Raw genomic sequence first — 288,358 nt, forward strand, 5'->3', positions numbered from 1 at the left:
TGGAATTCTCCAGGCAAGAATACTGGAGTGGGTTGCCATTTCCTGGTCCAGGGCATCTTCCCAAACCAGAGATCAAAACTGCGTGTCCTGCATCTTCTGCATTGGCGTGTGAATTCTTTATCTCTGAGCTACCTGGGAAGCCCAAGCTATAGATGTTAAGAGGAAATAAAGGACAGTAACTTAATCAAACCACAAAATACAGACTCTGCATTTCAAAACAAAAAGCCAAACTTGGTATTCTGAAGAATTAATCTATTTAATAGGAGATCATTAGGTAGTACTGGGATTTTCCTGATGGCTCAGCAGTAAAGAATCCGCCTGCCCGGGCAGGAGATGCAGGAGACACAGGTTCAATCTGATTGAAATATTGACCACAATCATCATTAGTAGTGGCATTCTGCATAGCATGCCACAAGTTGTATGTTTGCCATAAGCTACACTAGAGAAGAGTATAACTGGAAAAAAAGGAGACCCTTCAGATTAGTACTACTGACGGAGAATTAAAACATTACTTCTGCAACAAGCTTTTCAAATTTAGTTGGAAGTAATCAGTTTATTATAATAAGAATTAAACATACATTTACATTAATAAAATATTTATAACCAACTAGAATTGTATTAAATTGTTCATAACATGTTCCCCATCCTGAACCCCTGTCCCTCTTCCCTCCCTGTACCATCCCTCTGGGTCATCCCAGTGCACCAGCCCCAAGCATCCTGTATCATGCATCAAATCTGGACCGGCGATTCATTTCACATATGATATTATACATGTTTCGGCACCCGTGGCAGATTCATGTTGATATATGGCAAAACCAATACAATATTTTAATTAGCCTCCAATCAAAATAAATAAATTTATATGAAAAAAAATTGTTCATAACAAAATTATTCAAATAAGAACAAAGTCAAACCAAAAACTTTCAGCAATATATTAACCTAGACTCTCTGTAGAACACCTTATGGCCTACCATGAAAAAACCTTAGAAAACAACATTCTGGAGACAGATAAAGATTGGAGTCAGTCAGTTTTATATTAAAAACATATAGCTAGTTGGTTTAAGAATTATGCACTATGTATTTGACAATAATCTCCTGGTTCATAGGACCATCAACTCTGTGTTGAGCATTGATCCTAATGGACTAGAACTGAAAATCATTTGAGCTGTGTACATACCTTGGCCTGAATATGGATATTGAATCATTAAACAGTTTTCCATACAAATATATTTATGTAAGATTTGGACACCAGATAAAGAGCTCCAACATGTTTCAATTAAAAGTAGTCACATGGTATCTCTGGAGAAATTGTTTGGCAAATATAAACGTAAGTATTGAATACATATGCTAGAAAGGCAATAGGCATTTTCTTGGAGCTAAGGCTATAACTTTAAACTCAAAACTGAGCTCAATTTGGACAATGTATTTATTCATTTATTTTAATTAATCAGTAAGGACATGAGTTATATTTTATGTAGCCAATAAATGTTATCCTTAAAAACCAAGCCAAAGACACACAGAAAGACTTTGGCAGGAACCTAAGAACTCCGGGTATAGTAGTCACTCAAGAGTCAAACCAAATAACATGTGATGAAAGTTCAGACTCAATTTGGAGAATATTTTCAACTTTGGTTTTATTCAGGAGGAATTTTTTAAGTATTTCTTATTACATTAAAATATATATACATAAAATTTACCATTTTAGCAGTGTTTAAGTGTACAGTTCTGTGGCTTAAGTACATTCACATTGTTGAGCAACCTCAACACTATCCATCTTCAGAAAGTTTTCATCATTTTAAAGGATGAGTAGCTTTAGAATACATACAGGTATGGCTTTTACAAATGGATTCCCTAAAATTTTTTTAAAAGAAACTTTTGATTACTTCATAGTTCCTTAAAAGAATGTGCATATGAGTTTACATACAAGTTCAATTTGTTCATTTGCTAATTCTGGTCTTTAGTTTTCTAATCCTTGAAACAGCCCTTCTGGGGATAAATGTAAAGCTGTCCTGATGAGCAGAATGTTACCTTGGATTATATTTTCATCCAACATCAAGCAGTGTAAGAATTCCATGGTGTAAAAATAGTTATCTCAATTATGCACGAGTGATCACTATTCCACTTTATTGAATAATTTTTAGACCTGCTATCATAGTGGTCCTATTTTTTAAAGCTACATCTGAAAAAACTGAGAAAAAGAGAAACCAATGGCTTAATGTGAAGAATTCAGTCTCCATCTCTATTACCAAGCTAGATAATCACATCTTTCATTTCATGATGATAGCCAGTCACTATGTATTATGTATAGAGTTCAATTCATTTTAGTTCAGTTGCTCAGTCATATCCAGCTCTTTGCAACCCCATGAACTGCAGCACTCCAGGCCTCCCTGTCCATCACCAACTCCTGGAGTTCACCCAAACTCATGTCCATTGAGTCGGTGATACCATCCAATCATCTCATCTTCTGTCGTCCCCTTCTCCTCCTGCCCTCAATGTTTCCCAGCATCAGGGTCTTTTCAAATGAGTCAGCTCTTTGCATCAGGTGGCCAAAGTATTGGAGTTTCAGCTTCAACATCAGTTCTTCCAATGGACACCCAGGACTGATCTCCTTTAGAATGCACTGGTTGGGTCTCCTTGCTGTCCAAGGGACTCTCAAGAGTCTTCTCCAACACCACAGTTCAAAAGCATCAATTCTTCAGTACTCAGCCTTTTTAGTAGTTCAACTCTCACATCCATACATACTGGAAAAACCATAGCCTTGATCGACCTTTGTTGACAAAGTAATGTCTCTGCTTTTTAATATGCTGTCTAGGTTGGTCATAACTTTTCCTTCCTTTCGCTTAAGCGTCTTTTAATTTCATGGCTGCAATCACCATCTGCACTGATTTTGGAGCCCAGAAAATTAAAGTCAGCCACTGTTTCCACTGTTTCCCCATCTATTTTTCATGAAGTGATGGGACCAGATCCCATGATCTTCATTTTCTGAATGTTGAGCTTTAAGCCAACTTTTTCACTCTCCTCTTTCACTTTCATCAAGAGGCTCTTTAGTTCTTCTTTGCTTTCTGCCTTAAGAGTGGTATCATCTGCATATCTGAGGTTATTGATATCTCTCCTGGCAATCTTGATTCCAGCCTGTGCTTCCTCCAGCCCAGTGCTTCTCATGATGTACTCTGCATATAAGTTAAATAAGCAGGGTGTCAATATACAGCCTTGACATACTCCTTTTCCTATTTGGAACCAGTCTGTTGTTCCATGTCCAGTTCCAACTGTTGCTTCCTGACCTGCATACAGTAGAGTTAATAAAGTTAATATAAGGCTCCTTGAGTTGGAGAAAAGCTTTGTGCTTTGAGCTTAGCTTGGGACAAGCATTATAATATCACTGAATTGGTTGTAGATTTGGTGAGAGTATCTTGACTCTGAATCTAATTTGGGGGCAAGTTCATAGAGATTGAAAATTCTTAGATAACATGAACTCTAACATCTACAGAGCTTAAGTGTATCAGGAAATTGACGTTCCAGGCCACTGCTGTATGAGAGGGTCCCTTAGATCTGTAATTCTTGAGGGATGGGGTCTTATTGATCTTGTTCATTCGTGTACCACTGATTTCTGGAAGAGTGCCAGTCACACAGAAGGCACTCAAGAAATATTTCTAGAATGGAAGAATAAATCCTCCCCCTGCCAACACACATCTCTTGATTTCACCAGCATAAGGGTACAAATGAGTCACATAAGCATTAATTATGAAAATGTAAGATGCTCAGTGCATCGTCTGTCTGACCATTTTGTTAGTCTCCCTCTCCATGTATCTCCTGCAGTTTTTTGTAGATGTCCTTAAAATGTGTCTCATTTGTGTATAAGAAAAGATCCACTCCAGGTCTTCTGAGCTGGCTTTCTTGTTGCTGCTGTCTGTGGCATAAGCAACTTGAGAGAGTGTCTCTTTATTCTCATTGCTGTGGTTAAACAATGGGAGAATGCAGGCATGGTGGTGCCCTTGACAAGAGAGCTTGTCCTCATGCTTCTGTGTTTGAAAAATCTTGGGTGTGGCCAATGGCATAGTGTATATTTCAGTTTTCTGAGCACTAGAGCCATGTGACATCCCACAAACAAATAGGGAGGGTCCTTCTTTCATACCAGCTTAATGTTACTATTGGCACTAGGAATCCGCAAAGCCTATTTCATTTTCTTTTAGAGTCCACTAGTACAAACATGTCTTACTTGTACAAAAAGATTCTTAGTTACTGCTATTAGGTCCTCTTCCTTGCCACTGCACAAGTAAGTATAAGTACACTGCATTTTAGCCAGACCAGTTTCCTTCCTGATGTTTTATTTAGGTTTTTCCCTCTTAGCTAAATTTTTTGTTTTCATCTTCCTCCATATTAATGTTCTCAAACATAACTTTCACTATCAATCTGCAGTTTACAATTAACAAACTTTTTTTCTTTCTTATCTTTTCAGAATAAAAAATACAAATAGATTTCTTTCCATTTCCTAATGGATTGTCTTATGCATCTTCCTGGATGCATCTACCCCACTTTGGAGATCACAGCCATTAGGAACTTTGTGCCCTGTTATTAAGCTAATGTCTTCCAGCCACAAATCTATGCCTCTTTACTAGGCTGGAAGTAGACTGGTGTTGGTTAAATCATCTTTCTCCTTGGCTTGCTAGCGGTCTATTCAGCTCTGCCAAGAGAGGGTGCTAGAGGGAGACCTCAGCTGGAAAAGGAAGGAGAGACTTATTCTTTCCTGTTTCTTCTTGTTGGCTGTATCTCTGAGTGTCCTGTAGCAACACTTCACCCTCAAAGTGGAAGTGCATTCCAGAAGCAGCCCTTGATTCCAGGCCCCAGTTTTTTTTAACACTCACAGCCCCAACCTCACTGTGCCCCCTCAAGAACACTAACCCTAGTGCTAACCCCTGTTATCCCCCTCCTCTGTCCCCTCACTTAGAGATCTGGTATGTTCCAGCTCTGTGAGTTTAAGGGTCTGAGTTTCAGCAACATGGGCATTTGCTTCAAGCTTCTATGTTTAAATAACCTCTTTCCCTTTATTCCTCCAGGCCGGAAGTGGTAACTACTTCCTGCATACGCTAACTCCATGGTATTTTAAGGTAATATTTTTGCCTTTTCAGTTCCTCAACCACTAGCAAATATTTTTATTAAGTTCTCTCTGTTAAAATAACTGGTGTGAGGCCTCCTGATGGACTCTGACTGGCTCTGTCTCTCTTTTCTGGATGACTTCAGTGTACTTGTATCTGACTAGTCTTGCTGTTTACCCTGGTTCCACTGGATTCATGTTGATCTCAAAATGCCAAGTTTAGCTGTATGGTCAATATTAATCTCAAATTGACTGTAATGGTTAATTTTATGTGTCAGTTTAACTGGGCCACAGGATGCCTAGATATTTGGATAAACATTATTCTGGGTTTCTGTGAAGCTGAGAGGTTTTGGATGAGATTAACATTTATGTTGGTAAACTTTAAGTAGTTTGCCTTACATAGTATGTTGGGTTCATTCAATCAGTGGAAAGTCTAATAAAAAAAAGACCAGTTTCCTTGAGCAAAAGAGAATTCTCCAGCAGGTGGCCTTTGGGCTTCATGTGCAGCACTGGCTCTTCCTGGCTCTCCAACAGGTGGCCTCTGAACTGGAATTGCAGCATCAGCTCTCCTGGGTCTCTAGCCTGCCAGCCCACCCTGAAGATCTTGGACTTTGCAGACATGTATAATCGCATGAGCCAACTGCTTCTAATAAATCTCTTTAAATACATACATACATACATACATACATACATACATATATATGAATCCTATCGGTTCTGTTTCTTGATAGACCCTAATATAGTAACTATTAGATATTTCTTGAAGAAATATTAATTATTCTGACTTTACCTCTTGTGCACTCTGCTTCATTGGCTGGTTTATTGGAAGCTGTTATTTCTCTTGCCAACCTTGGCAACTATTTATGGGCAAAATGCTCCTGGAATATGTTTATTGAAAAAAAAGCAGTATATTTTCTACATGTTATTTTATTTTAAAATTTCTCCCCCTCTTGTAATTTGCAGACAGGATCACATTGATATTTAGAGAAAAACCTCACAGCACTGTATTAGTCAGCTAGTGCTGCCATAATGCTGCATAACAAATTCTCAGAGGCTTAAAACAGCATTTTAGGATCCTCATTCACAAGTCTACAGGGCAGCTGGAGTAGCTCTGCTTTAGGCTTTCTGTGTTTTCACTCTGGGACCACTGGCTATGCAGGGCATGATCTTATGGCAGAGCACAGGAGCACAAGTTTAGCAAATATCAAAAGCTTTATTTTCTTTTAACAGCTATATTCATATGCATTCATATGTGGAAGAGCACAGGAGCAGAGGAACACAAAAATCTTCTGCACATCAAAGAAAACCATCAACAAAACCAAAAGATAAATCACCAAAAAAGAGAAGATATTTGCAAGTTACATTTCCAATAAGGGGTTAATATCCAAAATATATAGAGAACTCATAAATTCAACAGCAACAGAAGAAACCTTAAGTGGGCAGGAGACCTGAATAGATATTTTTCTAAAGAAGACATATAGGTGGCCAACAGGCACGTGAAAGATGTTCAATATTGCTAATCATTAGGGAAATGCAAACCAAAACCACAGTGAGATATCACCTCATGCCTATTGGCTATTATAAAAAAGCAAGGAATAACAATTTGGTGGGTGTAGCCACAGTGGAAAACATTATGGAGATTCTTAAAAAATTAAAAATACAAACTACCGTATGAACCATCTATTCTGAGTGTTTATCTGAAGAAAATAAAACCATCAGTTTGAAAAGATATAAGCACCTCTATGTTCATTATAGAATTCTTTACAATAGTCCAAGTTATGGAAACAATCTAAGTGTCAATCAATTGATGAAAAGAGTGAAGAAAATGTGGTACATATATACAGTGGAATTCTACTCAGTCATAAAAAAGATGAAATTTTGCCATTTTTAGCAATGTGAATGGATCTTGATTATTATGTCAAGTGAAGTAAATCAGATGAAGAAAGAGAAATACTGTCTGATGCCACTTATATGTGTAGTATAAATGAATAAGGCAAACCAAACACAAACATCTGGATACAGAGAATAGAGTAGTATTTACCAGTGGAAAAGGGGTTGAGAGGAGGGAAAAATAGGTAAACGGGATCAACTGTATGGTAATGGGTGGAAACTAAATTTTTGATGGTGAGCATGCTGCAGTGTATACAGGTAGAAAAATAATATTGCCCACATGAAACCTATATAATGTTATAAACCAACTATTTCAATAAAACATAAGTAAAATGAAATTGAAACAAAAAAAAGTCAATTTTTTAAAATGGGCAAGGCTACATGATCGTTCTTAGACATGCCTCATTGGATAATAAAGCCATAAACATAAGCAAAGACGGATTAGTTTAAAAAGTAAGGATAGTGGTTACTTTTGAAGGGAATGAGTACGTTGAGGGGGAATTTCAGGAGATGACTGATAAAGTTCTATTATTTGATGTGTACTTAGTACTTAGGATCAGTTCAGTTCAGTTCAGTCACTCAGTGGTGTCCAACTGTTTGCAATCCCATGGACTGCAGCACGCCAGGCTTCCCTTGTCCATCACCAATTCCCAGAGCTTATTAAACTCATGTCAATAGAGTTGGTGATACCACCCAACCATCCCATCCTCTGTCATCCCCTTCTCCTCCCACCTTCAATCATGCTCAGCATCATGGTCTTTTCAAATGAGTCAGGGGAGTTGGCATGGAGGGCACCAGATCTGACAAAAGCACCCTTGGATCATGTGTCTGGACATAGGAGATGGTGGAGTAGAAAGATATGCACTCATCTTCTCCTGCAAGAACTCCAAAATTACAATTCACTGCTGAACAACTGTAAAAGGAGAATTTTGGATACCACCAATAAAAGATACCCACATCCAAGGGCAAAGGAGAAGCCCCAGCAAGATGGTAGGAGGGGAGAAATTCTGTTTAGAATCAACCCCATCATCGCCAGAGACGCTCACAGGGCTCTAACAAACCTTGTGCCCCCCTCCCCCCGCCCCCAGGGCCCAGAGACCCCATAGAGACTGAGACAGAACTGTGTCTGAGTGTCTCCTGAAGAGATACGGGTCAGCAGTGGACTGCTGCAGGGGCAGGGGCTCTGGGTGTAGCAGACTTGGGTATGGCATAAGCCCTCTTGGAGGAGGTCGCCTTAACCCCACCACAGAATTTACATAGGACTGGGGAAACAGACTCTTGGAGGGCACAGACAAAACCTTGTATGCACCAGGACCCAGGAGAAAGGAGCAGTGACCCCACAAGAGACTGACCCAGACTTGCCAGTGAGTGTCCAGTAGTCTCTGGCAGAGGTGTGGGTCGGAAGTAGCCTGCTGCAGGGTTGAGGGTACTGAGTGCAGTGGTGCCTGCATGGGACCTTTCTTTTTTTTCTAATTTATTTTTTATTGAAGGATAATTGCTTTACAGAATTTTGCTGTTTTCTGTCAAACCTCAACATGAATCAGCCATAGGTATATATATATATTCCCTCCCTTTTGAAACTTCCTCCCATCTCCCTCCCCATCCCACCGCTCTAGGTTGATACAGAGCCCCTGTTTGAGTTTATACAGCAAATTCCCATTGGCTATCTATTTTACATATGGTAATGTAAGTTTCCATGTTACTCTTTCCATACATGTCACCCTCTCCTCCCCTCTCCTCATGTTCATAAGTCTATTCTCTACATCTGTTTCTCCCTTGTTGCCCTATAAGTAAATTCTTCGGTACCATTTTTCTAGACTCCATATATATGTGTTAGAATATAGTATTTATCTTTCTCTTTCTGACTTACTTCACTCTGTATAATAGGTTCTAGGTTCATCCACCTCATTAGAACTGACTCAAATGTGTTCCTTTTTATGGTTGAGTAGTATTCTATTGTGTATATGTACCACAACTTCTTTATCCATTCATCTGTCGATGGACATCTAGGTTGCTTCCATGGTCTAGCTATTGTAAATAGTGCTGCAATGAACAATGGGATACATGCTTTTCTTTCAATTTTTGTTTCCTCGGGGTATATGCCTAGGAGTGGGATTGCTGGGTCTTATGGTGGTTTTATTCCTAGTTTTTTAAGGAATCTCCAAACTATCTTCCACAATGGCTGTATCAATTTACATTCCCACCCACAGTGCAAGAGTGTTCCCTTTTCTCCACACCCTTTCCAGTATTTTTTTTTTTGTAGACTTTTTGATGAGGGCCATTCTGACTGGTGTGAGATGATATCTCATTTTAGTTTTGATTTGCGTTTCTCTAATAATGAGCAATGTTGAGCATCTTTTCACGTTTGTTAGCCATCTATTATGACTTCTTTGAAGAAATGTCTGTCTAGGTATTTTTTTTTTGGCACTTTTTGATTGGGCTATTTGTTTTTCTGGTATTGAGTTGTATATTCGGGGAATTAATCCTTTGTCAGTTGTTACATTTGCTATTATTTTCTCCCATTCTGAGGGTTTGTCTTTTCACCTTCCTTATAGTTTCCTTTGCTTCTGCATGGGACTTATTGAAGTGCCTGCATGGGACCTTTTGAAAGAGGTCACCATTATCTTCATTATCTCCACCATAGTTTGGCCTCAAGTCAAACAACAGGGAGGGAATATAGCCCTGCCCCTAAATAGAAAGTTGGATTAAAGATTTACTGAACATGGCCCTACCCATCAGCATAAGACCCAGTTTCCCCCTCAGTCAGTCTCTCCCATCAGGGAGCTTCCATAAGCCTCTTACCCTTCTCTATCAGAGGGCAGACAGAATGAAAACGACAGTCACAGAAAACTAACCAATCTGATCACATGGCCTTGTGAGAAACTGTGAGCCATTTTGTGTAGGGCCACCCAAGATGGACGGGTCATAGTGGAGAGTTATGACAAAACGTGGTCCACTGGAGAAGGGAATGGCAAACCACTTCAGTATTCTTGCCTTAAGAACTCCATGAACAGTATGAAAAGGTTAGGATCACATTTACCTTATAAAAGGCCTCCTGGATGGCTCAGCGGTAAAGTATTCACCTGCCAGTCCTGGAGAAGCAGGAGTCATGGCTTGATCCCTGGGTCAGGAAGATCTCCTAGAGGAGGAAATGGCAACACAGTCCAGGGTCCTTGCCTGGAAAATCCCATGGACAGAAGAGCCTTGCGTGCTATGGGGTGTCCATGGGGTTGCAAAGAGTTGAACATGACTGAGCAACTGAATGTGCACGCATTACCTTATAATAATGCACTCAGATGCCCATATTTTTCTGTGTGGTTTTCTGTACATGTGTTTCATTTTACAAAAAGAAAAAGATTTAAAAGTGAAAAACAAAACAATAATAGCTATGAGATGTTTTTATTCATAAGAGTGAAAAAGAATAAAATAATTAGCATTAAGTCCTATTAACTGGAGAATTAGTTTGTGCAACTTTTCTAGATATCAGTCTACAATTGGTATTATCACTTAAAATGCACATAACCAGTTACTTAACAATTCCTCTACTAAAAATTAACAAAGAGATGATGCAAAAAATTCTGTACAAAATATTTACTACTGGAGCAAAGAAAAATAGCCAAACAAATTGAAGAAAAATTTTTGGTCTCTTCCTCTTGCCTGAAAATATTATCACTGTATACATGGCAGAGGAGCTAAATTGATCATTTCATCCATGGCATAAAACCACAAATTTTGTACAGTGACAGAGTATATTAAATTTACCAATAAAGTAACAAATTTCCACCACCAACATGAATTTTTTTACGCACCAAAATGTGCTTTTACTGTGAAACATTAAAAAAAAAAAAAACTCTACAGGAAGGAAAAAGTGAGATTAAAAATACAGTTAAAACAGAAAAAAATGTAAAGAGAAAGGTTATCAGGCAATTCGTTTTAACAAGTTTTGGTGTTTCATTTGTAGGTCTTTGAAAAGGTTGACTTTTATAGCCTTTTACCCAGAGCTTGCAAACCTTAGTACTTAAAGATATACTTTATCAGAAGTCTGTTTAGCAGACATTATGAAACTGCAGTGGAAGGAAAAGATGTCTGGTGTAATTGATGGTTGAGCATTGTCCTGAAGTTTCCAGTACAAAATGACCTGAGGTAATCCAACCAGGCTCATAATTTTGAGGTCTTCCCAGTTGGGCAAGCATGCAGTGGGTTGGTGGAGGAACAGCTTCCCTGTTGCTGTGAACAAGCTAAGGAGGGTGGAACAAGGTTAAGGGCCTCAGCCCATCTGTAACCTCACCTGACTTATGCCAGGTAGGCAGCACTGCACTGCACTGCCTCTTCTCCATTTGCATATGATCTTCACAAAGCATTTTACCACACAGATTTCCCCCACGTTTACTATTATTCTGGATAGACTTTTCATTTTATTCAGCCTGCCTAAAAATGCTGGATGAAGCAGATGGACAAAAGATATGCTGTAAAGATTTTCCTTCCAGATCAGCCCACAAATCCACGTTTTCACCTACTCTACTCAATTCTCCATACCCCACCTCAGCTCAGCTCTCCTGGAGGATGGTCTGCCCAGCTCTTCCTGTGCTGAATCAATATGTGAACATGCAAATTGATATGTGAGCAACCTGACAGAGGTTGGTAGAGAATGCAAAAAAAAAAAAATATTAAGCTAATATTTAAATGGGTATAAATCACATTAGGTACTTTGGTTTCAACTGTTCACCACAGGAAAATTTCCATCAGAGGATGAGTTTAGAACTCACTAGGCAGAGAGGAAAACAAGCGTCAGAGGAAATGACTAACAGAAAAAAAGATAAGAAACTCTGGGTAGGATTGACTCACGTTGTTCAGTTTAATTTTCATTTCTAAATTTCATTTTGTTTATTTGCTGCTTCAGAGAAAACATAATGCTTAAAAGTATTTATACCAGTCTTAACCTGGTGGCTCAGAGGTTAAAGCGTCTGCCTCCAATGCGGGAGACCCGGGTTCAATCCATGGGTCGGGAAGATCCCCTGGAGAAGGAAATGGTAACCCACTCCAATATTCTTGCCTGGAGAATCCCATGGACGGAGAAGCTTGGAGAAGTCCATGGGGTCGCAAGAGTTGGACACGACTGAGTGACTTCACCACCTTCATCTAACATTTCAAGTTCATCGATCTAATTAAACAACAAAGCAATTAGAAGTTCTAAATTTACAGGAGGGCTTCCCTGGTGGCAAATTTGGAACTTCTAATTACTTAGTGACTAAACAGCATCAACAACAAAATTTATAGGGGACAATCCACTAAATTTATTTTCTTATCCCAAACAGTCTTCCCTTTGTTCAGAGTGATTCTAAATCAAAATTTTTCGAAGAATTTAGGGATAGCAGTATGAGCATAAGGGTTATAATCAACAGCACTGAGTCTGAGTACTAGGACCTCTACCTAATAGCTGTTTGACCTTGGATTAATTGCTTACTTAATTCCTGTAAGGCTTAATTTTCTTATCTCCATAATAGGTCTAATAAGATCTCCATTACAGGTCTGCCATGTGCTTTAAACAGCCCTACAACTATTGCTATCATGAAAGAAACATACTAAATACTCTAGTTGATTGCAATATTCTCACTTTAATATTTTGGAAATTATTTTCCAAAGTTATATATAAGAAAATAATTCAATACTCAGAATACTTGATTTTATATCTCGTACCTTGCATAGTCTCTGTTTCCCCACATTTTTTCCCCTCCTTTTTTTTTTTTTTAAAGATAGAAGGGTTGGTTGATGGGCACTGGTGGTTGAGAAAGAATAAGGCAACTAGCAATCTAATGCTTTCCCTGCTGACTTTTGACCAATCTCCTTTTTTTCTGCCCTGAATCTCAAGTACAGTTCTGTGGGTTCTGTGTTCCTAGTGCCTTACGGGTTCTTCAGTTTTATTGGGATGATGTCTTTTCAGTATATGTCCTCCTCCCCACCCTTAGGAAACTTGGTTCGTAACTATGACTGGTGGTGGTGGTTTAGTCACTAAGTTGTATCTGACTCTTGCGACCCCATAAAATGTAGCTCACCAAGCTCCTCTGTCCATGGGATTTTCCAGGCAAGAATGCTGGAGTGGGTTGCCATTTTCTTCTTCAGGGGATCTTCCCGACCCAGCATTGAACCCATGTCTCCTGCATTGCAGGCCGATTCTTTACTGACTGAGCTACGAAATGGATTTAATCAAGTGCCACTCCTCCAACTTACTTTTTGTCTGCCAAAATCTTTTTTGAAATGTTTTCTGTATACTTGACTCCCTTCATCTCTTTGTCCTTTCTGAATACACCTTTTGTATACTTACACCGTCATTTAGTGTGGTATGGGGATACAAACATATGTTGCTATTATGTCATGCTTAACCAGCTGCTTGAAAGAACAAGTATGGAAATTGAAACATAGGATTCAAACTAAAGATGTGAATAATGAAAAAGAGAAAACAATTTTTAAAACTCCAAGTAAAGGATGTATAAGAATTGTGATTTTTCAGTTCCTGAAAAGGAGATCAATCCATACATTTAATTTGAGCCTATCCATTATACAGCTTTCAAGATAATGCACAAAAAAGCTTCAACACTTTTTAAAAAAGTATTTTCTTTCTTTTACGATGGTAGTGGAACACTTATTGTGTTTTTTTTTTTAAAAGAACATTTTTAGGAGTTTTTCTATCCTTATTCTTTGAATTTATAAATAGGGCTTAATGCATAGGATACAAAGAGTAAGAACTAAAACTTAACATTCAACTGGCTTTAAGTTCAAACTTCACTTTGAGAAATTCATAGGGTGTTAAAAGTTGCTGGTGACTTCAGTAAAAGATAAAAGATGACTTTGATTTTTCTTTTTTAAAAAAGACTATAATACTCGGTGTTTTCTAAAACTGAAAGAATGAACCATGAACAGCGACTTAATCTTGGTAGCTGATATTCATCTGAGCCCCATTTTGCTTGAGCTGTGTAACTGAAGAGACTTTGCTGTGGTCGGAGCAATTATTTCTTATCTGCTCTTTTAAATTGGAAAACAAGGAGAACGTTAAAATTGAGGTATAAGCACCACTACATTCAAAGAAATAAAAGACAAAGATTTGATTCTGAACACTTACGAAAACATAGCAGCCTATTGAAGTTTAAGTCAATATAACAAATAGTTTCATATGAATTTTTATTTATTTATAGAAAAGAAAGCTTCTCTATTCAAATTGAGCCTTACCAAATGCCTGCAATTAGCAAGTCTCCATTAACCTAAAATCTGCTCCTTAGTCTGGTCTTTTGGGAAATGGAATTAGGTCACTCAATATTTCATGAACCACTAAAAAAAACAAAATATAAATTTACTAGAGCATACTGAAAATACTACTTGCCAAACAAATCACAAAATTATTATCAGTTGTTTGGCAAATCCTCTTTCCAAGTGTTGCATCAGTTATAGAAAACTGGGTCCTTTTACCAAATAGCATAAGCAGTAGGGGGATAAATTTGCATGGCAAAGAGAATATTTGCACCTGTCTATCAAAGCATCTTTTTTATCTAAGATAGTGATGAAAAACTGAAAATTGTCTTACGAAGCTTTTTCTTTTACAATGTTTATGAAACACCCAAAAGCACATGTTATAAAAAAGTATCTTTCTAAGAGAAATCTCATGGTCCTGGTACCAGTGTTCAATATATGTTGGTTGCACGCGTGCATGCTCAGTCACTTCAGTCGTGTCCGACTCTCTGCGATCCCATGGACCATGGCCTGGCAGGCTCCTCTGTCCATGAGATTCTCCAGGCAAGAATACTGGAGTGGATTGCCATTTCCTTCTCCAGTGATAAAGTATGAAGTGAAGTGAGTGAAGTGAAGTCGCTCAGTTGTGTCTGACTCTTTGCAACCCCATGGATTGTAGCCTACCAGGCTCTTCTGTCCACAGGATCTTCCAGGCAAGAGTACTGGAGTGGGTTGTCGTTTCCTTCTCCAACATTTTGGTTGTGTAAATGTTAACTGGATGATAATCTCATGTTAATTACTCATTTCTTTATGCTTTTAATTTCTTGATTAAACAGAAGTGTTTGATTGAGGCCTGCCCTCTTTGAAAGGAATAGAAATTTGAGAGGAAAACAGATGGATTTTGAGGAAGGAAGTGAATAGCCAAATGGTCAAAACCACTCCCACAGCAATTAGACAAAAACATTGTGATCACAGCATAGTGGTGTCTGACATTCTTACATGGGCCATAGGGACCGTTTAATATTTAGGAAGAATTCCATTCTTCTCAGAATTACACTTATTTATCTTCTTTTGGTTGCGACACCAATCTACAGATGTCCTTTTTTTTTTTTTTTTTTTTAACCATTTATATTGTTGTTACTTAGTCGCTAAGTTGTGTCTGACTCTTTGTGACTCCATGGACAGCAGCCCAACAGGCTCCTCTGTCCTGTGATTTCCCAGACAAGAATACTGGAATGGACTACCATGTCCTTCTCCAGGGGATCTTCCTGACCGAGGATTGAACCCACATCTTTTGCTTGGCAGGCGGATTCTTTACCACTGAGCTACCTGGGAAGCCCTTTATAAAAAATCTTACAAATCCCAGGCTTTAGAGACAATTCGGGATCTTTTCCTCTAGACTACAGTGGCTCATGCTAATTGAAGCCTGTAACTTGCTACGAGCTATTGAAACTGTTTATATTAACAAGACGTACATACTGCCAGGAAACATACCATTTCCAGCCTTTGTGGGCTGCTGCTGCTAAGTCACTTCAGTCGTGTCCGACTCTATGCGACCCCATAGACGGCAGCCCACCAGGCTCCCCCGTCCCTGGGATTCTCCACGCAAGAACACTGGAGTGGGTTGTCATTTCCTTCTCCAATGCATGAAAGTGAAAAGTGAAAGTGAAGTCACTCAATCATGTCCGACTCTTAGCGACCCCATGGACTGCAGCCTACCAGGCTCCTCCATCCATGGGATTTTCCAGGCAAGAGTACTGGAGTGGGTTGCCATTGCCTTCTCCGCTTCATGGGCTAGGTCTCAGCATTTAGCAACTTGATGAAAACAATGATGTTTTCTCTCCATATTGCTCAAGCTCATGAAGGACTGAAGTACTTATGTAGCAAAACTATTTTGGAGGCCAGAAAAATAATTTTTAGCATAACTTTATTCATTGTTTTATGGATCTGTTAATTTGCTGTAGATGAAAACCATTGTTCCTTTGCTTATAGCAATGGTGTTTATTTTCATATTCTTATATAAGTCTGTGTTCCAAGAATTGAAGCTTCATCTAATTTCTGTAGTCATCACTTAGAATTCTCCTTTCACTGGAGAATTCTCTGTTTCCTTTGTAGACACAGGACAGCAGATGTTAGTTGTGTCAGCAAAACCAAGATTTCCTTTGTTTTAAGCAATTTTCTATTTGCAATGCAAGCCAATCTGAAAGATTCTGCTAAAAATCCTACACACTTGATACAAAGGCATGCAAAATCAGTTTCTAGAATGAAATGGTTTAAAAAAAATGCTTAGGAGAAAGAATTTAGATCAGAAATTTGTTTGATATGTATGGCCAGGTTAATGTATAGTTAAATAATCCTAAGAAACAGTGTCAGCAAATGACAGAAGCCTGGTAGAGTAAGAAATATAAATAACAAACAAACCATAAATAACAAACAAATGCATAAGTAAGATACACATAAATATTTATAGAATTTATTTAATATAAATATAAATATATTAGAAACAGATTTATATTTATATTAAATAATAATATAGAAATATATTTATCATATAGTTTTATTATTTAATTCAGCCTAGTGATATATTTATGAGGCCATCTATTGCAGTGATTAATAACAAAGACTCTGAATGCACATTAACTAAAATGTGCTAAAATATTGGCTCTGTTGCTTTGAGCATTTGACAAATTAAAACATTAGTACTAGGTAACTGATTAGCACAAATACCAGCATTTGCTATTATTAGTCAGTTTGTTACAGAGTCCTGGAAATTTTTGGATACATTCTTTTCCAAAATTTCATTTTGCTAAATTTCATGGGAAAAACATACTTCTTTGCATTAATATGTTTTCAAAATGTATTTTAAAAATTCAAATATACAAATCATTTTAATAGATACAGCTTGGGTTGCTTGCTGCATACTAACTTCTAGAAAAGGGTTTACTCTCACCGAAACATTCTTTCTAAATTACACTCCTGTGTGTATTACTTCAGTGCCTCTAAAGAGGCAGTCCTTCCCATCCTGTGACCTTGGATTATCAGAGAGGGTGACCTTCCTTTGATCTGAGTATCTTGTCTGTGCTGCTAAATTTGAGGACAAATAGCTTGTGCCTTTGTAATCTACAGTCCATGAACTTTGTCCCTTTGGACTTGCTGTTTATGCAAGACAGAGGAAATGTCTTCAGGGAAAATTATGTCATTGAATAATAGAGCAGAAAGTGAATTTGGAGGTCACATGGCTAACTCTTCTTTTCCTAGGACTGACATTCTTAGAGGAGATGGTAACAGGACAGGGTGAAGGCAGAGGTGGGGTTTAATGCATGGCCCTTCCTCCTATAGTGTATGTTGTGATGATACAGAGGGGACAGTAATTGAATCTGGAAAATTCTTGAAAAACAAGTTAACTTACTCTGTTTTGATGCCTATTTTCCTCATTCTTGATAGAAAAGTAAACATGAAACCTCATGAATAAGATTCAAATATTTAAGGAATTTTACATCTAGAAATGCTTTCATGACAAGCCTTTGTCAGTAATGTAACCACACTCAAGTTATGTAATTATTTATGATGTCACTTTGTGGGCATTAAATGAGACAATACACGGCAAGCCCTTTGTTCAATGCCTGGCCCACAGGAAGGAATCAACAAATATTATCTATTTATATTATTTTCTTATATCTGGGAATCCTCTTTCAGCCAAAAGTCTAGGTAGAAAAACATTTACTCACATTCTTGGTGATAATTACTGTATTATTCTTCACAGTAACTGAAGCATCAGGTAAGAAAAATAGTGCTGTCCCTGTTGAAATCTGGGAAAACACAGATACTAAAAATTTGCAAGCACATTTCAATTACCCAAATAGGTTAGGAGCAGAAAAAGAAACATATTCTTCATTTCCTGCTTTCTTAATCCTAGGTTTAAATACTTCAGTTTTAGATGTTTTCAGATTCTCAAATAACTGACTATGAAAAGGAAATTGTTTGATTAAGTAAAATATACCAGAAAGCTTTAGAAGTAGAGAAGGAAGCTCTGTGGGTTCTCCTGGAGACTTCCTTCTTTTTCCATCAACAGTGCAGCTAGAAAAGTAGAAATGGGTTTGATTGACCACTTCCCCTTTACCAAAATAAAAAAAATAAGAAGGAACTAACATGTGAGCTATTTTTATAATATTATATTTATTTTTCCATTATTGAAGAAATATGTAATAATCACTCAAACTTACCAACCAGTAACCACTTGCTAAGCAATGCAGAGTTACTTGAATATATTAACCTGTTTAATCTTTTCTACTCTGATAAGAATGATTTTTTATCATCACCATTTGTTTTACAGAAGAGGAAACACACTGGGAGAGGGTGAGGATCTGCTTAAGATTCCAGAGCTGGAAAGCAGCTGAGCTGGAATTCCAACACCAGGGCTCCAGACCAGAGGTCTCCTCAGTACCTTGAAAGTACCTGCACACTACTGTGCAGGCTGGAGGATAAGGAAAACAAGGAAAAATTGGACTCTGAGTTAATACTGGGTTTTGAACAGCAGTTAGGAACTTGATAATTTTGTCAGTTGGCTTCCAACTTGGGAGTAATAGAGGAAAGGAAGATACAGTCAAATTATAATAGTCCTTCTAATGATTGTGTGGACAAAGTGTAACAAATTGCCACAGTTATTCACAGTTACTCATGCAGTCCAATCTAGATGCTCAGGGTGTCCATAATGGGCACCTGGCATGAAGAAATAATCACCCTGCTGGGGGCAGGGAGCTGTGTGATCGTGATCCACACAGGGTTTTCATCTTGCGTTTCTCACATTTCCCTTCCCTCTATTCAGACAGAGAGTTGACTTTGTGTTCATTCTCCTCGGGAGAGGATGAAGCAACATGAAAAATAAAAGTTGCCCTGCAACTGCTTTTCCATCCCGGCTCTTAGTTCCAAAACCTAACTACAGAGAATGCAAGAATTCATCAGCATAGACTCTTGAAGGAAACTGATTTCCTCTTCAGACACTTGCTAATGATATTAACAACTGCTAATACTCACAGATCTCTAACTATACATCAGGCACTTTTGGAAGCACTATATACTCATTAAATGCTTTCAAAACCCTGTGAGGGAGTTACTACTACTATCATAAGAATGCTCTGCAAGGGTGATGATTTTTGTCTTCTTTTGTTTACCGCTTTATCTCTTATTACCCAGAAGAGCACTTGGCAGAGATTAAGTACTCAATAAATATTTGTTGGAGTGAATTTTCATCTAAAGACAAAGGGGTTGAGGCACGGACAGGTTAATAACTTGCCCAAGTCCTACAGTTGGTAGTAGGAGATTTTGCAGTATTCACACTTGGGTTGGGGACAGAAGAGAGGGGGGAAACCTGTGGTTCCTGAGCAGAAGGCCACTAGGGTCCTGTTGTGCTGCCCAGGAGGTGGCAAGACCACATTGAAGGGATAGTTGTGTTGGTTGGTGGGCAGCTGGAACCTCAGGTGGCATTGTAAGTGACTAAACTGTCACACTTGGGCAGAATGAGGATAAGGAGGCAGAGAAGCAGCAGGGAGCCGCTAGTATGAATGCTACACACACAAAGGCAGCGGGTCACCTCTAGGACAGCCTGTGTTGATCAGTGACCAAGGAGCAAACAGCTACCCCTCCCCTGACTGATGATTTGTTCTCTGCCAGCCAAGCCAGCCAAGCAGAATGGGTTGTAAAGCAAAAAATAGTTCCAGAAAATGAGCAAAGTGCTATCATTTTTGCATGTTTAATTTTTTTTTCTACTGAAGCATTATGTAGGGAAAGAATATTAAATGTGTCATCAGAAGGCCTAGGCTTTCATTCTAGCTTGTCCCATTCCAAATTCCTGGCCAATTTATCTAATCCACCTGCATCTCTGTTTCTTCATCTCTGAAATGGGGATTAAAAATAATCAAGGTGAGGACAAAAAGATTTTTTTTAAATGTAAGCTAAAACTCAGTGAAATGTATTAATGCAATGTGTTGATTTTGGACTGCTTCCATTCCATTTGCACTTGATTTTGAGTGACATACATCATTTTGGCAGTAACAGGCTGTACTTGTGTGTGTGTGTTGTTTTTTTTTTGGTTGGGGGCGCTGCACTGGGTCTTTGCTGCTATGCCTGGGCTCTTCATTTGTGGCATGTGGCTTCTTCTCTAGGTATGGTGCACAGGCTGAGCTGCCCTGAAGCATGTGAGATCTTAGTTACCCAGCAAGGGATCAAACTGGCAACCGCTGCATGGAAAGGAGGATCCTTAACCCCTGGACCACCAGAGAAGTCCTGTACTTGTGTCTTCTTAATTAGACTTTTTGTAGGTTAATATATATTGGCAGGTCACAGTCCATGAGTTCACAAATAGTTGGACATGACTAAGCATGCATGCACATATATATATATATATTTTCATTTCTATGTTTATAATAAATGGATATTAAAACACTTTTCAAAGTTTAAAGCAGTTAGAAATATGAAATGTTAAATGATTGATAGGTTGCTATTGTTGCCTTCTGGAAGTTAAAAACTAGACTGTCATTAAAATGTTTCATGGATAATCTTCAGGTTCAATAATATCCTGACAGGTATTTATTTCACTGTACCTTTTCACTGAGCTGTTCTAATATTGTAGCTGGAATTAATTTCTGCACTAAAGACTGAAAAAATAAATTTCTAAAACATTTAGGCATTTGTTACTAATCTGTTTAAGATTCATCAACAAGACACAGGTGGGGACTTAAAAAAAATGTATATGTGAGAGTTATGAGTGAAGTTTTATTTGGGGCAAAATGAGGACTATAACCTAGGAGACACAGATAGCTCTAGGAAATTACTCCAAAGAGGTAGAGGGGGAAGGTCAGCATATGTGTGATTTTGATGAAGGGAGAGTACATGTGATCAAGCACATATTTTTTGCAGAAACTTTCTGCTAGTTTTGTGAACATTACTGCTATTCACAAGGAGTAGTCACTGCCAAGAAGGATGTTAGTGCTTTTCCGGATATAAGGAGATAAAAAGAATCTATCTGAAGACCTGTTCTTCCAGTATTCCCAGAGAAGAAAGTGCCTTGTTTCTGCTCTCCAGCTTGAGTTCCTTTCAGGGGAGAGTTGAAAGTCACCTCCAGCAGCAGCACATGACTTAATCCCTGTAGCTGTAGATGGCAATTGCCAATTTGTAGTTGCCATAGGGAAATCTTTCCCTCCAGTTTTACTTTAAACAAAATGATCCTGAAACCAAGCGAAGGGCTCATGTACACACAGCATGGAAAGCCAAACTCTGACAGTGGGAGTTTGCAGGAAAGGAAGGCTTTATTGCAGGACATCAAGCAAGGGAGTGGGAGGCAAGCCTCAGATCTACTCCAGCTTGGTCTTTCGTTAGGCTTTTATTTTTTAGGGGAAAGAACCAAAAAGCTGGGATTAATTATTGGTTTGTGACACTCCTGTGACGTTTCTTAACTGAAGTTTTGGGAGTCACAGGATGTCTCTGGCCAAGTGGTCCATGCTTGGGGGTCTGTTAGCTCACCTTGCCCTTGAGAAACAACCTGGATTTGTGGATTAATTACGATAGCTTATTTAACTTATATTCAGAGTACATCATGAGAAATGCTGGATTGGATGCAGCACAAGGTGGAATCAAGATTGCCGGGAGAAATATCAATAACCTCAGATACGAAGATGACACCACATTTATGGCAGAGCGCGAAGAACTAAAGAGTCTCCTGATGAAAGTGAAAGAGGAGAGTGAAAAAGTTGGCTTAAAGCTCAACATTCAGAAAACTAAAATCATGGCATCCAGTCCCATCATTTCATGGCAAATAGATGGGGAAACAGTGGAAACATTGACAGACTTTACTTTTGGGGGCTCCAAAATTGCTGCAGATGGTGACTGCAGCCATGAAATTAAAAGATGTTTGCTCCTTGGAAGAAAAGTTATGACCAACCTAGACAGCATATTAAAAAGCTGAGACATTACTTTGCCAACAAAGTTTCGTCTAGTCAAAGCTATGGTTTTTCCAGTAGTCATGTATGGATGTGAGAGTTGGACTATAAAGAAAGTTGAGCACTGAAGAACTGATGCTTTTGAACTGTGTTGTGGAGAAGACTCTTGAGAGTCCCTTGGAGAGCAAGGAGATCCAGTCAGTCCATCCTAATATTCAGGAAATCAGTCTTGGATATTCATTGGAAGGACTGGTGCTGAAGCTGAAACTCCAATACTTTGGCCACCTGATGCAAAGAACTGACTCATTTGAAAACACCCTGATGCTGGGAAAGATTGAAGGTGGGAGAAAAGGACGACAGAGGATGAGATGGCTGGATGGCATCACCGACTCAATGGACATGAGTTTGAGTAAGCTCTGGGAGTTGGTGATGGACAGGGAGGCCTGGCCTGCTGCAGTCCATGGCGATGCAAAGAGTCAGACACGACTGAGTGGCTGAACTGAACTGAACTATGATAGTGATAACAGCCATCTTGGTATATTAAAAATATTATCAACAACAGCAATCTTAGTCATCAGACTCTGGTTGGTGAGTGTTCTGTTAGGACAATATTGAGGTCAGAGGGGACAAGAAGCGGAATACAGTTTTACACCAAGAGATTAATTACAAACTCAGTCAAGGACCTTGGTTAGGGGGATTTAGTTTCAGCCCTTATAACAGTGCAAGTGAAATATACTATGAGCAGTGAGAATTTAGAGAGCCTCTTTAAACAAATGACTTGAAAAAAATTAAAAAATGACTTGTGGGGAAATATACACTGGGACATTCATCCATCAAATACACATCAGTGCTTACGGGTGTGCACTCCTGTGGATACTGAGGACACAACAGTAAACTAACACAATGACATGCTGTTCATGGAGCTTACATAGCACTGGGGGAGGATGAATACAGATTAAATACACTGTGTTGTCAGACACTGTGATGAGTAGACAAAGGATGAGGTTGTTTGGGGAGGGTTCTGGGGAGGAGGTGGTCAGCCAAGGACTAGTGGAGGACTCACCAAGGAGAGCTAGTGAGGTAAGGAGCAAGTTGTGTATATATCTGTAAAGAGGGTTTACTCTCTCTCAAATTTTCTTTTTCTCTTCAGACCTATGATTCTTTTTCTTTTGTTATTTTAAAAAAAAGTCTTAAAAATAAATGAACATGTAGCAATAGACACCTATCACTGACTTTACTAACTGTATGCAAATAACTCGGGCTATTTATACAAGAGAGCCTATAAAATGCCAAGAATAACTGGAAGTCTTTATACTTTTAGGCGGGCACATTTCATCTAACAAATGAAGGAAGAGACTTAGATGGAAGTAAGTCACTTCTCTCATTGGCTTGTGACTGATGATCTTGATCACTGTGGCTTGATCTTACTCATCATATAAACCCAAATGCAATCATACAAGAGCATAGAAGATACTAGAAACTCCACAGAGACACAGCCCAAGTAAGTGATATGACTGAACTGTACAGAGACTAGAAATGCTATAATCTTCACTCTCCATTTTAGGCTTATTTTAATTACTGTCATATTCTATATGTGTCTGTCTTATACCCTGTTTTTAGATTGGACTGTAAAATTGTTAATTCTTTATTTGTAAGTGAAAATCCATCAAAATTACTCTCCAAATTCTATCCCATTTTCAAGTAATCTGTTTAAATCTTTAAAGTGCTTAACAAAATATTTGAATCTTAGCCTCCTTTGCCGGAGAGTTGAATTTGAATGTTGTCATTTTTCTAGCAGAGACATTAGAATTTTTGAGACTCTGTTTTACTGTACTCTTACAGCAATATACAGATTAGAATAAAGACTTAGTTAAAATTAAATGGGTTTATAAAGATAGTTTGTATTTTCAATGACTGCATGAAAATTGCTTCTGGGATTAAACATTTCTGTATTTTGTTGTCATTCGGCTGAAATGTATCAGTGTTACATAAAGTAAAAAAGAGCTATAAACCTAGGAGAAAGAAAGGAAATACCCAGTATAGAATTTTTCAAAGGCACTACTATTTTCTACGTAAAGTATTTAATTTCTAAACAAGTTTAGCAAATATCAAAAGCTGTATTTTCTTTGCACTTAATGGCTACATTCATATGAGTTTTTATGTGGATAACTAATACCTATCCAGGGTATTAGTTAGTCATCCACCCCTGTGTTCTTTAAGAATCCTTATATCTTATTTTTAAAAAAGAAGCTGAAGTAAGCTTTTTGTTTATCTGCCGAATCAGGAACTTCTCATGACTTGGCGAGGAGTGGGAGAAAAGTAGCAGTTAGTTTCTAGGTGTACAGGAGACCCTTAAGGATGATCAAACGTTTTCCTTCTTGTTTCTAAATCATTTCAGGAAATAAATGCAGCTTCCCCTAACACAGAATGACTATGATAGGGCTCAGAGACGAAGCTAACAGGAAATAAGTGACCAGCGTGACACTGGAATTTGCACAGGCCCATTAAATCATATTCCAGTCTATAATACACCTGGGTGCTATTTCTATGTATCATGTGAAGTCAGGGTCTAATTAGGTGTATCTTTCCTCTTTTGTCTCCCAAACATTTTAGCCTACTCCTGTTATGAAGCCCACTGTACTATCCTGTCTGTCGTATATCTGGGGTTCTGTCTCCAGACTCTATGCATCTCCCTATATCTAGTCCTGAACAAACATCACATTACCGTAATTACACGGCTTTTTATATGTCTTGCTATCTGGTAGGTCAAGTTCTCTCCTCTATTCTCTCAAATTTTAGGGGACTATTTTAGTCCTTTGCATTTCCATTTGAAGTTTAGGATCAGGTTTACCTCTAGAGTCTCTTGGATTTTGAATATGGGTAATCATTTGATTGCAAAGAAGGACAATTTTGTCTCTTCCTTTCCACTCCTTACCTATGTTTCAAGCAGGTTCCTCCAACCTCCCATCCTGTGTAGAGGATTTTATTCCCTTTTATTCTGAAAAATATCCTGGGGGCTTTCCCAGTGGTAAATGGTAAAGAATCTGCCTGCAATGCAGGAGATCTGGGTTCGATCCCTTGAGGGGAAGATCCCCTGGAGGAGGGCATGGCAATCCACTTCAGTATTCTTGCCTGGAGAATTCCATGGATAGAGGAGTCTGGCTGGCTACAGTCCATGGGGTCACAAAGAGTTAGACACGACTGAATGACTAATCATTCACTTTTTCTTCCTGAAAAAAGCTAAGGTCTAGGCTGCCCAATGCTGCCAGCAGAATTCCAGATCCTGCTCACTGCATTTCATTTCTGTTCATTTGGTCTAGGCAAAGTTTCTCTCACTCTTGATTCTAACTTTGTATCTTCTTTTTATATGACTTTCACTTTTTATGTCCCTGTAGCAGAATAGGTTTTACCAAAGAACACGATCTCGAGGATTTGAGGCCAGTTGAATCACACAAAGCCGGACTCTTCCCCACTGCTAGGGGGAACCATCCCTCTCTCTTAACTATTCTCACCCTCCTCCTTTTTCTTTTTATTTTTCAGTAAATACCATGCACTGAGCACTGTATTGGTGGTACTTTTATTGTTCAGTAACCAAGTCACGCCCAACTCTTTGCAGTCCCATGTAGCACACCAGGCACACCTGGCTTCCCTGTCCCTCACCATCTCCCAGAGTTTGCCCAAGTTCTTGTCCATGGAATCAGTGACACCATCCAGCCATCTCATTCTCTGTCACCCTCTTCTTCTCCTGCCCTCAATCTTTCCCAGCATCAGGGTCTTTCTCAATAAGTTAGCTGTTCACAGCAGGTGGCCAAACCAAGTGTTGGAGTTCAACTTCAGCATCAATAATTCCAATGAGTATTCAGGGGTGATTGAAGATTAACTGGTTTGATCTCGTTGGTACTTTACAGACAGTATTTTCATCACCATCTTACAGGTAAGGAAAGTAAAGCCAGAAACACTAACTTGCCAAAGGGCATTCAGATAGTAAGTGGTTGGCTCACTAAACAACCATTCACTCCCTTCCATCACCTTCTCTACCCTGAGCTTGATCCTCACTGCATCCCTTGTTGGGGGTAGGGGGAAGGGATGTGTTTTAAGTTCATCCTTTTAGTTCATTATCCTTATGAAAGAAAGGCTTTAGCAAAGTGAGATTATTGTTACAGTTCAGTTCAGTCGCTCAGTCATGTCCGACTCTTTGTGACCCCATAATCACAGCATGCCAGGCCTCCGTGTCCATCACCAACACCCGGAGTTCACTCAGACTTATGACCATCGAGTCAGTGATGCCATCCAGCCATCTCATCCTCGGTCGTGCCCTTCTCCTCCTGCCCCCAATCCCTGCCAGCATCAGAGTCTTTCCCAATGAGTCAACTCTTCACATCAGGTGTCCAAAGTATTGGAGTTTCAGCTTTAGCATCATTCCTTCCAAAGAACACCCAGGGCTGATCTCCTTCAGAATGGACTGGTTGGATCTCCTTGCAGTCCAAGGGACTCTCAAGAGTCTTCTCCAACACCACAGTTCAAAAGCATCAATTCTTCAGCACTCAGCTTTCTTCACAGTCCAACTCTCACATCCATACATGACCACTGGAAAAACCATAGCCTTGACTAGATGGACCTTTGTTGGCAAAATAATGTCTCTGCTTCTCAATATGCTATCTAGGTTGGTCATAACTTTTCTTCCAAGGAGTAAGCGTCTTTAAATTTCATGGCTGCAATCACCATCTGCAGTGATTTTGGAGCCCAAAAAAATAAAGTTTGACACTGGTTCCACTGTTTCCCCATCTATTTCCCATGAAGTGATGGGACTGGATGCCATGATCTTCGTTTTCTGAATGTTGAGCTTTAAGCCAACTTTTTCACTCTCCTCTTTCACGTTCATCAAGAGGCTTTTGAGCTCCTCTTCACTTTCTGCCATAAGGGTGGTGTCATCTGCATTTCTGAGGTTATTGATATTTCTCCCTGCAATATTGATTCCAGCTTGTGCTTCTTCCAGTCCAGCGTTTCTCATGATGTACTCTGCATAGAAGTTAAATAAGCAGGGTGACAATATACAGCCTTGACCTACTCCTTTTCCTATTTGGAACCAGTCTGTTGTTCCATGTCCAGTTCTAACTGTTGCTTCCTGACCTGCATACAGATTTCTCAAGAGGCAGGTCAGGTGGTCTGGTATTCCCATCTCTTTCAGAATCTTCCACAGTTTCTTGTGATCCACAAAGTCAAAGGCTTTGGCATAGTCAACAAAGCACAAATAGATGTTTTTCTGGAACTTTCTTGCTTTTTCGATGATCCAGCAGATGTTGGCAATTTGATCTCTGGTTCCTCTCTTTTCTAAAACCAGCTTGAACATCTGGAAGTTCATGGTTCTTGTATTGCTGAAGCCTGGCTTAGAGAATTCTGAGCATTACTTTACTAGCATGTGAGATGAGTGCAATTATGCAGTAGTTTGAGCATTCTTTGGCATTGCCTTTCTTTGGGATTGGAATGAAAACTGACCTTTTCCAGTCCTGTGGCCACTGGTGAGTTTTCCAAATTTGCTGGCATATTGAGTGTAGCACTTTCACAGCATCATCTTTCAGGATTTGAAACAGCTCCACTGGAATTCCATCACCTCCACTAGCTTTGTTCGTAGTGATGCTTTCTAAGGCCCACTTGACTTCACATTCCAGGATATCTGGCTCTAGGTGAGTAATCATACCATCGTGATTATCTTGGTCGTGAAGATCTTTTTTGTACAGTTCTTCTGTGTATTCTTGCCACCTCTTCTTAATATCTTCTGCTTCTGTTAGGTCCATACCATTTCTGTCCTTTATCGAGCCCATCTTTGCATGAAATATTCCCTTGGTACCTCTAATTTTCTTGAAGGGATCTCTAGTCTTTCCCATTCTGTTCTTTTCCACTATTTCTTTGCATTGATCACTGAGGAAGGCTTTCTTATCTCTTCTTGCTATTCTCTGGAACTCTGCATTCAGATGCTTATATCTTTCCTTTTCTCCTTTGCTTTTCGCCTCTCTTCTTTTCACAGCTATTTGTCAGGCCTCTCCAGACAGCCATTTTGCTTTTTTGCATTTCTTTTCCTTGGGAATGGTCTTGATCCCTGTCTCCTGTACAATGTCACGAACCTCATCCCATAGTTCATCAGGCACTCTATGTATCAGATCTAGGCCCTTAAATCTATTTCTCACTTTCACAGTATAATCATAAGGGATTTGATTTAGGTCATATCTGAATGGTCTAGCAGTTTTCCCTACTTTCTTCAATTTCAGTCTGATTTTGGTAATAAGGAGCTCATGATCTGAGCCACAGTCAGCTCCTGGTCTTGTTTTTGCTGACCGTATAGAGCTTCTCCATCTTTGGCTCCAAAGAATATAATCAATCTGATTTTGGTGTTGACCATCTGGTGATGTCCATGTGTAGAGTCTTCTCTTGTGTTGTTGGAAGAGGGTGTTTGCTATGACCAGTGCATTTTCTTGGCAAAACTCTGTTAGTCTTTGCCCTGCTTCATTCCGCATTCCAAGGTCAAATTTGCGTGTTACTCCAGGTGTTCTTGACTTCCTGCTTTTGCATTCCATTCCCCTATAATGAAAAGGACATCTTTTTTGGGTGTTAGTTCTAAAAGGTCTTGTAGGTCTTCATAGAACTGTTCAACTTCAGCTTCTTCAGTGTTACTGGTTGGGGCATAGACTTGGATTACTGATATTGAATGGTTTGCCTTGGAAACGAACAGAGATCATTCTGTCAGTTTTTAGATTGCATCCAAGTACTGCATTTAGGACTCTTTTGTTGACCATGATGGCTACTCCATTTCTTCTAAGGGATTCTTGCCCACAGTAGTAGATATAATGGTCATCTGAGTTAAATTCACCCATTCCAATCTATTTTAGTTCACTGAATCCTCGAATGTCAACTTTCACTCTTGCCATCTCGTTTGACCACTTCCGATTTGCCTTGATTCATGGACCTGACATTCCAGGTTCCTATGTAATATTGCTCTTTACAGCATCGGATCTTGCTTCTATCACCAGTCACATCCACAACTGGGTATTGTTTTTGCTTTGGCTCCATCCCTTCATTCTTTCTGGAGTTATTTCTCCACTGATCTCCAGTAGCATATTGGGCACTTACTGACCTGGGGAGTTCCTCTTTCAGTATGCCTTTTCTTACTGTTCATGGGGTTCTCAAGGCAAGAATACTGAAGTGGTTTGCCATTCCCTTCTCCAGTGGACCACATTCTATCAGACCTCTCCACCATGACCCGCCCGTCTTGGGTGGCCCCACAGGCATGGCTTAGCTTCATTGAGTTAGACAAGGCTGTGGTCCTAGTGTGATTAATTTGACTAGTTTTCTCTGAGTATGGTTTCAGTGTGTCTGCCGTCTGATGCCCTCTTTCAACACCTACTGTCTCACTTGGGTTTCTCGTACCTTAGACGTGGGTTATCTCTTCACGGCTGCTCCAGCAAAGCACAGCCACTGCTCCTTACCTTGGGCGATGGGTATCTCCTCATTGCCACCCCTCCTGACCTTGAACGTGGAGTAGCTCCTTTAGGCCCGCTCATGCCCGCACAGCCACCACTCCTTGGACGTGGGGTTGCTCCTCTCGGCCCCCGCCCCTGACCTCGGGCGTGGGGTAGCGCCTCCCGGCCGCCGCCCTGGCCTTGGACACGGGGTATCTCTTCTCGATATCAACAGTATATTGTTACAGATATACTGCTAAATGCTATCAGGGAAAAAATATGTTATTCTATTTTAGATTTTAGTGTAAATTTCCTTATGTTTTCATTGGCCATGAAAACATTTACTTGGAATTCCTTTTGATAGTTTTTCTGCAAAAGCTTATAAGATATAGAAAGGATTTTTAGAGTCAGTGTATGCTTCCAACAGTTTTTATCTTTAGTACTTACTGGTTTTCTGTTGTAAAATGTGCACATATATCTTAAAAAATAAAAGTCTTCAAGTTTGGAGTTTTATAACTATAAAAATTAAGAAACCAGACTTTTGCTTTGTAGAAAATATAACTATGCAAGTAACTACAGAAATGTGATGTTAAAGTAAAGCTTCATTAATGAGTTATGACTGTTGAAAGCATGTTCTTGAAAGCAAGATAAGCATTTGTCAGATGTCCATGGGCCTGTGCCAAATTTTAGATGTAAAGATATATTTGCAGAGAAATATAGACAGCTACCAATTCATGCTAGGAATTTTTAAATGTCTTCTTTACTTGAATTAAATACAATGTAAAATAGTTTGATTTTGCAGAATTAACAACCTCCTCATTTTCATGTAGAATTATGTGGTATTTGACCAAATGAGTAAAGATTATATTTAATTTAAAATGTTGATCCTATGGACAAATATGAGTCTATATTCACAGATAACGTTTATAAGAAGTTCATAATTTCCTCAGGAGCACTGGCCAATAGCATAAAAATCAATTAAATAGCAGGAAATTGTCAGAGAATGTTTAATGTTTAGGATTCCTGTGTGCTGTTTCCTGTATCTCTTGAGCCCTCTGTTCCTTATCAGTTCCTGTCAGGAGGAGAGAAGTGGCAAGCCACTCCCAGGACTAAGATCATAGAAACTGGATGCTTGCATAGGATTTCCTAAATTAGCCTTTGCATATGGAGAAAGGGATTATTTATGACCCTCTTTTGATATGGATTGCCTTTTGGCCTTATGGCCTCTATTGCTCCTTATTTCCTTGGTAACTTGTAAAACCTGGTCTTTTGATCTTTATCTGAAGAAGCTACCTTGTAATACAGTATATATACTCACACAGAATTCAATAAAGCACCCTTGTTCCACCAGAGACTTGGGTCCCCGTGTCCTTCTCTCTATTTCTGGCTGATTCCCTGGACGGCAGAAGCTGGCTGCGTAACCCAGGGAATATTAGCCTCTTTCCTTCTTTCACTTTCTTATCGTTGACACTGGATCACCAGCTTCTGGTCCAATTAAAGGACCCCAACAAGAAATGCTTTTCAAATAAAACCTCCAATTAAGAACAACACTTCCACTCTAAAAGCTATTTTTGTTTTTTTTTTGAGATTTTAAACAAATAGACGAAGGAATCCTAACAATTACATTTTGTACCCTCCAAAAAGTGGACCCTTTAATTATCTAAAATTTTTTTCAGAAGGATATGTATTACTTCACATTTTTATCCACTATTTTTTTTGGTTCTCATATATTTTCCACTATTTCTGAGCTCAATATTTCCAAGAAACTTGGAAAACAACCTCACTGTTCTGATGGGCACTTCATTTAGTGCCCCAAATGTGGATATCCTATATGCATATTTCATCCCAAAGGAATCTGGGGCTGTAAACCTTGGAATTTTCATTAGTTTACTCTCGTGAATTCTTTAGGGAACATTCCCTCACATGCTGATGTGTGGTATGTGCCACATTTCACCTGGGTGGGGACTCGACTAGCTAATGGAGGTGGACAGGACACGGACTGTTAGGGTGACTCTGTCTCTTACAAGGAGTGCCACCTCCACAGCACCAAGGTATGAAAAAACCTGGGCCTAGAGAAACAGATATGCTAGGAATTGCCATCACTGTTTCCTGGATCCAGAGGGCGTCTAGATAAACAATCAGTTGTTCCCCATCAGCATCCCCACAGATAGACACTTGAGATCACATGTACTCAAGACATGAGCTAGATAATCTAGATTTTTATGATTTATGTTTTATCTTTTGTGTGAAGTGATTTCAGATGGAACTTTGCATTCCAAATTCAGCCAACTTTTTATCTAATATTCCATTCATATCTCTGAAAGACTTCCTTAGTAGAGAATAAACTCTTGAAGCTCAGTACTTTAAATAAATAAATGCTATTTATTATTTTTATTTAATTAAATTTTTGTGTGCTGTAATCATGGTGTTTATTCTTGAGTAGAATGAATTCAAAGCTATTAACAGCTAAAACTTCAGTGTCTAGCTTTGTGCTAAACGCTTTACATGTGTTACTGTATTAAATCTCCAAATCTATATTAGTATCTCTATTTATAAAAAGTGGACTTTGAAATTTGGAGATACTACTATGTTAACTCACCCAAAGGCACACAGAAAATAAGTGGAAGAATGGAACTTCAAATGAAAATGTGCTTCAGTTGCCTAATCATTATAAGATTGCAGTACATTCTACTATTAGTGGTTAAAATTACTAAATGTTTATAGCTAATAGAAATGAAATTGTACAAATCACAAAGAACTCACAAAATTACGACGACCTCCATTTAACCAATATAGCCTGTTTTAGCAAACTTCCTGAAATATAAGAAATATTTGTGTCTTTCTTCTTAGCTCCCCTGCAGAGGGAATAAAGAAATATGCTCACCATCATCCCATCCCAACAGAAGTCCCCAATATGGGGTCTGTTTGTATGTCGAAGCAACACAATAGAACTCAGCAGCATGGATGCAGTAAGAGAAGAGAGCAGTATTTCCCCTAGTCTTCCCTCACTTCAGGAAAAAGCAACGGGCGGGGGTGGGGGGTGGGGTGGAATCACAGCATGACAAATTGACATGCTGGTTTACATGCCTCTTGTGCGTACCCTGCCCTTGCAATCCTTACCCAGCTGTCCCCACAAACTCAGCTGTGTCACCAAAGCAAACAACAAAGCAGATGTCAAACACCATTCATTACAAGTGTCTAAAGGCAGAAGAAAAAAAAATCCTAAAATGCAAAGTTTTTAACTCCATTCTCCAAAGTTGGATGTATAGGTACTCTCTGATATCTTTTTATAAATAAAACCTGAATTTGGTTATTTCACTGAAATGTTCCAGCTAGTTCTTAAAGAGTCAGGATCTTATTTCTATCAAATCTTCCCCATATGTTATTAAGATAATGATTTATAATTCTGGTTTTGAAATATCCTCTAATGTCTCCGGTTATCTCAGACAATGCCATAAATTTTTCAAAAAGTCCTTCAAGAAAAATGTTGAAACATCTCTAGAGCTGTTAAAATAATTCCTCTATTTCACTCTTTCCAGAATCACACCATGCCAAACTACAAACTCATTTATTTTAATATGAGGGGGAGAGCAGAAATTATTCGTTATATATTTGCCTATTTGGACATAAAATATGAAGACCACAGAATAGACCAAGCTGATTGGCCTGAAATCAAGTCAAGTAAGTAGCATAAACATTGTTGATGGAAATGTATGAAGAGGAAATGTTTCTAGAACCTTTTGTCTCTTCTCGGGGGAAAAGAAAATATAAAGGTTTTTAGAGCTTATGTAGCTTTACATTAAGAAATAGCAGTTCAGGCAAGTTAAATAAATGCTATGTGACCCAGAAATTTCCTACTTGCGGTAAAAAAACACACTTGACAGAGGGAGCATATCAAAATAACTGAACATAAAGCTCTATCAGAAGAGCTGAAATGGAGGAATACAGAAGTTAAATTTTTGACCACTGGAATTGACTGGGCTTGCTCAGCTATCAATAGCATTTGGACAATGGATCAGATAAGCTGCTTTAACAGAAAACCAAATGGCTTAAATAACAAGGACATAAATTGTATCATATAACTGAAAATCCAGAAGGCCAGGTTTCCAAGGATGGCTTTATTCAGTTTTCCCCCTCACTGTGTTGGCTGAATCAAGAAGCTGGTAGCAATATATTTGCTGAAATTCCAGCCTGGCAGTGTTGAGCAGCAATTTTGAGAGGTTATAGGAGAAAACTTAACACTGCTCCCTTAAGTGTTCCCAGAAGGAAGAAAAGCTTTCCCAGGAGACCTCAGCAAACCTCTCATGTCTCACTGGCTCAGGCTGGTCCATGTGCCCATTTCTGAACCAATCACTGGCAAAGGGGGTAGGAAGAACCTTAGAACTATCGAGTCCATCTCTGAAGTAGGGGATGGAAACCGTTTTCATCTCTGAAGATGTCAAGATAGTGTAGAAAGAAAACAACTTAAAAAAATATACCACCCTCAGAGAAAAGAGAAGATACTCTATACACTCTAAAAGGAGTGCTCAGAGACAAAATTTTCTTCAGCTAATGTCGATACAAACAGACAAAGAAAATGATGAAAAATAAGTAAATCCTCCAGAAAACAAAATAGGGAAAAAATGAAAAATAAGAGAAAAAAGATAAGGACAGTTGAGAATCAGTTAGTTCAGGAGGTGCAACATTTCCATGAAATTCTGGGAAGGAAGAACAGAAAGTAGAGGGGAGGAAAACTTTTAAAAGAAACTTCCTTATACAAAACTGAAATTATCTCCATATGGCTTTCACATATTGGTCTTGGAATTACCATTTTAATAAGGGAAGAACAAATTTTTTTTTTCTCTCACATCCAATTATTCGAAGAAATTTAAAATCTTTAAAATATCATAGAGAAAAAGCCATTGTTGTGTAGTCAATGAAAATGCTCTGAAGATAAAGACAGTCTTTGGCTGAATCCAGAACTGAGTCCCTAGGTAACTCATGCACGTGTATCTCTATTTAGATATCGACTTTTTGGAACTTCGTTGTTTCTCTGATCATTGTGAAATTAAGTCTAACCTTCCCTGCCTTGACTTTAGACACTGATTCCTATAGACTGAGATATGCAATCACATGTAGGTTCAAGGGACAGTTGTCTCCTCTTCCTGAAGAGGAGATTTATTTATTTATTTCCCCTGGCTTAGGTTTCCTCAACACCCAAGTAGAACAGGCCCCTGCTAGACTCTGCTATTTTACGTGTGGCACCTATGGGGAAACAATGTTCCAGGCATAAGAACAGCACACAGTAGACTGGGGCCATCACTCCTGGCACAAGTTGAGACATTTTTCTAAGACATTTTACCAAGATCACAGTAGCTATTTTGGCAGCTATAGCATACTGAGGCTTTACGTTCAGCATCACTAAATCTCTTAAAGCTTTTTGACAGGTGTTCCTGTTAAGTTACAACTCCAACACTCTGAAATTATTTTTTTCTGGAACCAAATAAAGGACTTTGTATTTGTCTTCTTAAATTTCTTCTTGTTAGATGCAGCCCTGTATTCCAACTGTTGGCAATCATCCCAAGCTTGGCTCAAAGGCTTCCAGTAGCTGAATGCTTACCATCTCATAAGAAAACACATTCCACTGTTAACAGTTCCAACGGTAAAATAATTATTCTTGATCTTGAGTTAAAAATCTGCCCTTTAAAAATTTCTTCTTGGAAAAACAATTTTTTTTTGGTTCTGGTTTTGCATTTTAGAGATGGTTAGAATAAGTAAGATTTTTCTTTCCCTTTGATAGTTGTGCCATATTGGAGATGGCTTTTACGTTCCACTTAGTTTGTTCTGCCTCCTTCAGTGAACAGCGTGAAGTTCTTCAGCCAATCTTCATATATTGTGATTTTCAGACTCCTTTCTAACTTGGATACTATCCTCTGGGTTTGCTCTGAGTTTTAATATCTTTCTCAAAACATGGCTCTTAGAATTAAAAACAGCTGAGCAAGAGTTCCAACTGACCTCAGTTTGGATCTCACCTTTACCAGGTGTGTGATCTGGGCTTTTTACATAACTTTTCCTCATTTATAAAATGAGATGGTAGTTAATACCTACTTCATAGAGCTGTTGTAAGTACCTGAAGACCTAATGGGCATGTTCAATATTTAGTACAATGACTAGCACGAGGGAAGCAACCCCCCAAATGCTAGGCATGTTATTTACTCTTCATCACACAGTATGCTTCACTAAGGCATCACAACTTGTGTCAGCTTTATTTGGGACTTTGTTTTGCTCACCGAGTCTCTCAAACACCTAGAACAGTAAGAGGCATGCTTAATTAGGTGAGTATTCAAAGAGGTTTTTATTCTCGGTGTGAACTATAGTTCATCTTGCACTATTCAGTGCATATGAAAGACACTTGAAGGCTGATGCTAGCAGTTGAATTAGGGTCATGGGATTATAAGTGGCACTTTATTCTTTTCCCTCGTTCCAAAATAATTTTATGTCCAAACCTAAGGTGGCTCAGTGGTAAACAATCCAGCTGCAATACAGGAGATGATGGTTCAATCCCTGGGTCGAGAAGATCCCCTGCAGGAGGAAATGGCATCCCACTGCCAGTATTCTTGCAATGGACAGAGGAACCTGGCAGGCTACAGTCCTTAGGGTTGTAGAATCAGACATGACTGAAGCAACTGAGCAAGCAAGGCACAGGTAGGGAAAATCATGATTAATTCATATGGCAGAGTGCATGCTGTTCAAAAGATGGTGTTTTATTGATTTAGAAAGGTTTAAAAAGGTATTATCAGGGACCTCCCTGGCAGTCCAGTGGTTAAGACTTGGCGCTTCCGTGGCAGGGGATACAGGTGTGATCCCTGGTTGGTGAACTAAGATTCCCACAGGCTGCACGGTGCAGACAAGCAGGGAAAAACAGAAGTTAAAAAAAAGAAAAAAGGAAAGGTATCATCAAATTTAAAAAGAAAGTGGTTTACAAACATTATACACATTACGATTCTATATTTATATGTATGCATGTGGGCTTAGCTGCTCAGTCATTTCCGACTCTGCAACACACCAACTGCAGCCTGCCAGTCTCCTCTGTCCAAGGAATTTTCCAGGCAAGAATACTGCAGTGGGTTGCCATTTCCTACTCCAATTTACATGTATATGGGAAAGCAATTAAAATATTAAAATGGTTATAATTATGTGGTAGAATCTGTATTTATCTTCAACTTAGAATGTTTCTGTAATAAAGAATAAAAATTACTTTCTGACAAAAATAGGTTTCGATAAGAAAACAAAGTAGGATTTACAGAGAAATATTAAAATACCTTCTCTGAGTCTGTTGTATATTTGTACAAATATGCTTGTTGCCTTACTATAGACGTCAAAGTCCCTCATCAGAATCAGCGTTTGGCTAAATTCCTTACCATAACTCAATTATCAAAACTCCATATTCCTCAGACTATGGTTTTAAAGAATAATTTATATAATCTCAGAAGACTGAAAAGTTAATGAGACTTTAAAAGAGAAGTTTTTAAAAAAAGTTACGCAGTAAGTATGTGAGATAGTATATCTAAGCATTGATGTAAACCTGGATTTTAGACCCAGTTCTGTCACTAATTCTGTAGCAGTTCTTCTAACAACTCATTTCCCCCCTTCTAAAAAAAAATTTGAAGTACAGTTTCCATACAATATAAGTTGCAGATGTACAATATAGTGATTCACAATTTTTAAATGTTATAGTCCACTTATGGTTGTTATAAAATATTGGCTATATTCCTCACGTTGTACAATATATCCTTGCAGCTCATCTTATACATGATACTTTGTCCTTCTTACTTCTCCACCCCTATATTGCCTGTCCCCTTTCCTTTCTCCACTGGTAACCACTTGTTTGTCCTCTGTATCTGTGAGCCAGCTTCTTTTTCTAACAAGTTTTTTGTTTTGTTTTTTTTTTAACTTGTGAAATGTAAAGATTCCACTAGAGCAGCAGCCCCCAACCAGGGACTAGATTTTGGCACCAGGGGCTAGATTCGGAAAGATAATTTTTCTATAGACCAAGGTGGGGGTGGTGATGGTTTTGGGGTGCTTCGAGTGCATTACATTTATTGTGCACTTTACTTCTGTTATTATTACATCAGCTCAGGTCGCCAGGATTAGATCCCAGAGGCTGGGGACCCCTGCACTAGATAGGCTCCCTGGTAGCTCAGAGGGTAAAGAATTTGCCTGCAATGTAGGAGACCTGGGTTTGATCCCTGGGTTGGGACAATCCCATGGAGAAGGAAATGCAACCCACTCTAGTATTCTTGCCTAGAGAATTCCATGGACAGAGGAGACTGGCACCGGGCTCAGTCCATGGGGTCCCAAAGAGTAGGGCATGACTGAGTAACTGACAATATCCCTTACAGAATAAATATTCACGAATTCTGCAATGTTACTCTCACGCTTTGTTTCCACAATTATCAGTAAAACAAAAGTATTATGACTTGATTTTGTTCTGGAAGTTGATTATTTGCTTATTTTATTTTAAGCTCTTCCATTTGGCAAAATCCCCATTTTGGAAGTTGACGGACTTAACCTTCACCAGAGTCTAGCAATAGCAAGATACTTGACCAGAAACACAGGTAACATATTCTTTAAGGTTCTTGATAACTGAAAAAATGCATGGCATATATTTACTATTCATTTAGCAGCTCTATTACTGAATGAGATTAAACTATACAGTGCAAGGATAACGGGATTAAATGCCAAGTTAGTATAAATATACCATCTCTATCAGTTTAATTTTCCCTGAGTTCCCTAGACAATTAATTTTATCTTATATTGCCCAGTCTCTCCTGCCCCACACCTCTTTGTTCTCAATCCCTTCTTGGAATATAGCTCAAAAATTAGACAGATGTATCTGAACCCAAACTTTTGCTAGCGTGCATATCATAATGACCACACCTATTTCCACTAACAGTGTAGGAGGGTTCCCTTTTCTCCATATTCTTGCCAACATTTGTTATTTATGTTCTTTTTGATGACAGCCATCCTAACAGGAGTGACATGATACCTCATCATGGTTTTGATTTGCATTTCCCTGATGCTTAGTGACGCTGAGCATCTTCTCATGTGCCTGTTGGTCATCTGCATTTCGTCTTTGGAAAAATGTCTATTCAGTTCTTCTGCCCATTCTTTAATTGCATTGCCTTTTTGATGTTGAATTGTATGAACTGTTTATATATGTTGGGTACTTAACCCCTTATAGATCATATCATTTGAAAATATTTTCTCCCATTCAGAGGGTTCTTTTCATTTTGTTAATGTTTCCTTTGCAGAAATGCAACCAATTCAGCATGCTTCTACACAGAAGCATTTTAAATTGACACCAATGAGAATATATTTAGGAAAACCAATGATTCCTTAGCAAAATATTGATCAAATGGCAGGAAAAAAAAAAAAAACTATCTCTATTATTTTAAACTTGCAGTTTCTAGAAAGCAAACACATGCTCTTGACAAAAAACTCTCTGTACAAGTAGCAGTAATTCTTTCTACAAGATAAATGATAATATATGTATAGGTTGTTTATTGCAGTATTGCTTGTACTAGCAAAAGACTGGAAACCTAATCAGTTGAGGCTAGTTAAGTAAATAGTGGCACTTCCACGTAAAGGAATCCTATGTGCCTGAAAAAAGGGCAAGGATGCACTTAAAGAACTTGTAGGAAAAACTAGGATATATGGGGAGAGGTGCATGTTGAGTGGGATACGTATTCTTATTTTCATTAAGAAACAACAGAAAAATATAAGATAAATGAATGAAAATGGTTACCAATATGATAGGTAGGTAGGGAACAAAATGAAGTGAATGGGAGCAGAGGTGGAAGTTACATTTCACTGGATACTGTTTTACTGTATACTGTTCAGAATTTTTGAACCATATGAATATGCTGCCTTTTACAAAAAAGCTTTACAGTGGTAAATTAAATTGAGTATATTCTTGGGCATAAAATGTCCTCTCTCTATTCCATAGATTTGGCTGGAAAAACAGAACTTGAACAATGTCAAGTGGATGCAATTGTGGACACACTGGATGATTTCATGTCTCGTTTTCCTTGGGCAGAGAAAAGACAAGATATAAAAGTAATGTGATCAGTTTGCTATTAATCATATCCATCTGCCAAATGTTATTTTAGGTGCTTTTAAAAGTTCCTTCTTATCAAAATAAAACATACCTCTAGTTTTAAAATATCAAGTTATAGTAAAAAGTTTAAAACAAAGTACTACAGTGATTCCCGCCCTACCTCTTTGTATTAACCCTTCCTCAGGTGCAGCCCTCATTTTAACACTTTTAGCTCTTTCTTTAGGATTTAGACATCTCCATATAGGATATGTAAATATGGCTTTCTCTGATTCACAAATTTTGGATAGTTTTGTTAGACTTATGAGACTAATGACCATCTATCTCCTATACAGTCTTTCTGATTCCCTTCTCCCAAACTCCCAATATTAAAATTTTGTGGTGAAATCAAGTCATTACATTAGAATGCCTATGAAATTAGTGTGCAGAACTGTGCACTGTGGTATACTTTGATTATATTTCCTTTCTCACTTTCCTCAAAGGAGTAATTGCCTTTTTTCATTTGCTTCTTTTTCACTTTTATTGCTGAACCTTCCCACACTACCCAATAGCCTGCCAATAATGTATTCCACAAAGTCAATGATATCAGATAATCTGTTGTTTCCATTATTTCCTTGGAGATATCCAGCCAGAGATTGCCATTCTCCTTTGTAGAGCTGTCTAGGTTTTTGCACAGCTTTTACCATTGGACTTCCCTTCACTGCCATCCCAGGGATATCTTTCTCTTGAGCTGGAGTCCTGTTTCCTGGATGCTTTCCTCTGTTTTTATTTATTCCTTTGTTTACTTGAGGCACATCCCCAGTATTCATATCTTTTATCATCAGGGCTTCTTCATTTTAAATATTGGAAATTGTTATCCTCATTTTTCAGATGAAGAAATGGAGGTTCAAGTAGAAGTGTAAATAACTTACCTAAGGTTATTTAGCTGTTAAGTGGTACATGTAGAATTCAAATCCCAGACACTGTGGCTCAGACTCCACATTCTTAACCACTGAGTGTAATGTCACAGGGCCAGCAGTCATTCAAATCAGCTGTGCAGGAGTATTTATTATGTATATGTTATAGCTTAAGTGAAGTAAAAGGGTTAGTCGCTCAGCTGTGACCATTTGTGACCCCATGGACTGTAGCCCGCCAGTCTCCTTTGTCCATGGAATTCTCCAAGGCAAGGATACTGGAGTGGGTAGCTGTTCCCTTCTCCAGGGAAACCCATGTCTCCTGCAATGCAGGCAGATTCTTTACCAACTGAGCCACCAAAGAAAAGCTACAGCACAGAACAAATGGCAGTCTTATCAGTTTACTTAAGCATATTTACTCGCAGAAGGAAATGGCAACCCACTCGAGTATTCTGGCCTGGACAATCCCATGGACAGAGGAGCCTGGTGGGCTACAATCCATGGGGTCACAAGAGTCGGACACGACTTGGCAACTAAACCACCACCACCATCATTTATTCTAAATACCATTTGTTTGATTAGGACCCTCTGATTTAAACAGAGATATTTGGAACATAAAAGTATTCACATTTGCTGGTTCCTTGATATAAATATAAGGCGTGTGGGGGAGACACCCACACATGTATATATGTACACACATACTTGATTAACCAGAGCAAAGTCTTAAATAAAGGCTCAGCTTTGATGATAGAAACACATTTGGGCTCTGGAGTCAGACTGCCAGGCTTGAACCCTGATTCTCTTTTCACCAGCTGTCACTTAACTCCCTATAAATTTTCATAGTCAATGTCTATAAAGTAGGGATAGCATACAATCTACTTTAAAGTATTAGTCACTCAGTCATGTCCGACTCTTTGCAACCCTGTGAACTGCAGCTCACCAGGCTCCTCCATCCATGGGATTCTCCAGGCAAGAATACTGGAGTGGGTTGCCATTTGCTTCTCCAGGGGATCTTCCTAACCCAGAGACTGAACCCGGGTCTCCCACATTGCAGGCAAACGCTTTACCCTTTGAGACACCAGCGAAGCCCACTTGAAGTATGTTGGGAGGATTAAATAGTAGAATAAGTATCCATGGCTAGGAGGAAAGTGTTTACTAAATATTAGTTATTAATAGTAGTATTATACACTTCAGTGCTCATCATTTTTCCTTTTATTTGTCAGACATGACATCTACATTTCACATATCCTTATAAATGTAGAAACAAGCAGATATATAATCCTCATTTCAGGAAAAAAAAGTATTTAAAGGTTTTTGTCCCATGTTGGCTTGCTTTTCTCTATTTCTCTACTTTGTACCTTTCTGTGATTGAGGCTCCATAACAGAAGCAATCTCCCAAAGGAAAATGTCTTTGAACATTTATGATGAGAGTAACTTTACCTTTGTGTTAGAATAACAATGCTTTTACATACTACCTACGACAAAACAAAATAAAACCCAACATTCACAGGACATAATCCAAGTTTATGAATAAATCATATGAAGGGACAATGTGTTACAGAATTATTGCAAATAGCCAGGCTATCAGATTATCTGATTAGAAAGTAGGACCTGACCAGAATACAATGAAAAACAACACAGTTCTTTCGCATCTTGTCACTTAGTCCCTCTGTAGTGGTTGCATTGCTGCCACCTTGTGGTCAGGTAAAATTTTCAAAGATGAAAAACAGTCAAGATAGTGAAAATAGTCCTCTTACTATATGTGCTTAAAACAAAATCTATCAAATTTATTTAATTATCAATGTATCAGTGATAAAAAATTCCATTTCTAATTTAAAATTTAAGAAAGTTAAACTTACAGGCAAAATTTGTCTCTGAGCATTGGTCACATTGAAAATCCTTGAATATATCAACTAGAATTTCTGTGCTTATACAATGCATTTGTTTCAGTTTTCTCATCTGAAGAACAAGGCAGGGGTTTGTGGGTGGGGGACGATGGGTAAGCAGGACTGAAGGAACATCAGTGGCCCATTTCCAATACTAAATGATTTTGGTTAAGTGTGGATTTTAAAATGGTTCTTTGGAGAAATAGACAAACCTCCTTAAATCCTGTAAAGGTTGTTTGATAGAAAACTATTGCAATAAATTTTCAGTGTGCACAAATCTACTGCCTTGTAACTCCGGAGAAGGAGGTAGGAAATTTCTGAATCCATGAAGTATAAGAATGGCTATCGAGGGTTTATCAGAAAATATATTTTAAAAAGGATGTATAATAACATTTTGGGGCTTCCCTGGTGGCTCAGATGGTAAAGAAGCTGCCTGCAATGTGGGAGACCTGGGTTTGATCCCTGGGTGGTGAAGATCCCCTGAAGGAGGGCATGGCAACCCACCCCAGGTATTCTTGCCTGGAGGATCCCCATGGACAGAGGTGCCTGGTGGGCTCTAGTCCATGGGGTCACAAAGAGTTGGATTCGACTGCATGACTAAGCACAGCACATAAAAACACTTTATCTTCTTTAGGTTATTCTGGGGAATATTTAAAATGACTCAAAACACAAATGGTTATGCTGTTTAGCAATCTACATTTCATTAGACTGAGATGATTCTCACCAGACAATAAGAGAACCTAGGCTAAAGGAGAAGTCAAGAGTGAAGAGATAAGATTTTCATCTGGCACTGCATATGCAAAGCACTGGTGCCTCTTACACTGTGGAAATGCACAGCAGGAAAAGTAGAATTACCCAAGTGAGCACACAGGAGTTTTTGGAAAGCTGTACAGCATCTACATCCTGTTCCATTGAACTCCCTCCTGTTTCCAGCTATTCTAGGACAGCCAAGCTGGCTATTGCCTCCCCAACTGATGCTGAGCTAAGCTAAGTTGTGGGAAATGTCACATTTCTGGGCCTATTGCCTCTAGCTCACAAATTTTGTATAAGGGGCTAAAGGACTCCCATTATTTTTAGAACCATGAATATATTTACCATAAAGAGAGAACCATATATGCAAAGGTGGTACAGAGCCACGGAAAGCATATAAAATCAAGATAATGACAAGCTTCCCAACCTTTTGTTTGTGATATGTGACAAACATATGTAAAGGTGTAATGAAGCTTTTATAAACTGTATTCCTCAATATAAGGCATTATAATAATCTGTACTACCTAGCTAAGTCATAATAGTAACTCAGTGAATCGATGAAGGAGTTATCCACTATCTGACATTAATAAAGGCTGAATTTTATTATGGTCATTTATGAATATTGATGATATATGCATATTTTATAGTATTTTTGAGTTTAGTTTATATTTCATATCCATAATACAAACCAGCCCAGCTTTCGTAAACAAATAAACAATTCTTACCAAGAAAGACACCATGAATAAATTATTTGCTCTTCAGAGATTTAAGTAAAAACAAAGATAATTATTTAAGTGGGTATATTTTGTTCATTTTTTTCCCCAAGGATATTATTTGCTTTGTAATATCTTATAAATTATATCAAAAGGGGACACATCAATGATGGATTTTATAGATAATATTCAAGGCAGAGGATCTCACTCTAAGGTACAATGTTAAGTCAAAGAGAGGAAATTCATAAAGGCCCCAAAGCATACTACTTCTGTTAAGTGTAAGACTGCCAAACTGGAGGAATCTAGCCCAAGAAAATAAAGTTAATTTCTTTACCTTTAGTTACACTAGTTAACTTTAAAGGGAGTGAGCCCAAAAGGTGGGGGGATTTTAGAAATGTAAAAACATAATGGAATAATTTTCACTAACAAAAATCAGGATTAAAAACTATGAAAAGATTTTACTGATGAATGATTTAGTCATGATACATGAAAAAAACTATAAGAACTGATGACAAAAATGTGATCTATTTCCTCTTCAACTCTTTTTCTTCCTATTATCCTTAGAGTGATCTTTCTTCTCTCTCCTAGAATCAGATATTTAAGGAGCTACTTACCTGTGATGCACCTCCTCTTCTGCAAAGTTTGGACACATACTTAGGGGAAAACGAGTGGTTTATTGGTGACTCTGTGAGTATGTTTTGCATCTTAAAAAATGCATGTACCTAGACATGGATAAATTAAAAACTATAAAAATGTATTGAAAAAAGTGTTACCTGCAGGGAAGAAGTAGGTTAGAAAAGTAGGAAGTAGGTTAGAGGGACAAAAGCTAGACTTCTTTGAATAAACCTTTCTTGGTGATGTTAACTTTGGAAAAACATACTGAAGTATATAACAATTGAGAAAAACATTTTAAAAAGCTGTCACTGACAAACTAGAGCAAAGTGAAACAAATGAACTTGTGTCAAATTGGTGAATTGAGTATGTGGAGAAATACCTCTGTACTCTTATCAGTAAAAAACTATTTTAAGAAACATCATCAGTGGTAAAACACAGTGATTTGACTATACACATCTCATTAGCAATATTTTCTCAGGGCAAACAATATTAATCATACACCAGTTTCAGTTCACAATGTACTTTATTTCAGGGTAAAGAAAAAACCATTGTGTGTCTTTTTCTTGAAAAAATGACCAACTTACTTGTCCTGGGCAACCCTAGGACCCAGATCCTTGTCTCCAAATTCTAAAAGTAACTAGTTTCTTGGAGAAACAGCTCATTCTCAGTTTGGGACAGGAAATGTAAAACATGAGCTGGGAATACTTTGTTATACCAGAACCAAATTAATTATTAAAAAAAAAACAACCCCAAATTGGAGTTGTGTCAAGGACCTAGCAGTCAACTTGTAGACACTCTCACTGGCCAAAGATGAGCAAAACTGTCAAACACAAAACCTTTATAATAAAGTGCTGAATGTCTCATGTAAGTATTGAACACTGTAGTAAAAGTGAAAAACAGAATGGTTGTTAAGTAAATCGGTTGTTTACCCTCCTGATCACATGGTTCACTGCCACGGCCCAGCATCACAGGAGAGTTCTAGGCAGCCTATCACTAGCCTGGGAAAAGATCAAAATTCAAAGTGTGGTTTCTAAAGAATATGTATCATTTTTGCACCATGGTATAGTCAAAAAATTGCAAAGCTGAACCACTGTTAAGCCAGAGACAGACTGTCTATATTTAGAAAACTGAAAACCAAAAAGTGTGTGTGTGTCTGTGGGGTTGGGGGGGAGGGTGTTGAATAAAGCATTTATCTTGCCATTCTTATGCCAATTAAACCTCAAGATTAAAAAAAAAAGACAGGACGAAGTTTGTCTTCATAAATGCTTTTAGTTAATAAGTAAGGAGAGATTAAAATAAACCACTGCTATCTTCCAGCCCATGATGAATCAATGGATCTAAGCACTGATTATCAACAACTGTTAATATCACAAAAGGGAGAGAACCAGATATTATGGGCCAGCTAATAGAGGAGCACACCATCACCTATGAAGTAGTCTTGCCAAGAAAAAGTTCAAATCTAAATCTGACTGAGAGGCTGTGTTAGGTTGGGGCGGCTGCCTTCAACGAGACACCATTCTAGGAGAGAAGATACTTTCTGCCACACTTTGGGACTTACTCTCGTCACTACCTGCTGAGTCCTGAGGAGACAGAGAAGCAAACTTGCCATGTCTTTTGTTCCTTTCTCTGTCCTATTGACTGAACAATTTCGAATGGCTTAAAAGATTTTTTCTTCTGCTTTTTATTAAAATTTCTTTGTAATCTATCTCCTGACTCCTTCTCTCAGCACTTTCTCCCTTCCTCCCTTCCTCTGGTGTTTTGCTTTTCCCTTAGATACAAGTCATACTCCTGCCTGAAAGCCTTTATACTCACTCTTCCTTCTACCTGAAATGTTTAATTCCCAAATCACTGCATGTCTGGATCTTTTTATTATTCAAGCCTTAGCTTAAACATCGCCTCTTAAAGGACTTCTCTCTGTATCCTCCTGAGAACCTCTCTCATCACTGTCTTCACCACCCTTATCACTTCACGTGGATTTTGTTTTCTGTTTCTTAACTGAAGTACAGTTGATGTGCAACATTATATGTTACTGGTATATAACATAGTGATTCACAGTTTAAAACTTACACTCTATTTATAATTATTACATAATATTGGTTATATTCCCTGTGTTGTACAGTATTTCTTTATAGCTTGTTTTATACATAATGGTCTGTATGTCTTAATACCCTCTCCAATATGTAGGATTAGGAGTAGGGAACACTTTCTACCAGTGTCCATGTGGTAGAAAGCTCCCATATACGGCTGCTGCCAGCTTCTCTGTTTCTAGCATGAACACAGAGAACAAGCATGAGCCACAACTTCCCTCTTGCCTCTCTGGAAGACTTTTCAAGACCGGTAGGTAGATCTGGCCCAGGCGCCTATCAATGTGCTGAGTTTGCCCTGGATCCTGGTGTGAGATCTTGTGTGCCCCCTTTATTTCCCCTAGTTGTTTGAAAACTTCCAAAATCAAACCCTGCTGGTCTTCAAAGCCCAATACTCTGGGGTCTTGTCTTCCTGTTGCAGGACCCCTGGGCTAGGGGCCCTGACTTGGGGCTCAGAAGTCACTCCAGTGGGAGAGCCTCTGCAGCACGTTTGTTCTGTAATTTGTCAACTGTCCCCAGCAGGATAAAGGACTGGATTAATTATATTATGAACCTGCCCCTCTTACCTGTCTCACTGTAGTTCCTTCTTTATGTGTTTAGTTGTAGATCTTTTCTGGTAGACTCTGGTCTTTTTCGTCGATGGTTGTTCTGCAGACACTTGTGATTTTTGGTGTGCTTGTAAGAGAAGGTGAGATGAGGGAGGCGAGCTTTCTACTCCACAATCTTGGCCGATCCCCTGCACCACACTTTCCATGTTTGATTGTCTTCCTGCTTCTAAAGTGAGAACTTCATCAGAGAAGGGACTTGCATCACATCTTGCTCTCTAATCAATCCCAGCACTTAACCTGTACAGGGCACATAGTAGGTACTTCATAAATATTTGCTGACTGAATTCTGAATCCTCTAACCAATAAACGGTCCTATTAATGTTGACAGATGTTTATTGAGCAAGTTCATAAAACACTAGCAATCTGCATTATTAAATCCCACACAAAAGCAAAACTAAGAACAGTCTATATTTAAACTTCGCTCTTTGACTGACATTTATATGGAGCCAAAGTAACATCATCCAGATTAGTTTCTAGTCATAAAGGATCAAAACAAGTGTACAAATTAAAAACAAACAAACAAAAAAGGTATACAAGAGTAGGACTAGGCTGTCATTATCCTGTTGTACAGTGGCCAGTGATAGTAATGGTCAGACATGTCTTCTGATGTGATCCAATATAATGTTATGTTAGCCATTTAAAGTATTTAATTTAAAGTGTTTAATTTAAAGCCATGTACTCTCTAAAGATAACTTGTACTCTATTCCTTTTTACTCTGCCATATAAAGGAACAAGGTAAAGATGAAATAATTATAAAAATCCTGAAGGCAGGACATTGTGCAGAACTAGTGTGGAATCTTCAATAATTCAATGATATGGAATAAAAAAGGGGAGGTACTGTTCTGAATTGAGAGTTAAAGGATATAACCAAGTGAAACACACGGTCCCAGAATGGATACTGGTTTATCCTATAAAAGACATTTGAGAAACAAATGGAAAAGCATTGATAGGGTATTAGATAACATAAAAATGTATTGTCACAGAAAGGTGGAGATTGAATCAAGTTACAAAAGAGTATGTACTGTAATATCTCATTTTAGTAAAAATACACACATATGCATAGAAAAACCACCTTATACCAAAGTATTAATATGAGTAACCTCTGGGCTTGGGAGTATGGTGTTATCTATAATTTTCTATCACATACACATTCTGCTTTTGTAATTACAGACTATTCTGAATTTAAAAAAACAATGTTTTTTTTACATTAAGAAATTAGGCCTTTTATATTCCAACGAAAATTTGTTTCCTTTAAACTAGGTAACTTGGGCAGACTTCTACTGGGAAATTTGCAGTACCACACTTTTGGTCTTTAAACCTGATTTGTTGGACATCCACCCCAGGCTGGTGACATTACGGAAGAAAGTCCAAAGCATCCCTGCCATCGCTGACTGGATACTGCGAAGGCCCCAGACCAAACTCTAGGTAATGCCGGCCGCCTCCAACCTTTATTCTTCTTCACAGCATCACTCTCACCAGATAAGAAGTTACATCGACACGCTGCATCATGCGCATACACCATCCCCTCAGCTCCGCCAACACCGTCACTTCTGCCATATCCTGCTTATTAAAAGAAACAAAAGGAGGAAAGGGGATTAAAAAAAAAAAAGACTTTTTTCCAGTATCTTTTTTTCTCCAGAGGAGCTTCACATTACCTATAACCAGGTAAAATAGTCTACAATGCAGGCAGGCCATGCTTTGCACTAGTTCTGACGTGCATGAATTTCAGTCAGTGGTTTAGTCACGTATTTTCCAAAAAAAGAAATGGTCTGGATTTGTTTCCATGCTGCATTCCTGAGTAACTGTATAAAGCACACGTTTTGCTGCTCGCGCTTCAGTCCACAAGTCACTATGTAAATAACAGACGAGCAATCGTGCCACTTTTTTCACAGTCTGTTGCTGACTGGCCACTGCACACCTGTCATTTACGCACAGACAGCAAAGCGTGTCGTTGGGCTGCCTGCTTGTTTCTCAGTGATAACCCACTTGACATTTTACAAAAATGGGTAACTGAAAAAAGGAACTCACCCACAGCAAAGGAAACCATTAACAAATGAAAAGACAACCCTCAGGAGAAAATACTTACAAATGAAGTGACAGATAAGGGATTAAATCTTCAAAATATGCAAAAAGGTCATGCAACTCTGTCAAAAAAACTGACAACTTAATCAAAAAATGGGCAAAATATCTAAAGAGACATTTCTCCAAAGAAAACATGAAATGGCCAAGAAACACATGAAAAGATGCTCACTGTCACTAATTATCAGAGAAATGCAAATCAAAGCTGTTGCTTCAATGAGGTATCACCTCACAGTAGTCAAAATGGCCATCACCAAAAAGCAAGTCTATAAATAATAAATGCTGGAAAGGGTATGGAGAAAAGAGAACCCTCTTACACTGCTGATGGGGATGTAAACTGTTATAATCACTATGGAGGACAGTGTGCAAGTTCCTTAAAAAACTAAAACTAGAACTATCATATGATCCAGCAATCATGTACCTGGGCATATTTCCAGAGGAAACAATAATCTGAAAAGACACATGCACCCTGATGTTCCCCGCAGCACTATTTATAATAGCCGGGGCACTGAAGCAACCTAAGTGCCCGTCAACAGAAGAGGGCTAAGAGGGGCAACATATACGTAATAGAATACTATTCAGCCATAACAGAGTGAAATAATGCCATTTGCAGCAACATGGATGGACCTAGACATTATCACACTACGTTAAGTAAGCCAGAAAAATATCGTTATCACTTGTATGTGGGATCTAAAAAAGACACAAATGGATTTATTTACAAAACAGAAACAGACTTAGAGAAATTGAAAACAAATTCATGGTTACCAAAGGTTAAAGTGTGTGTAGTGGGGAATAAGCTAGGAGTTTGGGATGAACATACATATACTACTATATATGACAGATAACCAACAAGGACCCCCTATGGTATAGCACAGGGAACTCTATTCAGTACTGTAATTACTTATATGACCAAGGAATCTATGTATAACTGAATCACCTAGATGTACAGCTGAAACAACACTGTAAGTGAATTCTACTCCAATAAAATTAAAAGTATTTAAAAAAAAAAAGAAAAAGAGAACTCACCAACAAAGATGAAAGTGCAGTAAATAAAAGTGGTAATGCTGGAGTGAAACTCAAACTGAACATCAACAGAAAGACGGTCTTCACACGCAGTCTGAAGAACTTGGTGAAGGCAGACTTACCAACATAAATGAGGAAAGTGGCTGTGACAAAGCTGAAGATGCCCTGGAGGAAGTGAGACTGGTGAAAAATCCTTCACATTGAAAGAACAGAGGATGAAAAGAATGAGAAGGCAAGCCAGAGATAGGAACAAAATACCTGCAAAAGGACTTTATCCAAAATACATAAAGAACTCTTAAACATCAACGATAAAATAAGCAACCTGATTACAACATGGATGAAAACATCTGGATACACACCTCATCAAAGTCACACAGATAGCAAATAAGCATATGAAAAGATGCTCAACATTATATGTTACTAGGGAACTGTAAACAATAAGATTCTATTACATACCTATTATAAAGGTAAACATTCAAAATATAACACCAAGTGCTGGCAAGGATGTGGGGCCACAGGAACTTTTATTCATTTTTGATATAAATGCAAAATAGTACATATACCTTGGAAGAGAGTTTGGCAATTTGTTACAAAATTAAACATACTCTTACCATATAATTCAGCAATCACACTCTTTGGTATTTGCCCAAGGGAGTTGAAAACAGGTCCACAAGAAAACCAGCACACTGATGTTGTTGGTTGCTTCATCAATAATTACCAAAACTTGGAAACAACCAAAATATCCATTAGTAGGTTAATGGATAAGAAAACTGTGGTATACCCAATAAGAGAACATTTTTCATTGCTAAAAAGAAATGAGCTATCAAGCCGTGAAGACATGGAGGACTAAATGGATTTTTAAAGCAGTAAGACTATTCTGCAAGATACTGTAATAGGTTCATTTGTTAAACCCACAGACTGTACAACATCAAGAGTGAACCTTAGTGGAATCTGTGGACTTTTGGTGATTATGATGTCTCAATGTAGGTTCACTGATTGTAACAAATGTATCATTTTGGTGTAAGATGTTCATAGGGAGGGAAGTTGTGTTGTGTGGGGACAAGGGTACATGGGAACCCTCTGTACTTCCTGCTTAATTTGCTATGAACCTAAATCTCCTCTACTAAAGTCTATTTAAAAAGAAAAAACAACGGGGGTGAGGGGCATTATTTCATAACACTGAAAAAGCAATGAAATGTTGGAAGCTGATTGAAATCTAGGATTATGACTATTTGCCAAGGTTAAAAAAAAAAATTCTTGCCTCCAAGTTTTACATGAAGGTAATGTTCAAATTACTTTGATAAATTTTTTACAAAAATTAAATTTTCTCAACATTTCTAATATTTTACAGTGCACTAAATATTAGTTTTCCTATTTCATTCATTTCCTTATACATTTATTTTATGCTGACAAAAGTTTTAAAGGTCATGGAACAATCATTTTTCCTGAGGATTATTTTACACTTTCAACTTGAATCATTTTTATAGTTCTATATGACTATATAAGAACTACCCATATAAACAAGCCATTTACATAGAAATCTTTCAATTAACTGTATATTTGGATTATTGCAATCTATTTTAAACCATAATTATATTGAAAAATAACATTTTAGTTCAATATACATGTTAATATTATTGAGTTGTCTAATCTTAGTATGTCATATCAGGAAACAGATTAACAAAACAGATAGCCTTATCCATGAAATGAATGGCAGAGGAAAGAAAATATAGTTGAGAAGCAAAAAGTGGGGACAGGATGTGGGAAAAGAAAGAAAAGGCATCTAATTGTGATCGTTTAAGGTGCTTCTTTCTTTATAACAATGTTCTATGAAATCTGAGGAAAAAAATTACTGTACACATTATTAAGAATTACAGAGTCAGAAAAATAAATATCCTATTCTAACACATATATACGGAATCTAGGAAAATGGGACTGAAGTATTTATTTATAGGGCAACAATGCAGAAGCAGACATAGACTTATAGACATGGGGAGAGGGGAGGAGAGGGTGAGATGTATGGAAAGAGTAACATGGAAACTTATTAAATAAAAAAATAAAATAGATAGTAAATGGGAAAATAGTAAAACAGATAGCCAACGGGAATTTGCTGTATGGCTCAGGAAACTCAAAACAGGGCTCTGTATCAACCTAGAGGGATGGGATGGGAGGGAGATAGGAGGGAAGTTCAAAAGGGAGAGGATATATGTATACCTATGGCTGATTATGCTGAGGTTTGACAGAAAACAACAAAATTCTGTAAAGCTATTATCCTTCAATAAAAAATTAAAAACAAACAATTACACTGAAAAACAAAGTGTATTTCTCAAGTGCCTTGCTTCTTCAGATTACTTTTCTTACTGTTAGTAGCTGTTAAGAAATGATAATAGGTTGTAAGCAACTTCTCATTGCAAAGTCCTCATATATGTCATCAGGGCATTCTAGAGGGAAAAAAAACTGTCCTTCACAGAAGAAATTCAAATAATACTCTAGATAATAAAGGTAGAAACTTTTCTTCCCTCTTATGTATATTGATTTTCCTCCACATAATTACATTCTAACAAGCTTTAACGAAAATAGAACTGAGTGATAAATATATTTATATAAATTATGAAAACTCTATAATATAGAGTCCCACGGTTAACACATATCATGATTCAACATAAAATGCAACCACAGCAGATTTTATAAGGAAATATTTCAATCACAGCATCATCATAACCTTTAGGTAGTCTTCACTGAAAAGAACAACATATTCCATTATCCCATCCTGTATTTAAACATATCCTCACTGAGCAAGTAAGCAAGGGTTAAAATACATGAATTAATCACAGCAGAAATGAATTGCATGTTGTATTTATAATTAGTAAGAAACCATACCTTTTGGGAAGTTAAAACAAACAATTCCTTATAGACCATTTAAATATCTTAAGGTCATACAAATGGAAACCAAATCTCCTGATAGTCTTATGTAACCATCATTATACAATAACACCAACAATGAGGAACAATATTAATATTTAAACATACATTATCTATTGGTATAAAGTTACAAGACTGCGGGGTCAGGACTAAGAGTTATGAAAACACATTATGTCTTTTAAGGCTTCCCTGGTGGCTCAGACGGTAAAGCGTCTGCCTGCAATGCAGGAGACCTGGGTTCAATTCCTGGGTCGGGAAGGTCCCCTGGAGAAGGAAATGGCAATCCACTCCAGCACTCGCCTGGAAAATCCCATGGACAGAGAAGTCTGATAGACTACAGTCCATGGGGTTGCAAAGAGTCAGACATGACTGAGCGACTTCACTTTATGTCTTTTATCCCTGTGTGATCTGTATCAAAAAAACATACGGTGCTTCAGTTGGCCAAACATTACTCCAACAACTGCGGCTTCACATGCTCTTTACTGATGATGGATTTCGAATTTTATTGCTATTAGTTCAAAAAAAGGACTAATGAGAATACATCCAAAGTAATGATTCCAGTTTACTGAGAAAGAGACAATATTAAGCACATAATACCATTTGTGCTCAATACAGAAACTACTACAAAATGTATGATAATACAACTTATGATCATAATTATTTTTATTAAGCCAAAAACATAACAGAGCTTTACAAGGAGAACCCAACTACATTTAATTAAACATAAAAATATGGATTAAACAACAACAAAAGAAACAGCCTATCACTGAAGACACATTAATACAAGAAAGTTACAAGGAACCCATTTAAGATTTTTAGAAGGTAACATTCTCAACAATATAAGTGGTTTGGGTACCATGATGTAGAAGGAGGTAGTAATACTATTTGCAGAGTCCTTTCAATCTTTCACTTTCAAGACTGGATAACTCTACTGAGTCATGAGTTTTCAGGGTCTATAATATCTGAAGAATCACAATAAGAGCTTCATTAGCCTTCAACTGAAGAGTTCTATTACTCTAGAAACTTAGAAAGTCAGGATGTCGTTAAAGTATAATCTTCAATAATGAACAAATCTTTGATTTATAAATAAGTTTATTTATAATGATATTTACATAATAAAACAAAACACATGAAACTCACAAGTTATACAAAGAAACTGATGCATAATAAAAACAGCAATATAGACCAACAGGCAAAAATTTAAAGAAAGATTTAATAAAGACTTAAATATCAAGTAGACAACTTTACTTCTAAATTTCACTTTGTCACCCACACTGAACTGGAATTGAAGAATGGCTCTCTCTTCAGGAGGTCCTGTACTGGAAATTCTGCAAAGTGGTAAATTATATTTTGATAAGAATTCAAAGTTAATGACCTATTTCCATGCAGTACCTAATGCTGCCTTAAAATGAAGTCACATTCAGTCTGCTTTGAAGTGAATCAGATTAGTTCTGCCAGACTAGAAAAATGTCACCAACATTTTGCTGATATGTGGAGATGTGGCAGGAATAAACTACTACTTAGAGTAAAGAGAAGTGGAGCAGAAATGACTGGGCAACAGTTTCAATAGAAGCAAAAGCCAGGAGAGGGAAAATAATGAAAACATGCACAAGAATAGGTAGAATAGTAAGCACAGTCAGTGCAGTTGGGAAATGAACAGGAGGATTTACTTCGTGGAGTAAGATAAAGGGTTCTTCAGTTACTATTCACTGGAAAACAACTTAGTGCCTAGCCAAACAAATTTGTGTTAACAGAAGTACTTGGGAGGACCTGGGCTGGGGGTTAGTATATGGAATGCCACCTTTAAATTCAGGTTGAGTTCTTGTTGACAGTGGTGAACATCTGTTTCAAATAGCAATAAAATGAAAGCTATATAATCTATACAGCTGCATTCTTTAACATAATAAAAAAAGAACCTTCAAATGAGACGAGCAAAAACAAGACGTAAGCATTGTCAAATAAGGCACATGTAAAAATCTACACACATTATCCAGTGAAAGACAATATATATATATATTTGGAGGTAGAAATAATTACAAAAATACTGACATTTCTAAAGCATTAGCGTATTTGTTACAAACAATCACCAACTAATCCCCATTCAGAAAACTGTTTTGTAAAATGATTATTTAACATCTTCAAGACTACATATTCGTGGCTTTTTTTGAAATTTCACATGTGAGCATCTGGAGAATTCAGTTAGTGGCAAAAAAGTTGTCCATACTATGAGAAATGTAATATGGAAATTATAAAAAGTTATAAATGTTCATAAACCCCATGGTCATCATAATGTAAATGTCCTTGAGTGCACCAAGTTGACACTTCCTCATCAGTTAGGAATGAGCAATTCTCATTTCACAGGCCCATTGATGTTTTTAGTAGCGTGGCTATATCTGCTGGCATACTTCCTTCGTCACCTGCAGGTCAGAAACTGGGGTTACAAGTTTGATAAAAATATTTTATGAAGCATACTTCTTTCCAATTTTCTCTACTTTTGGTGAATTCTTAATCACCTTTCAAAGCCCAGTTTGATTCAGTGTTACTCCCTGTTAAAAATCTTCTCAAATTCCTACAAATAATATTAGGGCTACTTCCCCTGTGCTCATGTTCACATTGCCAGCAGAGCAGTCTACAGCTTCTCTTTCTGATTTGATAAAGATATAAAGAGACAGATATAGATAGCCTGGATCATATCCTATTTATAGACCACACAGTATTTACTCCTCAGGTTCACTAAATAAAAGCATCTATATAACAATCTGAATGTGAAAATAAAGACAAAACTCACAAATCCAAACAGAAATAATTTCCTCTAAACTTATTTTCAGTCCAAAGATATCATCATTGACTTACAGACCCCAGCTATAGTCTAAACCAAACTTTTATCTACTCTTCTCCTTTCAGTAAAAAAATGCATAAGATGACAAACCACTGTATAAACTCTCAGGAAATTCACTGACATGCTTGCCTCTGAACTTGTCGAAAGACTTGAAAACAGTCCAAGAAATCCAAATTTAACATCACATAAAAAAGTAAGATGCAGAAATAACTGGTCATACAATAAAAAATAAACTTTATGAGGAAGCTGGGTGATAGGGTGGGAAGGAGGCTTTTATTTGCCTTTTTATATCTTAGGAATCTTGAACTATGTGGCCTTATTTACCTTTTTAATAAAAAATTAAAACTTTAAAAATCATTCTCTTCAAAAAGATGGAGGAAATGGAGACAGTTCTATTTGATGACTGTTTCTAATATCCAATTGCTCTTTAATATTATTCAATTTTTTAATAAGTGCATTGTGTTGTACTCTAGAGTAATGAGTATTTTGCTAGTCAAAATGAAATTAATATAAATGTTAGAATTCTTAAGAACTTAATATTGTGCCATGTGCTCGGGATTCATAAATATTTCTAATATAGTAAGTAAATTATAAAACTGCAGATAAAATTATGGACCCAGTTTTATTTCTGGGATATTTCTGTGTCAGAGACTGAGAATGGAAGAGACAGGATTTTTCAAAATCAAAGTGGTTTTATCAGTTCTGGCAAAATGATCTTAGTTATTGCAGTACTTTTGACACAGTATGCTTATCTTCTCCTGTGCTATCCATAATCTGCATACCAATCAAGGACTCAGACCATCTTTGTTACTCCCTGCTACTGCTAAATTGATGCCCTTCCATATTTTATGCTGACAAAAAACTTACCTTCATCTACTGTGGTCATATCTTGTTCTAGTTTCAATTTCTGTTGATTAATTTTTAGCATGGATTCTTCAATTGTCCCTTGGCCTATTAATTTTATAACTAGTACTTCTCTAAAGAAAACACAAGATATGTCCACTGGTTACTTAACATAAAATTATTTGATATATATAAACTATGAAATACATAAATCACTTAAGAATGCCTTAAGAATAATTAGAAAATTGCTTTAATGAATACATCCATAAATTTAAGTTCTTTTATTCACACTACTTAAGACTGACATTTTCTGAGCATGTCACTTACTGATTCAAGAGATAAGAAAAAGGTATCTATAAAAATTGCTGGTATAACTGAATTACAACAAACAATTCTGGGTTCAGGTAGGTATTTCATTTTAACAAAGAACATGCTTTACTTATCAGGTTCCAAGAGATATAATTTAGTACAAAAAGCATGGAAGTGTTGTAAAGCACAAAGATTACATAGGAGGTTTTAGTTCTACAGTAAGTACTAACAAATATTTGGTTCATAAATGAACTTATCAATGTCTTTTGGAAATACAGTAAAATACACCACAAAGACTGATTGTTTGCTGTTTACATTGAGAACAGAGCTGAATTATAGGTATTTTACCTCTTTATGTCCTGTGAGCAATGTCTAATTTAACTTTCACCTAAAATACCTACAGCTCACATAACCTACTTCCTATGAGGTAAGAAGGTAGCAACTGTATCACATTATCAAATCTGTCTGGCTCTTACATGGCTTAACAAGAAGTTATTTCAATTACTAATCTTTTTCAAAGGGGCTGGGCCATTGGCAGGACTTCGTTTTCATTAGTTGCAGACCGATGCGGACTGGGGGTGGGAGGTTATTCTGTTTTATTTTTAAGGCTACACCATGTAGCTTGTGGGATCCTAGTTTCCCAACCAGGGATTGAACCCGCTCTCCTGGCAGTGAAAGTGCTTAGTCCTAACCGCTGGACCTCCAGGGAATTCCCTGCTTTAATTACTAGAATATGAATAGGTTATATAGTGGAGTTCATATCCAACACTGTTGGTGTAAAATACCACAGGAGCCTTGCTTTGCTGAAAATACAAAAACAAAAAGCTAAGAGAGGACACCTGACAGATCATATTCTAATATTCTATAGAAATTAAACTGCCATTTAATTAAAAATAAGTTTCAACTGCAAACACTCACTTTGTCTGGCCTACTCTATGACATCTATCTTCTGCTTGTTTGTCATTGTAAGGATTACAGTCAATATCATGAAGGATGACAACATTTGCTGAAGTCAGGTTTATTCCTAAGCCACCAGCTTTTGTTGACAGCAGAAAGACGAAGATATCCATATCGGTATTAAACTCATCAATTAGATGAATTCTAGAAGATAAATATATTAGGTTAAATCTCACAAAAAGGTTTATAGTGAAAACTGAAAGCAATCACATCACATGGAAAATAAACTTCAAGATGTAAACATATGCTCTTGGCACTCTAGTTATTTTCCTTTTCTATATCATTTATCTCCCTGCTGCTACTGCTAAGTCACTTCAGTCATGTCTGACTCTGTGCAACCCCAGACGGCAGCCCACCAAGCTACCTGTCCCTGGGAAGAACACTGGAGTGGGTTGCCATTTCCCTCTCCAATGCATGAAAGTGGAAAGTGAAAGTGAAGTCACTCAGTCGTGTCCGACTCTTCGCGACCCCATGGACTGCAGCCTACCAGGCTCCTCTGTCCATGGGATTTTCCAGGCAAGAGTACTGGAGTGGGGTGCCATAACTATGCAGATTTGATTAATTCCTAATTAATTTTGTTTTTTGTTAAAAGACTCTTGGCTTTTCTAAATTTTGATATGGCTTTGTGATCGTTAACCTTCTTAGAGTCAGTCAGCTATGACTCACAGACAATATCCCTGATGAACTATGCATTTCAAGATTAAACTATAATGTTCATTCTCTTTGGTATTACTTCTCTTCCTATTCAACGCAGGAAAAAAAACTTACTCTAGCTGATAAAAAAAATAAACCAAAGATATAACGCAGTTTAAACACACTAGAAAAAGCACTGCTTTTAAGACAACCAAAACCCCAAACTTACTCAACTACCCTCAAAATAAGAAAAGTCCAAGATTTTAAGGTAATCTTGGTTTAAAGATAATGTGCTTTAGGCTCAGAATGATTTTCAAAGAGAAAAGCACTGACATACATATAACTCTACTAGCTGTTTCAAAATATATCTGAATATGATTCAGAACAAAAATTAAATTTTCCTCATCTTAGGGTAATGAACAAACGTAAGATTCAAAGCAATATACAATTCCATGAAAAGCTCTAGACATTTAAAATTCTAACATTTACTCTTATTTGAGAGTAAGGTAGAGATATTTTCTGAAACCAAAGTATACCAACCTTTCAGAAATCTGAGTCTTCCCATCTAATCTGAGGTACCTATGCTGATGATGCTTTAAGAGAACCTCTAAAATATCCAGCATCATGGTAAATTGGCTAAATAATACAACTCTATCACCCTGTGGAAATACATATTTATTAGTTAGATACATAAAAAATAAAATGATAAGTATCTAATGAAAAACTGCCTCTTTAATAATAATCAAGTAATCATAGTGAAGATAAATTTCTTATTTTAGATTATATATAAATTATCTAAACTTTGGACCTAAAATTGATTTTTAAGACTAATTAATAGGAATAGCTACAAAAAATACTAATTAGATTGTGATCTTACAAATCTATTTCACATGTAAACATTATGCATTAATTTATGTTAATGCTCACATATAAGGATTAATTTATGTTACCATTGTATCTTCAAAATACTAATTTTGAAGTAGTTATATAGAATGCCACCTATGAAATAATGACAATTAAGATTATTTTAAAAATATATATTCTATTAACTTCTATTAGATGGAGGAAAAGTAATCAGGAAAACATGCCCAAATATATCCAAAAAATGCTCAAAACATTAATTTCTACAAGACTGTAGAACACAGGCTAAAACTTCAAGAAAGTCAAATCATGCCAGAACTACTTTTAAAGTAGCTGAACTAATTGGGAAAACATATAAGGGAGAAATATTATTCTTTAGTACCTTCTGCTTCAATTCAGACAAGATGCATCCTAAAACTCGAAATTTTCCAGAATCTAAAATCAAGTCCATGTCTAACTGGAAGTTATTAATATGTCGATACTGTTTACAAAGTACATGTAATTCAAAATCTGTCATAACTTCCATATCTTCAAAGATCAGGTCAGGGTTAGCCTCACAATGTGTAGGTTCCTCAAAATAAAACAAAACAATATACACCTCAAAATGAAGATAATTTATAATATGATTAGAACAATCTAATAAAATTGTTCAGATCTTTCAGTGCAACAGATTTGGCAAAGGAAATTAATAATTATTTTTTTGGCTATAATACAGATAAGAAGTTCTTACTGTTTTAGAGATAACATACTGATATATTTACAGTTGAAATAATGTCTAGAATTTGGTTCAAAATAATCCTGGGAAAGATTCTAGGTGAAACAAGAGACAGCAGTCTCATTCCAGATGATAACTGTAGAATATGGGCGAAGGTTACACAGGTAGAAGCTTTCATTATACAATTCTCTCCACTTTTACATGTCTAAAATTTCCCATGAGTTTAATATAAAACAGTTACAGAAAACACGGAAACAAAAGCATATGGCTGTGTTAGAACAAAACTTTATTTGTAAACTTAGCTACTGTCATATTTGGCCTCAAGGTCACAGCTGGCTGACTCTTGATGTAGACTCAGTCCTTCTTGGCTCTTATGTCTCCTAACTGTTTTCAACTTTGTCTTAAAAATGTTTTTAAAGGGTTAATATCTTTATTAGGTTCAGTGGTCTGACTTTTAGACTAACAATGAATCTCAAGCTTAATAGTGCTAATAAAGCTTATTGTTAGCATAGAATATCCTTACCTTTAGCATAAGCTGAGACATTTCCTTGAGTTTTTCAGCTGTGTAATATTGGCGATGTAATAAAGGATGATTGGCCATTTTTCTCAATTGCATCATGACATTGCACATTTCTGTATTTTTTTCTGTGATCCAAAAAGTACACATAAAAAAAAAAAAAGTTGATGGCCACTTGCTGAAATATATCTCAATGCAAACAAAAGGTTTTAAAACTATTTCTTCAAATTCCAACTTAAAAAAAAACCCAGCAAATCCCACTATCATACAATTAAACAAAAAAGTAGTCCCAGTACAGGATTATTCTTTACATAAAATTGTGAAAGTAAGGTTATACCCAGGTTATTGATAGACTTTTTCAATCTGTTGAAGAGATTCATATACAGTTGTTCCTGCTTCTCTGACATTGCACATAACTCAATTCGATCTTTTTTGGGGGGTAGCTGCTTGAGAACCTGTGAAAGGAAAACAGTTTAAGCAGATCATTCAAATAAAGAGTAAAAAAGATTTTAAAACCAATCATAATAAAAATACACAGATAAGAGTTACCTCTTCTTTTACTCTTCTGAGAATAAATGGTTTTATAATTTGTTTTGCATGTGCTATTCTCTCCTTTTCATATATACTTTGCTCATCTGCTGATTTCTAAGTAAAGAAAGAACATGACATTTTAATGTTATTACACAACATGAAACTCTCCCTCACTACATTCTGAGTTGTTTCCCGTAGAAATTCAGTTCATTCTAGATGGAACTTGAATTCTGGGCTGACACAGAGTTCTTAAGACTCCACATGTACTTTCAGGTTTTGTGACAAATCATGTACTCTCCGGAGGTAACGAAATTGAACTGCACTAGGATACTGTTCAGAAGTAACTAACTGATGAGTCATTACTGATTACACAGATAACTCTCTTAAAAAGATATGTGTGTATTTAAGGGAGTTTGGGTGGAGGTAAAGAGAGAAAGAAGTAGAAACGTGTATCTATTTGTGGAAAATGGCCCCCAAAGAAAGCTAGTGCAGGTGATGCAAATCATTAGTCTACAGAAATAGGGTAGTTCCTAGCCAAAACCTGTTAATTTTGGAGAAGAGGAATTTTATTCTAAGATTTTAAAGGAATCCTCCATATCCTCTGATCTGCTAAGGCCACCAAGTGGGAGGGAATATATTAGTGAAATTAGAAAGGCAGCTGGCAGTAGAAGATTATCAGAAAATTCTCACAAAATACATGTGATTTGGGAGAGTGTCAAGAACCTATATAAGCATTGTTGTGCTGGAAAATCAGAGTTCCTGAAAACTACACTCTCACTTTTTCTAAGTAACAGGGAAAAAATTAACCATATTTTCTTCTAAATAAGATTTCTTTATTGTTGACTTTTAATTTATGAGTGTTAATGCAAAACATATCTCCCAGTATATGAATTTTGGGGATATTCTATCTTTGCCTGGCTTTATGGTTTACCTATTAAAAAAAACGCTCATTTATCCAATTTTAAAAAAGAAAATGATATGATCAAACTTTCTCCACATACTAAATATCTGAGCTATCCATTGATTTGAAACGATGATTCAGAAAATCAGGATATTAAAAACCAAAACTTTCACACAATGATTATAGAAGCCTCCAGTTTACTTCCCATTGTATTTTGGCTGACTTCCCAACTCATCCAAATACAGGGATATCAACCACTCAAACTTATTTCATAAGGACACAAGTCCGACGAAAACAAGAAAAAAAGACAAAATTAAAAAATGATCCAGATAAAACACAAAGTAAGACATTTGAGAAAAAATATGAATTTATGCTTACTGTCTTAGAAGAAAACATTCTTCGTATTTCACTGGTGCTACTACTGAACATATGCGGCATAACAAAATTCAACAGTGACATGAGTTCTAACAGGTTATTTTGCACAGGTGTGCCTGTGAGCAGCAGACGGTTATTTGCCTATGAACAAAGATAAAAGTTTAGATTAGTGTTGCCTTAAAAGAAAAAAATATCTATATACTTTTTGGTTATCTCCCTCAGTGGAGGAGAAAAAAATTAAAATCATTATTAGTAATAAAATATTGAATGTATAAAATAGTCAGTTTATAAGTGGGTAACTCATGTTCCCACATTACTTTTCTATGAAGCAATGAAAGAAGATAGATTACCTCTGATATCCATAAAGTTTATCCTATAGTACAAAGGTTGGCAAACTAAAGCTCATGAGCTAAGAATGGTTTCTACATTTTTAAAGGGTTTAAAAAAAAGAAAAAGCAAAAAACAAGTGATAGTACCTATCTATGGCTCATGGAGCATGAAAAGTTACTTATCTGGTCCTATACAGAAAAAGTTTACTGGTGCCTAATATAAGATACCATACACACACACACACACACACAATCTGAAATTTTATCATATTTGGAAAAATTCAGAGAACATTCTCTTACATTAATTGTCATAAGGTGCTGGTAGCGGATGGAGCCCATATTCTTCAGCATATGGCCCTCATCAAAAATTGCATAATTCAGTTTCAGCCGACGAAACAAACTACGATCATCAGAACTGCTGATGGCACAGTTATACCTGTCACCAAAATAAAAAATCAGTCTCTAAGAATAAACCTTTAAAAGCGTGGACTCATGAGATTCATGTTTTAAAAAATTATTTTTATTTATATATTTTTAATAGCTAGTACCTAACACAGCGGGTACTCAAGTAAGTACTAATGCAGTTATATCCAATAATTATTGATGTACATGTAAGTGTATATGTGTTAGTCACTCAGTTGTGTCTGACTCTTTGCAATCTAATGGACTATAGCCTGCCAGACTCCTCTGTCCATGGAATTCTCCAAGCAAGAATACTAGAGTGGGTAGCTATTCCCTTTTCCAGTGGATCTTCTTGATTTAGGGATCCAGTCCAGGTACCCTGCACTGCAGGTGGATACTTTACCATCTGAGCCACCAGGAGGAGGATGTGCATGTAACCAAGTTACAAACGCTGCAATATAAAAGACAATTTATGTGCTGCAATTAGACAACCTCTACACATCTAGGAAGAGGCCAATCTGGGTACAATTTATGTGATCTGCAATTATCACATACTTTGCTTTATGAACTATTATATTTTAAGAAGCAGTAAGGAAAAAAAAACCATGAAGCTAAGACATTTCTGTTAAGAATATAATGTGCTGTGCTTAGTTGTTCATTGTATTAAACTGGCAGAGTGAATCCAAGAAATAACAGTTAACAGCAGCTAGCAGTACAAGACTATATATGAAAATGGAGTCTCTTTTATTAAGAAAAGATGAATTCTTTTAATCATGGTCTCCTACAGAATTAATTAAAAAGCGTTATTATGGTTCAGTTCAGTTGCTCAGTCGTGTCCGACTCTTTGCGACCCCATGAATCGCAGCACGCCAGGCCTCCCTGTCCATCACCAACTCCTGGAGTTCACTCAGACTCATGTCCATCGAGTCAGTGATGCCATCCAGCCCTTCTCCTCCTGCCCCCAATCCCTCCCAGCATCAGAGTCTTTTCCAATGAGTCAACTCTTCACATGAGGTGGCCAAAGTACTGGAGCTTCAGCTTTAGCATCATTCCTTCCAAAGAAATCCCAGGGTTGATCTCCTTCAGAATGGACTGGTTGGATCTCCTTGCAGTCCAAGGGTCTCTCGAGAGTCTTCTTCAACACTACAGTTCAAAAGCATCAATTCTTCAGCACTCAGCCTTCTTCACAGTCCAACTCTCACATCCATACATGACCACAGGAAAAACCATAGCCTTGACTAGACGGACCTTAATTGGTAAAGTAATGTCTCTGCTTTTGAATATGCTATCTATGTTGGTCATAACTTTTCTTCCAAGGAGTTAAGCGTCTTTAACTTCATGGCTGCAGTCACCATCTGCAGTGATTTTGGAGCCCCCCCAAATAAAGTCTGACACTGTTTCCACTGTCTTCCCATCTATTTCCCATGAAGTGATGGGACCAGACGCCATGATCTTCGTTTTCTGAATGTTGAGCTTTAAGCCAACTTTTTTACTCTCTTTTATGGTACTATCCACCAAACTGAAAAATTCGTAAATCTTCAACATAACTCATTCTATTACTTTTGTTGCATAGTCCTTAGCATAAATTTTATTTCATTTTACTACTACTATTTTTAAAACATTTTTTAAAAAAGATCTGGTGGCTGTAAAACAATTTTTTCTCTTCCAATTTTTTTTTTTCTCAATACTTACGTGGTCACGATTACATTGTATTCTTCGTATCTACTATGAATGTTGTATCTAATCTGTTTACGTTCTTCTTGAGAACCTAGAATTTAAAGATGAAACATACAAATTGATTGTATTTATTGTACTTAACTGTATGTTAAGATTTTAAAGACATTTCCAAAGCTAAGAGAATAATGACAAATTCTTACCATAGTAACAGAGCACCTTTAAAGTGGGGCACCATAAATTAACTTCTCTTAACCAGTTATCTATGAGACAAAAGAGATATTACTTGTAGCATCTGCTACAAAGGATATATGTGTGCAATGAAATGAACACTAAAGTCTAACAAGTTCTACCAGGAAATTCTTCTTTTAAAAAGTTAACAAGATGATTTTGAAAAATCACAGACTTCACAATGTTATCCCTGAGATTTTCAGGTGGCACCAAAATAAAGAGCGGAAGGCCAATCATTGTATTTACAGATGATTATTAATTTCTAATTTTGACGTTTCTTTTTTTTAGGGGTGGTGTTACGTTCATACATATATTCTCTGACTCCAGTCTACAATCAGTTGAAAAAGAATGAAACAGTAATTTGAATTGGGATGAACTGCATATTTCTCACTTAATAAATGTTTAGTTATAAGTTTAAATCACCTAGCTTCCCTTAAATTAGTTACTCATGAAACAATTTAAAAGTATTACGAAAACAATCTTTTCAAATGATACTTGATCTGTAATAATTTATAAGATGAATAACTTACTTATACTGGAGTTATTTTCTTTAAAAAGACTTCCAGTATAATAACACACATACGCAAAGGGAGAAAAGTTATGAGGAAATCACAAAAATGAACATCCACCTCCACAAACTAAGAAATCACACACACACACTTTTTCTTCCCTTCATATAAAACACTATTTAGTCGAGTAAAATTGTCCACAGTAATAACAAACCTATAGTTGATGCTGGAACAACAATCAAATGAGGACCTTTATTACCCTCCTGATAGAGGTACGCCAGAAATGCAATGGCTTGAATAGTTTTTCCCAGGCCCTAAAATAAGTTTAAAAGAACACATATTAAATATAAAAACAAACCAAAGACCCAAATAAATACGGGAAAAGGAAAGAAAAAAAGAATATTTCTGGTTTTATTTATTTATGATTCCCCACAATGCAACTCTACTAAATTCTTAGTTCTCAATAACCATAAAACAGATCATAATCTCCAAGTGATACTACAACGTAAAGAGTGGGATGTATTTTAACTGCTAGTTAGTATGTGATACACACTAAAATGAAAGACCTCTGCTTGCATATAAAGGATATAATTTTGGTAATTGTTAATATAAAGCAACCATTTAATACATATTGGATTGATAGAAAACAGCGTTCCATTGACTAACTGGAGTTGAATATATACCCATCCTATTACTCAGGAATTTTACTCCTAAGAATATATTCAAGAGATATGACAGCATATGTCCATGAAAAATCTTGCGTAAGAATATTGATGCACTTTTATTATAATAACGACACACTGGAAATAATCTAAACTGTCATCAATAATCTAAACTGCCAGGAAAGTGGATAAAAAGCAACCACCACCACCAACCACTGATACATGGAAGAGCATGGATTAATCTTAGTAATTTTATTATGTACCAAATGAACCAGAAACTATTTAAACAGTATATATTGTATGGATCTATTCATATCAAGTTCAGAAATCAGAAAAAAAAATTATTGTACTGTGATAGGTGTGAGAATAGTGGTGATGTTTATGACTGAAAAGGAGCATAAGGCAACTTTCTGGGATGATGGAAATGTTGACTGAGAGGCAGCCACATGGGTGTGCATACATGTAAAAAGTCACTAAGCTGGAAATTTGTATGCACATCAACAAAGTATTATATTAAAAAAAGGCTGCTGCTGCTAAGTCGCTTTAGTTGTGTCTGACTCTGTGTGACCCCACAGATGGCAGCCCACCAGGCTCCCCTGTCCCTGGGATTCTCCAGGCAAGAACACTGGAGTGGGTTGCCATTTCCTTCTCCGATGCATGAAAGTGAAAAGTGAAGTGAAGTTGCTCAGTCGTGTCCAACTCTTCATGACCCCATGGACTGTAGCCTACCAGGCTCATCCGGTTGTGGGATTTTCCAGGCAAGAGTACTGGAGTGGGGTGCCATTTCCTTCTCCAAAAAAGGCTAGAGAGGAAGAATAGCTCCTCAGGAGAGCTAAACATTGCCAACTGTTATTGCTCTCAACCTCAAATTTACATGTTGAAGTCCTAACTCCAAATGTTAAGATTTTTTGGAGATAAAGCTTTTAAAGAGATAAGTTAAATATAGAGTCGTAAGGGTAAGGGCCCAACCCTTATCTTTAAGAAGAAAGACTGAATGTGCCCACAGGAAAAGCCATGTGAGGACAAAGCAATGTGTCTATCTACAAACCAGACAGGAGCCTCTGGTGAAACCAAACCTGCCAATACTTCGATTTTAGACTTCCAGTCTCCAGAACTAAGAGAAATCTCTGTTGTTTAAGTCTCCCTGTCTTTAATATTTTGTTAGGGAAGCCCTAACAGACACTACCTTATCATAAATATTGTACTTTACAGGATGCAAGAACAGTTCCACATAACATATCTCATTGATACCAAATATGATATAGGAATTACCTATGCCTTACTAACTTTAGCCTTGAGAGATTAGGTCATTTGGTAAAGGTTAGGCGGCCCATGCAAGACAAATGTAGACCCAGAACCCAGATTTGATTTCCAAGTCCAGTTTCCACAATTATACTATTCTATATTCTATATATAACTTCTAATTATTTTTAAATCCCGCATATAGTATTCACTTTTCTAAATCACTTGTTATGTTTTAACAAAAGTATGAGGTACACGTAGGAATTATCTTAAAATACTGACGATTATTTTATTAGAAGCGAAACAGAGGACAAGGATTATTATTTTGTCAATTTTTACTTTGAAACTCTATACAGTGTAAAAGAGCTGACTCACAGGAAAAGACCCTGATGCTAGGAAAGACTGAAGACAGAGGATCAGATGGTTGGACGACGGCATCGTTGACTCAACAGACATGAGTTTGAGCAAATTCCAGGAAATAGTGAAGGACAGGGAAGCCTGCATGCTGCAGTCCATGGTGTCACAAACAGTCGGACATGATTTAAGAGAGTGAGCACCACCCCCACCACAACCTAATACATATATATTCAATAAACATTTTCTCCACTGAACATGATTCATTTTTAATAAACACTTTTTAAAAAGTATAGCTGGTGGAAGGAAGGTACAAGTTAGATTAAAGGTCAAGTTTCTACATGACAATACTTGGACTATTGGCTGTAATGAACTTCCTAAGCTTACTTCCAAGTAAAATGTGATTGGGAAAAGAACAGAAACCCAGAGATCTCTAATAAAAGTAAAATGGCTGAGATGACGGTGATGATAAATGTGTAGATTTACTTACTGACAAGGACAAGTATCTATGATCAGTTTTAAAGGCAGCTATAGAAAAGCACAGGCAGTAACATCTCTTTTAGTATAATATATATGTATGTACATGTGTATATATGTATGGTGCATTCAAACACATCTGTAGAATAATCTGGAAAGATACAGCAAAATAAATACTTATTTTAAGGTGATAGGATTATGTGTGATATTGTTTTTTTTCCTACGTATTTTTATGTAACACCTAATTTTAAAAATATATATTTATTAATTTGATGAGAAAGACAAAAAAAAACTATTTTCATTTCTGAGAGGAAGTAAGGAGGCTAAAACTCACATAAGCAATAGAAAACTGAGAAGGGTAAGAGGGCTTATACTTTGGTAAGAGCAGTAAACTAACAGGGTCAAGGGAAATTTTCACTTTTTAAATGACAGCAAGGATGCCTACCAATAATATATCCTAGAAATGGAGTACTACTTACCATTTCGTCTGCCAAAATGCCATTAAGTCCATGTTTATGTACCAATGCCAGCCAATTCAAACCAACCTTCTGATAGGGCTTGAGTGACAAACTGGTAAAGAGAAAGTTACCGAATGTTACAGATTTATAATTCTATTAACTTTCTCTACTAGTTTTCTGAGACGCAGTTTAGGTTTACAATGCACACAAAAAGGAAAGTATCTAGATGTGGTCTTACCTTTTAACTTATTGTTATTAATAAAAGCTATTTACACTTAAGAAAATGAACCCCAAACATAACACGTTTTAAAAAGTCTCTCAAATTGCATTCTGTATTTGTTGATTTACTTCTGGCAATAAGAATTACAAAAGGTATTATCATATTCAGTTAAAATGTAATGCTATGAAATTAATTACATAAACAATTAGACTATTAACTATGGTAACATATTACAAAGCTAACATTTATATTAGAAAAATGCATTCATATGAATGAGTATTAGCATACTGAGGAACTTAAAAGTACCAGAACAAAAACATAAGCATAATTTGCTACTTTGCCAGGCTGATTTAATAAACACTTTCTGAATGAATGCCAATCACCTTTAATGTCGCTGGTATATATAATTACAGAGCATGTATGCATTGTGTATTTATGTTTGAACTATGTATAAATGTAAACTTGCTAGGCGTAAATAAATACCAATGAATAGAAAACAGCAGGCAAGTGTCAAAATGTGATTTAATTTGTGAACACATAACAGATTAATCCCTGGGATTAACTTTCTTGAAAGGTAAAATGGAAGCGTTACAGTGGACGAAAACAATAGTTTTTTTCTGAAAGTTCAAGTTGTTAAAAACTAGTATTTACTGAACATCTATTACATACACAGATACACAAAAATATAATTTTCAGGTATTACCTCATTCAATCTTTTAGTATTCCATAGAGTTAGGCTATTATCATTTTAACAGATGAAAAAACCTGAGGCTCAGCAAATTGCCTGAGGCTGCATAACTACAAAGCAAAATCTTATGGATAAAATTTTAACTCAGAAAGTCTCTCTCACTCAAAAGCATATTCTTATACTCGCTGCTGCTGCTGCTAAGTAGCTTCAGTCGTGTCTGACTCTGTGCAACCCCACAGACGGCAGCCCACCAGGCTCCCCTGTCTCTGGGATTCTCCAGGCAAGAACACTGGAGTGGGTGAGTGGGTTGCCATTTCCTTCTCCAATGCATGAAAGTGAGAAGTGAAAGTGAAGTCGCTCAGTTGTGTCCGACTCTTAGCGACCCCGTGGACTGCAGCCCACCAGGCTCCTCTGTCCATGGGATTTGCCAGGCAAGAGTACTGGAGTGGGGTGCCATTGTCTTAAACCCCACATTAACATAAAAACTTAAGACAAGGCCATGCTCCTCATTCTACAGCTTTTATTCTGTTCCTTTACTTTCTGCTACACATATCCTATCTGCACATAGGGAACGTGTCTAGACACAGCCATGGGTATGATAAATGGTTAATGCGTCAAATTCTGAAGTCGAGACACTTTAACTAGAACAGTGGTCAAACAGGTAAGGTAGAAAGGTATCCATCTTAAATCAGAACCTATTCTTCAACTGTGGGGTGTGCAATCTGCAAAACATTTCTCATCTGAAAAAGTTAAAAGTAGAGGTAGAAAAAAGTCAGCAGTGTTGCTGAAGCCTTTACAGTTCATTTCTTAAAATGTCTTTGGTCTTCTTGGACAGTACTATCTCTATGCCATTAGAAAAGCAATATTAAGTAGAATATACTATCGAAGGTATTTCAACTTTTCAGATCCAAATAAATTCTACTATACTGGTAGTCAAAATAAATGCTGATAACTGGACTCAAGACACTCTACTATGGGCTTTACATGCATTATAACTTTATTTAACCTACATTATAAAGTAGGTACTATTACTATAATCATCTCCATTTATAGATGAGAAATCCTCCCTGGAATTCAAAGAAGTTAAGTAACTTGCCTAAGGTCACAGTTATCCGAATCTGTGTCTACAGTGGTAGAGTAGAGCTGGCATTCAATCCAGGTCTGTTCCAGAGCTCTGCCTTCAATCACTAAACAGCAAACATGAAAGTTTTCTCTCTCTGACCCACCTACTCTACAGTCACGACTTTCTATTTTTAAAGTGAACTTTCTATTATTTTCTGAGTCATTCCTAACGTCTTAGTCATCCCCTACAGATCAAGGTTCACGTTCCGTGAAAATGATGAAAAACTCGATAAGGTAGGCACATTACATCACTCATAAACATACGCCAAGAGCCAATATGCTATCTCAATGTAAACTGATCACAAATAGGCAAAAAATATTTTAACAAACAAAAATGACTGAATCTATGCATCACTAACACATGTTAAGAAATGAGTCTATTAAAACATTCTTAACTATACATAAAATTTTACAAAGTGATGAGATTTTGAGAACCACCTTCTACATTGAATTTTCCATTCAAATACAATTGTTTCATTCACACTCATAAAGCAGCTATAGTAGTTGTTCTGATCAGGACATTAAATACCTTTACTGAGTACATGTATGTGTCTTATTTGCTCTTCTGCTCAATTTATCTAAATTACAAGTAACTAAATTATCTAAATTATAAGCAACTGTCTGTTGCAGCACTGGTGCCCATAACACAAATCTTTTCAGAAAGCAGAAGGATCACTGAAAATGCAATTTTGGCAAACATTTTCCCAATTCACTTGTTAAGACAAGTTATAAAACAGGGCAGCTATAGTCTTTGTCAGTCACTAATATTTAGTTGCTATACAATTACACCTCCCATTAATTTTGACATTTCAACATTTTCTAAAAACTTTTGACTGCATATGAACCCAACCATAAGTTTACAGGTAAGAATATAAACTGCTCAGGGTTATCCGAATGGTATGAAGTATAGCCAGGACCTTGTGAGGTGGGTAAGTGATCTCTTCTCAGTAAGGGACCATAACTATCCGACATTGTAGATTTTCTTACCTCCCAATGAGGAAAAGAGTGATTTTAAGATTTTCTGAGGTCATGAAAGAAAATAAGGCAGCATGTTTAAAGTTACTTGTTTTGTAAGGGGGTAAAATCCTTTCAGATATAAGTTACTCTGATTTCTTTTCAGAGGGAAATTAAATTGGGCTTAAATTTCCTGTCAGAGAACACTAGCTTCAAAATTATTTTGAAAGGTGAGAAAGGCCTGAAATAGAAAACTGGAGTATATACAACGTGCTAAATTTAAGTGTAAAATGCAGAAGTAGAGGGCTAAACTTTTTGCAGCAGTTCATATGAAACAGATTAGGGATGCTAGTTGATCAAAAATTTATATCCCTTAAGTATAACATGAATGCTGAAAATACTACTACAATAATAGTTTGTACTAATAGCAGTATCCAAGCTACTAAAATATTTACATCATAGGACTCTGAGTTAGTTGGATTACGTCTGCAGTATAGCTCTGCATTTGATGTCACTGTCAAATGGTTTCACAGCAACTGTTTAGGAACAAGGATATGGAATCATCCTGTCAAGTTGAGGTTGAACAAGATCAGAAGAACCTTAGTAGATTTAGTGCAGAAAAAGACAGGACACACATAAATAGATATTATTTTACACTGAACACGTGAGCTATCTTTTCAGTTAGAACAGTATAAACCTGATAAAATGCTGATTAAAGCTAAAGGTTGAGAGATGGCTACATTTATGATAGAAATAAAATAGGAGTAATGCTGAGGTTTGTTTTTTTAACTTTTCCCTCCTGTATTATTATATTTTAACTTAAGGCAGTTTTAATTCTGATGTTTTAAAATAATGATTATGAATGTTAATGGTTTCGAGATACATATGAGAATTTTTTCTTTTGCCAGGACTTTAACAGGTTACACAGTTAAAAATATGTCATAGTTACACTATGTCTGTCTTTTCTTTTATCTCTAAAAGGTTATTTTTCTGCTAGAATTCTTATAAATTCATAATAGGAAAATAGTTAACAAAATTTTGCTTCAAAATAAACTTTACTACAAAGAATTCATTCTGTTAAGTAAAAGCATAACAGGTTATTCATCAGGATTGCGTAATATTTTCTTCAGTACTAATAAACCCTTTCCCAAGGCAAGGAAAGTACTTTAAATGTCTCTACTGGCCATTATGCTTGGCCAGTATACCAAGTGAAAATCTGCAAGTTGCTTGTGCAACTTACACTGGCTAAAACAAAAGCCAAGACAACAAATTTCACCCCCTAAAAGTGTATCTAAATAAACTCTAGACTATCTGTATAGGGCTTCAGAAGCTGTACTTTGGACAAGATCCAGTAAGCACCTAAAAAAAAAAAAAAAACCACCTATTTTTCTTATCTGTTCAATATTTCATAAAAAAGTCTTCAGTCTAATGGAAAGGATACCTTTATTACCTGATCATACTATTTACAAGTGACAGGACTTTGTGGATGTGGGTTTAAGAGAGAAATTTTTTAAGTGATGCAATAAAGCACTTGATTTTTTAAAATCCAAATCACGATAAAGTAGACTCAACTGGGTAAGCCTTGTAGAGTGAAGAACTCCCCATATCCAATGCTGTAGAACAAGAAGGAGCAGCTCCAACTACACTTTTAGGAGATGAATTTGCTGACATGGTCATAGTTCTTTCTATGCAACAGAGAAAAGAGCTTCTTTGTGGGAACTGCATCACGTTTCCCTACACCATCCCATAGCACCCTAGAAGGGCACAGAAAAGATTGTAGCTTACTATTAAAGGCCAGTAACCATATCCTGATTTTTTTTTTAATCTTGATTTTTTAAATTAACCAATGATCAGCAAATATGCTTTGATCATTAACTTAGTAAAATATCAAGAAGTATAAAAAATCACCAATGAAGGTAATTAATTTTAATGAGGCCCTGGTGCTAATCTTATTATATACCTACCAGAAATATTCTGAACAGAAATAATTCATTTAAAAAATTACATAACACTGCAGAGTATGGATATACCGTAAGTAATTCTAACGAGGCTCTGATCTTAGAAACCAATTGTTTCCATGTTTCTGCCTGTATGTCTATCACAGTAAACAATTTTATACCTTTTTTAAAATGGAAGCATTCTGAACAGTTCTAGGTTTCCAGACAACTTAAAAAAAAACTTTTAAAAGAAGTTCAAAACAACCATCCGCCCACCATATCCCAACATCATGCAAAGTAGGGATGTTCACAATCACAAAATGCTGTGTTAGTTATGTTCTGGTTGTTGGACAATTTTTTTTTTTAGTGAAAATACGTTAGTGCTTATTTTTTGCAAGAATTCTGACAAGGTATTTTACTGACAGCAACAGGTGGGGGAATATACTTCATGTATTTAAAAAAAAAATCAATTTTCCTTACATAGTCTATTTAATAGAAGTGTCCTTTTCACTTTTTATGTGTTTTTACCTCAAAAAAATTTAAAAATTTGGGCTTCTGAAAGCCATTTAAAACATTTAATCACATATATAGGACATTCATGATTAGAAAGAAATTGAACTAAGACAAATTCTTACGTTGATAGAATTGAGCAGCTGACTCTTCGAAGCCCTAAATTAAGTAAAGAGGTAGCTAAAACCACCTTTTCAGGTTCTGTGACTGTATAAGAAATTATCTGTCATCACAAGGAAAACGTAGGTTATGTAAGACCGTAATATTTTTTCCCTCTAACTTACAATGTGATAATGGAGGAAAATATCCTGACTGAGGAGAAGGGGAGAGGAGATCAACGGAAAAGAATTCACACACCACTTATGGACCACTTTAGGAAATCCTGGTTTTCCCTTTTGACATTAGTTTTCCTATCATTTCCATGGTTAAGTTTCTAAGGCACAATATAGAAATAAAAAAAAAACCTTACACAACTGAGATAAAACAATAAATAGGTGCATACAAGTGTTACCTTTGGTTTAGAATGGAGGGTTGCTCTGTGTTCCATCCACCTCCATTTCCAGTGAGCATGGTAACTTGTTTTGTCAGTTTATTTGAAATGTCTTCACATTTGTTCATAAGCCTTATAACTACATCCCTTTCTTGAATCAGTGTTTTACAGTGCCATATCAAATCTTCTGATAAGCCATTCGTTTTGGACATCTTTGTGAACTACGGCATGAAAAGAAAAATAATTTAACAGTTCAGATCTAGAGTCAAACGGAGAGTCAATCTCAATTTCTTTCTTTGTGATGGAAAAAAGTTTCTTAAACTTTTATTAATGACCTTCCTTAATCAAGTGCAAAGACAACCGGCATTTTCATTATCATATTTCTCTTTGATAAATCTCACTGCCATCTTAAACTCATCATGTTGAAATAAAATACATCTTTCTCTTCAAAATACTTTGATTCTAATAGCTGTTTTCTTATGGGAGAAACTCTAATGTAATTGTTAATGTCTCCTATCAGTCATTTTTTTGCCTTTAAAACTCGATTCATGTCTATTACCAAAGGTAACAATGCCAAATGTAATAACTGGAGACCAGATCTCTTATTTTTGTCACTTCCTATGAATGTGACATACAGTCATATGACTATAAGATTAATTTTTCTGAAACATACTTTTCCCTATCTAGCATCAAAGTACAACCCCTCAAGCTTTCAGAACTCCAATTATTGATATTGTCCCTTGATATTTTACCCTAACCTGAGACTAATACTTGGAAAGATACTGCCTGAATCAAAAGTTAACTGTGACCAATTTGATAGTTTGATTAAACTTAATATCAATTTCACAAGACTTGGATAAATGGTTTTGTGTGAAAACTCAGAATTTCTTTCAAAATATATTCATATTTATTTTTCTAAAGGAGATATTGACTACTTCACAGTGTAGAAGTTTTAACAGAATTAGAATTTTTCCACAGAACTGAAAAATAATATACCCTGAAATACTGTACAAAAAATATTTTTTGTGTAAACGATTAGAAAAAATCCCAGTAGCTATCTGAAAGCTGTTTGTTGGACAAAAAGAAAAATAAAATTCAGAACAGAATAAAGCTAACTAAACTAAAACTATCTTATCAAGATAAAAACCACATGATTTTGACTCATGACATCTTACTTGGCATATTTTTTCAAGTTGTAACAAGAATCTCATTAACAACTCTAAATAATCCCTGTTATCACAATATTTCTAAGTTCAAAGAAAAGCTCAAGCAATAGAAATTTAGTAGCGGATATACTGAGAAAATTTCATAAAAAATAGTTTATATTAATACATTTTTTTTATATCTAACTTAGAGTAAGTTGGTAAGAAATGAAATTTTTAATCTGTCCCAAAGCCATATTATTATTGCACTGCAGGAATAAAAAACAACAAAACAAAGATGCAGCGTGCCAAAAAATGGCACTATGAAATACGAAGTTATTTGCACACTACTTTATATTTTCACAAGGACAACATACATTCATAATCACAATGTAACCTTCCATTTGGTACTTTCAGGGAAAAGATTTACACATAAAGAAGGGGATATGTGGGAATCAGTGCCTTGAAGATTTTAAGGAGGTTCTACTAGAACTTTAATTACAATATTTTTATTTTTAAATGGAACCCCCCAAAATAATCTCATGTCTATTATGGGGTATGTGGTTGTGATATATATGTATGAGAGAGAACCAACAAGAATAGCCAGGAAAAAAAAAAGGAACATACAGTGTGTGCTTTGTATGTGCCAGAGACTGCTAGGTAAGACTCACTAAGTCCCCACAACTGCAAGATCAGTCCACCAGTTCCGGATGAATAATCAAGGCTCAATTCCCAAGGTTACAAAGCAGGATAAAAAGACTCCAGTTAATGCTCTTTTCACTAAAAACTAGTAACTCCCCAAATAAAACAAAATAAAACTGTGAAAGTTAAAAAGCAAAACCCCCTTTTTTCTGCAAATAACTGCCATTTATTGTGTGCTTTATTTTTAAATAAAATAACAATTTTATTTATCACTACCCTGGCTGGTAAACATACCTGGCATACAGACATATTCCTGGTTCTCATGTGGTTTACAGTCATTGGGAAAGACACACAACATACAATTTTAAGTGTTAACAACTGGTATTACAAGTTGTTGTTCAGTTGCTAAGTCATGTCTGACTCTCACAAGGAAAAAAAGACAGAAGTTCATGTGTATAATATAATCGAGGAAGTCCTTTCAGAGTAATAAGGCCAGAAATCGCAAAGAACAATTTTGACTCAAAAAGATCAATTTAATATGTCAGAACTTAGAGAAGCAGGATATAAACATACATTAAACAAACAAGTAACCAAACATTACCACTTCCTGATGAAAGAACACATCACCAACCATTTAATAGTACTGGTGGGAACATCTAATTCCAATTTTGTTACTTCTAATTCCACAGAAAATATAACCAGAAAAGCCCAAACTGGGAAGCTATAGAACAAATGATCCAGTTTCTTCACCAAAGATTATAGGAAGGGTTGGGGCAGGAGGGAGGGAGAGAGGCAGAGGAAGGTGGGGGGAGACAGGGAATGGAGGAGTAGCGGGGAGGACAGATGAAACAAGATTCAAGGGGGTAACTGAAGCTGGTGATGAGTACACAAAGGTTTGCTGCTGCTGCTAAGTCGCTTCAGTTGTGTCCAACTCTGTGCAACCCCACAGAAGGCAGCCCACCAGGCTGCCCCGTCCCTGGGATTCTCCAGGCAAGAACACTGGAGTGGGTTGCCATTTCCTTCTCCAATCTATAAAGTGAAAAGTCAACGTGAAGTCGCTTAGTCGTGTCCGACTCTCAGCGATCTCATGGACTGCAGCCTACCAGGCTCGTCCGTCCATGGGATTTTCCAGGCAAGAGTACTGGAGTGGGGTGCCACTGCTACACTATTCTAATTTTTCTGTCTAATATTCTTGTAGGGGCAACGATGGGGTGTGCAAAACGCAACTCATTCCACAATGCTGTAACAGTCTGACTGAGACTTAGTGAACTTGACATTTTGGTATTTTTGAAGTCAAAGTTTCAAAACTTAACTCTCTGAGCTTCTCACACTCTTTACCCCTCCTTCCATATAAGACAGCCAACATTAGAGATGACCCAAATTATTGCTGTTAGTTTAGAATTTAGATCTAAGTAGTGATACATTGTCAATGAATGTAAGACATCAGTTTCATTTCTCATCAGAAAGAGAAAAAAGTTTCACTGTTTGATAAATTTGCTAATATTAGCTTTAGTAATAAGTAATAGTAAATGCAAAACATCTCTCTCATGTAAATGAAGACTCTAGGGAGCAGTTCAGATCTGGTAGAGTGGTTCCAAAAACCAAAACTTCTACTTTGTTGCTTCAATATCCTTGCATGTGGTTCCCAACATCACACTTAACAGGAAGAAGAGATCCTTTAAGGATTCTTTCAAAAATCACAGTATACTTCTGTTATATCTCACTAGACAGGAATTTGTCAAATTACCAAAGGGAGGCTAAAAAAAGCAGTCTTAAACATACTGTGGGTAATGTCACCTGTCATAAACCTGTTTTAAAGCACAGAGTGGGTTAAAAAGACAGAAAAATGATTTGATCCAAAAAGTTTGACTCAGTATGTCTAGAAATGACACTGATGAATGAGTAGAAAACTACAATGGTTTCTTAACATTTCACTAATAATATATTGTGGGTATCTGCAGCTAACGTTTTTCAAGAGACAGACAACTGAACAGGCACTTACTTTCCAATCCTTAGACTGGTCAGTACCATAATTACAGCCCATTTACAGATGAAGAAATAGAGGAACAGAGACAGAACTTGCTTAAGGTCATGTAAGTTGCTAGAAAATGTCAGAACTGGGATTTAAAACGAGGCCATTTAGCTCCACTCTATTATTCAACAACTTCCTAGCAGGTATTTATGAAACCAAGGGACTAAATAAAGAGGCATGAAACACAAAGACAGAAAAACAAGTTTCCTCAGGATGTCAGGGAAATCAGACCCCAATGTCACAACTGATCATTTGACCTATGAACAACCAGTCCAAACCAGAGCAGGTCTTAAGACTCCAGAAGACTTTTTCAAGAAGATAAAACTGATAAAATATCTGAAGTGTTTAATAACTGAGGGGAAATTTAGACAACTAGGGAAGAGTCTAGAATTGAAGTAACAAGTATATATACAAAAACTAAGACAAGAGAAGAATCAAGACAGCTAATAATTAGGGAAAACAAAATGCTGAGCAAGAGAAAAAAAGCAATCATATTGTATATTACAAGGTTCAGTTATGAAAGGTATTTGCATAGTCTAACAAAGTAGATACTAAAGAAAAGATTTTCAAAATTATCACATTATTAAGATATTGCTAGGCCTGGGAAATGGGCATGTGAGACAGACAGTGAGAAGAGAGCTAATCCTACCCCAATGCTATAATGTCTTGTGTCATGTCAACAAATAAGCCCTGCAACTGAAAAATTTAGAAAAGCATTATGTTTATATTACCTAGAGATATAAAAGCGATAAGAATCAGACAAGATATGGAAGCAATTATTTGCAGCACAAGAAATGGGCTAGGAAGCGGATGGATTCCTACGGATTTTCAGGGAGAACAAGGCTGTAGAATTATTTAACCTTTTTATCTAAATATATGCATAAATAATAAACATTAAAAAATCCAACATTTAACTTCAAAATATTTTCATCAAGTGTGTGTGGAGGCAGGGGAAATGGGCATCTCCCCCTTAAGAAAAGGTGTAAGAAAACTACTGTTATGTCACTGCTCTGAAGACAAAAAGCATTTAACAATCCTGTAAGTTATTTAGCTTCACTAAAACAAGACTTAAGAAATACAAAGTACTCTGTAAAAGCGGAATCTACTAAGAAATCTAAAGTTATTGATGAGCATAAAAATATGACCCTAATTACATAATGTGAAATATACAAACATACACATAAACAGATGGATACTCAATAAATCTTAAGTGGTGACTATCTTTGGTAGAATTTTGGCTAAACTTGACTTTCTTTTTTCTTCTTGCATGTACTGTTTCAACTTTAGACAAAACAAATTCTTTAAAAAAATGATAAAGCTATTTCTTTCAGAGGGAAAGAAAAAGTAATTGATAGTAACTGGATAATTTAATGAAAAAAAAAAAAGAACATCAACATGGCCCTGATTACCATCTCTTTGATTAAAAAGTATTAATGTTTTTAAAATAGTCACAAACTGAAGTACCTATCTCCTGCCACCATGTGTCGCTCTTACAGCACAAGTAACTGAATTTCTACAGGAAGGGGAAAATTGTTTAAAAGCACACTTAATTTCCCCCCTAAATAAAAAGTGGCACAGCAGCTTACAAAGTACTCAAATGCATATGTGATTTCAAAATAAATATTTATCAAACTTACAAAAGTGAAAACAAAGCCTGAGTCCAGCAATCTTCTCCATTTTATTGAAGCCACCCTATCAGGAAGTAGTACACATCACAATGCATCAAGTAACAAATTCACAGACATTGTACAATAACCACCAGGAAAACAAAGCGAGAGAAAACTCGCAGTATAAGTCACTAGAGGATGGGAGCAGCACAACAAGGCGCTTAGTGTTTCCATGTGAGCTAAACCTTGTTTGCTTGGTTAACAGTCAAAGAAAACTGCATTTATACTGATCTAAATGTTATGGAATTAAGTGCATACATGAAAACATTTTAGGTTGAGTTATTTACATAGAGTTAGCTACTCATGAATCTTCAACTGATCAGTATACACTACTGTTCTGATTAAAGTATAAAGGTGCAACATATAAGATCATAGACATAATAGTATCTCCACCTTACTTTGCACAAAGCTAAATAAAAATTCAGTAAGCGGTGGATGAACTGGTGCCATCAAATGTGTGAAATCTGGCAATAAAAACGCCAACATCACATTAACAGTACATGTTTTTAAACTAATAACATTTTGGCTGGCTATATTTCCAAAGTACATGATTTAACAATGTGGCTTCACACCATAAGCACATACTTTACTGCTATTAAGCAGAAAAATAAGAGAAATGGAAAAATTACGAGGAAAATTGGACAATCTTTAAATTTTCATTTTTAAAAACGATATAAAGCTGCAAACATAAATACCCTCACATAATGCACTTATTTTGTTAAAAAAAACATAATTTTCCTCATGTAAAATAAAGGTGACTAGAATATCTCAGAGTATTTTTTTAAAATGTACTTCTCTGACAAAGTCATAATTATATTGTTCAACTTTTGTTTAAAAGACACTAAGATAATTTTCACATTCAAACTAATTTTATAATAAAATAAGACAATGAAATACTAATGATTACATTTAACCCATCAACGTCATGGAGACTGTCATCTGGGCAAAAATCATAATTAAAATAGATGTGTGTACTTGATTTATTGGCTCAGTTTGCACTGTAATGAAATATCTAATGAGTTTTTAAAGCTCTGCCAAATTCTCCAATCCTTAAGACTAAAATAAGCTTCAATAATAATGTCTAGTTTACTAGACATTTGTACACTGCTCTTAATATGCCTTGTAATTTTCACTTGAGTATGACTGAGGGACGTAATTAAAATTTCAACTAATTCTCATAGGAATTTCTAAAAATAGTAGTTATGAAAACAAAGGTAAATGCTATTTGTTTCTGTTTGAAGTAGCTCACAGGTGTGTTAGCAAGCCTCTCTGATTAATAGGGAAGAAGTAAACTATAACATGCATTTTCCTTTTTTTTACGAAAATGTACATAATACTGACTTTCCTTTAGTAACTTTTAAGACGTTAAATTGCTCTTTAAACTAGTCTCATTCAAAATTCTAAAGTAACTGAAAGGAGAAGTTTAAAGTCCTACTAATTTTCCTAAAAGTTACATTTACTTTTTTACTAAAGCACTGTATATGCTAAACTCAAGTGGCCAAGTTTGCTTTTTAACTGCTATATAAAATAATCAACATAATATGACTGGCTAGTGAAAACAGTCTCTGTATTCAACTTTAAGAAAGGGGGCAAGATGCTTTAGGAGGTTTAAGTAGATAATCTCTAAATTCATGTCAAGACTAATTTAAACTATGCCAATTAATTAGTACGGGAAATATGCTTTCTACATGCTAAGTTGTTGAATATTTTTCAAAGCATCTGGGACATATCACTCTGGTATAATTTACTTTTACTGTAAGATATGTGGGCAAGTGGTTACAGTGACTAAACATACTGGCGCAGATAATTGCATTCCTTATTAAATAAATCAGAATCTCAACAAGCCTGAGCAACCCAACTCTGCAACAACACAGGAGACCATTCAAGATTAAAAGAAAGAAGAAAAGGAAGAAAATAAGAACAAGAAAGCCCTTCAGCAAATACTTTAACAAATAAATCACTTAGGCAAAGCCAAACAAGTTTTGAAAGGGCCTGCTTTGACAGATGTTCTCTGTAAAAGCAAAAGCTTTAGGCAAAATGAATGTCTTTATTTATTTATTTTCAAACCCACAGAATATCAGTAATGTTGTTTCTTTATTTTCCAAATATTTTAATTTTTAAAAAATTGCTATTTACAAGCCATTGTTCAGGGACCTTCCCCCACTGCCACTTCAAGATACTCATCAAGGGAACTTAGGTTCACACAGATTTGACCAAGTACAAAATTAATCACAAAGCAACTTTACTCCTTAAGTTAGAGAATAAAACTTAAAAACTTTATAAAGCATCAAGAGTTACTTCATATTCTAAAGCTATAAAAAATCATCTATATTGCTTTCACAGCAGGGCTTGTTTAGAATTCATGCTCGAAAAGCCCACATTTTCATAAAAGATAAAGCAAAATTTAAAAGACAAGAGTTCTTATTTTTTTCTGTATGAATAAGATTTGCTGAGTGTTGACATTTATAAAACTCAAAATACAGGTATTTTAGATAAAACTTGTTTACAGGAAATGAAATTCCAGAGAATGATCATGCAAAGTGTACTTACCAATGCTTATGCCTTCCCTTCACCTAACGATTGAATTCTAGGCTTCCAAACACTTTTCTATCTTTCCACTTAAAAACGCTGCAGCCTGCTACACTCCATAAAATGGCCGCGTTGTTTAACCAAGAAAAGCATGTTAGAGATTGAGCTGTCACTTTCAAAAAGAAAAAGAAAATAAACAACTACTTCTTTTGTGGTGAAGCATAAAACACTTAGGCTGGCATTTTGAATCATGGAGCTCCCCTGGATGTTGCTATTGCTCTTCAAGTAGTTGTTGTAAAATTTCTGCCACATTCTTGCTTTCTGCATGGTGTCTCAGCAGTAACAGATCAGAACAGGCTAGCAAACAACTCCTTCCTTAATGGTAAGCTCCAATTTCTTCTTCTGCAGTGAAATGAACCAAGTTTCTATGCAAAAAAATGAGTGACAGTATGCCCAGCCAATCAGCTTAGGGTTTTTCAGGAAAATCACCCCCTAATTCATTCAAAATTAGGTCATATGACACTATTTGAAATACTATTGGCTTAGAATGGTAAGTAATGTTTGACTCTACACAGGATAAGGCCACCCATCTATGCTTCCCTAGGCTGAAGACACCTTGACTATGAACGGTACAGTGAAAACACACACACACTCACACAGGGGGAAAAAAATGTAGCCTTACCAGAGCTTCCCAACTATTAAAGGGCCGGAGTTCTGTTATCTTCTGAGCCTTTTTCTGAGAACACTGAGGAATCAAAGTAAGTTCACCAATTGAAGCATCTTGAAGGAAGTGGAGGATTTTACCTTTATAGCCATCCTCCATCACTTCTTCACCACTACTATAGTCCTCGTCTAGCGAACTACCGACATCAGAACCTGAATCATATTCAGAGTCTTCAATAACTCTTTTAGGATTAAATACATTTTTTTTACGTTTCTTGTTAAAACCATTTTGTGGTTTCATGGAACATTTCTGTTTCAGTTTTGTTTTAGTTGCATTTTTAGGATAATTTTGACTTCTTGAAGAAACCTCTTTTCCATTTGGAAACTCACTCGGTGAAGCATATTGCATATCTGAGTACAAAGAAAGACAAAAATAACTATATTAGAAAGATATAAATTAAATATAAAGATATAAGACTTCATATAAGATGTAAGATTTCATATAAGAAAAATATTTAAAACAGTATTCATGTGTTTTTCAATGCAGAATTCAATTACAATTTATTGTTACATCTTGATTTGCCTTAAAGAGAAATACTGAAGTAGAGTATGAAATTATACAATGAATTATTAGTTTCAAAAACAGGTGATAACTTCTTAAAATGAATTAAATGTAAATCCTCATTTTCTATCAAAGATCCTGAGAATGTAAATGGCAGCTGCATATACATAAGACACCCACGATGGTATTTAGCAGCTCCATCCCCAGGCCAAAACTGATGGGTGTTAGAAAAACAATGCTCATCATAAATTAAAACTATCCATTTTATAATTAATTTTCCCATCACCTATCTCCACTATTCATCTTTACTAAAGATGGTTCTTTACTAAAGATAGGTTCATCTTTACTAAAAGTCATTTACATATATTATTAAAAAGCACCACTACTTTATCACTGATTAATCTGTTATAGTCCATGGATTTCTAAGATGTCTGTGATTGAAGGTACATTTATTTTACATACTAGTAAGAAATATGAACAATTAATCTATAATCATTATTTTATTATCTAGAATGCTTTACTTATTCAAAGAGCTTTGAGACTTGCACATTTTCATACATTCATTTTTGTACATGTATTAAAAGATAAGAAAAATAAATTGAATTTCTTCACATTCGTAATCCTTCTCTTCTGAATCTTATTTCAGACTCAGAGCTGATGATATTAGTGGCTTTCTTTTCTCCACACAATACCATTCTCTGTGCCATCAAGAGCACTTGTACAGCATTACCTAAAATAATTCATTAATAAAAACAACAGAAAACCTACAGCTATTGTGTTGGGATTTTTAAAAACTGGCTTTGTAATTAAGAAGAGCTAGTCTACTTGATTCCTACTTAAGAATGTTACTAAACATGTGTTGTTCAACTTCTCCCCACTATTTCCCTACCCTTACGTTCCTAAAGTTAAAAATATTCCACTATGGGATCAGTGAGCTTCTTCCATGCCAGCGACACTCACCTTATACTGATACTGATGCTTTTGATATTCATATAGTGTAGGTGAGGACATCTATCTTACAATGATTACAAGGAATACAGGGAACTGGTTTCTAATATCTCTTGCAATCCCATTCTCTGGTTATTAACTAACAGGTTTACTATTTTCTTACATACTACAATATAATATATTGGGGAGTATGAATTTTCTATAATAATATAGAACAGATAATTACCTTGGTCTTCTGCAAATACTTTTAAAGATTCTAAAGCCTCTGTGTACATCCATTCATGTTCCTTGAGTACTTCCCTTAATTCCTAGGAATAAGTCATTGATCTTTTTATTAAAAATCTAGAATGACTTGTTGAAAAAAAAGTTTTATACTTTAAAAAATAAATCACTTAAGAACTTAAAAGAATTCATATCTGATGATTTCACACTTGCTTTTATGTTGCTCTTTACAAATACTTTCTGTATATACAATTTCACTTCCATAAATATACAACAGTCTTTCTTCAAAGGGCAGGAAGCTTGACAGTTTTTGCATTTTTACTCTTGCTGTGGAGTACTCTGAACATCAGAATATCAAAAAATGTTTGCTCAGTTAAACTTCAACATGCAGTTAAGCTTTTTCATAAACTGTTAACTTCAAAACGTAATTTGAACATATGTAAAGAACCAGTATAGCAACAAGACTTTGCCTTTAGCTCATCAGAATTTAGCAGATGTGTGTATACCTGAATAAATCAATACAGGTATAAATGTATTCCCAATGTGAAACAAATAATGTGTTTCCAAGCACCATATGATAAAACAGAGGCTCTTTTAGTAATGGCATGCTTGGCATGGGTCTTTACTGACTCTGAAAGTATTTTTACTACCTAGCAAATAAACTAAAGATTACGGAATATCAAGGCACTAAAGTGGATATTACACTTTAAAATTCTTTACAAAAAAATCAAAGGTTGAGAATATGAAGAAAACTAAAAGAAGTTACTTGGGATTATAGATGACTTTGCATTTTATATATGAGTTGACAACTATTACTACAATTATATTTATGAAGCTTACATGATGTTATCATTATAATGTTGATATTATAGTATCAAATAAGGCAAATGAACAAGGTAAACAAGTTATACAAATATGTTTTATAATATTGATAAACAAGTTAAATTAAATATAATTAGAAAAATGCAAAAATCACTCTAAGCTTTTCATGCAGTTGACCTCAAAGACTATTTTGTAATACAAACAGCACACACTGATTAAATATCTATATATGAGTACTCACCTCTTTATCAAAATTGGGAAATTCCTTTTGTAATTTCAACACAATACTTTCCTGCTTTTCCCAGTTAGTGCTAGACTCTGCAGATTCATTTGACTCTTCTCCCTAATGGGGACAAAAGAAAAGAGAACCAATTTAAGAGATCATCAGGAAGAACAGTCTTAAGACAGTCACACTTGTATTTTGACTTGATTTGAAAGCTTTCACATTCCATTAAGAATTCAAAAATGCTTTTTTTTGTTCATGTGAAAGTTGACAAATTTACATCTTAAGAATAAAAATATTACTGGTTTAAGATCACTCAAAGACCCTGACTACATATCTAGTAACTCATACTTCACTCATATTGATACAACGCTCAAAATGAGAGATATTTGGTAAAAAAACTAGAATGATACTAAAACTAACTTGAAATAATTCAGGTATAAATATTAACTGCTGAGTCACAACATAAAAGCGACACAGTTAACAGAGAAACTTGTATGTAACTAAATAATATATAAATTAAACATTAATTTGGGAGTAACTGGCTACTCATACACTATCTCTTTCCTCTGTCACTTAACTTCATTTGAAGAAACTGGTTCCACATTTAAATAAAAAACAAACAAACAAGATCTCTTGGGTTCACATATAGGAGAAATCTTGTATCTTGGTCAATCTAAAAGCACCTATTTACGTTGCTAAGAACTGCACCACATGCTCTACACACAAAAGAGAAAAAAGTAGTTTCACACTTTCTCTTCTACCTCCTTTCTTGTCCAACAACAGTGCTATTTTTTCTTTCATTACCTAACAGAGAAATATCTAAATTGTGAGCAATACCTCCCTCACAAACAGGAATAAGAGGAAGTTCCACTAGCTAGAGATATAAAATGCTAAGGAAGTTAGGAGTAGGAAGAAGAAAACTGGACATGTTTTTTGTAATAGTAATTGGCCTGTTTGGGCTGGAGCACAGAGACTATGGAAAGGCTATAAGGTTGAAAAATTAAACCAGAGCTCATACTGCTTAAGGCCTAGAATGCCAAACTGAGATCAGTCTTCATTCAGAAAGCAATGAGATTTTTGAGAAGGGGAATAATGAAACACCAATATTTGGAGAAAGCACTGAAAAGCTATCAAAAATTCATTCTGCCATCCTTGCTTTACAGATAAAGACACTAAAACTCCAAGAACAATCCTTTTAAAGGTCACAGATGGACAATGACCAGCTGGGGTACAAACAGAAACTTAGGTATTTAGATCAGTGTTTTTCCATTACCTAAGTGTTTCCTAAACTTTAGTTATTCCCACAGAACATTCATGATTTTAAATAAGTCAAATGTCATCAAAGGATGAAGGATAAACAAATCGTAATATGCATATAAAATAGAATATAACTCTGTCCTAAAAAAAGGGAGGGGGGAAATGAAGTACTTATGCATGCTACAACATAGATGAACCTCAAAAATATTAATCTAAGCAGACACAAAAGGTCACATATGATTACATTTATATGAAATCCTAAGACAAAAAGCCAACTGGTAGTTGCCAGAGGCTAGGGGGAGAAGAGAATGGGGAGAAACTGCTTAAGATATATAGCATGATATTACTCGGTGATAAAATATTTTGGAACTAGATAGAACTTATATTTGCAAAACATGGGGAATGTACTAAATGCCACTGAACTCTTAAAGGTTAATTTTATGCTATGTGAATCTCATCTAAAGAAAAAAGTTATTTGGAAAATAGTAATCAGTCAATCCTAGAGGAAATCAGTCCTGAATATTCATTGGAAGGACTGATGCTGAAGCTGAAACTCCCAATACTTTGGCCACCTGATGCAAAGAACTGACTCATCTGAAAAGACCCTGATGCTGGGAATGATTGAAGGCGGGAGGAGAAGGGGACGACAGAGGATGAGATGGTTGGATGGCATCACCGACTCAATGGACGTGAGTTTCAAATAAGCTCCGGGACTTGGTGATGGACAGGGAAGCCCGGCATACAGCAGTCCATGGGGTGGCAAAGAGTCGGACACGACTGAGCGACTGAACTAAACTATCTTTTGGGAATTAAATATATTAAAGCACGTATTAAACATTCAGCAGGTTGTCTGTCTATCACTTGCTCTTTGATCTTGGACCCCACACTTCTGTCAGCTCTGCTAATCCCTGATGACTGAAAATACCTATGCAGTTCAGTGGTTATTCTGGAACTTCACAGAAGCCAGGTGATACATGAACTCTGGGCTCAAATCATATCAGTGGGCCCAAGAGTTATGAATCAATCCTGCAGTTACACTTCTAGTTTCAGAATGCAGAGTCAGAACTGACATATTTGGCACTGGCAGAAATTCCACATCAGCTCCTTGACCCATGGAGTAAGGGCCATAGCCGTAGAAAATACCAAATCTAAGGCCCTAGAACTGTCCCTCTGACAAAGTAGCCATACCATATCACTGAAGGAATTGCAGAGATTGGCACCACCATCCCAGATCCCAATGTAATGTGCCTCCTTGGCCTATACCAAAGCAAATGGGTCTTAGAGAATTATTTTAGATTATCATACGCAAACAACAGATGATGACCCCACATGCAGCTCCTATACCAAATGTATTTTTACTGGAGAAAATCAATGTTACTACACAATTATTAGTCTAGCAGTAATTAAGGAAGACAAGAAGAAGCTATTTTCACCTGGGCAGGGTAAGTGATGAAGGTGCAGGGTAAGTGATGAAAACACCTTCATGCTTTCAGGGCTATAAGTCTCAACTCTCTTTCAAAAATTATTACCTAAGGACTTTGATAGTTTTGCAGAGTCCACAGTGTATCACTTTGGTCCTCTACACTGAAGACATCACGTAAGTTGGACTTAACAAGGAGGAAGCAGTGGTGGTTTTTACATGGCCTTAGTAAGATATACGCGTGCTAGAGCGGCAAATATGCTGAATGCTCAGGCTCTCAGTTATGTCTGACTCTTTGCAACTCCATAGACTACAGCCGGTCCAGGCTCCTCTGAATTTTTCAGGCAAGAATACTGAGCAGGTTGTCAAGTCCTACTCCAGGGGATCTTCCCAACCCAGGTACTGAACCCATGTCTCTTACATCTCCCAGAACTGCTAGGTGGATTTGTTACCATTGTGCCACCTGGGAAGCCTACCACCCTCAAATTCTGGGGTCCACCACTTTCATGAATTATATGGAGGTCCAACGTGAAGCATGCTACAAATTTTACTCTGAAAAGAAAAAACAAAAGACAAATGGCTGGACATTGCTGCCTCTGAGAAAGAGGTACAACACTTTAGTCGACCTCTTGGGATGCTGGAGGCAAGGTATACTTCAGTTCAGTGTATGCTACTCTGATCTGTTGATGAAGAATCCGTAAGACTGTTAGGAATGGGGCCTAGATCAAGAGAAGGCTTTGGAGTAGGTCCAGGATGCAATGCAAGTGCTTTGCCACTTAGGTTTTGTGACCAGCGAGTAGACGCAGTGCTTATCAAAGAATCTGTGGCTCATGAGGATGCTGCATAAAGTCTCTGGCAATCCCCAAAGGAAAATCACAGCAGAGACCCATGTGGCTTCAAAGAAAGGTCATGTCCTCTTCTGCTGACAACTACAGTCTGTTCCACCATAACATGACACATCCATTTCCAAAAATTATTGTACCATGCAAAATCATGAAAATAAAAAGCCACTGGGCTAAGGAAAATTGTGTTAGAGGTATCACGTTCAAGAACTTCATTAGTTCAGTTCAGTTGCTCAGTCGTGTCCAACTCTTTGGGACCCCATGAATCACAGCACGCCAGACCTCCCTGTCCATCACCAACTCCCGGAGTTCACTCAGACTCACGTCCATCGAGTCGGTGATGCCATCCAGCCATCTCATCCTCTGTCGTCCCCGTCTCCTCCTGCCCCCAATCCCTCCCAGCATCAGAGTCTTTTCCAATAAGTTAACTCTTTGCATGAGGTGGCCAAAGTACTGGAGTTTCAGCTTCAGCAGCATTCCTTCCAAAGAAATCCCAGGGCTGATCTCCTTCAGAATGGACTGGTTGGATCTCCTTGCAGTCCAAGGGACTCTCAAGAGTCTTCTCCAACATTATAGTTCAAAAGCATAAATTCTTCAGCGGTCAGCCTTCTTCACAGTCCAACTCTCACATCCATACATGACCACAGGAAAAACCAAAGCCTTGACTAGATGGACCTTAGTCGGCAAAGTAATGTCTCTGCTTTTGCATATGCTATCTAGGTTGGTCATAACTTTTCTTCCAAGGAGTAAGCGTCTTTTAATCTCATGACTGCAGTCACCATCTGCAGTGATTTTGGAGCTGAAAAAAATAAAGTCTGACACTGTTTCCCCATCTATTTCCCATGAAGTGATGGGACCGGATGCCATGATCTTCATTTTCTGAATGTTGAGCTTTAAGCCAACTTCTTCACTCTCCTCTTTCACTTTCATCAAAAGGCTTTTTAGTTCCTCTTCACTTTCTGCCATAAGGGTGGTGTCATCTGGATATCTAAGGTTATTGATATTTCTCCCAGCAATCTTGATTCCAGCTTGTGTTTCTTCCAGTCCAGCGTTTCTCATGATGTACTCTGCATATAAGTTAAATAAGCAGGGTGACAATATACAGCCTTGACGTACTCCTTTTCCTATCTGAAACCAGTCTGTTGTTCCATGTCCAGTTCTAACTGTTGCTTCCTGATCTGCATACAGATTTCTCAAGAGGCAGGTCAGGTGGTCTGGTATTAGTGACCCATTAAAAAAACAGAAGGAAATCTTAAAAGGATAGTGCATTTTTACACATTAAATGATTAAGAAATGCATAAATACTCCAATAAATATGAACTCAAGTCTGCTTGGAATGTGAGCATTGGAACGGCTATAGCTTATGAGTTACTATGAAATAGTAAATAAAGAGTTATATGAAAATGAGCAGCAATGGAAAGATATGCATCACTGTCCTTGTGTCATCTCTAGTGTATGGCTGAAAATATAAACATTATGTTAAAAATAAGCAAATAAATAAAATCAATAAATGTCAGCTACTTTACTAGCCTCCTGTTCTCATATTAAAAGTGCCTGGAAGGCTGAAGATTCAATTGCATGCCATGTACAACTCTCCTACTATGTTCAGCATTAAAAGCAAATTTGTATCTTCACATCAGTACAATTATTTTCAGTGACGTTTAAAATGCCAGTTAACACTGCTAATCTGTCCCGATATAGCTTGTTGAATTTCACTGTCACTGTCCTCAACATCATCTACATCCACATGGCATCAGCAGGTTTTTGGTGAGATAAAAAGGTTGGGACCCTAGCTCCTCAATATCCTCATTTTCTATCTCCTCAAATCCAATCTGTTTTCCTAAACTAACACTTGTGAATTTAAAACATTTCTCTGAGGGTTCAAGTTCTTCAAAATCACAAGTCACTGTGAAGAAAAATTTTCCACAATACATAATGCAAACACTCTTTTGTCATCAGTCTAGGCTTCTAAAAATGGTGGCAATGACTACTCCAAAGTTAAGTTTCTCAAACTTCTAAAATCATATTTGCATCTTCACCTTCAATTACAGTAATTAGTATCTTAAATGCTCACTTTAAATAGTAAGTCATAAATGCTGCTAACACATTTTTACTAAAAGACTGTATCAGAGAATGGTTTTTGGAGGCAAACGAAAAAAAACTGGGGTTGAGTTCAGCTTCTGTAGAGGGACAGGCTTGATGAATTATAAAAATTTTAAAAGCTAAGTGTTTTCATTTGGGTCCTATTTTTGCAATAATTCTCTATAGCAGAGAAGAATTAAGTAAATATATCAATGCAGATTTGGCCGGTCCATCCATTTTTGCTGCAGCTAGTCCATGGGTCTTTAAGAGTTGGATACAACTGAGCGACTTCATTTTCACTTTTCACTTCCATGCACTGGAGAAGGAAATGGCAATCCACTCCAGTGTTCTTGCCTGGAGAATCCCAGAGATGGGGGAGCCTGGTGGGCTGCCATCTATGGGGTCACACAGAGTCAGACACGACTGAAGTGACTTAGCAGCAGCATAGTGAACTCCAAGACTGACTTGAACAGTTCTCTTAAGAGGTTCTGTTTGTTAAGTGATAAACTACCCTGGGCTTCCCTGGTGGCTCAGTGATAAAGAATCTGCCTGCCAACGCAAAAGACTTGGGTTAGATCCCTCGGTTGGGACGATTCCCTGGAGAAGGACCTGGCAACCCAATCTACTATTCTTGCCTGGGAAATCCTATGGACAGAAGAGCCTGGTGGGCTCCAGTCCACAGGGTTACAAAAGAGTTGACACAACTGGCAGCTAAACACCAATAACAAAACTGCCACTGTCTTCAGCTCCAAATCGCTATCTGGAGTTGGTGCTGAACATTACAATACTGGTACTTCCAAAGCTTTAAATTCTAGAGTACATTTTCTATCTTTCAGATTTGAGTCTTTTGATGCATGTGTTCATTAACAGATACCCGTTTCATCAAAAATAAGAATTTAATTCAATATACAGCTGCCTTGCCAGTTTACTGCTGCACCACTGTGATAAAATTATTTTACAGTTTCCTCATCTGCATTCATCACTTGGTATGACAGCTGATGGCCTCAGAATTTGTAACATCATTTAAAAATACTACAGCAACCACTACTGACACAAAGAGAAGGCAGCATATGGTGATTTCCTATTTAAGATCTTTATATGCACATATAAAGGTACACATGAAAATGGCTGTTTTGGATTTTTTCATCCTTTGGTTTTTAATCCAGATGTTGAATCATTTTCCCTTTCATTTCTTCATGCTTCTTTTTACTGACTTCATAGCATTTTAAGGTGGCCCAACCACATAACTTTCATTATTTGTGGCACTCTGATGGTCCACAATGTGGATTCCTTTATGCCTGTATCTACCACATGTTCTCATTTCTTTCCAAACATTTGTTTCAAGCCTCTCCTCAATACCTTCACTTTTCTTATACATTGCTGGTATTTATTTCTCTTTTTTTGGGCCATATCCCACAACATGTGGGATCTTAGTTTCTTGATCAGGGAATGCACCTGTGTCCCCTGACTTGGGGAGTGTGCAGTCTTAACCACTGGACAACTAGGGAAGTCCCTGCTTGGTATTTCAGAACCACAATGTTTAAATATGTTTGAGATGTTGAATGAGTGCTTTCTTCAAATAGAATACTTCACAAATGTGAAAGAAGAGAAAAACACAAACTTGTAAACTGATCTTTGTGAAACAATTCTTGGCTTGAAAGGGGGCGGTCTTGACAAGACCAAATGGCTGACATGGAGTATCAAGTGGCCATGAGATGGGAGCTGTTATGTGACCTGTTGTGTGATCTACCAAGACTGTATCTGAGCATGAGCAGCAGCATCCCATCCTCAAGCAGAAAAGGTGATGGTGTATTTGAGACTGTACTTAAGCAGGTTCAGGAAGCACAAATAAGCTCCATGTACAGGTGTCTAATTCTGCTTTACTGTTGCCCCTCCATCAACAACATCTATTGCACTATGGGAAATTCTTGATGTTCAGATAAAGTGGGAGAAAAATCTTGAAATTATTTTACAAAGAGTTTACATAACTCTTAGTTAGAACCAGCTGAAAGTGAACAATGTAACAAAATTCTACTTACGACAGCAGTGCTGTACACAACTTTGGGTAGTAAAACTTACTGTCCATTTTATACAGAAAGAGATGGCCAGAGTACAGATAAATGGATATATCATGGACAGTAGCTCAGCAGAAGAACGAGAGTGGAAGATCAGTGACCAGAAGTCTGGGGAGGAGGTGCACTAAAGAAGTTTTTCTGAGAACAAAATATAAGGATAAGAGCATCCCATACGAATGCTCAGCAAAGGATGTCTAATGCATAGGAAGGAGCTTTTAATAATCATGGGGACAAGATGCTTCATCCTGGGAACCAAAATAAGATCCCAGCCACTTGGATGCATGCTCAATGTGCCTATACACAAGCGACCACAGCAACATGGACTGAGTCTGCGCAGGCACATCAACAAGACTTTCTCAAACCAAGATTTACCTGGCTATGGCTACTGCTGAGTATTTGACCTGCCAGGAGCAGAGGCCACCAATGAATTCGCATGACAGTGAGACCCATTCCTTGAGAGATTCAGTCAACTGTCTGGTGGCAAGTTGATGACATTTAATCCCTTTCATCATGAAAGGGACACTAATAAGAAATGTACTGTGAGTATGGATTAGCCTTTCCTACCCACCTGGATTTGGCAACAGCAGTTATGGATTGAACTATGTCCCTCCAAAGTCTTCTGCTGAATAATCCCCAGTCCTTCAGAATATGACCTCAACTGAAGACTGGCTCTAAGTAATTATTACTGAGGTAATCAAGCTAAAATGAGGTCATTAGGGTGGGCCCTAATCCAATGAAGAAGAGGAAATGTGGAGAGAGACAAGCACACAGGGAGCATACACTGTAAAGATAAGGCAGAGGTCTATAGGTCAAGGAACACCAAAGACTGCCAGCAAACCACCAGAAGCTAGTCACAGAGGGATGTAACAACCTTTAGAAGGAAGCAACCCTCCTGATGTCTTGATCTTGGACTTCTAATTTCCAGAACTGTGAGATAATATATTTCTGTTGTTTAAGCCACTCAGTTTGTGGTCCTTTGTTACAGTGCCCCTAGGAACCCAAAGGCATCACATACAGATATATAAAAAGCTTAATCGATTGCTGTGACACAGCAATCAATGTTTCTGACCAGGGGAGCCAATTTCACTGCAAGAAAAGTACATCAAGGGATTCATACCCAATGGAATTCACTGATCTTACCATGTGTCTCAATGCCTAGATGCAGCTGGCTTACAGAGCAGTGGTATCACTTAATGAAAATTTAGAATGTGCATTTGTTGATAACACCCCACAAAGCTAACATGCTATTCAACAGACGTAAAAGCAAAGTGAATGCTTTGAATCAGCCATCAGTAAATATTATGCTATTTCTTCCATGGCCATTATACACAGGTTTATAAACTAAAATGTGGGCCTACTCTCTTATACTAGTGGTTATTCAAACCTAAAACTCAGAATTTTTACTTCCTACCAAGGGAAGAATACTTCTTTGGAGGGATACAACAACTGTCCCATTAAACTAGGGTGGAGACTAAATCAGGCAAAGAAAGGGGTTACTGTGCTAACTGGGGTGACTGACTTTGATCACCAAAAGAAACTGTGCTGTCATGAATACAGACACGGAAGACTATGTCTAGACTCACTGGGATGGCTCTTAGTAGATCTATTTCAAAGTTAACAGAAAACCACAATAACCCAGTCAAAGCATAACTAATATTATTTTTAGATAAGCAGTTAAATATCAAAGGCGTCATCTATAGGAATTATAAGTAATTGTCACTGAGGAGTTTGAAGTGGTGCTGGTGGTAGTAACAGCTGTTTGATGTAAACGTTGTACAACTATATGTATATACATATACAGTTTACAAGATAAAATTTAAAGTATATTTTCCCCCAAAGTCACTCTACTACACCACTGGAATATTTTTTAAATCAGTTTTATAATTCAGAGATAAGCAGTTAATACTGCTGTGTGAGAGAAGACTGATTCATTGAGGTGTATTTTTGTAAATTCCGATTCAACACAGTCTGTGCTTAAGTAGCTAATTTTGATGCTGCAATTCAAATGTAACTCACATGATCCAATCTCTTCTTTTTCATAGATTGATCATCATTAAATTCATCTTCCTCGAATGGCTCTGAAGAAGAAGATAATTTTCTTTTCCTGGGTCCACCACCTTCTAAAACAGACAAGGACATGCAAAGTTCACACTGATACAGTGTAAGAATCATTAATGTAAAAAAAAAAAAGGGCAAACTACACTTAACAGACAGTTCTCTTGATATCAGGACAATATTATTTCTTCTACATATGACTACATTCAATGAATGTTAACAGCATTGAAGGAAAAATAAAGAGAGATCCTTTTCAGACTTTCAAAAGTAGAAATCACTGTGACTATACATATTTATAAACTATCACATTATTTAATGCTAATAATGTATATCTTTGAATTGACAAGTAATTCTATAGTAGAAAGAAGAGGTTCTCCTCAATGACTGAATGTTCAGTAGTGAAAAAAATTGAATAGCATCAAATAATTGTCAATAATTAAGTACCTACTATGTACCAGGCTGTGCAGTGGGCTTTTATAAACTGCTGTTTCATTTACTTTCCACAACAAATCTACCAAGTAAATATATACTCATTTTACCAATTGGAAACAGAGAAACAGAGAAATCAAGAGATAAATGCTTTTAACCTAAAAACAAGAGAGCACAACACAAGAGAGTGCTGCATGACAGTAACAGGAAATGTGCACATTCTGTCACATAGACAGAACAACTCAATCTACATGATTTGGAAAAGCTATGTTACTTATGTTTTACTTTGCATACATTCATATACTTCTTCAGCACCTTCACTTTCAGAGAGCAAATTCCAGAGACATACTGCAGTGCTTGTGAGAAAGTATTTGCTGAAAGCTTACAAAGGTTTAAGTTTTCAGTATTAACTGTATCAGTACCCTAACTATGCAGTTAAAAATAAAAGTTGTAGGAATATTCAAAATATGTACAGACACAATAGCTTTTAAGCTGTGAGCATGAAAATGTCATAATACGGCTATAACCAAATTGAATGCAATCAACATTTCAATGTATACTAATTACATGCTTTAAGTATGCATGCTTAAATTTTTCCCACTTTATTTCGTAAAGTAAATGTGCATTCTGCATATACCAACTAATTGCTGGCATCCACTCTATCATCACCCACATATTTGCTGGGGTTAAGTGACTACCATTCAATTCAGTTCAGTAGCTCAGTCATGTCCAGTAATTAGGCATATTACTAATAACTACCATTAGTAATATTCTAATACTCAAAGTCTGAAAAGACTTTCAAACTAGGTGATTACACCATGTCACCTAGATATGTTTAATCCTTTCTTAAAATAAAGAAAAGCATACTTAAAACATAAAAAGTAAAACATGAAACTGCAAAAAAGAAAATATGAACAAAGAACACTAAGGGAAAAAGAAAGAGAAAAGATGATCAACATCATTAATAACTAAAGACAGGGAAAACACAGTACCATTTTGTCCATCCTGAGATTAAAAGGAGTAGCAAAAGGAAGTCATAGCATACTGTGGGCAGTCACGTTAAAACATTATAAACTGTTATAGCCTATCTGGAAGGCAACCTAAACAATACACCTCACAATTTTAGATGTGTATGTCTTTCAGTTCAACAATTCTTTTTCCAGGAATTTACTTACAAAAAACTGAGGGAGAATGATTACTTAGGCATACATAAAAATTTTACCTAAGCATTTAAGTGCCTATCAATAAGCTATCAGACAAATCAGAATACACCATTATAAAGAACTGAGTAGACTTTTAGAAATAAATATGGTTACAAAACAGCAAAAAAAAAAAAACCAAAAAACCCAACACAAAAACCAGAATCACAGTCACATAAAAACGTTTTTACCTACTCTTATACTGACACATATATAGAGAACTAGGGCTTCCCTAGTAGCTCAGATGGTAAAGAATCTGGGGTTGGGAAGATACCCTGGAGAAGGGAATGGCAACCTATTCCAGTATTCTTGCCTGGGGAAATCCCATGGACAGAGGAGCCCAGGGAGCCCCAGTCCATGGGATTGCAAAGAGTTGGACATGACTAAGCGACTAAGCACAAACATACAGAGGTGGAAGAACCAGCTAGATTCCGGACAACATCAGTAAATTCATATTTTTACCATTTAAAGTAGGGTAAAAACTTTGGATACCTATTTTTGTCTTTATAACTTAGTATTCATAAATGAAAACATTCAGAAGGCAACGTAAAAAACATACCTTTATTGTTTAATATGCATGATGATACTGCATATAAAAGACTGTAATTTGTGGTAAAACCAATGTCCAACATCAGAATTTGGAGACTCTGAGAATTGTCCAAGGCATTTAAAAAGACCCTCTGTTAGTGAGACAAAGCTGTCACTCTATACATTACCTCAGATGTACTATACTGAAGATGATTGATATGACTATACTATCCATTCTAAGAAGAAGCACGGAAGTTTACTTAAAAAAACCTTAAGAAAACCTTAATTTCTCCTTTCCTTAAAATTTGCCATTTGACAATATCGTCCAAAAAAGGAAATAAAATCAAAGTTTAGTACAACAATGACAAGTAAAAAAACTCTGCTGAAGTTCAACTTTAGTAAGTACTGTAAACTACATGCAGGCAGAGGTTGTGTCCATTTTGTTCCAGCATGTACCCTCCGTGCCTAAAATAGCATCTGGCATCCAGCAGTAGATACATACTAAGTATTTGTGTAATAAATAAAGCTGAATAATACAAATTGCTCAAGACAAAAAAGACGCATTGCTGTGGAATAGTTTTTTTTTTTTTGGAATAGTTATTTAACAAAGTTTTCATTGGAAAGATTCTGAAATATGAGATATTATGAGGACAAGAAAGAATATATAAAATTTCCCCAGCCCATTTAGCAACTCAACATGTTAACAGGGCCTACAATTTTTCAGAATTTTTACAGCAGGATACAGTAATGAAGGCACAACACTCTCTTGTACCATTTTTAGTATCAGACGGCCCTTAAGCACAGAAATGTTAATATGGACTACATACTTACTATCCACCACTCCTATAATAAGAAATCTGCAATAACTATCATTGTTTCATAACAACCTAAGAATTTCCTACTATTATTATACTATTTTACTACAGAAAGAGAAAACTTAGGCAACACTGCCCAAGGTTACACAGCCAGTAAGCAAAAGAAAAGGAAGAATCTTAATATTCACTGTGGGTAGCAGCCACACACCACATAATATCCTTCCCTTGCTCAAACTGGTGAAAAAGAGAGATTTAAAATATTTCATGTGGAAAACAGAGTATTACTCTGCCATAAAAGGAACACCTTTGAGTTATTTCTAATGAGGTGGATGAACCTAGAACCGATTATACAGAATGAAGTAAGGCAGAAAGAGAAAGGTAAGTATTGTATTCTAACACATATATATATGCAATCTAGAAAAATGGTACTGAAGAATTTACTTACAGGGCAGCAATGGAGAAACAGACAGAGAACAGACTTATGGACATGGGGAAAGGGAAGGAGAGGGTAAGATGTATGGAAAGAGTAACATGGAAACTTACATTACCATATGTAAAACAGATAGCCAAGGGGAATTTGCTGTATGGCTAAGAAACTCAAACAGGGGCTCTGTACCAATGGGGGTGGGATGGGGAGGGAAATGGGAAGGAAGTTCAAAAGGGAGGGGATATACGTATACCTATGGCAGATTCATGTTGTGGTTTGGCTGAAAACAACAAAATTCTGTAAAGCAATCATCCTTCAATAAAAGAAAAAAAAATTTCATGTCGATAAAGTAATATCATCTATGTAATCCAAGCAGGGGGTTAAGATGAGGTAGATAATTGCAGAAGAAAGATAACAGACCCATGAAAACACATTATGGTATTTTCTATTTTTGTATATAATTTTTAAAAAATCCACTTAGGAATATGGGTACATATTCACACTGCTAATGAAATCATAAATTGGCATAACCTTTAAAATTAACACTGAATTACGTATTACATTTCAAAATGTGCATACCCTTTGACTCAGCATCCTGGTTTGAAGTTTAGGCTACAGAAATAAAATCATAAAGGTTTACTTGTAAAGCTACTTTCTTTTGTATTGTAGTAATGAAATAATGTAAACATCAATGCTAATTAATAGTCAGATCAGTCCCTCAGTCATGTCCGACTCTTTGCAACCACATGGATTGCAGTACGCCAGGCCTCCCTGTCCATCACCAACTCACAGAGCTTGCTCAAACTCATGTACATCAAGTCAGTGATGCCACTCAACCATCTCATCCTCTGTTGTTCCCTTCTCCTTCCGCCTTCAATCTTTCCCAGCATCAGGGTCTTTTCTAATGAGTCAGTTCTTTGCATCAGGTGGCCAAAGTATTGGAGCTTCAGCATCATTCTTAGCAATGAATATTCAGGACTGATTTCCTTTAGGATGGACTGGTTGGATCTCCTTGCAGTCCAAGGGACTCTCAAGAGTCTTCTCCAACACCACAGTTCAAAAGCATCAATTCTTTGGTGCTCAGCTTTATGATCTAACTCTCACATCTTTACATGACTAACGGAAAAATCATAGCTTTAATTAGATGGATCTTTGTTGACAAAAGTCACGTCTCTGCTTTTTAATATGCTATCTAGGTTGGTCATAGCTTTTCTTCCAAGGAGCAAGCGTCTTTTAATTTCATGGCTGCAGTCACCATCTGCAGTGATTTTGGAGCCCAGGAAAATAAAAGTCTTACTGTTTTCACTGTTTCCCCATCTATTTGCCATGAAGTGATGGGACGGAATGCCATGATTTTAGTTTTCTGAATGCTGAGTTTTAAGCCAGCATTTTCGCTCTACTCTTTCACTTTCCTCAAGAGGCTCCTTAGTTCCTCTTTGCCTTCTGCCATAAGGGTGGTGTCATCTGCATATGTGAGGTTATTGATATTTCCCACAATCTTGATTTCAGCTTGTGCTTCATCCAGCCCAGCATTTTGCATGATACACTCTGCATATAAGCTAAATAAGCAGGATGACAATATACAGCCCTGACATACTCCTTCCCCAAGGTAGAACCAGTCTGTTGTTCCATATCCGGTTTTAACTGTTGCTTCTTGACCTGCACACAGACTTCTCAGGAGGCAGGTAAGCGGGTTTGGGATTCCCATCTCTTTAAGAATTTTCCAGTTTGTTGTGATCTACATAGTCAAAGGCTTTAGCGTAGTCAATAAAACAGATTTACTGGAATTCTTTTGCTTTCTCTATGATCCAACAGATGTTGGCAATTTGGTCTCTGAATCCTCTGCCTTTTCTAAATCCAGCTTGAGCATCTGGAAGTTCTTGGCTAGTGTACTGTTGAAGCCTCGCTTGGAGAATTTTGAGCATTACCTTGCTATCATGTGAGGTGAATGCAACTGTGAAGCAGTTTGAACAATCTATGGCATTGCCATTCTTTGGTATTGGAATGAAAACTGACCTTTTCCAGTTCTGCGGCCACAGATAAGTTCTCCAATTTTGCTACCATATTGAGTGTGGCACTTTCACAGCATCATCTTTTAGGATTTGAAATAGCTCAGCTGGAATTCCATCACTTCCACTAGCTACCTAAAGCTCACTTGACTTTTGACTCCAGGATATCTGGCTCTAGGTGAGTGATCACACCATCTTGATTATCTCGGTAGTGAAGATCTTTTTTGAACAGTTCTTCTGTGTATTCTTGCCACCTTTTCTTAATATCTTCTACTTCTGTTAGGTCCATATCATTTCTATCCTTTATTGTGCCCATCTCTGCATAACATGCCCCCTTTGTAATCTCTATTTTCTTGAAGAGATCTCTAGTTTTTTCCATTCTATTCTTTTCCTCTATTTCTTTGCACTGATCAGTTAGGAAAGCTTTCTTATCTCTCCCTGCTATTCTTTGGAACTCCACATTCAGATGGGTTTAGCTTTCCTTTCCTCCTTTGCTTCTCTTCTTTTCTCAGCTATTTGTAAGTCCTCCTCAGACAACTATTTTGCCTTTTGCATTTCTTTTTCTTGGGGATGGTTTTGATCACTGCCTCCTGTACAATGTCACGAACCTCCAATCCATAGTTCTTCAGGCACTCTATCAGATCTAATCCCTTGAATCTATTTGTCACTTCCACTGTATAATTGTAAGGGATTTGATTTAGATCATACCTGAATGGGCTAGTGGTTTTCCCTAGTTTATTTAAGTCTGAATTTGGCATTAGGAAGTTCATGATCTGAGCCACAGTCAGCTCCCGGTCTTGTTTTTGCTGACTGTGTAGAGTTTCTCCATCTTTGGCTGAAAAGAATATAATCAATCTGACTTTGGTACTGACCATCTGGTGATGTTTATGTGTAGAGAAACAATAAATTAATCCTACTGGTGTCACAGAGGAATATTATGGAGATATTTTGTAATTAGATAAATTTTGATTGTAATGACAAGTTATCCAAGATAAATGATCAAATGACTTTTCTTATAAATGCAAACCAAACTATATTTTGTACTCAAATGATTATATATAATATTTAGGCTTGCTTTCATTTCTTAAGTAGTTTATTTAGCAGTGGGATTACAGGTTAGTTTTACTTGCCTGGTACATACAAAAAAAAATTCTAGGCAGCATTTACTGAAAAAAATTGGAGGTGCTTATATAAAAGTATTTATTTGGTATTCTAAAACTGGACTATAGCATAGTACACGAAGGAATGCTGATTACAAGCTAGGATTTCCTTAAGTTCCTGACTCTCATTTAGAGAAGTAAAACTACAATGAATTAGAAAGGACACTTATTAAAGAACATATATCTCCCAAAACTTCACTGTTAAGATATTTGATCTGTAGAGGACAATCGAAATTACCAATGAAACTGTCCCCTCCCCTTTTTTGGGAGGGGGTAAAGAAAATGGAACCTAGAAAGTTCAGTTTCCAGGTAAGTAAGACCTCAAGTAAGTTAGTCAGTTAACCTTAACTTTCTTATTTTTTTAAACCTTCTTAATCTTCACTGTTTTCATCTAAAACCCCTGAAGCTATTAATACTTCCTAAGGTTCCTGTAAGAACTTATGAAGAAGCTTGGTAAACTGATGAGCAATAAAAATGAGAAGATATTATCTTCAACATGGCTTGAAACTAAGTCAGGCATACCTGCATCACCGAACATCAGCAAGGCAGCAGCAATTGCTCCATCCATAGTGCTTGTTGAGTCTATCAACTAACAAAATGAGAAAAGACTGCTTTAAAAATAATACTTTTAAGAATTATTTTACAAACTTACCAAATATTTAAATATATAAACCAATATATTAAACAGACAACAAGTAGAGAAATAGCTACATTAATAGCTTAAGTTCAGTAAGTCAGATGATAAATTTTCGGAATATCTGGTTTGTCTAAAAAGTCTAAATTTGTCTATCTTAAAATGTATTTAATAGATTTACTTATCACCATTATAAAAGAAAAAATAGAACACTATACTCAAGATTTTTGTTATTTTAATTGTAAGACTGGGCCCTGAAGTCTCAAAAACTTCCTATCTATGAGTGAGTCCAGGTACTGGGTGGGTGGGGGTGTGTGTGTGTGTGAGAGAGAGAGAAAGAGAAAGGGAGGGAAAGGAAGAGAGGGAGAGGGGAAGGAAAGACAGGCTCTGATAGGCATTTAAAATAAACTCTGGAATTATTTTTTAAATCTAGTACTCCTTGAGTGGGATAAAGGACTCTTGAAATATGCTCTATTTCTAAATTGCTAAAAATTAAATTGCTTCAATTTACTCAAGAACATATTAATATATGGCTTACATAATTCACACTTGCAGATTTCAGAACTCCCATACTTTTCTCTTGCCATACTTTCCTGTACTTCCAACGGGTTATTTGTTTTAAAAAGATCTTAATTTTTTAAATAAGCTATTTTTGTATTAAATTAAAAGCCTCAAAACAAAAAAATAATGCTCTTTTCTATACTAGTTTTCTTCCTCTTGGAGCCTCTGGTATCTTGTAAGCCTTTCCTCATTTTCAAAATAGACAAAGCATATTCTTATCAAGTGTAGGACTAAGTTTGTATTTCATAGCTCCTTGAATTATTTTATATGGGTCTAAAAGCCTCTGAAGAATAATTTATAAATGTTATCTTTAAATCTTTTAAAATGATGGGAGATCACTTGAAATCCAGACTACTTCCAGGGAGTGTGCTTTGCTTTGGAGCAAGTGTTATGCTAAATTCCCCAAATTTCAAATACTAGTGAAATAGACACACAAAGTTCATGCAGCAATTCAACTTTACCACTGTAATTATAAAATTAGAGATAAATGCTTCTATAGGGAATAAACCCCCTTGAACTACATGAAAAATTGGCACTCAAGCTAAAGTATTTTTAAACTGCGATTTATGTTGACTATTTTAATACTCCATCATGTTTATTCTGTTGGAAGTTCTTTCCAATACTTTCAGTGTTGCTACTAGTGGCTACATTCTTTCCTTCTTTTCCTATGGGGAAAAAACCGTCAGGAAGCAAGTAACACTACTTGCAGGGGAAAAGTAGACTCAATACCATTCAAGTTTCATTTAGCTAACAATAGGAAGGTTATCAGAATGATTTGGGAAAAAAGAAAGATTCATATTAAATATATCAGAGAACAAAGGAAATAATATAAACTTAAAAGAGTTCAAACTAGCAGGCCTAGATCACTTCTGTTTCAGACATGTTTCATTTGACTTGAATGGTATTTTTGGTTTTGTCTTTCTTTAAATTAGTTACTATAAAAAGGAATGAAATATGATACAACATGAATGAGCTTTAAAGCTGTATACTAAGTGCAGGAAGTCAGTTATAAAAGATCACATTGGGATTTTCCTGGTGGTCCAGGGGTTAAGACTGTGCTTCCATTGCAGGAGGCACTGGTTCAATCTCTCCTTGGGGAAACAAAGGTCCTAAATGCTTTATAATCAAAAAAGAGAAAAAAACACATATGGGGTATGTTCCCACTGACATGAAATGTCCAGAATAGGCCAATCTATAGAGACAGAGATTAGTGGTTGGCTAGGGAACGGAGATGGGGAGTGACTGGTAATAGGTACAAGGTTTCTTTCTGGAATGATTAAAATGTTTTAAAATTAGATTATAGTGATGGTTGTACACAAAGAAGGCAATGGCACCCCACTCCAGTACTCTTGCCTGGAAAATCCCATGGACGGACGAGCCTGGTAGGCTGCAGTCCATGGGGTTGCAAAGAGTCGGACACGACTGAGGGACTTCACTTTCACCTTTCACTTTCATGCATTGGAGAAGGAAATGGCAACCCACTCCAGTACTCTTGCCTGGAGAATCCCAGGGACGGGGGAGCCTGGTGGGCTGCCGTCTATGGAGTCACACAGAGTCGGACACGACTGAAGTGACTTAGCAGATGATTGTACAACTCTGTAAATATGCTAAAATCCAAAAAATCAGGTGATCTTTACAGATTTAAACTGTATCTCAATAAAGCTCTTAAGCTGATGATCAACACCAAATAAAAATTCAGTCTTTTATTTGAAAATCTGAATTATCTGATAAAAATAGGCTGTCACTGATTTCACATGGTCATATCTTACCAAAGAAGCAGCAGCTACCTCTCTTAAAAAGGGTATGTGCCAATATCCACCACTTCAAAGTTGCCTGCCTAGACCACAGAGATATGGTGCCGTCCATGCCTTAGCTGGGGAGAGTGATGCTAGGGATGGTGATGATAAAAAACAAAGGTGAAAAACCTATGAACCTGTAATTAAATGATTCCCCGAGGCTCATTCAAATACTAAGTGGCAGAGCTAGGGATAAACTATTTACTAATCTTCAGAGGTTTATTCTCTACCCACAACTTAATTGAACAGTAAGTTTTTATTTCCTCTTATAAAAAGAGACCTAGATAACTGTAACAGTAAAACTACAGCCACTTGTTTTGTTTCTATCGTTCAGTCAATATTTCTCAGCAAGGGTGCCACTGGCAGGACTCCTCTTCTGTTACACGAGAGTGTTCTCGGTATTGTAGCATGTTTAGCATCCCTGGTCACATGGCACTAAATGCGAAAAGCAACTCCTTGTCATTATGGGCAAACTAAGAAAAAAAGCCTCCGGACATTTCTATGTTTCTAGTGAGAAGAGGGTTATCCCCATTTCAGAACCATTCAAACTCAAAAAACTTCACAACCCACATGAGATACAGAGAAGATACAGATACGCTCAAGTTATTATATTACTTATAGGTGAATAAACCTCACCTACTGTAAGATTCAACAAGTAAATCTCTGGCATCTGCCTTTATTATTAAATTAATTTTCTTCAAATATAAGATATTTTTAGAAAAATGACTATCTACTGAATACAGCACTGGATACAGGAGACATTTTAAGCATCATTACAGCTGTAATAACCAATTACTAGAAAGGGGTCTAACCTTAAGTAAATCACTGTCACTTCTTTGCGGAAAAAGCTCCTTCAGGGTCTGAAGTTTAGCATCTTTAAGGTCCTCCAATTCCGAAAGGTCTTCCAGTTCTGAAATATCATTGTTGTTTCTAGCGGCCATGGTAGGAAGACCTTGGGACTCTTCATCTTCAGATGGCTCGGAACTAAAAGTATTTTCAGAGGGAAAAAACAGCATTTTAATGTATTACTAATGTTATCTCATTATAGTTGTACATAACTGTACATATAGAATACAATACATTTGCAGTTCTTTTCAATAATAAATGTAATCTGTATCTGTCAAAGATTAAAACAAGTTGTTTTTGTTTTTTCTATTTCAGTACACTGTGCATATAAATCTACATTCTGAAAGTCAGCATACTTTGAACATATTTCAAATTCTCTGGGCTAGGATAGAAAAGAACAGCAAAAACTTAAACCATTTCGTTAATATACTCATCCATTGCATACCTGCCTTCTCTTTCCTACTTTTTTCACCTGTGCCCTGAATAAAAGATGGGTGTTGACATGTCGTTCCTGAGAAATTATCATGCATACACTAATAAAAATATCAAAGGATTTTCACAGTCTACCTAGGTGATCAGAATCAGAGTGTTAAAATCAAAATGGTCCATTCAATATTAGACTGTCTACCAAGAACAAAATGTTTCTTTAGCAGACAGGGAGCATTTGTTTTACACAAGGCTTCATCCAACAGCGACTAACTTTAATCTCATTACATTTCAGTTCATATGTTTATTTTAAATAAAAGACACTATGAGCCAAATCTCATTCGTGTTTCTCCCAAACAATATAATTCATTTTGAAATTTTGATTTTCTACCACAGTAAGCATTCTGAAGATCAGAAAGCAGAAGTATAACAAATGGGTAGAAGTTACAGAGATCAGAGAAAGAAATATAGTCAAGTATATTCCTAGTGCCAGAGAATGCAGACTTTGCTATGCAACTAATTTTGTTTTTTGGACAGCTCTTTTAGACACATATCCAGGACCTGTATTTTAGTAACTTTCTCTTTACTTAGTTCAGCTGCACCTGGTGGGGTACCAGTTATGCCTAAGAATCTCCTGAAACATATAAACTGGACTGTGAAGGACCAGAAGTATATATTTTAACAAACTTCTGGGTTGACTTCTTGAATCTTGCTCTGAAAAACTGCTCTAAAGCAACAGGGTTAAATAAATCTCTTCCTTTAATGAAGACAATTACACATATCTCCTTTCCATTACACCCAGATTTCTCATTCCTTACACATTCAACTCTAAATTTTCACCCTGACTTACTACATTCACACTTCCTAACCTGGAAGTGTGGCTTTTGCCTCTGAGTTCACTGAGAAAATGAAGCTTTCACGTTGGAATCCTTTTACAATTTTCACACTGCATAACCACTTTAAATGTCCTTACTCTTCTGACCATCACACCCTTAAATTAGTGATCAGATTCATCACCATTCTGTGGGACAAACATGTATCTCTTGATGTAGGAAGTTTTCATGCTGACAGTGATCTTATTAAGCCTTCGATTTAACGTCCAATTTATAGGAGATAGAAAAGATAGAGGAATAAATTCAATACAATCACGAAGAAGCAACCAGAAAAGTCTATTTTGTCTGGAAGACTTGATTTCTTCAGTAAGTTAAAATGCTTTAAAAAGACAGGAGGGGAGAGTACTATTTTAAGATCAAAGGATACTTAATTAAGAGTCATGACACTCAAATGTTTCTTATTTGGATTCTGGTTTGAAAACCTAGCTACAAAACACAAGAACCTAAATATAAACTGGGAATTACACGATTTAGAGAACTGCTCACTGATAGTAGTATTTATGTAAGTGGGATATAGAACAAGTACTAAGGGGACGAGTGTTAGGTTATCTATTATTCACTGTAAAATACTTCAGCTAATAATAATAATCAAAAAATAATGCAACAGGAAAATAGTAACAATGTAGGTGGCATATATATGTTCATTATCTATTATTTTCCAATCTGACTAAAGCTTTAAAAAAAAAGAAAAAATCTACAAGAACAAGAATGACCACTGTGTGTTCTTTTATCTGGTCTCAAATCAAGTTATTTATTCCCTTCCATTTCCACACACACTCAGGACTAAGGGATTCCAGGCCTAATGCCTATAGGAATTAACTGTCTACTATCTTCTCCCCTGAATCTCTCTCTTTAACTGCTTCCCTCCAAGCCTATGTGTTCAAGATTGCATTTTTATTTCTTCGTATCTTTTATGGTGCTCAACTTACTGTTATATATCTTCTGCCCCATCGCCTCAGGGTAATTGTTCTAAGGGCAATAATATCCTCTATAAAGTCAAATGTGATTTAAAACAACAACAAAACCCCCAAATCTTTCATTAGTTATCTGTTCTTCTGTGGTCTCAAACACTGTTGTCTTTGAAAATGCAGCCCACCCGCAACCCTCACCATGGGTTCTGCAGTATTATTACTTCTGATTTTCCCTTTACCTCTTAGCCTGTCCTTAATCTGGGCTTCCCTGGTGGCTCAGAGGTTAAAGCTTCTGCCTCCAATGCGGGAGACCCGGGTTCGATGCCTGGGTCGGGAAGACCCCCTGGAGAAGGAAATGGCAATCCACTCCAGTATTCTTGCCTAGAGAATCCCATGGACGGAGAAGCCTAGTAGGTTACAGTCCACAGAGTTGCAAAGAGTGGGACACGACTGAGCAACTTCAACTTCACCTTCAATCTGTATAGAAGGTTTTCTTTTTTTACCTTTTTTAATGCCAGTATTATCTAGGATTCCAAGGTGGAATCAAGAGCGTAGGGAGAAATGTCAATAACCTCAGATATGCAGATGACACCACCCTTATGGCAGAAAGTAAAGAAGAACTAAAGAGCCTCTTGATGAAAGTGAATGAGGAGAGTGAAAAAGTTGGCTTAAAGCTCAACATTCAGAAAACTAAGATCATGACGTCTAGTCTCATCACTTCATGGCAAATAAATGGGGAAACAGTGGAAACAGCATCTGACTTTATTTTTTCAGGCTCCAAAGTCACTGCAGATGGTGACTGCAGCCATGAAATTAAAAGACGCTTACTCCTTGGAAAAGAAGTTATGACCAACCTAGACAGCATATTAAAAAGTAGAGACATTACTCTGTCAACAAAGGTGTGTCCAGTCAAAGCTATGGTTTTTCCAGTAGTCATGTATGATGTGAGAATTGGACTATAAAGAAAGTTGAGTGCCGAAGAATTGTTTCTTTTGAACTGTGGTGTTGGAGAAAACTCTTGAGAGTCCCTTGGACTGCAAGGAGATCCAACCAGTCCATCCTAAAGGAGATCAGTCCTGAGTGATCACTGGAAGGACTGATGTTGAAGCTGAAATTCCAACACTTTGGCCACCTGATGCGAAGAGCTAACTCATTAGAAAAGACCCTGATGCTGGGAAAGATTGAGGGCATGAGAAGAAGGGGACAATAGAGGATGAGATGGTGGGATGGCACCATCAACTCAATGGACTTGGATTTGGGTAGACTCCGGCAGTTGGTGATGGACAGGGAGGCCTGGGGTGCTGCAGTTCATGGGGTCGCAAAGATCCTACTGAGAGACGGAACTGACTGATTACCTAGGATTCTACCTTCAGCTCTTTATTATCTATTGATGTTCCCTGGGAGACTTCCACCAATTGTAGCTTTAAGCCTACTATCTCTATCAGTTTAGTTCAGTCTCTCAGTCGTATCCAACTCTTTGCGACCCCATGAACCACAGCACGCCTGGCATCCCTGTCCATCACCAACCCCAGAGTTTACGCAAACATATGTCCATTGATTGGTGATGCCATCCAGCCATCTCATGCTCTGTCGTCCCCTTCTCCCTCCTTAAATCTTTCCCAGCATCAGGCTCTTTTCAAATAGGTCAGCTCTTTGCATCAGGTGGCCAAAGTATTGAAGTTTCAGCTTCAACATCAGTCCTTCCAAAGAATATTCACGACTGATTTCCTTTAGGACAGACTGGTTGGATCTCCTTGCACTGCAAGAAAATCTCAGAGAGTCTTCCTCAATATCATAATTCAAAAGCATCAATTCTTTGGCACTCAGCATTCTTTATATTCCAACTCTCACATCCATATATGACTATTGGAAAAACCACAGCCTTGACTAGATGGACTTTTGTTGGCAAAGTAATGTCTCAGCCTTTTAGTATGCTGTCTAGGTTGGTCTTAACTTTTCTTCCAAGGAGTAAGCGTCTTTTAATTTCATGGCTGCAGTCATCATCTGCAGTGATTTTGGAGCCCCCTAAAATAAATTCTGACACTGTTTCCCCATCTATTTGCCATGAAGTGATGGGACTGGATGCCATGATCTTAGTTTTCTGAATGTTGAGCTTTAAGCCAACGTTTTTACTCTCCTCTTTCACTTTTATCAAAAGGTTCTTTAGTTCTTTGCTTTCTGCCATAAGGGTGGTGTCATCTGCATATCTGAGGTTACTGATATTTCTCCCTGGCAATCTTGATTCCAGCTTGTGCTTCATCCAGCCTAGCCTTTCTCATTATGTACTCTGAATATAATTTAAATAAGCAGGGTGACAATACACAGTCTTGACATACTTTTTTTCCAATTTGGAACCAGTCCATTGTTCCATATCCAGTTTTAACTGTTGCTTCTTGATCTGCATACAGATTTCTCAAGAGGCAGGTCAGGTGGTCTGGTATTCCCCATCTCTTTCAGAATTTTCCAGTTTATTGTGATTCACAAAGTCAAAGGCTTTGGCATAATCAATAAAGCAGAAATAGATGTTTCTTGGAACTCTCTTGTGTTTTCGATGATCCAGCAGATGTTGGCAATTTGATCTCTGGTTCCTCTGCCTTTTCTAAAACCAGCTTGAACATCAGGAAGTTCACAGTTCATGTATTTCTGAAGCCTGGCTTAGAGAATTTTGAGCATTACTTTACTAGCATGTGAGATGAGTGCAATTGTGCAGTAGTTTGAGCATTCTTTAGGATTGCCTTTCTTTGGGATTGGAATGAAAACTGACCTTTTCCAGTCCTGTGGCCACTGCTGAGTTTTCCAAATTTGCTGGCATATTGAGTGCAGCACTCTCACAGCATCACCTTTTAGGATATGAAACTGCTCAACTGGAATTCCATCACCGCCACCAGTTTTGTTCATAGTGATGCTTCCTAAGGCCCACTTGACTTCAAATTCCAGGATGTCTGGCTCTAGGTGAGTGATCACACCATCGTCATTATCTGGGTTGTAAAGATCTTTTTGTACACATCTTTTGTGTATTGTTGCCACCTCTTCTTAATATCTTCTGCTTCTGTTAGCTGCATACCATTTCTGTCCTTCATTGAGCACATCTTTGCATGAAATGTTCCCTTGGTATCTCTAATTTTCTTGAAAAGATCTCTAATCTTTCCCATTCTATTGTTCCTTTATTTCTTTGCACTGATCACCAAGGAAGGCTTTCTTATCTCTCCTTACTATTCTTTGGAACTCTGCATTCAAATGGGTATATCTTTCCTTTCCTCTTTGCTTTTCGCTTCTCTTCCTTTATAGCTCTTCTTTTACAGGCCTCCTCAGACAGCCATTTTACTTTTTTGCATTTGTTTTTCTTGGGGATGGTCTTGAACCCAGTCTCCTGTACAATGTAAGGAACCTCTGTAGTTCATCAGGCTCTCTGTCTATCATATCTAGTCCCTTAAAACCCACAGGTCCACCCATGAACAGAAAACTGCATTAAAGATTTACTGAACATGGCCCCACCCATCAGAAAAAGACCCATTTTCCTCCTCAGTCAGTCTCTCCCATCAGGAAGCTTCCATAAGCCTCTTATCCTTCTCCAGATGAAGGCAGAAAGACTGAAAACCACAATCACAGAAAACTAACCAATCTAATCACATGGACCACATCCTTGTCTAACTCAATGAAACTATGAGCCATGTCACCCAAGATGGACAGGTCATGGTGGAAAGTGCTAATAAAATGTGGTCCACAGGAGAAGGGAATGGCAAACCACTTCTGTATTCTTGCCTTGAGAACCTCATGAATAGGGGGTTCTCAAAAAGGTAGGACACTGAAAGATGAACTCCCCAGGTCGGTAGGTGCCCAACATGCTGCTAGATATCAGTGAAGAAATAACTCCAGAACGAATGAAGAAACGGAGCCAAAGCAAAAACAATACCCAGTTGTGGATGTAACTGGTGATGGAAGCAAGGTCCCATGCTGTAAAGAGCAACACTGCATAGGAACCTGGAATGTTAGGTTCATGAATCACGGCAAATTGGAAGTGGTCAAACAGGAGATGACAAGAGTGAACACTGACATTTTAGGAATCAGCGAACTAAAATGGACTGGAATGGGTGAATTTAACTCATGACCATTATATCTACTACTGTGGGCAAGAATCCCTTAAAAGAAATGGAGTAGCCATCATAGTCAACGAGTCTGAAATGCAGTACTTGGATGCAATCTCAAAAACAACAGAATGAGCTCTGTTCGTTTCCAAGGCAAACCATTCAGTATCACAGCAATCCAAGTCTATGCCCTGACCAGTAATGCTGAAGAACTAAAGTTGAATGGTTCTATAAAGACCTTCAAGACCTTCTAGAACTAACACCCCCAAAACATGTCCTTTCCATTATGCAAAAGTAGGAAATCAAGAAATACCTAGAGTAACACCAGGCAAATTTGGCCTTGGAGTACAGACTGAAGCAGGTCAAAGGCCAATAGAGTTTTGCCGAGAATGCACTAGTCATAGCAAACACCCTCTTCCAACAACACAAGAGAAGACTCTACACGTGGACATCACCAGATGGTCAACACTGAAATCAGGTTGATTATACTCTTTGCAGCCAAAGATGGAGAAGCTCTACACAGTCAGCAAAAGCAAGACCAGGAGCTGACTATGGCTCAGATCATGAACTCCTTATTGCCAAATTAGATTTAAATTGAATAAACTAGGGAAAACCACTAGACCATTCAGATATAACCTAAATCACATCCCTTATGATTACACAGTAGAAGTGACAAATAGATTTAAGGGACTAGATCTGATAGAATGCCTGATGAACTATGGACGGAGGTTAGCAACACTGTACAGGAGACAGGGAGCAAAACCATTCCTAAGAAATAAAATTATCTCTATCTGAGGTTCTCAAAAGAGAGGCAATTTTGCCCTCAGAGGACATGTGGCAGTGGCTGAAGACATTTTTGACTGTCTTGCCTAGGGAGGTGCTACTGGCATTTAACTGGTTCAGTTCAGTTCAGTACAGTCGCTCAGTCGTGTCCAACTCTTTGCGACCCCATGAATTGCAGCACGCCAGGCCTCCCTGTCCATCACCATCTCCTGGAGTTCACTCAGACTCACGTCCATCGAGTCCATGGTGCCATCCAGCCATCTCATCCTCCGGCGTCCCCTTCTCCTCCTGCCCCCAATCCCTCCCAGCATCAGAGTCTTTTCCAATGAGTCAACTCTTTGCATGAGGTGGCCAAAGTACTGGAGTTTCAGCTTCAGCATCATTCCTCCCAAAGAAATCCCAGGGTTGATCTCCTTCAGAATGGACTGGTTGGATCTCCTTGCAGTCCAAGGGACTCTCAAGAGTCTTCTCCAACATCACAGTTCAAAAGCATCAATTCTTCGGCGCTCTGCCTCCTTCACAGTCCAACTCTTACATCCATACATGACCACAGGAAAAACATAGCCTTGACTAGACGGACCTTAGTCGGCAAAGTAATGTCTCTGCCTTTGAATATACTATCTAGGTTGGTCATAACTTTTCTTCCAAGGAGTAAGCGTCTTTTAATTTCATGGCTGTAATCACCATCTGCAGTGATTTTGGAGTCCCAAAAAATAAGGTCTGACACTGTTTCCACTGTTTCCCCATCTATTTCCCATGAAGTGATGGGACCTGATGCCATGATCTTCCTTTTCTGAATGTTGAACTTTAAGCCAACTTTTTCGCTCTCCTTTTCACTTTCATCAAGAGGCTTTTAGCTCCTCTTCACTTTCTGCCATAAGGGTGGTGTCATCTGCATATCTGAGGTGATTGATATTTCTCCCGGCAATCTTGATTCCAGTTTGTGTTTCTTTCAGTTCAGCGTTTCTCATGATGTACTCTGCATATAAGTTAAATAAGCAGGTGACAATATACAACCTTGATGTACTCCTTTTCCTATTTGGAACCAGTCTGTTGTTCCACGTCCAGTTCTAACTGTTGCTTCTTCAAGTGCATACAGATTTCTCATGAGGCGGGTCAGATGGTTTTGTATTCCCATCTCTTTCAGAATTTTCCACAGTTTATTGTGATCCACACAGTCAAAGGCTTTGGCATAGTCAATAAAGCAGAAATAGATGTTTTTCTCGAACTCTCTTGCTTTTCCATGGTCCAGCGGATGTTGGCAATTTGATCTCTGGTTCCTCTGCCTTTTCTAAAACCAGCTTGAACATGAGGAAGTTCACGGTTCACGTATTGCTGAAGCTTGGCTTGGAGAATTTTGAGCATTACTTTACTAGCATGTGAGATGAGTGCAATTGTGCGGTAGTTTGAGCATTCTTTGGCATTGCCTTTCTTTGGGATTGGAATGAAAACTGACCTTTTCCAGTCCTGTGGCCACTGCTGAGTTTTCCATATACTGGTAGAGGTCAGGGATTCTGTTAAACATTCTACAACATACAGAGCAGCCCCTCATAACACAGAACTCCCTGGCCCAAAATGTCAGCGGTGTCAAGGTTAAGAAACCCTAATAATTAAAAAGGCCCATGCATTGATTCTAACTGACTGTAACTATGGAAAGCAGTGTTGTGAAAACAATAGGGATTTTTATGAGCTGACATGATTTCCAGGATATATATACATATTTCTAAGTTAATAAATCTCATCTATGACAGAGGATGAGATGGTTGGATGGCATCACCGACTCAAAGGATATGAGTTTGAGCAAAGCCCAGGAGTTGGTGGACAGGGAAGCCTGGCGTGCTGCAGTCCATGGGATCACAGTCGAACATGACTGAGAGACTGAACTGAAGTTAATAAAACAAAGAATAAATGTACACATACAAAATGAAAGAAAGAAATGAAGTGGCTCAGTCGTGCCCGACTCTTTGTGACCCCATGGACAGTAGCCTGCACCAAGCTCCTCCATCATGGGATTTTCTAGGCAAGAGTACTGGAGTGGGTTGCTGTTTCCGTCTCCAGGGAATCTTCCCGATCCAGGGATCGAACCCAGGTCTCCTGCATTGTAGACAGACGCTTTACCGTCTGAACCACCAGGGGAAGTCCCATACACACACATTATTTATTCATACACAGCACAAGATATAGAGTGCTTGCTTCTGTGCAGCAAAGAAGAAAGAAAAGACACATGAAAGAAAAACAAAGTATGACAAAAAACTACCTGGTTAGTTCTGAGGTGGGAGGAGGAAGAGCCTGGTAGGAGAAGGGACAGGAAGTTACTACTTCTCTGTGCTTAGACACTCAGTCAAGTCCAACTTTTTGCAAACCCACGGACTGCAGCCTGCCAGGCTCCTCTGTCCGTGGGATTTTCCAGGCAAGAATACTGGAGTGGGTTGCCATTTCCTACTTCAATTGTTCTCTAGAGTTTTGATTTTTCGAACCATGTCAATATTTTAAATATTTGAAGGTAAAAATTTTTTTAAAAGGGACAAGGGAAAAAAAACCCTAAAAGGAATACAAACAAAAATTAACATAATGAACTACACTTGAAGTGAATAACAAAGAAAATTTTCAATAAATAATCTAAGTACTGTAACCATCCTTCACCTAAAGACAACATAAAACTTATGAACAAATCTTAGACTCTTAGTGGGCTTTACAGTCAAGCAGTATGACAACAGCAATTCTGAAACTATTATACGTACACTGGGTGACAACAAATTAGCAAATATAATGATACTGGTGGAAGCAGAGGTCTCACTATCAGAGAAGGAAATACAAAGGAGAGGCAAGGAAGAGTCTTACAGTATTAGGTCAGAATAAAATATATTATCACAAACTTACGATTTTAAAAGCAACAACAACAAAAACCCCACAACATTCTCTCTCATATCCTAGCCCATTCTTGCTCAAAGGGCAATGACAATCCTGTTTCACCCAACAGCAAAGAAAGAACACACCTCATTCCCAGATTTCCAAATGCCATTCCTTTAAAAAGGTGCTACTTGAAGAAATGGCAAATTCTAATTTCAGGCTTGAGAATTCAACTTTAGCCCATCCATTAGGAGAGATGAAAAGAACAAACAAAACTCTACAGAGAGAAGGGTAAACTCTCTTATGCATTGTTGAAGAACTGATAAACTGATCTATGGTATCAGTTCAGTTTAGTTGCTCAGTTGTTTCCAACTCTTTGTAACCCCATGGACTGCAGCACACCAGGCTTCCTTGTCCATCAACAACTTCCGGAGCTTGCTCAAAGTGATGTCCATCAAGTCAGTGATGCCATCCAACCATCTCATCCTCTGTCATGGCTTTCTCCTCCTGCCTTTGATCTTTCCCAGCATCAGAGTCTCTTCCAATGAATCAGTTCTTCACATCAGGCGGCCAAAGTACTGGAGCTTCAGCATCAATCCTTCCAATGCATATTCAGGACTCATTACCTTTAGGATTGACTGGTTTGATCTTCTTGCAGTCCAAGGGACTCTCAAGAGTCTTCTCAACACCACACTTCAAAAGCATCAATTCTTGGGTGCATTAGGGGTGTAGAAATTGAAAAAATCAAAGTGTCAGTTGCTCAGTCATGTTTGACTCTTTGCAATCCCAGTGGACTGTAGTCTGCCAGGCTCCTCTGTCCATGGGATTCTCCAGACAAGAATATTGGAGTGGGGTGCCATTTCCTTCTTCGAGGGATCTTACTGACCCAGGAATCGAACCTGGGTCTCTCACATTGCAGGCAGATTCTTTCCTGTCTGAGCCACAGGGAAGCCATGTAGAAAGTGATAGACATCCTAAAAAACCTGGTTTATTACTGTCACAATTAACGAAAATTATGGGAATCAAAAAAAAAAGGCTGAGATAATTTCAGATTGAACCAGACTAAAGACACATGATGAACTAAACCCAGTGCATGATGCTGAAGAAAATTTTACTATAGAGTAGCACTCAAAATATGATTCATGGACTAACCACTTTCCTTGAAATCAAACTATCTGTTATCTGTCCATCAAAAGATAAGGAACTTAAACCAGAGGGAGAAACAACTACATTACTAAGCACAAAGCTTCGTTCAGCTGATTGTTTTTTTTCATTACAAGACATTCTTGGTGGAGGAATAAGTACGTCAATTTACATTTAAGGGGAAACAGGTTTGATCCTTGGTGCAGGAAGAACCCACGTAACGTAGGACAGCTGAGCTCATGCACCACAACTACTGAGCCTGTGCTCTATAGCCTGTGAGCTGCAATCACTGAAGCCTGAGTGCCCAGAGCCCATGTTTCGCAACAAGAGAAATCAATGCAATGAGAAGCCTGAGCACTACAACTGGAGTAGTCCCCACTCACTGTAACTAGAGAAAGTCCAGTGCAGTGATAAAAAAATAAATAAAAATACAATAATTCTCATTGTTATTATATGAAAATGAAGTCGCTCAATCATGTCCAACTCTTTGCGACCCTGTGGACTGTAGCCCACCAGGCTCCTCTGTTCATGGGATTCTCCAGGCAAGAATACTGGAGTGGGGTGCCATTTCCTTCTCCAGGGTATCTTCCCGACCCAGGGATCGAACCCAGGTCTCCTGCATTGCAAGGCAGACGCTTTAACCTCTGAGCCACCAGGGAAGTCCTTATTATAAGGTGACAAGCAAATGTGGGAAAATGTTAACAAAGGATGAATCTTTTTAAAAGGATTGTGGAAACTGGTTTTTCTTGTAATTTTTCTATGAATTTAAATTCTTTTCAAAATAAAAAGTAAAATTTGGAGTGCTAATGTAGCAAATTTCCTCAGGATCTACCACATAGGATCATCATTGTTTTTTATTTCAGAGTAAAATTCAGGACAAAGGCATGTTCACTTAAGCTTATGTATAAAAGGAAATTCATTTTAAGAGGAAATCCTCATCTTAGCAGAGGACAGTCTTGATCTCTTGCATCACACTTTCCTCACTTAGCCTCTCATCACACAACCTTTTGAGTTTTACCTCAATGACTGCTCCTTCTTAGAATCTTCTATAAGTTTCTTCTCATGTTGCTCCATTCCTAAAATCAAGAGCTCCCCTGGCCTAAGTCCTCCAACGAAGGCATTGTCTATTTTCCAGCTATACTACAGTGTCTCTTAGTGATTTTATCTAATCATGTATCTTTTAATATCAAGGACCTACAATGCAGGAGACCCAGGTTCTATCCCTGGGTCAGGCAGATCCCCTGGAGAAAGGAATGACAACTCACTCCGGTATTCTTGCCTGGAGAATTTCAAGGACACAGGAGCCTGGCGGGCTGTAGTTCATGGGGTCACAAAGAGTCAGATATAACTGAGCGACTAACACTGCAGTTTTCATCCTGACAACACCTAAATTTAGATGTGGAACCTAAACCTCTCTCCAGAACCTAATGATAGAAATCTAATTGCCTACCTGACACGTCCACTTAGATGTCCAAGACTTAATTGCCAATCTTTCCTTCTAACGCTGTTCTCTATCATACTCAAGACAGTACTCCTTATCCCAGTTACTGTTAACTCCATCCTTCCAGTTGCCCAGGTCAAATTATCTTAGGGTCATCTGTATTCCCTTCTCTCCCATTCCATTTGCAATCCATCAATAAAGCCTCTCTGCTCTATCTTAAGAGTATATCCAGAATCTAACTACTTCTTATTCACTCCCACAGGTACTAGAATGGTCTAAGCTTCCATCCTTTTTTTTTTTTTTTTTTTTTTGCCTTGGTTATTACAAAAGTATTCATGATTCTACTACCACTTCCCTATACCCTTAAAGACTTTTAAACATATTAATCAGGTCATTTTACTCCTCTGCTCCGTATGATCCTTTAGCTCCTTTTATTCTCATTCAGAATAAAAGCCAAATAGCCTATGGGCTTATTAACTTGATAAAGTCCTTTCCCTATTCTACTCCTCACCTTGTGACCTTAGGTCCTTCACTTTCTGGCATTAGCCCCAGTCAGTCAGTTTAGTTCACTCAGTTGTGTCCAACTCTTTGCAACCCTATGGTCTGCAGCATGCCAGGCCTCCCTGTCCATCACCAACTCCTGGAGTCTACTCAAACTCATGTTCATTGAGTCAGTGATTGTCATCCAACCATCCCATCCTCTGTCGACCCCTTCTCCTCCCGCCCTTAATCTTTCCCAGCATCAGGGTCTTTTCAAATGAGTCAGTTCTTCGCATCATGTGGCCAAAGTATTAGAGTTTCAGCTTAAGCATCAGTCCTTCCAATGAACATCCAAGACTGATCTCCTTTAGGATGGACTAGTTGGATCTCCCTGCAGTCCAAGGGACTCTCAAGAGTCTTTTCCTAAACCACAGTTCAAAAGCATCAATTCTTCGGCCCTCAGCTTTCTTTATAGTCCAACTCTCACATCCATACATGACTACTGGAAAAACCATAGCTTTGACTAGATGGACCTTTGTTGGGAAAGCAATGTCTCTGTTTTTTAGTATGCTGTCTAGGTTAGTCACAGCTTTTCTTCCAAGAAGCAAGCGTCTTTTAAATTTCATGGCTGCAGTCACCATCTGCAGTGATTTTGGAGCCCAAGAAAATAAAGTCACTGTTTCCCCATCTATCTGCCATGATGATGGAACCTACTTCTTTCTCCCTAAACAGGCATAACACCACTAAAGGTCACTAAGCAGGATATTCCTAATGCCCCTCCCAGCATATTCACATCTCCACTCAAGCAACATCTTCTTAATGAAGTCTTTTCCAACCATGTACTCTACCCTTGGCCCTTAACCCTGGCCCCAAATCCTGTATCCCCTCTCCCTCGCCTTTGCCCATCAGATTTATTATTTGGCATATTGCATTTTTTATTTACTTACTACATTTCTATCTATCACACAAGCACTGTACTAGCTCACTGAATGTGTCCCCAAAATGTCCAAAAATGTCAGATTCAAGAACAAATCAGGAAGTAGTTACAAATGATCAAAGGTACTTGTTAAAATAAATTCCCTATCTATGGAGAATGAAAAGATTAAATATTTACTCTAAGTGAACTTTTTTCCTGAAAATCAGAACCGAGGGAATTCCCTGGTGGTCCATTAGTTAGGATTCAGTGCTTTTACTGCCGTGTCCTGGGCTCAATCCCTGGTTCAGGAACTAAGAACCCACAAGCCAACTTGTGAGGTCAAAATAATAATAATAATAATAATAATAATAGAGAAAATCAGTCCAGAATCAATCTCTCTCACACACATACACATAAACATATACATACACACACACATGTGTTTACGTCTCTACGTTAGGAAAAAATGACTATGATGCAGTCAGGAAAAGGAAAAAAGTGGGGTGGAAATTATCAAAAATTTTCAACATAAGTCAACTTTAAAAAAAAAGGGGGGGTTATACATGCAAATATAATGAACCTATTAAGTTGCTTACACTATAATCACTGTGTCTTTGTTGAATTTTTTCTCTTGAACTGTACTGGAGCAATTTGGGGAAATAACATCTTCACTATCAGAAGACAAATCAATGTATTGAATCCCTCTTTGATTCTTGAAATATGATATACTTGCTTTTCTGTCATTTTCTGGAGTTTCTGGAACACTAGAATCTTCTGCAAAAGACAAAAAGCAGAAAGGCATTTTGAGCAACCTGAAAATAAGACAAATTTTGTTTGTGCAAATCTGTCTTAACACAATCACGTGCCAAAAATCTTTAGCTTCATTCATGTTTCCATATTAAACCAAACCTCCTAATTTTCAAAGAAAAAATTAATAGTTAACCAGGGCTGGTATTAAATGATTTTGCACTTCAGAGGTTACTTACTAGCAAGACCTTAGTGGACACTGCAAAATAGCGGTTTGTATATTTCAACCCTCTTTTCTCTGTGCTTTTGTTTCCTAGTACTCAATTCTTACCTAAAAGAACATGGACACTAGAGCCCAAAAGACTTGAATTTCAATCCCATCTCTCAGTCAAGTTACTTAATCTAAGTCTCAGTGTCCTCTATAAAAGAGAGATGCTAATAATCACAGGATTAATGTGCACATAAAATTAGAAGATATATATTAAGAATTTAATTTAGAAATTGGCACACTGTTAATATCCAACACACATTAGCTCTTATGCAAATATTGGTGTTATGGGCCAAATTGTATCTGTGAAGTCGCTCAGTCGTGTCTGACTCTTTGAGACCCCATGGACTGTAGCTTATCAGGCTCCTCTGTGCATGGGATTTTCCAGGTAAGAGTGCTGGAGCGGATTGCCATTTCCTTCTCCAGGGGATCTACCTGACCCAGGAATCGAACCCGGGTCTCCCGCACTGCAGGCAGACGCTTTACCATCTGAGCCACCAGAGAATATTATGTCCAAAAATTATGTCCCCTCCAAAATTCCTATGCTAAAGTTCCAACCCCCATCACCTCAAAATGTAACATATTTAGAGACAGGTCCTTCATAGAAGTGACCAAGTTAAAATGAGTCAGTTAGGTTAGTAAACTAATCCAAAATGACTTGATGTTCTTAGAAACCAAGGATGTGTGTGCATGGGGGAAAGGCAATGTGGGCACACAGGGAGGAGGAGGCTGAGGAGAAAGGCCTTCACAAGAAACCAAACCCACCGACACCTTGATCTTGGACTTCTAGCCTCTAGATATGGGAGAAAATAAGTCCGCTTTTTATGTCACTCAGTCTGTGTTATTTCGTTATGGCAGCCCTCACTAATAAAGTCCGGAGAAGGCAATGGCAACCCACTCCAGTGTTCTTGCCTTGAGAATCCCAGGGACAGGGTGGGGTCTGGAGGTCTGCCGTCTATGGGGTCATACAGAGTCGGACATGACTGAAGCGACTTAGCAGCAGCAGCAGCAGCACTAATAAAGTCAGCATCACTTGTTATCCAAAGCAGGTGAGTATAATATTCTATTGCAGTCTCCTCTCTCCAAGGGCTGAGTTTCAAAATTATTCTCCCTTATATACAGGAGGAGGAATTCCTGATTTAAGGAATTCCTATTAAAGTGTTCAGTGTCTTGGTTTAGTGAATACAGTTGTCCTGCATTATCTGTGAGGTTTAGGGAGACTGGTTCCAGGACTTCCCTGCCCACTCCCAAAATGGGGGAATGTTCAAGTCCCTTAAATAAAATGGTCCTGTATTTTCATATAACATATGCACACAGCTGTATTACTTATAATACCTGATTCATGTAAATTCTATGTAAAGAGTTGTAAATACACACGTGAAAGTTACATAAAAGGTTGCAGTGTGTATGTGGCAAATTTGTTTTGCTACTTAGAACTTCCTGGAATTTTTCTTTCTGAATATTTCCATTGTAGCTGATCTGTAGATGAGAACCCATAGATACGAGAGCCAATTAATGATACATTTTAAAAAGGAATGATCACATGAATTTTAATTAAAAAGTACCAATTTAAAAAACAAAAGCTACCATTAGCCACTATTCAGTATCAAGTCCAGAAGTGAAACACATTTTCAATACTTAACAATAACCCCAATGGGACATTATATCATCATTTTATAGACTAAGATTCAGAGGAAGCAACTTGTCCAAAGTCATACAAGGGAAAGTATCAGACCTAAAATCCAAGACCCAGAGTCTAAATCCTGGTACGCTAAAACTCTTGACCTTCCCACAATTAACTGTCATAAAATAATAGCAATCACTATCATAAGGCTCCTGAGTCATATTTGTAAATAACATTAACCAAGGCTTACATAACCAATCTCTTAGAGGACACAAAAAAACATTTTTCTTCCTGCAATGAAGTCCTAGCAACATTACTGAAAAGCAAATCACAAAACTGTTCAAACAGAACAATTTTATAAATGTTTAATGTGCCTGGGGTGAAAAACCACTTTGGGGGAAAAAAAAAAAATCACAGCTATGTTAACTGCCATTTGTATGAAGATACTTACAAATTTTGATTTTTATGTAAAGTAATAAAATGATAGTCTAATTCTTATCAAATAAGTATTAAAGGTACTATGAACTCTGCTTTTACACAGTGGTCCTGATATATCACAAACCACAAATAAAACTAAAAATGAAGACCTTTATTGCATCATAAATTTAACCTAAACTTAATGCATATAATTCAGAAAACTAAGATCATGGCATCTGGTCCCATCACTTCATGGCAAATGGATGGGGAAACAGTAGAAACAGTGGCTGACTTTATATTTTAGGGCTCCAAAATCACTGCAGGTAGTGACTGCAGCCATGAAATTAAAAGACACTTACTCCTTGGAAGGAAACTTATGACCAACCTACACAGTATATTAAAAAGCAGAGACATTACTTTGTCAACAAAGGTCCGTCTAGTCAAGGCTATGGTTTTTCCAGTAGTCATGTATGGATATGAGGGTTGGACTATAAAGAAAGCTGAGCACTGAAGAATTGATGTTTTTGAACTGTGGTGTTGGAGAAGACTCTTGAGAGTCCCCTGGACTGCAAGGAGATCTAACCAGTCTATCCTAAAGGAGATCAGTCTTGGGTGTTCATTGGAAGGACTGATGTTGAAGCTGAAACTTTAATATTTTGGCCACCTGATGTGAAGAGCTGACTCATTTGAAAAGACCCTGATGCTGGGAAAGATTGAGGGTGGGAGGAGAAGGGGACAACAAAGGATTTGATGGTTAGATGGCATCACCAACTCAACGGACATGAGTTTGAGCAAACTCTGGGAGTTGGTGATGGACAGAGAGGCCTGGCATGCTGCGGCTCATGGGGTCGCAAAGAGTCGGATACGACTGAGTGACTGAACTCAACTGAATGCATGTAATTTTAACAGTTCAACAGGTGTCCAGCTTTTTTAAAAGGGCTATGACAAAATGATTTGGACTGTCCACTTTTCTTTAAAAAGCTTTTTTAAAAGTGAAGAACAAGCTTTTCAAAGAAGTCTTATTGTTTGTTTGGGGGCAGGGGAGTGGCGGGTGGTAAAAATTCTTTTAGTGAGTAGTAGGAGCACTAGAGTTTCTTGAACTGATTATATATTCATCTTTTCTTTAATCTTCTCCTCTTATCTTCCCAATCCAGGGATCGAATCCAGGTCTCTCACATTGCAGGCAGATTCTTTCCCATCTGAGCCACCAGGGAAGCCCAAGAATACTGGAGCAGGTAGCCTATCCCTTTTCCAGGGGAACTTCCCAACCCAGGAATCAAACTAGGGCCTCCTGCATTGCATGCAGATTCATTAGCAGCTGAGCTACCAGGGAAGCCCTACTTATGATATACAGATTATAATACAAAATATATGGGGAGGACATAATTTTAAAATTCACATTTAATATGCTTTATTAATAAGATAGAAAAAAAAAGTTGGGCTTTCTTACAGGCTTCAACTGGCTCAGCTGGTAAAGAATCCACCTGCAATGCGGGAGACCTGGGTTCGATCCCTGGGTTGGGAAGATCCCTTGGAGAGGGCAAAGGCTACCCACTCCAGTATTCTGGCCTGGAGAATTCCATGGACTATATACTCCAGGGGTTGCAAAGAGTCAGACATGACTAAGTGCCTTTCACTTTACTCTCTTATAGGTACTGAATTACTAAGAGCTTTTACTGGATATGCAATGTTCACCATCAAAAAATATACATTAGACTGGTCCAAGAGAGTAGAGTAAAAGGACACATGTTCATCTCCTCCTGCAAGAGCACCAAGACTGCAACTGGCTGTTAAACAGCCATTAACAGGAGGACACTGGAGCCCACCAAAAAAAAAGACACCCCAGACCAAAGACAAAGAAGCTGCAAGGAGATGGTAGGAGGGGTGCAACCATAATAAAATCAAATCCCATATTCACCAGGTGAGTAACCCACAATCTGGAGAACAATAATACCAAAGAAGTTCTCCCACTATTGGGAAGGTTCTGAGCCCCATGTCAGGCTTCCCAACCTGGGGATCTGGTAAAGGGACTGGGAATCCCCAGGAATTCTGAATTTGAAGGCCAGCAGGATTTGATTATAGGACTTCCACAGGACTAGGGGTAACAGACTTCACTCTTGGAGGGCACAAACAAAATCTTTAGAGTATCAAGATCCAGGGGCAAGGAGCAGTGGTCCCACAGGAGACTGAACTAGACCCACCTGCTAGTGTTGGAGGGTCTACTGTGGAAGCGTGGGTTGGCAATGGATGGCCACAGGGACAAAGGCACTGGCAGTAGCAGTCATGGAAGGTGCCCCTTAGGATAAGCCCTCTTGGAGGTTCCCATTAACCCTACCATAAAGCCCACAGACCCCAGGGCTGAATTGTCTCAGGCCAAATAAGTAATAGGGAGGAAGCAAAACCCCACACATCAGCAGATAATTGGATTAAAGTTTTACTGCCCACCACAGTAAGTCCCAATTTTTCCCATGCTCAGTCCCTCCCATCAGAAGCTTACACAAGCCTCAGCCTCATGCACCAGAAGGCGACAGAAGCAGCAAAAAGAACCACAATCCTGCAGCACTAGAACAAAAACCACATCACAGAAAGTTAACCAGAAGGAAAAGCAGAGGGTTATGTCCCAGATGAAAGGACTAGATAAAACCCCCTGAAAAACAACTAAATGAAGTGGGGATAGGCAAACTTCCAGAAAAAGAATTCAGAATAATGATAGTGAAGATGATCCAGGATCTCAGAAAAAGAATGGAGAAGATGCAAGAAATATTTACCAAAGACCCAGAAAAACTAAAGAACAAAGATGAACAATACACTAGAAGGAAGCAAAAGCAAAATAACTGAGGCAGAAGAATGGGTAAGTGACCTAGAAGACAGAATGGTGAGAGTCACTGTTGCAGAACAGAATATAGAAAAAAGAATGAAAAAGAATGAAGACAGCCTAAAAGACTTCTGCCGCTGCTAAGTCACTTCAGTCGTGTCCGACTCTGTGCGACCCCATAGACGGCAGCCCACCAGGCTCCCCCGTCCCCAGGATTCTCCAGGCAAGAACACTGGAGTGGGTTGCCATTTCCTTTTCCAATGCCTGAAAGTGAAAAGTGAAGGTGAAGTCGCTCAGTCGTGTCTGACCCTCAGCAACCCCATGAACTGCAGCCTTCCAGGGTCCTCCGTCCGTGGGATTTTCCAGGCAAGAGTACTGGAGTGGGGTGCCATTGCCTTCTCCAGGGTTCCCAGAAAGAGAAGAGAGGGAGAAAGGACCTGAGGAAATATTTGAAGAGATAATAGCTGAAAACTTCCCTAACATGGAAAAGGAAACAGTCAACCAAGTCTAGGAAGCACAGAGAATCCCAAGCAGAATAAACTCAAGGAGGAACATACTGAGACACACAGTAATCAAATGACAAAAATTAAAGAGAAAGATAAAATATTAAATGCAACAAGGGGAAAAACGACAACATACAAGGGAACTCTCATTAGCCTATATTAGCTGATTTCAACAGAAACTCTACAACCCAGAAGGGAATGGCATGACATAATTAAAGTGATGAAAGGGAAGAAACTACAACCAAGAATACTCTACCCAGCAGGACACTTGTTCAGATTCAGTGGAAAAATCAAAAGCATTCCAAACAAGCAAAAGTTAAGAGAATTCAGCACCACCAAACTAGCTTTACAACAAACGCTATAGGAATTTCTCTAAGCAGTATGCACGAGAAGGAAAAAAACCTACACAAAATAAACCCAAAACAATTAAGAAAATGGTAATGGGGTCGTGTGCGTGCATGCACACATGTGCTCAGTTGCTTCAGTCTTGTCCAACTCTTTGCGACCTTTTTGACTGGAGCTTACCAGGATCCTCTCTCCATGGGATTCTCCAGGCAAGAATACTGGAGTGGGTTGCCATGCCCTCCTACAGGGGATCTTCCTAACCCAGGGACTGAACTTGACATACATATTGATAATTACCTTAAACGTGAATGCATTAAATGCACCAACCAAAAGACAGACCGGCTGAATGGATGAAAATGTGCATGTATGCACTTCCACTTATCACATCACTCTACATAACCCCTCAAATTGTATGTAATTATTTTATATTGTTAGGTTAATCATGTTTCCATTATGGCTTGCAATTGTAATTCTTTTTTGTCTGGCTATTGGTTGTGAAAAGTGAAAAACATCTTTTATTACTGTGGAAAAAAAAATATATATGTACATATACACATTAAACATGTATAGTACCCTGAACCAAGTGGCACCCTCACAGCCTGACTGGCAAGTAACTAACAGCAGAGGAAATGGTTTGATAATATGGAGGAATGAGGGAAGATTATAATACAAAAGCATTTCTCAAACTAAGGACCTCTTTTAAACTTCTCACTTTTAAAGAAAATGAGGGCTCCATAAGAGTCTTTGCTTATGCTGGTTATAATATTTACCTCATCAGAAAACAGTAACTAAGAAAATGTTTAAGAATTTATTTAGGACTTCCCTGGAGGTCCAGTGGTTAAAAAATCCTCCTGTCAATGCTGGGGACATCAGTTCAATCCCTGGTCCAGGTAGATTCCACATGCTGCACGGCAACTAAGCCTGTGTGTCATAACAAGAGAAGCCACTGCAATGAGCAGCCGGCGCACCACAACTAGAGAAAGCGTGAGTGCAGCAACGAAGACCCAGCACAACCATAAAGAAAACAAGAACACGAGGAAGGAAGGAATTCTTAAAAAAATGTAGGAAGAAGAAAACTATATTCCTTCCTCCCCTCATCCCTCAAATTCAGTGAGACAAGTAGCACTGTTTTAAATCTGTGAAGATTCCTGGTTTAATAGAAAGACAGCTAGAGTCTCATATCTGTTTGTGCAATTATCTGCTCAAGTGTATTGTTTATGTTTGGTTTACAAAGGAAATCATGCCTCACTACAGTTATATAGTTAAGGAAGGAATATTTTTCAAAAATAAAAAATAGCCTTTTTACTTTACTGTGGGTATTTTTTGACACTGAACCCAAATTTGACAGATGGTAGTTTTTCTAAAGGTTGTTGCAATGTGGAGTCTGAAATGATGAGAACGAACTTTTCATTCTGTTACATTAAAACCCTCCAGTCAATCTTGCACTTTAACAGCCCCTTAACCCACACATTATTTTTTTAAAACATTGTGTGCATTATCTTTTGGAAAATATTGGTTCACTCACTGATTAATGCATATCTTCCAAATGTTGACACACGTCATATTTTTTTACAAAAACGATATTCATTAATCTCACCACTGGTCTCTAAATATCTGGAGATTGTCAAATCACATTTGTAGATATGTTTTTCAAAACTCAAAAGTTTCCTCTGAAACTAGAATTTTACCACTTGCATAAATACTGTCAGTTGTTTTCCTTGATACCAGTTCATTTTTTGAAAAAAAAAAAAAAAAAAAAAAGTCTGTTAAATACCTGTCTACATAATGCGGTTTGTCAGTCGTTCTTTTAAATAACAATGGTGTTCTGTGAAAGAATGACAAGCTCAGCTCAAACTCAAAGCAACTGCTCAAATGCTTTCTCCTGAGACAACTACTGCACTCCAGCATGCAGCAAAGGGGAGTTCACATTTTGTTTCAAAAAATATTAAAATGGTGCCTACTGATAAAGGTTGATTTATTAAAAACTATTTTTACTGCTTCATCAAGAACATTCTTAAGTGAAACTGACATTTAAAAATTTTAAGGATACAATGACAATTTAGAACAGCTTGGAATCTTGGCCTCAATTCACGCTAGGGCACTAGCAGTTTTACCTACCACTGCTTTTGCATCATGAGTGCAAATACCAATATAGTGAAAAAGGTGAGCAATGTTTTAATATTATTATGAAATAGTTTTAACCCTTTTGGGTCTGAGGGACCTCAAAAATTCACAGGTCATACTTTGAGGACTAAAGGGATACAGTAAGAGCTTTATATAAAATATCAACTTCCTAGTATCAATAATCTGGAATTAGAATAGTACTCAAGTGATTAGATTTGTTTGTTTTGACTATTTTCAGAAGTAAACAACAGGAAAAATAGCTAACAGCCAATGGCCAAAGAGATATTCCTGATGTAATGACGTTTTATGACCCAAGCAAAGAAGCACTTTTAAGCAGCAGCACAAAGGAGACAGGAAGGAAGCAAAAAAGAAAACTATAGAAATGAGGGAAACAATGTGAAAACTAGAAACAATTATAAGACACTGGCTACTACTCAACTGACTTTATTGCATGCCTGCTGTATTTAAGGCACTGTACCAAGAGGTGGGGGATATAAAAGAAAAAAAAAAAAAGGGGCAAGTTACAGTTCCACTTGCCCTAAAGAAACTAATAATAGGAGCTAAAGAGCCATGTACATAAATAGCTATGTTATGAATCATAATTTGTGCCATGTGAGAGGAATCAACAAAATGCTAAAGGAAAATAAGGGAAAACAGCCTGTCCTTTCATGTAAAAATAACTTTAAAATCCTGTTTTAGGAACAGAAGATGGTATTTTCCCATTATCAAAGGCAATGGGAACCTACATCATTAGCATATGTAAGAAGAGTCCAAGATTCAAGGGAATAAGTGCAAATGAAATTCTCCATTAGTGGTGTGCAAACAGAAGACAAACTTATATCCTAAATTTTTCCAGTATACATTTATTTATTTTGATATCTAAGTCTACCATAACACAAAAGGATTTAAACACCTGCCACTGATTCTACCTTTCCAAGGGATCCCAGATCAAAAACTATTCCAAAAAAACAAAAAAATCACTGCTGGGAGATTATGCATTCACACAGGAAAGTCTAAATCAATTTGTTAATCCACAAATAAAGGTGAGGCCAAAGAAGAATGAAAACACTTAAACCTTTGATTCTGTCCCGTAGACTTATGTAAGTGTGCCTTTTTGCCATAACTGTGTACTGTTCTACATGATTCAATTCTCTAATATGGCAACTGACTTTCAAGGCCATTCCTAGTGAAGCACATCAGACAACTGCCCCTTTAAAAGGTTTATTACCAAAAACACAGATTATAAATTCTGGACAGTCTTGGGCTTCCCTGGTGGCTCAGTGGAAAAGAATCTGTGTGCCAGTGGAGGAGACCTGGGTTTGATCTCACCTGCTGAGGAGCAACTAAGCCTGCGTGCCCCAACTACGGAGCCCGTGCTCTAGAGCCTGCAGGCCTGCATGCTCTAGAGCCCGTACTCTGCAACAAGAGAAGCCACCACAATGAAAAGCCTGTGCTCCACAACTCACCACAAGAAAGCCTGCGTGGCAATGGAAGACCCAGTGCAGCCAAAAATAAAGATTAAAAAATTAAGAAAATACAATCTGGACAGTCTTAATTTGAATGCCACAGTAGACAGGGATCTTCAGCATCTTAGATAAATCAAACTATCTCTGATGAAAGCTATCAAAAAAGAGAAAGAATACACTAAAAGACTGAATAGCAGTTTCTAATACACTAGCTTAAAATGAGAAACAAGAAACATTTCAGGCTTAAGCCAAAAGGAAAGGTAAAGATAAATAGAAAAAATGTAAAGGAAAGAGTAATCTGATTTATAATGGACAAGGTCAAAGTGTTGAACCTGAAAAGTACTTTTTAATAACAGAATTTATATCTACATTAGAAATAAAACTGACATGTACAAATGCATTCTAATAATGAAACGCACAAACATGGCAGGATACATAGAGCAAAAAGTCAACAGAGACAAATATGAGGCTTTAATTGCCTTGTCTAAACTCTTAATAGAAAAGACAGCACCAAAACAATTAAGATATAAAAAGATATTTTTTAAACTATTTTGATTGGTACCCACTGTAAGAGACAAATTATGGATTATGACCCTAAACATACAGATCACTAGATAGAGTTATATAACAAAGGTCTCATAGGCTGTGCTGTTACACTTTGATAATTTTCTATTTATTGCACTCTGAAAATAAGTTATATGCATTCAGCCAGGATCCAAGAAACTGACTTTATGACACGTTTGTAATCCAGTTTGAAAAAAGATATAAATAATAATTCATTATTTTTGACATATAAATAAATCTGTGATTAGATTATGTGTTTTCAAGTACTCAGAGCTTGTATAGAAATTCTTTAGTAGGCCAAAAAGACTATCTCAGTAAATTCATCAAAGATGAAATATTACAGACTACATTCTCTGGTCACAAAACGTAAAATTGGAAGTAAATGTTAATAAGAATGTTGAAGCAAAATTTCAGTTACTTGGATATTAAAAAAAAAAAAAAAGAAAAACAAAACAAACCACTCCTTTAAACTTTCAGGTCCAAGAAGAAGAAAAAGCAAAAACATATTAAAATCTATAGTACAGGAATACCTCTTTTCTTGAATTTCACAGTGGTTTTTTTCTTTTTTTTACAAATTGAAGGTTGATGGTACCATATGTTGAGCAAGGTTACTGACATTTTTTCCAACAGCATTTGCTCACTTCATGTCTCTCTGCTATATTTTGGTAGTAATTCTTGTAACGTCTCAAATATTTTATGGTGACGTTTCTTACGGTGATCGGATATCAGTGATGCTTGATATTATTGTTGTAATTGTTTTCAGTTCAGTTCAGTTCAGTCACTCAGTTATGTCCGACTCTTTGTGACCCCATGAATCGCAGCATGCCAGGCCTCCCTGTCCATCACCAACTCCCGGAGTTCACTCCAGCCATCTCATCCTTGGTCATCCCCTTCTCCTCCTGCCCCCAATCCCTGCCAGCATCAGTCTTTTCCAATGAGTCAACTCTTTGCATGAGGTGGCCAAAGTACCAGAGTTTCAGCTTCAGCAGCATTCCTTCCAAAGAAATCACAAGGCTGATCTCCTTCAGAATGGACTGGTTGGATTTCCTTGCAGTCCCAGGGACTCTCAAGAGTCTTCTCCAACACCACAGTTCAAAAGCATCAATTCTTCAGCACTCAGCTTTCTGCACAGTCCAACTCTCACATCCATACATGACCACAGGAAAAACCATAGCCTTGACTAGATGGACCTTAGTCGGCAAAGTAATGTCTCTGCTTTTGAATATACTATCTAGCTTGTTCATAACTTTCCTTCCAAGGAGTAAGTGTCTTTTAATTTCATGGCTGCAGTCACCATCTGCAGTGATTTTGGAGTCCCAAAAAATAAAGTCTGACACTGTTTCCACTGTTTCCCCATTTATTTCCCATGAAGTGATGGAACCAGATGCCATGATCTTCATTTTCTCAATGTTGAGCTTTAAGCCAACTTTTTCACTCTCTACTTTCATCAAGAGGCTTTTTAGTTCCTCTTCACTTTCTCCCATAAGGGTGGTGTCATCTGCGTATCTGAGGTGATTGATATTTCTCCCGGCAATCTTGATTCCAGCTTGTGCTTCTTCCAGCCCAGCGTTTCTCATGATGTACTTTGCATAGAAGTTAAATAAGCAGGGTGACAATATACAGCCTTGATGTACTCCTTTTCCTATTTGGAATCAGTCTGTTGTTCCATGTCCAGCTCTAACTGTTGCTTCCTGACCTTCATGTAGGTTTCTCAAGAGGCAGGTCAGGTGATCTGGTATTCCCATCTCTTTCAGTATTTTCCACAGTTTATTGTGATCCACACAGTCAAAGGCTTTGGCATAGTCAATAAAGCAGAAATAGATGTTTTTCTGGAACTCTCTTGCTGTGGCTCAGATCATGAACTCCTTATTGCCAAATGCAGACTTAAATTGAAGAAAGTAGGGAAAACCACTAGACCATTCAGGTATGACCTAAATCAAATCCCTTATGATTATACAGTGGAAATGAAAATAGATTTAAGGGACTAGATCTGATAGACAGAGTGCCTGATGAACTATAGACAGAGGTTTGTGACATTGTACAGGAGACAGGAATCAAGACCATCCCCAAGAAAAAGAAATGCAAAAAAGCAAAATGGCTGTCTGGCCAGGGATTACAAATAGCTGTGAAAAGAAGAGAAGCAAAGGAGAAAAGGAAAGATATAAGCATCAGAATGCAGAATTCCAAAGAATAGCAAGAAGAGATAAGAAAGCCTTCCTCAGTGATCAGTGCAAAGAAATAGAGGAAAACAACAGAATGGGAAAGACTAGAGGTCCCTTCAAGAAAATTAGAGATACCAAGGGAACATTTCATGCAAAGATGGGCTCGATAAAGGACAGAAATGGTAATTGTTATAGGTGCCCCAAAAGCATCCATATAAAATGGCAAACTTAACTGATAAAACGTTTTATGTGTTTTGACTGCTCCATCCACCTGCCATTTCCTTCATCACTTTCCCCCTCTTCCAGCTTCCCTATCCCTTAAGACACAGCAATAAATTGGGTCAGGTACTAACCCTCCAATGGCCTCTAAGTATTCAAGAGGAAGGAATAGCTGCACATTCCTCTCTCTAAAGAAAAAGAAATGTTTAAGGTTAGTGAGAAGGCAGGTCAAAAGCAAAGACAGGCTGAAAGTTAGGCCTCTCGCAGCAGTTAGCCAAGACGTGAATGCAAAGGCAAAGTTCTGGGAGGAAATTAGAAATTCTACTCTAGTGAATCTACAAACTAGAAGCCAAACAGCTTTATTGCTGATATAGAGAAACTTTTAGTGGTCTGGATAAAAGATTAAAAACCAGCCTCAGCATTCCCTTAAGCCAAAGCCTAATCCAGAGCAAGACCCTATCTCTTCCATTCTATGAAGGCTGAGAGAGGTAAGGAAGTTGCAAGGAAAAAAGTTTGAAGCTTGAAGCAGTTAGTTCATAAGGCTGAAGGAAGTAGTTGTCTCCATAACATAAAAGTGCATGATGAAGCAGGAAGTGCTGATGTAGAAACTGCAGCAAGATATCCAGAAGATCTAGCTAAGATAATTAAGGAAAGTGGCTACACTAAACAAGAAAGTTTCAGTGTCAACCAAACAACCTTCTAATGGAAGAAGATTCCATCTAGGACCTCTAGAGCTAGAGAGGAGAAGTCAATGTCTGGCTTAAAAGGATAGGCTGAGTCTCCTGTTAAGGGCTAATATACCTGGTGACTTTAGTTGAAACCACTGCTAATTTATGCTAAATCTACTCTGCCTATGGTCTATAAATAAATGGAACAAAGCCTGGATGACTGAACAGTTGTTTATAACATTGTTTACTAAGTATTTTAAACCCACTGTTGTTACACCTACTGCTCAAAAAAAAAAGGACTGCTTTCAAAATATGACTGCTCAGGGAATTCCCCAGTGGTCCAGTGGTTAGAACTCTGGGTTTTCACTGGTGAGGGCCTAATTCAATCTCTATATGGGGAGCTAAGATCCCACAGATGGGAAAGAAGAAAATACGGATGGATATATTTATAATGTGGTGGTAGGGAATGGCTTTATCAGTTCTGATGGGGACCTAAAACCATAGGCCTTAAAGAAAAAGATGAACAAACTGACCATCTAAAAATGGAAAACTTTTCTGTTGTAAACAACAAACAGAATTAAAAGACTGGAATTAAAAAAAAACCTTAAAGCAATTTAATTGTTCATTAGCCTTTTAAAGATTAGAAAGGTTTGCAATATTCTGGCCTGGTATGAAAAAGCAGACATCTGAAAACCAGGCTGTAGTTTAGTGCAAACTGGTAAAACTATTATGATGGGTTATTTGGCAATTACTAAAATATTAATTCATATTCCTTCTAACGTGACAATTTCATTTCCCAGAATTTTTCCACAGACTGTACACAGGCAAAAACATCAATATAAAAGAATGGTCACTACAGCACTCTTTAAAACAAAAAAAAAGAAATAATCCTAAACAACCAGTGTCTATTAACAGGGAACTATATGAATTATAATACATCAATGTATAAAACATACTGTAGTCACTAAAACCTATTCAAGTATAGCATGTTCTATATGAACATGGAAAATATTTTAAAAAATCTACTTTGAGGGGACGTTCCTGGCAGTCCAGTGGTTACGAGACTGCACTTCCACTGCAGTAGGCATGTGTTAACCCAGCTGGGCAACTAAGCACATGCAGCACGGCATTTGGGGGACCTCCCCCCAGAAAGTCTATAGTGGGCTGCATTACAATATACATAATACTATTTTATCTAGAAAAACAAAACCAACAACCTAGAATAAATATAGGTAGGGAAAAATATGAAAAAATGAAAAGAATACCAATGCTAAATGAAAATACTACATTAGAGTCTCTCCATTACACAATTGTCATAATCATTTTTATATAACACTTTATTTTGAAGAAAGCACAAAAACTAAAAAGGTAGAAAAGCAAAATAGACAAAAAAATGTACATTTAAAATGAATTTAAAACATTTAGACTCACAGTACTTTTAGAACAACTGAGCACTAATCTTTTTAACAAATAACGACTCTTCAACTAATACTAGCAGACATTAGGAAACCAGAATTTCTATCCAAAGATAAAATAAGGATTCACATTTTGGCCACACACACTTAAGAGGACTCAATAGTTAAAGTATCACTCAATAGTTAAAGAATCAGAGGTTAAAATGATACATGCAGCTTCATCATTCAAATGATCTTATTCATTTTGATTTCAGAGAACAGACAAAAGAAGTGAAGTCCAAAAGTGATAACTTAAGATTGCACAATCCGTTAAGTGGCAGAGCATTGCTCCTTAGAAATCTTTTTTGAACTGGTATAATTAAAAAAATTTTTCCTCTTATTAACAACAGTTACTTTCAACATGATGACCACACCAAAATGGCAACCACTGTAGAAGACTGACTATTTCATTAAGGAAAGAAATCCATCAAGCATACACTGAAGCGTTCCTCCATTCCAAACTCAGAACCACCTATGAATCATGTATTTTTCTCTTTCACTCCCATTCCCCTGGGTAAAATGTGTCTTTATTTTTTTCTCAAAGTTAAACAGTCCAGTTACGGTTGCACTCCTACCTCCCTGATGCCTCTCATCAGATACCACCCCATCGTTCATCCTTTCCCCTCCACTAGCTTCTTTCCCTCAGCTAAAATATACGCTCAGTTTTCAATTTCCTCAGACATCTTTTCTTGACATTATTTCCTCATCAAGCTGTTTCTCTCTTTCCCTTGTTGGAATAGGAGTCTTCACCTGCTTACTTTTCTATTGAAACTGCTATGGGCCAACAGGAACTTTAATTTCAAAGGAAAGTGGTCTCTGTTCAGATCTCATTCAAACTGATTTCTCTGCAACATTTGATACTGTTCACTATACAACACCTACGTGGAAACTCTCCTTTCTTTTGCTTTCAGGGCACTACCATTTGCTTACTATTCTGTCATCCTTTATATCTTTCATTGGTTTCCCTTCCTTTATCCATTTTTAAATACTGATGCTTCTTACTATCTATTTTGTTTAGAACATTTTGGGTGGGGGGGCAAATTTGGAAAACTCAGCAGTGGCCACAGGACTGGAAAAGGTCAGTTTTCATTCCAATCCCAAAGAAAGGCAATGCCAAAGAATGCTCAAACTACTGCACAATTGCACTCATCTCACATGCTAGTAAAGTAATGCGCAAAATTCTCCAAGCCAAGCTTCAGCAATACATGAATCGTGAACTTCCTGATGTTTAAGCTGGTTTTAGAAAATGCAGAGGAACCAGAGATCAAATTGCCAACATCTGCTGGGTCATCAAAAAAGCAAGAGAGTTCCAGAAAAACATCTGTTTCTGCTTTGTTGACTATGCCAAAGCCTTTGACTGTGTGGATCACAATAAACCGTGGAAAATTCTGAAAGAGATGGGAATACCAGATCACCTGACCTGCCTCTTGAGAAACCTACATGAAGGTCAGGAAGCAGCAGTTAGAACTGGACATGGAACAACAGACTGGTTCCAAACAGGAAAAGGAGTACATCAAGGCTGTATATTGTCACCCTGCTTATTTAACTTCCATGCAAAGTACATCATGAGAAACGCTGGGCTGGAAGAAGCACAAGCTGGAATCAAGATTGCCGGGAGAAATATCAATAACCTCAGATATGCAGATGACACCACCCTTACGGCAGAAAGTGAAGAGGAGCTAAAAAGCCTTTCGATGAGTGAAAGAGGAGAGCGAAAAAGTTGGCTTAAAGCTCAACATTCAGAAAAGGAAGATCATGGCATCAGGTCCCATCACTTCATGGGAAATAGATGGGGAAACAGTGTCAGACTTTGTTTTTTTGGGAAAAAAAATCACTGCAGATGGTGACTGCAGCCATGAAATTAAAAGACGCTTACTCCCTGGAAGAAAAGTTATGACCAACCTAGATAGGATATTGAAAAGCAGAGACATTACTTTGCCGACTAAGGTTCGTCTAGTCAAGGCTATGGTTTTTCCAGTGGTCATGTACGGATGTGAGAATTGGACTATAAAGAAAGCTGAGCACCCAAGAATTGATGCTTTTGAACTGTGGTGTTGGAGAAGACTCTTGAGAGTCCCTGGGACTGCAAGGAGATCCAACCAATCCATTCTGAAGGAGATCAGCCCTGGGGTTTCTTTGGAAGGAATGATGCTAAAGCTGAAATTCCAGTATTTTGGCCACCTCATGCTAAGAGTTGACTCACTGGAAGACTCTGATGCTGGGAGGGATTGGGGGCAGGAGGAGAAGGGGACAACCGAGGATGAGATGGCTGGATGGCATCACTGACTCAATGGACGTGAGTCTGAGTGAACTCTGGGAGTTGGTGATGGACAGGGAGGCCTGGTGTGCTGCGATTCATGGGGTTGCAAAGTCGGACACGACTGAGCGACTGAAGTGAACTGAACTACCACAAGGATGACTCCAAAGTTGATTTCTCATATTCCAACCATTCTCTGAGCCCTAAACTCCAATGTTCAACCCTCTACTAGATCTTGCTACTAAAACATAAGCGGTAACTCAAATTCAACATGTTTTGGTATCTACCTCTTAATCCTGCTGCCTAATTCAGTTAGTGCTACTCACTCAGCTGTCCAAGCAAGGAATATCTGCATTACCTTTAAATCTTCCACATTTAACTGATCATCAAATATCATCATATACATATCATATAAAATGTCTCTAAACTGCCGGCTCTGTCATTTCCCTGTATTTAGGCTTCAATTATTGCAACAGTTTCATTACTGTTTCTCCCATGTTCTATAATGTATACCAAATAAAGTCCATTCTCCCTGGGAGAGCATATAAACAGGCCTCATAAAACCCACCAGTTTTTGTTTTTAAATCTTTTCTGCTTCATGCATACTGCCCTACACCTCCTCTTCTATAGATAACTTCACCTATTCCATTTGCATACCACATTCCAAGGCAACATGCTTTTATCCCTTGTTCACTGAATAAGCAATGAGTCATTTAGTGTTCACTCAGTCATTTCTTTATGATTTTTCTTGATTCTCAGCAGAAAGAGGAATAATTTTATCACTGTGAATTAGATTGTGGTCCTACACTGCTTAATATCTTCCCTTATTACAAGTTACCACATTGTGTTATTTTAACCATATATATTTATGTGTTCTTTCCTCTTGGTGCTCCTTGAGGATCATGCTTAGCTCAATGTTTTATTCTTTATGCATTAAACAGTAGATTCTCTCCTCTCACACTCATTTGTCACTGCTTTATTCTCTCCAAACCTGCTATGCTCCCAGAAAAGTAAAATAAAAAAGAAAATGTAAGTAGTAACGATTGATAACTCCAGGTGTTAATGAGAGTAAAATAAACCGAGGTCGGGGGAGGCGACCCACAGGTTAAGTGTATGCCCTCATAGCCAAATGCTGGATTAAGGGAGCCTGTCCTCTATCAAAGGTAGTTTCAAGTATCCAAGGCTAAAGATGACTGATGGCTATGGCACTGTTTCAAGATCATAAAGAGAAAGAGGAACATTTAAAAATACGTACAGAGCACTATTATCACCTATTCATCATTCAATACTCCTTTTTTCAACGCATACTTTGAAGGCCTGCTATACACCAATCACTGTTCTGAGCAATGGGGATGGATAGATAGGTAAACCAGGTCTTTGTGCTCAGATCTTACATTCTAATAAGTGGAACATAAATACATAATGCAAAGTTAGTGATGGATACTATACAGAAAAATACAGTAAAGGGGGTGAGGGTTGATACTTTAGAGAGTAATCAAGGAAAGACCTTCTTTAAAAAAGGTAACATTTCACTAAGTCTTAATGCACCAGCAGAGTCACATGCAGATAACAACAGAAAGTGTCTCGGAGGCAGATGGAAAAGCATATAGGAAGAAGGAAAGATTGAACAGGGTTTGGCATATTCAAGGAACAGTGTCCCTGTGGCACAGTAACTGAAGGAGAGTGGTATAAAATAAAATCTTAACTCTTAGGTAAAATAATTGGATTATCTGAGAAAGAGTGATAACAAGTAATTTTAACCACATACAATTTCTATCCTGTAAGTGGACTCAGACCCTAACACTGATGTAAATAAACAAATGTAGCATAATTCTATATAAGAGTAAATTACTGGTTGATGATAAAGAAAGGTCAGTATTCATATCCCACTGATGATACGTCCATTGATTTCCCAATGTCCATATTCAGTCTTAAATCCAATTTTAGTGTTGACCCCTCCACCAAACCGTGTGTACACACGCTCGATTGTATCTGATTCTTTAGGACCCCGTGGACCAGGCTCCTCTGTCCTCAGGATTCTCCAGGCAAGAATACTGGAGTGGGCTGCCACTCCCTTCTCCAGGATATCTTCCCAACTCAGGGATAGAACCAGGGTCTCTTATGTCTCCTGCACTGGCAGGCAGGGTTCTTTACCACTAACCGCCACCTGGGAAGCCATGGGCCCAAGGCCTGATGTTTAATTCAGCACCCCTCTCCCCCCATGCTAAGTTAAGCTGCTTTTGGGCTACTGCTAAACTGGCAGGCTCCCCTTGTGGCTAAGCTAGTTAAGAATCTGCCTGCCATGTGGGAGACCTGGGTTCAATCCCTGGGTTGGGAAGATCCCCTAGAGAAGAGAAAGGCTACCTACTCCAGTATTTTGGCCTGGAGAATTCCAGGGACTGTATAGTCCACGAGGTCAGAGAACTGGACAGGAGCGATTTTCACTTTCAAACTCAGGGCAGGACCTCTGATTCTCATTTGAATTTTTAAAGGCATACCCAAGGTCTTACAGTGGGTACTTCATACCTATTCTAATGCATAGAACTACCTTTATTCCCCTCAATTACTTAAACTAAAATTCTTAACATTCATTTTATCTCATTCCTACACAAGGACCCAGATGTAAAATCTTGCACTTTCTTACTCTGAAACGCTTAAGCCTTGTTCTTCTGTTTGTACTGCCATCAATGTTTGGATTAAAAGAACTTCCCAAATGATTTCTCTCCCTTTAAACACTACACTCTAGCAATACATAGGTTTCATGACTGTCAGTCTGATTTTTTTTTTTTTTTCCACAAAACAAGTTTCTTTCATTATTTTACCCTAGGGCTTCCCTGGTGACTCAGTGGTAGAGAATCTGGAAGCCAATACAGGAGACTTGGGTTCGATCCCTGAGTCAGGAAGATCCCCTAGAGAATGAAATGACAACCCACTCCAGCACTCCTGCCTGGGAAATCTCACAGACAGGGGAGCCTGGTGGGCTACAGTCCCTGAGGCTGCAAATATTCAAATACGACTTAGCAACTAAACAAGTACCTCTGGAGTACCTATAATATTAAATCTAAACTTTGCCTTACTTTTCAAGATTCTCAAAAATCTACAGGATCAATTACAATAATCTTTTCTGTAAGCAAAGCTCTCTCTTCCGAGTAGGATGAGCCCTCACCATTCCTGGAACAAACTTGATTTTTGGGTAATTCCCAAGTGTCATTAAGACTTACCCCACAATTTCTAAAGGCAGTCTCAGTTTTAAAAGGAATTTACATATGGAAAGCCCAAATAAAGAGAAAAGAAGTGAAGTCTCCTTAGGGAAAAAAAGGAAAGCAGAAAAAACACCTTCTGATTAGAAAAAACAACTAAAAATTTTACATTACTAATATTGATAAATAACTGAAACATTTCATTAAATTCAAATTTACAAAGTGTTTTTATTTTAGAGATGAAATAAAACTGTGGATCTCAGATAATCTGAGTGACTTGTCCAATGTCCCATTTAACTAAAATGAAGCAGAGGCTTCCAAGGACTCAAAATCCCATGCCTAAACCCTGGCCTTTCCTTCCCTACAGAATAAACAGATTAAAATATTTACTGTTAAAATATTAAAGTACCTGGATGTTTAGACCTTAACAGCAGCATGTTATGCAAACAAAATTATCTGCTGAAAGAATACACACAGGGATGTTTTTAAATCTTTCAGTGGTCTAAATTTAGGTAAGTTCAATTCTTCAGATAAACAAAGCCTTTCAAAATTTGACTCCTAATTACCAGTTAGTCAAATCTACCAAACTGTTCCATCAAGTTCCAATTACACCTAAGTATTTAAATTGTTATTCTAATGATAACTTGTAGGGACTGTCTTCAATGTTATATTTAAGTAGAACAGCAAACAAAATGGGATTATCAAGGGTAAAGACATATATTACCAATTCTGTAATTTAAAAGCTGCTTATGAAATACTGAGCTTTACACTAAAAAGGGTATTACTGAAATAAACATTAAAATATAACTTCTAATATTCCTTTCATCCTTCATAAGAAACTGAGTGACATAAATGATTAAAAGTTTAAGTTCAGGAATTAGATTGCTTGGATTTGAGCTCTGGTTCTATCAACTTCCCAACTTTACCCACCAGGTCTCATTTCTGCAAAATGTGGATAATATCTTGCAGGCTTGTTTTAAATAAGAGAATGTGAAGTACTCACCATTTATGACTAAAACACAGCAGCAGTTCAAATGAATACTAATGGTTAACTGTCAGAAGAACACAGATTAAGATGGGAATGCTAATTTTTGGCTCCTTCTCAAACCCTACTGTTGGTAACAATTTGCTGAAGAGATTAAAAAAAAACGAAGAACCACCATGAAGAACACCAATTATTGGGACTTCCCTGTTGTCCAATGGTTAAGATTTCAAATGCCAATGCAGAGGTGTGGGTTCAGATCCCTGGTCAGGGAGCTAAGATCCCAGATCCCTTAAGGTCATAAAACCAAAACACAGAAGCAATATGGTAACAAATTCAATAGACTTAAAAAAAAAAAAATGGTCCATATTAAAAAAAAAAAAAAACCTCAAAGGAAAAAAATTATTCATATGCACTTTGGAAGTCAGGTGGTTGGCAAAATCTGAATGTGACCTGCTCTTCATCTGTTCATAGACGTTTTCTTCAGGCACCTTGAATAAGTCTTAGCTCACAGCAAGTTATCAATTAGTTTTGGAGAAATACTGGAATGAATTTAAACGTTTGCCAATAACAGCCTCAAAATCTATCAAAGGACTGAATCACCTAGTTCTTTTTCCCATAGCTGCCATTCTGACCTAAATTCTGATTTTAGCTGCCATCACTGGGCCGTATTTAAGAACTTACCCAAAAGTGAAACAACTGTGGATGGATAATAAGTTGGAGGTACATGGTGCCTATGGCAGTCCCAAAGCTGTATGTAAAAGGGCATGGTGAAGGACAATGCATCAGTATGTGTAACATCAAGAACAAAAATCAGAATCTCTTCTGCTTTTCTTCTTAAAAAAACAAAACAAAACAAAAACAGGAAACTCTCTTGATGCTGTATCAATTTCCAACATTGTAACTCACCTGTTTTTTCAGTTACATCTGAATCAGGGGTGCCTGCCCTGCTAACTTCCCCTTCAGCATTCTCCTCTTCAGCACTAAGAGAGATTGGTGAAGAAGGGCCAGGCTGGGAGGGTTGAGGGGTTGCTTCGGGCGCTTCCTCAATCTTATTTCTTTTCTCAAAGCGAAAACGGTCCAGGTTGAAAAGATTCATATTGATATAAACTACCACTTCGTGGGGTTTGGAGCTTTAAATGAACTATCTGCAGGGAGAAATTAAAAGGAGAAAAAGAGGCCATGAAAAGAATATAAAATACAAAGCCACAGCAGCTCATTCCCAAGGCAATTAAGTGCCCGCAAACATGCCAGTGGCTCAGCATGACTGTTATGGCTGCGCTTCATTGTTAGGCCATAACAATCAGGTGGGCAGGGGTATCCTTTTAAAATTTTCCATTGCTTTTTTTCCACTCCCTCTCTCCCCCACCCCCGCCCTTCCTTCCTAGAACCACACGCTGACCCTCGCGCAACCTCCTCTTACCCCAGCACGCGCGGGCACGTTTCCCACGCTAACTCCCCTGCGGGCCTCGCGCCCGCCCACAGTGAGAGACTCCCTGTACTAAGATGCTCCCTGCCTCGAGAAAGGACGTGCCACGGCCCGTGCCTCCACACTGCAGGGACACAAAGGGGCCAAAGCAGGGGAGCGGCGGAGGCCGTGGTGGCGGGCACCCGCCCGGAAGTTGACGCGGCGCGAGCCCAGCTGAGAGGAAGCTGATAGGATCAAGAAAACACAGGGAAGATTCAGAAGTGCAGACTGCTGCGGCATCTCTTTCAACGATTGCTTGCTCTCTATCACTCTCCCCCTAGTACTTACAGTCTTGCAACTTCGGTGCGCTTAACAAAGACTGAAAAGCAAAAATAATTCTTGGCGTGCAGCGACGGTAGCCGGGCCGGGACCTTCTAAAACAGCACGGAGAAGCCCAATGAGCGCGTAGTGATGACGCAACACGCAACCTAGGCTTTTCTCTTCCCCAGCGACGTGCGAGGGGAAAAATGTCTAGGCGCGCGCCGTTGTCATGGTAACCCGTATCCGCCTCTTTCCCTTGGAAGCGCTCTTGTGGCCTGTTTCTCCAGGTTGGCCGGAAAGTTGTTAAGTAGAACAATAATAAATAACACAATGACAATAAATAGCCTAATAAGAATATTTAATATAATATCTGACATAATCTATACATTTATATAATCTGTAAACAGTATAACACCGTTGTTCTAAAGGCATTACGTATAATCGCAACCCTTTTAAGAAGCCTGTTTTTATAAAGGAAACAGGCCTGCAGATGTTAAGTAGTGAAGAGGGAAAATCGAGGTATGTTGAATTTAAAAGCGTATTAACTGCCTCTGCACTGTTGTTGGGATTATTCCTAGAGTGGAATATGACAATTCACGTATCTTGATAGAAGTATTACCTTAAGAATATTTCCTCTCTTTACTCCAACATTAGAATAAACAGTTTTTGAATCGTAATTTGATCCCCTGGTTGGCATTTACCTTGAAAAATTTCTGTAAATCATTCTTCTGCCAAATACGTTGGTCGTTGTAAACAAATTAACACTTTTTAAATCAGTGTTTTGAATTGTGTAACGTAAACCCACAATTTGAATTGTGTAACGTAAACCCATAATTACAAAAATTAATTTTGTAATTAATTATCTGGGTCCATAAGATTCAGGATCAATGACTGAACAATTGGGATTTACATTGTACCTATCCTTGATATCCCATGAAATGCCCTAGATTTATGCATTAACTTATAAATAGTAAATTCTTTTTGTTAATGAAAAATATTTGCTTTAGGATCTACTCTTAGCAATTTTCAAATATGCAATACAGTAGTATTAACTGTAGTCACTGTGCTGTATGTGTAATAGAAAAAATGAATCTTTGCTTTACATTCAGAAAGATCTAGTGTTGAAAATGGATTTGATTAGCTTGATGACTTTGGTCATATTGTAAATAACATCTCAGTTTCCTCATCTTTTAATTGTGGTTGATGATACTATTGACATCTTTGTTACCATTAGCGGCTTGTGTTCGTGCATATGGACACCCACCTCAAATGTCCAAGTCTGACACTACTTAGGAGTTGGCATAATTTTTAAAAAAGTATGCTCTGTTAAGTTTGAGTTTTAGATAAGCAATGAGTATTTTTTAGCATAATTATGTCCTATGCAATATTTGGAACTTGTCCATACTAAACAGTTATATGTTGTTCGTCTGAAATTTAAATTTAACATGGTGTCTTGTATTGTATTTGGCAAAGTTACATTCACCCTACCACTTTATCACCTCTTTGACCTAGGGACTTTTTGGCTGCACATTGGGTCTAAGGGTACAGATACTAGAAACACAATTGGCCCTCAACAGAAAAGACCTGGGGAAAAGTCACTGTTAGCCATTTTGGAGCCATGTGAGCAGAGTATTTTGAGAACCAAGTCCTCAAAAGCATTCCACCTTATTCCAAGAACTCACCTGATGATTTGAACAAACCTATTTGGTTATTTTAAGGAATAAAATATTCATTAGTTTTGTAAATTTTGCTAAAACTTTTGGCTCATTCTCACTATGGTACCAACTAATTTTTTTAAAATTGTTTTCTACTTTTAAGTTTTTTTAAAGAAATAATTGAAGTATAGTTGATTTATAATGTGGAGACTATCCCCTAAAAGTATCCTAAAGAATTTTTTTTAATTTCAAGAATTTACAAAAAAAAAGTCTTGCAAGCCTTCCCCCACCCACCCCCACCAAAAAACCCCTTTATAGAGCCTATAAAGGGACAGAAAAAAAAGTAAAAAACTTGTTCATTAAACTAAATGCCTGAAGGTACTTCTGCAGTATCTAGAGAAATGTGGAGGAAAGGCTTGGGACTCAGCAATTTTCTAGATTGTGTGTGTGTGTGTGTGTGTGTGTGTGTGTGTGTGTGTGTGTGTGTGTGTGTGTGTGTGGTTGGCCAAAAAGTTAAGATATTAATTATTACAGAAAAACCCAAATGAGTATTTTGGACAGCCCAATATTATTTATTTGTGCAAAAAAAAATTTTAATTTTATATCTTGGAAATACATCTTCTTTAAAATGTTCCCAGACACATAAATCCAGCTTACAGGAGTAAAGAAATGAAGGTTTCAAGAATGACCAGTTCATGGTGTAAAAGTATTTTGTTGAGACTAAACACAGTTAGATCTTAATAATTATAAATATGGCATACTAGTCAACTTTTTGTTGCATTATCAATATATAATTTTAGTTGAATTAAACAATAAGCTTGCTTGTCTTGTGTAGGTCAGCTTCAGATTACAATGTCTGTCTGCACAACGTACATACTCATCAATATTTGTTGAGTGAATGAATGGTAGTAATAACAAAAAATTTCAGAGTAGATAGATAAACAGAAATAAGTTTTAGATAAAAGCTGAGAATCTTCAAAATGATGCATGCTATGGAAGAACAACATAAACCAGAACTTACGAATTTCAGGAAAGAGTTGACACACCTCAAGAAAGAGAAGTAAAAGAAAAAAGAAATCTTGGATTAAACTGGACGTAAAACATAGGTAAACAAACATAATAGATAATGCCTTAAGAGAAATAGAGGAGGAAAAGAATGTTAAAACTTGAAAACTAAAGATATAAAGCTAAATATATTTCAAGACAAAATAATAAATATTAAAGATAAGCAAAGAAGGTCCAACATAATTATAATTGAAGTCACTTAATTGCACTCATCTCACACGCTAGTAAAGTAATGCTCAAAATTCTCCAAGCCAGGCTTCAGCAATTTGTGAACCGTGAACTTCCAGATGTTCAAGCTGGTTTTAGAAAAGGCAGAGGAACCAGAGATCAAATTGCCAACATCCGCTGGATCATCAAAAAAGCAAGAGAGTTCCAGAAAAACATCTATTTCTGCTTTGTTGACTATGCCAAAGCCTTTGACTGGGTGGGTCACAATAAACTGTGGAAAATTCTGAAAGAGATGGGAATACCAGACCACCTGATCTGCCTCTTGAGAAACCTACATGAAGGTCAGGAAGCAACAGTTAGAACTGGACATGGAACAACAGACTGGTTCCAAATAGGAAAAGGAGTACGTCAAGGCTGTATATTGTCACCCTGCTTATTTAACTTCTATGCAAAGTACATCATGAGAAACGCTGGGCTGGAAGAAGCACAAGCTGGAATCAAGATTGCCGGGAGAAATATCAATCACCTCAGATATGCAGATGACACCACCCTTATGGCAGAAAGTGAAGAAGAACTAAAGAGCCTCTTGATGAAAGTGAAAGAGGAGAGCGAAAAGTTGGCTTAAGCTCAACCTTCAGAAATCGAAGATCATGGCATCTGGTCCCATCACTTCATGGGAAATAGATGGGGAAACAATGGAAACAGTGTCAGACCTTATTTTTTGGGACTCCAAAATCACTGCAGATGGTGACTGCAGCCATGAAATTAAAAGACGCTTACTCCTTGGAAGAAAAGTTATGACCAACCTAGATAGTATATTGAAAAGCAGAGACGTTACTTTGCTAACAAAGGTCCGTCTAGTCAAGGCTATGGTTTCTCCAGTGGTCATGTATGGATGTGAGAGTTGGACTGTGCAGAAAGCTGAGTGCCAAAGAATTGATGCTTTTGAACCGTGGTGTTGGAGAAGACTCTTTGAGAGTCCTTTGGACTGCAAGGAGATCCAACCAGTCCATTCTGAAGGAGATCAGCCCTGGGATTTTTTTGGCAGGAGAGATGCTGAAGCTGAAACTCCAGTACTTTGGCCACCTCATGCGAAGAGTTGACTCATTGGAAAAGACTCTGATGCTGGGAGGGATTGGGGGCAGGAGGAGAAGGGGGCGACAGAGGATGAAATGGCTGGATGCATCACTGACTTAATGGATGTGAGTCTGAGTGAACTCCAGGAGTTGGTGATGGGCAGGGAGGCCTGGCATGCTACGATTCATGGGGTCGCAAAGAGTCGGACACGACTGAGCAACTGAACTGAACTGAACTGAACAGAAGGGAACCAAAGCAAAGGTGTGGAACAAGTAAGTATAGCTATAATTCAAAAAGCATTTCTTAAAAATCATAAGGATTTGAAATTATTTATTGAAAGAATATATCATTTACCTGAGAATATCAACCCAGATGGCCAACACCAAGACATATTCTAGTAAAATTTAGACTTTAAAGAAAGGAGAAGTAGATATGTTAGGAGGAGTTTAGAGTGCAAATCCTAGAGTGCAGATATGGTCCCTTATTTGAATTGAAAATATTTGCAGGAACTTATGAGGTTCGATATACATAATATATAATATCTGTGTCCCCTGGAATGGTGTAAAAAAGCTTAAATTATTCCCTACCTCCAAGATTGTGGTCTTGAAATATCGTTTACCACTAAAGAAAACCAGGACTTTTTTCCAGTCAACGTAGGAAATGTACAGAATGAACCTGGAATGATTTCATAAAGCAAAAGCAAAGAAATTATGAAAGACCACTAACATCATGTCAAAAAGTTTCACGAGTCAACTTGAAGAGGCTCTTACCAAGGGTCAAAGATGGTACAATTTAAACTTCAATATGGTTAAAAATTGCAGTTATTTAAAAGCTATTAAATATGTTTAAATATATGAGTTTTTTTCTGATATTTAAAACAACTGTTCAGAGAGTGAAAGGAAACAATTACCGTGAAAATTATGGGGAGAGAATCACGCTTTTATCTTGCCCTTTGTCTATAAAGGGCTCTACTGAGTAATCAAATAATGGATGAAGGTAAGTGGCTACTTATAAAAGTGTTTCAACTAGTAAATGCAAAAGAAGTTATAAAATTTGAATTACTGAGTATACCTGGCCCAAATTTCTGACCTACAAAATTGTAATCTGTAATAAAATGGCTAACCAATAATTTGTGGGTGGGTTTGTTATGTAGAAATAGATAATTGGAACATATGCAACTTTTCCCAACATTTTTGTCTCAAATGTACTGATTCTCTCAGTTATAACTAAAATGGTCCTTATTTTCCCTTCTTAAAATACTGAGAGGGCTTTCCAGGTGGCATTAGTGGTAAAGAACCCACCTGCCAATGCAGGAGACCTAAGAGACATGGCTTCCATCTCTGGGCCAGTAAGAGCCTCTGGAGGAGGGCATGGCAACCCACTCCAGTATTCTTGCCTGGAGAATCCCATGGACAGGAGCCTGGCAGGCTACAGTCCATAGGGTTGCAAAGAATTGGACACGACTGAAGCAACTTAGCATGCTAAATACCGAGATTCAGAAACTCTAGAAATCCTAGGCTTATTTCCTGTCCACCTGAAGTTTGGAGTAACTGAATCCAAAAGTCAACATTTGATAGCTTTTGTTTATGTGTTGTCACATTTTCTCTCTGCCTTCTTTGCCAGAAGAATTATTTCCCGCAATAGTGTATATGATTCTTTCTAAGTAGTGTAAAGGAGGTTTAAGGCACCTCTTCTTTAGAAATATACAGTTAGTCACAGAAAGACATTATCATTTCTAATTTGTATTAAAGTGTTATTTATGATTCAACATGGTAGTTAAGATAAAGTGTCTAAAATGTAGGCCATAAAATAAAATTTCATCAGTAGGATTACTTAAATGTAGTGACTAAGATGTCAGAAATAAATTACTATCAAGGGTACCTATGGAGATAGAATTCACCTTTTACATTAAAATAAATATTTATGTAGGGGTGCTGTTGTGATGGTTAATTTTATGCATCAGTTTCACTGGGCTAAGGATGCTGAGATAGCTGGTAAAACATTATTTCTGGGTGTGTCTGTGAAGGTCTTTCTGGAAGAACTTACCATTTGAATTGGTAGACTGACTAATGAAGATTGCCTGGACCAATATGGGTAGGTATCACCCAGTCCATTGAGGACCTGCATAGAACAAAGTGGTGGAAGAAAGTCCCATTCGCTGAATCTGCTTGAACTAGTACATCCATCATTTCTTTCCTTCAAACCTGTTCTCAGGCCTTCAAATTTGAGTCTTGGACTGGAAAAACACCACTGACTCTCCTGGACCTCCAGCTTGCAGAGGGACCACTCAACCTCAAAAATCGGATGAGTCAATCCCTCATGGTAAATCTCTTCCTGTACACATATACATCCTATGGTTTCTGTTTCACCATAGAACCCATAGCTGCCAAAATCCTGTTAATTAGTTGTTAGTTTTGAAATGGTCTCAGTGAAAATGTTTGCTAGAATCTTCAAATTTCTTCATCAAATAGGAGGAAAGGCTTTGTGGGAAGTTAATTTTTATTTATTTTTGCCTTTTATTCACCAAAATAAAACCATGAAGCAATTTGGGGAAGAAGAAACCCTTCCAAATTTGAATTGAATAAGAAACCAAGTAAAATAAGAAAGAGCAACAGAGATTAAAAATGGGATTTGCAAACTTGGATCCCTTAACTTGATATCTTAAAAATGTAAACCACACCTGGTTAGTAATGGAAATTTAAACTTGTGTAATCTTACCTCCCACACACAATATGAAAGGGAAAACACAAGATGCCAAATCATAAAACTGAATAGGTTTTTCTTCCTTGATAACAGGAAACAGACAAATATTATCAATTTGTAAGCAAATGCTTATTTTCCCAGATTAATCATTCTTTATTTGGAGAAGTGCAGGGGATGGTAATGAACCTCTTTTGAGAACCTGATTTTTAAAAAGCTGTGGAATGCCTTTCAGAAAACTGTATATGCACATGATGGATTGTACATAATTTCAGGTTCATGGACCTCCAAGTATTCTGTGGATATCACATTAGGAAATTCTGACAAAGAGATCCTCAATCCAAATAATTTTGGATAAATCCAGGGGAAACTATCCTTGAATGTGACTTCTAGAACTTGAAACCTCTATTAACTACTGTTAACAATTTAAGGGATTAAAAATAATGAATATTTTTCACCTTTTTGTTGATTACTTGCCATATTTTATTAACTGTTGTAATTACTTTTCTGGAAAAAGGTAGGATTTAAACTCTAAATAATGCACGTTTTTAGTAACTTCTTGTTAAAGAGCAAATCTTAGGTTGTATCTTTTCCTTGCGTGTTTATTTCCAACCTAATTTTTTCCCGTTTTTTTTTTTTTCTATTTATTCATGTCTTACAATTGTCAATATACTTTCAGCCGGAAACGAGTTCACTCATATATACACACAAGACTTTGCTATTTCTGCCACTGTCCCGGTGCAATTCAGTTTCTTCACAACACTTTGTTACCACTGTTTGTTGTTGTCTACAATGCAAAGTATTAAGCACAATGGTGCTTGATACTTTGAATCATTCAGATCATACATCGGAGTGCACATTTTACTGTATTTGTACTTGCAGTATCTCATTTTGTTGTAGTGATTCTTACCTTGAAGTTGTACTTTTTAGCTAACACTCTGCAGATGTTATGCTTCAGAATAGATTTAAGTCAGGCTGGATCATTGTAATCAATCCTGTACATATATTTTTTTCTTCTTAAATTGGCCTTTACGAAGAGATATCAAAAGAAAATAAATTATTTCTTTCCTTTGCTGCTGCTGCTGCTGCTAAGTCGCTTCAGTCGTGTCCGACTCTGTGCGACCCCATAGAGGGCAGCCCACCAGGCTCCCCCGTCCCTGGGATTCTCAAGGCAAGAACACTGGAGTGGGTTGCCATTTCCTTCTCCAGTGCATGAAAGTGAAAAGTCAAAGTGAAGTCACTCAGTCATGTCCGACTCTTAGTGACCCCATGGACTGTAGCCCACCAGACTCCTCCATCCATGGGATTTTCCAGGCAAGAGTACTGGAGTGGGGTGCCATTGGCTTCTTTCCCTTAGCCCTTTCAAATTAAATAAACATTAAACATAATTCAGGAGACTTCTTACTGCCAGATCTTAGTCAAAACATCGTTCTAGGAATAGATTACATGTTAATATTTTACATTTTTATGCACTGTATATTGTCTGTGGACTGTTCCTACTTAGGTATTTGATAATATTACAAATGCCTTTTGTTACACATGTCTGTATTCTTGAAAGTAGAAGTGTTATTGAACTAAAAACATGACTTCAAAAAATAGTCATGGATTAGACACTTATAATCAGCTATATTGAGAAAGGTGAACTCTTCACAAGAAAGTAATAAAAATTAACAAAGTCATTGTGAAACTAAAGACACTTGTGTTCAAATATATGTTGTATAAGTACCCATACTAGAAAATAGTACTCATGCTAGAGGGTTTCTATGGATTAAATTTAAAATAATTCATGCTTATGATAGGATTTGGCCATTGTTAATGTCAAGTAAATATTATTTTTAGAGTGGAATTCATCTTACGCAATGGCTTAGGCTTTCAATAATCAAATTATGTGAAAGACCATTTTAAATTAAAATTATCCTTATAAATTCTATACGCACGCTAAGTCACTTCAGTCGGGTCCAACTATGTGCAACCCTATGGACAGCAGCCCACCAGGCTCAGCCATCCACAGGATTCTCTAGGCAAGAATAGTGGAGTGGGTTGCCAGTTCTTTCTCCACACTGATACAGTTCAGTTCAGTTCAGTCGCTCAGTCGTGTCCGACTCTTTGCCACCCCATGAATTGCAGCACGCCAGGCCTCCCTGTCCATCACCATCTCCTGAGTTCACTCAGACTCATGTCCATCGAGTCCGTGATGCCATCCAGCCATCTCATCCTCAGTTGTCCCCTTCTCCTCCTGCCCTCAATCCCTCCCAGCATCAGAGTCTTTTCCAATGAGTCAACACTTTCCATGAGGTGGCCAAAGTACTGGAGCTTCAGCTTTAGCATCATTCCTTCCAAAGAAATCCCAGGGCTGATCTCCTTCAGAATGGACTGGTTGGATCTCCTTGCAGTCCAAGGGACTCTACTATTCAGTAAAAGTAAAAAGTCACTCAGTCATGCCCAACTCTTTGTGACCCCACTGTGGCTCCTCAGTCCATGGAATTTTCCAGGCAAGAGCACTGGGGTGAGTTGCCATTTCCTGCTCCATATAAATTATTTAAGTCAGTCATAAATTATAATGTATATAGATTTGTATATATTACATAACTTCCATTACTTTATTTAATTAATCATTATTAACCACTACCCTGTACCAAAGAACTATAAGAGGTGCTGGGAAATATAAGAATGAACAACAAGACTGATGTGATTCTTGTATTTCTTCAGATAGCTTAAATTCTGTCAGTGAGGGAATTAACCATAAATTGCAAAATAGTACTGAATATGCTATAATAGTGAAAGTAAAGTATACGGTACTAGAGGGGCTCTTATAATTTGTTGGAGATAACTAGGGGAGAAGTGATGGCAGATTCCTGAAGGATGGCTACAAATAAGTGAGTAAAAATATACCAGTGAAGAAGATAAAGTGGTGACAAGGAGGGAAAAGGCTGAAGTCCTTTAGAGGTCGTTGTACTTAATCCTCAGGGCAGAGGAAAAGATCGGAAGTTTTAAACAGTTATAGTTAAGAAAATTGACTCTCGTGTTTATAAACATTGAATTGGAGTGCAGCAAAAATGAAGGCCTAGTTCTGTAAAAATAATGACAGTAAATAAATATAGAGGAATGATAAAACTGTTAAACCACTACTTTGGTGGTGGTGGTATAATCACTCAAACCCCATGGACTGTAGCCTGCCAGGCTCCTCTGTCCATGGGATTCTCCAGGCAAGAGTGCTGGAGTGGGGTGCCATTGCCTTCTCCAATGTGCCTCTTGACGTAATGCAAAAGGAAGTTGTCATGGGCTGAATTGCATCTCTCTGAAATTCATAGGTTGATATCTTAAATCCAGGTATTTGTGTATTTGGAGATAGGGGCTTATAAAGTAGTTAAAATGAAGTCATATGGGTGGATCCCTAGACCAGGCAGCAATAGTAGAGATGGAGAAAACAGGATGAATTTTGAAACAAAATTATAAAATAGAATTGACTGGCACCCCACTCCAGTACTCTTGCCTGGAAAATCCAATGGACAGAGGAGCCTGGTAGGCTGCAGTCCATGGGGTCGCTAAGAGTCGAAAACAACTGAGTGACTTTACTTTGACTTTTCACTTTCATGCATTGGAGAAGGAAATGGCAACCCACTCCAGTGTTCTTGCCTTGAGAATCCCAGGGACAGGGCAGCCTGGTGGGCTGCCCTCTATGGGGTCGCACAGAGTTGGACACGACTGAAGTGACTTAGCAACAACTGGTAGTTTGAGATGTGGTAGGGGTTGTTGGCAGGGTGGGGGAGGGTGGAGAGGAGAATTCTGGAATAAACAATGATGTAGAAGTTGGTTCCCCTGAAAAAAATAGGGAAAAAAGAAAGAGGAGGAAGAACTCATTTGGGGGAAATGATAACATCAACTTTGGATAGTGACAACCATCAGTCAGGTAGAATTGATTGAAAGGCCACTTGTTTTTCCCTAGAGGACATTTTGATGTAGTTCACTAAATAATTCCTGATTCCAGATCAAGAACTGGGCAAGGCACTCACATATCATTACACGTAGCAATTGTCACATAGACCAATTAAATAATTATTTGGCATATTTTTTCTCTGAGCCTTAGTTCCTCACTGTAAAAAAGGGATAATATTTAGTCATGTTATAATAAATTTGAGGAAAACAGAAATTGTGCTGTATCCCAGGTGCATACTATAATAGCCATGTATATAATAAATATTTAATAAATATATGTTGAATACATCTCTGAAATTTTCCACTCTTCATTCCACTAGTAGACAAGCCTGTGCTATGAGCAGTTACAATAACGTTATTGATTTTTTTCATGCTGTAAAGCAAGAATTGTGGATAAAGATTGTAGACTATACTATGTTTATAAATAAATCAATTCATTTATCGACTATATTCATGAAGATGTTATTTTTACATGTTGTAAATGAAGAAATTGACTCTGGGAAAGATTAAGTGTCAGTGACTTAGACCGTCTTTGCTGGTAGGAGGCAGAACTAAAACTGGAAAACAAACGGGCTGTTTCCTACTACCCCACAGGTGCTGTAGAAAATGCTGTTAAAAATCTGAGCAAAAATAAATGAAACTGTGAATCTTACATGATCTTAGACATTGCCCCAGGTGATGTAGAGTAACACTCTACACAGGTTTAATGTTTCGCTTTTAATTTTAGGCTTGTGCTTTTTCTGAGCAGAGACTGAAATTCATGAAAGGTGAGACAAATGCTGTGTATATACCCTTGCACAGACACACACCCTTGTTCAGTGGTAATTGGAAGTAATAAGCATTCAAATTTATGTTCTAGGACACATTTAAACTGAAGTCTTTAGAGAGGGAAAGATAGGTTAGTAATCCATCACAGCTGTAACTTAAAATCAGTTTAATTTGTTGCCAGATTACCACCATTTTAAGGTATTTAATGATAACTCTTTACCTAGATATTACAATTAATCTTAAAACACATATAAAAAGATCAGAAATCTAATGTGGTAAAATACAGTATAGACCAAATACTTCATGTTTTACAAGTTCAGAGTCTGACTCCGTTTGAAATTTGTATAGCACACCTAGTCTCTCCTCTTAATATAAGTTACCTCTGAGACTGATTGGAAAAGCACTTTTCAGTTAGTATACTGGAAAGCATTACTTCATTTTTATGACTTATAGATGACTTGCACCATATTTGATTCCATGTCAAAGTTGTTTCTGAATGACAGAATCGACCAGTCACTTTTCTATTTAGGCAAATTAGATTTAAAACTTAAGGAATTCCCAGAAGTACCTTTGTTCATTGACTTACCTAAAATGCCCACCGTTCAAGTTTTATTTGTGCTAATCATTGCTGTGGTTTGAGATGATTCTTTAAAAAAGTAAGCACTCCATGAAAAGAAATCAAGTCTCAGGTAAATGTGTCCTGTTTGTCATTCATTTATTTTCACTCCCTTATTCCTGTGTGTGTGTGTGTGTGTGTATGTGTGTGTGTGTGTGTGTGTGTGTGTGTGTGTGTTTTTAAGCACATGTTTATTGAGGTATAAATTGCATCCGGTAAAATTCACCACTAGGTGTGTTGTTTCATGAGTTTTGACAAATATATGTGGTCCTATAACCAGCACCAAAACTTAGATATACATTTTCATCACGCCACACAAGTTATTCTTGTCTTTCTGTCATCAGTCTTCATCCTCCTTCTCCAGTCCTTGCCAGCCACTGACTTGCTTTCTGCCTCAATAGTTTTAGGTTTTATGGGCTAGATGATTGAATTGGGTCCTAAAAGGTTGAGTTTGAATAGGGCAAACAAAGAAGATGGAATGAGACTTTGTGACTGAAAACAATATTTGCAGATATATACTAAATTATGAATGTTTCTGTGTCTTCTGCAAAGCGGTGAAGATAAGTGTGGCTGAAAAAGATCTGGTCAAGGTATGTGTAAGGGTCAGCATTCTAATTGTCATGCATTTGTACCCCAACTTTACATATCCATTTCTTGGATCCCTCAATTAATGAAATAATCTATCACAAACACTTTGTCAGTGGTTATTTCTGCCATATATTGTTGCAGTTTAAATTTGACTTTACATTGCCTAGTGAAAGACTTGAGGTTGAATCATCAGCAAACCAGTTAGGAGGTTAATTGAATTTGAAATATTTGAATGTGAGACAAGGTTTTTTGTTGGAGAACTTTTCTTGCTTCTATAAAAATCATGCCTAAAGACCACTTTTGTGTAACAACCAATTTATTCTGTCCTGTTCCCCTCCCCACCACACACTTATTTCCTGTTTCAAAAGTTAGGCTTTTGTTGTAAGAAGCAGAAAAACTAACATGGCTTCAATCATGAGCCCTTTTATTATTTTCCTTACAAGAAGCTACTGGCTGTTGATCTCAGAAGTGGTCAAAATTTCATCAAGGACCCAGATTTCCTTTTTCTCCAACATTCCTAGCATTTCATCCACATATTATCATCTTATGGTTGTTTGTCAGAGGGCTGCACAATTCTAAACACAAGAAGAGAAGTGCAATAAGCTCTTTTTTTCATTTATCTCCTTATTAGAAAGCCAGTCAGAAGACTGCCCTTATCAGTTCATTGAACAGAACTGGGTCACATATCCACCTTTAGATAAAAGGGAAGCCTGGAAAACGAGAACTTGGTTGTCCTAGCTTTGTAGTAGAAACTGACAGAGAAAGGGGGGAAGGGCAGATAGGAATGTTTTACTCACTTATGTGGCTCTCCATTGCTCCAGGAAAAAGGTACACATCTTTAACAATGACTCCAAGGTTCTGTGTTCTGCCCCTTGACCTTTGAGTTCCTCTCTAGTTATCTTTAGCCATGACCCTCCTATCCTCATTGCAGTCATCCTGGACTTTCAGTTCCTCATGTGTACCATTCTCCCTCCAGTTTTTACACAAATTGTTCTCTTACCCTAAAAAACTGTTCCTTGCATTCTGGTGATGTCTTGACCTACTTTATTTAGCTAACTGACTTTGATGCCCTCCTGCAATCATTGTCAGATCTTAAATTATACAGTGTTTCCCTATCAGATGTCATTATCACACTGTAGTATAATTGCTTGTATAATTTTCTGTCCCTGTTCATAGATTATAAGCTGCATGTCAGAGCCTATTGAAGCATTCTTCAAAATGGATGCTCTATAAACATTTTGGGAACAAAGGAATGAAGGACTTGAGCTCAGGCTGAAACTCACCAAGTTTAACTGGGTTAAATGAGAAATAATTTAAAAATATGTAAATGTACTCAACAATTTGATATACAAACGTCTTTATTATTTAATGGTTGAGTTTGGTGATTAAATTATAGGGGAAAAATAGGTATCAAAATGTAATTGATTAAATGTGAATTCTTAGTAAAAATTCTGGGAAAGGTATATTAAACAGCATAATCCCAAATCTATTTTTGCCATACTCAACCTACCTAAGTGAAACTATTTAAGTGTACTTATTTATTTGATGAAGGATTTAAAAAGTGAACGGAAAAATCATTATTCCAGCAATGATTTGTCATTACAGGTCTGAACTGCCAGAGGCACCAAGCCACCCCAAATCTATATAGCGTGAGTCACAAATTAAACAGTTCTTTACTGTATGTGAATTCCAGTTCCTAATCATGAAGTTAACTGTGAACGTGACAACATTTTGAGATAAAAGAACTGATTCTGCAAGGGACATTTTGTTTCATCCATTTCCATAAATTAGGAAAGTCACAGCTTATAAAAGATATGTTAAAATAGCAGATTAATTCACAATATGTATTCATATCTAAAGAAGCTCTAAGTAATATAAAAAATTTAGAATCATTTTTAAAACATTTTATATTTCCTGTAAGATAAGGAACAATGAATAAAGTTGGGAAAAACCACTAGACCATTCAGGTATGACCTAAGTCAAATCCCTTATGACTATACAGTGGAAGCCAAATAGATTTAAGAGACTAGATCTGATAGACAGAATGACTGATGAACTATGGACGGAGGTTTGTGACATTGTACAGGAGATAAGAATGAAGACCATCCCCAAGAAAAAGAAATGCAAAAAAGCAAAAAGGCTGTCTGAGGAGACCTTACAAATATATGAAAAGAAGAGAAGCAAAAAGCAAAGGAGAAAAGGAAAAATATAAGCACCTGAATGCAGAGTTCCAAAGAATAGCAAGGAGAGATAAGAAAGCCTTCCTAAGCGATCACTGCAAAGAAATAGAGGAAAACAATAGAATGGGAAAGACTAGATATCTCTTCAAGAAAATTAGAGATACCAAGGGGACATTTCATGCAAAGAAGGGCTTGATAAAGAACAGAAATGGTATGGACATAACAGAAGCAGAAGATATTAAGAAGAGGTGGCAAAAGTGCACAGAAGAGCTGTACAAATAAGATAATCACAACCCAGATAATTACAATTGTGTGATCACTCACACTCGCCTAGAGCCAGACATCCTGCAATGTGAAATCAAGTGGGCCTTAGGAAGCATCACTATGAACAAAGCTAGTGGAGGTGATGAAATTCCAGTTGAGCTATTTCAAATCCTGAAAGAGGATGCTGTGAAAGTGCTGCACTCAATATGCCAGCAAATTTGGAAAACTCAGCAGTGGCCACAGGACTGGAAAATGTCAGTTTTCATTCCAATCCCAAAGAAAGGCAATGCCAAAGTATGTTCAAGCTACCGCACAATTGCACTCATCTCACATGCTAGTAAAGTAATGCGCAAAATTCTCCAAGCCAGGCTTCAGCAATACATGAACTGTGAACTTCCAGATGTTCAAGCTGGTTTTAGAAAAGGCAGAGGAACCAGAGATCAAATTGCCAACATCCGCTGGATCATCAAAAAAGCAAGAAGGTTCCAGAAAAACATCTATTTCTACTTTATTGAATTCCAAGGCTACAGTCCGTGGGGTCGCAAAGAGTTGGACATGATTAAGCGACTAATGCTTTCACTAACACTGTGCTTGGCATATATGAAAGTGAAAGTGAAAGGCCAGAATACTGGAGTGGGTAGCCTTTCCCTTCTCTGGGGGATCTTTCCAACCCAGGGATTGAACCCAGGTCTCCCGCATTGCAGGTGGATTCTTTACCAGCTGAGCCACAAGGGAAGCCCTGGCATGTATGAGCCTTCAGTAAAATCCTGTCAGCTATTAATATGACTTTGGTTCTTATCTGAAAATGAAAACATTAGGTCTAATGATTCCTAGTGCTTGAAAAATATTTGTGTTCCATTTTAGGATTTTGTGACCAATGGATTTTGTGAACTTCTGAGGTTTTGTAAAGTTATTATTTATCTGTTTGTTGCTTAAGAGTTTTTTGTATTTGTCTTCCTTGTGATTTCTATAAAACAATATGACCTTAAAAATGTAGGGATTATCAAATTCATTTTTAAAATACACTGGTTTGTTTAAAACAAACTCAAAATGAAAATTTTAGTGACTTTATTAAGAAAAAAAATGTATGAAATACTAAGTTTTTTGTCAGGCCAGTTTTCCTTAAATCTTATATTTTTGGTCATTGATTCATGATTGTTTTAAGTTTTTCAACAAATACTGGCAAACAAAGCCTCCTTCTAACACATTCCTGTTTGAAATTGACATAGTTATCTTTATTGTCCTGGAAACATTTGTAGCACATATGTTAGGACCTGTCCCCAAAGATTGTTGAACATCATTAAAAGTAAGTGTTCTGCATTTCTGTAAATTGTAAGCCAGACCCAAGTCAGTCCCAGATGAGTTTCTACATGAATAATAATTTTTAGAAAAAATGAAAGAAGGAAATAAAAAAAAAAGAAGCCCTCAGATGTTTAAACCTGCTTAACCATCTATAGTAGAGGGCTTGAGAGAGGGTGATATATGTTGTTTCTATAGCAATCTTACTGTTCCTTTGCTTGCACAAGTATCTAGATTCCAGCAAAGGAAAATGTACAATAGTTCTAAATATTCTAATGTTCTAATAATCTTCCACTTTTCATCCTCTTCTATTTATTCTACCTGGTACAAATTATACTTTTATGCATTCCAAAAGCCTTGGTAGAAAAACTTCAATAATTTAAATATCTGTACTATTATCCACAGAGCACCTATTATCCTCCAAACATAGTAGGTTAAAACAACAAATATCTATCCTTTCACATTGTTTCTCAGGATCAGGAATCTGGAAGTGACTTTAGCCAGATGATTCTGGCTCAGTGTTTGTTATGAGATAGCAGTCAGGTTTCTATCTGGGGCTGCAGTCATTGAATGACTCAGGTAAGACTGGAGGATCCACTTCCAAACTCACTAATGTGGTTATTTGGGTACTTCAAGAACTTACTAATGACCCTGACCATGGGAGTTAACATCTGCCAGAGCAAGTAATCTAAAAAGAGGATGATGGAAGTCTCTTTTATAACCTTATATCATTCCTGACATGCCGTCACTTCTACTGTATTCTGTTTCTCCCACAGACTAACCTTTTACACTGAGGGTACGAAAACCAGGAGGCAGGGGTGATTGGAGGAGGGTCTTCTTTTTTATTAAATTAACTATTTTAATTAGAGGCTATTATTTTACAGTGTTGTAGTGGTTTTTTGCCATACATTGACATGAATCAGCCATGGGTATCCATGTGTTCCTCATCCTGAACCTCCCTCCCACCTCCCTCCCCATCCCATCCCTCAGGGTCATCCCAATACACCAGCCCTGAGTGCCCTGTCTCATGCATCGAATCTGGACTGGTGATCTATTTCATGTATGATAACATACATGTTTCAATGCCATTCTCTCAAATCATCCCACCCTTGCCTTCTCCCACCAAGTCCAAAAGTCTGTTCTTTACATCTGTATCTCTTTTGCTATCTCGCATATAGGGTCATTGTGACCATCTTTCTAAATTCCATATATATGCTTTAATATACTGTATTAGTGTTTTTCTTTCTGACTTACTTCACTCTGTATAATAGGCTCCAGTTTCATCCACCTCATTAGAACTGATTCAAAAGCATTCTTTTTAATAACTGAGTAATATTCCATTGTATATATTGTATATATTGTATATATACAATATTGTATATTCCACTGGTTTCTTATCCATTCATCTGCCAATGGACATCTAGGTTGCTTCCATGTCCTGGCTATTGTAAACAATGCTGTGATGAACATTGGGGTACACGTGTCTCTTTCAATTCTGGTTACCTCGGTGTGTATGCCCGGTATACACACTGATTTGTATGGCTGTTTTATTTCCAGTTTTTTAAGGAATCTCACACTGTTCTCCATAGTGGCTGTACTAGTTTGCATTCCCACCAACAGTGTAAGAGGGTTCCCTTTTCTCCACACCCTTCCCAGCATTTATTATTTGTAGACTTTTTGATAGCAGCCATTCTGACTGGCATGAGAAAGTACCTCATTGTGGTTTTGATTTGCATTTCTCTGATAATGAGTGACGTTAGGCATCTTTTCATGTGTTTGTTAGCCATCTGTATGTCTTCTTTGGAGAAATGTCTATTTAGTTCTTTGGCCCATTTTTTGATTGGGTCATTTATTTTCCTGGAATTGAGCTTCAGGAGCTGCTTGTATATTTTTGAGACTAATTCTTTATCAGTTGCTTTGTTTGCTATTATTTTCTCCCATTCTGAAGGCTGTCTTTTCGCCTTGCTTATAGTTTCCTTTGTTGTGCAAAAGCTTTTAATTTTAATTAGGTCCCATTTGTTTATTTTTGCTTTTATTTCCATTACTCTGGGAGGTAGGTCATAGAGGATCCTGCTGTGATTTATGTCAGAGAGTGTTTTGCCTATGTTTTCCTCTAGGAGTTTTATAGTTTCTGTCCTTACATTTAGATCTCTAATCCATTTTTAGTTTATTTCTTGTATATGGTGCTAGAAAGTGTTCTAGTTTCATTCTTTACAAGTGGTTGACTAGTTTTCCCAGCACCACTTGTTAAAGAGATTGTCTTTTCTCCATTGTATATTCTTGCCTCCTTTGTTGTCTGTAGGTGCGTGGATTTATCTCTGGGCTTTCTGTTTTCTTCCATTGATCTATATTTCTGTCTTTGTGCCAGTACTGTACTGTCTTGCTGACTGTAGCTTTGTAGTATAGCCTGAAGTCAGGCAGGCTGATTCTTTGCAAGATTGCTTTGGCTATTTGAGGTTTTTTGTATTTCCATACAAATTGTGAAATTATTTGTACTAGTTCTGTGAAAAATACCATTGGTAGCTTGATAGGGATTGCATTGAATCTATAGATTGCTTTGGGTAGTATACTCATTTTCACTATATTGATTCTTCTGATCCATGAACATGGTATATTTCTCCATCTGTTTGTATCATCTTTGATTTCTTTCATCAGTGTTTTACAGTTTTCTATATATAGGTCTTTTGTTTCTTTAGGTAGACTTATTCCTAAGTATTTTATTCTTTTCATTGCAATGGTGAATGGAACTGTTTCCTTAATTTCTCTTACTATTTTCTCATTGTTAGTGTATAGGAATGCAAGGGATTTCTGTGTATTAATTTTATATCCTGCAACTTTACTATATTCATTGATTAGCTCTAGTAATTTTCTGGTGGAGTCTTTAGGGTTTTCTATGTAGAGGATCATGTCAAGTGCAAACAGTGAGAGTTTTACTTATTTTCCAATCTGGATTCCTTTTATTTCTTTTTCTTCTCTAATTGCTGTGGCCAAAACTTCCAAAACTATGTTGAATAGTAGTGGTGAGAGTGGGCACCCTTGTCTTGTTCCTGACTTTAGGGGAAATGCTTTCAGTTTTTCACCATTGAGGAGAATGTTTGCTGTGGGTTTATCATATATGGCTTTTATTATGTTGAGATATGTTCCTTCTGTGCCTGCTTTCTGGAGGGTTTTTTTTTTTTTATCACAAATGGATGTTGAATTTTGTCAAAGGCTTTCTCTGCATCTATTGAGATAATCATATGGTTTTTATCTTTCAATTTGTTAATGTGGTGTATCACATTGATTGTTTTGCGGATATTGAAGAATCCTTGCATCCCTGGAATAAAGCCCACTTGGTCATGATGTATGGTCTTTTAAATATGTTGTTCGATTCTGATTGCTAGAATTTTGTTAAGGATTTTTGCATCTATGTTCATCAGTGGTAGTGGCCTGTAGTTTTATTTTTTTGTGGCATGTTTGTCTGGTTTTGGTATTAGGGTGATGGTGGCCTCATAGAATGAATTTGAAAGTTTACCTTCCTCTGCAATTTTCTGGAAGAGTTTGAGTAGGATAGGAGTTAGCCCTTCTCTAAATTTTTGGTAGAATTCAGCTGTGAATTCTGTCCTGGGCTTTTGTTTGTTGGAAGATTTCTGATTACAGTTTCAATTTCTGTGCTTGTGATGGGTCTATTAAGATTTTCTATTTCATCCTGATTCAGTTTTGTAAAGTTGTACTTTTCTAAGAATTTGTCCATTTCTTCCAAGTTGTCCATTTTATTGACATATCATTGCTGATAGTAGTTTCTTATGATCCTTTGTATTTCTGTGCTGTCTGTTGTGATTTCTCCATTTTCATTTCTAATTTTATTGATTTGATTCTTCTTCCTTTTTTTTTTTTTAATGAGTCTGGCTAATAGTTTGTCTATTTTATTTATCTTCTCAAAGAACCAGCTTTTAGCTTTGTTGATTTTTGCTGTGGTCTCCTTTGTTTCTTCTGCATTTATTTCTGCTCTACTTTTTGTGATTTCTTTCCTCCTACTAACCCTGGGGTTCTTCTTCTTTTTCTAGCTGTCTTAGGTGTAGAGTTAGGTTATTTATTTCATATTTCTCTTGTTTCTTGAGGTAAGCTTGTATTGCTATGAATCTTGCCCTTAGCACTGCTTTTACTGAATCTCATAGGTTTTGGGTTATCGTGTTTTCTTTGTCATTTGTTTCTATGCATATTTTGATTTTTAAAATTTCTTCTGTGATTTGCTGGTTATTCAGAAGTGTGTTGTTTAGCCTCCATATGTTTGTATTTTTAATAGTTTTTTTCCCCTGTAGTTGATATCTAATCTTACTACATTGTGATCAGAAAAAATGCTTGAAATGATTTCAGTTTTTTTGAATTTACCAAGGCTAGATTTATGGCCCAGGATGTGATCTATCCTGGAGAAGGTTCCATGTGCATGTGAGAAAAAGGTGAAATTCATTGATTTGGGGTGAAATGTCCTATAGATATCAATTATGTCTAACTGGTCCATCGTATCATTTAAAGTTTGTGTTTCCTTGTTTTCTGTTTAGTTGATCTATCCATAGGAGTGAGTGGGTCACTCAGTTGTGTCCAACTCTTTGTGGCCCCATGTACCACAACATGGCCTGGCTTTCCTGTCCTTCATCCTCTCCCAAAGGTTGCTTGAACTCTTGTCCATTGAGTCAGTGATGCCATCTAACCATATTGTCCTCTGTCGTCCCCTTCTTCTCCTGCCTTCAATCTTTCCCATCAGCAAGGTCTTTTCCAATGGGTTGACTCTTTGCATCAAGTGGCCAAAGAATTGGAGTTTCAGCTTCAGCATCAGTCCTTCCAATGAATATTCAGGACTGATTTCCTTTAGGATTGACTTGTTTGATCTCCTTGCAGTTCAAGGGACTCACAAGAGTCTTCTCCAGTACCACATTCTTCAGTGCTCAGCCGTTTTTTTGTCCAGCTCTCACACCTGTACATGACTACTGGAAAAACCATAGCTTTGACTAGACAGACCTTTGCAGGCAAAGAAATGTTAATGTCTCAGGTTTTTAATACACTGTCTAGGTTTGTCATAACTTTTCTTCCAGGAAGCAAGTGTTTTAATTTCATAGCTGCAGTCACCATCCACAGTAATTTTGGAGCCCAAAAAATCAAGTCTGCCCAATCTCTTTAACAAGTGGTGCTGGGAAAACTGGTCAACCACTTGTAAAAGAATGAAACTAGATCACTTTCTAACACCACACACAAAAATAAACTCAAAATGGATTAAAGATCTAAATGTAAGATCAGAAACTATAAAACTCCTAGAGGAGAACATAGGCAAAACACTCTCAGACATAAATCACAGCAGGATCCTCTATGATCCACCTCCCAGAATTCTGGAAATAAAAGCAAACATAAACAAATGGGATCTAATTAAAATTAAAAGCTTCTGCACAACAAAGGAAAATATAAGCAAGGTGAAAAGACAGCCTTCTGAATGGGAGAAAATAATAGCAAATGAAGCAACTGACAAACAACTAATCTCAAAAATATACAAGCAACTTCTGCAGCTCAACTCCAGAAAATAAACGACCCAATCAAAAAATGGGCCAAAGAACTAAATAGACATTTCTCCAAAGAAGACATACGGATGGCTAACAAACACATGAAAAGATGCTCAACATCACTCATTATTAGAGAAATGCAAATCAAAACCACAATGAGGTACCACTTCACACCAGTCAGAATGGCTGCGATCCAAAAATCTGCAAGCAATAAATGCTGGCGAGGGTGTGGAGAAAGGAACCCTCCTACACTGTTGGTGGGAATGCAAACTAGTACAGCCACTATGGAAAACAGTGTGGAGATTCCTTAAAAATTGCAAATAGAACTACCTTATGACCCAGCAATCCCACTTCTGGGCATACACACCGAGAAACCAGAATTGAAAGAGACACATGTACCCCAATGTTCATCGCAGCACTGTTTATAATAGCCAGGACATGGAAACAACCTAGATGTCCATCAGCAGATGAATGGATAAGAAAGCTGTGGTATATATACACAATGGAGTATTACTCAGCCGTTAAAAGAATTCATTTGAATCAGTTCTGATGAGATGGATGAAACTGGAGCCGATTATACTGAGTGAAGTAAGCCAGAAAAAACACCAATACAGTATACTAACACATATATATGGAATTTAGGAAGATGGCAATGACGACCCTGTATGCAAGACAGGGAAAGAGACACAGATGTGTATAACGGACTTTTGGACTCAGAGAGGGAGAGGGTGGGATGATTTGGGAGAATGACATTCTAACATGTATACTATCATGTGAATTGAATCACCAGTCTATGTCTGACGCAGGATGCAGCATGCTTGGGGCTGGTGCATGGGGATGACCCAGAAAGATGTTATGGGGAGGAGGTGGGAGGGGGATGTTTGGATGCGTTAAAGATTTTAAAATTTAAAAAATAAAAAACTAAAAAAAAAAAAAAAATCAAGTCTGCCACTGTTTCCCTTGTTTCCCCATCTATTTGCTGTGAAGTGATGGGACTGGATGCCATGATCTTCCTTTATTGAATGTTGAGTTTTAAGCCAGCTTTTTCATTCTCCTCTTTTACCCTCATCAAAAGGCTCTTTAGTTCCTCACCCCTTTCTGCCATTAGAGTGGTATCATGTGCATATTTGAGGTTATTGATGTTTCTCCTGGCAATCTTGATTCCAGCTTGTGCTTTATCCAGTCTGACATTTTGCATGAGTTACTCTGCATATAAGTTATATAAGTAAGGTGGCAATATACAGCCTTGATGTACTCCTTCTCCAATTTTGGACCAGTCCATTGTTCCATGTCTGGTTCGAATTGTTACATCTTGACCTGCATACATCTTTCACTTTGGCAGGTAAGTTGGTCTGGTATTCCCTTCTCTTTAAGAATTTTCTCTTCTTAAAATTGTGGTTGTGGTCTACACAAAGTCAAGTCATTTAGCATAATGAGTCAGCTGTCTCTCTCACACGCTCTCTCTCTCTCTCTCTCTCTCTCTCTCTATATATATATATATATATATATGTATATATATGTATATGTATATATATGTATATGTAACTATATATGTATATAGTTAATAGTTTAATCTACTCAGCTGACTGCCACATTTGAGTCTAGTGACTTTATACCAAAAATTTTTTTGGTGGACTATTTAAGCAATTACTTCTAGCCATTTTTTTTACCAAGGGACCAGGTTAGAATTGGCTTTTCCCTTGCAGAAAGTTTGTAATACAACTTTGACACACTCATCATTAACTTATTAGAAAAAACTTTATAAAGAAATTAAATAAAAAGCTGATATTAAATAGTAATAAAACATATTTGATAGGATAATACCCCAAAAACTTGTATTTGATGAGCCATGAAAACAAATCTTGGCCATGGAAAAAGAAAAAAAGGCAAAGATATACAATTAGACATGAAAAGGAGATATTGCTGTTGATCAGGAGGTAGAAAAGGAAAAATTAGACCATTACATGAAACTTTATCACTATAAATTTGAAAAGTTAAAAAAATGGATTATTTATGGAGATCAGTGGTTCTAAAATATAACTCTTCATTCAGCAGCATTAGTATCACTAAGACACTTGTTAGAAGTAAAATTCTTAGACGCCCTAAATCAGAAACCCTGGGAGTAGCATATTAAAAAGCAGAGACATTACTTTGCCTAGTCAAAGGTCCACCTAGTCAAAGCTATGTTTTTTCCAGTAGGCATGTATGGATGTGAGAGTTGGACTGTGAAGAAAGCTGAGCACTGAAGAACTGATGCTTTTGAACCATGGTGTTGGAGAAGACTCTTGAGAGTCCCTTGGACTGCAAGGAGATCCAACCAGTCCATCCTAAAGGAAGTCAGCCCTGAATATTCATTGGAAGGACTGATGTTGAAGCTGAAACTCCAATACTTTGGCCACCTGATGCAAAGAACTGACTCATTTGAAAAGACCCTGATGCTGGGGAAGATTGAAGGCAGGAGGAGAAGGGGACAACAGAGGATGAGATGGATGGATGGCATCACCAACTCTACAGACATGAGTTTGAGTAAACTCTGGAAATTGGCAATGAACGGGGAGGCCTGGCATGCTGCAGTCAATGGGGTTGCAGAGAGTCAGCACAACTGAGTGACTGAACTGAACGGAAAATAGGGCTTCATAATCTGTGTGTGTGTGTGTTTAGGATTTATTTATTTTTGGCTGCACTAGGTCTTCATTGCTGTGTGCAGGCTTTCTCTAGTTGCAGACAGTGGGTGCTAGCCTTCATTCCAGAGCAAGGGCTCAAGACCATGGGCTTCAGTAGTTGTCGTGCATGCGCTTAGTTGCCACAGCATGTGGGATCTTCCTGGACCAGGGACTGAACCTGTGTCCCCTGCATTGGCAGGCAGATGCTTAACCCCTGGAGCACTAGGGAAGCCTCATAATCTGTGTTTTAACAGCATGCTGAAATACGGGAATCACTTAAAAGAACAATAGAGGTGATTGGAAAGGTGATTTAAACTCTAGCATTAAAAAAGGCACCTGGACCAAGTGAATTCTCAGCTATGATTTATCTAAGCTTTAAAGATTATAGATACATCAGTATTTTATTAAGAGATCCTAAGCATTAAAATAATATTGTGGGAAAAAAAAGAGTGATGTCAGGGAAGGACATGTTTGGGTGGCCACATAAGGATTTTCAGGAGTGCAAATAATGCTCTGTTTCTTGACCTGATTGGTTAGTAGTTATTTGCTTTTTTAACTATTTTTAAGCTGGACATATATATGTATGGATGGATAGGTTGGTAGGTATATTTATTTAATGCCTCTCATGTGGAAGACACTGTTCTGGGCACTTGAGATGCTTCAATAAACAAAACAGTGATCTCTGTCCTCATGGGGCTTCTAGTGGGAATGTATAAAAAATAATAAACACAAAAATAAATTGTTTCATATTAGAAGACAATAAGTTTATGGAAAATAAGATAGAGGAGTTAAGGGGGACAAGGAGTGCTAGGATAAAGGTCTGGTTGTTAAAATGAGATTTTATCAAAGAAATCAAGGTAAAGTGGTAAATCATGAGAGTATCAGGGAAAGGTAGAGGGAATCACTAGTGAAAAGCCTTAAACATGACCGATATTTTTAAGGAAGAGTAAGGAGGCCAGTGTAATGGGAGCAGAATGGTTGGCAAGAAAAAAAGTTGGAAAAGTTAAAAGAGCTAACCAGATCAAGTCATGTATGTCCTTGTAGGCCACTGTAAAGTTTTGGCTTTTAAACAGAGTCTGATAGGGAGAAATTGTAGGGACAAGTATAGGAGAAATTGGTTAGAAAAGTTATATGATCTGACTTATGTGTTTATATGTGTCACTCTGCAGTATTGAGAATAAACAGAAGGGTAGAATGGTGAAGACCATTTAGGAGGCCTACAGTGCATTACTGACATTGCAGTAATTTAGGAAACAGATGTTAGATTGGACGAGGGTTGAGTTGCATGAGCTGTTTGTACATTTTGGAGTTGAATCCCTTGTCAGTTGTTTTATTTGCAGATATTTTCTCTGATTCTTGTTTTCTCTTTTGTCTTTTCATCTTGTTTATGGTTCTCTTTGCTATGCAAAAGCTTTGAAGCTTAATTAAGTCAATTTATATATTTTGGTATTTATTTTCATCACTCTGGGAGCTGGGTCAAAAAAGATCTTGTGTGATTTATGTCACAGTGTGTTCTGCCTACGTTTTTCTCCAAGAGTTGTGTAGTGTCTGGACTTACATTTAGGTGTTTAATCCATTTTGAGTTTATTTTTGTGTATGGTGTGAGGGAGAGTTCTAATTTTATTCTTTTGCATGTAGCTGTCCAGTTTTTTCGGAGAAGGCAATGGGACCCCACTCCAGTACTCTTGCCTGGAAAATCCCTTGGGCAGAGGAGCCTGGTAGGCTGCAGTCCACGGGGTCGCTAAGAGTCAGACACGACTGAGCAACTTCACTTTCACTTTTCACTTTCATGTATTGGAGAAGGAAATGGCAACCCACTGCATTCTTGCCTGGAGAATCCCAGGGACAGGGGAGCCTGATGGGCTGCCGTCTATGAGGTCACACAGAGTTGGACATGACTGAAGTGACTGAGCAGCAGCAGCAGTCCAGTTTTCCAAGCACTACGTATTGAAGAGACTGTCTTTTCTCCCCTATGTATTTTTGCTTCCTTTGTCATAGATTAGGTGTCCAGGGATGCATAGGTTTATCTCTGGATTTTCTGTCCTGTTTCATTGATCTGTATTTCTGTTTTTGTGCCAGGACCATATTGTCTTGATTACTGTAGCTTTATAATGTAGTCTGAAGTCAGAGAGCTTGATCCTTCCAGCTCCATTTTTCATTCCCAAGATTGTTGAGGCTCTTTGTGATCTTTTGTGTTTCCATGCAAATTGTAAAATTTTTTGTTATAATTCTGTGAAAAAAAGTAGGTTCCCTCAATGTCTACTTTCTAGAGTTTTTAATCATAAATGGGTGTTGAATTTTATCAAATGCTTTTTCTGCATGTATTGACATGATCACATTTTTTTCCTTCAATTTGTTAATATGGTGTATTGCATTGATTGATTTGTAAATATTGAAGAGTCTTTGCATCCCTGGGATATATTTCACTTGATCTTGGTGTATGATCCTTTTAATGTGTTGTTGGATTTTGTTTGCTAGTATTTTGTTGAGGATTTTTGTGTGTATGTCCATCAATGATATTGGTCTGTAATTTTCTTTTTGTGTGTGTGATATCTTTATCTGGTTTTGATGTCAGGGTGATGGTGGCCTTGTAGAATGGACTTGGGTTTGTTTCTTCCTCTGCAAATTTTTGGAAGAGTTTGAGAAGATTTAGTGTTAGCTCTTCTCTAAATGTTTGATAGAATTTACCTGTGAAGTCATCTGGTTCTGAATTTGTTTGTTGGAAAAATTTTTATCACAATTTCAATTTTATTACTTGTCACTGGTCTGCTCATATTTTCTATTTCTTCTTGGTTCAGTCGTGGAAGGTTGTACCTTTCTAAGAATGTGTCCATTTCTTCCAGATTGTCCGTTTAATTGGCAGGTACTTGCTTGTAGTAGTCTCTTATGATTCTCTATATTTCTGAAGTGTCAGTTGTAAATTCTCTTTTTTCATTTCTAATTTTATTGGTTTGAATCTTCTCCCTTTTTTCTTCATGAATCTTGCTCTAAAGTTTTATCAATTTTGCTTATCTTCTGAAAGAATCAGCTTTTAGTTTCATTGACCTTAGCTATTGTGTCTTCATTTCTATTTCATTTATTTCTGCTCTGATTTTTCTGATTTATTTCCTTCTGCCAACTTTAGGTTTTGTTCTTCTTTCTCCAGTTGATTTAGGTGTAAGGTTAGGTTGCTTATTTGAGATTTTTCTTGTCTCTTGAGGTAGGATTGTATTGCTATAACTTTCCCTTTAGAAATGCTTTTGCTGTACATAGATTTGGGGTCATCATATTTTCATTGTCATTTGTTTCTATGTATTCTTTGATTTCTTCAGTGATCTTTTGGTTATTTAGTAACATGTTGTTTAGTTTCCATGTGTTTGTGTTTTTTACAGATTTTTTTTGTTTTTTTTGTTTTTTTTGTTTTGTTTTTGTTTTTGTATGTGATTGATTTCTAAGCTCATAGTGCTATGGTTGGAAAAGCAGCTTGATAAGATTTCAGTCTTCTTAAATTTATTGAGGCTTGGAAGGTGACCTAAGATGTGATCTATCCTGGAGAATGTTCTGTGTACAATTGAGAAGAAAATGTATTATGCTACTTTTGGATGGAATGTCCTATAAACATCAATTAAGTCTATCCAGTCAAATGTGTCATTTAATTCTTGTTTCCTTTTTAATTTTCTGTCTGAATGATCTGTCTATTAGTGTAAGTGGGATGTTAAAGTCTCCCACTATTATTGTGTTACTGTTGATTTCCCCTTTTATGGCTGTTAGCATTTGTCTTATGTACATTATGTCTTATGTACTCCTATATTTATGTATAGGAGGTGCTCCTATGTTGGGTGCATAGTATTTATAATGTCATATCTTCTTGGATTGATTTCTTGATCATTATGTAGTGTACTTCCTTGTCTCTTGTAACAATCTTTAAGTTTATTTTATCTGATATGAGTATTACTACTCTAGCTTTCTTTTGATTTCCATTTACATGAATATCTTATTCCACCCCATCATTTTTAATCTTCATGTGTTCCTCTGTCTGACGTGGGTCTTTTAAATAACAGCATACATATGGATCTTATTTTTGTGTCTGTTTAACTAGTCTATGTCTTTTGGTTAGAGCATTTAACTTACATTTAAGGTAATTATTGACGTATATGTTCCTATTAGCATTTTCTTAATTGATATGGATTTGTTTTGGTAGGTCTTTTTCTTCTCTTTTGTCCCCTAAAGTCCCTTTAGCGTTTGTTAAAAAGCTGCTTTGGTGCTGTTGAATTGTCTTAGCATTTGTTTATGTGTAAATCTTTTGATTTCTCTATTGAATCTGAATGATATCCATGCTGGGTAGATTAATCTTTGTTTTAGGTTTTTCTCTTTCATCACTTTAAATATACCCTACCACTCCCTTCTGGCCTCTGTACTTTCTGCTTAAAAATCACTTAATAACCTTATGGGGATTCCCGAGCTTTTTAGTGCTTTTCCCTTGCTGCTTTTAACATTTTTTCCTTGAATTTAGTTATTGTTAGTTTGATGAATATGTATCTCAGTGTGTTGATCTTTGGATTTATCCTGTATGGGACACTCTGTACTTCCTGGGCTTGGGTGGCTATTTCGTTTCCCATGTTAGGGAAATTTGCGACTGTAATCTCTTCAAATGTTTTCTCAAGACCCTTTCTCTTTCTATTCTTCTAGGACCCCTATAATTCAAACGTTGGTGCATTTAATGTTGTCCTTGGGGCGTCCCTTGTGGCTCAGCTGGTAAAGAAACTGCCTGCAATGCGAGAGACCTGAGTTTGATTCCTGGGTTGGGAAGATCCCCTGAAGAAGGGAAAGGCTACCATCTCCAGTATTCTGGTTTGGAGAATTCCATGGACTGTATTGCGACCATGGGGTCGCAAAGAGTCAGACACGACTGAGTGACTTCCACTTTCACTTTCAGATGTCTCTGAAGCTGTCCTCATTTCTTTTAATTCTTTTTTCTTTATTCTGCTCCTTGGCAGTTATTTCCACCATTCTATCTTCCAACTCACTTATTCATTCTTCTGCCTTGATTTTCTGCTATTAATTCCTCCTTGTAAATTTTTCTTTTCAGTTATTGTGGTGTTATCACTGCTTGTTCTTTAGTTCTCCTACATCCTTTTAAAACATTTCTTGCATTTTCTCAATCCATTCTAGTTTCAAGATTTTGGATCATCTTTACTATAATTTCTCTGAATTCTTTTTTAGGTACATTGCCTACTTCCTCTCCATTTATTTGATCTTATAGGTTTTTACCTTGCTCCTTTAACATATTTACCTTGCTCCTGCAACATATTTCTGTCATCTCATTTTTGTTGTTCCTGGCTTATTGGTTGTTTGGCCAGAGGTGTCCAGCACTGGAGCTTGCAGGCAGTTGAGTGGAGCTGGGTTTTGGTACTGAGATGAGAACCTCAGGCAGAACTCACACTGATTGATATTCCTTGGGGCCTTACATTCTCTGGCGTCTTGGACTTGGCACTCCCACCACCGGCTCAGGCCAGGCCACTGGCCTGGGAACCAAGACTTTGCAAGCTGCCTAGTGTGGCAAAAACAAAAGTCAGTTCAGTTCAGTCACTCAGTCATGTCCAGCTCTTTGTGATCCCATGGACTGCAGCACACCAGGCTTCCCTGTCCATCACCAACTCCTGAAGATTGCTGAAACTCATGTCCATCGAGTTGGTGATGCCATCCAACCATATCATCTTCTGTCATCCCCTTCTCCTGCCTTCAGTCTTTCTCAGCATCAGGGTCTTTTCAAATGAGTCAGTTCTTCGCTTCAGATGGCCAAAGTATTGCAGTTTCAGCTTCAACATCAGTCCTTCCAGTGAATATTTAGGACTGATTTCCTTTAGGATTGACAGGCTTGATTGCTTTGCAGTCCAAGGGACTCTCAAGAGTCTTCTCCAATACTGCAGTTCAAAAGCATCAATTCTTTGGCACTCAGCTTTCTTTATAGTCCAACTCTCACATCCATACATGACCACTGGAAAAACCATAACTTTGACTAGACCTTTGTTGGCAAACTAACATCTCTGCTTTTTAATATGCTATCTAGGTTAGTCATAGCTTTTCTTCCAAGGAGCAAGTGTCTTTTTCATGGCTGCAGTCACCATCTACACTGATTTTGGAGCCCAAAAAAATAAAGCCTGACACTGTTTCCACTGTTTCCCCTTCTATTTCCCATGAAGTGATGGGACCAGATGCCACGATCTTAGTTTTCTGAATGTTGAGTTTTAAGCAGCTTTTTCATTCTCCTCTTTCACTTTCATCAAGAGGCTCTTTAGTTCCTCTTCACTTTCTACCATAAGGGCAGTATCATCTGTGCATCTGAGGTTACTGAAATTTCTCCCGGCAATCTTGATTACAGCTCGTGTTTCTTCCAGCAGCGTTTCTCATGATGTATTCTGCATATAAGTTAAATAAGCAGGGTGAAAATATAGAACCTTGATGTACTCCTTTCCCTATTTGGAACCAGTCTGTTGCTCCATGGCCAGTTCTAGATGTTTCTTCTTGACCTGCATACAGATTTCTCAGGAAGCAGTTCAGGTGGTCTGGCATTACCATCTCTTTAAGAATTTTCCACAAAATTCTTAAACAAAATAAAAGCAAAATTAAAAACAGACAAACAAAGCCCAAGGCAAATAAAAACAAAGCTACACAAACAGAAACAAACACATAATAAAGAAAAGAAAACCAACAGACAAATGTAACCAGACAAATATAACTGGACAGATAGCAAAAACAAACGCAAGTCACTAAAAATAAACCAATAAGCAAAGACAAGCAACAAACAAGGAAAGAAAAACAAAACAAAACAAAAAAATGAAGAAGACACCACCCAAAGAAGAGAGCCTGCATGCCAAAACCAATAATAAAAACAAATGTAACCGAAACAGAAAACAAAAAATAAAACATAATCTAAAAAGCAATCTAAATGACAAGCTCTGAGAACAAAAGATAAGCGCACAAAAATGATAAAAACAAAACTAAAAAAATTTAAAAAGATTAAAAGCAAAAAAAGAAACAAAATAACACAAAAATATCAAAAGAATAAACTGTCACCACCACCACCATCACCACCACCACCATCACCACCACCACCACCAACAAAAAAAAACAGACAACAAACAAAAGCAGAATAATAAAAAAGAATTAAAAATATAATAGAAAAAATAAAAATGAAACAGCAATAACACAAAAATTAAAAAAAAAGAATAAGTAAATAATAAAAATAAAAGATAAAAGCAAAATTCCTTGTTACCTTTACTATCAGTGTCCTTGACCCCACAGTGAGCTACACCCAACTCCAACCTCTTCAAGAGGCTTTCCAAGACCTGGAGGTTGGTTCTGGGCCTTGTGTCAGCCCTGCTTCTGCAGTGTGTTCCTTTCACCAGCATCTGTTGCTGAAGCTGACCCAGAGCACATGTCACTGCACAGGCCAGTGGGGCAGAAGCTTCCATGTGCAAATGTGCAGGAGCTGACTTTATTGGAAGAGGCTTTGGCAGGGTCAGTGCTTGGGTTCACTGGGCAGAGGAGACCTTGGCTGAGGCATGGCTCTCTCAGGGGCAGCAGGTGGGCCACCATGATCTGTGCAGCCCTGGGAGTCCCTGGCAGGGGCAGGACTCAGGCCTGAGACTCATGTGGTCAGAAGGGGCTTTGGCAGGAGTTGGGCCCAGGCCCAGGATGCTAGTAGGCTCCCTAGGGCCTGAGCAGGTAAGGCAGACCCTGGTTTGAGTGGCGGCTGACCCTGCTTAGGGGTGTGCCCCTGCCTTTGCCCATGGAGGCTGGGCCAGTGGGGAATGGTGGCCCTGCCCCTTGCTTGCCACTTGACAATGGACCTTGCCTCTAAGGTGGCCCAGGCTCCCCCTCCAATCCTCGCAGCTGTGGAGCCTCTCCTTTCACTGCCCCAGGCTCCTTCCCCACCAATAACTGTTGTCCCCTCCCTGGGTCCACCCTCCAAACCCCACTCTCCAGCACCCACCCTCCTTCCTCACCAGGAAACACACAAATCTGGCCGGGGCACTCAAAGCTGTGGCACATACCATGCATGTAGCTCTCACTCCACTCTGCCCTTCACACACCAGCTGCTGTGCTCACCTCTGATCCCCTGGTCCTCTGAGGATCCCCCTCTGCCCCTGTTGATACCTTCACTGTGAGTGGGCCTGCCCTCCCCAAGTGTGGGAACTTCTCCTCCCCCACCTCTCCCTCAGGGATGCTGGCTTTATCCTGCTTTCACTCTCCTTCCCCCTTTCCTTTCCCCACAACATCCTGCCTGGTTGTGTGGGGATCCCTCCCATATACCCTAGGTGTTGGAGTGTTGGAGGTCCTCCACCAGTGTCCAACAGGCACTCTAAGAGAATTGCACCTGTGTATTCCTGATGTACCTGCAAGGAGACACAAGCTCTACATTCCCGTACTCCACCAGCTTGCCTCTACTCCCCACAAAATGAGTTTTTAAAAGTGTTGCTCTTACTCCTCTGGCCTTGACCCAGTTGTACCTAGAAGCTCTTGACAAAGAGAAGTCCCATGCATACTGATTGCTAGATAACAGATCTGATTATTGCTTTGAGACAGATACTTTTCAAGAGAGAAAAATGTCAAGAATTTGGAAATAATAGCTAAAACTTGCAGGCATCATGATTATAAGGATTTTGGAAATTTTCAGTTTTAAGAAGCTTGATGGTATCCCTCATTTCTGACCATTTTCATATACATTTTCCTTTGAACTACCCTACCTAGTGCTTCACTATTTCTGTTCATTATTCAAGCCTCAACTTTGAGATCTCTTTCTTTAAAATGCCTTAGCCTGACTCCTCTCTCTGTTGAGGTCTCCCTGCTATGTGCTCCCACAGTGCCTTCACTATTTTAATTATTCATTAAGTTATACATTTTTCCTGGACTCGTACCTTCTAGAGGTAGTGTCTGTTGCATATTTTCACCACCTGTCATATAAGAGCTGCTCAGTAAAAATTTGGTGAATGAATAAATGCATTAAAAAGTGAGACTGTTACAAAGAATATGAGGTTGATTGGAAACGTGTTTTAGCCCTAGGATGTAGTAGTAAAAAGCCCTGAGGAAATAAAGAGATGATCTCTCCAAATGACATTTTGAAGTTAATGGTTAGAGTCCATGCTGAAGAAAATTTTAAGTCTTTGATGAATGATTCAGCAGTATTTTGTAATTAAAATAAGCAATAACTGTAAAATTTTATGAGTTTGTTTCTAACAGAGGCTGGAGTATTAATGTCACATTAAAGTATTAGTATTTCAGAGCACTAAATATTATATTTAGTATTAGAGCAAAATTCAATACAATTGGTTTTAAATCACTTCAATTATGGAAGTACAAGCACCATGAAATACATTGTATGGCAATCTCCATGATAACATGTTTCCAAGAAAAGAGACTGGATTTCCCTGATGGTACAGTGGATAGGAATACACCTGGCAATGCAGGGGACACGGCTTCAGTCCTTGGTCTGGGAAGATTCCACATGCCGTGGAGCAACTCGGAGCAACTAAACCTGTGTGCGGCAACTACTGAGTCCCTGTGCTGAACTACTGAAACCATGTGCCTAGAGCCTATGCTCTTCAACAGGAGAAGCCACCGCAATAAGAAGCTTGTGTACCGCAACGAAGAGTAACTCCTGCTCACCGCAACAAGGGAAAAGTCTGCACAGCAACAAAGACTCAGCACAGCACAAGTATATAAATTAAAAATTATCCTTCTAGATCAGTTTAGGTATATAATGGATTTACCATCTTTTCATGGTATGATTAATAATTATTTTTCATAGAAGATATAGGTTCTGTAAGATTGCATGTTATTAAACTGTTAGTAACTATGTTTCTTAGTTAGTACATTTTCATTTTCTTGAACATTGATTGAATACAATTTTTAAAACAGCTTTATTGGTATATAATTCACATTTCATATGATTTAAACATTGAAAGTATACAATTCAGTATTTTTTTAGTATAGTCACTGGATTGTGCATCATCACCACAATCTACTTTTAGAACCTTTTCTTCTGCCCTAAAAAGAAGCTCTGAACCCATCCCTTGTCACTTCCCATCCCCTTCCCTCTTTCCTCCAGTCCTAAAGACAGCTAATCTACTTGTGTCTCAACAAATTTGCCTATTCAGGACACTTTGTATAAATGGAATTGTACAATATGTTGCTTTTGTTTCTGGCTTCTTAACTTAGCAGGCAATTTAAAAAAATTTATCCATATTGTTCAGTTCAGTCACTCAGTCGTGTCCAACTCTTTGCAACCCCGTGAATCACAGCACGCCAGGCCTCCCTGTCCATCACCAACTCCTGGAGTCCTCCCAAACCCATGTTCATTGAGTTGGTGATGCTATCCAACAATCTCATCTTCTGTCGTCCCCTTCTCCTCCTGCCCTCAATCTTTCCCAGCATCAGGGTCTTTTCCAGTGAGTCAGCTTTTTGCATCAGGTGGCCAAAGTATTGGAGTTTCAGCTTCAACATCAGTCCTTCCTGTGAACACCCAGGACTGATCACCTTTAGGATGGACTGGTTGGATCTCCTTGCAGTCCAAGGGATTCTCAAGAGTCTTCTCCAACACCACAGTTCAAAAACATCAATTTTTCAGTGCTCAGCTTTCTTCACAGTCCAACTGTCAAATCCATACATGACCACTGGAAAAACCATAGCCTTGACTACACGGACCTTTGTTGGCAAAGTAATGTCTCTGCTTTTTAATATGCTGTCTAGGTTAGTCATGACTTTCCCAAGTGTCTTTTTATTTCATGGCTGCAATCACCATCTGCAGTGATTTTATTGTAGTATATCAGTACTTCATTCTTTTTAATTATCAAACAGCATTCTATTGCTTGGTTATACCACATTGTTTATTTATCCATTCATCAGTTGTTGGACTGAATAAACTTTAAAAAGCATGTTTGAGTAAATTATCCTAATCATTAGCTGCAAAAAAGTTTACTGTGAGAGCAGATCCATCCATACTATGGAATCACAATAAAATCAGTTAATTACCAAAATATCCTTTAATCTATGTTGGTTCAAGAGTTTGTTTGATAAAAAATTTTAGGAAGAATATTTTTCTCTACAAAATCTAGGATTCTGCAGTTTCTGAAATATGCCACTTTACCTCACAGTGTTGATGTGAGGATGAGGTTGTGTAATACAGTGACTTGTTTGTAATGTTTTAGGTTAAGATTAAGAGCTGAAGTGGTCCTCTCCTTTAGTTATCTCCTTTAGTACCCTGCCGCTCTACTGTTAACTGCACCAAATCCTCCCCTCCTTTGATTCCTCCTTAGTTTGGTGATCCTTGAGTCCACTCCAGATCTTAGGTCTTTCCGTACTCAATCACAGTCTGCCTCTCCACCCCAGCACCAGGGCTCTTTGACCCTGCTAGAAAAGGGTTCATATTGTACTGATTGGTGCCTCCAGAAATATTTTATCTTCAGTATTACTCAGGGAATGAGTGCCAATGGGAAGACCTTTTTATAATATTTGGACCGTTTTCTTTTTCTTTCCTGTTTTCTTTGGCAACTATTTCAAATATAGGCATCTTCAAACACTAATTCCTATATGAATCACAATGATTCATACTCAGCAGCAGATCTCACTATTGAGAAAATTGTTTTGTCTAGTTTAAATTCCCTCTTGTGTTTCAGTGTTCTTGATCTGTTCTCTTGATTTCTATCTCTTCAAGGATCTTGCTGCTTCTCTTGTCAATAGCTTCATTACCTTCCTATCTATTTACTCTACTAGCTCTTGTAAAAGTTTCACAGATTCTTTGTCTCCTGCTCATTCTTCAAACTACTGAGTTTGGGGATTATTTCTCCAAGAGCCATGTGTAACCCTTCATCTGCCTCCCTTTTCTCACTCTCCTCATTCTTCCCCAGCTTGGGCACAGAAAAGCTACTCTGTGCTTTCATGACTCTGTGTATTTTCTACGCTAAACTGTAATGCCAGGATTTCTGGAGACAGAGATTGTGTCTTGTTTATTTTGAATCCCCAGAGACTTTATTTGTTTTTGATGTAGAGTTGCTGAATGAAACTTACCAACTCAGAAGAGATCCTTAGCTTTCCTTAAATTAGATTTGTATGGTAAAATGTTATTAATACAGATGTTTTAGAAATTGTATGCTGTGTGAGAAGTTCAAAGAGAATTGGCAATACCCTCCCTGTCTATGATGTTTCTGTTTATCAGAGTTCTGATATTACAGGTTTTCCTTGATATTAGTTAGACAATAGCAATATACTATTATTAGTCCTAATTTCAGTTATTAAAAAATATTGGCCACAACTTTTATTTGAATCTGATATCTTCTAGGTAAGTGGTTTTTCTCTCATGCTTTCCTGAAAACTCTTAATATCAGCTACAGGCCTGAATACTGCATCAAAGGACTGTCTCAGTGCTTTGTGGAAAAAGATGATGCCAGGTATTATTGGGTACAGGCTTCTGGTAACATTGCTTAAACAACTTTGACACCATACCAGTAGACCGAGTTGGGATTTCCAGAACTCCAGTCAAGAAGCTGAGGGCATATGAGACTGGTAACCCTAGATCAAGTAGTGTAAGTGTTAATTACATAGGATTAAAGGAACTAACATGAGAGGTGATTGTAATGTTTTTTGGAGTATTGTTAATGTTTTAATGTCATATTTTATTATATATAAGGAATACCTTCTGTTTTCTCCTAAGTTATCTGTAGCTTATGACAATTTAGTAGACTCTGATTTTTGAAACGAAGCATTTGTAAATGGTCTCTTTCTTCCTGTTTGACTCTCTAGAACTTGAAAACTGTTATTGAACATTCTTATTTTAACAGCAATATAGTTATTTTCATAGGTTCAGAAATAATCTGTCTTGTTACAAGAACATAATTGAAAGAATTGGTTATACAACTGAGACCTTGCCTGAGAATGATGGTCATTTAGTTGGTATGACCAGGAACTTGTAAGGAACTAAGATTGACTTTATAGAGCAATGCTTATAAAGCCCTCTTGAGAAAAATAGCCTGTTACCTGGCTACAGTGTTTTCTGCCTAACAAGTGACCAAGGAAGTTACTTCCTGGCAAGCTCAGGAGACTTAAGATATTTCAAAGATTTTTTTAAAAATTGCTAAGTTAAAAAAGATTTTTTATTGGAGTATAATTAATTTACAGTGTTGCATTAGTGTTAGGTGTACAGCAAAGTGAATCAGTTATTTATATTTATGTGTATATTCATTCTTTTTCAAATTCTTTCCCCATATAGGTTATTACAGAATATTGAGTAGAGTTCCCTGTGCTATATACATTAGGTTATTTCTGGGATATTGAGAAGAGACGATTTACCTCAGATGCATAGATTCTGCCAGCAAAACCTCATAGCAAGTTCTTGGCTTGGCTTCCTAGCCTCAAGAGGCTTTTAAATCTTTAATCTGAGATTTCATATGACATTTTCTAGCAAAGCAAACTTAACAAAGCCTAGATGGTAAATTCCATTTTAGTTCACTGATTCCTAAAATGTCAATGTTCACTCTTGCCATCTCCTGTTTGACCTTTTCCTATTTACCTTGATTCATGGACCTAACATTCCAGGTTCCTATGCAATATTGCTGTTTACAGGATCAGACTTTACTTCCATCACCAATCACATCCACAGCTGGGCATTGTTTTTGATTTGGCTCCATCTCTGCATTCTTTCTAGAGTTATTTCTCCACTCTTCTCCAGTAGCATATCAGGCATCTTCCAACCTGGAGAGTTCATCTTTCAGGGTCCTATCTTTTTGCCTTTTCATACTGTTCATGGGATTCTCAAGGCAAGAATACTGAAGTGGTTTGCCATTCCTTCTCCAGTGGACCACGTCTTGTCAGAACTCTCCACCATGACCTGTCTGTCTCGGGTGGCCCTCCATGGCATGGCTCATAATTTCATTGAGTTAGACAAGGCTGTGGTCCATGTGATTAGTTTGGTTAGTTTTCCGTGTGGTTTTCATTCTGTCTGCCCTCTGAGAATAAAGATAAGAGGCTTATGGAAGCTTCAGGATGCCAGAGACTGACTTGGGGAAACTGGGTCTTGGTCATGCTTAGTAAATCTTTAATCCAATTTCTGTTGATGGATGGGTCTGTGTTCCCTCCCTGTTTATTGGCCTGAGGCCAAACCCATGCCTCCACTAGAGACTCCTGGACACTCACAGACAAGTTTGACTCAGTCTCTTGTGAGGACACTGCTCCTTTCTCCTGGTGTGCACAAGGTTTTATTTGTGCCCTCCATGGGCCTGTTTCCTCAGTCCTGTGGAAGTTCTGTAATCAAATCCCACTGGCCTCCAAAGTCAAATTCGCTGGGGGCTCTCAGTCCCTTTGTGGGATCCCCAGGTTGGAAAATCAGCTGTGGGTCCTAGAACTTTCTTCACAGAGTGAGAATTTCTTTGGTATAATTATTCTTCAGTTTGTGGGTTGTCTGCTCGGTAGCTCTATGGCGGGTAATGCTGCATGACCCAGATCTGCTGCAGCCAGAGCCCCTGCCCTGTGGCAGGCCACTACTGACCCATTCAAACACTCAAAGGCCAATGTGGCTCAGTCTCCATGGAGCCTCTGGGTCCTGGTGTGCACAAGGTTTCGTTTGAGCCCTCTGAGTGTCTCTGGCAGGTCTGGGATTTGATTCTAAATGTGATTTTGCCCCTCCTACCGTCTTGTTGGGGCTTCTTCTTTGTCCTTGAACGTGGGGTATCTTTTTTGGTGGGATCCAACATTCTGCTGCTGATGGTTGTTCAGCAGTGAGTTGCAATTTTGGAGTTTGCTTGAGAAGATGAGTGCACATCCTTCTACTCCACCAAATCCCAGTAGCATTCCTGGTAACAAAAGATGGCAAGAATGAACATCAACAATTTAGAAATCAGTGAACTAAAATGGACTGCAATGGGCAAATTTCATTCAGATGACCCTTATATCTACTACTGTGGCCAAGAATCCCTTAGAAGAAATGGAGTAGCCCTCATAGTCAACAACAAAATCCAAAATGCAGTATTTGGGTGCAATCTCAACAATGACAGAATGATCTCTGTTTGTTTCCAAGGCAAACTATTCAATATCACAGCAATCCAAGTCTATGCCCCAACCACTAATGCTGAAGAAGCTGAAGTTGAACTGTTCTATGATGATCTACAAGACCTTCTAAAACTTAACACACACACCCCCCCCCCCCCGCCCCCAAAGATATCCTTTTCCTCATAGGGGACTGGAATGCAAAGTAGGAAGTCAAGAAACACCTGGAGTAACAGCCAAGTTTGGCCTTGGAGTACAAAATGATGCAGGGCAAAGGCTAACAGAATTTTGCCAAGAGAATGCACTGGTCATAGCAAACACCCTCTTCCAACAACACAAGAGAAGACTCTGCACATGGACATCACCGGATGGTCAACACCTAAATCAGATTGATTATATTCTTTGCAGCCAAAGATGGAGAAGCTCTATACAGTCAGCAAAAACAAGACTGGGAGCTGACTGTGGCTCAGATCATTAACTCCTTGTTGCCAAATTCCAACTTGAATTGAAGAAAGTAGGGGAAACCACTAGACCATTCAGGTATGACCTAAATCAAATATCTTACAATTATACAGTGGAAGTGACAAATAGATTCAAGGGATTATTTCTGAAGAATGCCTGAAGAACTATGGATGGAGGCTCATGACATTGTTTAGGAGGCAGTGATTGAGACCATCCCCAAGAAAAAGAAATGCAAAAAGTCAAAATTGTTGTCTGAGGAGGTCTTACAAATTGTTGAGAAAAGAAGAGAAGCTAAAGGCAAAGGGGAAAAGGAAAGATATACCCATTTGAATGCAGAGTTCCAAAGAATAGCAAGGAGAGATAAGAAAGTCTTCCTCAGTGATCAGTGCAAAGAAATAGAGGGAAACAATAGAATGGGAAAGACTAGAGATCTCTTCAAGAAAATTAGAGATACTAAGGGAACATTTCATGCAAAGATGGGTACAATAAAAGACAGAAATGGTATGGACCTAACAAAAAACAGATGTTAAGATGAGGTGGCCAAAATATACAAAACTATACAAAAAGATCTTCATGACCTAGATAACCATGATGATGTGATCACTCACCTAGAGCCATTCTGGGATGTGAAGTCAAGTGGGCCTTAGGAAGCATCACTACGAACAAAGCTAGTGGAGATGATGGAATTCCAGTTGAGCTGTTTCAAATCCTAAAAGATGATGCTGTGAAAGTGGTGCACTCAGTATGCCAGCAAATTTGGAAAATTCAGCAGTGGCCACAGAACTGGAAAAGGTCAGTTTTAATTTCAGTTCCAAAGAAAGGCAATGCCAAAGAATGCTCAATCTACCGCACAATTGCACTCATCTCACATACTAGCAAGCATAGCAAGGTAATGCTCAAAATTCTCAGAATAGGCTTCAACAATATGTGAACTGAGAACTTCCATATGTTCAAGCTGGATTTAGAAACGGACAGGAACCAGAGATCAAACTGGCAACATCCGTTGCATCATAGAAAAAATGAGAGTTCCAGAAAAACATCTACTTCTGCTTTATTGACTATGCTAAAGCCTTTGACTGTGTGGGTCACAACAGACTTTGAAAGATTCTTAAAACAGATGGGAATACCAGACCACCTTACCTGCCTCCTGAGAAATCTGTATGCAGGTCAAGAAGCAACAATTAGAACTGGGCATGGAACAATGGACTGGTTCCAAATTGGGAAAGGAGTATGTCAAGGCTGTGTATTGTCACCCTGCTTATTTAACTTACCTGCAGAATACATCATGAGAAATGCCGGGCTCAATGAACACAAGCTGGAATCAAGATTGCTGGGTGAAACATCAATAACCTCAGATATGCAGATTACATCACCTTTCTGGCAGAAAGCTAAGAGGAACTGAAGAGCCTCCTGATGAAACTGAAAGAGGAGAATAAAAAAGCTGGCTTAAAACTCAAAATTCAGAAAACTAAGATCATGGCATCCGGTCCCACCACTTCATGGCAAATAGTTGGGGAAACAAGGGAAACAGTGACAGACTTTATTTTCTTGGGCTCCAAAGTCCAAGATGCAGATGGTGACTGCAGCCATGAAATTAAAAGAAACAAGGGAAACAGTGACAGACTTTATTTTCTTGGGCTCCAAAGTCCAAGATGCAGATGGTGACTGCAGCCATGAAATTAAAAGACACTTGCTCCTTGGAAGAAAAGCTTATGACCAGCCTAGACAGCATATTAAAAAGTAGAGTCATTACTTTGCTGACAAAGGTGTGTCTAGTCAAAGCTATGGTTTTTCCAGTAGTCATGTATGGATGTGATCGTTGAACCATAAAGAAGGCTGAACACCGAAGAATTGATGCTTTTGAACTGTGGTGTTGGAGAAGACTCTTGAGAGTCCCTTGGACTTCAGGGAGATCCAACCAGTCCATCCTAAAGGAAATCAGTCCTGAATATTCATTGGAAGGACTGATGCTGAAGATGGAGCTCCAGTCCTTTGGCCACCTGATACAAAGAGCTAACTCACTGCATAAGACCCTGATGCTGGGAAAGATTGAAGGCTGGAGGAGAAGGGGACGACAGAGGGTGAGATGGTTGGATGGCATCACCTACTTGATGGACATGAGTTTGAGCAAACTGTGGGAGTTGGTGATGGACAGGGAAGCCTTGAGTTCTGCAGTCCATGGGATTCCAGAGTCGCACACTGAACTGAGATAGGAAATTGCTGATATCACTATACCTATGCAAATAATCAAGCTAAATATAGTTTATAGCAGTTTTATTTTTTGAGCAAGAATAATTTTTTTATGATTAGTTTCAATCAAAAGGTAGTTAAGGGTAGAAAGACATTTTTTGTTTCAGTGGAAAATTGCCCCAGTTATAGCACATGCTTCCCCGCTATCAGATGGAAGCCTCACTCCTGGCTTTGAGTTCTTTGCATACCTCTTTGTAAATTACAGATAAGCTATACATATGCAAATTATGTCCTGTCTGGCAGAGATTTCAATCACTTCTACCCCTTCCCTGTGGAAAAAACGAATTTGGGTACCTACCTGTAAGTTGGATTCAGTTCTATTACATTGCTGAAATTGTCAGTTCTTACCAAATTTTAAATTCTAGAAGTATCCTTTAATATCTGGCTATAGTCATCCAAACTGTTTCCAGTTTATCTCCCTTCTGCCTGACTCTACATCATGAAGAACTGAAAATCGACTGCTCAAATCCCCAGGACTCTAGGCTTCCTTGCAACTCACCCTTTCTAGAGGACTAGAAGATGCCCTGCAAGATGAATGACCTGATATAAACCTTGAAGGACTCACTCTAATAGCCCATGTGTAGGTCAGATTTCTTCCTGAACAAGTTGTTGTCTGGATCACTAAGAAAGTCCATTGAGATGCTTGGGCTAAGCATGCCCTTATTATGTAAGGTGTAAGCAGGTGAACAACATCACCAAGAACATTGGCGTCCTAGCTTGAGAGCGTGAAACTGAACAAGTAGTGCTGAATAACCAAAAAATACTCCTTAACAGCCTCTTGGAATTCCCTGAACTGGTAACTCTTGTTAGGGAGGGGGAAATTTCCCCCTCTACCCCTCTGAGTTCTTATGGCTAGACTAATAATAAAATTGACACAAGACAGATTAACAGGAGAAAAAGAAACAAATTCTAATTCCTGTGTATGTAGGTCTCAGAGAATGGCACCTAAGAAGTGGTCAAAGTAGGCACCTCTTGTATGTTTTAGACAAAGAAACAATAAATTTGTAAGAAATTGACAGGACAAAGAAACTTGGGCTTTGGGTGCTTGATTAAGAATCTAAACAGAGCTTGGGCTTAGGGATAGTGAATAAACGAAGTAACAAGGCTTGTTTACACAGTCATCTCTACAGAATTCCCTAATCCTGGTGATAAGAGTGTCCTTCTACCTCTACATGCAGAGAGGGCACCTTCATAACAGAGTTTTATTTCCTGCTTTCAAGGAGCCAGAGGGGAGGGTCAAAGTGTCCCTCTGGCATCAGGTTGTTCTTAAGGAACTATAATTCAAATTAATGTCATTGAGGCACATTTTGGGGTAGCCTGTCCTGGGCCCTGTCACCCTCAAGTTTCAACTGTTGACTCTTTATTAAATAAAGTTTTATGCTAGTATTTCTCTTTTTCCTTTCAGACATCCCTCTTTTAAAATGTCTAAGTCTTTAGGGCCTTTAGGACCCTATAACAATTGACGTTTGATACCACCTCTCACCAAATGGTTCAACTAATTTTACAGGAATAATGAATGCCAGCAACTATCCTTGAGAGATTGTTTCTCATACATTGCTTCCTGCCACTCCAGAAGTTTATAATCAGCTCTGAGTTGTTCAGGATGAATGACATTCATTTGTCTTGAACAACTGTCATTGTCTTAACAGTGTTGAACTTCATCTGAGTGTTGAGTTACTGGAACCTTCCTTTCCACTTTTTTGTGTTCCAAGCAATGGCTAGAATAAGACTTCCCTGCTGTGACAGGCTCCAAGATAAGACCCATCCCCCTTCCTCCCTCATTGAATTCTTTTTTTAAAGTCTGTTTTATCTCTGTAAAACTCTAGTCCCATTTACTTTTCCTTGAGATGTTCCTTATTAACAAATGATCTCCCTATTACAGTAGCCTGAATAAAGTCATCTCTTTGATTGTCAAGTATTTTATTTTAGCTTTCACACTATTTTAGCTTTCACACTAGAGTTGATTTATATGAGTTAGAGATAAAAATTGTGATAAAGCTGAAATGTGGCTTTAAAGAGCAGGACAATTATAGCTGCCTAACCAGAAAGACAGCCCACTAGCTTAAAGAAGGCAAATTCACCTTTATTAAATTAAACACTGTTTGGATTATGAGATCTATTAAACAAAGAGGGGTAGCAGTAAAAATATAATTCCTAAAATAGAATAGACCTTAAACATCCAAAATGTTGCATATCTGCCCTGAAATTTTAAGAAAAAAAATCAAGCACAAATCTGATTAAGGAATATTAATAAACTGGGTGTCAGTATGTCCTAACTAATTCTGTACCAACTTAGTGATGCCTGCTGTAGGTTTTGTATGAGAAATTGTAATTGAAGCTGATTAACTGATTTTGAGACATTTAAATTAAATGCCATTTAAAATCCTATCTGAAATGGAGCATTATGAAGAACTACCAATAGAGGGAAAACACATATAACTAGAACCTCCTGAAATACTTGATCATCCCTGAAAATTGCCACATAGGCTCTTCTTGCTTCATCTTTGTTATCAATAAAATAATTCATACTGTCTGCTTTTACTTGGATTCCAGATCAGGTAACCTTGAATAGAAAAAATCTGTATGTTTTTGGACTGGATAGGAGCCAACAGATGTGAATCAGAGCCAGAGGGAGGGGGTAAGGGGGAGGTTCTGTGGACTGGCACTGTTTCCTGCAAGATTGATAACCCTATTTAAGCTCTTTTAGACTTGTCTCCAAGGACAAAGTAAGAACTTGAAGAGCAAAGATAGCAGTAGGAAACCCAGAATAGTGTGAGCCTAGTGTTACTCATGCATGTGTCCCGGGGTGGGACATGAAATACTGAGATCTGGAAGACAGCATATGTTTGCTGATAGTCACTGCTGCCATTGTCTTCTCAAATGAGATTGAGGAATGATTTGAAAAGTGGGAGGGAGCCTGGAGGTTTTAGAGCCAGTGAGGAGGCAGCCAGTATTTCAGCTTGATAGTAAACAAACTAAATCTGTGAATTTGAGTGAAAACAGGATTATCTGAGAGACATCTAAAGATAAGCTAAAAATTTTAGTGTACCTGTTCTTGAAAAAAGATTTGGGTTAGAGTTTATGGGAAAATCATGTCTATAGCATTAACAGGGTGAAAGGAAATGAATGGTACAGCATGAGGGTAAAAAACAAACTGTGATGTCAAAAGGTGTAAATGAATCAAAACAAGTTCAGTGTGGTAGGTGGTATTTAAAGAATAGCTAGGTCCAGTGTTGTTGAAGGATTGAAGCAGAAGAAGGAATCAGACAGAAATGAAGAAATAAGAGTGGGTCTAACACTCTCAGTGACTGCAATCTGGTCTAGTAATATCTTTCTTTTACACTTAAGATAGTAGAATTAGCCTTTTATGTTCACCCTTTAAATTTTGTGTATTTGGAATGCTTCTGACCATCTTTTGCAGGGAGGACTTAAAACTCAGTTATACTTTTCACTCAATTATACCCTTCAGCTTGTGAAAATGGGTGAAGTTCTTAGAAAAGAACAAGTATACAAAGTCGTTTTAAAATTGAAATGTATTCTCTGTTCTCAAAAGTCAGGAGAATTCACACTGAGAGTTTTTTTTTGTATGCATTTAATGGTTTCCCTTAGAATCTTATAAACTGTAGGATAAGCTTTTTATATTATATAGGAGATTTTCTTAAGTAATTTGGATTTTAGATATTTCTGTCTGTATCTGTTATATGTGATAATCTTTATAGAAGGTGTTTCAAAATTGCATTTAATAGGCCATTATAATAATTTCTGACCGTGGTTTAGAAGAATTTTTGTTTTTGATTTTGCCTAAGAAGAAGTAGCAAGAATACATAGAAAAACTGTACAAAAAAGATCTTCACAACCTAGAGAATCATGATGGTGTGATCACTCACCTAGAGCCAGATATCCTGGAATGTGAAGTCAAGTGGGCCTTAAAAAGCATCACTATGAACAAAGCTAGTGGAGGTGATGGAATTCCAGTTGAGCTATTTCAAATCCTGAAAGATGATGCTGTGAAAGTGCTGCACTCAATATGCCAGCAAATCTCAGCAGTGGCCACAGGACTGGAAAAGGTCAGTTTCATTCCAATCCCAAAGAAAGGCAATGCCAAAGAATGCTCAAACTACCGCACAATTGTACTCATCTCACATGCTAGTAAAGTAATGCGCAAAATTCTCCAAGCCAGGCTTCAGCAATACGTGAACCGTGAACTTCCAGATGTTCAAGCTGGTTTTAGAAAAGGCAGAGGAACCAGAGATCAACTTGCCAACATCCGCTGGATCATGGAAAAAGCAAGAGCGTTCCAAAAACATCTATTTCTGCTTTGTTGACTATGCCAAAGCCTTTGACTCTGTGGATCACAATAAACTGTGGAAAATTCTGAAAGAGATGGGAATACAGACCACCTGACCTGCCTCTTGAGAAATCTGTATGCAGGTCAGGAAGCAACAGTTAGAACTGGACATGGAACAACAGACTGGTTCCAAATAAGAAAAGGAGTGTGTCAAGGCTGTATATTGTCACCCTGCTCATTTAACTTCTGTGCAGAGTACATCATGAGAAACTCTGGGCTGGAAGAAACACAAGCTGGAATCAAGATTGCCAGGAGAAATATCAACAGCCTCAGATATGCAGATGACACCACCCTTATGGCAGAAAGTGAAGAGGAACTAAAAAGCCTCTTGATGAAAATGAAAGAGCCTCCTGATGAAAGTGAAAGAGAAGAGTTTTGAAAAAGTTGGCTTAAAGCTCAACATTCAAAAAACTAAGATCATGGCATCTGGTCCCATCACTTCATGGGAAATAGATGGGGAAACAGTGGAAACAGTGTCAGACTTTATATTTTTGGGCTCCAAAATCACTGCAGATGGTGATTGCAGCCATGAAATTAAAAGACGCCTACTCCTTGGAAGGAAAGTTATGACCCTCTTAGATAGCATATTAAAAAACAGAGACATTACTTTGCCAACAAAGGTCCATCTAGTCAAGGCTCTGGTTTTCCCAGTGGTCATGTATGGATGTGAGAGTTGGACTGTGAAGAAAGCTGAGTGCCAAAGAATTGATGCTTTTGAACTGTGGTGTTGGAGAAGACTCTTGAGAATCCCCCTGGACTGCAAGGAGATCCAACCAGACCATCCTAAAGGAGATCAACCCTGGGAATTCTTTGGAAGGAATAATGCTAAAGCTGAAACTCTAGTACTTTGGCCACCTGATGCAAAGAGTTGACTCATTGGAAAAGACTCTGATGCTGGGAGGGATTGGGGGCAGGAGGAGAAGGGGACGACAGAGGATGAGATGGCTGGATGGCATCACTGACTCGATGGACATGAGTTTGAGTGGACTCTGGAAGTTGGTGATGGACACGGAGACATGGCATGCTGTGATTCACGGGGTCGCAAAGAGTCGGACACGACTGAGCAACTGAACTGAACTGAACTTTATAAAGCAGTTCTTAAACTAAAATAATTGTGACTGTTTAAAACCGCTTCCCCAAACAGCATAGTCTATTTATCCCTGTGTTCAATAATAGTAACTAGTTTGCACTAGTCTGTGAGATTAAAACATGAAAATATTTATTTTAAATCCAGTTAACAGTCATTTACTGTAATATAACTGTGGGTTTTTTTTCACATTTATGTTTTAATTCAGTAGATGTATTAGGATAAAGTTAAATTTGATAAAGTACATAATTGAAACATACTTTGTTGTTTAAACTCTCAGTGCCTGACTCTTTTGTGACCCCATTGACTGTAGCCCCCCCAGGTTCCTCTGTTCATGGAATTTCCCAGGAAAAAATACTGGAGCGGGTTGCCATTTCTTTCTCCAGGGGATGTTCCCAACCCAGGGATCAAATCTACATCTCCTGTGTTGCAGGCAGATTCTTTAACACTCAGCTGCTGGGGAAGCCCCTTTAGAGGTATTTAAAATTAATTAGAAAAGTTAATATCTATTTGTCTTTTGTACCTTGTTAGTCATCAATTCTATTTTAACTTGTTGGGTTTCCCAGGTGGCTCAGTGGTAAAGAATCCAGAACAAATTGGTAGACACACTTCTACGACTAATGCTTAGTCATTTACTCTATTTTTGTCTTACCCCTACCTCTGACATATTCCTACTCTCTAGTTAGTTGAGGTTTTTAATACTCACACATAGTTATATTTAAAAGAACACCCATTTACTGAAGTCATAAATTTCAAGTATAATCATGAATTTCACATTTTTATTTTCCCAAATACTTTAAACTAATCAAGGAAGGCTTTTCAAACCCAACAAATCTTTGTGAGCATTTAAATGCTCCTTAAAAACCTGATAAGTTTAAACTTAGAGGTTTGTTACTGCATCTTCTTCATATTTGAAATAATATTTATAAACAAGCTAAAGTATTTTATAATTTTCAAACCAAAATCATGTCTAATATCAGTCAAATTTATTTACATATGTAAAATTAAATTAATAAATTTAAAAACATTAAACATTTCATATTAAATCACATTTTTAAATTTGCTAGATTATTAGGCATGTGATATTGCATGCCTACGGTTAGGATTTGGGAACTTTACATAGTTACAGATTTCCAAGAGACCTGAACAATAAGGATGATTTCCTCTCAAACTCTGTGTTAAGATCATTTTTTACTGTAATGTGACTTGCACATCCATGCCATTTTTTTTCCTGACTGGTGCATTGTATTAGTAGTCTCCATCTCACATTTTAATTGGCATGTCTGTGTTGCTGAGATTCTGCATCCCTATTACAGCAAACTATTTACCACCTGATTTGACACCAAACATACCATGTATATTTATTTTTTAATGTCTTATTAACTACTTCTGTAGTCATTTATTGACAGAGATCACTCATTACTTTAGATGCTTTTTAATTTCTCAGTACCACCTCTAGACTGTCCTGCTGGACCATCCAGAAGCAAAGATCTGGAAGGAGTTGCACCAGGAAATGAGTAGGACTGCATGATTTGGTGTTAGATTTCTAGCAGCATCTTTTCTCAACATTTTGAGACTCTTCCTTCTTGCAAGGTACAGGTTTAGCACTCTTATTAAATGTTGTTTTTTATTTTCCATAAAGATATTCCTTATAACAGAAGTGTTGTTTGCCTAATGAGCACTCTTAAAAAAAAAAAAAAAAAAAAAGATGTTCCTAATGCCAGATTCCTAAAAACTATAGAAAGAGGCTAGAGGTCTGAATACTGGAAGTCAAGAGTCATGGTAGACAACTCGTTATTGGAAGAACAGATGGATATTTTTCAGACTATGGAAGACCTTATTTTTAAGAGGTTTCCACCTCTCTAATTCATTCCATTTGAAGAAGACAGCATTTAAGTGATTACAATCCATTGAATAATGTGGGGCAATAGAGAATTATGTTGATCCTTTTATTGTTCTGAAGATCAAATGGGATAATTCTTGTGTGAGTGCTTTGTAAATTTTAAGGTGGTATGACAAAGCAAGAGAGTGCCAGAAGAGCATCTACTTCTGGTTTATTGGCTATGCCAAAGCATTTGACTGTGTGGATCATAACAAAGTGTGGAAAATTCTTCAAAAGCTGGGAATACGAGACCACCTGACCTGCCTCCTGAGAAACCTATATGCAGGTCAGGAAGCAACAGTTAGAACTGGACATTGAACAACAGACTGGTTCCAAATAGGAAAAGGAGTACGTCAAGGCTGTATATTGTCACCCTGCTTGTTTAACTTCTATGCAGAGTACATCATGCGAAATGCTGGGCTGGAAGAAGCACAAGCTGGAATCAAGATTGCCGGGAGAAATATCAATAACTTCAGATATGCAGATAACACCACACTTATGGCAGAAAGCGAAGAACTAAAGAGCCTCTTGATGAAAGTGAAAGAGGAGAGTGAAAAGTCTGGCTTAAAACTCAGCATTCAGAAAACTAAGATCATGGCATCTGGTCCCATCACTTCATGGCAAATACTGGAAACAATGACAGACTTTATTTTGTTGGGCTCCAAAATTACTGCAGATGGTGACTGCAGCCATGAAATTGAAAGACACTTACTCCTTGGAAGGAAAGTTATGACCAACCTAGAAAGCATATTAAAAGTCAGAGACATGATTTTGCCAACAAAGGTTCATCTAGTTAAAGCTATGGTTTTTCCAGTAGTCCTGTATGGATGTGAGAGTTGGACTATAAAGAAAGCTGAGCACTGAAGAACTGATGCTTTTGAACTGTGGTGTTGGAGAAGACTCTTGAGAGTCCCTTGGACAGCAAGGAGATCCAACCAGTCAATCCCAAAGGAAATCAGTCCTGAATATTCATTGGAAGGATTGGTGCTGAAGTTGAAACTCCAATACTTTGATCACCTGATGCAAAGAACTGACTGATTTAAAAAGACCCTGATCCTGGGAATCATTGAAGGTGGGAGGAAAAGGGGATGACAGAGGAAGAGATGATTGGATGGCATCACCAACTCAATGGACATGAGTTTAAGTAAACTCCAGGAGTTGGTGATGGATAGGGAGGCGGGGCTGCAGTTCATGGGGTCACAAAGAGTTGGCTATAACTGAGTGACTGAACTGAAGTGATGGCATTTGTAAAGTATAATCATTTAAATTCTAACATTTATTAAGCATTTACCATAGGCTAGGCATTGTCATCAGGGTTTATATAGTGTAGAACATTTAATCTGTTGTTTGAAAATCTAGTTGCACTGGGGATCTGGATACATACAGGTTCATGAGCTACCCATTCACAGATTATGAGTCAGAAGATGTGACATCAAATCCGATTATTTGTATCTTCTGATTCCCCTAAGGAATTCTATTATACAGCCAGATTTTAGAATAGATTTTGTTTTCAGGATAGCCTGACAGGTAATTACTAGTTACTATTTTCATTTTTTTCCTTCACTAACCAGTCCATTCTGAAGGAAATCAGCCCTGGGGTTTCTTTGGAAGGAATGATGCTAAAGCTGAAACTCCAGTACTTTGGCCACCTCATGTGAAGAGTTGACTCATTGGAAAAGACTCTGATGCTGGGAGGGATTGGGGGCAGGAGGAGAAGGGGACAACAGAGGATGAGATGGCTGGATAGCACCACTGACTCGATGGATGTGAGTCTGAGTGAACTCCGGGAATTGGTGATGGACAGGGAGGCCTGGTGTGCTGCGATTCATGGGGTCGCAAAGAGTCAGACATGACTGAGCGACTGAACTGAACTGAACTGAACTGATGGAGCACCAATAGACTATAAAAAAAAATAATATGTTTTCTCTGCAAATTCCTATTATTTGTAAGTCATAATGACAATTTTTTACTAGGAAATGGAATGGAATTATGTGTCCTCAAAGAGCTTATAGTCTAGTCAATTACTAATGTAAATACTTATAGTCCACTGAAATACTAATAGAATACTAATAATATTATTAATAAGGGCAACGAAAGAGGCAAGCTTCAGCTAAAGCAGTGATGGAAAGAGTGACTGATCATCTCGGGAGAGAGGGAAAATGAGGGAAAATTTCCTGGTAAGATGTGAGCAGTCCAAGCATGTGCACAGGCTAGGAAGTATGAACCAGCATGGCATACTGAAAAGCTGCTGCTGCTGCTAAGTCGCTTCAGTCGTGTCCAACTCTGTGTGACCCCATGGACAGCAGCCCATCAGGCTCTCCTGTCCCTGGGAGTCTCCAGGCAAGAATACAGGAGTGGGTTGCCATTTCCTTCTCCAGTACATGAAAGTGAAAAGTCAAAGTGAAGTTTCTCAGTCGTGTCTGACCCTCAGCAATCCCATGGACTGTAGCCCACCAGGCTCCTCCATCCATGGGATTCTCCAGGCAAGAGTATTGAAAAGCTAGCCATAGTTTAATTTGGCTGTAGTATAGGGCACTTAATGCAAAGCATGAACTTTGGAATCTGACAAAGCTAAGTTCAGATTCTGGTTCTGTTACTTAACTAGCTAAGTGATCTTGGGTAAATTCAGTTAGTGCTATGTTCTGAATGTTTGTGTCCCTCCTCCCAAATTCAAAGGTTGAAAACCTTACCACCAAATATGATGGTTATTAGTAGGTATGTCTGTTGAAAATGATTAGATCATGGAGTGGAGCCCTCATGAATGGGATTAGTGCTTTTATAAAAGAGATCCCATGGAGTTTGCTAGCTTCTTCTACCCTGTAAGGATACAACAAGAACCTTCAGTCCAGAAGAGAACCCTCACCTGCCCATTCTGGCACCCTGATCTCATACTTGCAGCCTCCAGACTGTGAGAAATGTTTCTGTTTCTTATAAGCTACCCAGTCCATGGTATTTTATTGTGGCAGCTCAAATGGACTAAAGCAATTCATTTCTTGAATCTCAAATTTCTTAGCTAGGATACCAAATCTTCTCTACCTTTCAGAGTATCTGTTAATGGAAACTTATAAATTAACATATTGTCATTTATTTTAGCTTGAATATTGTACTACTACTTCTGTTATGGGGAACAGCTGCCATGGCAGGCAGTTTTATTATTTAATATGAAGATCAGAAAAAGTTTGTTTATTCATTTCACTATGAGAGAAAAGTCCCCCAAAAGTTTTAGTAGATGAAAGAATCCAGTAAGCATTATTGGGCATCAGAGTATCACTGTATGTGCTAACTCAGGGCATAATTTTTTAGGGACTTTTAATTAAAGATAGTTATATTTCATCTACATATAGGTGCACATGGGATTTGTATATTACTGCTGAGTTAATTCTTCAGATCACAAGTAAGGCCAGTATCGATCTGTTGGGTCATTTCTTCTCCCTCGGTTCTTGTCATAGCAAAGAATTGAAATGACAGACCAGGACAGCTCAAGCTGTTATGCCCAGTGTCCGAGTCCCCAAAACTGAGAGAATAAGACATCCACAGCAATGCAAAAGCATAAAGGGGTTTATTACTAGCTCGACCTAGGGCTCAAGTCTCATCCAGCACAGTGGAGTCTTGTCGAGAGCCCCAAGCTCTGAATCACATCTACTTTTATACAGACGGTTCTTTGTTCCTGTAACAGCATAGCTGATTGGTTAAACAGTGCATGCGCACGGGACTTTTAAACCTCACATCCCTATCCGGATTGGCTCAGGTCTGGCGCGGGCAGGGGGCTACGGGGATTTTTTCTGATTGGTCGAGCTACACCACCTGCGGGAGTTCCCAGTGCCTCAGCTTTCCTAGAGACTAAACCTCAGGCCTAGCCTGCCCCTTAGAGCCTGTCCTGGCTTCAGGTTGGTCCTAACAAAGCAGGCAAAATTTATTAAATAAGCAGCAAACAATACAGTCTTGGGAGTGGACCAACCCCTGCAGGAGTGTTTTCCATCATCCTTGTTTCCCTTTTTATGTCCTTTGTTCCCTCCCCTAAGCAGTCCCTAGAGCCTGATTGGTTCTGCTCCATGCAAAATAGGGCTTACACTGAGACTAAGCAGGGAAGGGTGCATGTTGGGTGCGTTTTCCCATAGGAAGTCTTCACTCCAACTTGTAGTTTCCCTATTTTACAGGCTTTCTATTTTCTTTGTTTGCCCTCTGTGTGGTTCTTTTAGTCACTGCTTCCTCTGACCACCATCTTGGACCCTGTTTTCCTATTCTAACTAACCCAGGTCTCCTGCATTTAGACGCTTTAACCTCTGAGCCACCAGGGAAGCCTGGTATTGTAACTAACTAACAAATCTTAGTAATTCACCATATATGTTGTGGAATATGTCGTGGAGTTTTATTCAGAGCTCCAAGAGCAAAAATATTTTCATATTCAACTTGGTAAACACACTTGGTGCACTAGTTTCTGGACTAAAGTGTTTTTAAAAAGAAATGGAAATGGTCAGGATAATTTAAAAATACGCTTTGGGGAAAAAAAAATAGGACCTCTTTAATCTTACATGTACTTTAAATTCCTTTCATGTACTTTGTCTAGGTAAAGCAAAATTTTCCATAAAAAAAAAAAAATCTTGGCCAGAAAATATGCTGGGTGAATCATAGTCTTTTCAAAGATTCTGGAGATAGGGAAAAAATTAGCAATGTAACTGCCCATCTAATTAATTCTGGACTCTATTAACAACAATTTTTTGCTTTCTTTGGCAGAAGATATTCTTTTTCACTAATCCTATCTCAACTCATTTCAGGAGGACTCTTTTAGTTGGGCAGGCAAAAAAAACGTTCTTTGTCTCCTTTATGTAACTGAGTGTCTTCACTTAAATAAAGTGCCTTAGGAAGAAGAAATTCCAGAGGAGGTAGAATGAGAGAGACAAGAGCTGGGCACAGGGACTTGTTTATAACAGGCATATACACGAGAACCTTTTAGTCTACGCACTTCTGGAGGGTGGGGTGGAGTCATCCTGGGATTAATGATGAAGGGATCCTGTCGCCTTCTAGCATGAGGATTTGTTTTTGTTTTTTTTTTTTAACCTGTGACTCTGTAACAAAGAGGCTATTATGCTTATTCTTTCCCCCTCTCCCCACCTCCCCTCTTCTGGCCCCCAACAGAAGCATCAAACAATGGCAGGGAAGCCAGGCAAAGGAGGCCAGAGGAGTGGCTGCTACTGAACACTTTAGTAGCATTTTCAAGATAATTGGCTTAATTACACACCCAAACTAAGTTGTTGTAATTTTGAGGGCACCGCAATTAACAATGATTTATTTTAAAAACACTGTAAGTAGTTCTTTGTTCTCTCTTTTCTGTAAAGTAGACCTCTGAGGAAATAACTAGGGCCTGAAATGTTACGGGTCAAGCCTATGTGAAACAAAAGCCGCTCTTGATTCAAGGATGGTAAGAGATTATTTGGAATCAAGAATGTAGAGTCACTGGTGGGTATGATAGGGAAGAACTAAAATATTTCTGAGATTATTAATTTTTATTTTATATGCTGCTCCACATAAAGACAATTTAGTGAGTAGTTTAAAGTGATACCTCTGGGGCCACACTACTGGGATATATTGCTCAACTTTGCCATGAAGTGTGATCTTAAGTAGAACAAATAAAAATCACCTATAATCCCACTACTTAAGAAAATACCAAGTATTTACAGTAACGAATGAAAGCAGACCTTTGCTACATTAACCTCTACAGTTCAGTTCAGTTCAGTTGCTCAGTCATGTCCAATTCTTTGTGACCCCATGGCCTGCAGCACACCAGGCTTCCCTGTCCATCACCAGCTCCTGGAGGTTGCTTGAACTCATGTCCATAGAGTCAGTGATGCCATCCAACCGTCTCATTCTCTGTTGTCCCCTTCTCCTCCTGCCTTCAATCTTTCCCAGCATCAGAGTCTTTTCTATTGAGTCAATTCTTCACGTCAGGTGCGCCTCTAACATTTATATTCATTTCAACTTTCCCCCCCGAAGTTATATACATGAGATATAATAGACACATGCATGATACCAATAATATTGGTTTTCAGTTTTAAAAAGTATTTAACACTCTTTAACACTGACCATTTCTAGCTTAGGACATACAAGTTTATCTCATGAAAAAGACAGCTACAGTATTTCCTCATCTTATTAGCTGTTGATCTATTAAAAATATTTTATTGAAGTATAATGACATATTATATTGGTTTTAGGTGTACAACATAATGATTTGATATTTGTATACACTGCAGATCTCATAATAAATCTAGTGACTATCTCTCACCATACAAAGTTAACTCTTAGAAGTTTTCAAATATGTCCTACAATATTATTGACCATAGTCGCCATGCTGTATATTACATTCCCAGAACTTATAACTCAAAGTGTGTATCGACTGACTCACTATACGTATTTTACCCACTCCCCCCTCCTTTCTGGCAACTACTGCTCTGTTCTCTTTGTCTATGACTTTTGTTTTATTTTACAGATTCCACATATAAGTGAAATGTTATGGTATTTGTCTTTGTCTGTCTGACTTAACTTAGCATAATGCCTTCACAATCCATCCATGTCGTTACAGATGGCAAGATTTCCCTTTACTGTGGTTGAGTAGTATTCCATTAATCCATCAATAGACACTTAGATTGTTTCCATATTTTGACTATCATAAATAATACTGCAGCAAACACAGGGGTATCTTTTCAAATTAGTGTTTTTATTTTGTCTAGATAAATACTCCAAAGTGGAATTTCTGGATTATATGGTTCAGTTCAGTTCATTTCAGTTCAGTCGCTCAGACGTGTCCGACTCTTTGTGACCCCAAGGACTGCAGCACACCAGGCCTCCCTGTCCGTAACCAGTTCCTGGAGTTTACCCAAACTCTTGTCCATTGAGTCAGTGATGCCATCCAACCATCTCATCCACTGTCATCCCCTTCTCCTCCCACCTTCAATCTTTCCCAGCATCAGGGTCTTTTCCAATGTGTCAGTTCTTCCCATGAGGTGGCCAAACTATTGGAGTTTCAGCTTCAGCATTAGTCCTTCCAATGAATATTCAGGACTGATTTCCTTTCGGATGGACTGGTTGGATCTCCTTGCAGTCCAAGGGACTCTCAAGAGTCTTCAGCACCACAGCTCAGAAGCATCAGTTCTTCGGCACTTGGCTTTCTTTATAATCCAACTCTCACATCCGTACATGACAACTGGAAAAACCATAGCCTTGACTAGATGGACCTTTGTTGGCAAAGTAAGTCTCTGCTTTTGAATCTGCTATCTAGGTTGGTCATAACTTTCCTTCCAAAGAGCAAGTGGATTATATGGTAGTTCTGTTTTAAAGTTTTTGAGGAACCACCATTCTGTTTTCCATAGTGGCTACACAAATTTACATTTCCAACAACAGTACATGAAGGTTCCCTTTTCCCCACATCCTCTCCAACACTTGTTTTTTCTTATTTTTTTGATAATAACCATTCTAACAGGTATGAGGTGATATCTCATCATGGTTTTGATTTGCGTTTCCCCACTAATTTGTGATGTTAAGCATCTTCTCACGTGTCTATTTGTCATCTGTATGTCTTTGGAAAAATGTCTATCCAGATATCCTGCCCATTTAAAAATTGGATTGTTTTTGCTATTGGATTTTGAGTTCTTTATATTTTTTCTATATATTTTTTTGTAAATGTTTTAAACCATTTGGGAGGTAGCTTTTTCATTTTGTTGGTGGCTTCCTTTGCTTTGCATAAAATTTTTATTTTTGAAAGTTATTTATACATTAATTTTTAAAAGGTTATGAAAATTTATGCTCTTATTTAATTTTGTGTGAGAGAATGTCCACTTTCGCAATCCACATGGATTTTTAAAAGCTTTTTCTTATAAAAAATTTCAAACATATGCTCAATAGAAAATAGTGTAATGAGTCCCATGGACACAATATCCAGTTTCAGCAATTATCAACTTCATCTTTGTCTCCTCCTGTTAAACTATTCTGAAGCAATTCCAAGCCTGACGTTCTCTCATGTAAAATACATTTAAAATCTTCAATTATCTCTAATTCTGCTTAATGATAACAATGTATAAACATAATGCAAATTACTCTTCCTTTTAGTCTGATCTCTTGAAGTGAGATAATAAAAATTAGAAGGACCTGTAAGACTTCAGGATGCAAATGAAAGATTAAACATGATTTGCTTTTTTTGGCTTCCATGCTATTTTTTCATTGATTATTAATTACAGGTCCTCATAACATGTGGGGCTTCTCTGGTGGCTCAGTGGTAAAGAATCTGCTTGCCAATGCAGGAGACACAGATCTGATCCCTGGGTCAGGAAGAAAATGGAGAGCAGAAGGAAATGGCAATGCACTCCTGTATTCTTGCCTGGAGAATCCCATGGACAGAGGAGCCTGGCTGGCTACAGTCCCTGGGGTTGCAGAAGAGCCAGACACAAGGACACAACTTAGCAACTAAACAATAGTAACATGCTGGTTTCTTTTCCCCCCAATTTTGAGTTAGAGTTGATTTATAGTATTATATAAGTTTCAGCATGCAGGATCTTAGTTCTCACACCAGGAATTAAAACTCTCGACCCTTGAAGTGAAAGTGAGGAGTCTTAACCACTGGACTTCCAGGGAAGATGTCCAAACATGCCAGTTTTTGAATGGCTCTTTGATGTTGCTGATCTTGGAAACAGAGATACTTTAATGAACGAGAAATAAACTTTCCCTTGAGGATGAGATACATCAATGAAGAGCCAACCCCTGGTTTTGGTATTAGATGTCAGATGAGCTCCTACTAGAAGACAGTGTTCTGGTGATACTGTTGAGGTGTGCATCCTGCTTCCTTATCAGTGCTTTCCAGCACTCTTAAGAATATAACCAGGGAAGGGTTCAGTTCAGTCGCTCAGTCGTGTCTGACTCTTTGCAACCCCATGAATCGCAGCACGCCAGGCCTCCCTGTCCATCACCAGCTCCCGGAGTTCACTCAAACTCATGTCCATCCAGTCAGTGATGCCATCCAGCCATCTCATCCTCTGTTGTTCCTTTCTCCTCCTGCCCCCAATCCCTCCCAGCATCAGAGTCTTTTCCAATGAGTCAACTCTTCACATGAGGTGGCCAAAGTACTGGAGTTTCAGCTTCAGCATCATTCCTTCCAAAGAAACCCCAGGGCTGATCTCCTTCAGAATGGACTGGTTGGATCTCCTTGCAGTCCAAGGGACTCTCAAGAGTCTACTCCAACACCACAGTTCAAAAGCATCAATTCTTCGGTGCTCAGCCTTTTTCACAGTCCAACCCTCACATCCATACATGACCACAGGAAAAACCATAGCCTTGACTAGACGAACCTTAGTCAGCAAAGTAATGTCTCTGCTTTTGAATATGCTATCTAGGTTGGTCATAACTTTTCTTCCAAGGAGTAAGCGTCTTTTAATTTTATGGCTGCAGTCACCATCTGCAGTGATTTTGGAGCCCAAAAAAATAAAGTCTGACACTGTTTCCACTGTTTCCTCATCTATTTCCCATGAAGTGATGGGACCGGATGCCATGATCTTTGTTTTCTTAATGTTGAGCTTTAGGCCAACTTTTTCACTCCACTTTCACTTTCATCAAGAGGCTGTTTAGTTCCTCTTCACTTTCTGCCATAAAGGTGGTGTCATTTACATATCTGAGGTTATTGATATTTCCCCTGGTAATCTTGATTTCAGCTTGTGCTTCCTCCAGCCCAACTGTTTCTCTTGATTTACTCTGCATAGAAGTTAAATAAGCAGGGTGACAATATACAGCCTTGACGTACTCCTTTTCCTATTTGGAACCAGTCTGTTGCTGCATGTCCAGTTCTAACTGTTGCTTCCTGACCTGCATACAGATTTCTCAAGAGGCAGGTCAGGTGGTCTGGTATTCCCATCTCTTTCAGAATTTTCCACAGTTTATTGTGATCCACACAGTCATTCATGGTTGTCTTGGTGTGAATGTATGTTTCCATTTCTCAGGGATAGAGATTTGAAACTAGAAATACTTGTCGTAGGGTACATTTATGTTTAATTTTTAAAGAAAGTGCCAAGATATTTTTTGAAGTGGCTTAGTTTGAAGGTTCTTGTTTCTCTGTATCCTCTCCAGCACTTCTTATTTTGTCTTTTTTATAGCCATCCTTGTGGGTATGAAGTGATTTTTAATTCACATTTTTCTAGTAACTGGTTGACTCTTTTTATATGTTTATTGGTCATTCATGTACATTCTTTGTTGAAATGACTGTTCAAGTCTTTTGCCTATTTTTAAAGTGATTTATTTCTCTTCTTATCATTGAGTTCTTATAGTTTTGTTGTGGATTCTTTGGAATTTTCTACATATTAGTTCATGTTGCCTGTTAATAATTTATTTATTCATTTCTTATATAAATACCCTTCTTTTCTTCCTTCCTCCCTTCCTCCTTTTTTTTTTTTTCTCTCTCTCTCTTTTATTTCTTTTCCTTGCCTGATGTTTTAATCTGTTTGGGCTGCTATAATAAAAATACCACAAACTGGGTGGCTTACACAGCAATTTATTTCTCATAGTTCTAGAGGTTGAAGCCAAGATTAAGGCACTGTCTGGTGAGGATGAGTTTCCTGGTTCACAGATAGCCCTCTTCTCTCTGGGTCTTCACAGGGTCGAAGGGCAACTTTCTGGGATCTCTTTTATTAGGACAGTAATCCCCCCAAAAAAACCACCTCCCCAGAAAAACCCATCTCCAATTGCTATCACATTGGGGATTAGGTTTTAACATACGAATTTTGGGGCAACACAGTCTATAGCACCTGATTACTCTGGTTAGAATCTCCAATACGATGTTGGAAAGAAGTGATGAGAGCAGATATCCTTGCCTTGTACTTAGGGGGAAAGCTTTCAGTCTTTTAGCTATTGAGTATACTGCTAGCTGGAGGTTTTTCATTAATTCCTGTTATCAGATCAAGAAAATTCCCTTCTATTCCTAGCTTGTGGAGAGATTCTTTGTTTTTTTTTGTTTCTATCATGAGTGAATTTTTTTCAGGTACCTTACATCTTTTAAGAGCATCGTGTGTATTTTGTTCTTTTTTCTATTAAGATATTAATTTCTACTTGGATATTAAACCAACTTTGCATTCTGGGTTTAAATCCTGCTTGGTCATAGTACATTGTCCCTCTGATATCTTCCTGGGTTTCGTTTGCTAACATTTTGTTGAGGGCTTTTGAGTGTATATTCATGAGGGGTATTAGTTTGTAGTGAAGATATCTTTGTCTGGCTTTGGTGTCAGGATAATCTTTGTTTCATAGAATGAATTGGAAAGTATTTCCTTCTCCTCTGTTTTTGGGAAGAGTTTGGGAAAGATTAATGTTCTTTCTTCTTTAAATGTTTGGTAGAATTGATTACTAAAGCCATCTAGGCTTGAGCTTCACTTTTATAGGAAGATTGCCGATTGCTACTTCAGGTTCATTTGTTGTGGGTATATTAAGGTTTTCTATTTTTCTTAAGTCAGTTTCAGTAACAACCTTTTTTTTTTTTTTTTTTTAATGTGTCCATTTCATCTTCATTGTCCAATTTGTTGACATAGAGTTGTTGACAGTCTTCCCTTATGATAATGTAAATTTCTGTAAAATCATTAGGGATGTCTTTCATTTCTGATTTTGGTAATTTGTATTTTCTCTCTTTCTCGAGAGAGAAAGCTTTTCTTTTTTCTGACATAAAGATAATACTCACTTTTTTAGAATGAGCTATGTTACTTCCTCTTCTGTTTTCTGGAAGAATTTGTGAAGGGTTGGTATTATTCTTTATATGTTTGGAAGAACTTACCACTGAAGCCAACTGGACATGGGATTTTTATTTTGTATGAAGATTTTAATTACTAGTTACATTTCTTTACTTACCAGATCTACTTAGTTTTTCTGTTTCCTTTCTAATACACATATTTACAACTATGCATTTCTCTCTAAATACTGATTTAGCAACATTTCACAAATATTTTCTTGTTTTTTTTTTCCTCTTTGATGCATGAGTTATTTAGAGATACAGTTTAAATTTTCTAAATATTTGTAGCTTTCTTATATTTTCTTCTGTTTTGATATCTAATGTAATCCCCTTATAGTCAGAGAGCATACTTTGCATGATGTTAATCTTTTTAAATTTGTTGAGACTTGCTTTATGGTCTAACTTATGGTATATCCTGGATGATGTTCCATATGCACTAAAGAATTATTCTGCTTTTGTCTGGAGTGTGCTACAGATGTCAGTTCAGTCAAGTTGGTTGATAGTAATCTCCAGAACTCCTGTATTCATGTTGATTTCTGTCTAGTTCCTCTACCCCTTATTATGAGTGGAGTATTGGAGCCACCATTATTATTCTTGAATTATGTATCTCTTCCTTCTATTCTGTTATTTTTGTCTCGTATATTTCGAGGGTCAGTTGTTGAATGTGTCAGTTCAGTTCAGTTCAGTCACTCAGTTGTGTCTGACTCTTTGCGACCCCATGGACTGCAGCACTCCAGGCCTCCCTGTCCATCACCAACTCCCAGAGTTTACTCAAACTCATCCCCATTGAGTGGGTGATGCCATCCAACCATCTCTTCCTCTATTGTCCACTTCTCCTCTCGCCTTCAATCTTTTCCAGCATCAGGGTCTTTTCCAATGAGTCAGCTCTTCACATCAGGTGGTCAAAGTATTGGAGTTTCAGCTTCAACATCAATCCTTCCAATGAACACCCAGGACTGATTTCCATTGGGGTGGACTTGGTTGAATCTTCTTGCAGTCCAAGGGATTCTCAAGAGTCTTCTCCAACACCACAGTTCAAAAGCATCAGTTCTTTGGCACACAGCTTTCTTTATAGTCCGACTCTCACATCCATACATGACTACTGGAAAAATGTGTTGATGTTTATAACTGTTATATCAGTTATAAATTGTTGAATGTGTAGATGTTTATAATTGTTATATCATCTTAATGAGTTGACCCTTTTATCTTAAAATGATATTCTTTGTCTCTGGAAATACTTTGTGTCTTAAAATCTATTCTGTCTGATATTAGTGTACCCTCCACAACTCTCTTATGGTTATTAATTGCATGTTATATATATATATATATATTCATCTTTTTGCTTTAAACTTGTTTATGTCTTTGAGTCTAAAACGTTTCCATTGTAGACAACATGCAATTGAATCTTTCTGTCTTTTCTTTTATGGTACCATTAGGATGTTGTTTGGGCTTCCCTAATGGCTCAGCTGGTAAGGAATCTGCCTGCAATGTAGGAGACCCCAGTTCAATTCCTGGGTTGGGAAAATCTGCTGGAGAAGGGATAGGCTACTCACTCCAGTATTCTTGGGCTTCCCTGGTGGCTCACCTGGTAAAGAAGCTGCCTGCAATAGGGGAGACTGGGTTCAATCCCTGGGTTGGGAAGATCCCCTGGAGAAGGGAAAGTCTACCCACTCCAGTATTCTGACCTGGAGAGTTGTTTAACCTTTGTTTGTAAAATATAGAAATTATTAATTTTAAAGGATCGTTGTGAGGATTAAATTGGATAGTTGGAAGGCTTACAAATACACTGATCACTGGCCCCCACCTTCAGTGTTTCAGACTGGGCAGTTCTGATGTGGGTCTGATAATTTGCATTTCTAACAGGTATGCAGGTGATGATTGTGCTGCTGGGCTGGTAGCCAAGGTTTGAGAATCACCCAAATAAAATAACGGCTTCCCTGATAATTCAGTTGGTAATGAATCTGCCTGCAATGCAGGAGACCCCGGTTCAATTCCTAGGTCGAGAAGAGCCACTGGAGAAGGGATAGGCTACCCACTCCAATATTCTTGGGCTTCCCTTGTGGTTCAGCTGGTAAAAAATCTGCCTGAAATGTGGGAGACCTGGGTTTGATCCCTGGGTTGGGAAGATCCCTTGGAGAAGGGAAGGGCTACCTACTCCAGTATTCTGGCCTAGAGAATTCCATGGACTATATAGTCCTTGGTGTCACAAAGAGTTGGACATGACTGAGCAACTTTCGCTTTCATAAAATAACTTAAACACCTAAAGCAGTTCTGGGTGCCTAATTTTTGTGGCTTCTGTTTACTTCCTTTATTACCCATATGTCATTTACTCTTTGAGTAACCTACTCTGTTACTTTTGGTTTGGGCTCTAATATATTGATATTTATGTTTGGGGGATCTATTAAAAATAAAAAACCCCACTTGTAAAGCAATCAGAAAAATATCGATTGCAAAAGGGAAAATTTATGAAAGACCAATTTTTATCTTTCCTGGTGACAAGAGGTTCATATAATTACAGCTCTGTAATTCTTATCAGATCATATCACTGAAACTAACATTATTAGAGAGCTTAATTAATCATGAAATAAGAAGATATTATATTTATTGTGGGGAAATGATGGTAAATATTATAAGGATTGGTATTAAAATGTATCAGTGGTACTATTTGGCAGATTTGATATTTTGACCTTTTATAGCTTCATGAAATACTTATTTAATATTTTATAAAACTAACCCACTTCTAAATATCCCCCGAAGTATAATACTTTTGTATAAACCTGCAGCTTTTATCATGAAAGTGGTGAACTTCAAAACCTTTATGTAAGCAGTTTTTAAAGAAAAAGGTAAATCTCCTTTTAATCCAGTGGCTTTGAAAGGTTATGAGTAGTTCATTGCTTTAAAATGTTTTTTAAAGAGTAATTCTATGAATATCTTGGATTAAATACATTTTTCATGTTACAAGTTGGTACAACAGCTTGTCATTTTTCTGTTTTTATTGAAAAGATTAATCTTCAGCAACCTGATGCTACAAGAGGGCATTTTTGCTGCTTGTTTTCTCAAATATAAAAATAAATCTGAAGGATAGTATCAATACCTATAATGTATGGTAGCTCTGCTTGTTATTTTGAAGTAGAATTTACCCCAAATTGAGGTATAATTTAGTTCTAATGTGTGTACTTGATGTATTTACAGATTCTTATTGACATTACTGTTGTTAGCATTACCAATGTAATATTCCAGAGATTCAAAGGTTAAACACAGATTTAGAATCTAGGATTGCTGTCTGACTCCTTCTTTTACTGTCTTCTAATTGTGTAGCTTTGGGGAATTAACCTCTCTGTGCCTTGTTTTCCTCCTATGCAAAATCAGGACAAAATAAAACCTACCTTTTGGGTTGTTGCAAAGCTCAGATGAAGTGATCTATATATATCAGTTAATACTATGTTTACCAGTTTGTAAGTAAGATTCTATAAGTCTTAGGTATTATATCTGCTACCAAAGACAGCAGTACTTATGTTTCTGTAGTGCTTTAGACATTGTGGAAAACTTACGTATTTAATATCTGTAGAAACTGTTATAATTGCTACTGATATTGTTTGCAGTTATGTGGAATGGAGTTTTGTTAAGTTACTATATTTTGCCATGGCTATTTGTACAGTACAGTGCTGAAATGTCAATACCAGGGCAATCCTTTTTCCCTGAGGTTGCAGAGCAACTCCACTCACTTTTCTCCTCCCCTTTCCATCTTTCTCCTCTCTTTCTCTCTCTACTTTTTTTTTCAAAGTTTTATTAAATTTCTGTTAAACACAAATATTACACTAAAAATTCACTGATTCTTTATCTCATTTTCTCTTTCTTTCATGTATTCTAGAATGGTGTGGAAGGAATATTATATGCTAGGAGTACAATATATGGAAAAGAAGGGCTTTCCCTTTAAGAAATACTGTTGCACACTTTATAAGTCACTGCAGAGTGATATAAGAAGTGGAAGAAGCGGTTTTCCTAAATTTACAAAATTCTTATGGAATAAAGTATGGATTATTGGTGGCTCAGACGGTGAAAAATCTGCCTGCAATGCGGGAGACCCAGGTTCGATCCCTGGATTGGGAAGAGCCCCTGGAGAAGGGAATAGCAACCCACTCCAGCATTCTTGCCTGGAGAATTCCATGGGCAGAGGAGCCTGTTGGGCTACAGTCCTTGGGGTCACCAAGAGTTGGACAGGATTGAGCCACTAACACTTTCACTTTCACTTTCACCATGAAAATAAGTAAAAAAGTTTCCATATGTTTCAATATTTTTCAAATCATCAAAATATTAACTTTACAAGTATATAATTTTCTTCATGGATTTACAGATTTTTTAAAGGTCATTCTCCACATTTTGAACAATGGATGGTTAGATACCGAGTTAAATATGAACTGTAAGATTCAAACTTTAGTTCTCTTTGCTGTATCTACACTTGTTCCTATTACTTTGACCATTGGAATATTAAGTGAGAATTTTAATTTACAGTATTACTTGATGTCCACTAGGGGGGAACCAAACCATGAACAGAAGTATATGCTCTGTTCTCCCAAGTGGTGAAAATCCCAAACCATTGCAGACTGCCTACCTGATATTCACAAATTATTCTTCAAAGTTTCCTGTTGCTAAAAGGCCACCTCCATATAAGCAAATCTATGGCAACATCAAGATATCAACAGTAGACAAAAAACATTTTAGTGTAGAGTAAAATATTGTTTAGGGTTTTTGATAACTTGAGAGTTTAGTCAATTTATAGAACAACACTAAACTATTTTGAAGTTGTTTAACTTTTACCAAGTTGTACTCTTGTAAGTTTTTTAAAACACTTGACTGATTTAATAAGAAGGCAAAAGTGAATTTTGAAATAATGTAGTATGTTAATGTATTTTGGGTCATGAGGAATATTTAGAAGTAAATTTTTAATGGAACCATGTCTACCTTTTACCAGGGAATAATTCAAATCAACAGAGCTTGAAATTTGTTTCTAACTTATCATTTAAAATACATTATTTTGAAAATATTGGTTTCCAAAATAAACTCAACATGTACTTTGGAATTCTATGAATTTTAATGCAGTATTTCTGTTATGCTTGAAATCTCTGACTTGTAAGAGATGTTCATGATATGAGGCAGTATGTTCATATACTAATATATTTGTTCCAGCTTTCTTAAAGCAGTTCACATTTGGGAAGCTTAATATCCAAGAAAAATAAAAAGGATTTTATTTCATGTAAATATAATTCAATAATCTCACATTGCAATATTTTTTCAAAGTAAAATGTATACATACTCAGATAAGGATCACTTTATAGAACTATAGATTCTAAACAATTTGTTTTTTCATATGGGCAGCTTGATTTTATTGCCAAGTTAGCACACACAAAAAAATCACACTTTGTGAAAGATGAAAAATGGCTTATTTAAAACTAATAGCAGAAACAACAAGACAGTTAAGCCACAAAGATCTACCCTCTATCGCATCTATTTCTCTGTAAAATACAGAGAGGTATTGCAGAAATGAAATGTCCACTAGATGCCACACTTCCTTTGCAGAGTAAAGCAGTTCTCTGGCTTCTGGCAAGTTTTGTGCAGGTGCTGTTGTATCTTGTAACAGTACTCTAACTCAGTTATCTTTTCCCATACATTTGCTCTCTGATATCCCTACCCTACTTATGCCTAAGTCATCCAAAGTTTGCATAGTAGTGGTGGCTTGTAATGTTCTGTTGATATCCTTCTGTAAGTTACAGAGAGCTCATATTTACTGGCTTACAAGTCATTCTGGAGCTTTTTTTTTTTTTTTTTTTTTTGGTTTGGCAGCTGAATGTGGTTACATTTGGACCTTTCATTATTTAATTTTTAAAATTATGTCTTCTTTTTTGTGTATATTTATTCTGCTCTCTTTTTTCTTATATGTTTATTCTATTTTCCCTCTCAAGAAGGAACAGAAAAAAGCTAATTTTTAAAAAATATAATAAAGGGTTATAATTGAACTTTTTAGAGAACTATACCGAATGAAACTGTAACTGATTATCTTTAGGGGAATTGGCATTTTCATTTGTTTTCAGATATTATTAAAACTGAGAAAAATAAAAATCTTTCAGTTTCCTTTGACATTTTTCATAGTCTGGATTCAATTATGAAATGAATAGACTCTAGTAAGTAAACAAGTGTAAGGCATTATTTTACAAGTTCCTATTCTACGAGACAAACCTCACAGGGCTACTGAGTATTGAGCATACTTCTACACAGCGTGAGTCACAATATTTGATGTACCTGTGAATTGCCAATTATGCCATCTTTATAGGTGTGTAATCAGAGGTTATCATTTGGTGATATGAAATATATGATGTACTTAACCATGGGATGGTCTGTCTTCCTCCAGATTACTGGTCACCTAAGCATTCTTCCCTAGGACAACTGTAATTTTATAGCATTGTATTTCCTTAATTCTCAAAATATTTTGAGGATATGATCACTGTATTTGATCACTAAGGAATCTGCAGTGAATTTTTAAAATCACACTTAATCTAATTTTAGTTGTTGGAGTAACTAGTACATTTATTAGTTGGTCTACAATTTTTTGTTTTCTCAATATGTTTTGAGAATTAATTTTTATATAATTCACTTTCCAGATAACCTATTCAAAAGATTCTTTCTCTTTTTTGATTACTGACATAAGATTGACTAAGTTTATTGGCCAGAAAACAATGAATTCTGTAGGGAAGGAAAAACCCCAATCAAACAGATCACTACAATAAGAGGCTAGCAAAATAAATCACTATTGTTGCACATTTTTCTCTAGTAGTTTATTTTCATGTGCCTTAAAATAACATCCTTTATTAAAGATTTCATTCACTGGGAAATGTACACTATTGCTGACTTTCCAAAGGAAACTAGGAGAAACAGATCAACAAGAAAGTGACTTTGTAAAGGGGGCTCAAATAAACAAAGCAAGAGAATGTTTGACACCTCCTAGCTTCCCTGGTGTCTCAGAGGTTAAAGCGTCTGCCTGCAATGCGGAAGACCTGGGTTCAGTCCGTGGGTTGGGAAAATCCCCTGGAGAAGGAAATGGCAACCCACTCCAGTATTCTTGCCTAGAGAATTCCATGGATGGAGGAGTCTGATGGGCTACAGTCCGCGTGGTCGCAAAGTCCACGACTGAGCGACTTCACTCACTCAGAAACTGCTCTAAGAACAGATTGCCGTTAATTCTAGCTGCTTTATGATTACCTTTAAGAATATGCACTGAAAACTCAAAAGAACTGCTTATAAATGAAGGAAACCCAGAGGCTAAGTCCTCAAAACAAAATTTTCTCCTCATGCGAATAATGTTGCTATGGTAAAGATACTGCAATTTATTTCCATGGAATTCTAAGAGTAAACAAACTCTGCCTTCATGACAAACTTTACCTTTGGCCCTTCCATTTTCAAGGAAATTGTACCTGTGTCAGGCGGGTTTGTTTAGGTTGTCTCCTGGAACTAGAACTTGTTTATCTCAAACCATACATTGTCATGAGGCAGCATTCTCACCAAATTCTCTAAGAAATATGTAGGTGAACCTAGATACCTTGTGAAATACTTTCCTCACTGGATCATCCGTATTTCTTTGAAGTTCTTTCTCTCTCTCTCCATCCCAGGTCTAACACTCAAGTTTTTCTGATTCTTTGCCTACGTTCTGATCCATCCTGGAGGTATTAGCATTGAGCAGACTTGTTTAGATCTAACTTCCAAAAGAAGATTTCTTTGTCCTGGCCATAACAACAGGAGCCACTAAATATAAAGAGCAGGGCCCTGATATGAAGATCCTTGAAGTACTTGCATTAAAGTACTGGCAACCCCTTTAAGTCGCCTTATTTCTTATATTATTGTTCTTCTTTATACTTCATTAGTGATGAAAATTAAATTGAAAAAATTTTTCATTTGACAGCATTATCTTTTATGCATATTACAGATACTATCTTTCTATATTTATATAGTTGTAAGGATTAATAATGAAAGTAAATTTTATTTTAGGAATTTATTATACATTATAAAAGTAATACATACATATGAACAATTTAAACAAGAGATATATGTCACACAGAAATTGAAATTATTTCTTAAGAGTCTACCTGACAATGTAGGGAACACGGGTTCAATCCCTAGTCCGGGAAGATTCCACATGCAACTAAGCCCATGAGCTGCAACTATTGAGTCCATGTGCCTAAAGCCTGTGCTCTGCAACAGGAGAAGCCACTGCAATGAGAAACCTGTGTGCTGCAACTAGAGAGTAGCTCCTTGCTGAAACTAGTGAGAAAGCTCATGGGCAGCAATGAAGGCCCAGCTCAGCCAAAAATACTGAATAAGTAAAATGAAGCACACATTTAAAAGATTTTCAGTGAGAAAAGGCCCAAGTTCCCAGATCTGTCAGGTTGACTGTTTGATAGAAATGTGTATATAGTTATATTTATATGTGGGTGTTTGTAACTGCATATATATATGTATAATGGTTTATTATGAATACATTAAATACTCATGTTATATTCTTTTATCATTTATCAAATTATAATTATGTAGTAATTTGTGTGGTTATGTTCTTCTGCTAGAGCACATGCTCCAAGAGAAGGCAGATGTCTTTCTGTTTTTTTTACTGCTGGGTCCCTGGGTCCGGGGCAGTACTTGTCACACAGAATAAATGCCAGTCAATAGGATAGATACTTTACATATTTACCTCATTTTGGCCCTCAAAATAATTCTGAAGTAGAATATCCATTTTCTTTATAGATGAGATAGCCAAGGACCCAGTACGTGTATAATTTACATGAGATTGTTCAGATAACAAGTAGCAGAGCCTGTTTCAAATCTAGGCTTAGCTGGCTCCAAAACTCATACTCTCTCCCTTCACTGTGTTGCCTAGACTTTGAATTAAGACGATATTGTGAATCTTAACTAAAATTTTAAGTAATGCAAGTGCATTTTTTATGCCAAATTTTTTGATATATTTTTAGACCATATTTTGACTGCAAGAACATATGTTGTTCTTGTAATCCTGAATATTTAAACAAATTAATAAAACACCATTGTGAATATCAGCTGCTCAAGAAAACTCCAAAATAATTAATGTTATAACATTATAATATTTAGTTACACCCCAACTAGAAAAATATGAGTTCAAATTTAAGAATGGAGAGGACTCTCCATCCACTGTATACAAAGAACAAAGACTCATTTAAATCTGGCTATAGTTCATGGCAGTCAAAAGAAAAGACAGATAAAATCAATTATATGTTTCTAGAATAAGAGAGAATTTTTTTTTACTTATCAAGGAAATAAAAATATCTCCTAGCGAGCTTTAAAATAAATTTCTCACATGGAGCTTCTTAAAGGGACTATAGAGTTTAGTTTGGAAAATAATTCCATTATTCCTACAAAACACAAAAAGGTAATTTTTCATTTAAAGCAAATGACACAACAAAAGAATAGAAATGGTACAACCTGGTAAAGATAATTCTTTGGGGTTTAAGCACAAGACATGTTCAATATTAATATAGAGGTTTATACTTCTGCAAGCTAGTCTTTCCTGTATTTGGAAAGAGAAGGTAGATCTTAAGATTTAGATCTCTCACATATTCTGAGTAATCCCTTCCCCTTGTATGTGAGCAGAATTTGGGACTCTGATAGGATGGTACTCCTGTGACCATGTTCATTTTGCAGATATAATTAAGATTTGCAGATATAATTAAGGTTCCTAGTCAATTGAGTTTGAGGTCATCAAAAGATTACTTGAGGTGAGTCTGACTTAATCAGGTGAGCTCCTAAAAGAGGTGGAAAGATTTTCCTTCTGGCCTTGAAGAAGCACAGGGCCACATTGTGGAGAGGAGCATATGTCAGGCAATTGTGGAATGCTTCTAGGAGTTCAGACTGATGCCAGATGACAGCCAGCAAGAAAGCAGGACTTTAATTCCACACTTGCAAGGAACTGCATTCTGCTAATAACCAGTAAGCTTGGAACAGTACTCTGAACCTTGAGTCTGAGCCATATGACTTGCCTTGGATCATGGGAGAGTAGCAAATGTAATACAAATAGGGACTTTTCTCATAGGGACTTACTTCTCCTGATGCTCATGAGAATCCTATACCCACCATGATGTGAATGAACCTGGCAGGATGATCAGATCTGTGGCTCACTTACCGTGTGGCATCTGTTGATAACCAGCCAGTCTCCACACATGTGAATCAAACCTTGAATGCCAGCTGACCACAGATACATATAGGATGCAACATGGTTTGCCTGGAACTTTCTGAATTTTAGCACTGAAAATCCCATGGTCTAGGAACCTCCTCATTCCCAGGAAAACTGAGATTGTTGCTTAGCCTGGATACATGACTGAACCCAGCCCAGTCCAGCAGAAGAACCACCATCTGAGCCCAACCGAGATTTCTCACTCACAAAGTCGTGTGCTAAGACATGGTTAGTTTTTGTTTAAGCATTAAGTTTTGACATATATTTGTTATGACAAAGTCATAATGATACTGACTTTTAGAGACCTGTCTAATTCACTTGGGCTTCCCAGGTGGTGCTACTCGTAAAGAACCTGCCTGCCAATGCAGGAACCATAAGAGATGGGTTCAATCTCTGGATTGGCAAGATCCCATGGTGGAGGGCATGGCAGCCCACTCCAGAACTTTTGCCTGGAGAATCCCATGGACAGAGGAGCCTGGCAGGCTATAGTCCATGGAGTCGATGAAGAGTTGGACATGACTGAAGTGACTTAGCACACACATTAGATCACTTATCTCATTTTTGAGGTGAGAGAGTTGAGACTCATAGAGACAAAATGACATATGGCAAAGCATCTGTCTGCAATTCTGGAGACACGGGTTTAATCCCTGGGTCAGGAAGATCCCCTGGAGAAGGAAATGGCAACCCACTCCAAGACTCTTGCCTGGAAAATCCCGTGGACAGAGGAGCCTGGTAGGCTACAGTCCATGGGGTCGCAGAGAGTCGAACACGACTGAGCAACTTTACAAGGTCACATATCTGCTAAGTACAGTTTGTCAAGAAAAACAGATCAAAACCAATATTAAGGAATTCCAGGGGATACATCTCCCAAAGGATAATATTTGAATCAGTTCAGTTCAGTTGCTCAGTCGTGTCCGACTCTTTGCGACCCTATGAATCGCAGCACGCCAGGCCTCCCTGTCCATCACCAACTCCCAGAGTTCACTCAAACTCACGTCCACCCATCGAGTCAGTGATGCCATCCAGCCATCTCATCCTCTGTTGTCCCCTTCTCCTCCTGCCCCCAATCCTTCCCAGCATCAGAGTCTTTTCCAGTGAGTCAACTCTTCGCATGAGGTGGCCAAAATACTGGAGTTTCAGCTTCAGCATCAGTCCTTCCAAAGAACACCCAGGACTGATCTCCTTTAGAATGGACTGCTTGGATCTCCTTGCAGTTCAAGGGACTCTCAAGAGTCTTCTCCAACACCACAGTTCAAAAGCATCAATTCTTCAGTGCTCAGCTTTCTTCACAGTCCAACTCTCACATCCATACATGACCACTGGAAAAACCAGAGCCTTGACTAGATGGACCTTTGTTGGCAAAGTAATATCTCTGCTTTTGAATATGCTATCTAGGTTGGTCATAACTTTTCTTCCAAGGAGTAAGCGTCTTTTAATTTCATGGCTGCAATCACCATCTGCAATGATTTTGGAGCCCCAAAAAATAAAGTCTGACACTGTTTCCACTGTTTCCTCATCTATTTCCCATGAAGTGATGGGACCAGATGCCATGATCTTCGTTTTCTGAATGTTGAGCTTTATGCCAACTTTTCACTCTCCTCTTTCGCTTTCATCAAGAGGCTTTTAGTTCCTCTTCACTTTCTGCCATTAAGGGTTGTGTCATCTGCATATCTGAGGTTATTGAGATTTCTCCTGACAATCTTGATTCCAGCTTGTGTTTCTTCCAGTCCAGCGTTTCTCATGATGTACTCTGCATATAAGTTAAATAAGCAGGGTGACAACATACAGGCTTGACATACTCCTTTTCCTATTTGGAACCAGTCTGTTGTTCCATGTCCAGTTCTAATTGTTGCTTCCTGACCTGTAGTATATAAAAAAATCCACAGCTGATGAATATCCAATTGTGACATGAATGTGGTGAGACTGTTAATGCAGCATTTAAGAAAGAGTTTTAAACTCAAGCTGTGTGAGTTCAAATAGGTTTAGATCACTGCGCACCTTAGGCAATTTACTTAGCCACTTTAATCACCAGTTTCCTTGTTTATGTAATGGGCACACTTGTTCTTACCTCATAGATTTGACAAGGTGATAATTAATTTAATATGATAATGTAAAGTAGTATGTATGGTGCCTCGTACATAGTTAGAGCATCATCAATATTTGCTGCTGTTGTTGCAAGCATGCAGATCATAGTGTCATTAAAAGCACTCAAGTTTGTGGTGTTTTAATATCTGGTTTTGGGCAGTGCTGGTAGTAACCTTGTATTGAGTCTTTTCAGTCATTAGTCCTAGAGAAAATATTAGATTAAGAAGCAGTGAACCTACTTTTAATTATTTTGTACCTCATTTTTCTTACATTTACTGATGTAATATCAAGAAGCTGTAATTCAACAGCAACTGAAATTTCATTTATAATAACCTCTTTTCTGTTGATAGCCTTTTAAAAAGAAAATTCCCCTACATCCAGATTTCAGTTAAAAATTTCCCCTCATTTTTATTTGCAGCTATTAGTCATTTTATGAGAGAGTTTCAGATAATTATAAAAGAATAGAACTGATGGGATTAAATAATAAAATGTTCAACATTAGCAAAACTTGTTTATAAACCGTTTAATGAATGAGAGGTAACTCAGAAACCAAAGGACACTAAAATATTCTGATTGAACCTATCATCATAATAAATGGCAAGCTGGTACAGTTAAGAAGCGGAAATCCATTCAGGTAACCAAAAAAAAAAAACAAAAAAAAACGAGACACCAGCTGTAACCCCCCAGCTGCAGATAGAAGAAAGAAACATTACAGAAGAAGCATCTTAAACTTCTCCGTACTGTAGTTTTTGTGAATGACCATTGTAGTGTCTCTGGTATGGGAGCACATTAAGAAGAAAAGACGAGATCAACACCGTGACCACACCACAAGCCTCAGGAAAGGCATTGTCAGTTTATTGTTCAAAGCACATTGTTTAACATTACACCGAGGAAAATATCCCTTGGTATTTCAGGGGGAAAGTTGCATCTCCAAAGCTTCCTCTGCTTACAGTTGTTGTCTCACAAATTCCATGGTAATCAACCCAATTCTCAAAACAGTGGTATCTCTGTGGGCATCTAATTTAAATAATCAATACATAGAATCTACATAGAATTTTTTTTTAGATAGAAAAAAATTACGGTCTCTGAATTTGGCGTTAGTATGTTTTCATGCTGTGGAATAATATTGTATTTAAGAAAACTCTAGATATAATTTCATTTCAATAAATAAAATTTTACTAGAAGATAATATAATTTTTTAGGTTTTACTTGAGTGTACAAATTGTTTTTCGCAATACAGTTAATATTCTCTCACAATATTGTTACCAAGTAGACTGAAACAAAGAAGCTTATTTACATTTTTATTTTGAAAGTAATCGTAAAAGACCATCTCTTTAACCCCATGTAGGCAGAATGAATTACTTGGTGTTTTAAAGGTCCTTAAGTGTGTCCTTGTACAGAGGAAAGCTCTCTATTTATCTATAGAACAGGTCTAGGACACAATAGCATCATTACTAGCTTCGCCAAGTAGCCCCATCAGGGAGCCTTCATCCTTCCCTGGTGAGACCAGAATGAGTTGGTAGTTCAAATTCCATTGCCCATTCAGTCTCCTGAGACTTCAAACGAGGGAGCCAGTTATGATGGTGGGTGCTGGGTTGTAGACTTGTGTCCACCATTAATCAGACTGGAGTCTGCCTCCAGTTCATATTATAAACTCCAGTGACTGACACTCAGGTGGCATGGCTTTCAGTCAGGGCTGTATGGACTGAGTTTGAACTGATGAACTGACACTCTGCAATGGAAAGCTTATTACTAGTCCCCTGAGTTTATCAAAAGCCACCAATTACTTCCTTGGTGGACTACCTTAATGCAGCAGCTTTCGTTTACTTTTATATAGCCTTTTAAAGAGCAGGGCCTGATATTAGTAAAAAAAAATCAGAAATTTAACATACATGGCTAAATAATAGCATGTTTTCTTCTGTGAGGTATTATTTGATTAGACGAGTAAGTGAAAACTATCTGAAATTTAAATTTTCAACTATCTTATTTTTTAAAATATATTTATTTGACTTTAGGTGAAATATGTGTATAGAAATTACTCTAGACATTTGAAAATATTTACCTGGGACAAGGAAAATTATAAATAGGACAGTGTGTGTGATAAACATTGTTAGGTTATTGTAATGCTTATTTGCTGATGCTGAAAATTTTTTGTGAATTAGCAGGTTTTACTCAGAGATGTACATACCGTAGACTAGCATAATTAAATATTGATTCAATAGCTTCCCTTTAAAAAGGAATAGGAATAAGAAGAGGTCTTGTTCTAAACTCTTTCAACAGTTTATATGAAAACTTTTAAACTTCAAAGTGATTTTTAAATTAAAGAGATAGAGAGAGACCTGGATTCACAGTCCAAACTATACTAAAAATATGTAATTTTTAACCGATTATTCTTATAAAACCTAATCAGTGATCGAAAGGTTGCAGTGGTTTTACTTTCACCCTTAGAATATGTATGTGAATTTTATATACTGATGACTCTTTTAATCTTGTAAGAACCACATCCAGCAATGAATCACATTCTTTGAGTGAATAATTCAGTCCTTGACGCCAACCTCTGAGGGGAATATTGTGGTCATGCTGTCTGAACAGTGTGGTAGCTATGGCTACCTATATAATTCTTCGCAATGAAAAAAAAGTGACAATGACATTAAATTTAATCAGGTTCCCCTTTTCTTCGGTTCCCACTGGGATGAGCCACTAGTGTCTTGCCTTAAATATTCAAAGGCCTTCCTGAGTAGTTTGCATGTGTTCATATACTGGGACAGTGTCCTGCTAATACAGAACAATAGATCTGTCATGTATATCTCCTGCAAGTAGATGTGAGTCTAAAGTTACTAAGTATAGGGTTTATGGGCTGTCTTCCCCTTAGTGACCATCTTTACTTAAGTCTTAGGAAATGGCAGTAAGGAAATGCACATAGACTAAAATATGATGAATTTGATGATCAGAGTTGGAAACTCGAAAGAATTGTGTTTGCTAAATATTTATAAAGCTACCCATCATTATTTTCATCATATTTCATCTGATATGAAAGACACAGTACAGAATATCATATGATTGAAAACATTTGAAACCCACAGCTTACCTCATATTTAGGGACAGCAGCCTATATTTATGCCCTTGTATTTCTGCAGAACACTCAAGTGGTTATCACTTTCTTTAAAATCATAGTTAAGAAGTTATGAGATATATTTTATTTCCATTAAGCATTTCTGGAAAGATGGTAATAAGCTAACTTTTAATATTCAAAGAATGAAAAAAATAAAAGTATGTTTGTCATAATCATCTGTGATTATGTCTGCAACAGATCTGTGCAATTCAGATTGCTCATAAACTCTGGTTGCTCATAATTTTGATATTTGGAGAAACTGAAGAGAGATGCAAATTAACTTCTTTCTTCTCTTTGTATTTTTCAGGTAGTCAAAACCAGCCAAAGAAATAAAGACTAACCCACAAAACATTATTTCTAGGAAAGAACCACATTTTGCAAGTAATTAAGAAATGTACATGACACTTTCTGTTATTTAAATGGAGTAACCCTGTCTTGGGTTATATTTAATCCCTTAGTATGTTATATTAAAAACTGACTCTGACAATCTTCTATAGCATTAATTAATATATTTGTGTGGCATATAAGAAATCTAAGAACAATATTTAAATTTTTTTCTCTAGCCATAATATAATGAAAGTGAATTTCATAAGTCTTTCAGACCTTTGAATATACTTGCATAATCTACCTGCTAACTTTCTCCTATCATATATAATTAAAATAGAAGTGGAAATGGAATGCGTGGTAAATACTGAACATTTCTTTGTTTTATTTTTCTTCCACCTTGTCCCTTTTTATTGAGTCTTAGATTTTGTTGAAATCTCAGGAGTCTTTGTCTCATAGATATGCATGTATTAACTCCTATTAACATCTATTTCATAGCATGAAAATAGTTCATTGCACAGTTGAAAGCATGATCAATCCCTTTATAGCTTTATGCTTTCATTCACTAGGTAGGTGTTTGAAGATGGACAACTTAAAATGGTTTCTAACATCAAGATCATAGTCAAAGAAGTGAGCTTATCATAAATCTATAAGAAATTCCTCTTCTAATGACATACCATTGACCTCAGAGTCATGAAAGAGTTCAAGGTCAACCAGTGAGACACTCACAGTGATCAACTATTTTTGACTGACTGACACTTGTTTTTTAACCTTTGAAAATGTGATTTCATGTTTATCAAAGTTTGACATAAAGCATTGTGTGCAATATAGAAATAGGGACCTTAGGCTCTGGCTTTCTAATATAAATTTGACAGACGATATATTGGCATCCCCTTTAGGACAGATCAGTGTCAAGGGGGCAGGAGGTCAGGAATGAACAGGCTTACTGAATAGGTTTCAGTCAGAGAAGACAGGTTCCACAGGAAAACTGCCTTTCCAAGTGGTCCCATTGGTAGACGGTAGACCTAAGACATTGCAATTCTAGTCTCTCTGCTCTTCCTGTTGTTTGGCAAGAGGGAGATAGAACAAATCAGTAACCTATGCTTATATGCCAGAGATGACATAAGATTATTGTTCAGGGTACAGTGGAAAGGAATCTAGAGAGAAAGTTTTATGTGGGTGCCAGGACTGATCCTAGAAAAAGAGTAGTAGGAAAAGTTTGTCTTTATGACATTTTATGCTTCAGCGCTTTGTTTTTCCTTCCTCGTGATTACTCTTCTTGAATATTTCTTGCATTTTGCTAATAAGGTGTTACCTGATAATGCTTATTGTCTAACCTATTCCAGAATATATGAAAGTGTTTTAAAAATCTACTTTTTCAGCCTTCTTAAACTACATAGTACATATCTGACTGGCCACTGTCTCCATTTTCTTTCCTACCAGGTCCTTGTTTTGACAACAGGGAACAAAGTTTGAAACTATAATGTGTTTCTTTATCACATTTTTGCCAGTGGGTTTCTTTGCATGGAATCCTTCAATATGAAGGAACTGATCAGTGAGAAACTGGAATGCTACTTCAGAAACTTACTCAGTTCAGTTCAGTTGCTCAGTTGTGTCCCACTCTTTGCGACCCCATGGACTGCAGCATGCCAAGCTTTCCTGTCCATCACTAACTCCTGGAGCTTGCTCAAACTCATGTCCATTGAGTCAGTGATGCCATCCAACCATCTCACTAGTTTAAAAAAAGTCCTTACTAGTCTTTGCATTAAATTTGGTGATTCTTTGGTACTCCTTATATTTCAAAGAAGTCGCATTAAAAATTATGTCATTTGAAAAAAATCAGCCTTTCAGAAAAGCATCCCTTAAATAATATATAGTCCATGAGGAAAAACTAGTTAAAAACATATTTTAAAATATACAACCTGATTATATAGACATTTAAACTGTGAACATTTAGACTATAATCATTATTATTATGGATGATATTGTGATTAATACCTAGTATTGAATTTTCTTTGTTGTTTTTGTTGCTGAACCCTTTGAAAGTCTCAGACATCATATCTTCTTCTTCAGTGTCTTTCTGTGTATTTCCCAAAAGCAAGGATGCTCTCCTACAAAATCTCAATACTATTTTCTCAAGAATTTAACAGTATAATAGTAGATTCTAAAATGCAGTCCATGTCCAGATGTCCTCAGCCGTTTCCCAAATGCCTTTTATATAGCTCTATAGCTTCCCTTCGTCCTTTCCTGCCTCCTCTGTACTTACCACCTCCCTCCCCTTCCTTCTTTCCTCCCTTTCAATCCAGGGGCCAGTCAAGGGTTACATACTGCATATAGTTATCATTAGATTAAAGAAGACTGTTTAGTCTCCTATTTAAAAAGTCTCCTTCAATCTAGAATATTCCTACTCCCACTATTTTTTTTTTTCCTTTATAATGACCTTTGTGGGAGCTTCCCAGGTTGCTCAGTGGTAAAGGAACTGCCTACAATGCAGGAAATATGGATTCAGTCCCTGGGTGGGGAACACCCCTGGAGAAGGAAATGACGACCCACTCAGGTATTCTCGCCTGGGAAATCCCATGGACAGAGGAGCCTGGTGGGCTACAGTCCACGGGATTGCAAAAGAGTCGGACCAGACTTAACAACTAAAAAACAACATTGACCTTTGTATTTTTGAACAGTTCAAGCCAATTGTCTTATAGACTTTTCCATAAAATGGACTCAAAAAATGTTTCTCATGGCTATATTCAGGTTAATAATTTTTTTTAAAAGCCAGGACATGGAAGCAACCTAGATGTCCATCAGCAGATGAATGGATAAGAAAGCTGTGGTACATATACACAATGGAGTATATTACTCAGCCATTTAAAAGAATACATTTGAGTCAATTCTAATGAGGTGGATGAATCTGGAGCCAATTATACAGAGTGAAGTAAGCCAGACAGAAAAACACTGATACAGTATACTAACACATATATATGGAATTTAGAAAGATGGTAATGATAACCCTGTATGCAAGACAGCAAAAGAGACACAGATGTATAGAACAGTCTTCTGGACTCTGTGGGAGAGGGCAAGGGTGGGATGATTTTGGAGAATGTCATTGAAACATGTATATTATCATATGTGAGACAAATTACCAGTCCAGGTTCAAAGTATGATACACGATGCTCGGGGCTGATGCACTGGGATGACCCAGAGGGATGGTATGGGGAGGGAGGAGGGAGGGGGGTTCAGGATGGGGACCACGTGTATACCTGTGGTGATTCATGTCAATGTATGGCAAAACCAATACAATATTGTAAAGTAATTAGCCTCCAATTAAAATAAATTTATATTAAAAAATATTTATCATGGCTATATTCAGGTTAATATTTTTTGACAAGAATGCTATGTAGGTTATATTGAAGATATTCACACTGAAATTATACTTTTTTAATTGTATGTGAAAGATACATATTCACCTATTTTGAATGACTTGTTCAAAATTTTTAAAAAATTCTATGCCAATTAGAAGGAAAAAATAGTTTATATTTTGTTGATTATGGATGAAGTAAAACATCAAGTAAAAAGCTTTTTATTAATACTTTCCTTTTGTGAATTCTTTGGTTATTTCTTTTATTCATCAAACAAATTAACTCATTAATATATCAGTTTTATCAAATTTAATGTAAATATTTTTGAAGGCACCCTCTTGTCATTTTTAAGTATGGATCTGAAAGTAAACAACAAAATAAATGCTATGTAGTTAGTAGATGGCATCTATTAGGTAGTTCCTTCGAGTTACTATGCAGTGTCACACCTGTATGTTTCTTACATGACTTTAGCTAGCATTCTCTAGTTTATAAGAGGCCTTATTTTAGTTTTAATCATTGGGCATCCACAGAATATGTGTGTGTGCTCAGTTGGTTAGTCGTGTCTGACTCTTTGTGACGCTGTGGACTGCAGCCCACCAGACTCCTCTGTTCATAGGATTTCCCAGGCAAGTAGACTGGAGTGGGTTGTCATTTCCTCCTTCAGGGGATCTTCCTGACCCAGGGACTGAATCCTCATCTCCTGAATTGCATGTGGATTCTTTACCACTGAGCCATCTGGGAAGCCCTACAAAATGTGTTCACTGATTCACAGACTTCAAATATCCTAACAGCCAAGTATCTTTATGGTGAAGTTTTTCTATATCAATGAGTTAAAAATAGAAAAATTCTAGAATTTTGCCATACCAACATGATAATAGGCTTAAGCAGGTACATTCGCAAAATTTAAAACTATCAAAAAATTTCAAGCACTAATAGCAGGTAGGCAAGTTTTCTGGGCAAGAGAGGAAGAGAGGCTGCAATCCTCTACACAGTAGGTTGATCCCCAGTATATCTAGATTGTTTGCTTTAGGTTTACTGTAAGATGCAGAGTAACAGAAAGAGTAGTCTATAGTCTCCACCCTGAAAAGGACACCCCTTCTTCTCTGAAGATGAAGATGAAGAGCTGGTCTAGTGTTGGCCTCAGGGGACCTCCAATGTTTAACTGTAAACTAATGCCACTTATTTCATTATAGATGTTAACAGAGCATTAACAGTTAATATTAGATACTAGAAAGATGTTCAACTGCAGGTTGAAAGAGAGCAGAGTGTAACTACTGGAGCATCTAAGATGTCCCCCAAAGTGGCAAATATTTTGAGGGTCTTGCCCTTAACTTTTCAAGCTCAAACATGTAATTTTGACAACTCTTAAAGAGTAAGAACATATTTCTGGGAGATCGTTTCCCAACATTTTGTTGCCCCTTCCTGAATAAGGTTAATGTATCGCCACCCTGTTGAACTCAGGTAAGGTGAGGTGACTTGCCTTGCTGATACCACCTCTGGACAGAGATTTATTTTCTCATGCTCTCTTTCTTTGACACTACAAAGAAATCCAATGATATTCCCAATAGGAACAATTCTGTAAGGCTGGGAGTCCAGATGAAGTCCAGTGAAGACTGCATGGACTGGATCTGTAGATGCCTGTGTTGTAATCACTGAGGTTTTCAAGGGTCATTTATCTCATAATAACTCAGCGCGTTCTGAGGGGGAGAATCTTTTAAGGGTGTGCTGCAGTCCATGGAGTCGCTAGGAGTCAGACACAACTGAGCAACTTCATTTTCACTTTTCACTTTCATGCGTTGGAGAAGGAAATGACAACCCACTCCAGTGTTCTTGCCTGGAGAATCCCAGGGACAGTGGAGCCTGGTGGGCTGCCGTCTATGAGGTCGCACAGAGTTGGACGCAACTGAAGCAGTTTAGCAGTAGCAGCAGTGTTATCAATGGCACCCCACTCCAGTACTCTTGCCTGAAAAATCCCATGGATGGAGGAGCCTGGTAGGCTGCAGTCCATGGGGTCGCTAAGAGTCAGACACGACTGAGCGACATCACTTTCACTTTTCACTTTCATGCATTGGAGAAGGAAATGGCAACCCACCCTCAGTGTTCTTGCCTGGAGAATCCCAGGGATGGGGGAGCCTGGTGGGCTGCCATCTATGGGGTCACACAGAGTCGGTCAGACACAACTGAAGCGAATTAGCAGCAGCAGCAGTGTTATCAAAGAGTAATGTTTATACCAAGAGATATTATAAATTTAACATATAAGTTAAGAATAGAATCCATGTATAGCAGAATACTTCCATGAGCATAAACATTACAGTCATACACTGAGGTACAGTTTCAGGGAAAGGTTGAATTATAGACCCAATATCCTCTTGGTCATGAATTTTTGTTCTTCGAGAATGGATTTTGTTTCAGGGAATACCCATAACCAAACGCAATTTGGAACCAAATGAAATGCATAAGGTGGTTACAATTTATGATCTAAGAAAAATGGCTGGAATTGGGAGAGCAGTTGTCTACTTTCCACCTTCCTGCCTGAAAATAACAAGACTTCTCACCCCTTCATTTGCCAAAAGCTCAGATTTAAAAAGCAGTTTTTGTGATATTTGACATTATTTTAATTAGCCCAAGGACATCTTCACTATATAATATCTTCCACTTTTTTCCCTGATGATTTAAACTGTTCACCTCAGATGTAATTTCCATTTTGGCTAACTATAATAAGTTTTGATAAGGGTTAGGCTGATTACTTTAGGATAAGGAGTAAAATGAATCTTAGACATTTTCTCTACCATCTTTGAAACAGTATTTGTGAAGTTTAAATCACTGGCTGAAGAGTAAATAATTCTGGCAAGCTACTTAGGTATTTTATAGTATCTCAAAAAGGCTAAAAAATCTACAAAATTGTCATATAACTTTTTAAATTTACTTTTTAATTGGAGGAAAATTGCTTTACAATGTTGTGTTGGTTTCTGCCATGTATGTGTTAGTCGCTCAGTCCTGTCCGACTCTTTGTGACCCCGTAGACTGTAACCTGCCAGGCTCCTCTGTCCATGAGATTCTCCAGGCAAGAATACTGGAGTGGATTGCCATTCCCTTCTCCAGGGGATCTCCCAGATCCCGGATCAAACCTGAGTTTCTAGCATTGCAGGCAGATTGTTTACTATCTGAGCCCAGGTTTCTGCCATTCAACAACACAAATCAGCCATGATTATACATATATCCCCTCCCTGGTGAGCCACCCTCTCCTTCCCTCATCCTGTCCGTCTAGGTTATCTCAGAGTACCAAGCTGGGCTCCCTCTGTCATATAGCAACTTCTTACAAGGCATCTATTTTCCATATGATAGTGTATATATTTTGATGCTATTTTCTCCATTCATCTCAGTCTCTCCTCCCCCCGCACTGTGTCCACAGGTCTGTTCTCTCCATCTTCATCCCCATTCCTTCCCTGAAAATAGGTTCATCAATTCAATTTTTCTAGATTCCATGATATGCATTCAGTTCAGTTCAGTTCAGTTCAGTCGCTCAGTCGTGTCTGACTCTTTGTGACCCTATGAATCGCAGCACACCAGGCCTCCCTGTCCATCACCAACTCCCGGAGTTCACTCAAACTCATGTCCATTGTGTTGGTGATGCCATCCAGCCATCTCATCCTCTGTCGTCCCCTTCTCCTCCTGCCCCCAATCCCTCCCAGCATCAGAGTCTTTTCCAATGAGTCAACTCTTTGCATGAGGTGGCCAAAGTACTGGAGTTTCAGCTTCAGTATCAGTCCTTCCAATGAGCACCCAGGACTGATCTCCTTCAGAATGGACTGGTTGGACCTCCTTGCAGTCCAAGGGACTCTCAACTTCTCCAACAGCACAGTTCAAAAGCATCAATTCTTCGGCGCTCTGCTTTCTTCACAGTCCAACTCTCACATCCAGACACATCCACTGGAAAAACCATAGCCTTGACTAGACGGACCTTTGTTGGCAAAGTAATATCTCTGCTTTTGAATATGCTATGCAATGGCACCCCACTCCAGTACTCTTGCCTGAAAAATCCCATGGACAGAGGAGTCTGGTAGGCTGCAATCTATGTGGTCGCCAAGAGTCGGACACGACTGAGTGACTTCACTTTCACTTTTCACTTTCATGCATTGGAGAAGGAAATGGCAACCCACTCCGGTGTTCTTGCCTGGAGAATCCCAGGGATGGGGGAGCCTGGTGGGCTGCCATCTATGGGGTCCCACAGAGTCAGACACACTGAAACGACTTAGCAGCAGCAGCAGCGGCAGGTTGGTCATAACTTTCCTTCCAAGGAGTAAGTGTCTTGTATTTCATGCCTGCAGTCACCATCTGCACTGATTTTGGAGCCCAACAAAATAAAGTCTGACACTGTTTCCACTGTTTCCCATCTATTTCCCATGAAGTGATGGGACCAGATGCCATGATCTTAGTTTTCTGAATGTTGAGCTTTAAGCCAACTTTTCACTCTCCACTTCACTTTCATCAAGAGGCTCTTTAGTTCTTCTTCACTTTCTGCCATAAGGGTGATGCCATCTACATATCTGAGGTTATTGAGATTTCTCCCAGCCATCTTGATTCCAGCTTGTGCTTCTTCCAGCCCAGCATTTCTTATGATGTACTCTGTATATAAGTTAAATAAGCAGGGTGACAATATACAGCCTTGACGTACTCCTTTTCCTATTTGGAAGCAGTCTGTGGTTCCATGTCCAGTTGTAACTGTTGCTTCCTGACCTGCATACAGATTTCCCAAGGGGCAGATCAGGTGGTCTGGCATTCCCATCTCTTTCAGAATTTTCCACAGTTTATTGTGATCCACACAGTCAAAGGCTTTGGCATAGTCAATAAAGCAGAAGTAGATGTTTTTCTAGAACTCTCTTGCTTTTTTGATGATCCAGCAGATGTTGGCAATTTGATCTCTGGTTCCTCTGCCTTTTCTAAAACCAGCTTGAACATTTGGAATTTCACAGTTCATGTATTGCTGAAGCCTGGCTTGGAGAATTTTGAGCATTACTTTACTAGCGTGTGAGATGAGTGCAATTGTGCAGTAGTTTAAGCGTTCTTTGGCATTGCCTTTCTTTGGGATTACAATATTTGTTTTCCTGACTTACTTCATTCTGCATAATGGTACAGATATACAATGGAATATTACTCAGCCATAAAAATGCATATCATTTTTTTTAAAACATAAAGATTTATAGGTTTGTCTTTTTTGACCAGCTAACTTTGTAATGTCATAAAGAAGAATTTTTTTGCTTTGTTAACTGAATCTCAAACATATGCTTGTAGAATTCATTTCAGGAGAGAAGTTTCTTTGCTCAGGAGTATTATTAAGATGGATCATTGTAATATTTTTGAGGTTCTTGGATTCATAGGGGACTTTACACTTCAATACTTAATTGAAATTAACATGTTAGAAATATGAATTCATGTGTGTGTGCGTACTAGCTTTTGCTGAAGATGAAAAATGTCCAAAATATTTAGTTAAAGAAATTTATAAGCACAGATTAAGGATACCAATAATGTCAATCTGAAGGTATGCTCACCTAGTATTCTTTAACTAATTATCAATTATAGATACAGAAAAAATTTATTAGGTGTTAAGCTTGAGCATTTTTTTGCCCCCATTTAGTTGATATTTGTCAATCTGTAGGCAGCTCATCATCTCAGTCTGTCTTTAATAGCATTCCCATCTTTCTACCAGAGAATCTCCATTATTTGTTTACTTGATGAGAGACAGAAATAACTTCCCCCTGTGGCAAATGAAGGGCTCAGTTTTCTTTCTCCCTAGTGCAGCCAAAGAGCAGGAATGTGATTTATACCTAGCCAATTAGACACTTCTTTTTCAGGACTTTGGAATATTGAATAAAAGATATAAAGAATAGCTGAAAGTTATCCATTGCATGTGTGGCAATATGCTGATTAAAGCCTCCAATTTTAGGGACCATACCTATGGTTCTTTTGGCCTTAACCTCGGAAGCTCCCACCTCCTATTTATAAAACCTGATCCTTCAACTACCGTCAGTTCACTGATTTGGTTCTAGTATGTTGCTGCTGCTGCTGCTAAGTCGCTTCAGTCGTGTCCGACTCTATGAGACCCCATAGACTGAAGCCCACCAGGCTCCCCCATCCCTGGGATTCTCCAGGCAAGAACACTGGAGTGGGTTGCCATTTCCTTCTCCAGAGGATCTTCCTGACCCAGGGATCGAACCCAGGTCTCCCACACTGTAGGCAGACACTTTATCGTCTGAGCCACCAGGAAGTCCGAAAGTTAGTTATAGTAAGTTTCTATGGCTTGACATCTAGAAACATTTTTACTGAAGACAATTAGAAAAAAAGTTTTTGTAATTTTTTTTTTGAAATAATAATCTGAGGATGTAACACTTGATTTTAAGGTTTACGTGATTACAAATGAATGCAGTTCAGCAACAAGGAGAAATCAAATTTAGCCCATCAGTTAGGAGAGATGAAAAGAATAAACAAAACTCTAAGGAGACAAGGGTAAACTCTCTTATGCATTGTGGAAAAATTGATAATACTAATCTATGGTATCAGTTTGGTTCAGTTGTTCAGTCATGTCCAGCTCTTTGCGATGCCATGGATGGGGCAGCATGCCAGGCTTCCGTGTTCATCACCAACTCCCGAAACTTGCTCAAACTCTTGTCCATTGAGTTGCTGATGCCATCCAACCATCCCATCCTCTGTCGTCCCCTTCTCCTCCAGCCTTCAATCTTTCCCAGCATCAGGGTCTTTTCCAGTGAGTCAGCTAGCCAAAGTATTGGAGCTTCAGCAGCAGCATCAGTCTTTCCAATGAATATTCAGGACTCATTTCCTATAGGATTGACTGGTTTGATCTCCTTGCAGTTCAAGGGACTCTCAAGAATCTTCTCCAACAACATAACTCAAAAGCATCAATTCTTCAGCACTCAGCTTTCTTTATGGTCCAACACTCACATCCGTACATGACTAATGGAAAAGCCATAGCTTTGACTAGACCTTTGTTAGCAAAATAATGTCTCTGCTTTTGAATATGCTTTCTAGGTTTGTCAAAGCTTTTCTTCCAAGGAGTAAGTGTCTTTTAATTTCATGGCTGCAGTCACAATCTACAATGATTTTGGAGTCTAAGAAAATAAAGTCTGTCACTGTTTCCATTGTTTCCCCATCTGTTTACCATGAAATGATGTGACTGGATGCTATGATCTTCATTTTTGAATGTTGAGTTTTAAACCAGATTTTTCATTCTCTTTCACTTTCATCAAGAGGCTTTTGAATTCCTCTTCGCTTACTACCATAAGGGTGGTGTCATCTGCATATCTGAGGTTATTGATATTTCTCCTGGCAATCTTGATTCCAGCTTGTGCTTCATCTGCCCCAGCATTTTGCATGGTGTAATCTGCATATAAGTTAAATAAGCAGGGTGACAGTATACAGCCTTGACATACTCATTTCCCAATTTGGAACCAGTCTATTATTCCATGTCCGGTTCTAACTGTTGTTTCTTGACTTGCATACAGATTTCTCAGGAGGCAGGTGAGGTGGTCTGGTATTCCCATCTCTTTAAGAATTTTCCACAGTTTATTGTGATTCACACAGACAAAGGCTTTAGCATAATCAATAAAGCATAATTAGGTATTTTTCTGGAATTCTCTTGCTTTTTCTATGATCCAACTGATGTTGGCAATTTGATCTCTGGTTCCTCTGCCTTTTCTAAATCCAACTTGAACATCTGGAATTTCTTGGTTCACATACTGTTGAAGCCTTGCTTGGAGAATTTTGAGTATTACCTTGCTAGTGTGTAGATGAGTGCAATTGTGTGGTAGTTTGAACATTCTTTGGTATTGCCTTTCTTTGGGTTTGAAATGAAAACTGACCTTTTCCAGTTCTGCAGCCACTGCTGAGTTTTCCAAATTTGCTGGCATATTGAGTGCAACACTTTCACAGCACCATCTTTTAGAATTTGAAATAGCTCAGTTGGAATTCCATCACCTCCACTAGGTTTGTTCATAATGATGCTTCCTACAGCCCACTTGACTTCGGACTCCAGGATGTCTGGCTTTAGGTGAGTGATCACACCATCATGGGTATCTGAATCATTAAGATCTTTTTTGTATCATTCCTCTGTGTATTCTTGCCACCTTTTTTTCCTTAATATCTTCTGCTTCTGTTGGATCCATACCATTTCTGTCCTGTATTGCACGCATCTTTGCATGAAATATTCCCTTGGTAGCTCTAATTTTCTTGAAGAGATCTCTAGTCTTTCCCATTCTATTGTTTTCCTCTATTTCTTTGCATTGATCACTGAGGAAGGCTTTCTTATTTCTCCTTGCTATTCTTTGGAACTCTGCATTCAAATGGGTATATCTTTCCTTTTCTCCTTTGCCTTTAGCTTCTCTTCTTTTCTCAGCTATTTGTAAGCCCTCCTCAGACAACAGTCTTGACTTTTCACATTTCTTTTTCTTGGGAATGGTCTCGATCACTATCTGCTATACAATGTCATGAGCCTCCATCCATAGTTCTTCAGGCACTCTATCAGATCTAATCCCTTGAATCTGTTTGTCACTTCCACTATATAATCGTTAAGATATTTGATTTAGTTAGTACCTGAATGGCCTAGTGTTTTTCCCTACTTTCTCAATTTAAGTCTGAATTTGGCAATAAGGCATTCATGTTCTTAGTCACAGTCAACTCCTGGTTTGGTTTTTGCTGACTGTAGAGAGCTTCTCCATCTTCCACTGCAAAGAATATAACCAATCTGATTTTGGTATTGACTATCTGGTGATGTCCATGTGTAGAGTCTTCTCTTGTGTTGTTGGAAGAGGGTGTTTGCTATGACCAGTGCATTCTCTTGGTTAGCCTTTGCCCTGCATCATTTTGTACTCCAATGCCAAACTTGCCTGTTACTCCTATAGTATAGTTTGGCATAAATCAACATTTAAAATGAACATATCCTTTGATTTAGCAATTGCTCCAAGTGCTGACATCTGAAATGATAATTGCCCTTGTTAGAAAAGATATATGCACAATAATGTCCACTGAATTAGTTTGTAGAGCATAACCTTGGCAAAATCCTAATTGTCCATCAATAAGAAATTGTATCAGTTTAATGGCTACATACAATGTTATATTTCATTGTCATTAAAATACATAGGAATATCTATATTTGTTGATAGGTAAAAATATCTGTGAAAATTTGGATAAATTTTTAATTTTAGAATAATTTTAGATTTATGTAAAATGTACTAAAATTTGTACGTCATTTCAAGAAGCTGAATAACCAAAAATTCTTCAAAAAGATCAACAAAGTTAGAGGTCTTAAAATTCCTGTTTTCAAAACTTAAATGCAGCTATAATAATCAAAACATTGTGGTATTAGCATAAAGTCAAGCATGTAAACCAATTAAATACATTAGATAGTACAAAACTAAACTAACATATATGGTCAAAGGATTTTAAACAAGGACGCCAATATGATTCGATGGGAAAAGGATGGTCTCTTTAACAAATGGTTTTAGGAAAACTGGATATCCACTATCAAAATAATTAAGTTGTACCTTATCTAATATCAGATACAAAAATTAATTGAAATGGATCAAAGACTTAACCCTGAAACCTAAATTAGAAATAAAATTACTGTACAATTCAGCAATTCCATTTCTGGATATATGCCCCCCAAAATATTTGCACACCTGTGTTTATAGCATCAGTATTCAGAACAGCCAAGCAGTAGAAACAACCTCTGTGTCAGTGGATGGAAATATGTGGCAATGTGGCATATATATCTATATCTATATGTATATATATATTCCCTTAAAAAGAAGGGAAACTTTGACTATTATGGACTGAATAGGGAAATCTTACTTTTCATTGTAATGGTGTTAGAAGGTGAAGCCTTGTGGCAAGTAATTAGGTTTAGATAAGTTGGACTGTGAAGAAAGCTGAGCGCCGAAGAATTGATGCTTTTGAACTGTGGAGTTGGAGAAGACTCCTGAGAGTCCCTTGGACTGCAAGGAGATCCAACCAGTCCATTCTGAAGGAGATCAGTCCTGGGATTTCTTTGGAAGGAATGATGCTGAAGCTGAAACTCCAGTACTTTGGCCACCTCATGCAAAGAGTTGACTCATTGGGAAAGACTCTGATGCTGGGAGGGATTGGGGGCAGGAGGAGAAGGGGATGACAGAGGATGAGATGGCTGGATGGCATCACTGACTCGATGGATGTGAGTGTGAGTGAACTCCGGGAGTTGGTGCGGGACAGGGAGGCCTGGCCTGCTTCGAGTAATGGGATCGCAAAGAGTCGGTCATGACTAAGCGACTGAACTGAACTGAACTGAAGATCATGAAAATGGAGCCTCCATGATGGAGCTAGTGTCCTTTAAGAGAAGGAGGAGACTAGAGCTCACTCTCCACGATGTGAAGAAATGGAAAGAAATCTGCAATCCTCAGACTTCCTAGGCTCCAGATCCATGAGAAATAAATGCCTGCTGAGTAAGCCACAGTCTGTGGTATTCTGTTACAGCAGCCCACTGACACTGCAACATAAATGAACTTTGAGGACATTGTGCTAAGTGAAATAAGCCAGTAACAAAAAGACAAATAGTTTATGATTTCACTTAGACGAGGATTTAGAGTAGTGAGAATCATAGAAACAGAAAGCAGAATGGTGGTTGCCCGGGACTGGGGGGTGGGGGACATGAGTAGTTGCTTAATGGGTGTGGAGTTTTAGCACTGCAGAATGAAAAAATTTTAGAGATTTGGCAAATAACAGTGATAATATACCTAACACTACCGAACTTTCTACTTAGAAATGGTTAAGATGGAAAATTTTACGTTAAATTAGAAAAAAAACTATTTTAATGTGTTAAAAAATTTTGAATTTAAATAGAAAAAAATTGTATCATAGTACAAACTTCTTGTACATCCTTCACACAGTTTTCCTTATTAACGTCTTACATTAGTTCACATTTGTCAAGCCAGTGAACCAAATATTGATACATTATTAATAATTAAGAAGGAAGAAAGATGGTGCTAAGTCGTGTCCCACTCTTGAGATCCTATGAACTGTAGCCTGCCAGGCTCCTCTGTCCATGGGATTCTCCAGCAAGAAGACTTGAGTGGGTTGCCATTTCCTACTCCAGGAGAGCTTCTCGACTCAGGAATTGAACCCAGGTCTCAATGCATTGCAGGCAGATAGATGCTTTACTGACTGAGCTACATGGGAAGCCCAGTTAATAATTAAACTCCACAGTTTATTCAGATTTCACTGATTTTTTTGTAGTGTCCTTTTTCTGTTCCGAGATTCTGTGTAGCATACCACATTACACTTAGCTGTCATGTCTCCTTAGCATCTTTGGTCTGTGGCATTTTCTCAGACTTTCCTTATTTTTAAGGAGTGCCAGTCAGACATTTTGTAGAACATCCCTTAATTTGGCATCGTCCAATATTTTTCTCATGTTTAGACTAGTGTTATGGGTGTTTGGGGGAGCTTCTCTAGTGGCTCAGATGGTAAAGAATCTGTTTGGGAGGATGATCAGGGGGACAAAGGATGATTCTTGCCACAGTGTATTAAGTATACTTGTGAGTTTGACTTATCACCAGTGATGTTAACCTTGTTCACCTGGCCTATGTAATGTTTGTTGGGTTTTCTTAACCATAAAGTTACTTTTTTTTTTTCCTTTTAAAAAAATTTCCATACTCCACTCTTTTGAACAAGTCACTAAGTATAACCCATAATTAAGGGGTCACAGGAGTTAGGCTTTACCTCCTTGAGATAGTGAGTACCCATACAAACACTTTGGAACTCTCATATATGGGAGATTTTTCTTTTCTCCTCTATTTAACTTATTTATTTAATCATTTATTTATATCCATTTGAGCTCAGATGTTTATTTTATACTCTGAGTTACAGTTCAATACCACATTATGTGTTTTGTTGCTTAAATTGTTCTTTCGTGTCATGTTGGCTTCTGTGTCCCCACCTGTGCCCCCCTTTTGGGGGGCATTTTCCTACTTTCTGGCCCTGCAAGATGCTCCAAGATCAGCTTACATTTTCCCTAATCTGGTGCTAGAATTGGCCACTGTGCCAAGGATCCCTGGTTCCTTATATTGGAGAATGGTATTAGAAACCAAGTTCTAGGTTCGTGATTTGTTAACTGCTACTGTGATATTATTATTTCTAGGCACTCTAAGTGGTCAGAGCTAGAAAATATATGTATGATATGTATACTAACCTGTGTATATATACATATGGATAGTTACTGCTTAATCCATCTATATCTATATTAACTTAAAATGATTCATATTGATGATTTCAAACCTAATATAGTATCACATGGTTCATTCTTACCTTCCCTTCTTCCCCACTAAATTTTTTTGCTCCCACCATCAGTGATAATTTACTCATGTGTTCAATTCTAGTATACATGTATAGCAACTTCAGAATTATTCATCAGTATGCCTGTGAGTAATGACTTTGCTGACTAGGTGCAGTGTTTTTGTACAGTTCCTTTTCACTTAGTCTTACAGTATTTAGTCAAAATATAAAATTATTAAAGAATAATTTTCCAAACAATGCCTAAACTTTATTTTTTAAAATATTTTTAAAATTATACAAAATATATATAGCTACATTACTATTACCAAAAATTGCAGCAATATGGAAGAACATAGCATAAAGCATGGTTAAGAATTTGGCTTATGTCCTTCTAGTCCTCTTACAGGGATGTGTGTGCACACGTGTGTGTGTGTGTGTGTATAACAAAAACTAAAATTTATTTTTTTGAGTGTGAATTTTTAGGTGTTTTTTAAAAAATTTTATTTATTTGTTTTAATTGGAGGACAATCACTTCACAACACTATGGTGTCCCCTGCCACACATCGACATGGATCAGCTATGGGCACACAGGTGACCTCCCATCCTGAAACCCCCTGCCACCTCCCTCCCCACCTCACCCCTCTGGGTTGTTCCAGAGCACTAGCTTGGAATGCCTGCTTCATGCATCGAGCTTGCACTGGTCGTCTATTTTACATATGGTCATATACATGATTCAATGCTGTTCTCTCATATCATCCCACCCTTGCCTTCTCCCACAGAGTCCAGTATTCTGTTCTTTATATCTGTGTCTCTCTTTTGCTGCCTTGCATAAGATCATCATTATCATCTTTCTAAATTCCATATATATGCTTTAATATACTGTATTGGTGTTTCTCTTTCTGACTATGTCGCTCTGTATAATAGGCTCCAGTGTCATCCACTTCATTAGAACTGACTCAAATGCATTCTTTTTTATAGCTGAGTAATATTCCATTGTGTATATGTACCACAACTTCCTTATCCATTCGTCTGCTGATGGACATCTAGATTGCTTCCACGTCCTAGCTATTGTAAACAGTGCTGCAGTGAACACTGGGGTACATATGGCTGTTTCAATTCTGATTTCCTCAGTGTGTGTGCCCAGCAGTGGGATTGGTGGGTCATGTGACAGTTCTATTTCCAGTTAACAAAAAGTAAAATATTAATAGATGTATACACATATAAAAGAAAATACACACAGACATATAAAAGACATATAAAAGATGGAAGTACATAAAATCCATAAAAAACACAAATACACACAAAGACACATTAAAGAGTATATACCCAAGAGTTGGACAGAACTGAGCAACTAACACTTTCCCTTTCATACACATGTAGAAGGGGAAAAAGTGAAAGCAGTGACAGATTTCATTTTCTTGTGATCCAGAATCACTATGGAAGGTGCTTGCCACTATGAAATCAAAAGACTCTTGCTCCTGAGGGAAAGCTATGACAAAACTTGTGTGTGCTAAGTCATTTCAGTCGTGTCCAGCTCTTTGCGACCCCATGGACTGTAGCTCGCTGGGCTTCTCTGTCCATGGGTTTCTCCAGGCAAGAATACTGGGATGGGTCGCCTTTCCTTTCTCCAGGTGATCCTCTCAACTCAGGGATCGAACCTGGGTCTCCTGCACTGCAGGCAGATTCTTTACCATCTGAGCCACCAGTGATGATTTGGCACCATGGGTTAACTAATTATACCATAATTTCTCAGGCTCTTTACTATTTTGTTGCCTACAAACTCCCAGACATCATACCTTAAATTTTTTACTAGTAAATGTAATATCTGTATTATGTTGAGGTAATAAGTTACGTGCCCAGTACGTGGCCTTTGGCTTCTCATTTAATGCACAGTAGGTGTAAATTAATATATCACAGCACAGCTTTTCTGAAGGCTATTAACTAGACTGCCTACAGCTGGTTTGCAGTGGAGAAAATGCTCTTCTAAAAGAGCCACTGCCTTGTGTTTGTGTCCAAATTTTAAAGATTTCTTTCTTGGATGCACCATATGTTTCACAGCTTCTACTTTGTAGAGTTTTTAAGAGAAATATTGGAGAAGTTTAAGAGTTTAAGGTAAGAAATTGTTCATTTTTACACTGCTAATAATTAGGAAGTTAATTTTTCATTATATTGCTAAGGTTGAAATGTATCTGTTTTGGGGAGATGTTAGTATAATATCTGATAAGCATTGTAAAGTTATTTTGGAGGGCATGAAGAGTGCTAAAATTTTTTAAATATTATATTTTGAAAAAAGTATATGTGGGAATCAAAGAACATCATTCAGAAATTAATAACTACTCTCTTATTGTTGAAAAACATTTCTTTGATGACAACATTTGGATGTACCATTCACATTAGTTTTAACACATTTAAGTTTCTAGAAATTAGATTACACAATTATTCCCTCCATTGTAAAAGGGTGTCAAAATCCACTACAACTAGATTCCATAGTTAGAACCCTAATCAGAAACTCAACAACTATACAACTAAGGTAAACACTTCCAGAATCTGATGGCTAACTGTGGATGAAATTGTATTTGTTTATAGTATATATGCTTTACAATCATAGAATAATGCTACAAGATAAGGTTTAAGGAAAAGAATTATTACTATATGCAGTTAGTGTAAACTTATATGTATACGGTAGTTTGTTAATATCTCTCAACAATTAAAATGCACATGCCTTTGGTCCAGCAATTTTATTGCTATGAACTCATCCTTAAGTACTGGAGAAAGCAATGGCACTCCACTCCAGTACTCTTGCCTGGAAAATCCCATGGACAGAGGAGCCTTGCCTGGAGAACCCCAGGGATGGGGGAACCTGGTGGGCTGCCGTCTAAGGGGTCACACAGAGTCATACATGACTGAAGCAACTTAGCAGCAGCAGCAGCAAGTACAAGCATGTTCATTTCAGTAGATTATAATGTCAGAACTGGAAGGAATTTCAATGTGCATCAGTATGAAATTGTTAAGTAAATAATAGTACAATTGTGCATGAAGTATCATTTAACTATTACAAAGAATGAAGTTTACTTTTACGTGCTAACTTGGAAGATTTACCAGCATATATCTTTAAGGAAGAAAAGATGATACAGTAGGTATATTATGCCTCTCACATGCATAAAATTAATGTGTATTTGTTTTCTTGAGTATGTCCCCAAAATTTCTATGATGAGGCCCAAAAAATTATTAATTTTACATCCAGAGAGTAAGACTTTGGGTTGGAGTAGAGGGAGATATTTATTTGTTTCTACTTTGCTGCCTTAAATCTATTTGAATTTATTTAAAAAGTCATGTGCCTATTTTTTTTATAACAAACAATTAGAATCAAAAGTAAAATTGGACTATTTTATAGACCCTCAACTTAATGATGATGAAACTATGGAGAAACATATCACTTAGGTTCATTGTATATTAATACTAATATTTTTCAAATATACTGCCTTCAAAGAATGACTTTGGGTAAATTGATACTTGATCACGTTTTGTTCTCTCTGGTTTTGCTTCTTTTCATTTGGTTTGATTTGATTATTTGCTGAGTTTAGTATTTTAAGAGAGTAATCATTGTCCTTATCCTTTCCTTATAAAATAACAGTATTTCTAAAGATGTCTTATTTATACAGGGCTTCCCAGGTGACTCAGTACTAAAGAATTTGCCTGTAACGCAGGAGACTTGGGAGATGCAGGTTCAATCTCTGGGTTGGGAAGATCGCTTGGAGGGGGAAATGGCAACCCACTCCTGTAGTCTTGCCTGGAAAATGCATGGTCAGAGGAGCCTGGTGGGCTACAGTCCATAGCATCACATATAGTCAGACATGACTTGAGCAACTGAGCAGGCACGTACTCCTTATTTATATAAGCTGTAACCAAATTTCTCAGGAATGATTTAATATTTTTCCACCACATTAAGTTGTTAAAAGCATTAAATGACACAAAAGCTGCAGGTAGATTCCATTCTAGAAAATTCTGTATTATGAATACAAGAAGATTGGGATGGGAATGTAGTCGGGGAAGAGTTTACTCTTCTGCAGGATTTACTGGCCACTGCCTTGGTGTGGGAATCATGGCTTTCTGTCTTTCCTTACTGCACTTTAACTCTGTGGATGGGGACTAAATATAATATAGATAAGATTCCTCAGAAAGTTTCTCACCAAAAAAGTTCCCTACTTTGTTACCCAAGGTGCAAGGGTGTTTTGAGAACCACCTCTAGGTCAGAAAGGGGAGCTTATTTGTTCTATGCAATTTTGATTAGAGCAGTATTTAAAAATATGTTTATTGTAAAAAAAATTTATTTATTTACTTTGGAAAGTGTTGGAAACTCTAAAGATGCAGATATCAGTCCTTCTTCTCATTAATCAGTCAAACATTCACAATTCTACATTCCAGGGACCTTGGTCTTTAGAGTTTATCTGCATCTTTAGAGTTTCCAACACTTTCCAAACTAAAAATTACGATAAATATATTTTTAAATACTTCTCTAATAAAAATTGCATAGAACAAATAAGCTCCCCTTTCTGACCTAGAGGCGGTTCTCAAAACACCCTTGTAACTTGGGTAACAAAGCAGGGAACTCTTTTAGTGAGAAATTTTCTGAGGAATCTTATCTATATCATATTTAGTCCCCATCCTCAGAGTTAAAGTGCAGTAAGGAAAGATAGAAAACCATGATCCCCACACCAAAGCAGTGGCCAGTAAATCCTGTAGCAACTCTTCCCCTACACTCCTACCCCCATCTTCTTATACTCCTATCCCCATCTCCTTGTACTTATACTTGAGATTTTGCTAGAATGGAATCTGCCTGCAGCTTTTGTGTCATTTAATGCTTATGCTGCATCACATGTATATCATCTTACAGTCTATTTAAATTATAATTATATGCATTTCCTCTCATTGTTCATAAGTTTTCACAAACATAATTTTTCATGGATGCTTAATGTTTCTGAACTTACCATATTTTGCATAGTAATTCATCTAAGTTGGGATATTTAGTCAAATCCATTAAAAGTTTTTAGTTATTATAAAGAATGCCACTACAAACCTCTTTCTTTAATAAGTCTCATTATAGTTCTGATCATTTTTTTGTGTTCTTTCCTTTTTTCACATTTTTGCACATATTTTGGAATAAAGTGGCCACCTATGGGGTTTTTTTTAAGTTTCTTATGTACTCATCTATACAAACTAACCATCTCTGATTGATTGAAGAGTATTCAGGGATTTCGGGGGTAACTTGAATTGGTAGTGCTTGCCACTATTTATCTATTTATACCTCTGAATAATGAACAAAAAAGTTAAGAGAAATATGGTGCCTGGGTCAAAATGACTAAAGTTTTCATGTAGTCATTAATTCATCATAATTATCATTAATCAGCTTTATAAACAAAATAAATTTAAGTAAAATCTTGATTTGTTGTTTAGTAAGCTGTTTCACATCAGATTTCATTTGAAGCAAGAGTTCTGTTTCTTAAAAATACGTGAAGAACCACTAAAAAGGGGATTTGACTGTCAAATGACAGCATACAGGGTCAGCAGGAGGATCATAAGTAACTCTTATTTGTGTTATTTACCTCATAAGTCATATAGAAAGTAAAAGGGATTGGAGTCATTACTCAGTTTATGCACAAGTACATTACTCCCTTTCCATATAGGCAGATTACTTTGCACAGTAGTGTGAGGCAGTAAAAATAACTGTGCTACCAGTCTTAAACTCAGTGGGAAGAAATTATGATTGTCCTATGATCTTTAAACATTTGTCTCACAACATCAAAGACTCTTCTGCTGTTAATATATATTAATATGTAATAATTAATATGTTTTAATACATGCATAGCAACATATGAAACATATTAAAACTAATATTTAGTATGCTAGAATATAAAACATTAGAAATATTGAGAATTAATATGTTTTATTTACAAAAACTTATTTATAATAGTTTGAACAATGCTTGTCTTCTTGAGTAAAACTCGCCATAAAGAGTAAGCATCTTTTCTATGTGTTAGTCAACTGCCATACTTTTAAAGTTTGGAATAACTTCTAATGTTTTATCCTATGCATTTCAACATGGGGAAATATCTCTGAGAATTCCTTTTATGTGAAGCTTTCTGCTGGAGTCACTTTCTCAGAGACATGTTGAGCCTTTCATTATAGCCATTTTCCACGTACGTTTGCCTTCACTATGCTGCTTTTGCTAGAGTCTGATGGTAACAGTGTCTAAATTCACATAATCAATTATTCCTTCTATAACTGTACTTATATTTGATTCTCATCTTCAGCATTTCCACATTTCTTTGCTGCACTTCCATCTTTATTGGCCAAAATCCTCTTTGATTATCTATTTTTATAAAATGTCATGAGTTTGTCCCTGCGAGCCAAGGAGACAACACAACTATACACTTTACCGTCTACATGTGAACTGAATAACAGATGCTTAGTGATTGATCACCAACCAACAGACTTCGAAAAGAAGTGATGTGATTGCTTACTGATCATGATGTACATCTTTTATTTATGAAGTGATCTGTGGCTTGAAGAGTGAGCAGAGAGGTTTGTAATTTGTGCAGTCACTCACATTGAAAATACGGTGGTAACTGAAATTTGAATGTTTTTGGGAGGCAGATTATTGAACCAATCCATGGTGAACTGAAATTCATTTGTAGGGGAAGCATGCAAAATCAGGACTTCTATTGTCTTAGGAATTATCAAAAATTGCTCTTTAAATATCTTGTATATGTGCTTCTGAAGCAAGCACATCTTTAAATATCTTGTTTGGTTTGTCTGTGTGGGTTATTTTCTGATACCATAACAGGATCAAACTTTTTTATTACAATTCTTATCTTCGGGGTCACTGCTATTATTATTTTGTAGATATCAAGTATTAAGCATGTAACAAAACAAATCAAGATATTTTTATACTTTCACTATATACATATTTAGTTAAAAACAGGAATAGTATTTTAAAAACATCTTTATTTTAAAATAATTATTGACTCATTAGGAATTGTAAAGGCTAGAACAGGGAAGTCATATGTACCCTTTACTGAATTTCTCTCAATACTTACCTCTTATGTAACTATAACACAATATTAAAACCAGGAATACAACATTGGTACAGCATTTGTATAAAGTTCTATCATTTTTATCACAGTGTAGATTGGTATAGCCACCTCTACACTGTACAGAATGATTCCATCCTCACAATGATGTCTCTCATATTGTTGTTACCATTGTTGTTTAGTTACTAAGTCATGTCTGACTTTTTTGCAACCCCATAGACAGTAGTCCAACAGACAACTATCTCTCTGTCCATGAGATTTTCCAGGCAAGAATACTGGAGTTGATTGCCATTTCCTTCTCCAGGGAATGTTCCCCACCCGGGAATCGAACTTGTGTCTCCTGTGTCTCCTGCATTGGCAAGCAGATTCTTTACCACTGAGGCACTTGGGAATCCTGTCTCTCACATTACCCCCTTTATAATCACATCCAGCTTCTCTCCCTACCCTCTTTGTAATTTTGTCTTTTCAAAAATAACCCATTTTTTTTTATTGCTGAGTAGTACTTTGTGTATTATAGTTTTAGGGTTTTTGTGTGTATTAAACATTCATGTAAGTTGTATCATAGTATTTTATCCTTTTGTGACTTTCAGAAAACTCAGCATGTTTTTGAGTTTCATCCATGTTGATTGTTGGTGGTAGATTTAATAAGTACCCTACAGATACAATTTTAAACATTCAATCTGAGAATCTTTTAACTTGTGATTGAAATCTACTTATGCTTATTGCTACAATGAGCATTTTTATTTATTTATACTATGTCATATTTAATTTTCTACTTACTTTTCTCTTATTTCTCTTATTTTGCTTACTACTAGAATGACATGTATAATTTGTTTTTCATTCTTTTGAAGTAATAGTTTTATTTTTGTTCTTCCAATGAATGCCTCACCTTTTAAAATATGCATACTTGTTTTAAAAATCTTTTCATTAATATACATCTTTATATTTATTATAAACTTTAAGATGCGCTTCTTGAGTGACCTCTCGAATTTTCATGAGTGTTTCATATTTTCATATTTCAGTCATTGGTTTTGCCTACTTCCTGCTAGTAGTCATTATTTTCATCATTTATATTGATTACTTTCCACCTTTTTTGTTCACCATTGTTTCCTGAGTTCAATTTCCTTCTTACCAAAATGTATTACTACATCTTTTGGATGAATATATATCATCCTTTCTCTCATTTTTAATTATGAGAATTTCAAACAGATAGAAAAATAGAACCATATACACCCATATGCCTATCATCTAGACTAAAAAATTTTATTAACTTTTTTTTTTGCCATGTTTGCACCTGCTATCTATGTGCACACATATTTTAGCTCAACAACTTACAAATAAATTTACAGATACGTGCTACATGGTCCCTAACTGCAAAGAGTTCAGCATGCTTCTCTAAGCTTCTATCTAAACTAAAAATAGCTCTAAAATATATAAAATTTCATTACCATTTACTGACAATTCTGTAATATCAATTGATACTCAGATTATACATCCAGATTTTGTCCATGTTTTCAATTTTAAAAAATCTTTTTTCAAACCAAGAATCAACCCAAAGCTACACACCACATTTATTTGTTGTATATCTTAAATTTTCTTAATCTAGTGTAGAGTCTATGCCTCTCTTATTTTCACGACATTGATTTTTAAAACTTATTTATTTATTTATGGGCTTCCCTGGTGGCTCAGCTGGTAAAGAATCCACCTGCAACACAGGAGACCTGGGTTCAATCCCTGGGTTGGGAAGATCCCCTGGAGAAGGGAACGGCTACCCGCTCCAGTATTCTGGCCTGGAGAATTCCATGGACTGTATAGTCAGTCCCATGGGGTCTCAAAGAGTCGGACACGACTGAGTGACTTTCATTTCATTCGCCGTTTATTTATGGCTGTGGCGGGTCTTTGTTGCTTTGTGCGGGCCGTCTGCAGTTGCAGCAAGTGGGGACTACTCTTCGTTGCTGTGCGTGGCTTCTCATTGAGTGGCTTTTCTTGTTGCAGGGCACAGGCTCTAGGTATGTAGGTTTCAGTATTTGCAGCATGCACGCTCTATAGTTGCAGCGCATGGACTCAGTCGTTGTGGCACGTGGGCTTAGTTGCTCCATGGCATGTGAAATCTTTTCATACTGGGGATTGAACCCATGTCCCCTGCATTGGCAGGCAGGTTCTTATGCACTGTGCCACCAGAGAAGTCTCATGATGTTGATATCTTTAAGATACCAGACCGGATCATTTTTTTGAGAATGTTCCACTTACTGAATCTTTTTACTCTTCATATTGTCGTTTAGTTTATTCCTCTTTCTTTGTATTTCCTGAAACCTGTTCATTCCTGCCTTTGAGTGCTATTTGACCTAGTTATAGAATTCTAGATTGACAGTTATTTTTCTGGCCCCTGTTTTATCTTCTTATAAGTCTATTGCCAGTCTGATTTTTATTCCTTTGCAAATAAACTCTCTTTTCTTAATGTTTGCTTTTAATATTTTCTTTCTGCTTTTATATTCTGTAGTTTCAGCAAGAAGTGTTTTGAAGTAGACTTATGTTTATTATTGAGCTTTGGGCTCTTCACAATTTTTAAATCAAATGATTCATGCCATTCATTAATTTAGCAAATGACCAAGCATCATCTTACTGAATATATTTCTCTCCTCCTAGAACTCCTATATCCTATGTGTTCAACATTTTTATTTCCCCTGTTACTTCTAGTCTCTTTCATATTTCTTACTTCTTTACTTCTCTTCTTACTATATTACTCCTGGATAGTTTCTTCAGAACTATCTTTCAGTTCTCTAGACTTGCAGGTCCATATATTCTGCTGTGTATGTAATTCACCCTTTATATTTTTAATTACTATATTTAATTCCAAAATTTCCTTTTACTTTTTTCCTGAAGTTATACACATTTTTTCAATATCTTAATTTTTAAGATAATATTCTATTCTAATAGTTTTTTTCTTTTTATTATTGCCTCGATAGTTTAAAACACACCTAGTTAATAGTTGCCTTCATATTACCTTATTACTCTAAGATCATGGGTTCTAAACCCCCCATTTCTTGTATTGCTTATTGTATTCATGTTGGAGCATTTCCTCTTAGGATTTGTACTTTGAAGTTTAGATCAGCTTTATTGATGATTGTCTGTGTTTTTGTCCAGGGCCAGAGAATCATGTTGAATGAAAACAACTGTCATCTTGGAATTCTATAGGGCTAATGCAGAGTAGCTTTGCATTTTCCTTTCCTATTTGTTTAAAATTAGAGAGTTGGATTTAATTTTGTTCAGTTTAATCCTTTTAGGAGAGGACTTTAAAGATTCCTATGCCACAAGATAACACATGCTGAATGTTCACTTTTGAAAATAAATGTTTATTTTTCTAAACCTTGAAGAGCCCTTGGAAGTGACAGTGTCCTTTTTTGTCTTGAACTTTTGGATGGAGTCCTTTTCTTACACGGAAGAGACATTTCTTTTGAGACCTCAATGTCATGCAAAGTCTGGTTTCTGTCTCTTTACAGAGCCTAGGTTGAAGGCAAAATCTCTTGTTCCTGCATAGAAAATGAAACTTTAGCAGCTGGTCATGAACCTTGCCCATATCTTTGATTCCATGTGTCTTGTAAGCTTCCTGTTCTGGCTCCTTTCTGGCACCTGGTTGTTTCTCTTTCTTTCTCTTTACATCAGCTATATATTTAAGTTTTTCTATATATTTGCATTTTAATATTTTAAAATACTTTAAAATTGTTTTAATTTTTAAAAAAAATATTGGTATGGACCACCACATTCAAAGTTAGCCAAATATTAATTCTAATATATGGAAATATTGAAATTATAAAAAATTTATTTTTCATTGATATGCTTGTCATTTCTGAATAAAAGGTTCAAAGGATGATGCTAAACTTTGTTTCATAAATACTATAAAATAGGAAAATATGGGAATATAAATTAAGAAAGCAAGGGCCATAATGTTAAAACTGAGATGCTGAATTCACAAAAATATACATCATGCTCTTCAAATTCCAATAAATTAAAAAGTGATTAAATTATATATTCCAAATGTACCCCATTTCTCCTAACCAACGGTTAGGCTGGGAGTTGGGAAGCAGTGATGGGAAGCAAAATGGTTCCAGATAGTTTATCATAGCTTTGAGTTTCAGTTTTCTCTTCCATTGACAATTAAAGCAATGCTTTGCTTTCAGTGTCAGAGGTACATATCCAGTGGAAAGAAAATTTTCCACTTTTCTCTTCCTATGGAGACATAGGTTTATGAAGAATGGACACAATCACAATGCACGTGAGCAACTACGTTCAGTCTATATAATAAAGTGGCTTCCCCATGTGTAACAATATTTTGGCCTCTGTCACTACTTGATAGGATGGATTTAGAGAGAGAAGAGTTGACTCAATCTCTCAGGAATCTTGTTGAAAAAAATCAGATATTTTTCAAGTAGACTACAGTATGGAAATATTTGCTAGTGAGAAAAGCTCTCTAAAACTTTAATTTTGTGAGATAATGTAGCCAAGAATTTAACTCATCTCTTTTAAAGTTAGAGAGACTCAGTTTGAATCCAAGCTCTGCTCCCTATTAGCTCTGTTGCTTTTGGGTAAATAACATATGTTTTCTGATTCTCAGTTTGCTGATCAACAAAATGATGATAGTAATACCAAACTCCTGTGCTTCTAGTGAGAATTAAAATGAAGCACTTATAAAATATACTATATAAAGCACTTAGCACAGTGCCTGCAAATGACTAACTTGCAGATCAAGATCACTAACACACAATAGCTACTATTTTGAAATCAACACAGAGATTTCAGGATCACCTGAGGTGATCAAGAACCCACAACACTAGAAATATGAGGAGTTTATCTCTTAACTAACTGGCTCAAATTCTGGAACTTCTGAAGCACTACAAATAAAGGATATAATACTATCCCCATAGCTTGAAAATGTTATGGTCATAATGATCATAATTCAAATACTGAATTTTTTAATGATGTGAACTCCAATTTATAGAAAAAACTAATCTTAGATATCTATACCTTGTTTGAGAAGGAAAGATAAATAATTTTGTGAATAAGCTTCTGAATGCTCTATGTTAATGTGTTTACTCTGGTAGAAATACTTTTATTCACTGATACCTATTTAGGACAAAATTTTCAGGCAACCATAATTCCCTTTCTTCCCTTTGGTCAAAAAGTTCCAAGTCCAGATAATTTCTGTAATGATTAGAAAGCATATTCCCTATGAATAAAGAATTCTATTCCTTGCTTTTAATTTGCCTATTATTTTTCTAAGTAAATCTGCATCTTGTGTCTTAGACTTACAAAAAAACTTGTAATTATCTCATTCTTCTGAAAAGGCAGTGGTGACATTGAGTCACCTGGGTTTCATCTCTGGGCAACAGTGACAAATGGTCACTTGCAGTGCAAAGATCAAGTGCTAAGAGTGTGAGGTCAGCTGCTTTATACGACACCTGATGGGGCTGTCATTTCTCAGGGTCCCCAGCCAGAGGCAGGGTGGCGACATGGTGTACCCATCACTAAGGTGCCATGTCTGGCATCTAAATAGAGCTCAGTAATTCCAGCGGGGCCAGGTTATTAGAGATCTAATTGCCATTGTCTAATAAATTCTTTTGAGGTCTTTGTGTGTTTACTCACTTAAGTATTCAATGCATCTAGCTAGAAGCAGTTGTTTAAAATGTAATTGTTCTGTACATTTTTATTTTTCAATTCCAAACACCCTTATGAATTAATAAACAGTGTTCAGATAAAATAAGCATATTCATCAATAATGTAAGATTTCCTTTGTCATGGGGGTGGGGTGTAACCTTACTACACTGTTGATCAGAAACTCTGGGGAAATAACCTGTCTTCTGTAATACTCTCCCATCTTGGATATTCTAGATCATGTTTAGCTGCAGAGTTTTTACTTTGAATGAAAATGGTTTTATTCATATGTATTTCTAATAGAGTTTATTTGAACTCATCATCATCCTAAGTTTATTTTCAGTTATTACTTTCTCACTTGCTTTTCCAAAGCTAGCTATGGATACACAGTGGACTTTAAAAATACACAGCTATTTTTCTTTCAAGTGATCAGTGCATCTTGCTGCAACCAGTGCAATAGAATATAACCTTCCCAGGGCATGTAGATGTTTTCCAAAAGACTGCTGCATGGTCAACAAATGGGGAAATATAAACACTTCTCCAAAGGGGGTGAGTGCTTCCTTCAGTGACCTGATTGACAGCTCTAGTCTTGCCTGGTGACACTGTCATTCGAGGGACACTACACTTTTTTTTCCCAGGTTTTCTGAAGTGTCTCTGGTATCATAAGGGGACAAACCCCTGTGGTACTGCCAGGCCCCTCTCTGTCAGAGGGCTAAGACCTGGACTAATTCATTGCAGTGGAGTTTAATTAAACTGCTCCAGAGTTGTTTCCCTGGTAAAATAAGTGTGGGAAGAGAATGTGTGTCAAAAGGGACATGCCCCTTACTGTGTGTGCTTTATTGTTACACCACAGCTAATATATTGTGGGAATTCCCATGGAGTCAATGATAAACTGTATTATCAAGCTCCATAAAACAGGCATTCTACTAGTGCAGGTTACTGTAGCTCACAATTCTATTAATCCTTCTAATTTATTGTATTATAGCTGTATGTGAGGTCTCATAAATTTATTATACCTCTTTCATCTAAAAAAAAAAACCCATGCTTGTTTCTCCTCTTAAATAAAACTTCTTATTATTTGTTGTGTCTGTCTCTAAAAATGTAATAATCACTTGTAAGAAAATATAATTTCTCTGACTGAGAAATTTAAACTGCATTTGACATGTCTTCTACCATAAAATTTAAAAATTCTATTAAATCTTGTATGAGTACAAATATTGGTGCATAAAGACCCATTGGATTTTTACTTCCAGTTTTCTGGTTTACATAAGTGACATCTTCAAAATTTTCACTCTTCTCATCATTTTATTTGTGATAAAGGGATTTACTTATAGTACACTTTCTTCTTTATCATTTACATTGGAGTCCAGTGTGAGTTCAGAGATAACATCTGCTTTGTTGATTTCTGTATCTTCAGTGCCAAGTACAATGCCTGACTCATATTAGAGGCTCAATAAATACATGTTAAATATGAGAAGATGAATACAGATTATAGACAAAGTACCCTGTTATTTCTTTATGCAGATCTTCAGATAATTTTTACCTATATATTAATATGCTTATTAATAACAGTTTATTTTTAATCAGCTGCAATTGCATAAATATTTGGTTTACTGCTTAAAGGATAGCATCTAAAATATGAAAGAATAAGTTAAGTTATAAAGTTTCAGTTGCTGACTTTAGGTTACATTTCCATTTACCTTTAGAAAATCTTGATGCCTCAAAACTGGCTATGCTTTGAGCATTGAGAATGAGCTAAAGATTCTGTGGGCTGGTCCACGTGATAATAAGAAACGTAAACTATGCTGCACTTCATTTCCACTGATGATCAGGATCATCCCTGCACTGTTTGTGAATGAACTGAGATGAACTTAGAAATATGTGAATTATAGTTATAATTTTGTTATCCTGAAGTAAAAAGGCAATTACTGATTGACACAGAAAGACTGGACATAGGATAACATTGTGTCTACTTTAAGTTACTATCTCAGATCCCAGATGATGATGAAAATGACCAAAAAGAATTTTTTTTTTTAAGCAACTCTAACTTTAAAGCATTCTGTATGAAAGTGAAAGTGAAGTTGCTCAATTGAGTCTGACCTCATGGAATGTAGCCTCCCAGGCTCCTCCGTCCATGGGATTTTCCAGGCAAGAATACTGGAATGGGTTGCCATTTCCTTCTCCAAGGGAAATGATTAGTTTCAGTGCAGGTGATCAAAATTACAAAAAGAATGAAGACAGTTGGTACTTGAGCATGTTACTGGAGACTTGAGAGACTAAATCAATCTTGGAAATGGATTTGCTGTTTTATTAAAAATCACTTCTGTATGACACAATTAGGTAAAATTAATGATGTTAGCTAATATTCTGGTCTTGGCTAAATTTCCCATAGTCTTGTTTTGCAAATAAAGACAAATCTTCCCTTTGATATCATTCTTCTATCAGTCATAAGAAGAAAAAATATATCTTAAAGCAGGTGCAATAGATGTACCTAAAACTGACAAATTAGGTGGTTCCAGTGATGCAGCTTGTCTCGCCTTGGTGCTAAGAACTATAACAAGTGTGTCTCACCTTGGTGAGACAAGTGCTAAGAACTATAACAAGTGTGCTAGCTGGACGGTCTCATTGAGTCTTCACAATAAATCTAAAAGAAAGATGCAAATATTACCTCTGAACTATGGATTAGGACACCGAAGGTTAGAAAGCTTACATAATTTGCTCCAGATCATACACGTAGAGGGGGATTGAAGGGGTTAGAAAGCTTACATAATTTGCTCCAGATCATACACGTAGAGGGGGATTGAAGGGGTACTCATCGCTCCTGGTCTGTGCTTCTGCTTCGCAATATCTACATGCCCTGTCTGTTTTTTCTGGGCAGTGTTCTAGTCAGTACTAGCCTTTGGTCAACTCAGGTCAGATGTTAAGCTTAGGGGAGGCTGGTTGCCCTAGAGTAGCAGGGGAGTTCAACTTCTTCTAGAAACACTGTCCTAATGGTTACTTGATGATGAAATTCTTCACTGTTGGAGACACATATACATTTACATTCTTTCTTCCATTATTGTTCAGTTGCCCAGTCGTGTACGACTCTCTGTAATCCCATGGCCTGCAGCAGGCCCGAGTTCATGTCCATTGCATCAGGAACGCCATCCAGACATCTCATCCTCTGACGCCCTCTTCTCCTTCTGACCCCAACCTTTCCCAGCATCAGGGACTTTTCCAATGAGTCGCTGTTCACATCAGGTGACCAAAATGCTGGAACTTCAGCTTCAGCATCAGTCCTTCCAATGAGTGTTCAGGGTTGATTTCCTTTAAGACTGACTGGTTTGATCTCCTTTCTGTCCAAGTATCTTATTTCTGCATAAAGTACTATAAAATATATAACATGAGTGATTTCTTAAACATTTTGAAGCGCCTCCTTAACTTTTTTTTTTTTAAAGAACAAAATAGAATCTAATAATACCTAAATAAGATAAAGTAGGACTTTGGTAACTTTATTGATTCATTTTTGACATTTAATCTCTTTATAATTTGAAAGCACTAAGATTGTTTCTATACTGGCAAAACTAATATAATCTTTATAAAATAGGTAGTCTTCATAAAATGTTTTCAATTCTGGCAGGAAAAATATGAGAGAAATAAAGAACATGAAATTAAAATATTTTCTAATGCTGTGCTTTATTTCGATGATAGGAAAATAAAATCGTACATAACTATGTATTTAAGGATTTTAACTCATTCTTATTATTGTAATAAAAATAAACACTAGTTGTTTAGGAATATAGGTGAAAAAAACTTATTTTGTCTTGTATTGAGATAAAAGAGCAACTTTGACACCATGATTGATACAGCAATTTACATACTATGTTGCTGAGAAGTAGAGAAAGCATTTTTCCTATTTCAGTAAGAATTATGTGAGATTTATCAGATATATATGTGTATACTTCAAGTGGTATATGTCAAGGATTTTAAAATTTTATTATATGCAACTGAAGTAGCAACTATGAGAACTATATTAAAAATAATTTGCCAGAATAGTTTCAAAATGACATTTTTATAATGTTGAAGTGAAATGATTAATAAATGTCAAATTAATACTTTTACTTTAATTTCAAAATTTATTGCTACATAGCATTAAGGAACAAAGTTTAACATGGAAGAGCTGTAAATCATATGAAATTGTTAGGGAGAGCTCATGTATGTCACAGTGAAACAGCACACCATAGAAAATAATTCTTTGAAATGAAAGAAACATTGTTTTAGCACTGTTTTCTCATTTGCCAAAATAACTGTTTTGCTTTCTGTAGCTAACGAACCAATCTGAAGCCACTCTGAACTTTGCCAAATCAAGGAGACCCACCTTACTTAATATTTGACATTCTATTATTTTATATCTTACCCTGCCTTAGACTTGATGTATATTAGGCAGTGTTTTTCAGTTGCAGTTTAGATGCCTGCTTTCTTAGGTCTTCTCATATGACTTATTTTTAAAGCTCTGCAAACCCTCCTGCCTTTTCCTAGTACAGAACTCAGAGTGGGAGTGAGCATCTCAAGATAGAGGGCCCAGCAGAAGAGTTACATGATCTTTGACCTGCTTGTGACATACTGTATAAAGATTTTGGGAAATGCTGTCTAGGATAATCCATCATCGAGCAGTTTGGTATAACCTTGATGACCTTGTTCTCTCAGTGCAAGCGAATCCTGGTGCAGCTACTGTCTTGAAAAGTTTATATTATTGTATAGAAGCACATGCCTTAAAGAGCAATAAACACAAAATGTTGGTTTGTCAAGTAAATTGAGGAGTAGAGAATGTGAAAACATTGCTTTGTGTAACAGTTGCTCGGTAGCTGTTGAAGTCTGCAGACACTGGGAAAATCTTTCCCAAGCCAATCAACTAGACTTTGTAAGTGAGAGCAAATATTGTACTTCTCTTGGTTTTCAGTATAAGTGTGACACTCATACACATCTCTAAATATGCTTCATAGCTACAAAATATTCATATAATTTTCTACTTTGATATGAGAGATATTAAAAACAAATTTTAAAAATGGACCTATGTTAGAGTGAGTAAAAGCAGGAAATAAAAAACAGGCCAAGTAATAAAAACCTTTGTGAAGTGACAAGTCAGTAGTGAGAAGAGGTAGCTGTATTTAAAACCCCATAGAAAAAGGCAAAAGATTTGTGTGACTAAAGAGAAAACAGAGTATTCCATTTCTACTACCTTAGCTTAACCCATCTTCATGTCTCACCTCATGGACTGAGACTGCTCTCTCTGGTATGTTAGAGTTCAGCTTGACCCTCCTCTGGTTTACTCCCCAACTTTTCAGCATAATCCATTTTAGATTCTAAGGTGCTAATCCGATCCAGTTACTTCTTTGCTTTAAAATCAAAACAAAACAAAAACAAGCAAAACATAAACACACACAAATCTTTAGTGCTTTACCACCAGCCCATCCACTAAAGTCCCAACTCATTGTTTTCTAACCACTACAACCTCAGTTTTCATTATTGTTCCTTTATGTTTCAGCCATATTAAACTTTTAATTTCTCAAAAGCACCATATTTTCTCTTTCACTTCCAAACCTTGCCTTATCTTAGTCTGGACAATCTACTCCACCTCATCTTTCAGATCTCAGCCTCACATTTCCTTAAAAGACACCACTTCCTATCTTTTAGTAATCTATAATGGATTATAATCTGCAACAAAACAAAACTGAATCCCTGTGCTGTGTACCTATAACAAGTGTGATGTTGTAAGTCAACTATACTTCAATTAAAAAAAAAGGCACCACTCCCCAGGATTGGCTTGGGTACCTATTTTAGGTTGGGTACTTCTACACTTGTTTGCAGGCATTATTGTCTCAGCTTTACAAAAGAGGAAACAAATTCTGAGCACCTGATTTGCCCCGTGTTAGACACCTACAGAGTATCAGAGCCAGACCTTAAATTAAAAACTTCTGGCTTTCATCTTCTCATATGCTTAATTTTACCTGAACAAATAGATACTTAGGTAGCTCTATGTGGCTTCATTCCTCTATTCCTTTACGTAGTCCCCACTCTTCAGCTCGGCTTCTCTAGTGGCTCAGATAGTACAGAATCTGCCTGAAGTGTGGGAGACCCAGGTTCGATCCTTTGGTTGGGAAGATCCCCTGGACAAGGGAATGGTTACCCTCCCCAGTATTCTTGCCTAGAGAATTCCATAGAGGAGCCTGGGGGGCTACAGTCCATAGGGTCAGAAAGAGTCAGACACAACTGAGCAACTATTTTGGAGAAGGAAATGGCCACCCACCCCAGTATTCTTGCCTGGAGAATCCCATGGACAGGGAGAGGTCTTGTTCTTTCCACATTCACCACTGAGTGAAGAATAACAAAACAAATCTTTGTTCATTCCTTGGAGTTAGTGGAAATAATACGAAGAGAATCTTGGATTAGAAATCTTCCTCTACCATTTATTGGTGATGTAAATGCAGATAAACTGTACAATCATTCTGAAGCAGTTATCTCACCCATAAAGCCGATATAATACCATACATCTCACAGTGGTTGAAAGGACTAAAGAAAACACAGAAAATGACGATGCTGATTCCTGGTAGATCTAGCTCAGCAGGTGTTAGTTTCCTTCTCTTTCTCCCACTTACAAGTTCTCTTCTTTCTTCCCAGCTTCTTGATTCAGTTGTTAAGGGGTTGTGAAATTCCCAGAATATAGGGAATAAAGGAGAGGAGAAATATACTCGCTTGGAGTGGGAAGCATATACTTAGACTGGTGGGGAATATGTTTTGACACTCTATAAATGTCATCATTCAATCTTAAAACAGTATTTTTTTTTTTATAGTTTGTGAAGCTTCATTGTTAATAGTTTATTCTGTCCTTTGGTAATTACCAACCCAGAGGAAGGCATCTAAGTTCCTCTTTAGGCCCTTGTCAGTGATTCTCAACCTTGTAATGATAATGTAATACATCGCTTGTTTGTTGTTTAGTTGCTAAGTCGTATCTGACTCTTTTACAACTTTATGGGCTGTAGCCCACCAGGCCCCCCGTCCATGGAATTTCCCAGGAAAGAATACTGGAATGGGTTGCTATTTCCTTCCCCAGAGGATCTTCCCAACCCAGGGATTGAACTTGCATCTCCTGCATTGCAGGCAGATTCTTTACCACTACCCAGAGCACTTAACAGTTATTTCTAAGAAACATACAGATGCTGGAGCCCCAACTTACACTTATTAAACTAGGATTTCTGGGGATGAGGCCCTGGCATCTGTACTGGAACAAAATTCTCCAAGTTATTTCAGTGATTGCAAAGTGGTTGCAAACTTTGGCCTAAATCATAATGTCGCTATGATGTTCACACCATATTTGACTGGGGTCATAATATATAATGGGGCTTCCCTGGTGGCTTAGAGGTTAAAGCGTCTGCCTGCAATGCGGGAGACCTGGGTTCAATCCCTGGGTCAGGAATATCCCCTATAGAAGGAAATGGCAACCCACTCCAGTATTCTTGCCTGGAGAATCCCAGGGACAGAGGAGCCTGGTAGGCTACAGTCCATAGGGTCGCAAAGAGTCAGACATGACTGAGCGACTTCAATTCACTTCATTTCACTTCATAATATATAATAGGAATTGTGTAAAGTGGCTTTTGAAAAAGAATATAAACAAGAGGAAATTGACAAAATGTAGAAAAGACAAATATTATTTAAAAACATTACCTATGACTATGACAAAATAGGATTCCCATGGCTCCCCAAATCCTGTAAATGTGATAAATTGCAAAGGGAAAAAGTGAACCACTCTTTTCTTATAAACTCAGATGGAGCAACATTGGGTAGTTGCTAATTGGATTCAATGAAGGGTGAAAAATCTGGATTTTCTTTTTTAATTAGAGAGATCAACGATAGAATCCACATTTCTGAAAATAAGAAACTAAAAATAATAAAAATATTACGCTCAATTCAAGAAAGCAGCTTCAGGAGTATATTTATTGGTCTAAATGGAAATATTAACCCGTTGGAAACTCTTGACATCTATTTAGTCAGAAATGGAAAAGAGCTATCAGATAACAGAGCCTATCCTCCTGGGAGCCTCCTGGATTGTGTCTAGTGCCCAGAGAGAGGATAACACACTCCTCTCAGCCCAAAGGCCATCCTCCTAAGTACTCATTTGGCAGACATCCTGGAAAATGGTAGTGGTGTAAGGGCTAGGTTACTCTTCTTAGAGATCTCTATTGGACATGATAAAGAAAAGAAAAAAAAACCCTCAAAGCACAAACTGTATACAATCCAATGTACATTTTAAAGGATGTACTAGTGAGTATTTATATAGTGGGTCAGATTTTCATTCTGTGAGAGTGAAAAGAAGAAAAGGACTCTGAGTTGAGAAGCTAGCTTATTGTTTTTAGTGATGGGGTTTAGACAAGAGACCCATAGCCACTGCTTTTGAAGATCGTGATTTTGTAAGTGATGGAAGTTTCAGGTGTCAGTAACCCATGTTGCACTGGTTTAAGGTGATTGTTGGTAGTCATTTCAAAGTCCTTTAACACTGTTATTTGTAGCAAATAAATTTGACATAAACCTTTTCCAAAATCAGAGATCTCTTTTCTTAAATGCAGCAAGCATCTGTTGTCAATGCATTGACAATAAAAGGCAAGATGTAAAGAGAACTCAGCCTTTTTCTGGGACTCATCTGACTGATTTATATCTTTAGAGTAAGGTTTGCCAAGTAAATATAATGATTAATTTCACAGGTAATTGCAAAATAATAGGTTACTATTTTCTCAAAGAATTCCAAATTGTCTCAACAATAAAAGCCTCAATAGATCACAGACGTTAATTTATTTTGGATTATTTTTTCTCCTTTTTTTGCATAGAAACCTTATTATGAATACCAATTAGAAAAAAAGGCATGGTTTTCACAGGCTTATTATTTGCCAAACTGGTGTTGTCAGGATATTTCAACAATCTTCAGGTGGTATACAAAATAAATTACATGCTTTCCTAGTTGTTTTTGAAACAAGGATTATACATTTTTGTTTTAGAAAGATGCTGAAGCTCAGTTACAACATTACTAAAGATTACATTAAAAAATCTCCCTATGAGACGGTTTATGTGCTCAAAAGTTTTGATAACTTTTAAATATTTTCTTTCCTTCACTTTTGTTCAGCACATACCTTGAATTTGATGGCAGATGAGAGGGTCAGCTCAGCAGGGCTTGACTGCTGGTTGTTCTTGGAGGAATCTCTCCGTCTCTCTAGCTAGGATTCAGCACAAAAGGGTCATTTGGTGGAGACTTTCCTGTTTTGGAGGGGAGAAGCATCTGCCTTGAAGAGTGGGTTCTCTGCCAGCCTGCTATAACACAGAATTCAGAAATGGGGTGGCTGTAACATACAATCTGGCTGAGGATGTCTGGAACTTCACATACAATTAGCATTGGGCCAAATTTCCTTGTCACAGCTCTGGGTTTTAGTCTGGGTGAAGGCTGTCACTGTGTAGCCACAGTCTGGACAATTTAGAACCCTCTGAAGGAAAATATAACAACTTTGTATGTGATAAGTCACTTCAGTGGTGTCTGACTCTTTGTGACCTCAGGGACCATAGCCCATCAGGCTCCTCTGTCCATGAGATTCTTGAGGCAAAAATACTGGAGTGGGTCACCATGCCCTCCTCCAAGGGATCTTCCCAACCCAGGGATCAAACCCACATCTCTTAATGTCTCCTACATTGGCAGGTGAATTCTTTACTACGAGGGCCACCTGGGACATAAATTCCTACTAGAAAGGTGATTACTTTTGTAAGGTATGTTATTCTATAGTTCCTAAATTTATTACAAAATTAGTCTACTTTAGTGTTTATTGCTTTTTCATTTAAAAGTGATTATTTCTAAATGTATTTTGATTAATTTATTTTAATTTATCCCTCATTTCAGAAAGCATTCCAAGAGCCTTAAAGAAGTGCAGCAATAAAAGAAATAAGATGTAAACATGAGTGGAAAAGGAAAAGAAAATATAGTGAGCATAAGATAATCTACATATAAATTCAAAGTAACACTTTAGTCAAATCTGAATAAAATTAGAAAATCATATCACATTTTGGTTTTGAAGCAAAAATTAGAACTAGTTTAATTACAATATCCTACCTTTTAAATTAGATGATGTCATTTTGTAATTTAGTAATAGTATATAAAATTAGAGTGATCTTAGTTTGTCTAGTTTTCCAGGACATAAGAAAGTCACAGCACAGAGAAGGTATCACACTGACTTCAATTTACTGGAATTTTCTAAATGAGTATGTTAACTATAGTCATGGTAAAAAGTATTTGAGAACATGGGACCATCTTACAATATAAGTACTTTCAATATTCCTATACATTTTTCACATTGAAATGAAAATACATAGTTATAGTTATATATTTCATTTTAATTGTTGTACACCTTCAACATATTTTAAGTAACAAAATTCTGTTGGCAGCAAAGAAGGAGAAAATGTTATGGCAAGTGTCTTTGGATGCACTTTACAAATCTGAATGTTGCTCACAGTTGAACATATATATATGTTTATATAAACACCAAAAATTAACACCAAACAGCATAAATACTGTACCTGTGTATGTACACATTGCTTTCAAGTTTTACATTTTATTTTATAGAAAATAAACTGTTCTATTCCCCACTAATGCCAAGAAATAAGAATTAAAACAGTCCCCCAATGGAAACTTTTAACAGAAGGAGAGGCAAGGAAATGAGGATTTAATTCCTTTCTTTTTTTTTTGCCAGATAATCTGCTTTTCTCTCAGTTTTTAATTTTTGTCATCACACATTTTCTTCTTTTAAATAAAACATAACTTAAGATTGGTCTAGTCACAGCGAATGAGAGAAATACATATGTATAAAATTCTGTGAGTTAGTTATTTTGTTGTTGCTGAGTACAAGAAGTAACAAAAATTCTTACACAATAAACTCTGTGCCTGTATATGGGGTCTGTGAACTACAAAGCATTTAAGTATTGCAGTGGATGACCATCTTAAGAAATAAAAAAGAGCATATAGGTTAAAGAAATGCTAATAAAAAGCCACAATCATGGTATATGCATTTCTATAAGAATAGTCCTTTGGGGAGAAATGTTGTTTAAGTTCTCAAAGGAAGCCAGGAGAAAATGTGTGCACAATTGTGGGGGAAAGCAAGCATGGGCTGACTCTATAAAATAAGCATTTAAGTGAGAATATAAAGCATAATTCTAGGCAGATCTAGCTACCGTAGGGACCTCTAAGATCAGCTTTGGGCCTGACGCCCCATGGCATGCTGGGCTAGAAAAAAGGGCTTGCTTTATTTTTGTTTTTTAAAAATTATTTGTTTATGTATGTAGTTTTGGCTGTGCCGGGTCTGTGTTGCTGCAGGAGCTTGTCACTAGTTGCGGCAAGCAAGGGCCGCTGGCTGGCTATGGTGCGCGAGCTTCTCACTGCAGTGGCTTCTCTTGTTGCAGAGCCAGGGCTCTAGGGCCTGCGGGCTTTAATAGTTGCAGCATGTCGCTGCAGCTTCAGTAGCTGTGGCTCCAGAGCACAGGCTCAGTAGTTGAGGCACATGGGCTTAGTTTCTCCACAGGCCTATGGGGTCTTCCTGAACCAGGGATCGAACCTGTGTGCCCTGCAATGGCAAGCAGATTCTTTACCACTAAGCCACCAGGGAAGCGAAAGGTCTTGTTTTAAATGATCACCTTCAGTTTCAGTTATCCAATTTCTATAGTTTATACATCAAAATAAACAGGTTCCTTGTAGGGACATGGGAATCACTATGAGATAAATAACCTTGAAGTTAGCAACTGAACAGCTTTGAATTCTGTTTCCCATAAAATTCTCATTAGGAGGTCTGTGGTTTTGTTTTTTAAACCAGCCATCAATAGGCACAGACATTATAATATCAAAGTCAATTCTTTCTGAAATGTTGAATAAAGAACAGGAATAGTTAGAGTGAAAAAGTGCAAGATTCTCAGGAAGATTTGACTTATGATTGAGAGGAAAATGAATTCATTTTTGTGAGCAAATATCTTTCAAATGTCTAATGAGGCAAAATGAGAAAATGTTTATTTCACTAGTATAAAAAAAGAATAGTGATACCACTAACTACTCATTTCATGAAGAAGACTAAACCTAACTTGTAAGTATTTGAAAAGATGGGTTCTGAACATTACATTGTACCATACAAATATTGTTTGGCAGAGGAAGAACCTGATTTCACTAGACTTATTAATTTTAAGCAGAGATGACAACACCAAGATCAACTCAGCATAAGCACATGAAAAATGCCTATAATTAATTTTATATTATAGAATATTATCTTGACAATCTAAGTGTTAGGACAAATAAAACATTTACTTTCTTTGTAATGCATTGGAGTGCTTTCCAGTTCTACTTTTTAAGCAAAAACAAGAGCAAGAAATTATAGATCTATTAAGAGATAATAAAACGTGAAAACAACCAGTATACTGACAAATGTTCAGACAGCTTTCCAGTGTGACATGTGCTTTCATCTTTATCAGGTGAGCAGAAATGAGCCATCAGGCCATTCTCTAAAACAATAAATAAAGACAAAAGTGGTGGTAGGGAAGGAAGAACTTAGAAGGAGAAATTCTTTTAAAAATTGTATTGCCTGCCTTTTCAAAACAGTGTGTTCATCCCATGGGAGATAGTACTGAGGAACACAAAGTAATAGCATTAGTAGTTAATATAGAGGCCTCTATTGGCTTCAGTTCAGTTCAGTACAGTCGCTCAGTAGTGTCTGACTGTTTGTGACCCCATGAATCGCAGCACGCCAGGCCTCCCTGTCCATCACCAACTCCCGGAGTTCACTCAAACTCATGTCCATCGAGTCGGTGATGCCATCCAGCCATCTCATCCTCGGTCGTCCCCTTCTCCTCCTGCCCCCAATCCCTCCCAGCATCAGAGTCTTTTCCAATGAGTCAACTCTTCGCATGAGGTGGCCAAAGTACTGGAGCTTCAGCTTTAGCATCATTCCTTCCAAGGAAATCCCAGGGCTGAGCTCCTTCAGGATGGACCGGTAATGTCCCTGCATCACAGTAAATACTATGACTCTAGAACAAGCTTGTCTTTAACTTAAGTATCATTCTTTCATAACAGCAACATGATAGCAAAGCAAGTTCTGAGGAATAAGATCTAAGAGACAGAAGGAAAGAAAATTAAAATGATTCAAGAACTTACCTGAAAGAAATCTGTAACCAAAAAATATTTTTTGAAAATTATTATCCAGGAATCCATATTGTGCCTTCATAGTGTCTACAAACTAAACAAAATGTTGAAATATTTTTCATTTAATAATATTCTTATCAATTATAAGGAGTAACACTTGTGAAGGTCTAATTCCAAGAAAGATACTGTTTTAAGTACTTTACTTGCTCAGTTACTTCTCATAATAGCAGTAGGAAGTAGGTACTATTGTTATTGTCACGTTACTGGATGAGGAACTCGGCACAGGTAGTTTGAGTACTTTACTGAAGGTCATAAAGCCAGTTGTTAGAGGGTAGGCATGTTTTGAACTTAAGAGCCCATGCTTCACTGCTCTGTCACAATTAAATGCATAGTTTATTTAAGCAATAGAAAAACCATTGAGTCATGATTTATCATTTAACTACATCTTCAAAGGTGTCAGTTTCAGCAGACTTCCCACTGAAAGCTGAAGGAAAGAATTTGTGATGTTCAATAATATTATTTTTGTGTTAATATACTTGGGAACTCATTAAGAAAAAAAGAACAGCCAGTTTCAATGTTTTGGGCCTCTGCAATTTCAATTGAAAGATATAACATGGTGTATTCAACTCTCATAAGCCCATAGGAAGACAAGTAAACACAACCAGAAAAACAGCTACTAGATATAAACATTCTTATGGTGTCCCTACCGTGCAGGGGGCTGGCAAGAACCTTCTGGAAGGGTGGAAGTGGTGTTGGTAATAGCTCTCAAGAAAAAACTACCTTTGAAAGGAATATAGGACAGGAATTTGTGTCTGGCACAGTCCTTAACAGCATGGGATGGTTTAAGGAAATGGTTGAGGCAGTGAACACATCTAAGCAAGTGTGCTGGAACAGGGCACATTAACACTCACGAGCAGACAGGCTTCCATTGAGAGTCTGAATTAAAATGAAGTATCAGGTATAAATTTAATTATCAGGATGTGAGAGGAGTCCAGGGGCAAAGGCACATAGTAGTAATTCAGTTAAAGTGAGGTTGCCTGTGAAGTAGAGGGAAAATGAATATTTCACTTGAGTCTAACGTTTAATTTGTCTTTCAACTACTACACAAAGACAATCATTTCAGACAATAGAACATTCTGTTTCAGTCTCGGATTAGATCTTGCCATTGGATTTTTTTTCCCCCTAGGGTTAACAAGAATCAGTCATAGCAGTAATTTCCTCTGAAAAAGAAATCCTATCAGGCCCATATCTGGGTCTATGGAGCTGATGGATTGCTTCTTTTTTTATAGAGCCAAATCATTTTTGTAGGAATCAGCTTTCAAGTGTATAAATTTCATTTTGGAAATTATTTCTTGCAATATTTGCTTTCAGTAATTCTTTTCTTAACATTAATTAGCTGAATAAATCCACCAAGGGACACAAAGTGTTTCTGCAAAATAATACGATGATTTGTATTGAAAATGTGATTGAATACTGGGAAGAAATAAAAGAAACAAAGGATCACAAAGGGAATAACTCTGTTATAGCAATTCAAAATATGGGATAAAATATACTTTCTTCTGTTTGATCTAATATATCTAATTTTTCAGCCCATTTTTCCTTTTCTATCCCTCTATCCTGTCTCAATTTAGACAGTGTCTCCTCTGTTTACTTGCTACAAAGATTTCAGTTGTAATTCACAGTTCAGAATAAATGCTGACAGCTTACAGAAAAAAACTCAATTACTGAGATAAGTTTCAACAGTAACAAAAAATAAACCTGTATGTTTTTGAACAAGATTATGGATGCAGTCAAGCCTCTTTCTTATTGACCAACAGATTTTTATTATTGTGGCATTTATGTTTTAATCATTTATATTTTTATCATGCATCTGTAAGTACAAAAGTTCAACCAGACAGATACAGGGGTCATGTTAAGATAAATGTAAATATCTTTAAGTAGGCTATGAAAAATGGTCTTTGCCTTGTTGAAGAGACATTTAGTAATATTATATATAAAGAATTAAATTATGACAGAAAGCCAAAGAAGAACTAAAGAGCCTCTTGATGAAGGTGAAAGAAGAGAGTGAAAGAGTTGGCTTAAAACTCAACATTCAAAAAACTAAGATCATGGCATCTGGTCCCATCACTTTATGGCGAATAGATGGGGAAACAGTGGAAACAGTGACATACTTTATTTTCTTGGGCTCCAAAATTACTGCAGATGGTGACTGCAGCCATGAAATTAAAAGATGCTTGCTCCTTGGAAGAACAACTATGACCAACCTAGACAGCATATTAAAAAGCAGAGACATCACTTTGCCAACAAAGATCCATATAGGCAAAGCTATGGTTTTTCCAGTAGTCATGTATGGATGTGAGAGTTGGACCATAAAGAAGTCTGAGCATCAAAAAAGTGATGCTTTTGAACTGTGGTGTTGGAGAAGACTGTTGAGAGTCCCTTGAACAGCAAGGAGATCAAACTAGTCAATCCTAGAGGAAATCAGTCCTTCTGAATATTCATTGGAAGGACTGATGCTGAAGCTGAGAGCTCCAATACTTGGGCCACCTTATGCAAAGAGCTGACTCATTCAAAAAGATGCTGATGCTGGGAAGGATTGAAGGCAGGAAGAGAAGGGGATGACAGAGGATGAGATGGTTGAATGTCATCACTGACTCGATGGACATGAGTTTGAGCAAGCTCCAGGATATGGTGAAGGACAGGGAAGCCTGGCATGCTGCAGTCCACGGGGCTGCAAAAAGTTGGACACGAGTGAGCGACCAAACAACATCTACAAAGAATGAAATTTAGGTCCCAATTAGCAACCAGGGTGCTCTTTTAATTGTTTAGTTTGTTGTGGCAGTGAATTTATAATAGTGAAAATTCATTGGCTATCACATTCACTGATAAGATGCATTGATAATGCATACAACAAGATGTAGATAAAACACTGGAGTTGGAATTACATGATCTAGGTTTGGATTCTGGTTTGTTACTCACTACTGGTAAACCCGTTTGTCTGTCTTGACTCCATTTTTCTTATATGTTTAGTAGGGATAGTAATTTATACCTCATAGGGGTTTGGGGGTGTATTAAATATCATAGTGCACATTGAAGTATCGTTATGAATTTTACTAGGGGGGAACTGAATCTACACCTTGGCACCCATATACCCCAAAGAACACTTCCCAAGTTGAATAAGAACACACTGGGATTGTGAGCAAACTCTGGTCTTGAAAGTGAATTATCAAAATGGGAATGCAAAGCTTAAAAATACAACTTTTGGAGATTTACCTCTAAGCTTAGCTGCAATGAGGTATGTAATACTAATGCAGACTGAAAAATTGCCAAGAACTAATAATATCCATGTTTAAAATAAATTGTTGCCTTTGCTTATGAGAAGGAAGATAGAGAAAGAAAGAAGAGGCCAACTTTGTTCTTTTTTTTAAGCCTTTTGACTGGTGCACTGGGATGACCCAGAGGGATGGTACGGGGAGGAAGATGGGAGGGGGGTTCAGGATGGAGAACATGTGTACACCCATGGCGAATTCATGTTGATGTATGGCAAAACCAATACAACATTGTAAAGTAATTAGCTTCCAATTAAAATAAATAAATTTAAATTTAAAAAATTCCAACTTTGTTCTTTATGTCTGTAAACAAAAACTGAGGAATATCTCTTCTGAACTGAATGCTTATTACTTTCTACTTATAGGAAATTGTGTTTAAAATCCTTTATAAAGGAAAAGCTCAATTCTAACTTTTGCATAGAAAATATGTCAAAAATTCTGTAAAACTGTCACTTCATCTTCTTTTAGCACTTATTACTTATTGTTTTATAATTATTTCCCCATGCCTGACACTTCTATCAGGCTATGAATTGTATTCTCCAGAGATACGATTAAAGAATGAGAGAAAAAGTAAGAAAGAAAGAAAAGGAGAGAAAGAGGAAGATGCCTCTGTCTCACTAATGTATTAAATATTTTTTAGTACCTTTTAGGTGTCAGATTTTGGATATGTAAAGTACCAACAACAACAAAATGATCCTGATTTCAGAGAATCTATGTTGGCAGGACATACTGGTAAAAATAATAAGCAGCTAGTTCAAGTGATGGCAGATGAATCCTGGGACATTTGGGGAGTGGACCTTAAGGAAGATATCCTTGGGAGGTAAAATTTCAGATAACTATTAAGTGAGCTAAAATGATGAAGTTGGGAAATTATAGTCCAGATAAGGCAAAAAGCAGTCTAAAGGCAAGGAACAAGACTATAAGATCAATTTAGGTCAAGCTCTGTAGTCTGAATTTTATTTTTAAAATTTCAAAGAAATTACTAAAGGAATCTGAGTTGAAGAGTAACATAATTGAAACTGAATTATAGAATAATTAATCTACCATCAGAGTGAATAATAGATTGATGGAGATGAGAATTTGACTGATGAGAGGAAGGGCGAAGAGGTTAGTGAGGGATATGCAATGATTAGAATAAGAAGAGATGGAATAGAGAGAGAGTAAAATCAAAATAGTATACAAATTTGAGAATGATTAAGGTGGTAGAAAGTATGGGGCCTGATGACTAATGAGCTGTTGAGTATAATCAGAGTCTAGAATGACTACTAAGATTTTTGCTTAAACTTAGTGTGTCATGCTGTGAGTAGCCAAGAAGAAACAGAAAGGTTTTAGGGAAAATATAGTGAGTTGATGTCAGGTTCATGAATCAGGGCAAACTGGAAGTGGTCAAACAAGAGATGGCAAGAGTGAACGTTGACATTCTAGGAATCAGCGAACTAAAATGGACTGGAATGGGTGAATTTAACTCAGATAACCATTATATCTACTACTGTGGGCAGGAATCCCTCAGAAGAAATGGAGTAGCCATCACAGTCACCAAAAGAGTCTGAAATGCAGTACTTGGATGCAATCTCAAAAACAACAGAATGATCTCTGTTCATTTCCAAGGCAAACCATTCAATATCACGGTAATCCAAGACTATGCCCCAACCAGTAATGCTAAAGAAGCTGAAGTTGAACGGTTCTATGAAGACCTACAAGACCTTTTAGAACTAATACCCAAAAAAGATGTCCTTTTCATTATAGGGGAATGGAATGCAAAAGTAGGAAGTCAAGAAACACCTGGAGTAACAGGCAAATTTGGCCTTGGAATGCAGAATGAAGCAGGGCAAAGACTAATAGAGTTTTGCCAAGAAAATGCACTGGTTATAGCAAACACCCTCTTCCAACAACACAAGAGAAGACTCTACACATGGACAGCACCAGATGGTCAACACCGAAATCAGATTGATTATATTCTTTGCAGCCAAAGATGGAGAAGCTCTATACAGTCAAGAAAAACAAGACCAGGAGCTGACTGTGGCTCAGATCATGAACTCCTTATTACCAAATTCAGACTTAAATTGAAGAAAGTAGGGAAAACCACTAGACCATTCAGATATGACCTAAATCAAATCCCTTATGATTATACAGTGGAAGTAGGAAATAGATTTAAGGGCCTAGATCTGATAGATAGAGTGCCTGATGAAAAATGGAATGAGGTTCGTGACATTGTACAGGAGACAGGGATGAAGACCATCCCCATGGAAAAGAAATGCAAAAAAGCAAAATAGCTGTCTGGGGAGGGCTTACAAATAGCTGTGAAAATAAGAGAGGTGAAAAGCAAAGGAGAAAAGGAAAGATATAAGCATCTGAAGGCGGAGTTCCAAAGAATAGCAAGAAGAGATAAGAAAGCCTTCTTCAGCGATCAATGCAAAGAAATAGAGGAAAACAACAGAATGGGAAAGACTAGAGATCTCGTCAAGAAAATTAGAGATACCAAGGGAACATTTCATGCAAAGATGAGCTCGATAAAGGACAGAAATGGTATGGACCTAACAGAAGCAGAAGATATTAAGAAGAGGTGGCAGGAATACACAGAAAAACTGTACAAAAAAGATCTACATCACCCGGATAATCACAATGGTGTGATCGCTCATCTAGAGCCAGACATCCTGGAATGTAAAGTCAAGTGGGCCTTAGAAAGCATCACTAAGAACAAAGCTAGTGGAGGTGATGGAATTCCAGTTGAGCTATTTCAAATCCTGAAAGATGATGCTATGAAAGTGCTGCACTCAATATGCCAGCAAATCTAAGCAGTGGCCACAGGACTGGAGAAGGTCAGTTTTCATTCCTATCCCAAAGAAAGGCAATGCCAAAGAATGCTCCAACTACCACACAATTGCACTCATCTCACATGCTAGTAAAGTAATGCTCAAAATTTCCCAAGCCAGGCTTCAGCAATATGAGAACCGTGAACTTCCAGATGTTCAAGCTGGTTTTAGAAAAGGCAGAGGAACCAGAAATCAAATTGCCAACATCCGCTGGATCATGGAAAAAGCAAGAGAGTTCCAGAAAAACATCTGTTTTTACTTTATTGACTATGCCAAAGCCTTTGACTGTGTGGATCACAATAAACTGGAAAATTCTGAAAGATGGGAATACCAGACCACCTGACCTGCCTCTTGAGAAATCTGTATGCAGGTCAGGAAGCAACAGTTAGAACTGGACATGGAACAACAGACTGGTTCCAAATAGGAAAAGGAGTACATCAAGGTTGTATATTGTCACCCTGCTTATTTAACTTCTATGCAGAGTACATCATGAGAAACGCTGGACTGGAAGAAACACAAGCTGGAATCAAGATTGCCGGGAGAAATATCAATCACCTCAGATATGCAGATGACACCACCCTTATGGCAGAAAGTGAAGAGGAGCTAAAAGCCTCTTGATGAAAGTGAAAGAGGAGTGAAAAAGTTGGCTTAAAGCTCAACATTCAGAGAATGAAGATTGTGGTATCTGGTCCCATCACTTCATGGGAAATAGATGGGAAACAGTGGAAACAGTGTCAGACTTTATTCTTTTGGGCTCCAAAATCACTGCAGATGGTGACTGCAGCCATGAAATTAAAAGACTCTTACTCCTTGGAAGAAAAGTTATGACCAACCTAGATAGTGTATTCAAAAGCAGAGACATTACTTGACCGACTAAGGTCCGTCTAGTCAAGGCTATAGTTTTTCCAATAGTCATGTATGGATGTCAGAGTTGGACTGTGAAGAAGGCTGAGTGCTGAAGAATTGATGTGTTTGAACTGTGGTGTTGGAGAAGACTCTTGAGAGTTCCTTGGACTGCAAGGAAATCCAACCAGTCCATTCTGAAGGAGATCAGTCCTGGGATTTCTTTGGAAGGGATGATGCTAAAGCTGAAACTCCAGTACTTTGGCCACCTCATGCAAAGAGTTGACTCAATCAAAAAGACTCTGATGCTGGGAGGGATTAGGGGCAGGAGGAGAAGGGGACACCAGAGGATGAGATGGCTGGATGATATCGCTGACTCGATGGACGTGAGTCTGAGTAAACTCTGGGAGTTGGTGATGGACAGGGAGGCCTGGCGTGCTGCGATTCATGGGGTGGCAAAGAGTCAGACACGACTGAGTGACTGAACTGAACTGAACTGAATACATTCATACCATCACAAGTGATATTAGTTGTAATAATCTTAATGAACTTTATTCAATAACTCTCTAGTAAGTTTAATTATAAAGCAAGACCTTAAGGTCAACTTTTTATTGTACACAGTCATTATTAGTCTAATTTTGTGTTTAATATCATTATTCTCTGGAGTATAGTTTTTGAAATGTAAAGGTAGCTTGTAGTTATTTCTTAGCAATTCTCTTTGGACTTCCCTGTTTTTTTTTTTTTTTTCTATTTTCAGTGTTTGGAGTATTATAATATTATACTAATTCTTTACTGCACTTCTTACTATTCAATGCAGAGAATATTAAAATGGTCATTCTGTGAGTGGAGCATATAGCAAATATTGAGGCAAAAACATAAGAATAAAATATTTTTGAAGTCAACCTGACATTGACTAAAATGCTATGGCAAAATGATAGCATTAACTTTGGTTTCAGTAGTGTGTTGGCAGCAGTACTCTCGCTCTGGGGGTTTATTTCTTGTGAGGAGTAAGACTGGGATGGGCTGAGGTTGGAATTATACTCCTGCATAGATCATAAAAGGCCATATCAGCAAAACAAAAATGTGTTTACATTGATTCTAAGTGGAAAGGGAAGCCACTGGTGAATATTAAGGGACTTAATGTTATGTTATTTACATTGTAGAAAGTTCACTTGGATTGCTGTATGAAGAAAAGATTAGGAAAGCTCTAAAAGAGAAGCAAGTGGTTAGAAGCTGCTGCAGTCTACAGCAAATGATGGCCAAACTTGATGCTTGTTTAGGAAGTATGTGTGTAGGTGAGGTAGGAGGTGCATGGGATAAAGAAGAGTCAAGGATGTCTCCTAGGAATTTTGCTTGAACAAATGGTTGGAAGGCGACACTCTTTATTAGCTGGAGAAGCAAAGGAGAGAAACAAGTTTAGAGACTCAGAGGGAGAGTTCAGAGCTGGAGACTTCAAAATGGAGAGTCCGGAGCACACAGATAATAGAGTCATGGGACTGGATGAGATCTCAGCAGATCACAGTTTTACACCACGAACATTATTTTGACTTTGACAAGTACAATTTCAGTGGTTAGAGGGGAGATAGACTTGACTGGGGTGGGTTGAGGATATAAGGTGAGATAATAAAAAGAAGTCAGTAGGCGTCTCAATATGTTTTGCTCTGAAAGAGTGAGAAAAATGAGGTAATAAAGGTAATTTGAGATCAAAAGAGTATTTTTTTCCTAATGGATAATTTGTATGTTTATGTTTCTTGGAATAATCCAGTAAACAGAGAGTGTCTAATGATACATGAAGAGTCATAGGATAATTGCAGACTTGAATTTCTTGAACATGGGAAGAGCAGATGAAATCCAGAAAGTAAGGGGAAGGGCTGACATCTTTAGGCACTGGGAAATTTCTTTTTTGCATTGTAATTAGAGGAAGGCAGAGAATGTGAATGTAGATGCAGATAAGTTAATAAAGTTGGTGGTGGGAAGTTGAAGGAGTTCCCATCTGATTGCAACCCTTTTCTCAGAGAATAATGAGGTGAGTTCATGAGCTCTGGAGGGGAGTGGCTTTTGAAGGTTTAAAGAGAAAGAAGATCTGAAACTTGTTTCAGATAATGGGAAATGCAGAAGGCTTCCTGGGCACTCGTGAGTGCTCTTCTACAATTATTACTCATGAATTTAGAGAAAGATCCATCTATGATGCTTGATTTTCTCAAGGAACATTCAGCCTGTATGGCAAAGAGGCAGAGAAAGTGGACAGTTGAGTTTAATCATAGTTGAGGTATAAGTAAATGGGAAAGAGGGACAAAAGAGTTACAGGCAAATTGATTGTAATACTTATCCATGGAATCTAGACTGGGAGAAGTAAGAAATGGGGATGTGAGATGATGGGACTGGAAAACACTTCACTTCCCTCCACTCAATTGAATAATTGCTGGCACTGAAATGAGGAAAGGGGGAGAGCAGGGAAGAGATACATGTGAAAAAGGTGAGAGCTTGACATTGAGACATTTTTGCTGTGGTATATTTATTAGTGATATCAAGGTCCAGAGTTATGGCATTGAACATGGATGAATGAGGTTGGAAAAGATGAGAGAAAAGATCTAAGAACAGAGAAGGCATGGGATTAAGAAAGCCAATGATTTTCATAAAACACCCCCTGCAGAAGTAACACCTTGGGCAACTCTGTCCAAAACTGAAACAGTCACTGTGGCCACACAACAGAGTCATCTCTTCCTCATTGTTTTCATGGTTGAACCAGTGCCCAGGCTTTAGCCATGTAAGTGAAAGTCGCTCAGTCGTGTCCGACTCTTTGCAACCCCATGCACTGTAGCCTGCCAGGTTCCTCTGTCCATGGAATTGTCCAGGCAAGACTAGTGGAGTGGGTAGCCATTCCCTTCTCTAGAGGATCTTCCCAACCCAGGGATCGAACCCAGGTCTCCCACATTGCAGGTGGATTCTTTACTGTTTGAGTCACCAGGGAAGCCCAAGAATACTGGAGTGGATAGCTGTTCCCTTCGCCAGAGGATCTTCCCAACCCAGGAATCGAGCCCAGGTTTCCTGCATGCAGGCAGATTCTTTACCAGCTGAGCCACCAGGAAGCCCTTAGCCATGTAAGGGAGTGGTGCTATTTGAAGCATGATACACACAGTAGACTCAGGGCATGCTGGTTCCTCACTCCCTCTCCTCCAAGACAGCATTCCCAGGGGAAAGTGTACTAGTTGTAGCCCTCAAGACCTAACCACAAAAGAGAGAATTTAAAAATGTTGTACCCTGAAAGTCATAAGATGTGCTGTATAAAAACATATTTGGTGCCAACATTCAGCTGTTCTTGGGAGTAATTATTTAAGCATTTAGCTTAATAGATCTTTGTTTTGAATAAGTGCCAGACTCTGTTGCAGCAAGGTGTATTTATTAGAGCAGGTCTTGAATTAGTATTAGAGAAATGTTCTGTCAGAGTTCTAGTATGTGAAGGTCAGTAAAGTTATCTGATATTTTTGAAAGCTCCTGAGATTCCTTTTTCTGTTCCCCAATAAAATGTAGAGAAATCAAGCAATATAGAAGTCAGGGGAATTAGAGTATTGTGGATTCAATTGCTGTTGTTGGAAATATGTAAATTAGGGTTAGAATGTTCCCTTGTTTACCAGTAAGTGTTAATACATTCTTTTATAGCATTTTTCCCTGTAGGAAGCATCTCAGACACAGATAAAACAGCACCATGTATTCATTCACTTAATAAATGCTTGTCACAGGCCTACTGTGGGCCAGGAATGAACAAAGTTAAAGTCCCTGCTCCTGGGGCCACATGCTCTGGTGAGAGGAGGCAGACCATACATGCACAAATAAATATGTAACCTATGAGAGCTGAGAATTGCTGTGGAGAAAAAGAAGGAGGGTAAAGAGAAAAGGGTATGAGGTAGTGTGCTTTTTTCTCTAGAGTGTTCTGGGTAGGATGCTCAGAGGATAAGGTGACATCTGAGAAGAGACACAAAGGAGCTGAGAGAGGATACAGGCCTGGATGGGACCTGAGCGGTTAGTTTGCTCACGTCCATTCTACTAGCTCCTGGCTGGGCTTCTTGCCACTCTCAGCAGAAAATATCCTGCTGCCCCACCTAAAACTTCCCACCTCAGGCTTCTGCTGCTCTGCCCTGGCTCTCGCGGATCCCTCAGTTCAAACAGGAGTGCTGTCGGGAGCCATTTCTGACTATGCATGCATGCGTCTGTGCTAAGTTGCTTCAGTCGTGTCCGACTCTTGGTGACCCCATGGACCATAGCCCTTCAGGCTCCTCTGTCCATGGCATTCTCCAGGCAAAAATACTGGAGCGGGTTGCCATACCCTCCTCCAGGGGATTTTCCCCACCCAGGGATCAAGCCCAAGTCTCCTGCATTGGCAGGCAGGTACTTTACCACTAGCCCCACCTGGGAAGCCCACTCCTGACTACACCAGGAGTAAATTTGAATTCTACCCATTTTGCCCTTCTTTTGTACCTACAGAGTTCTATTATAATACCTACAGAATGTTATAATTTTTTGTGTTTAAGTCCCTGTCTCCCAATGCTAGACAGTAAGATCCTTGACAGCAGGGTTATGCTCTGTCCATCTCTGTATTCTCAGTATTCATCATGGGGCCATATTGTAGGTGCTACAATTTTGTGTTGAAACAAATGATATTTAGAGCAATAAAAAATGAGCTATCAGGTCCTGAGAAGACTTTTCGTAAGGATTCTAAGGCAAAACCTTAAATGCTTGTTGCTTAGTGGAAGAAACGAGTCTGAAAAGGGTAGATATGGTATGATTCCAGCTATATGACATTTTGGAAAACACAAAATTATAGAGACAGCAAAAAGAGCTGTGATTGCCAGGGGCTCATGGGGATGAAGGGGAGGAAGGGCTGGAAGGGCTGAGTACGTGAAGCACAGGGAATTTTAGGATACTGAAACTGTTCTATATGTTAATGCCATATAATGATGAATACATGTTAAAACCCATCAAACTGTACAACACCAAGAGTGAACACTAAACTATGGACTGTAATTAATAATAAAGTATCAATATTGCTTCATCGATTTTAACAAATCAACTACAGTAAAGCAAGATGTTAATAATAAAGGAAATTGTGTGTAGGGGTAGGAGGTAGGGAGTTGCTATATGAAATGTTAGATATTATCTGCTCAATTATTCTCTAAACCTAAAACTGTACATTAAAATGCCTATAAATTATTTGAAAATAAAATGTAATAGTGAAAGCAAGGAGTGATGTAGGATAATTGACTGACACTTTTTCAGGACTGATTTTCTTAAAAAGGGACTTTTGAACATAGGTCAATAATAAAAGTGTGAAATATCTGATGTAATTAATTCATAAGCACCTACCATCTTTCTGACTCCTTTCCTGTGCTTTGTACAATGGAAGCAGCTGATATAGTATCAGTGTCATGCATAGAGAACATCCTATTCAGGCGGACAAATGTTTGAATCCCATCTATCTGTGAGGTCTTGCTGAGCCTCAGTGTCCCTGTCTGTATGAAGATCACAGAGGGGTGTGCTGAGGATTGAATGAGACACACTATCTAAAGTGCTAGCACAGGGCTTGGCATATACAGCGTGGCTAAAATTCGCTCATTTTCTTTATTTTCCCTTTCAAGAGACTATAAAAATGAAATAAAAGTTGGACTAAGTCATGGGAGAAATTAGGAGGAAGACCAGAGAATGATCACATGTTCGTATAGCTCTGAATTTGAGTTTTAACTGTAAATCCGAGGACTAGCTCTGGTTTACATCAAGGTCTATTAGGTTTCATTTGACCGAAAAGGCAGTGGCAACCCACTCCAGCCTTCTTGCCTGGAGAATCCCAGGGACAGGGCAGCCTGGTGGGCTTCCGTCTATGGGGTCGCACAGAGTCGGACATGACTGAAGCGACTTAGCAGCAGCAGCAGGTTCCATTTGAACAGACACCCTTGGAAGAATTGTCCAAGAACAAACAACAAAGAAACTGAGAAACATGGAAAAGTATGTTCCCAGATTAAAGGTTTCATTTTTTTCTTTTACATACATGGTGTGTGCCCTGTGTGTGTTAAATATATCATATTGCCTAGTCTTTGATGCATATATAATAACCAAATAAAATAAGCTTCATTTTTTCTTACGAAAAAGAATGCTTTTTCATCAAAAACTATGTATAAACTCACTTCAATAAATATTTCGGAGAAGGGAATGGCAAACCACTCCAGTATTCTTGCCTGGCGAATCCCATGGACAGAGGAGCCTGGTAGGCTACAGTCCATAGGGTCGCAAAGAGTCAGACACGACTGAGCGTGTACATATACATATACTGCTTCTCTGACACATTATCTTTAAAAAAAAAAAAAAAACTTCTATATGATGACAGGTGAAGTGACTTTTCTCAAACTAGGTGTTTCTCAGTTAATAGATGATGTCATATGTCAGAAGTGAGGAGGTGAGAAGGTAAAACTGTTGAGTTAATGAACATGGGAAAAGCTTGGAAGTGCCTTGATAGGGAATGGGGCACTGATAACAGTATATCATCCTTTGTAATCATTTGGCTGTGTGTCTCAATTTCCATGTATTGGTTACCTTGCATCTGTCTCTCCCATCAAGATATAATGTAATACTGAGTGCGTATGTGTGCTAAGTCGCTCCGTCAGACTCTTTGCAGCCCTATGAACTGTAGTCCACCAGGCTCCTCTGCCCATGGATTTTCCAGGCAAGGATACTGGAGTGGGTTGCCATTTCCTACTCAAGGGGATCTTCCTGACCCAGGGATTGAACACTCCTCTCTTGTGTCTCCTGCGCTGGGAGGCGGATTTTTTACCACTAGTGCCAGCTGGGAAGCCCAATATTGAATAGTAGCTGCTCAATAAATATTTATTGATGTGAGCTTATATATAGATCTTGATGAAAAAGCAGTCTTTTTGGTAAGAAAAAAAGGAAGCTTATTTTATTCGGTTATTATATATACAATCAAAGACTAGGCAGTATGATATATTTAATACACACAAGGCTACACACCATGTATATAAAAGTAAAAATAAAACCTTAATCTGGGAACACACTTTCCCATGTTTCTCTTTCTCACTTTCTTTGCTTGGACCTTTCTGCCAAGCATCTGTAAGTTTAAAAGCAGTTCAAAGCAGGGTACAAAGAAAAGAAATCCATTTAAAATATCCCAGCTTGACTCTCATCATTTTGTACCAGGTTCAGATGTGGTTTGGATGCCAACACACCAAGGTAAGCTTTGTGTGAGGCAGTAAATGTTAGACTGAAATGGGAGACCGAAATAGGTCATTCTCCTTTTGTTGAGCTTCTCCTTCTTGTCAGAACCACTGGGCTGCATGTTGTCGTTCTTGTTTGTCACTGATAGCCTATCACAAAGCCCCTTCTGTTAGAATACTGTACCTGAAACTCCCACTAGCCAGCAGAGCACAAACACCAGGCAAAACCTTATGGAGCCACCTTCCCCGGTCCTCTCCCACACAATAGCTACTGCTGTCACAGCGGGACAATTGAGTGGGTCTTACGGTGGTATATTTTTCCCCATCATATGCATGACAGAAGGTCTAATGGGCCTTGTTCACTTCTTGAGTCACTTTTAAGGTCCTATAAAACGGCCTGTTATCAATCCCATCAGTGTTTTCAAGATGTCTACCTGGATGTCAGAGAGCCCAGGTAGTAGCTATATTTCAGTCCTCTAGTCAGCAAGAAGATAGCAACTAGCTGAAAAATTAGAAGGGAAAACTACTTGAATTCCAGACGGGAAAGCTAAATGCCGGTGGCATTTTGTGATGAACAAAATTCACAGCCCTTAAAAATAGAAGGATTAAATGGACTACATTCATTTATATAAGATTTAACTATGTGCCTTAACAAAGAGTATGGATTACTGCTCTTAATAATGAAAATGTTTAAAACTTGATATGATTTTATACCCAGTTTTCAGATATGTTATTCTCTAAGTACAGTGCTAATTATATACTTTATATATTCTGTTATTATCCTGGAATGGGGTATAAGAAAATGGAGAATCATAAAATAACACCACCACAGAGACACTTAAAAAAAATAACCCCTCAGAATTTTAGATATGTTTCTGTTATTTTCTAAGACTTAAATGTTGACGTATATGAAAATGACTTTTTGACAAGCAGAGGAAAACTATGTCTAATACTACAGATAATACAATCCATCTAGTAAGGGTTTCTATAAAAATCTGAACTATTTTGGATTCCCTGTAGTATTTTGGCTTCTAAAAATATTTCCTGAAATTCCTAAAACCGTTTTACCCCCGTGAGATGATAAATGATATTTAGGGTTGTTTACTAAGTATAAATGCTTAGGACTTTCCTGTCTAGGTTTTTATTGAACATAATTCTCAGGTCACAAATTCACTTGTACAAACTAATTTCTAGGGCTGTGAGCAATTAATCATGGTCAGTCTCTGGTTCCCTGTCATCTTGTGGGGAATGTGTTTAAGTTGGGGTCACAGAGTCCAAAGTGTTGAGATGGGGTATATCTGACCAAGAAATCATTTGTGGAGCTGATGGTATCTTCTCATTTCTTATACAGGTTGCTAACCATCTCAAACAGGACTTTGTTAGTGTGGATAACACCCCCCACCACTTTCCACTGTGCTTTGCCGTGTACACATCTTTCTGGTTCTTTTAAAATGTGTGAGCATGTGGAAATCTATGAATGTGTCTGTGGCCCATGTTAAATGCTCTGTGCAGCATTTCCTCACTGGCTTCACAGGACAGGGCACAGGGCACTTCTCTGCTCTCCCAAAAGCCTTTGCTGTCATATCCTTTTCTTGATGGTTCATTCTCCCACAATGGAAGCTATTTTTTAAGCCTTGGGAGAAAGACCTCCCTAATTTCCATCATGATTTTGCCTTGGAGGCATCTTGCCTTGTCTCAAGGGGTTGTATTGTTTAGTTGCTAAGTTGTATCTGACCCATTATTATTTATTTATTATTATAATATAATAATAATAGACAAACAAAACAAAGATAGATACAAAGAGCATATTAATGATTACCAGAGGGGTAGGGGTGGGAAAGGGAAAAATGAGTAAAGGGGGCCTACTGTATGGTGTCACATGGAAACTAAATTTTTGTTTTGTTCATATATTATTATTACTGGAAACAGTGACAGACTTTATTTTCCTGGGGTCCAAAATCACTGCAGATGTGACTGCAGCCATGAAATTAAAAGATGCTTGCTTCTTGGAAGAAAAGCTATGACCAACCTAGACAGCATATTAAAAAGCAGACATTACTTTGCTGACAAAGGTCTGTCTGGTCAAAGCTTTGGTTTTTCCAATAGTCATGTATGGATGTGAGAGTTGGATTATAAAGAAAGCTGAATGCTGAAGAATTGATACTTTTGAACTGTGGTGTTGGAGAAGACTCTTGAGAGCCCCTTGGACTGCAAGGAGATCAAGCTAGTCAACCTAGAGGAAATCAGTCCTGAATATTCATTGGAAGGACTAATGCTGAAGTTGAAACTCCAGCACTTTGGCCACCTGATGCAAAGAACTGACTCATTTGAAAAGACCCTGATGCTGGGAAAGATTGAAGGCAGGAGGAGAAGTGGATGACAGAGGATGAGATGGTTGGATGGCATCACTGACTTGATGGACTGAGTTTCCCCAAGTTTCTGGAGCTGGTGATGGACAGGGAAGCCTGGTATGCTGCAGTCCATGGGGTTGCAAAGAGTCAGACATGACTGAGCAACTGAACTGATTTTATATTTCACATGGGCTTCCCAGGTGGCACTAATGGTAAAGAACCCACCTACCAATGCAGGAGATGGAAGAGGTATGGGTTTGATCCCTGGGCTGGGACAATCCCCTGGAAGAGGGCATGGCAACCCACTCCAGTATTCTTGCCTGGGGAATCCCATGGACAGAGGAACCTGGTGGGCTCCAGTCCATGAGGCTGCAAAGAATCAGAAACGATGGAAGTGACTTAGCACAGCACAAGCACAGCCCACAGAGGTGTTCATAGTATTCTCTTGTAATCTTTTGCATTTCTATGTTTTCTGTTATAACTTCTCTTTCAGTTCAGTTCAGTCTCTCAGTTGTGTCCAGCTCTTTGCGACCCCATGAATCGCAGCACGCCAGGCCTCCCTGTCCATCACCAACTCCCGGAGTTCACTCAGACTCACGTCCATCGAGTCAGTGATGCCATCCAGCCATCTCATCCTCGGTCGTCCCCTTCTCCTCCTGCCCCCAATCCCTCCCAGCATCAGAGTCTTTTCCAATGAGTCAACTCTTCACATGAGGTGGCCAAAGTACTGGAGCTTCAGCTTCAGCATCATTCCTTCCAAAGACATCCCAGGGTTGATCTCCTTTAGAATGGACTGGTTGGATCTCCTTGCAGTCCAAGGGACTCTCAAGAGTCTTCTCCAACACCACAGTTCAAAAGCATCAATTCTTCAGCTCTCAGCCTTCTTCACAGTCCAACTCTCACATCCATACATGACCACTGGAAAAACCATAGCCTTGACTAGATGGACCTTAGTCGGCAAAGTAATGTCTCTGCTTTTCAATATGCTATCTAGGTTAGTTTCTGATTTTATTTATCTGAGCCTTTTTTCTTTTTTTTTCTTAGTCTAGGTAAAGCTTTGTCAATTGTGTTTGTCATTTCAAAGAACCAGCTCCTACATCCACTAATCTTTTCTGTTCTTTTTTAGTCTCTTTTATTTCCCCTTTGATTTTTACTATTTCTGTTTTCCTACTGACTTTGGGCTTTATTTTTCCTTCTCTTTCTGGTTCCTTTCTATTGAAGGTTAGATTGTTACTTGAGATTTTCGTTTGTTTCTAGTGTAGAAGAGACAGTGTTAGTCTTCCAGTTGTGTCCGACTCTCTGTGGCCCCATGGGCTGCAGCCCGCCAGGCTCCTCTGTCCATGGGATTCTCCAGGCAAGAATACTGGGCTGGGTTGCCGTTTCCTTCTCAGGAGATCTTCCCGACCCAGGGAGCGAACCTGCGTCTCTTATGTCTCCTGCACTGGTGGGTGGGTTCTCCACCACGAGTGCCCCCTGGGCTAGCTGTGTGCTCTAAATTCCCCTCTTAGGGCCACTCACACTGCATCCCATAGGTCTGGGTATGTTGTGTTTTCATTTTTATTTGTCTTCAGGAGTTTTCTGATTTCTCATTTTTCTTTGTTTATCCAGTAGTGGTTTAGGAGCGTTTTGTTTAGCCTCTATGTATTTGTGATTTTTCAACTTTCTTCTTCTTGGTTTCTAATTTTATACCATGTAATTGGAAAAGATGTGTGCTATGATTTCTAAGTTTATTGGGACTTGTTTTATGTGCCAGTGTATGGTCTGTGGTTAAGAATGCTCCATGTGTGCTTGAAAAGAATGTGTATTCTATTGATTTGGACAGAATGTTCTGTATGTATCTATTAAGTTTATATGGTATAATGTTTCATTTAAGGCCCCCATTTCCTTGTTGACATTTGGTCTGAATGATCTGTTCATTGTTGTAAATGAGGTGTTAAAGTTCCCTGCTATTATTGTCTTGCTGTTAGTTTCTCCATTTATATCTGTTAATAATTGCCTTATATACTTCAGGGCTGTTATGTTAGGTGGTATATATAGTAATAAATGTTATATCTTCTTGGTGAATGATCCTTTTTTCATTGTATAATGTCCTTCTTTGTCTCTTGTTGCTGTTTTTGGCTTGAAGCCTATTTTGTTGATGACTATGGGCTCACCCACTTTCTTTTGGCTGCCATTTGTTTGTTCATCTTCCATCCTATCTCTTTGAACCTTTGTTTGTCTTTAATGTTGAGATGAGTCTCCTGGAGGCAGCATATAGTTGAGTCTTCTTTCCATCTAGCTACTCTGTGTCTTTTGATTGGTGGATTCAATCTATTTACATTTAGGGTCATTATAAATAAATGAGGACTTACTTTTGTCTTCTATCTTTTGTTTTCTGGTTGCTCTGTATTGACTTTTTTTTTTTCCCTAAATTTCCCCCCTTCTGTTTCTGTCTGCCATTTTAGTTTGATGGTTTTGCAACATGTTTTTCTCAATTTCCTCTTATTTTATGTTTCATGTCTCTGCTCTAATTTAAGTTTTGTGGTTACTGTGAAGTTTTTATAAAGGGTCTTGTAGAGAAAATAGCCTTTTTTTTTTTTTTTTGCTGATAGAATCTTTTCTCCATTTGCCTGTATGGGTTCTCTACTTTTCCTTTTCCCCTTTTATGCTTTTGTTGTCCCAAGTTATCACTTTTTTATGGTGTAAGTTTGTTACCCAGTTGAAGTAACTATTGTTATTTTTTGCTTTTTTCTCTTTAAACTTTACGCTATAATGAAATGTTTAACAACCTGATATAAAGTACTATATACTCCGATATAGAGTAGCAGTTTTCTGATTCTATTACCTTCCTCAAAATTTTGTGTATTTTTGCCTTTTCATTTCAGGTAGAGGATCTCCTTTCAACATTTCTTGTAAAGTGAGTTTAGTGGTGATGAACTCCCTCAGTTTTTGTTTCTCTAGAAAGGCCTTTATTTCTTCCTCCTTTCTGAAGGATAACTCTGCTGGATAGAGTATTCTTGGCTGACAATTTTTAAAATTTTTCAACATATTGAATTTGTTATTCTAATCTCTCCTGGGCTGTAGTTTCTGCTGAGAAATCTGCTTATAGCTGAATGCAGGTTACTTTGTAAGCTGCTGACTTTTTCTCTGTGCATGCATGATCAGTTGCTCAGTCATATTTGATTCTTGTGACCCTTTGGACTGAAGCCCACCAGGCTCCTCTATCCATGGGATTTTTCAGGCTAGAAATCTGGAGTGGGTTGTCATTTCCTACTCTAGAGGATCTGCCCGACCCAAGGATCAAACCCATGTCTCCTGTGTCTCCTGCCTTGCAAGCAGATTTTTTACTGCTGAGTCATTGGGAAATCCCTTTTCCTCTGGCTGCCTTTAAAATTCTTTCTTTATCATTGACTTTTGACAGCATTAATATAATGTATCATAGAGAAGGTCTTTTTGTGTTGAGATAATTAGGTGTTCTTTTAGCTGTGAATTTGTGTATCCAGTTTCTTCTCCAGATTTGGAAACTTTTCAAGTATTATTTCTTCAAATAAACTTTCTCCTCTCCTCTTCTAGGATAAATATCCTTGTGTTACCTTTCTGAATTCAGTCAGATAGTTCTTGTAGAAATTTTTCATTTTTAAAATACTTAGTTTTCTTTCCTAGTCTACCTGAGTGATTCCTAGATTTCTCTTGTAGCATGCTAATTCTCTCTCCCATGTGGTATTCTCTATTTTCAATGTCTTTTTAAATGGGTTCTTCACCTCATTTATTGACTTCTTCAGTTTCAGAATTTCCATTTGGTTCTTTTTTAGTTTTAATTTCTTTGGCAAAATACTTATTCTGTTCAGTAATTTTATTCCCGATATCATTGAAATGGCTTTCTGGTTTTTGTTTTTTGTTTTTTGTTTTTGTAGTTCATTGAGTTTCTCTATGAGAGCTATTTTGAATTCTTTATCAGTTAGAACATAATGTTCTGTAAATTTAACTTGGCTTCTGGAAAATTGTCATTTTATTTTCATGATACCATGTTACCATGGGTTTTCATGGTGCTTGATGGGTTTTTTTCTCTGCTGGCACATTGGAAGTTGTGAACACCTTTTTTTTTAGGTAGAGCTTTAAAAATTTTGATCCTAGCAATTCAGCAAGTTGGTAGGTAGAGGCCTTTCTTTTTTCCAGTAGGTGGCGCTGTATCTCAAGTTTGCACCCCACCCCCACCCTAACCTGAACTGCCTCTGGCAATATTTGAAAATTGGCACTTCCCACCCACCACCACCTCTGCTGGAAGTTGCAGGTCCCCTTGTTGCTGCTGGTGCCTCCAGGTTTGCATATGCCTTGCTGCTGCTACTGTTGCCACCTGTCACACTGGGATGGTGGGTGCCTCTGTGACATCTGCGGCTGCCTGGGTCCTAGGCACTGCCTCTGCGGTGGAGGGTGGTAGAGGGTAGTGTGGGGAACCAGGGTTGTGGGCACCTCTGCCATGTCTGGAGTTGTCACCTTCACGGACTACAGATTAGGGGCAGGGGCTGGAGTGTGGGCCCTGCTGTGACTGGAGGGATGAACCCTGCCACCTCTGCAGCCCCGTTCCCTGTGGCCATAGGCGATGCTGTGACAGGGAGACTGGAGTCACATGTTCCCTTTTCTGCTGCTACTGGGTTCTCTGGGGCTGCAGGCTCATCCATCACAGAAAGGGGACAGGCACCACCTATCCTGTTCCCCCATTTCCACTTCTTCTATGTGTTCCAGCACCACCCCCACCCCCATGTATGATGTACAGGTGTGTGGATCTCTCTGGTGTCCTGGTGTGTTGGGCAGAGAAACCTATATTGAGTTTTGGAAGTTTTACTAGTAGTAGATTGAATGGGCGAGACAGAGGAGTGTCTAATTCCACTATGATGCTGACATCACTCCCTGAAATGCCATTTCCAGAATTTTTAAATGGAAATCGTGGTCAGGTATCTGTGATGTTAGGCTGCATGATTGTGTATAAAAATTTTTTAAAATAAATGTTATGAGACTTCGAGTAAAGAATTAAGGAATTGTGAGGGTACATTACATAGAACTGTAAGTTGAATTCTGTTCTAGGACAGTGCTTTTCAGTGTGATTTCCAGGTCAGCATTATAAGAAACCTACTAGAAATTCAATTATCCCAGATATACTGAATAAGGAGCTCTGGGCATATGCTCTCCATATCTCTTTTTTAACAAGTCTTTTGTGTAATTCTGATGCTTGTTAAAATTTGAGAATCCCCGGTCTGAGGATGGTTAGCTCAAATCAAGTGAGAGATTCAATTTTATAAAATCTTGGGATTTGATTTTCTCATTTAGCATTAAGAAATATACTCTACTTAATCTAGTGGGAAGAGCAACCTTTTGTCTTATTCTACTTAGAACAAAGTACAGACATGCCCCAGCTATTTTCACATGGTTAGTAGGTCACACCATTTGGCTAAGATCTTATAATTTGCTTAAGAAGAGTAGAGGTATGTCCAAGTGTTTATACATATTGCACATTCCCCATGAGGCAGTATGCAAGATGGATAACCATACAGGCTCTCTGGAAAGATAGCTGGTGTCAAAGCACCAGATTCATCTTTTACTGTGTGACCTTTATCAAATTTTCAGCTTCTCAGTACCTCAGTCTCCTCATCTATAAATTAAGATCATACTGTAATACTCTCTACCTCCTAGAGGTAGAATGAGATAATACTAAAATTTGAGATAACAGGTTAGATGCTTACAGCTGGGCCTAGCACTGATTCAGTTCAGTTCTGTTCAGTTCAGTCGCTCAGTCATGTCCGACTCTTTGTGACCCCATGGAATGCAGCACACCAGGCTTCCCTGTCCATCACCAACTCCCAGAGCCTACTCAAATTCATGTCCATCATGTCGGTGATGCCATCCAACCATCTCATTCTCTGTCATCCCCTTCTCCTGCCACCTTCAATCTTTCCCAGCATCAGGATCTTTTCCAATGAGTTGGTTATTCACATCAGGTGGACAAAATATTGGAGTTTCAGCTTTAGAATCATTCCTTCCAATGAATATTCACAACTGATTTCCCCTAGGATTGATAGATTGGATCTCCTTGCAGTCTAAGGGACCCTCAAGAGTCTTCTCCAACACCATAGTTCAAAAGCATCAATTCTTTGGCACTCAGCTTTCTTTATAGTCCAACTCTCAGATCCATACATGACTACTGGAAAAACCATAGCTTTGGCTAGATGAACCTTTGTTGGTAAAGTAATGTCTCTGCTTTTTAATATGCTGTCTAGGTTGGTCATAGCTTTTCTTCCAAGTAGCAAGCGTCTTTTAATTTCATGGCTGCAGTCACCATTTGCAGTGATTTTGGAGCCAAAAAAAATAAACTCTCTCACTGTTTCCACTTTCCCCCCATCTATTTGCCATGAAGTGATGGGACCAGATGCCATGATCTTAGTTTTTTAAATGTTGAGTTTTAAACCTTCTTTTTCACTCTCCTCTTTCACTTTCATCTGCCATAAGGGTGGTGTCATCTGCATATCTGAGGTTATTGATATTTTTCCCAGAAATCTTCATTCCAGCTTGTGCATCATCCAGCCCGGCATTTTGCATGGTGAGAGCTGAGAAAAGAAGAGAAGCTAAAGGCAAAGGAGAAAAGGAAAGATACACCCATTTGAATGCAGCTTTCCAAAGAATAGCAAGGAGTGATCAATGCAAAGAAATAGAGGAAAACAATAGAATGGGAAAGACTAGAGATCTCTTCAAGAAAATTAGAGCTACCAAGGGAACATTTCATGCAAAGATGGGCTCAATAAAGGACAGAAATGGTATGGACCCAACAGAAGCAGAAGATATTAAAAAGAGATGGCAAGAATAAACAGAACTATTAAAAAAAAAAAAAAGCACTGGTTAGTGCCTAATAAATGTTAACATGTTCTGAGTTGAGTGCAGGCTGGGCTTTGTTCTAAGGTCCAGAGTCAAGACAAACATCTTGTCTCTGCACTTAAAGAGTTTGTTATCCCAGTAGAAAGAACCAGACATGTAAATTTATAATCCTCAAAGGTATTAGTGTCTCTAGAATTGTACCTTGGAAAAATAAGGACATAGTGATTGGACAAGAGGTCTTGAAAAGACAGTTCAAGTGTTGTGAGCAGATCCAATGCCATGACTTTTGTAGGGTCAACAAAATGCTCTTAATATAATTGTAGTGAAAACACCAACAACTAGTATCTGTTTTCACTTACTATTTATCAGGCCCTGTTAATTATCTCAGTTAGTCTTCTGAGAAGCTTATGAGACAAGTACTTGTTTTATTGCCACTTTATAAACTAAGAAACTGGGACTTAATGGAAAGTAACTCAGGGAAATAAAGGTGGGAGTTCTGGCTCAGGAATCCATCTTATTCCTTAGGACTTGCTTATTATTTAAATGAAACTCATGTAAATAGTTTTAATCTCTTTCACCAATTTAATTCCTTTTGTTTCACAAATTTTGAATAAGAATAAACAAATCTAAAGAAATGTAATGACTTGCCCCAGGGTAAAATCCCCCCACCTATTTTTAATAGTTTTTAGTTGCTCTTTTAGTCTTTGGTAAAAGTCGCTCAGTCGTGCCCAACTCTTTTGCAACCCCATGGACTGTACAGTCCATGAAATTCTCCAGGCCAGAATACTGGAGTGGGGATTGCCTTTCCCTTCCTTCTCTAGGAGATCTTCTCAACTTAGGGATCAAAGCCAGGTCTCCAGCATTGCAGGTAGATTCTTTACCAGCTGAGCCACAGGGAAGCGTTAGTTGCTCAGTTGTGCCCAACTCTTTGCGACCCTATGGACAGTAGCCCACCAGGCTCCTCTGTCCATGGGATTTTCCAGGCAAGAATACTGGAGTGGGTTGCACTCCTTCTCCGAAGGATCTTCCTAACCCAAGCATTGAACCTGGGTCTTCTGCATTGGAGGCAGATTCTTTGCCATCTGAGCCACCAGGGAAGCCCATTTTTAACACAGAGGATTATAATTTAAGACCCCAACTTTTCTTCCCATTTCTATTTGCTTCTTGAATTAACCAAAGTGCCATCTTCTCACTCATTAATAAAGAACAGAAGATGACAAACAGAAAGAAGCCTTCTGTTTTGAACAAAGAGCTTTATAAAGTGAGAAATACTTCAAAACGGATACAGAATTGGTGCAGAGGGATACCTAAGATTGGGCAGCAGTGCTGAGCCACCGAACCCAAGCCAGTCAGAGAACTCCCTCCTTGCAGTGTCGGTATTCCTCATCCCCCTTTCTGACAACTTCAACTCTCAGTTATTTAAGACTTCTCCGTGTTAAATTCCACCTGAGTTTGAACAGCTTATCAATCTCAGCCAAAGAATCTCAATTTATTGAGAAAAGGACTAAAAATCAACTATTCGTCACTGATAATAAATAATTTATTTTACAAGTAGTTTCAGCTAAATAATTCCATTTGTATAGGAAATATACTTTAAGAAGATGAAATGAAAAGAAAAATAAAAAATTATCTCTGAGCAAGCGAAAACAAGAGAAGGCTTTATTTAGCGAATGTGTTTTTGAAAGGAATAAATCTTTCACTAGCCTTTCATAAGAAGAGCCTGTAGTGGAGAGCAAACAAGGCAAAGAATCCGTCATGATTTACATCTTAACGATGTTCTGAAATTTATTAATATTTGAAAGTAGATGCCACCTTTAAAAGTGAAGACTAATGCTGTTTGGCTTCCCTGTTGTGCCCTCAGATGAGAAATACGTAAATATTTTGTATGTTTTCCCTTGGTTTTGAGACTGACACAAAACATAGGTCAGTAAAGTTGACAACATCTAAATTGTTAACAGGGTTTTTTTCTGTGTCTTCTGGGAACAGTAAAACAGGATACAGTCTTTTATTCTCATTTCCCTTCGTGAAATGTACTCTCTTCTTTTTGGAACACATGATCGTTTCTGTGCATACAGATAGGTCCTAACAAGGCTTCTCTGACATTGAAGCATCTAACCTGCCTTGCAGTACAGACTGTTTGTCCTTTTAAACTTGGCTGCTCGGGCAAATGCAAAGGAACCACTGTGTGACTTTTTGCTTATCTTCTGTACCCAAGCCTACAGAGTTAGTGCCT

The 288,358-nt window shown here is 37.6% G+C and overlaps 2 protein-coding genes across 9 annotated transcripts; one reads left to right on the forward strand and one right to left on the reverse strand.

Annotated features, from left to right (window-relative positions):
- Window positions 1-23,600: 23,600 nt before the first annotated feature.
- HPGDS (hematopoietic prostaglandin D synthase) lies at window positions 23,601-52,655 on the forward strand. The gene is made up of 6 exons (XM_004009700.6): window positions 23,601-23,638; window positions 33,131-33,272; window positions 38,096-38,188; window positions 39,580-39,689; window positions 44,518-44,616; window positions 48,497-52,655. Exons 2-6 carry the CDS (start codon window positions 33,140-33,142, stop codon window positions 48,659-48,661), a joined length of 600 nt encoding a protein of 199 aa, XP_004009749.1. The 5' UTR covers window positions 23,601-23,638; window positions 33,131-33,139; the 3' UTR covers window positions 48,662-52,655.
- A 1,679-nt stretch (window positions 52,656-54,334) lies between these two features.
- Window positions 54,335-144,211, reverse strand: SMARCAD1 (SWI/SNF-related, matrix-associated actin-dependent regulator of chromatin, subfamily a, containing DEAD/H box 1). 8 transcript variants are annotated; one of them, XM_012179672.5, is made up of 24 exons: window positions 144,090-144,211; window positions 143,243-143,481; window positions 121,115-121,292; window positions 106,557-106,728; window positions 103,276-103,342; window positions 96,148-96,248; window positions 86,471-86,572; window positions 85,412-85,493; window positions 83,695-84,086; window positions 75,022-75,221; window positions 69,101-69,191; window positions 66,101-66,200; window positions 65,350-65,409; window positions 65,165-65,240; window positions 63,371-63,506; window positions 62,745-62,882; window positions 61,484-61,579; window positions 61,272-61,389; window positions 60,941-61,062; window positions 60,085-60,273; window positions 59,382-59,500; window positions 58,170-58,352; window positions 56,967-57,076; window positions 54,335-55,677 (listed from the first exon to the last, which is right to left on the reverse strand). In XM_012179672.5, the coding sequence occupies exons 2-24, from the start codon at window positions 143,430-143,432 to the stop codon at window positions 55,616-55,618; spliced, it is 3,084 nt and encodes a 1,027-aa protein (XP_012035062.1). In that variant the 5' UTR covers window positions 143,433-143,481; window positions 144,090-144,211; the 3' UTR covers window positions 54,335-55,615. The 8 variants fall into 8 exon arrangements, with proteins under 8 accessions (XP_012035062.1, XP_012035060.1, XP_012035061.1 ...); XM_012179670.5 differs by having other exon boundaries at window positions 96,148-96,251; XM_012179671.5 differs by having other exon boundaries at window positions 96,148-96,251; window positions 143,757-144,200.
- Window positions 144,212-288,358: the final 144,147 nt, after the last annotated feature.

The sequence above is a fragment of the Ovis aries genome, chromosome 6 (genome assembly GCF_016772045.2).
Source record: "Ovis aries strain OAR_USU_Benz2616 breed Rambouillet chromosome 6, ARS-UI_Ramb_v3.0, whole genome shotgun sequence".
Taxonomy (NCBI): domain Eukaryota; kingdom Metazoa; phylum Chordata; class Mammalia; order Artiodactyla; family Bovidae; genus Ovis; species Ovis aries.

Bases quoted from the DNA above. Each gene is read 5' to 3' on its own strand.
- HPGDS (XM_004009700.6), top strand. From the start codon at position 33,140: ATGCCAAACTACAAACTCATTTATTTTAATATGAGGGGGAGAGCAGAA. The intron at 38,189-39,579 runs GTAACATATTCT...TCTATTCCATAG, and splicing joins ATACTTGACCAGAAACACAG to ATTTGGCTGGAAAAACAGAA. The intron at 44,617-48,496 runs GTGAGTATGTTT...CCTTTAAACTAG, and splicing joins AGTGGTTTATTGGTGACTCT to GTAACTTGGGCAGACTTCTA.
- SMARCAD1 (XM_012179670.5), bottom strand. From the start codon at position 143,432: ATGAATCTTTTCAACCTGGACCGTTTTCGCTTTGAGAAAAGAAATAAG. The intron at 65,241-65,349 runs GTAAGAATTTGT...TTTAAATTCTAG, and splicing joins AAAGGTGCTCTGTTACTATG to GTTCTCAAGAAGAACGTAAA. The intron at 57,077-58,169 runs GTGAGTGTTTGC...TGTTTTCTTTAG, and splicing joins CATAGAGTAGGCCAGACAAA to AGAAGTACTAGTTATAAAAT.